This window comes from Magnusiomyces paraingens (assembly GCF_902498895.1).
Source record: "Magnusiomyces paraingens strain CBS 517.90 genome assembly, contig: contig1, whole genome shotgun sequence".
NCBI lineage: Eukaryota > Fungi > Ascomycota > Dipodascomycetes > Dipodascales > Dipodascaceae > Magnusiomyces > Magnusiomyces paraingens.
In genome coordinates this window covers 2,000,062-2,212,095 of record NW_022474067.1, presented here as the reverse complement: position 1 = coordinate 2,212,095, position 212,034 = coordinate 2,000,062, and the positions used below count along the sequence as shown (strand labels likewise).

General features: G+C 35.2%; 53 protein-coding genes across 53 annotated transcripts; 21 read left to right on the top strand and 32 right to left on the bottom strand.

Annotated features, from left to right (window-relative positions):
* Positions 1-5,947: 5,947 nt before the first annotated feature.
* On the bottom strand, positions 5,948-7,216 carry SAPINGB_P000650 (uncharacterized protein; the record flags this gene model as incomplete). The annotated part of the gene is made up of 1 exon (XM_031995373.1): positions 5,948-7,216. The coding sequence occupies one exon, from the start codon at positions 7,214-7,216 to the stop codon at positions 5,948-5,950; it is 1,269 nt and encodes a 422-aa protein (XP_031851264.1).
* A 662-nt stretch (positions 7,217-7,878) lies between these two features.
* SAPINGB_P000649 (uncharacterized protein) lies at positions 7,879-12,312 on the bottom strand (the record flags this gene model as incomplete). Its single annotated transcript, XM_031995372.1, has 1 exon — positions 7,879-12,312. The coding sequence occupies one exon, from the start codon at positions 12,310-12,312 to the stop codon at positions 7,879-7,881; it is 4,434 nt and encodes a 1,477-aa protein (XP_031851263.1).
* Positions 12,313-13,430: 1,118 nt separating this feature from the next.
* SAPINGB_P000648 (uncharacterized protein) lies at positions 13,431-16,649 on the top strand (the record flags this gene model as incomplete). Its single annotated transcript, XM_031995371.1, has 1 exon — positions 13,431-16,649. The coding sequence occupies one exon, from the start codon at positions 13,431-13,433 to the stop codon at positions 16,647-16,649; it is 3,219 nt and encodes a 1,072-aa protein (XP_031851262.1).
* A 406-nt stretch (positions 16,650-17,055) lies between these two features.
* On the top strand, positions 17,056-21,312 carry SAPINGB_P000647 (uncharacterized protein; the record flags this gene model as incomplete). The annotated part of the gene is made up of 1 exon (XM_031995370.1): positions 17,056-21,312. One exon carries the CDS (start codon positions 17,056-17,058, stop codon positions 21,310-21,312), a length of 4,257 nt encoding a protein of 1,418 aa, XP_031851261.1.
* A 563-nt stretch (positions 21,313-21,875) lies between these two features.
* On the bottom strand, positions 21,876-22,559 carry SAPINGB_P000646 (uncharacterized protein; the record flags this gene model as incomplete). The annotated part of the gene is made up of 1 exon (XM_031995369.1): positions 21,876-22,559. One exon carries the CDS (start codon positions 22,557-22,559, stop codon positions 21,876-21,878), a length of 684 nt encoding a protein of 227 aa, XP_031851260.1.
* Positions 22,560-25,152: 2,593 nt separating this feature from the next.
* On the bottom strand, positions 25,153-26,238 carry SAPINGB_P000645 (uncharacterized protein; the record flags this gene model as incomplete). The annotated part of the gene is made up of 1 exon (XM_031995368.1): positions 25,153-26,238. The coding sequence occupies one exon, from the start codon at positions 26,236-26,238 to the stop codon at positions 25,153-25,155; it is 1,086 nt and encodes a 361-aa protein (XP_031851259.1).
* Positions 26,239-26,498: 260 nt separating this feature from the next.
* SAPINGB_P000644 (uncharacterized protein) lies at positions 26,499-28,065 on the top strand (the record flags this gene model as incomplete). Its single annotated transcript, XM_031995367.1, has 2 exons — positions 26,499-26,878; positions 26,946-28,065. The coding sequence occupies 2 exons, from the start codon at positions 26,499-26,501 to the stop codon at positions 28,063-28,065; spliced, it is 1,500 nt and encodes a 499-aa protein (XP_031851258.1).
* Positions 28,066-28,144: 79 nt separating this feature from the next.
* Positions 28,145-29,046, bottom strand: SAPINGB_P000643 (uncharacterized protein; the record flags this gene model as incomplete). Its single annotated transcript, XM_031995366.1, has 2 exons — positions 28,145-28,484; positions 28,577-29,046. 2 exons carry the CDS (start codon positions 29,044-29,046, stop codon positions 28,145-28,147), a joined length of 810 nt encoding a protein of 269 aa, XP_031851257.1.
* Positions 29,047-29,699: 653 nt separating this feature from the next.
* SAPINGB_P000642 (uncharacterized protein) lies at positions 29,700-30,296 on the bottom strand (the record flags this gene model as incomplete). Its single annotated transcript, XM_031995365.1, has 1 exon — positions 29,700-30,296. The coding sequence occupies one exon, from the start codon at positions 30,294-30,296 to the stop codon at positions 29,700-29,702; it is 597 nt and encodes a 198-aa protein (XP_031851256.1).
* A 4,327-nt stretch (positions 30,297-34,623) lies between these two features.
* SAPINGB_P000641 (uncharacterized protein) lies at positions 34,624-35,736 on the bottom strand (the record flags this gene model as incomplete). Its single annotated transcript, XM_031995364.1, has 1 exon — positions 34,624-35,736. The coding sequence occupies one exon, from the start codon at positions 35,734-35,736 to the stop codon at positions 34,624-34,626; it is 1,113 nt and encodes a 370-aa protein (XP_031851255.1).
* Positions 35,737-36,314: 578 nt separating this feature from the next.
* On the bottom strand, positions 36,315-37,100 carry SAPINGB_P000640 (uncharacterized protein; the record flags this gene model as incomplete). The annotated part of the gene is made up of 1 exon (XM_031995363.1): positions 36,315-37,100. One exon carries the CDS (start codon positions 37,098-37,100, stop codon positions 36,315-36,317), a length of 786 nt encoding a protein of 261 aa, XP_031851254.1.
* Positions 37,101-40,037: 2,937 nt separating this feature from the next.
* On the top strand, positions 40,038-40,634 carry SAPINGB_P000639 (uncharacterized protein; the record flags this gene model as incomplete). The annotated part of the gene is made up of 1 exon (XM_031995362.1): positions 40,038-40,634. One exon carries the CDS (start codon positions 40,038-40,040, stop codon positions 40,632-40,634), a length of 597 nt encoding a protein of 198 aa, XP_031851253.1.
* Positions 40,635-43,618: 2,984 nt separating this feature from the next.
* On the bottom strand, positions 43,619-45,412 carry SAPINGB_P000638 (uncharacterized protein; the record flags this gene model as incomplete). The annotated part of the gene is made up of 3 exons (XM_031995361.1): positions 43,619-44,118; positions 44,220-44,415; positions 44,489-45,412. 3 exons carry the CDS (start codon positions 45,410-45,412, stop codon positions 43,619-43,621), a joined length of 1,620 nt encoding a protein of 539 aa, XP_031851252.1.
* Positions 45,413-46,128: 716 nt separating this feature from the next.
* Positions 46,129-49,276, top strand: SAPINGB_P000637 (uncharacterized protein; the record flags this gene model as incomplete). The annotated part of the gene is made up of 3 exons (XM_031995360.1): positions 46,129-46,341; positions 46,461-46,584; positions 46,716-49,276. The coding sequence occupies 3 exons, from the start codon at positions 46,129-46,131 to the stop codon at positions 49,274-49,276; spliced, it is 2,898 nt and encodes a 965-aa protein (XP_031851251.1).
* Positions 49,277-49,602: 326 nt separating this feature from the next.
* On the top strand, positions 49,603-51,711 carry SAPINGB_P000636 (uncharacterized protein; the record flags this gene model as incomplete). The annotated part of the gene is made up of 1 exon (XM_031995359.1): positions 49,603-51,711. One exon carries the CDS (start codon positions 49,603-49,605, stop codon positions 51,709-51,711), a length of 2,109 nt encoding a protein of 702 aa, XP_031851250.1.
* Positions 51,712-52,363: 652 nt separating this feature from the next.
* On the top strand, positions 52,364-54,316 carry SAPINGB_P000635 (uncharacterized protein; the record flags this gene model as incomplete). The annotated part of the gene is made up of 1 exon (XM_031995358.1): positions 52,364-54,316. One exon carries the CDS (start codon positions 52,364-52,366, stop codon positions 54,314-54,316), a length of 1,953 nt encoding a protein of 650 aa, XP_031851249.1.
* A 264-nt stretch (positions 54,317-54,580) lies between these two features.
* On the bottom strand, positions 54,581-55,498 carry SAPINGB_P000634 (uncharacterized protein; the record flags this gene model as incomplete). Its single annotated transcript, XM_031995357.1, has 1 exon — positions 54,581-55,498. One exon carries the CDS (start codon positions 55,496-55,498, stop codon positions 54,581-54,583), a length of 918 nt encoding a protein of 305 aa, XP_031851248.1.
* Positions 55,499-57,109: 1,611 nt separating this feature from the next.
* Positions 57,110-58,027, bottom strand: SAPINGB_P000633 (uncharacterized protein; the record flags this gene model as incomplete). The annotated part of the gene is made up of 1 exon (XM_031995356.1): positions 57,110-58,027. One exon carries the CDS (start codon positions 58,025-58,027, stop codon positions 57,110-57,112), a length of 918 nt encoding a protein of 305 aa, XP_031851247.1.
* A 563-nt stretch (positions 58,028-58,590) lies between these two features.
* On the bottom strand, positions 58,591-62,391 carry SAPINGB_P000632 (uncharacterized protein; the record flags this gene model as incomplete). The annotated part of the gene is made up of 1 exon (XM_031995355.1): positions 58,591-62,391. One exon carries the CDS (start codon positions 62,389-62,391, stop codon positions 58,591-58,593), a length of 3,801 nt encoding a protein of 1,266 aa, XP_031851246.1.
* A 271-nt stretch (positions 62,392-62,662) lies between these two features.
* SAPINGB_P000631 (uncharacterized protein) lies at positions 62,663-63,388 on the bottom strand (the record flags this gene model as incomplete). Its single annotated transcript, XM_031995354.1, has 1 exon — positions 62,663-63,388. One exon carries the CDS (start codon positions 63,386-63,388, stop codon positions 62,663-62,665), a length of 726 nt encoding a protein of 241 aa, XP_031851245.1.
* A 2,801-nt stretch (positions 63,389-66,189) lies between these two features.
* SAPINGB_P000630 (uncharacterized protein) lies at positions 66,190-67,623 on the top strand (the record flags this gene model as incomplete). Its single annotated transcript, XM_031995353.1, has 1 exon — positions 66,190-67,623. The coding sequence occupies one exon, from the start codon at positions 66,190-66,192 to the stop codon at positions 67,621-67,623; it is 1,434 nt and encodes a 477-aa protein (XP_031851244.1).
* Positions 67,624-67,777: 154 nt separating this feature from the next.
* SAPINGB_P000629 (uncharacterized protein) lies at positions 67,778-70,630 on the bottom strand (the record flags this gene model as incomplete). Its single annotated transcript, XM_031995352.1, has 1 exon — positions 67,778-70,630. The coding sequence occupies one exon, from the start codon at positions 70,628-70,630 to the stop codon at positions 67,778-67,780; it is 2,853 nt and encodes a 950-aa protein (XP_031851243.1).
* A 1,474-nt stretch (positions 70,631-72,104) lies between these two features.
* SAPINGB_P000628 (60S ribosomal protein eL37) lies at positions 72,105-72,784 on the top strand (the record flags this gene model as incomplete). Its single annotated transcript, XM_031995351.1, has 2 exons — positions 72,105-72,111; positions 72,549-72,784. The coding sequence occupies 2 exons, from the start codon at positions 72,105-72,107 to the stop codon at positions 72,782-72,784; spliced, it is 243 nt and encodes an 80-aa protein (XP_031851242.1).
* A 426-nt stretch (positions 72,785-73,210) lies between these two features.
* On the top strand, positions 73,211-74,980 carry SAPINGB_P000627 (uncharacterized protein; the record flags this gene model as incomplete). The annotated part of the gene is made up of 3 exons (XM_031995350.1): positions 73,211-74,692; positions 74,758-74,806; positions 74,886-74,980. 3 exons carry the CDS (start codon positions 73,211-73,213, stop codon positions 74,978-74,980), a joined length of 1,626 nt encoding a protein of 541 aa, XP_031851241.1.
* A 185-nt stretch (positions 74,981-75,165) lies between these two features.
* Positions 75,166-76,974, top strand: SAPINGB_P000626 (uncharacterized protein; the record flags this gene model as incomplete). Its single annotated transcript, XM_031995349.1, has 1 exon — positions 75,166-76,974. One exon carries the CDS (start codon positions 75,166-75,168, stop codon positions 76,972-76,974), a length of 1,809 nt encoding a protein of 602 aa, XP_031851240.1.
* A 260-nt stretch (positions 76,975-77,234) lies between these two features.
* SAPINGB_P000625 (uncharacterized protein) lies at positions 77,235-79,294 on the top strand (the record flags this gene model as incomplete). The annotated part of the gene is made up of 4 exons (XM_031995348.1): positions 77,235-77,307; positions 77,374-77,456; positions 77,536-77,636; positions 77,692-79,294. The coding sequence occupies 4 exons, from the start codon at positions 77,235-77,237 to the stop codon at positions 79,292-79,294; spliced, it is 1,860 nt and encodes a 619-aa protein (XP_031851239.1).
* A 187-nt stretch (positions 79,295-79,481) lies between these two features.
* On the bottom strand, positions 79,482-80,432 carry SAPINGB_P000624 (uncharacterized protein; the record flags this gene model as incomplete). The annotated part of the gene is made up of 1 exon (XM_031995347.1): positions 79,482-80,432. One exon carries the CDS (start codon positions 80,430-80,432, stop codon positions 79,482-79,484), a length of 951 nt encoding a protein of 316 aa, XP_031851238.1.
* Positions 80,433-83,072: 2,640 nt separating this feature from the next.
* On the top strand, positions 83,073-85,076 carry SAPINGB_P000623 (uncharacterized protein; the record flags this gene model as incomplete). The annotated part of the gene is made up of 1 exon (XM_031995346.1): positions 83,073-85,076. One exon carries the CDS (start codon positions 83,073-83,075, stop codon positions 85,074-85,076), a length of 2,004 nt encoding a protein of 667 aa, XP_031851237.1.
* Positions 85,077-86,528: 1,452 nt separating this feature from the next.
* Positions 86,529-87,701, bottom strand: SAPINGB_P000622 (uncharacterized protein; the record flags this gene model as incomplete). The annotated part of the gene is made up of 1 exon (XM_031995345.1): positions 86,529-87,701. One exon carries the CDS (start codon positions 87,699-87,701, stop codon positions 86,529-86,531), a length of 1,173 nt encoding a protein of 390 aa, XP_031851236.1.
* A 2,501-nt stretch (positions 87,702-90,202) lies between these two features.
* Positions 90,203-90,808, bottom strand: SAPINGB_P000621 (uncharacterized protein; the record flags this gene model as incomplete). Its single annotated transcript, XM_031995344.1, has 1 exon — positions 90,203-90,808. One exon carries the CDS (start codon positions 90,806-90,808, stop codon positions 90,203-90,205), a length of 606 nt encoding a protein of 201 aa, XP_031851235.1.
* A 1,527-nt stretch (positions 90,809-92,335) lies between these two features.
* SAPINGB_P000620 (uncharacterized protein) lies at positions 92,336-93,141 on the bottom strand (the record flags this gene model as incomplete). Its single annotated transcript, XM_031995343.1, has 2 exons — positions 92,336-92,584; positions 93,052-93,141. The coding sequence occupies 2 exons, from the start codon at positions 93,139-93,141 to the stop codon at positions 92,336-92,338; spliced, it is 339 nt and encodes a 112-aa protein (XP_031851234.1).
* Positions 93,142-94,039: 898 nt separating this feature from the next.
* Positions 94,040-94,546, top strand: SAPINGB_P000619 (uncharacterized protein; the record flags this gene model as incomplete). Its single annotated transcript, XM_031995342.1, has 1 exon — positions 94,040-94,546. The coding sequence occupies one exon, from the start codon at positions 94,040-94,042 to the stop codon at positions 94,544-94,546; it is 507 nt and encodes a 168-aa protein (XP_031851233.1).
* Positions 94,547-94,717: 171 nt separating this feature from the next.
* SAPINGB_P000618 (uncharacterized protein) lies at positions 94,718-97,294 on the top strand (the record flags this gene model as incomplete). Its single annotated transcript, XM_031995341.1, has 2 exons — positions 94,718-96,059; positions 96,114-97,294. The coding sequence occupies 2 exons, from the start codon at positions 94,718-94,720 to the stop codon at positions 97,292-97,294; spliced, it is 2,523 nt and encodes an 840-aa protein (XP_031851232.1).
* Positions 97,295-97,705: 411 nt separating this feature from the next.
* Positions 97,706-99,937, top strand: SAPINGB_P000617 (uncharacterized protein; the record flags this gene model as incomplete). The annotated part of the gene is made up of 1 exon (XM_031995340.1): positions 97,706-99,937. The coding sequence occupies one exon, from the start codon at positions 97,706-97,708 to the stop codon at positions 99,935-99,937; it is 2,232 nt and encodes a 743-aa protein (XP_031851231.1).
* Positions 99,938-102,036: 2,099 nt separating this feature from the next.
* SAPINGB_P000616 (uncharacterized protein) lies at positions 102,037-102,705 on the bottom strand (the record flags this gene model as incomplete). The annotated part of the gene is made up of 1 exon (XM_031995339.1): positions 102,037-102,705. The coding sequence occupies one exon, from the start codon at positions 102,703-102,705 to the stop codon at positions 102,037-102,039; it is 669 nt and encodes a 222-aa protein (XP_031851230.1).
* Positions 102,706-109,092: 6,387 nt separating this feature from the next.
* SAPINGB_P000615 (uncharacterized protein) lies at positions 109,093-110,652 on the bottom strand (the record flags this gene model as incomplete). Its single annotated transcript, XM_031995338.1, has 1 exon — positions 109,093-110,652. One exon carries the CDS (start codon positions 110,650-110,652, stop codon positions 109,093-109,095), a length of 1,560 nt encoding a protein of 519 aa, XP_031851229.1.
* A 2,453-nt stretch (positions 110,653-113,105) lies between these two features.
* On the bottom strand, positions 113,106-115,624 carry SAPINGB_P000614 (uncharacterized protein; the record flags this gene model as incomplete). Its single annotated transcript, XM_031995337.1, has 2 exons — positions 113,106-114,613; positions 115,456-115,624. The coding sequence occupies 2 exons, from the start codon at positions 115,622-115,624 to the stop codon at positions 113,106-113,108; spliced, it is 1,677 nt and encodes a 558-aa protein (XP_031851228.1).
* Positions 115,625-116,434: 810 nt separating this feature from the next.
* Positions 116,435-118,330, top strand: SAPINGB_P000613 (uncharacterized protein; the record flags this gene model as incomplete). Its single annotated transcript, XM_031995336.1, has 1 exon — positions 116,435-118,330. One exon carries the CDS (start codon positions 116,435-116,437, stop codon positions 118,328-118,330), a length of 1,896 nt encoding a protein of 631 aa, XP_031851227.1.
* A 157-nt stretch (positions 118,331-118,487) lies between these two features.
* On the bottom strand, positions 118,488-118,964 carry SAPINGB_P000612 (uncharacterized protein; the record flags this gene model as incomplete). The annotated part of the gene is made up of 1 exon (XM_031995335.1): positions 118,488-118,964. The coding sequence occupies one exon, from the start codon at positions 118,962-118,964 to the stop codon at positions 118,488-118,490; it is 477 nt and encodes a 158-aa protein (XP_031851226.1).
* A 790-nt stretch (positions 118,965-119,754) lies between these two features.
* SAPINGB_P000611 (uncharacterized protein) lies at positions 119,755-121,152 on the bottom strand (the record flags this gene model as incomplete). The annotated part of the gene is made up of 5 exons (XM_031995334.1): positions 119,755-120,107; positions 120,204-120,349; positions 120,406-120,886; positions 120,959-121,039; positions 121,137-121,152. 5 exons carry the CDS (start codon positions 121,150-121,152, stop codon positions 119,755-119,757), a joined length of 1,077 nt encoding a protein of 358 aa, XP_031851225.1.
* A 1,139-nt stretch (positions 121,153-122,291) lies between these two features.
* SAPINGB_P000610 (uncharacterized protein) lies at positions 122,292-123,677 on the bottom strand (the record flags this gene model as incomplete). The annotated part of the gene is made up of 5 exons (XM_031995333.1): positions 122,292-122,644; positions 122,743-122,888; positions 122,971-123,451; positions 123,514-123,594; positions 123,662-123,677. 5 exons carry the CDS (start codon positions 123,675-123,677, stop codon positions 122,292-122,294), a joined length of 1,077 nt encoding a protein of 358 aa, XP_031851224.1.
* A 1,730-nt stretch (positions 123,678-125,407) lies between these two features.
* SAPINGB_P000609 (uncharacterized protein) lies at positions 125,408-125,917 on the top strand (the record flags this gene model as incomplete). The annotated part of the gene is made up of 1 exon (XM_031995332.1): positions 125,408-125,917. One exon carries the CDS (start codon positions 125,408-125,410, stop codon positions 125,915-125,917), a length of 510 nt encoding a protein of 169 aa, XP_031851223.1.
* A 544-nt stretch (positions 125,918-126,461) lies between these two features.
* Positions 126,462-126,953, bottom strand: SAPINGB_P000608 (uncharacterized protein; the record flags this gene model as incomplete). The annotated part of the gene is made up of 1 exon (XM_031995331.1): positions 126,462-126,953. The coding sequence occupies one exon, from the start codon at positions 126,951-126,953 to the stop codon at positions 126,462-126,464; it is 492 nt and encodes a 163-aa protein (XP_031851222.1).
* A 1,158-nt stretch (positions 126,954-128,111) lies between these two features.
* SAPINGB_P000607 (uncharacterized protein) lies at positions 128,112-128,636 on the bottom strand (the record flags this gene model as incomplete). The annotated part of the gene is made up of 1 exon (XM_031995330.1): positions 128,112-128,636. One exon carries the CDS (start codon positions 128,634-128,636, stop codon positions 128,112-128,114), a length of 525 nt encoding a protein of 174 aa, XP_031851221.1.
* Positions 128,637-130,102: 1,466 nt separating this feature from the next.
* Positions 130,103-130,837, bottom strand: SAPINGB_P000606 (uncharacterized protein; the record flags this gene model as incomplete). The annotated part of the gene is made up of 1 exon (XM_031995329.1): positions 130,103-130,837. The coding sequence occupies one exon, from the start codon at positions 130,835-130,837 to the stop codon at positions 130,103-130,105; it is 735 nt and encodes a 244-aa protein (XP_031851220.1).
* A 2,014-nt stretch (positions 130,838-132,851) lies between these two features.
* On the top strand, positions 132,852-133,532 carry SAPINGB_P000605 (uncharacterized protein; the record flags this gene model as incomplete). Its single annotated transcript, XM_031995328.1, has 1 exon — positions 132,852-133,532. The coding sequence occupies one exon, from the start codon at positions 132,852-132,854 to the stop codon at positions 133,530-133,532; it is 681 nt and encodes a 226-aa protein (XP_031851219.1).
* Positions 133,533-133,720: 188 nt separating this feature from the next.
* SAPINGB_P000604 (uncharacterized protein) lies at positions 133,721-134,966 on the bottom strand (the record flags this gene model as incomplete). The annotated part of the gene is made up of 4 exons (XM_031995327.1): positions 133,721-134,051; positions 134,125-134,618; positions 134,668-134,735; positions 134,804-134,966. 4 exons carry the CDS (start codon positions 134,964-134,966, stop codon positions 133,721-133,723), a joined length of 1,056 nt encoding a protein of 351 aa, XP_031851218.1.
* A 2,992-nt stretch (positions 134,967-137,958) lies between these two features.
* On the top strand, positions 137,959-139,011 carry SAPINGB_P000603 (uncharacterized protein; the record flags this gene model as incomplete). The annotated part of the gene is made up of 6 exons (XM_031995326.1): positions 137,959-138,063; positions 138,126-138,138; positions 138,271-138,488; positions 138,561-138,683; positions 138,738-138,886; positions 138,939-139,011. The coding sequence occupies 6 exons, from the start codon at positions 137,959-137,961 to the stop codon at positions 139,009-139,011; spliced, it is 681 nt and encodes a 226-aa protein (XP_031851217.1).
* Positions 139,012-139,103: 92 nt separating this feature from the next.
* On the bottom strand, positions 139,104-141,086 carry SAPINGB_P000602 (uncharacterized protein; the record flags this gene model as incomplete). The annotated part of the gene is made up of 3 exons (XM_031995325.1): positions 139,104-140,346; positions 140,446-140,934; positions 141,046-141,086. The coding sequence occupies 3 exons, from the start codon at positions 141,084-141,086 to the stop codon at positions 139,104-139,106; spliced, it is 1,773 nt and encodes a 590-aa protein (XP_031851216.1).
* A 1,354-nt stretch (positions 141,087-142,440) lies between these two features.
* Positions 142,441-143,334, top strand: SAPINGB_P000601 (uncharacterized protein; the record flags this gene model as incomplete). The annotated part of the gene is made up of 1 exon (XM_031995324.1): positions 142,441-143,334. One exon carries the CDS (start codon positions 142,441-142,443, stop codon positions 143,332-143,334), a length of 894 nt encoding a protein of 297 aa, XP_031851215.1.
* A 180-nt stretch (positions 143,335-143,514) lies between these two features.
* Positions 143,515-144,679, bottom strand: SAPINGB_P000600 (uncharacterized protein; the record flags this gene model as incomplete). The annotated part of the gene is made up of 4 exons (XM_031995323.1): positions 143,515-143,974; positions 144,046-144,354; positions 144,455-144,494; positions 144,571-144,679. 4 exons carry the CDS (start codon positions 144,677-144,679, stop codon positions 143,515-143,517), a joined length of 918 nt encoding a protein of 305 aa, XP_031851214.1.
* Positions 144,680-204,571: 59,892 nt separating this feature from the next.
* On the bottom strand, positions 204,572-206,707 carry SAPINGB_P000599 (uncharacterized protein; the record flags this gene model as incomplete). The annotated part of the gene is made up of 1 exon (XM_031995322.1): positions 204,572-206,707. The coding sequence occupies one exon, from the start codon at positions 206,705-206,707 to the stop codon at positions 204,572-204,574; it is 2,136 nt and encodes a 711-aa protein (XP_031851213.1).
* Positions 206,708-208,986: 2,279 nt separating this feature from the next.
* On the bottom strand, positions 208,987-212,007 carry SAPINGB_P000598 (uncharacterized protein; the record flags this gene model as incomplete). Its single annotated transcript, XM_031995321.1, has 1 exon — positions 208,987-212,007. The coding sequence occupies one exon, from the start codon at positions 212,005-212,007 to the stop codon at positions 208,987-208,989; it is 3,021 nt and encodes a 1,006-aa protein (XP_031851212.1).
* Positions 212,008-212,034: the final 27 nt, after the last annotated feature.

Here is a 212,034-nt window from a genome sequence, read left to right as displayed (position 1 = left end):
CAAAATCCATTCATATTTTATGTTTCATCATTCTCAAATCTTTAAACGTTATAGTCCCTATTTTTTTTTTTTTTTTTTTTTTTTTTGATCCTATGGAAACCTGCTTTCTTTTTATTCCTTACTTAAATGTTCTTAAATCACCCTTTCCATCATCAATCAAACAATTTATTTTACAGTTTGCAAACCATCACCAAGATTAAAAGCTATTAATACAAAATTCATTTGTCTAGAAAATTTGAAAACTTCCCAAAATTTAAAAAACTATTTTATTTGAGGTATCAACAATAAATTTCTTTTTTCACAATGAAATCTTTAATACACATATTTCTCATATCTCTTTCCCTAATTTAACCTAAATCGAACTTTTTAGATTTTAAATAGAATCATTTTTAATTAAAAATATGGATAACATTATTGATTTAATAATTAAACTTATACATTCAAAATCTTTTAGGAAAAATACCTTTGAAAATCTTACCACAATTGCAATATTTTCTCATAAAAAAAGTTGATCTTACTGACCCCCCTTATGTCAATTTTCTCTAACCAAACTCTCAACTACATTTCTTTAGAATTAAAAGATGGTCAATTCAACGCCTACTTAGAATCTTTAATACAAACTTTGGTACAATTAAGCAAGTTTTTTTTTTCACTTTACATATATGTATATATTTGATGCCCAAAACTCATCCCAAGATTATTTCAAAAATATCACTTCTTCACCTCTTTAAATCAAAAATTCCATGACCCTTCATCAGTATCCTTTTCTTTTCAAATTCATTATCATCGATTATTTACCCACAGAAAAAATCTTGCTCTCATCTACTACTGAAAGCTTTTTAAAAAATTCTTATTACCAATTTTTAAACAGTCCACATTTTCTCTGCACTTATTTCAAAAATAATTTAAATCTAACGATATAACTATTTTCCCCTGCCCCATTGGCACTACTTGTATCAAATCGTTCTTATTTTTGATCTTAAAGTAGACTTGGTTTCCTTTTCTGGAATATCTATTCTACTGTGCTGTACTGGTGGTGGTAGTGAAACTTCTTGACTTTTTTACCAAACAAAAAAAAAAAAGATAATGGACGACACCGGAGTTGAACCGGGGACCTTTCGCATGCTAAGCGAACGTGATAGCCAACTACACCAGACGCCCACGTGACTTATAATATTAAAATTATAACTTTAATTTAATGTCTTTATTTTATAATGACTAAGCAAATATAAATTTTAAAACTTGTTTAAGTCAACTTATTTTACCCATTAAACGGAAAAAAAATTACAAAAGTCAAAAATAATGATTTAGAAAATAGTATGTGCAAACTGAATACTAAGCAGCTGAATAAATATTTGTCTGGTTTGGAAGGAGACGATTTTTGGTGTATTTTTTAAGTATAAATTGATCCAAAAGGCATCAATGTCATTATACTACAAATTTGAAAATAAAAACGAGTTTTTGCCACTAATATATAAAAAAAAAAGAATAAATATGAAAAATGGTATTACCTGAAATTAGGTATGGACTTCATATGAAATTTGAGATTGATGATCATGATTTTCAATGGTCTAAATTAGAGACTGAAGAAGTTATAACCAGTATATAAGATGTCTAACATTTAGTAAATATTAGGTAATCTGATTGAAAAATTTTTTGGAAATACCCCAAATTATTACTAAATTTTGAAACTGGTTTTGTTTAAAAAAAAAACAGCCTTTTTGAGATTATGAGATACAAGTTATACCCGTGCTACTATAATTTGTAATCAAGTGTTACTGCTTTTTGTAATTAAATATTACTGCTATTCGTAACTGCTATTTGTAATTAGGTATTACTGCTATTCACAATCAAATATTACTGCTATTCGCAATTATGTAATAGTGCTGTTGGCAATATATATATATATATAAAAGAAAGCTAAGATAAGTAGGAATCTAAGCCATCAAAGTGATTAAGCTCAAGCTCAGGCTCAGGCTCAGTTATTCAAGAATGATGTTAGTATTGGTGTTGACATTTGTTTTTAAAAAATGGTGGCTCGCTACGCTCACATCTAGGCTCTGTTGTTTAATTATGGGTTAGAACGATGATTGCATTTATGAGAGCTAAAAGAGAACTATATGCTTTCCTGTGATAATTTCCATGAATTTTTTGGGGGTTCACCCTAAAAAATGTACAATTTATACAGGTTGAATAAAACTGAAGAAAAAGAGAAAAGACAGGTGAAATTAATAATTGGTAATCTTGTAGAATTTGCCCTAAATAAAAATAACTCCAAAGGTATTTTATACCAACTTTATCGTTATTATTATTACAATACGATAAACTTGAAGAGTAATGTTCAATCAATTAATCATCAATTACGTAAATTATATTTTAATAAAAATTGATTTTTTTTTTAGTCTTTAAAAACATTGCTCTCTTCCCAACACAACTCAAAATCAAGTTCTCAAAAAACATAAAAAAAATCCAAGAATCAAGTATATTTATCAAAAATAAAAAAGGGTAAACGTAGAAGATGCAAAAAATGATTCGACCCAGGATCGAACTGGGGACGTTCTGCGTGTTAAGCAGATGCCATAACCGACTAGACCATCGAACCAATGATTTTGAATTTGTAATGGAGTTATCGTATAAGACAAAAGTCGGATTGTCCAAAGAAAGAACCAAGCTAATAGTTTAATATATAAAGGGGAAAGGGCTGGATGGTGTAAAGGGTAACACGTTCGCTCGATAGCGGAAGATACTGGGTTCGATTCCCAGAATACCCCCTTTTCCTGAGGATGTGTACGGGAGTATACACCTAGACTGAAAACCATAGGCTACCCTGGTTACAGGAATGCCGACTCTTCCGTACAGTCTAAATAGCCTGCAGGTGATTGCGGGCCGTATCTCTGGCGGAAGAGATTAAGAAATACATGGGCGTCCGTGAAGATAAGTGGAAATGGGTTGGGAAGGTTTTGGGACCGACAGACTGGTTCTCCCTGTTCCTCGTAAGCTGGCATCAGGGCCCATCTTCCGGGCTACCGGAGACGCACAGAACAGAAACCACCCGTACTAAAAAGGTACAAATGAAAACCGGCAAGTCACATAGTCAGACAATAAAAAGGATAGCGCAGATGCTGATGTTATATAGTTCTATAACCCTTGAATAAAAACAAACAAACAAACAGTTTAATATATAAATGGTTTAAAAAGTTTGGAATTGAAAAGGATAGTTACAACTGCAAATGTGGAGAGCTGGAAACAGTTCATCACATTTTAGTTGAGTGTCCTTTGCTTGAAGAGGAAAGAAAAGGACTGAAACGGATATCTCCAGAGATGGACATGTCGACTCTCTTAAACAGTTTAACTGGCTTACAAGAGATTGTAAGCTTTATCTCTGCTTGGAGGGATTAAGAAATACAATTACAGCGTTGATGAAGACAAGTGGAGATAGGTTGGGAAGGTTTGGTTATTTTTAACCCCCTGTTCCTCGTAAGCTGGCATCAGGACTTATTTTCGGGCTGTTGGAGATGCAATGTTGAAGCCAAAATTAAAAGTTTATTATGAAAATGAAAAGATATATAGTATGGACAAGAAGGATAGCGCAGATGCTGATGTTATATAATTCTATAACCCTTGAATAAAAACAAACAAACAAACAAACGTTTAATATATAAAAAGCTTTATCTCTGCTTGGAGGGATTAAGAAAAACAATTACAGCATTGATGAAGACAAGTGGAGATCAGTTGGGAAGGTTTGGTTATTGTTAACCCCCTGTTCCTCGTAAGCTGGCATCAGGACTTATTTTCGGGCTGTTGGAGATGCAATGCTGAGGCCAAAATTAAAAGTTTATTATGAAAATGAAAAGATATATAGTATGGACAAGAAGGATAGCGCAGATGCTGATGTTATATAATTCTATAACCTTTGAATAAAAACAAACAAACAAACAGTTTAATATAGAACTTATTGTATTGATGTAAATATCTTTTTCGATACTGATAAAACTATGGAAATATATGACTATATATATTCATTCAATTCTCTTTAATAATTCCTTCTTAATCTCAATCAATGCCTAATTATTCTTAATCATCTCGATCTAAATCGATATATAATTATCGTTCATCATTATAGTAACACGCTACTTTAACCTTTCAATAAAAATTGTGCTTACTCCATCTAAATATAGCTGGTTCAAAAACAAAATGGTCAAACATATTCGTTTTGATCAAGACACTATCGCTTATATTTACCATGATATAATTGTTGCTTGGAACTCTAATCGCTTTGTTCAAACATTTTACCCAAATCTAAAATCAATAGAATTCCCCCCAAATTGGCTCTACTATTTTCATATTTCCCAATCTTCTGAGGACAATTCAGACCCCTTTGAGTTATTTGATAGTGATCATGAGAATCCTCCTAGTGCCTTTGTGTCCGCTATTGATTTTTTCCCTTGGTCAAAAAACCTGTTAACCTATCCATTGCTAATAAAAAAAATGTTTATAAAAATTGAATCCATGAATGCCTTTTTAATTCCTGATCACTTATCTGATTTCAGTAATCTTGAATGCTTAAATATTGGCATTGATTTTTGTGAAAGCTCAGTCTGGTTTGCAGATACATTAATCCATCTGTTAACTTTACCATTCCCATCGTCCATTAAATAACTTACTCTTTAATTAGCTTTTTCAAAAATTTTATTTACTTCTATCAATGATTTTTTTTTGTTAATTCTGATAATTACTTTAAAAAAATTACACTCCCAGATGTTACGACTATTAGCTATAACGATAACGATAACGATAACGATAACGAGTTTGAGATAGAAAAATTTCTAAACCATTTTAACTTACCAAAGTTGACACAGGTCCAAGTAATTATGCCAAAAGAAAAGTTTAAAACATTTTATTCTATGGAAAAAATAACTTGTTTAAAAATTATGGTTTCACAGATTGAAATATTGGTCAAAAAAGAAATTCATTTTAAAAATTTTGAAAACTTGAAGTATCTTATTGTGGAAGAAGAACTTTGGAATTTGGAATTAGAAGAAGATCAAAGTGACGAAAATGAATTTGACAATTCTTTATTTAATCGTTCTTTTTTAATTTTTTTCTATTACCTCTCTAAAGTATGTTTCTTTAGAACTTCATAAAAAAACAATATAACCAATACTCTAAAGATTTTGCAAAATTAATGACCTCCGAGACAATCGAACAATTTCTTTTCATCATACCAACAAAACTTCCTGATACTTTTTTTACTAATGAAAATAATGATAGATTGTTAATAATGGATAGATTGTTAATGAATGATACTGAAAAAGATTCTTCTTTAGAAAATCCTTATATTGACTTTTCCATCCCTTTTCATCGTCTTCCCTTCCCCACCCCATTTTCTAATATTGACTTTTTGCCCACCCAAAGAACTTTACAACAATCAGTTGCTGAAAAAACATTTTTGAATACATACTATGAACTTGTAAATAAGCCACATGTTATTCAAACATATTTTAATCGAGATAAAAATAACAAACATGGAGTTGAGTTTCTTTTCGATTTGGCGAAAAAACGAAACTTTACTGGAAATGCATTGTTTAAAAAGCAATTGTCATTTCCACCATTTACTACGACACTGGAACCTAATTTTAATGGATGGATCTAATCACAGCAACTAGATTATTTGTTAGTTATAAATGATGTTAATATAGACATTTTGCAGTTAAATAAAACACCAAAAAAAACATTATTATTTTTATGCATTTCTGTTTTGAAGTGAAGAAAATACCACTTAAATCATTATAAATTTTTTTTTTTATACTCATTAACTATTTTTTTTTATTTTTTTTATTTTTTTTTTTATTTTAAGTCATTACCTCATTACAATTCTTTAATAATATATTTTTAAGAAAGAAAAAAAAAAAAAAAAAAAAAAAAAAAACTGACTTTTAATATATCATTACCGAAACATTCGTCCATCACCCTCACCACCCTGTCGCCGCCAGTGTGCTTGGGGAACTGCTCCATGCTCTTGTCGGTACAACCTCCATGCTTCACGCAAGTGCCACGCTCGCAGCGGTTGTCTGTCCAGCATCTCAACAGCAGCTTCTTCCTCTTCCTCGGCCTCCCTTGCTGCCTTTTCCTTTGCTGCTTCTGCTGCAGCTATTGCAGCTGGATCGTCATCACTTAAAGTTATAGTCGACGATGTTGTAACAGCTGCAGCTGTTGCAGAATCAGGGGGAAGTACAAAAAGCGGGTCAAGGCCAGCGCCTGTGGGGAGAAACGGGAACGTAGAAGCAGAATCTAACGCAGCAAGAAGCGGGGCCGTAGGAGCAACATTGGTAACATTGACAGCAGTTGTAGTAGTCGTAGAAGATGTGCTTGTGGTTGTAGCAGCGGTGGAAGTGGTACTTGTAAAAGCAAGTAGTGGGTCTGTTAGTGCACCAGGCACTGGGATTGCTGTTGCCAGTCCGGTCGGTAGTTTATCTTTATTTGTCTTAGTATCATCTCCAGTTTTCCCATTTTCTTTATCCAGATCCCTTTGCACTTGTTGATGCATTTCTCTGTATGCTTTTTGGTTCAACTGATGTTGCACATCTTTAGCCATTTCCACCAGCTCACCCACAAAAACTTTAGACAACCCGGACAATGCAACAGCTACAGGTCCTGGAATCGATTGACCAAGAACAGCATTTGCCAACTTTTTGACACTGTTTTTTGACACATTTGCACGGCGAAACGCTTCGTATCGTGACATTTGTGTATCGTCAAAATTACTCATTAGTACCCGCAACCGTTCCTGTGCTTGTCGCTCTTCATCTGTGGGGCCAGTGCTACCACCTCCAGCACCACCAGCCTCTGCTGCTGATGCTCCATAATCGTCATCATCATCGTCATCATCATCTTCTTCTTCTTCTGCATCAGCCTTTTTCGTACTCCCCTTTTTTTTCGTCCCACCTGTTGTGCTTCCGGTTTTCTTGTGACCACTCCCGCCACCGCTTCCTAAAGTACCACCTCCACCAATACCTTTAAGATCCGCATCATCATCGTCAAGATATTCATTTTCATCATCGTCCGAACGTCCCAGATCGTCGAATGCGCCCTCGGCCAGCGAGCCCTTGCGCGAAGACGGTCCTGACCCCGTACTGGTGGTTTGCTTTTTTGAGGGTGGGAACTGGAATCCAGGCGTGATATCACTTTTCCGTTTCTTGGGAATTCCACTAGGCATTTCTTAAGAAAAGATATCTGTCTAGGGTATTATTATATCTGAATATATATCTGAATGTTTGAATTGTAACTTCCAACAACAGACTTTGTTATTGTTTTTTAGGGCTGTATGACCAAATAATGATGATGATAGAGAATCCAAAAATATTGGCATCCTATCAATACTAAAAAAAAAAAATACCGTACTTTTTATCCTTGCGAATATCCTAGAATGGCAGCTATATAAACTCGTCAAATTTTTTTTTCATTTCAAATTTTTTTTTTTCCCTTTTTTTTTTTTTTTTTTTTCTCTTCAACCAACTCTCCCTTCACGGCGGTACTTTGTGGACCACGTAACTGGGCTTGTTATTAATACTTGTCCGGTATAGCTTAAGGCACCAGATCATTTCGGTGATCTCGAGAGAAGAGCAACTTTTTTTTTTAATAATTGAGTTTATGAATTCCAAATAAGCCGGAGCATTTTGTCTGTGAACAGATAGAATCTGCTTGACGTAGAGGATTCAACATTAATTTTCATCAATGTAAAATATTTTCAAAAAAAAAAAAAGATTTTAAAGATCAAAAAAAAAAATATGTATAAATATTAAAAACCGTAAAAGAAACTGTATAATCATTATATGAAGTTGTATTTTTTTTTTAATTTTAATTTTTAATTTTTTTTTTTCACTTGGCTATTGTGCCACCAAGCTCACTTTCAAGTTGCTGTCGTCGCCGCGACATGCACTGCTTGAGAGTCCGCACCATGATTCCTCTCGGTGCCTTTTTCTCTGTGAGAAGCTCAAAATGCGAGTATGCCTGTTCAAGCATAAAATCTGCGCCACCAACAACTTTCCATCCTTTGGCTGCGTGCTCTGGCTGCAATGCCTGTGATACAAACCCAGTCACTGGCCGAGGCATGTAATTGTTTTCAAGGCAAATACCACCAGCCGGGTTACCAAAGTACGAAGGGTGCAGAGTCAAATGTGCATCTGCAGTTAGATGCAACAACAAGGCTGGATACTCATCTTTGAGAGGCCATGGCTCTGTTGTAACATTCTCAAGAATGGTAAACTGAATCTCATTCACGTCTTCTGCCTTGTGTTCAAAGGAAATAGATCCGTAGCGCCCGCGCCGGCCTGGAAGCCCCATGTCCGTGATGATTTCGGACCACAAGTTATGAGCAACTTCACCTTGAGCAGAGAGCATTGTTGCAATGTCGACACGCTTGGGAGGGGGTAGTGGTTGTTGAGGAGCAGGCATCACTTTTGAAGGTGCATTTCTCTCTTCAACCTCTTCCTCCACCTTGACCTTCTTCTTGTCGGAATATTCGTCTTCCTCCTCGTCATTATTTAAAATACTTGCAAGAAGAAGCTGGCGAGGTCGCTTATTGTTGTGGTAAGGCTTTTGGCTCTGCATAGAAGTTGCAAAGTCATACTCGCTTCTTGGGGCAGAAATATCACCCGTCTTTAAAATGTCCTCTGTGCAAAACACTGGCTCATTATCACGATTAAGCCCAACCGCATTTTGGGTAGCATTTTCAAGCTGCGCAAACATGGTTTTGAAATGGGTAATCATAGCTTCTGCATGTTGTCGTGTTCTATTGTAAATGTAAAACTTGCGAGCACCAAGTCGAACCATTGCATAGATGGCAGCGTGCGCAAATCCTCCAGCTCCTAAAATAACAACCTTTGTTTGCGGTGTTACAGCATTACGGGCACGCAAGTGCTTGGAGAGCGAGGCGTGGATGCCGATCCAGTCGACATTTTCACCATGAATGTGCACATTTGCTGCTGCAGTGTTTGGACTAGCTGAAGTTTTAAGTCCTGGAGAAGATGTTGAGACCAACGAGCTGATACGTGAGACGGATGCACGACGCGAAAGTTGTCCCAAGACTGCGCTGCGGTCCTCTTTGCGTACTGATGTAATTGTGTTGACAGATCCAATGAAACGGGCATGAGCCGAGATTGTATCGCAAACTTGGAGTGCAGCGATTTTGAGAGGATGAGAAAGAGATCCTCCACCAAAGGGGTAATCTGGTTCAAATGGAGAATTAGAGCTAATGTCCAACTCTAGAGAGGCAGAGGGGACAGTTTGAGGGGGTCTATCTTCCAAGATTGGAGCCATTTCCTGGACCGTTTTAGTAGTACGTTTGACGTACTTGTGAGGAATATGGACATAGTCGAAAGCTGCTTGGTGAATGACGTGAGACAAGCGTTCATCAACATGACTGCCAAAATGATAGAACTGGAGGCGCGGTTGGAGACCCAGCGAGTAAATGGCCGAGTTGCGGTCCTTGAGTGTGAATAAGTAGGACGCCGGAGTATAAGCAGAGACCGGTGTTTCATTGGGTGCCGGCGCAGCCTGAGCACAAAAGGCCCGCAGCCGGGGGTCCTTGATCCAGTTGCCCCTTGAGTATAGAGAGGTAGGGTGTTTAAGAAAGTATTCATGCTCAATGGGTGTGAAAAGTTTATTGAGGGCGAGAGAAATGCGACCTCTAGGGCCTTTATTGTAGGCTATGATGGGGACATAGGAGGAGGGAGCAATTTCTGGAGAAGATTCTAAAGAAGAAGTTGAAGAAGGTTGTTTTTGATGAGTTTCGTTATTGCCACCACCACTACCACCATCACTTCCACCATCTTGTTCAATTTGAAGGATTGCGCAAAAGAGAGTAAAGTTATCTGTTCTGTTTCGGGCGTAAGAGGTAACTCTGACAATATCACAGCCGGCTTGGGCGGTTTGATCTCGTAAATCACGCAAAACTGAGGCGCTCCAGTGGTCTGGGCTGATTGAATAATTTGTAATTATCCGGGTAAAGTGTTTGCGTTTGACAAGAGTGCGCAGGAGGCTCGGGTCAGCTGCCAGCAGTGCCGGGCACACGACAAGATATTCGACACAAAGACGGAGGCCGAGAAGAAGGAAGTTGAAGTAAGTTGTGATGGGGGCAATATTTGGAGGAGGGACAGTGAATGGAGTACCAGAGGATTGATGGACTGGGGGAGGGTAGTCAAAGTAGGACGAGTCAAAGTCATAAATGATGGGGAGAGTAGTGTGAGTACGGATAAAAGCGATTTGGGAGGCAATATAGAATTCAGGCTCAATTCCAGAGGTTATAGCATATGCAGCAAGGAGGTCAACCCGAAGAATGACGGCATCAATACCTCCAGCGTGTATGTCAAAGTGGATGTTGGAAGTCGTGATATCGCAGAATGGGAGAACCAAAGCATGTGAATAAGGGTTTGTTTTATGTTCAACGCATTTCCAAGGACGTCGTGGGATTTGAGTAGTGGGGGTTGGTTGTTGGGGTATCAAGGTGGGGCTGTGGGGCTGCTGTTGGTGTTGGTGTTGGTGTTGGTGTTGTGGCTGCAGTGGCTGCTGCTTAGCAGGAGTTCCAGTTGTGATTGGGTTAGGTCTGCGATCAAGACGTGAGGAATCACCAAAAATGTATCTCAAAAAATGGGCAAAATTTTTTTCCAAAGATCTCAATCCTAAAGAGATGCGATCTTTTTGAGGAGGAATTTGAGAAATTGAATCCGGGTTAAAATGGAAAGCCGGGTTGGGGAATGGAGGTTGGTCTGGAGGCCATTTACACGAGTCATTTTCGAGAGTGACGCCTACCTCAAAATCAAACGCGGCCGAGTGGTTATCCAGGAAAAGAGTGCCAAGATTGGCGATTTCAAAAGAGGAGTACCTTCGGTATAAAGGCAGACTGGCAAATGTTTCATTAAATAGGGCGGTAATATCCAACTGATGAGGTTGGTTGATAGGAGTGTTGGTGTTTATAGTTGTTGGAGTAGTTGAAGTGGATGTTTTGTTGTTGTTGTTGTTGGCACCATTTAACATCTCGGTGAATGAACCAGTATTTATTCCGACCGGCGCCGAGGATGAGGAGGAGGAAGAGTTGTTGCTGTTACTGTTACTGTGGCTGTTACTATTGTTGTTACTATTGTTGTTACTATTGTTGTTACTATTGTTGTTACTATTGTTGTTACTATTGTTGCTGCTATTAGTGTTGTGGTTGCTGACATTATTATTATTATTATTATTATTTTTATTATTATTGTTACTGTTACGGAGGTATCGGTTAGGAGTTTCGCCGAATGAAGGGTTAGGGTTGGATGCCATTGCCGATGTCTGCATAGGCTGTTGTAGTTGTAGTTGTTGGGGTTGAGACTGCTGATGTAGTGGCTGTTGAAACTGCGGGCTTTGATGAAGATTCTCAACATTAGAGAGATGTTGAATGGATGAATTTAATGAATTTAATGAATTTAAAGAGTTGCCAGAATTTTGAAGATTGGAAATATCACCGTTAGAAGAGGGTGTACAAGAGACTGGAGTAGAAAGACCCTGAGGAGTTCTAATACCGTTGGAACAAGATTCATTAGGAGAAGAAGCAACAACAGGAGCCGTGGTAGACAAATCTCCAGTTTCCACAAAGGACCTGACAACGTGAACTATTGGCAAGTCGTCACGTTTTGCAGCTAGTAACAAACATGTAGGTTCATAGATACAATATGCAGAGCATGAAACCACACAGTTTGTTGGGTACTGGTCCAAAACTGCAGCCAAAACGTCGTGTTCAAGTCGACAAAAAGCCGGAAGTCCATGACGAGCAATGATCTGAGAAGTGGGGAGACCCAACGAAGCTTCGAGGATTGCGGTAGTATCGACAAAGCGTCTTCTCAAGGCAATGGCACCGACCACGGCCAGAGTTGATTTCCCGGTTCCACGAGCACCAATCAGGATGAGAGTAGCTTGTGGAGGATAAGAGGAAGGGTTTGTAGATGGCAAAGGCAGTGATAGTTGATTAGTTGGAGTTTGCTGTTGCGATGATGATGATGATGATGATGATGTTGTTGTTGTTGTTGTTGTTGTTGTTGTTGTTTTTGATGATGGTAGTGGCGGGTCTAGCATATCTGTAAAGTGACTTGTCTTTGTGTTAGTCGAGGAAGCACTAGTGGTAGTTGTTGTTTTAGGTGTTATATTTGTTGTTGATGAAGAAATTTCGAATCCCGAAACACCAATATCTTTTCTTCTATCAATACTAAGTCCAGGGTCCCGATCCGCAATAGTTTTAGGAGGTCTTGCGGATGGTAAATTTTTGAGCGGCGGCAGTGGCATAGCTCTATTTTTATTTTTATTTTTATTTTTATTTTTATTTTTATTTTTAATTCAATTTAATATATATATATATATATATATTTTTTTTTTTTTGGATATAATATATATATATATATATAAAGTATGGAGAGAAAGAAAGAGAAAAAATAAAAATGATTAGATTTTTGTTGAATAGTCTAACTAATATATAAATTAATATATATTAATTAATTATATAATATAATAATAATAATAATAATAAAATATATATATAGTGTGTGTGTGTGAATATTTTATTATTAATTTTATTAATTTTGTATTCAAAAAAAAATTTTTTTTTTTTTTTTTTTTTTTGAAAAAATAAAATAAAATAAAAACCTCGGCAAAAATTTATTTTAAAAAAAAAAAAAAAAATTTCTTAAATTTCTTAAAATTCTTAAAATTCTTAAAATCCTTAAAATTCTTAGGCCACATGACTTTTGCCATATAAAAAAAAAAAAAAAAATTTTTTTTTTCTTTTTTTTTTTTTTTTTTTTTCTTTGTAGAACCGGTAAAATTCAGTGCCATTAGAAAGCCGCCAATCTTTTGTTTCTACCATCGATGGTAAGAAATAAAATATTATCACCACCACCACTATAATTTCAAAATTCAAAATTTAAAAAAAATCCCGTACACACAAAGAAAAGATTTATTTAAAATATTTTAAAAAAAAAAAAAAAATTTTATTTTAAATTATTTTTTTATTTATTTATTTATTTTTTTTTTAATTTTTTAATTTTTTAATTTTTTAATTTTTAAATTTTTAAATTTTTAATTTTTAATTTTTAATTTTTTTAATAATTTTTTTTTTTTTTTTTTTTAAATCCTTCTCTTGAATGTATACCCGAGATAAATATCAAACAGAAAGATCAGATTGAAGTAATACAAAACATTCTGCCCATACTATATAAATTATTATGCAGTACCATCACTACTACTAATCATTATTAAATATATATACACAAATTAAGACTTTTATTAATCCCGATAATCATATTTCTTTTTTTATTTTTTTATTTATTTTTTTATTTATTTATTTATTTATTTCTCTTTCTTTATTAATTTTATATATATATATATATATATAAATATCAGAAATAATGGCCGATCCCATAAGGGACGCGTCTCGACCCTCTTCATCAACAACCTTTAGAGACTCTCACCAACTTCAAAACCCTTCTCCTCTCGCTGCTTCTTCTTCGGCTTCAACATCATCACCTCCAGCTCCTAAACGACGCCGTATTTCCAGAGCTTGTCTCCAATGTCGTACCCGCAAAATTAAGTGTAATGGAAAAGAACCTGCCTGTGCAAACTGTGCGGCCTCAGGTCAAACATGTACTTATACTGAATCCAAACGTCGTGGACTTCCTCCAGGATATGTTATGCAACTAGAAACATATATTCGCGCTTTAGAAATTCTTCTCGGGTCCTCTCTTCAAGAAACTCCAGATGTAGCTCTTGCTCTTTCTTCTCTTGTGAAAAAACTGACAAATGCACGAGTGTCTTCTTCTTCTTCTTCAACATTAAATGAATCTACAGATACCCTTAACGAAGACTCTAGGATTGGTGGTGGTGGAAATACTTTAACCAACATTGGTGACCAAAATGGCGACATTATTAATAATGATGATAAACCATCTTCTTCTTCTTCTTCTTCTTCTTCTTCTTCTTCTTCTTCTTCTTCTTCGAGTTCTTCCGACCTAGATGCTTACAAAAATAAATGGCACCAGTCACAGCTTCATTCAGAAATTAAAGCATTTGCTGCTTCACTTCCAGCTTTCCCAGGAACTTCAAACATTGGGTCTCATTCCTTCCTTGCATCTCCACCTGTAACCACACCTGTAACCACACCTGCTGCTGTTTCTGTTGCTACTGCTGCTATAATAGCAACAACTCTATCAAATTCTTCAACAGCTGCTGCTACAGCCGCAACAACACCAACTTCAGGAACTGTTTCTCCAACTCCAAACCCACAACCCCCACCGCCATTATTATCATCATCATCATCAGATTCTTCTCTTCTAAAACATGTCGTTCTTTCAACTTCTTCTGCTCCATTTCTCTCAGAAGTTTCCATCTACCCTGTTCACGAAAACTCCCCAACCCCTGGCTCAACAGGCTTTCTTGCAGGAACTCTTTTGGCCTTCCCGCGTGCAGTTCAAGCACTTTCCCCACATAGTCCTTTACAACTTATTAATATCTGGATTCGAAATACCCCCTTTGAAATAAAAATGACTGCTGTCAATACTTATATTCGAGCCATTCACTCTTGGTTACCTCTTTGTGACCCACAAACACTTTTTCTATTAACTCGCATCACTTCTTCTCAACAACGACAAAAATCACTAAAAGAAGAACATTTGGCTCAAGCTTCTCCATCAGATTTATTCTTACTTGCCGCTATTTTGGCTTTTCACCAGGGGTCTTCTGCAAATAATAATAATAATGATAATAGCAATAATAGCAATAATAGCAATAATAACAATAATAGCAACAGCAATAATAATAATAATAATAATAATGACAATAATAATAATAATGACAAAATCCCGTCATTCCTTCAAGTCCTCTCAATAATTGCTTCACCTCTGGCCATAGGAGACTCATCTGCTCTCACCCGCGCTGCACAACTCTCTAATATTCACTCACACATTATCTTTACCTTAGGCCTTGTTGCCCGAGGCCTTTTTGATGACGCCTGGGCCATTTGTGGACTCGCTGTGCGTGCCACATATGTCTTGGGATTAAATTCTTACCCTGGATCCTACATTGAAAAACGCACTTGGTATGCCATCTGTATCATTGATACCTTACTGGCAGCTGCTTGTGGCCGCATTCCACATATATCTGACTCTGGGTTTGGAGTCTCCCTACTTATTAAACCCGACGACGATGGGGGCTTCCAAGATACTCAAGCTCCAGACACATCAACTTACAATGCCCTCTTCTCGCTTATTCGCATTCTCAACAATATCCTCTTTCTTAAAAACTCAACAACAAATGGCAAAACCACAGAAACATTTGCCCTCGCTATGATACCCGCATGGATTGAAAGCTATGGCTCACTCCTTACAAAGGACACTACAAGTGACTACCCAAGCCTGCTTTTCCAACTCCGCCTTGTTTTCGTCGTCAACTTTGAGCTTCTAGGTAACGTTCTTCACACTCACACCTACCTCCACTTTGACAGCATCGAAGAATACATCTTGGCTCAAATCACTGCCTTTGATGATGCACACGCCTCTACAGTCCCCTTTTTAGGGTTTTATCTTTTCAAAATCACACAGAGCAGTCTCACAGATATTGAAAATGAGCTCACCAGTATAATGCCTTTGAGTTATGGAGTCTTTGGCCATGACTTATACTATTCCCAGGAGAAAAAATCTCTCCAGCTTTCGAAACGTGTTGCTTTCTTGCATCGCATATTAGAGTTCCAAACAGCAACAGTATTGCTCGATGCACCGCAGCGTGTTGAACCACAACTCCTTAACATGCTCAAAACACGACTGGATGCTATTGATGCTAAAGTCATGGGGCTAACACGAGGAGAGGAACTAAATAGGGCTATAGGCGTTTTGGAGCCTGAAAAGAATATCAATAGAGTGATGTATGGGATGGAGGATTTCCAACAGCAGCAGCAGCAGCAGCAGCAGCAGCAAAAACAATTTCTACAACCTCCTAAACTTGATCCTAAACTGTTAAATGTCTCTATGATGTCTTCACCATCACCATACAATCAATTGGGTGCACAGCAACCGTACCAATTCCCTCTATCCCAATCTGCTCAGCAATCTTTTTTGATGCAACAACCTCAACCTCAACCTCAACTGCAACAACCAAACCCATCTTCTACTTCACAGTTTCTTTATCCTGCTACCACTACCACATCTACCAGTAACCCAAACACCACCACTTCTTCTTCTTCTACCACTACTACTAATACAATCACTGGTGGTAGTGGTCCAGCCCCTACACTTCAAAAGCTCAACACTGTTTACCCAGTAACCAGCACATCCCAGAACCCCATGGTACATGCGTTTGCTGCTACAAGTGCACTACCTCCAGGCCCATATCAACCACCACAGCATCTAACAACAACGACAACATCATCATCAAATGCAGTCGATACGCTACACATGTCTACCACAGCAGTCTCAAAGAGTATGGTTATACCTTCAACAGCCACAGTAATGGGCAACGGGTCCACAGGATTTGCAACTACAGGGATGGTAGTGGAACCTATTTCGATGGCAGGCATGGAAACTGCAATGGATCCTGTGCCAGAGTTTCTACAGAACCTTGGGGTGTTGACAGATTAACTTGATAAATTTTAAAAGACTTGTACCTTTTATTGTTATATAAATTGTCTAAAGAAATTGCTTTTTTTATTTTTTTTATTTTTGAATCTTTAATCAATAAATAAACTTGAGTTTTAATAATTTTTTTTGAAAAAAAAATAAGATAGACGTAGAAACTGAAATCAATTTTTCAATTTTCAAATATAGAAATCTTGGGGGGTTTTTGAAATCTCTAAAATCTGACACAAACACTTACTGAAATTTACCCTACAGTAACCTTTTTCAAATCACTCATATCAGGCCTTTTTTTTTTTTTTTTTTTTTTTTTTTAATTTGATTGCTTTTACCATAATTTAATACCCTCCGTTAGAATCATTCACTAAAAACAAAACAAACAAAAAAAGGACTTGTTTTACTTTGCTTTAAAATGGAAAACAAAGAAACTTCAACGCTTAACGGTTTCCACTATAGCAGTCGGCACAAAGTTTACATCTTCCAGCACTCCAAGGTCATCAATTATCCCTCCACTATATCATATGCAGAGTTTAGGAACTATTCACGATCTCACCAAACGTCGCCTGATATCAAAACTTCTACGGCTTTTGAATCTTCAAAACAAGTGACTGCAGCTCGTTCTCTTATCAAAGACCTCGCAACGCAATACTCTAATATAACTCCTTTCGAACGCGCCCAAATCCTAGTCAACCGAGCATGCGAAATCGTCAGCCATAATTCATCTTTGCTCCACTCCCATACTGTTGCTTCATCTCGTTCTGTACAAAGGTTTTTGGCAAATCAATCTTTTGATGTCGGGTTTTCCATCATCGATGCTGGTGGTGATGGCATTTGGGAAGACATAACTCTGCCAGAGTGGATTCCGGAATCTATCGAACACCAAATTAAACTTCATTCTGGTTTGTATCAAAACTCTAGTGCTGAAAATACAATTCTCAAGGCTTTCCCACTGTCTTCAGTCCGCTGTAAACTAATCGATAACATTCGCGAAAAAAATCAAAAAATTCTCGTCCTCATGAGTTCTATAGGTGTCTCTCAAGCCACCTTGCGTGGACTCCAACGAACAACAAATCACATAAACTCTAATAATACTCTATGGCCCGGGTTTACTAACCTTTTAGTGTGGTTCTACGAACAACTTTGTATTGCACGCGCACTCGAGATTCTTACCGATGAGGTGCTGCGCACCTACCACACTGTGTTTGAGCGCACAGGTTGCACAGCAGATGATATTGCAAACATGTCATTTTGCAAGATGATTGATGTGTTAAGTTGGCGGCTTGGGCTTGATTCCAAAACAGAGCTTAATGCTCACCTACTTCGAAAGTTTGGTTTGACGATTGATACTGCTGATATACTTTCAAAAAAACAATGTCTTTTAAAGAGTGCCCAGACTGTGGGAGATGCGTTTAGTATGTTCAATACATCATTGAGAAATGATATAATTTTGTTGACCGCCTCTTTTCCCTTTTTGTCCGTTCAGCTGCTTCCTACTTACGCTCTGGCATTAGTATACAGACAGCTGTTGTTTGCACTAGAGCCTTATGTTAACAAAACTCCAGGGTACAGGGAACTTTGGTTAAATATAGGATCACTACGAGATTTTGCAAATGCTGAAAAAGAAAATATTAGAAATAATTATTTGTACCGGCTTAATGCGTGGCTGGATGATGTAAAAATTGAAGATAAGAGCGAGCCTTTTAATTATACCGAGCTGGATCTCGGGAGTTTTTTGATACCTCAAGAAGAAGCAGAAGAAAAAAATGAAGAGAAAAAGAAGGAACAGAAGGAACAGAAGGAACAGAAGGAACAGAAGGAACAGAAGGAACAGAAGGAACAGAAGGAACAGAAGGAACATGAAGAAGAAAACAAAAATAATAAAAAGGGCCAGTCAAAAAATGATGCGGATGTTGATGCAGAGGTCGGTGAAAATTTTGATGCAAAGACTGACACCAAGGACCCAGCAAAAGTTAATAAAAAGGCTGATGCCAAGGATGGTGTCGAGGATAGTGCTGAAGACCGGAAAAACGTTACATCAAACGTTGAAGCAAATATTGAAGGAAAGAAGCAATTAAAGGATAAAGCAATTGCTGAAACAAAACCTCAAGCAAGTTATGAAGATAGTAATAAGGGAAAAAAAACTAAAATACCTTTACAAAAAATTGAATCAACATCAGCGGATTCTTCAACTACTGATATTTCCCGCAGCTTGTCTCTAGAGCAAAAGCTACAACAGTTGAATCTTTCCGACACTTTAGGCAGCAGTAGTCACTATGCGAAAAAAGCCTCAGAATCTCAATCCGAGTTTTTGGCTGACGATGAGAATACCACTTCGCAATCTGAAGAAGAAGAAGAAGAAGATAATGAAGACGAAAAAGACGAAGAAGAAAAATCGTCTACTGGAACTGTTTCAAATTCCTCCGTCAAGTTACTTGCTAAAAAACAATTACCAAAGTCTCTTCCAATAGGCCCACGAAATAGACCCTCTGTTCAGCATGAAATTAGTACCCCACTTGCAAAATTTGTTTCAGATGACGAAGAACTTTCCGAAAAATCTGAAATCAACACTCCATCGTCCAACGAAAATTCTGAAACAGCAATTGAAACACCTGAAAGTGTACCAGCGGTTGAAAAATCGAAATCATTTAAAAAATTAAGCATACCAAAGGGTTCATCTAAAGACCTTGTATCTACGTCCTCACAGCCTGAGTTCCGTTGTCATCCCCATTTCCCTACACTTTCCCGCGATTGGTACACTTGGACTCATGAAAACTACATTGAAAGTTTTAAAATTCTTCTTGCACTGACCCCCCACCCTACCCGGTCAAACAAAATTCATTTATTCAAGAACCAGCATGAGTTTTTGATCAAGAACTTGTTGTCAAGTGATCCTGTGATTTCCCGGTTTGCCAATTTCCTAGTTAATGATTTGTTTAGGTTTAGTAATCCGTATTACCATGAGCTCCAGGCAGCACAGTATTATAAAAAATTGCCGCACTATAGGCTCATGCTTAACAGGACATCTTTTAAACCAGTTACCTCGGATCACTCCACTTCAGTCAAATTAAACCGGTTTACGATTATGGATGGTATGGATTGTGCTGATAACGAACAAGAAGATAATAAAAATGAGGATGATGAGGATCAGGAATTTGAGGACAACAAGTTTGACAATAAGGCTGGTGGATCTGAAAAAGTCAATGGTGGACCTCCAATCTCATTAAGTCATTGCGAGATGGAGATTGAGAAGAATCTGGATAGTGGACCTAATTCCAGATCAGTGGCTTATTCAAAGGCAACACCAGACACTAAAGTTACTAGTACTGAAATCACTGAAACTAAACCCACTAGCAAATCTGGCTACCAACTTAAGAAAGCAACAAATCAAGCTACCAAAAGCGTGGGTTTGGAAGTTAATCAAACAAAGATGCGACAAAAGAATCAGGACGACATAGTAGAGGGCAAAAATAAAAGCAAAGGCGTTTCCACCAATTTTGCCAGTAAAACAAAGGGGAATTTTTTCACTGGTTATAACATTCTTCCCCCTTATCCTAAAAAATTGAAAAACTTAGGAAATGATGATGTCAGTGATGATGAAAATAAAGACAATGACGACAACAAGAAAGATAATAATTCTGAACTCTCTGATATTGGTGACATTGATGACCTTCTAAGTCAGTCAGCTAGTTCTGAGATATTTAGACGACCTTTTAAGCGCTCTCGTCTTGAAAAACCTCTAAAGACTTTGCCCTCACGGCCTCAAAGCGAGGCTATGGCCAGTTACCCGATCTACGATCTGCTTGTCAGCGAGGCTGAAAATTCCATTGCCAAGTTCCACGAAATGCTACAAAACCGGCCAGCTAACCGACCTCAAAACCGTATCGTTTTAACTCCCTCGGAAATTCAGCGGTATATAGAGCACGTCAATACGGCTTCAGCTACAGCTTCTACTACGGAACAACTTCTTTTCTATGACTCGATTACAATGCTTCCAATTGAGTCACAGAGCTTGCCGGCTGATATCAAAGACGAGTACATGGATAGTATGTTTGTGAACACACTCAATTCCCTCCACAGTAACAAGGAGTGTAACATTTTGAACCGCTCACTTATGGCTGTAAGTAAAACATGTCCGAGACATATGTGCGGCGACATTACCATGTTTGAGCCCCGATCAATTCGGCAGACCAAGATCATGGCTTTCATTCCAGACAAAGAGGTGTACCTGCCTGTTCATCTTTTGGGCGATGTGTGTATCAACAAAGAGCTAGGCGCTGTACTAAAGAATGTTTTGTATGTGCCTCGAATTCATGGCATGATTATCTCTCAGCCCTCTATTATGTCGTCGGATTTGCCCCAGTTCCGTTCCTACACTCTTACACAAAAAGATTCGAATTTGTCTTTATCTTCTGCTGGTCAGTTCAGTAAGCTCATCGGGTTTCAACCAATGAACAAGCCATCCTCGTCTTTTTCTAATTCTTCCTCTTCAGACATAGTTTGGTTTCAAAACGCAATTGTAAATGGGAAACCTTTTATTATCCCGCAACTAACACTACCATACAATGCTTACGAGAAACAGGAAATGTCATTAAGTAAGGACCAATTTTGCAGTATAGGATCGTATCTCGGATATTTTCAAGGATTTAGACAAGATGGTAAATCGATTTAATGTGGGTAAAATCTAAAATGGTCAGGTATACATTATGTGATTGGCGTTATTATTCTTCCTACAAAGACCTATTCCCCAATTAATTTTCCCAAGTTTCTTTTGAATGTTAAGTTATGGTAAATCACTTATTTAATTAATTTCGTTGTGATAATATACAATAGCAGAAAAATATAGTGTTTTACTACAAGGCTTGAAAGATATATCTTTAAAGATCTTTCCAAAAATAGGAAATGACTAATAAAAAAACTCATAATATTTGAAAAGAAATTCAAAGGGTGAGCATTAACTTCTTTGTCTTTTTCAAAAGTAATCCAGTAAAAAATGTTAAAGGTGATGTTTTAAATTTTTTTTTAAAAAAAAAAAAAGATCTTATTGATGGAAAGAACCTTAATTCACAAAGGTTTGTATTTTTATCGCAATTAAAAAAAAATAACTAAAGGATGTAATCTTTATGTAATCTTTACAAATAAATTTTAGAGTTATCTCTAATTAGACACTGATACAGAAGCAGTAACGAACTGAGCTGTTGCAGGTTGAACAAAAAAAAAAGGTTAATATAGAATTCAAAAGCGATTATCTTTAGCAAATTGTTTCATAAAAGTTGTTGATTTTAAAGTGAGAGCACGACAAAGATCAATAGTAGTTTCAAGATTATCCCTGATGTGAGATTCGTTGGAATGATCACGCATACGAGCTATGTTCCATTCCAGATAGATAGATGGGTGAAGACCCAGAACAAACTCATTGACAGTATTCTCAGGGCTGTTGTCAACAAAATATCTATTATTTGCCTTCAGAACTGAATAACAGGCACGGAAGGTTTTAACATAGGCATTAAATTCCTTAATAGAAACTGACTCCATTGAAGCCTTACGAAGGTGTTGAGAAACCTCATAAAGAAATTCATAAGAATGTTCATGAGACAAAAACTCTTTCTTGAACTGACTCCAGGTTTTGTCAAAATTTTCAGGATTTGAATTCCAAGCTTTAGCGTACCAATAGACTTCACCCTCAAAAAAATAACTGATATTAAGAGGCCAATCGTGAGGATCAACATTGCAAATCTCCATGTAAATTTCAAAATCATTTAAAAATTGGATAGCAAAATAACGTTGGTCAAGACCATCAATAGAGCCTTCAAAACCAGCATAGAAAGAAGACCCTTTAGATTTAAAAGGGACATCATCTGATTCATCAACAAAACTATAGTTTTTTAAAGCCAAAAGAAGATTGCTAGTAGTAGCCATTTTTGATAAAGAAACTGAATAAAGTGAAATTTGAATAAATGAAAGAAAAATTCAACTAAAAATAAAAAGAATATATATCACACCAAATAAATTAAAATAGGATAACTAATAAAATTTCAAATCGCTATTAGTATCAAAATATAAGTGTTGCTGCCAAAATATAACAAGTTTATCGTATGAATAGTAAATGATAAGAGTTGATTGTTCAAGGAAATAATTAAACAAATTAATTAAAGAAACCTTATTTTTATAAGGGCATGTGACTATTATCGTAATTAAGTTTCAATTTCGATAAAATGTGTATCTTTTTTATTTTTTTAAATGAATGATCAACATGCAAACATTTGAATATGAAGTCACACGATTAAGTGATTTATTTAATTAATCACACAACAATTAAAGGATTAAGCGATTACAAGATAAGACATAAAAGGATTTAACAATTAAGTATGAAGTGATTTATGAATGAGTTAATTACGAATGAATTATTAAAGAGAATTGAATGAACATATATAGTTATATATTTCCATAGTTTTATCAGTATCAAAAAAAAATATTTACTTCAATACAATAAGTTTTATGTTAAACTATTAGCTTGGTTCTTTCCTTCTTTAAACAATTAGATTTGGCACGTGATTAATATTACGTAAGTAATTTTCAAATTTGATAAAATGTTTGTTCATTTTACATTTTTAAGGATTAGGGTTCGATGGTCTAGTAGGTTACAAGCGGTTTTGGCGCTCGTCGCTTCGCTCCTCGCGGACCCGCAAAAAGTAGAATTAGAAATTTTAAACGGGTAGCAAGAAAAGTTAGATATTACGTCTAAAATATTAAGTATATAGCACTGTTTATAAAGTAGATTATGAAGTTAAAAGATGTAAAAAACAAAATAGCTTGGTATTTACGATATTTCAAAAGGTAAAATTTCTTTGGATTAGAATATTCATGGTTAAGTTGTCAAAGTTGTCAAAGTTGTCAAAGTTGTCAAAGTTGTCAATATTTTTAATATGATTTAAGGTGATATAAGCGTGGAGTTGAAATATTTTGTATTTTGAAATTTTCATAATATGAAAGACATTTAAAACAATTATTGTTGTAACTACATTTATTATTAAATAAGAATATATATCCTTTTTGATGTTTGTTTTTTACTTTTTAATCTTATTATATTTATCTGACGGTTATTAATATATATATTATTAATATTTTGGTCAAATTCAAATGGTTGAAATTGAATGGTAGAATAATTTATTGATGAATCAAAGAAAAATGAATTGATAAAGTTTTTATCGAAACCCTAACCCTGATGTAAATTTTGCGATTCCTTAATGTTTTCAATCTTGTCAGAAATTAATAAGATGAATAGAATAGTATAGGTTTTTTTATTTTTTTTTTATTTATATTTTTAATTTTGCACAAAATATTTGCATATAATATGGACAGATCTTGGAAATGAATTATGTTGTGCTTTAAAAATTTCAGAGATTTCAGAAATTTCAAAAATTTCAAAAATTGAAAAACATTCAAGATAATTCGTGGTAATTATTTATCACCGAATAAAAAATATATATCTTTTTAAAGGTTTAATTTTCATTTTGAAATAATGTTACAGATACTTGATGATAATTAATGTAGAAATTATTAATAGTTTCATCAGTTTTGACATGGTTTAAATAAAGTAATTCCATAATTTATTGATGAATCAAGAAAAATGAATTGATTGAGTTTTCATCAAAAACTTTAACATTGATACCAATTTTGCAATTCTCTAATGTTTTTAATCAATTTTATCACAATATAATTAAATGGGCAGGTAGGGTAACTCCCTGACTTTTATTTTTTTTTTTATTTTTTTTTTTTTCAATTCTGATTTAATTTTTTATTTTTATTTTCATTTTCAATTCTGATTTAATTTTCCATTTACATTTTCATTTTCATTTAAGATTTTTTGATTTTTTGATTTTTTGATTTTTTAGTAAACATAAAATAAATGGATATATAATTTGTGTTGATATTTTCATTTTTATAAACTGTTTGATTTAATGTATATACATTCCTAATTAGTATATTTGCGGCTTTTATTTGTTTTTGTTTTTGGATTTTTTTTATTTATAAACTGAATACCATTTTATATTTAATTGATAAATTCAAAAACAATGATAATATAGATTTTGATATATGGATATATATATATATTTTCTAAGGGTGTGATAATTTTTGTTTATGGATAATCTAGTTTTGACAAATTGATGATTTCAATGTAAAGAATATAAAAGAATAATTAGAGCATGTGATTTTATATGTGGGGTGACTTTTTTTTTTTTTAAAAAAAAAAAAAATTGTCGAACAGGAAAATATCACCTGGGTGAAGTCGTTTTTTTTTTTCCAAAAAAGTGAGACTTGATGGCCAAGTTTATAGATGGCATCTGCTTAACACGCAGAACGTCCCCAGTTCGATCCTGGGTCGAATCATTTAACTTTTTGATGAAGAAAAAGTTTTTTTTTTTTTTTCTATTGTTCTAGACCTAAAGATACTTCATAGTTTAAATGATTCTATTATTATTTGTATATTTCTATGTTATCTTTAAAAATTTCAATCTCTCCAGTTCACTAAAACTTCATCTGTTCTGAAACGTTGAGTAGTTGTGGATTCTTCCAAAGATGTACGGGCCCCTCTACGGTATGCCAGCAGACCGGCCTGGGCAATCATGAGTCCATTATCGATACAGAAACGCTCATCTGTAGCAAAAACACTTCCTCCACGCTCATTAGCCATAATTCCCATCATTTCTTGCAAACGTTCATTGCATCCTACACCACCTACAATAAGCACCTCTTTACTGCCAACATGAGCCATGGCGCGCTCCGTAACCTCAACCAGCATGGCAAAGAGCGTTTCTTGAAGCGAGAAACAAAGGTCTTCAGGGGTATACTCAGCTGCTTTACCTGTTTTTGCCTTCATGGCTTTGGCCAACTCGTCAATGTTGGCCAAAATCCCTGACATGGACAGATCCATGCCCTTAACAGTGTAGGGTAATGGAATCAAATTCGATCCACGCTTGGCAAGCTGCTCAATGTTGTATCCAGGACTCGGGTCATTTGAAATTCGTAGTGTTCGTGCAAATCGGTCAAGACAGTTGCCAATCGCAATATCAAGTGTCTCGCCAAAAATTCGGTACCGCTGGTGCGAGTATGCAATCACCTGGGTATTACCACCGGAAACATAAAGAACAACTGGGTTGTCTGCATTTGTAATCTCACGACCCATCTCAATATGACCGATGCAGTGGTTAACACCCACAAGTGGAACATCCCACATGACGCTAATTGCTCGTGCCACGAGCGACACGGTGTGTAGTGGTGCGCCCATACCAGGGCCCTTGGTGAAACAGATACAGTCGAGGTCTGCTGAAGAGACTTTTGCCTCATTCATTGCGCGTTTGATTAAACGTGTGATCCAATTCCGGTGGTGTCGAGCGGTATCTCGTGGAAGAAACCCTTCACCGGGCGGTGAAATGTAAGTATCGCGAATGTTGGAGAGCACCGTGCCACGGTTTGTGGGCGAAGGTGCACCGATAGGATGCCGAATGATGCCCACGGCAAGTTTATTTGCAGAGCCTTCAAGACCCAAGGCAACATAGTAGTCCCGTCCGGGATTGATATACTTGTCGAAATCCATGGGAGGTTTAATTTTATTTTATTTTGTTTTTGTTATATAGTCAGAGTTAACAATCTTGATTGATCAGTGATGTCAAGTCCACAGTAGATAAAAGAGAAAAAAAAAATACTTTTGATAAAGTTTTTCAGACCGGGTAACTTCTCCACATGGAAATAAAATAAAAAAAAAGAGTTGGTTTACACACGACACGTTGGCCAAACATTTACACTTGCACAAATATCAAAAGTATAAATATATATATATATTTATCATTGACAACAATGTCATCTCTTGATACTAAACTTACCAGCTTAGCCAACCAGATTGAGGAGCTGGTAGATTTGATAGTCAAATTTAAAAATTCATCTAAGAGCATAGATGGGTCAGCCAAAGAGCTTGTGAGCGCGATCCAGTTTAAATTTCAAACTACAGAAGCCGAGTTTGGATACCTCAAGTATGAGATCGATGATGTGTTACAACAAGAACAAAAACAATATTATCAAAACAAATATGCAGGTTTACAAGAAGAGTTTCGCACTGCTCGGTTTTCTTTTAGAAAGTCACAGATCGAAGGACAAAAATCGACTACTGAAATGCGTCGCGAGCTTCTCGGAAATATAAATGATCAAATCAACCGAAAAAACAAAACCAATTCACAAAAGTAAGTCTTGATTAACAAATTTAAATATGTTTTTTTTTTTTTTTTTTTTTTTTCTAACTTAAATTAGATCACAACTAGTAAGCAAAGCCGAGGATGTCACGGCTGTGATGCGCCAACTACACAAAATGGCCCAGACAGAAGCCATTGTGTCTTCCATAAATTTAGAAGAACTCGAACAATCAACAATTTCGTTACAACAATTGCAAATGCGTTATTCAGGATTCAATCTTCTGCTTACAGGATCTCGACAGTTAATTCGTCATCTTGAGCAGGCAGACAAGTGGGATCGTATTTACATGCTTGCATCGCTTGGATTTCTTTTCCTTGTTCTTGCATGGATTATTTGGCGCCGCATTCTTAAGGCCCCAGTTTATCTTCTTTTTTCCACTGCAAAATTTGTGGTTCGTGTCGGTGGTAAAGCAGGAGGAGCAGTTTCTGGGAAAAAGAATGTTCAAGTGGTGAAGGCAGTAACATCTGTTCAGACTTCTGATTTAATAGCATCTGCAACAGAATCAGTGGTTTCAGTGATTGAATCGGTAATAAGTTTGGCAACTGTATCTGTTAGTTCTGTGGTAGAGCCTGTTATTCCAGCTGTGGAGATTGTGGGCTCTTCAGTTAAATCTGTTATACCACCTGTGGAAACTGTCAGTTCTTTTGTTGAATCAGTTATACCATCGCTGAAGTCAGTGAACTCTTCAACTAAATCAGTTATACCCGCAACAGAATCTTTTAGTTCTTCAACAGAATCTGTTAGTTCTTCAACAGAATCTGTTAGTTCTTCAACAGAATCTGTTAGTTCTTCAACAGAATCTGTTAGTTCTTCAACAGAATCTGTTAGTTCTTCAACAGAATCTGTTAGTTCTTCAACAGAATCTGTTAGTTCTTCAACAGAATCTGTTATACCTGCAACGGAACCTGTCAGTTCTTCAACAGAAACACTTAGTTCTTCAACAGAAACACTTAATTCTTCAACGGAAACACTTGGTTCTTCTTTAGAACCTGTCATACCTGTGGTAGAGGTGCAATCAAGTTCATCAGTTGAATCTCCAAGCATAGCTGTGGAATCTGCAAGCTCTATAGTGGAATCCACCAATTCAGAATCGTCCATTTCTTTGGCAAAAGAACCAACATCTTTGCATCTACAGGAGACTACCACCAAGATAGCATTGCCAAAGGAAGATTTGTAATAATAATAATAAATAATAAAAATAAAATGCATGTTCCCTTTATCAATTTGTCTTTTTTTTTTTTGTCATTATTTACATGTTATTGTTTGTGGTATTGGTTATACATGTATCCCCATTTGATGATAATCCAAAACATATCCCACGGACTAAACTCTGGCCATAACGTCGGTATAAAATCAATCATTGTCCCGCTTTCATGAGCCTGCCACAGCATAAAGTCACTTAGTCGCGCAACACCACTGGTACGCACTAAAATATCAAGTTTAGGTGTTCCTGCCATGTACATATTATCTTCGAGAGTTTCCTCAGAGATATCATTAGGATCGAGCTTACCACGCTCTGCAAGGCTCACGGTCCGTTGAACGGCCATGGCTATATCGTTTCTTGCTGTGTATGGGAAGCAGACATTAAGTACAGCTCTATAAATGGGAGAATGCATGTTAGTATATGTTTACGTGTATTTATGTATGATTTTTTTTTTTGAAACAAGTTAACCATGATGTATACGTACTTTGAATTGTTTTCTGTAATTTTTGTTGTTCGTTCGATAACTTCGAGCACATCTGGTCGTAAAAGTTTTGTATCTCCCAAAATCTTGACACGGATTCCATATTGCTCTGCTAGATCGCCTCGTTCGCAGATTTGTTCGAGACGAGCTTTTGTAAGTTCCATAAGGTTGTTAACTTCGTAAGGTGATCGTTTAAAATTTTCAATGGAAAATGCAAAGATTGTGACACATTCGACTCCTAGGTTATAACATAGTTCTAAGATCTGTGACAAACTTTCGAATCCAGCATTGTGACCTTCTCGTGTTTCTTGGTTGTGTAGTTTTGCGTAACGCCTGTTGCCATCCATCACAAAAGCTATATGCCGTGGCACACGGCCTGCTTTTAGAATATTGGCCATAGCCTCTTTGCCTAGATGTTGTACATATTGTGAACCTGGGAACGAGTATATCCACGAGTCTCGAGAAGATGGCATGATAAATATGGTGATAATTATAAGGATAAGGGATAGGCGAGAGTGAGGGGGGTAACTTAATTAATATACAAGAAAAAAAAGAAAAAGAAGCAAAATGAAGTTTCACTAGGAGTAATTTTTTTTTTCTTTTTCCTTTTCTTTTTCAATGATATTTCCAGTGGGGGTTTTAAGTATATTAAGGATTGGTATTTAGAAGAATGTCCGAAGAATATTAAATGGAAATGGCAAAAAAAAAAAAATTCAATTTCTTTTACTTGACAGTTTTGAAATTTTTTTTTTTTTTTTTTTTTCCAGAACGGAAGAAATGCTAACCTTCAATTATATATATATATGTATATATATATATACACATGGTCACGTGATCCACATGTGATTATGCGTTGGCATTTCTTTACTGTCCAGTCAAGTGGGTCGGTCGGTCCGGGTTCCTTTTGTAAAATCGGGAGGCTTCGGTGCCTTAAAAGAGTGTAGCAATAATAACCAATATATATATATATATATAAATAAATATAAATAAATATAAATAAATATAAATAAATAAAAATAAATAAAAATAAATAAATAAAACAAATATTACACTATTTTCATAAACACCTATTAAACTTTTTTTTTTTTTTTTTTTTTTTTTTCAAAGAAAATGTTCCTACTTATTATTATTTCTTAATCTCGATCTGCCATGCAAATTCCAAATGTGTGACGCCATCGTCATCGACAAACTTGGATGTAACGTCATAGGTTCCTCGTGCCAACATTCCATGAGGAGCCTCTTCCTCGGCAAAGGTCTTTTCATAGTAGGGCTTGTCGACAGTATTGGGAGGATATGACCCGCAGACCTCTTGTGATTTATCGACACGAATGCCTGAGCGCTTAAGCGACTGCAGGTATTTGAGACCTGTAATGATCTCATGTTGCACCCGGAATCTAAGACGGCGTTGGTACCGGGAGCGTTCACGAATGACAATGGGAGATTTGCGAAGGCTTTGAAGAGCGCCAGGGGTTTCTAGATTGATAATAATGGGATCAGCACCTTCCACATCAACGCGCAACTCCAATACCACTACTCGACGTTTGTCATTGGGGTCTCCAATTAATGCACCTGTGCTGAGACCAAGAGATTCCTTCCATTTTTTAAGAGAGTCATCTTCTGCGTCCAGGTTTGCGTATTCGGCAATGGTTTTCTTATCTGTGACTTTGTAGCCAGCGGTATCTTCAGCCACTAGCTCTTGATCAATTTCTGGCTGTTTGGACATGATATATTTTGTGGTAATATTAAGTAAGGGGTGGGAATAATTGAATATAAGTAGTGGTTACTTTTTGAGTTGCTGGCCTGTATTTAGTATATATGTTTTATTAATATTTGTATGTTTTTTTTTTTTCTATAAACTATTGGTGGCGAATTGAATTTGTTAAAAGTATTTTAAAAAAAAAAAAAAAAAAAAAAAAAGAAGAAAGGAAAGAAAGAAAGAAAGAAAGAAAGGGGAAATAAAAAAATAAAAAATAAAAAAAAAAGTTTCTGCTTTACCCTCCCATTCTTTATTTATTTATTTATTTATTTATTTTTTTTTAACTCCACACACTATAATTAGCCTGGTTATTATGGAAAACCAAGGGGTTTTTTTTTTTTTTGCTACACAACTATGTAAACACAGGGGGGAGGAAGTTTAAAGAAGGTGGGTAATCCTTTCAGTGGCAATTTCTAAGAGATCAGCCGCTTTGAAAATTCAATTGAGCCACAATGAATCTTAATTATATATATGAAGATGATGATAATAATAATAATAATAATAATAATAATAAATGAAGAAATAAATATTCACAATCAATTATTAAACAAACAATTTTTTTTTTTTACCTATTTCAAAGATTGATGGCTAAGCCAAAGAATAATATAAAAATAAAAAAAATTTGTTAAAAAATATTAATTTATATGATTCGACCCAGGATCGAACTGGGGACGTTCTGCGTGTTAAGCAGATGCCATAACCGACTAGACCATCGAACCCTAATACTTAAAAAAGTAAAAATATCATACATTTTATATAAATGAAATTTAATTACGTAATAATAATCACGTGTTCTAGTTATTTTTATGAATTTTGTCACTGATCTGGAAAATTGTACTAAACACCAACCTTTATGAATTACTCTTAAAATCATACTAATATTAATATTATTATTGTTATTATTATTATTAGCTATTTATTACCAATCTCTTTATATAATGCTTTGTCTTATTTTAATTTATTGATATATATCTCTTCAGTTTACAAATTAAATTGACAGATATTCATAACTATAAGTTTGGTTTAAAGTCACTGAAAACTAAGAAAGTTTGTTATTTTCTGAAAATTGTAAAGGTTCGTCGGTAGTTTGAAAAATAGATCTAATGAATTGTAAATTATTAAAAAACTTTTAGTATTTAATACAAAAAAAAAAACATTTCTTAAATAAAGGAAGAGTGGTTTTGTTTGAAAAATATATATATCTTAAAGAAGTCATTCTCCATTTTTATTCATTTTATAATTATAATTATAATTTTTTTTTTTTTGTGATTTACTAAAAAAAAAAAAAAAAAACCCTTTTTCAATTCTTAAGGTTATTCTATATTTTTTAGATCTTCTCTAAGACAAATTTGAAAGAAAATAACTTGTAAAAAGAATGATCAATTTAAATAAAAAGCAACTTTTACAAAAAAAAATAGAAATATTAACGACCCCGGTGAGGATTGAACTCACGATCTCACGATTAACAGTCGTGCGCCTTAACCAGCTTGGCCACGGAGTCTGTCACGTGAAAACCTTAAATTTACTGAAGTATATATTATTCATGAACACATTAAATCTTTTATTTCAAGTCAAATTAAATGACTTATATTGAAATTAAACACACTTAATTTAAAGGCTTTTTGAATTCAAATTTTAAAAGGAAATTTTTAAAGCAAAATAAAATAATTTATTTGAGTACACATCTTTAGTATGTCAAAATGTTAGTGTCTTTCGTGCTTGGCTTTACAAAATTACGCTATGATCGTATGTGGAAAACTGGAGCCCAGTTTTTATTTTATATTCTAATATTAGAATGGAATTGTTTTTTTTTTGTTTTTTTGTTTTTTTGTTTCAATAAAAAAAATATCCTTTTATTATTAAATAATGATCTTATTTTCTGGAATAAAAATGCGAAATTTTTTTTTAAAGTGTTAAACGATTTCTTTTTTTTGTCAATGTATTGAAGAATGAAAACAAAAATATCAACAAAGACAAAAAAAAAAAAAAAAGATATAATTATAAGAAACTAAAAAACTAAATGATAGTTTTGGCACACTAGCCTTATAAGTCAATCTTGAGCAATTTCGAAAATAAAAGACTGTAGTCAAACAAAGTTTGTAGAAGAAAAAAAAAACAACTTTGGAAATAATGAAAACTTGTACAAGCAGATGTCTAATTAATACTTTTTGGTCAAATTTGTGATTTAGTGCTTCTTTAATAACAAAAAGAAATAATACTAGAATTTTGAAATTTTACATGACACTGAAAATGAGTAATTAATTATTATTAGCTTTTTTTTTTTTTATCACCATATCAAGTGCAGTAAACTATGCAATTGTTAACATCTTATTTAAAATTTAGAAAAACTTATTAGACTGAGCGAAAAAGTCTACTGTCCTATTCACCAGAGTAGCCCGGGAGTTCAGATAAAGTATAAACAATTTGGTACACTTTTTTTTCTTAAATAAACAGAAATGAAAAAATAAATTCAAAAGTTAGCTATTTTTGTTTTTTTAATTATTTTTCAACTCAATTCAGTGACCAACCTGTTTGTTTGTTTGTTTGTGCAATTTTTATTCACTATGTTGATTGGAAATCTCCTACTTACAGCAAACCAATCTTTGCACTTTCTCTTTCAACAATCAACTCCTTACAATCTGAACTAAATATAAATGAATTTTTCACTAAAATATCCAACACATTGAAATTATATGAATTTTTTTTTTCATTTTTGTTCCGGTGTTGTGAACGTCTTATGGGTGCTTGAATAAGGGGATCCAAAATTTTGTTCGGATTTTGTGTGCTAATTGTACAAACTACTAGCAAGCAGCACATTTGCACACAAAATCCGGACAAAATTTTAAAAAATGGTTCCAATTCCAACAGTATACGCTAGGGCAAGGGTTTTAAAATTTTTTTTTTTCTTCCACCCTTCACACTAGAATTCTTACATTTAAATTTCACTTCAAAAAAAAAAAAATAACCATTTAATCATGACACATCCTTTATTCCCTCAACAAAAATCTTTTAAAATCCTTTGAAGAAATAATTTTTTTGGTGAAAAGTAAAAAAATATCAAATAAAAACAGGGCTCAACCGGGAATTGAACCCGGGACCTCTCGCAAATTGCTTAGTTAACCCTAAGCGAGAATTATACCACTAAACCATCGAGCCAAGTAAATTGTTGGAAAAGTAACGATAAAGAGAATGTATTCATAAATGATCTAAAAATATATAATTTTAAGCATTTTGGGGAAAAAAACAAAATGAATCGCACAAATTCTAATGCTGTATAATTTTATAACCTTTAAATAAAAACATACAATTAACCAAGAAAAAAAACATAACAATTATAGTTTGATATCTACAATTTTAAATTTTTATGATATTTTAAACATTCCATTATTAAATTTGGTAAATTTAAACCAACTGTGTAAACTTCAGGATCTACAGTACTCTTTTTTTTAAAAAAAAGAAAAAACAAGTTCAATTGAATATTAATTTAAGTGAATAAAATATCAAAAACTACTATCTGTTTTTATTCAACGGTTATAGAATTATATAATATCAGCACCTGTTTTATCCTTCTAGATCTTGAATATTACTATATATATATATATATATATATATTTGTTTTCACAATAAGTTTTTAATTTGACTTCAACGTTGCATCTTTGACAGCCCGAAAATAAGTCCTGGGAACCAGATTTGTTGTAACTACAGGCTTATAAGCCAATTGAACTGTCTAAGAAAATCGACATGTCTATCTCAGGAGATATCCCCTTTTCTTTTTTTTTTTTTTTTTTCTTTCTGTAATGGACAATCAATCAAAATATGTTTAACTGTTTTCATCTATCCATATTTGTAGTTGTAACTATTCTTTTTAATTCGAAACTTTTGAAACTATGCACCAAATTTTTCATAGTCTGTGAAAAAGTGAGCACGATTACGCAAGATCCCTTAACCACCCCTTTTCATAATCACTCCTGTGACCATTTTAAAAAAATTGTCAGTAACCACAAATATTTATCACTATTGTAGTACATTTCTTGCCATTCTTCCATTTCTTGTTTTTTTTTTTCAAAATTCCAATTAACTGACTCTGTTGCTGCTTCAGAATAAAAGTTAATGTTCTTGCATCTTTGTTTATTTTTCATTTTTTCTCTAAACTTTTAATTTTGCCTTCAACATTGCATCTCCAACAGCCCGAAAATAAGTCCTGATGCCAGCTTACGAGGAACAGGGGGTTAAAAATAACCAAACCTTCCCAACTTATCTCCACTTGTCTTCATCAACGTTGTAATTGTATTTCTTAATCCCTCCAAGCAGAGATAAAGCTTACAATCTCTTGTAAGCCAGTTAAACTGTTTAAGAGAGTCGACATGTCCATCTCTGGAGATATCTGTTTCAGTCCTTTTCTTTCCTCTTCAAGCAAAGGACACTCAACTAAAATGTGATGAACTGTTTCCAGCTCTCCACATTTGCAGTTGTAACTATCCTTTTCAATTCCAAACTTTTTAAACCATGCGCCAAAGTTGCCATGGCCTGTGCGAAATTGAGTAATATTACTCAAGATCCTTCGACTATCTTTCTTCATGATCACTCCCGTAACCATTTTGGAAAGATTATCAGTACATTTCGACTCCACTGTGATATTATGATACCACAGATCCTTACTGCTGTTCCAATACATTTCTTGCCATTCTTCCATTGCTTGTTTCTTCAAAATTCCAATCGTCTGATTTTGTTGTTGTTTCAGTGTAGGAGGTTCAACTCTCTTGCATTTTCGTTTTTCATCCTTCTTAATCATGTAGTCTCTATCATCTTTCGCCAAAATGTAAAGCGTGGTTAGCTTTGCAATTGGAGATTTCTCAATCAATGTTAACAAATGACCATTAATAGGATTAGTTTTGCTAATATTTAGGTGTAAACGAATAGCTTTTCGTGCCACCATAAATTTTAGCCTAATACTATATGGCATAATACCAGCTTCCTTTTGTAGTACCGCAATAGGAGTTGTGCGATAAGCACCAACAATTCTTCTTAAAGCCATGTTCTGCATCACTTCCAACTTGTGGATTTCTCCTTTCAAGATTTTATGATGCCAAATTTCTAAACCATATTCGACAATTGGTCTCACGCAAGCAATATACAGTGATCTGACTGCAGACCCTCGCATACCTTTTTGCACGCCACCAAGATGCCAAATAGCACCAACAGCTTTTCTTGCTTTATTGATTTTATTCAAAATATGAGATTTAAAATCAAGCAGATTGTTCAAAGTAATTCCAAGCAATTTAACTTCCTTCTGGGGTTCACGAAGTTCTCCATTGGGTAAAGTAAGTTGCACTTTTTCATCTTTAGGTTTCACATTTTTTGTAAAATGAATAAAACCCAATTTATCACCCAAATCAATTTTGGTCATTCTTGATTTAGCCCAATTACAACATTTTTCTAATATGTTGCTTAAGCTTTTGGTATTTTCTTCAATTTTACCTTCAACGGTAATAGTTACATCATCAATAAAGCCAAAAGGAGTTCCATCCCATTATTTAATCGCATATCAAAAAATGCTTGTTTGTTTGTTTGTTTGTTTCAAAAAATGCTTAAAAAAACAATAAGCTGTATATTTTGTCAAATCACTTTATTTAGCCAATAGCATCTCTATATACTAATGATTTAGGCACTATGGCCGAGCGGTTAAGGCGAAAGATTAGAAATCTTTTGGGATTTCCCGCGCAGGTTCGAGTCCTGCTGGTGTCGATATTTTTTAAGTATAATTTTTTATATTTTTTTTAACTATTCAATTAAATATAGTACTTTATAAAGTAAATCTTTTAGTAAAGAATTAATTTTAATTTAGTATCATGGCCATGTTTATTTTCTTTATTTAAGACAATTGTAGTTATATATTCTTTCTTTATATGTAATAGATATGTGATGTTTTCAATAAAAATATGAAAATTTGTTTGTTATTACTGCCAGCGGCCAACATTTTATGATTTAAAGAGAGCCAGTTTTAAGGCTGATAGTTTGTGGCTCATGGCCAGTAGGGCAAGTACTGGCACAGTAAAGGATGTAATTACCATTGCCATCAGGGCAAGAAACAACTGTTTGTCCGTTGGGTACAAGGGTCCCATTTTCAACAGTCCAGTAAGGCGATGTTGAGGAAGATGAAGTTTTTCCACTGACAACTTGGAGTTGACCATTGTTATTAATAACAACATTGCCGAGACCAGTATTAGTGGGTGTGTTGGCATAAAGAGAACCATTGATAAGAGTTCCGGTGAATGGAACTGAAGAACTAGAAGTAGTATTGGGAGACAAATAACCGCTGGGCATAACGTAAATGATAATCTCATTTTTATTGTTGTTAGTGTTGTTGTTCGTATTGTTATTAGTGTTACTACCAGTGTTTGAGTTGTTGTTATTGTTGTTAGTAGCAGAAGATCCAGAGCTACCTGAGCCCCCAGCACCACCTGCACCACCTGCACCTCCAGCACCTCCAGCACCTCCAGAGCCACCAGAGCCACCAGAGCCTCCTGAAGAACTAGAGCCATTAGATGATCCTGAAGATGACCCCTGGTTTTGGTTGTTATAATAACCGCCACCACACTTGAGGCTAAATAAGAAAGCAAGCTTCTTCTTTAAAAGCCAAAGTCCAGGATTGGCCTCGGCTTCAGCTTCTGCAATGGGAGCAGCAAATGCCTCAGGATTGGCTTCAGCAACAGGGGCAGCGACTGCAACAGTAGCAGCAATAAACAAGACATTAACAATTGAAAACTTCATTTTTGAAGAAAAAAAAAGGAATAATAAATTTGATGAAAAAAAAGGTAATAATAATGAGATAATAAGATAGGATTTTCAAGCTGAAAATAGTTGATGATGAAAAAAAAAATTTCAATATTTCTGAAAAAACCGCTGGATTTTATAGAATTTTTTTTTTTGAAATCAAGTTTTTTTACAAGTAAGGATTATAAGAATATAGATTCTAAAAGGTTGAATCAATCTGCTGAAAAAATTCATGCAATGGTCTGAGTTAACCGTCGGAAACAACGAACAGGCGTGGCCGTGATTTCTAAACCTTTGTTCCATAGGGTTCACTTGGCTTAGGCTATGCTAGATGTTTTTGATTTAACATCTTATCGAAAAAAAATTAAATCAGGTTTACCAGAAGAAAACTTCCAGGCTCGTGCCGCAAATGTCGCGGATATTTCAAAACTTTGAAATGGATAGTACGTAGAAAGTCAGGTCCGAAACCCTGTTTTGAATCTTTTTTGTCGATGTTGACATGTTCAACTAAAACAAATAACCTTAATAATCAAACAATAATGCTAGGAAAGAAAAGCTCACTCTGTAAAACTAAAACTAAAACTAAAAATAAACAAAAATAAAATTCAACAGATACCAAAATTAAACCTTATATGCTTCCAGCAAATTAATGCAACGGATTGTTTTCCGCCGAATACAATTGTTTTCATTTTCTTCTTTCAAATACGTTTAGTTTAACACAGATGTTTAAAACATGAAAACAAGTAACTGTCATGAAAATATCCTTGAAAATGGCATTAGCATAAAAAGAAAGAGAAACTAGCCATCTTTGTTTTGAATTGCTTTGTTCGATTTACTTGAAAATTCCATTGATATAGTCATATTTTTAGTATGAATAACCAGATATTTAGAATACACGCTAAACATGATAAACTACAAGAGCTAATGGATACTATAAAAATGTTTATTACAATAAGCCAAGCTCATTAAAGCATTAAATATTTTTTGCGAGGGTTAAAGAAGTAAACGGTTACCTAAATGGTATGTTTTGATTTACTGAATACCAACAACTTCTTAAACATTATTTTTAATAAAAATGAACATATGAATGAAATTTGAATAGATTCAAATGTATTTTTTTCAAATTTAAAAATATGTTATTAATATTGCAACCATAAACAACAGTGATAAGAAAATGTCAGTATTGGAATCTTTAAAGTTATTATTCTATTCTATGCAACAAAATTTACAAAATGGTTAGATACCTTTAGTAAAACAAAAATAACACTTTTCTGGCATCAATTTCTCTATATTTCTTTTAACTAAAGGCTTATGAAGTTTGGATCAAGGCGTGTAGTAATTGCTATAAGGCAGTTATGCCATCATGGTGGCTGCTAATAATAATAAAAAAAAAAGAAGTTGAAGTTAACTATTTGGAATATGGATGCTACATAGTTCATTGAAAAAAAAAATTGTGAATCTTTTTAATCAATTTAAACATATTTCATCACGGAACATTTATTAAGGAGGACGCTAAGTAACATAAACTTTAGCAATTAAAATTATTTAAGCATTAAGTAGATATTTAAATTTTTTTTTACCAGATTTTAAAAAGTTATGAAAGTTTTGTATCTGCTTTAAAAAAATTAATAATAGCCGTAAAAAGATGAGATCTCAATTGAGACAGATCGAGGCTGTTAGGCTGGTAGACTAGTAGACATACTAGCATACATTCTATCTCTTGTGTTTAAGTAATTTCTCTATTTATTTTTTCAAAGTAAAATTTGTTACTCATGTTAACTATAGCATGGTTACCACATCTGTGGATATTCCATTTTAGGATCATTTTACCTAAGCGGTAAGCCTGGATACTGTTCATAACTAGTTATTTAAGGCACACTATTTCAATAAGGGGCATTCCAATCTTAAATTAGTTTTTAAAAATAAAAAAAAAGGAAATATGAAACTGATAGAATAGGTCTGAATAATATGAGATGTGAACATTTACTTAGAAGCTTTAACGTAATTTTTTTTTGATTTATTGCTCCATTCATAATTATAAATTTACAGTAATAGGTGTAACTATTTAAAAGCTTTTTCCATTTGTAAACAAAAAGGAGGCGATAGATCCAATAAATTTTGAAATGGATTTTTAATATTCCATCCAAAAATTATAACAACTGAATCAAAATAAATAATTATATCATGTTAATTGAAAAAAAAAAAAAAGATCTTCAATTAATTGAAATTCAATATTTATTGGTCATTCTTTTAAGGTATTTGTTATTGAATCTATAAACGGTTTGAATCAGTTTTAAGGCAAAAGTATGATTATACTAAATTGAATATATATATATATAATTACATATTCTTCAATTAAGTATATAAACAACTTTCTATTAAAATATCAGTAAACTAAGTTTTTTTTAGTATATAAATAATTAATTAAGATATAGAATTTTTCGTTATTTAAGGTACCACATTTTCACATTAAGTAGTAGTCAGGGGAAATTTATATCCACATTTTTGTTTAAATTTATTATAGTATTAAAATATCTATTTTTCAATTTTGGATTAAGGGTTTTAAGTTAATCAGGTACCAAAAAAAAAAAAAAAAAAAGAAATTTGATTAACGAGATGAGCAGCTTCACTTCCAAGTTGAGGGTTTTCTTCAACACTATAGTTTTCTATGAATTCTTTCATAAATATTTTTTTCTCAGAAATGAGATAAACCTCTATAATATCTTATTATATTAAATTCATACGAATTACAACCAAAATAACTAAAATAATCAAAATATATCTTTTCAAAAAAACAAGTATAAATAGAGATCAAATTCCTTGTGAATTATATTTTTTTTTTCTCTCTTCTCTATCAACACTCTCACATCATTCAATCTACTAGATCCAGATCAAATTTCGTCTTTTTAAATTATAATTTTATCACAATTAAAAATGGTTGCCATCAAGAACATTGCCTTTTTCTCTGCCGTTGCTGCTATTGCTTCAGCTGCTCCTACTGCTGCTGCTTCCAATGAAGTTGCTCGTCGCTCAGAACTTTCTGCCGCTGAGATTCTTGCTCCTTACGCTGAAATTAACAAGCGTTCCAATGTTGATCTTTCTGCTGTTGCTACTCTTTTGGCCAATGTTGGTACATTCCTTCAGGAGACTTTGACCAACGTTCTTTCTGGAAACCTCTCCCTTGAGCCTACTTCTCTTGCTACTTTTTTGGCCCAGGTCAACTCCGTTCTTCTTGAGCTTGAGAACAACCTTAAGAGCACTGATCTTACTTCTGGTGTCGGTTCTCTTGTTCAAAATCTTCTTATTAAGACTGGTCTTCAGACACTTGTTCTGAACCTCTCTGTTATCATTTCCAACCTTGTCTCTAGACTTCTTACCGGAAAGGACATTGATTCATCAGTTAAGGCTCAGTTCACTGCTATTCTTTCTACTATCACTTCTCTTCAGACTACTCTTAAGTCTGATGGTCTTAGCTCTGGTGTTGATGGCCTCCTTAGCAATATCATTGGCGACCTTAACAAGATTCTTTAAAATCATAGCTTTAAATGTTTAAAGTCATAAATACTACAGCATCATTAACTCTTTAATAATATTTTTTTAATTCATTAATAATTAATTTAATCATTCCAAAATAGCCATTTTTTTTATTTTATTAATTTTATACTAAATTAAATTTTTAACCAATAGGGTTATTGCGATTCCTCTAATAATCTAAAATTCCGTATTATAGTTAAATTATTTATATTGTCTAAAATATATTAGTTTTGTACCTAACTTAAAAAGATAGAAAATTGTAGATTTTACCAAATTCCATTAAAAATTTATCTCATACCTAACACCATCACATCTAATAAATGACTGATAAAGATTAAACCGGTTTCATAACTGTTTTTTTCTATCAATCTTAATAAATTCAAATATTTACCAAAAAATTTTTCAAATTTGTTTTTTCAACCATTTTAATTCATGAGTTATGGAACTAAATTACATCAGCATCAACACTTTCTATTTGAATTGCCTAACTTTGGTGACTTTTAACTTATTCAATTTTTTTTAATACGGGTGGTGTCAATCTTTGCATCTTGGATATCCTGGAAGATAGATTTAAACGACATTTTACCGGGGGGAAAAAAAAAGGAAACCCAGTTGGTCGGTCCCAGATCTACCTGAACAATATCCACTTGTCTTTACGGACACACAAATTTTTCCTCCTATAAAGGTAAACACCGTATTCACTTTTTGGGATAATTAAAATAAACTGAAGAATTGGTGTTTCTTCTCATTAGGATAGCCTGAAGGTTTAATTGAGGTATATTCATTCCTACCTTCGCTTCAGGAAAGGAAAACATCTCGAAAAAGCACTCAGTATTATTTACGACTAAACAAATATGCTTCAAAATTTTTGAAAATTATTCCCTATACTTTATAATAGGTTTAATTTCAAATTTACAACGTATTGCAAATGTTTGCAATACTAAAAATGGGCCTCATTGGCAATGGGCTCTAATAATAACGGTTCGATGGTCTAGTTGGTCATGGCATCTGCTTAACACGCAGAACGTCCCCAGTTCGATCCTGGGTCGAATCACTTTTTACATCTTTAATCAATTGTTATGTTTTTTGATTTGCTAAGAACTTTTGATTCTTTTATTATTCAAGTTCCTTAGATCTTAATGTTGAGCTGTGGTGGTCAGGAAAATGTCTAAAAGAAAATTTTGTTTTAAAGTTTGTGATGTTACGTAAGCATGTATTTTTCAAGAGAATAGAAAAAAAAAAAAAAACTTTTAGTGAACAACAAAAAATATGGGTAAGTGAAAAAATAAGCACGAATAATCATGTCAAAGTATTCCAATACATTTATATATTTGATAGATATTAGTTTAAATATGAAATCATAATATACTTTAAAAAAAATTAAAAATAATTATAAAAGAGGGAAATAATTAAGAAAGACATAGGATAAAGTAATATGTGAATTCTCTGATTGTTGAACCAAATAAAAAATACAAGTTTAAGAGAAGTATAAATAACAGAAATTAATAAAAAAAAATACTTTATTAAATAAATTGGTAAATTCTGTAATTAATTCTATATTTATTTTTACAAAGTTTTCTAAATAACTAAAGGTAATAGAAAATGTTGGATTTTATGCAACTCCATCAAAAGTTCATGTTGCTAGGTGTTTTCAACCTAATTTAATTATTTACTTTTACAAATCTATTCAGCAACAAAAAATTTTAACAGAAATTATAATAATTTAACAATATAAAGGCTAAAAAAATTGGGTAAATTTAATTTTACATTATATGGCATTAGTTTAAATACGACCTAGAGATGTTTTTTCTAACAAAAATGGTTCGATGGTCTAGTCGGTTATGGCATCTGCTTAACACGCAGAACGTCCCCAGTTCGATCCTGGGTCGAATCACTTTTTGCATCTTTAATCAATTGTTATTTTTTTTTATTTGGTTGAAAATTTGTAGTTTTGAGATTTTTTCTAATTTTTCTAATTTTTCTAATTTTTGCAAACTTGGTGTTGAGTAATGCTGAGAAAAAAAAAAAAAGTTTAGTGTTTGGCGCTTTGGTGAAAGATTTTGAACTTTAAGTGATTATATAAGCACATCAAATTTTTGAAAAAAAAAAAAAAAAAATGCGATCTGTGATTTTAGTGTATAGCCAAAAAATTAATGAAATGATAAAACGCTCAGATAATTATTCAATTGAATAGAAGAACCAGTTTATTTTTTTAATAAAATCAATTAACAAAGTCAATTATTATTATTAGTATTAATTAATTTGAATTTAGTTAGAAATGTGTAAAGTGATAAAGAAATTTAAATTAAAGATTGATCCAGATTTTCTCAGATTGTTGGTTTAGAACATTCAAAGTTATAAGAAGTTATGATATAGACATCTAAGACTTGTCTAGAAAGAAACACAATAAAAAAATTAAGTAACTTGAAATTGATTATTTATTTTTAAATTCTCTAATTCTGAATAATTTTTTTTTTTTGTTTTTTTTGTTTTTTTTGTTTTTTTTAAACATTTTATCAGTATTATTTAATGATTATGAAAATTCATATTTTACGTAATTTATCAATTTCATTTTTACAAGTCCATTAATTATTGACAATTCATTTATTTATTTATTTTTTTTTTTTAAATAACAACTTTTTATTTAAAATTAAAATGTTTCTTAAAGAATTAACAACACTAATTTTAACTTAACAAAAGAGTCGGGGTTTCTGTTGACCAGGGTAGTGCTGTGCTATTTATGAATAACAAAGAATGGCAAATAAAAGTCACTTGTTTTTTTTTTCTCCCTTCTCTATTTGTATGAGCATTAGAATGAAGAAAATTCAGTCAATCTGTGGGGATCCTATTTCCAATCCACCGAACTTATTATATATATATATATTAATTTGAGCAGTATACAAACATTGTATACTATACAAAAAAAAATTTTTTTTTTCTTAACAAAAATATATAACTACCCGCGAAATCACATTGTTTTTCTATTTTTTTTTGCGCTCCAATAACCGTTGTCTGGCAGCTTCTATTTTTGCTGCTACTGCTGAGGAGCTACTTCCAGATTTATAAATAGCCAAGGCTTGTTCACGTTTTTCATCTGCAGCTTGAGTTGCTTTAATATTTACATCTTCTGCTCGTTTTTCAAGCATTCGTTCAAAATCTCGAGTTTCAGCTGAACGATCATCATTTTCATATGAACTTTTATGCCTTCGGTTTCTGTTACGATTATAGTGATTGTCATTATCTTGGTAATTAAAATTATCATCAGGGCTACTGCGTTTCCGAGTCGTGTTTGATGTGGGTTTTCCAGATGATTTTTTAATCACATTGAGGCCAGCTGCCAACGGCACATCTGTAGACTTATCTTTACAGTCATCTGTTGATTCTTGAAATTCATGTTTTTCAGGTATTAATTCATCATCTCTACTATTAAGATATGTTTTGTACATTGATTTTAATCCAGCGCGTCGATCAATTTTCTTTTCTAAAAAAATAATTGTTAATTAAATAGAAAAAAAAGGTAAATCAAAAAAAAAAAATTTTTTTGAAAAATAAAATTGAAAAATAAAATTAAAATAAACTTACCATTTTTTTCATCTTCTAGTAATTGTTGTGCAATTTCTTCTTGTTGTTTTTTATATGCAGCAGTTACAAAGCTCTCCTTGTCTGCAAATTCTTCAACATTATTTTCTCTTTCGCGTCGCAGCTTAACATCCATTGCACGTTGGCGATCTCGTTCGCGCTGTTTTTTTGATTCTAATAACTTCTCCATATATACTGGCTATGTTTTGTTGTTAAAAAAAAAAAAAAAAAAAAAAAAAGATATTAATAGTTTAAATCAAACAAATGCTTACCTCTTCTGTTTGTATTTTTTCCTTCTTTTTTTCTCTCGCAGCTTGAATTGAATCGTATACTTCGTCGTACGCATAAATTGATGCGTCTTGCTCAGAAGAAAGTTTTTCTACCTGGCTCCGGCTCTGTAAACTATAAGCCATCAGTTGCGCATTCACTGTACCAATTCTGGACTTGAGCTTACCCGATGGAACTTTATTTGTGCTTTCATCACTATTTTTTTTTTTTTCATCCTCATCCTCATCCTCATCACCAAAGACATTGGTTCTGTGTTCTTTCTTTTTTATGCTGTTAAGACTGGCAGGTTTGGGGGGTCTACTTGGAACAAGAATGTTGTGAGGACGTGGTGGTGGTTTAGGCTTGGTTATTGTTTCTGGAAGAGTGATATCTCTACGGCGGCCAACAACAACACCTTCAGTGCTTTGGTTTGCACCATTCATGAATCCATACTGATGTGTATTCCATGCTGGAATATCAACTGGTTTGAAAACACGTGGAGTTGTATTTTTAACTGCGAGCTGAGGTCCAAGTACGGGTATATTAGGATGACGTTTATTTGCACATCTTGAATAAGATCGAATAGTTGTAAAAACTTGGACTGGGTCACGAGCTTCGAAAAGGTCCACTGTTTCAAAGAGTTCATCATCTGGCACACCCAAGTGGGATGCAGCACGCAAAAATGCAGCAATATTTTCCATTTGAACAAAGGGCATTGAGGATGTTTTAAAACGAGGCACTGCACCAGGTTCCACTGTATTGGCTAAGCGACATAGTACAGTCCCATCTTTGAGTGCATTGATGAGAGCTTCTGAAGAAGATGTAGGAACTTTGTCACCTATAATGGCTTCGATCCAGTGTGCAATTTCAGTTGCAGCTGCAGAGTCACTGAATCCACGTTTAGGAGGAGAAGGGATGTCTTCAGACATTGGGTATTTTTTTTAATTATAATATAAATTGTTCTATAATGCTTTTTAGGTATTTTTTTTTTTACTTGTTGGTATTTAGTTGATATATTTTCATTTAAGGCTTGAAAAGTTGATGATGATGATGATGATGATGATGATGATGATGATAATAGTTTTAAAAGGCTGTTTGTTGTTGGGTTTAAAAATAAAAATAAAAATAAAAATAAAATAAAAAAAAAAGGCTGAGCAGCCGGGTAACTTCCAAATCCCTCATTAACTAAGCACTTATTCATCACACACACACTTTCTCTCTCTTAATGCTGGCCACTTTTTTTTTTTTTTTTTTTTTTTCTCCCCTACAATATAACAAAAACAACAAAACCGCTGCTGTAATCGCTGCCTACTTGCCTACCTGCCTGCCTACCTGCCGACGAAACCCGCATTTTTTTATTTTTATTTTTGTTCCCACCAGTCTGTCAACACCACCGCCTGTATTGAGTCTTTCCTCTCTCCCCCCCCCAAAAAAAAAAAAAATCCACTACTACAGACCCAATTCTTTAAAAAAAAAATCAAAAAAATCAAAAAAAAAAAAAAAAATTTCATATATTTATATATATTTATATATATTTATATATTATTTTAAATCATCAGCCTGCGCTTTTGTGAAGCAGTAACTTTTCTCCCTTCTTTTTTTTTTTTTTGCCTTTCTTTATTATCTCCTAATCTTTCGCTTGCCAATGGAGACACCTATCGCGGGCTTTACTGCCGAGCCAGGGTCTTTGCCCGCGAAATTCACTGTCGATGACATGAATTTGACCCCTGAAGAAGTGGCAACATATCCACGCTGGTACACAGATTTACTGCTTCGCAAGCGTACACCAACCATTGGTGCTGCCGATGTTTTGGCCTACATTGCAAACTTTGGTTTGTCGCCAGACGATAAGTCTAAGGTGAGTTTAAGAGTTTGAAATAACTCACACGAGACCAATATATATATATATATATATATATATATTTGGAATCCTTAAAGCTAACTCAAACATTCTTTTTGACATTTTGTTTCTATTAGATCTCTGTAATGTTCCCACCACAGCTTTCAACTATTGACCCGCCAGTCTTTTACGCTTGTCTGAGGCTCGTGTCCCATGCAAAAACTGGAATGTCACCTTCATACGCCCTGATTTTCCAGCCTGGTAAGTTTTTATGTACCCGGTTGTTATTGTTATTGTTATTCTACTAACACTTTTGCTCTCTCTCTCTCTCTCTCTCTTAAAAGCACCTGTCCCAAAACCAAGGTCTATCGTGTCCAAAACTAAAAAACAAGACCCGGCAGATAACCCACCTAACCTGCAACAGCTGAATCAACAGGAACCACTCCAGTCCCAGCCCACTGGCGGAAATCCCTTCCGCAAACCTTCCATCATGCCAGCACCTTCCTCTGCAGAACCCCCAAAGTTTGATATCAACTCATTCACATCTTTTATGCTGACTGGCGAAAGACCCGCTGCTCCAGCATCTCCAACTCAAGTTGCTACTACTACTTCATCCCGTCCCAAAAAGCATGTTACCTTCGATATGGGTCCACCTCAAGTAGCAGAAGCAGCTGCCCGCAGTATGGAAGAGCTAATTCGCCAGGCCCGTAACAACATGCCTCGTCTTGTTCCTAAAAATGCACCACCCCGTCCCTCTCCTCTTTCGGCATCTACCTCTGCAAACTACGACGTGGGCGATCTTTTCAATATTAGGGGGGCTCTCGTGGCCCAAAATACTGGGGGTGCTGATGAAGATGTTGAAATCGACCGCACACATTTCAAAAACATTCAAATCGATACTGTACTTCATAATGGTGTTTCCAACTTACCCTCAGCTCCAGCAGTAAACATGCCCAATTTCCCATTCCCAGGATTTTCCGCCAATGTTGATTCACCTTCTCCATCCCCACCAGTGGGAGATATTCGTAACGGCAGCATTTCTGTCCCTGCACCGCCATTGCCTCCTAAAGTCCGTACACTGAGCACTGGCGGTATTGATATTCATAACATGAACTCATATACCCAACAGCCTCTGATACCTAACAGCACTGGTCCAGCTCCACTTAAACCAACCCATACAGGTTCATCTTTCCACCATACTGGTGTAACTCTTCCCACTCTTCAAAATAACCCTACAGTGTCTCTATCAAATATCCAGTCCAATCACACTGGATCTCTGCCAACTATTCAGCCTAGTCATACCGGTTCAATTACAGGCATACAACCCAATCATACAGGATCTCTTCCTAGTCTTCAACCCACTCATACAGGATCTCTTCCTAGTCTTCAATCCACTCATACAGGATCTCTTCCTAGTCTTCAACCCACTCATACAGGATCTCTTCCTAGTCTTCAACCCACCCATACAGGTAGTGCCAGTCTTGCACCACCTGTAGTCCCACAACCACGTAAAGCTTCTTCGCCTCTATTTGGTTTATCTCCTCAGGCTACAGGCCAGTCTACACTACCTCTTCAGTCCCAGATCACTGGTTCATCATCATTTTCTCAGCCACGTAATGGATCGTTGGCCATTGGACCACTTCAGACTCAGGTTACAGGTGGTGGTAATAATAATAATAATAATAATAATAATAATAATAATAATAATAATAATTTACAGCAGCAGCAACAACAACAACAACAACAACAACAACAATCATCTCATAACCCACTGAATAATAATGTAAATACAAATAATGGTGTTGTGTTTAACCCATTGTATAGCCAGCCTACCTATTCCAATAGTGGTAGTAACCTACATCAGCCACCATTTTCATCTTCAACTGCATCTCCACATACTCACTCAGCAGTTCCTCAAACCTTGGACGATTTCAAGTCAATTTTCCATGGTCCAGGTGCGCCTCCTAAAGCTCCTGCTCCTTCTAATAATAGTTCGACATCTTCCACATCTTCATTTCTGTCAGTCCCTCAACAACACTCTCAAACTGGGTCAACCTCCCCCATCCCCTATCTTATGGCTGGAAATAATGGAAGCAATTCTAGCTTAGAACATACCCAAACACCAGCACCTCCAGCGTCTAGACTTAGATCATTTTCTGGATCAATTGTCTCATCTCCTTTAAATCCCGGTAGCTCTATTAGTTCTTCTCAACCCATGGTGTCAAATGGTCTTTTAATGCCTCCTCCACCTCCTCCAAGAAGACGGCCAGGTCCGTTAGGAAGTACTGTTGAGGTTAATGGAAGCATCAGTGGTAATTTACCATCTCCTAACTCCTCTGTATCCCAGTTTTCTTCTTACGAAACCTCCCAGCAATTCAACCCTCAGTTTTCTCAAGGATCTAACGCAATTCCTCCCCCTTTACCTCCACAGATACCACTTGGAATGTCTCTTCATCCTAGTGCAAGTATGACAAACTTGCAACAGCATTTACAACAGCAACCGCAACAGCAACAGCAATCGCAACAACAATCGCAACAGCAACAGCAACAACAACAGCAGCAGCAGCAGCAGCAATCGCAACAACAGCATAATTATGTATCAGCACTTCCCCCTCATATGCAATCTCAGTTATATAACGATGGTGGGCGCTCTAACTCTGTACCAAATCTTGTATCTGGAATGCAAAACATGAGTATTAGTGCCACCAGTGGTCCAAGCAATATTTTGGGGCCATACGGCATGCCTTCGCAGCCTCCACAGCAGCAGCCCATGGGAAACATGAACCAGATGGGAATTGCTCAACAATATTCGCCTTCCCCGTTAGCAATCAATCAAGGCCCAATTTATGGTGGTGGTGGCGGTGGTGGTGGTAGTCAGTATATGATGAAAAGTAGTAGTGAGGGAGCGCCAAATGGCATGGACATTGCTACCAAGTACTTTCAAGGTAGATAGATAGAACAGCATATCATCAATTCAATGAACCAATTCAAAAAAAAAAAAAAAAAAAAAAAAAAAAAAAAAAAAAGACTTGGAAAGTCTCGTCTTATTTGCTAAAGAAGATGAAGAAATTTTGTACGAGCCGTGTAAATTAATAATTTGTGCGGCTTGTCACATGTCATCTCACCTGATTATGTGAGCGTTTTGTTTACTTTAGAAAAACCTCCCAAATATAAATAAATAAAGAAAAATAAATAATAATAAAAATCTCCACTACTTCTATTTCAACACACAACTACCAAAAAAAAAAATAAATAAATAAATAAAAAAAAATAATAATAATGCAAAGCCTATTGAAGGCATTCATTCCATTTGGCTCCGAAGAAACAACACCTGGAGATTCTGGGTCACTCCTAGGAGCCCATTCTTTTGCTCTTCCATTGTATCGACAAGGAGAAGCAGAAGATGATCTTGAATTACAATCAATTTCTCTACAGTACATGTTTCGACGATGTGCCATTGCGCGTTCAGAAGCCTTTTGTGAAGGCCCTGCAGCCAGAGCCCGTTCGGAATCCCATAAACTAGATGATTCAGAAACCCTCATTGAAGAAGAATTTAACACAGAAACCATTACAGATGCTCCTGAAGAAGAACTTAACGAAGAGACAGATAAAAAATACAATCGTACCGCGTTTGAACGTGCATTGGCCAACGACAAGTTTCGCATTCTTGTTGATTGGCGTAAAAACAAGTTTCGCTCTTTGTGCATTCTTTCTAGTACCCCTTCGTCTTTAGCCAAAAAGCAGCCTGTGACTATGCCTATGACCGTGGCCCCTGAACCCCCTATATCTTCGACAAAAAAAATCCCTGCCGCTATTTTAGCTGCTCGCCGGTTGGCCGCTTCCTCAGGACCAGTCGCATTGGCTTCAGGTGGAGCCATTCTCAAGCAACTTGCACCGGGATATGCGCTCATGGTTTTGAACTCAAATGCATCAGAATTAGTGTATATTAAAACACTCTCGGAATCAGGCATCTATTCAGAACATTATGTGGCCCCAGAAGCTCGCCGTCGAATGGTTAAAGAGGCAATCAATCTGGCCAAGTGCCGCAAATGGGAACGCAACCACCCATCATCATCTGCAAACTCTGGTTCCAAAATACCTAGTATCGGCAACTATTATCAAGCTCAAACACAGGCACAAACTCGCAATTCTTCCCGGATTCCTTCAAAAAATGGAAAGGCTGCTATAGAAGCAATGTCAACCTTGTCATTTGATAAAAATGACCGTGCAGTGGTCATTAATGAATACCTACATAAATTGGCTTACGAGGTCCAAGTCGATAGATTATATCGTGCATTGTATAGTGAGCGTATTAAAAAGCTCGAGGAAAATCTATTTAAAAAGCAACCACAAAGGCAGCCAGAAAAACAGCCAAGTCGTTCTTCAGGGGTTCGCTTGTCAAGTTCTTCTGGAACTCAAATCAGTATCCCGACTTCAGCAAGCTCAACCAGTGCTAGTGTTATTGCATCCTACACCGCTGCTATCGCTTCTGTTGGTTCAAATGATGATCCTTGGTCACGAAGCACTTCTCCTCCACCTAGAGCTGCAACTCCAAAGTTGCCCTTTGTGGTTGCAACTTCTGCTAATGGCGTAGGCGTCAGTGCAACGGTTAAACCAACCGAGGGTAAATACTATTTCAAAAACCCAAAAGAAGTTGATATTCCCTACGACCACCATCGCCATGCTTCAGGAGTTAATCCAGGTCGTGTATCACCTACTCACGTCATTCCTTTGCATCAAACTCCTCACAATGGACCCATATCATTGCCCAAACATGCTCACGGGTCTACCAATAAGCCCCGTGCACCATCTTCATCATCACGTCAAGCAAGCCCGAGTCGTTCCCCATCTCGCTCCGCCTCTCGTTCAGCTTCTCGTACTGCCTCTTATAGTAACAATATTGTTCAATCTGGAGGGTTTCCTGCTGGAGGTCCACCACCACTCCGCAAAAGACCTTCAAACATGTCTCTTAACTCAGGCTCGATTCCAGTACTTGCAGCACCTCGTGTTCCCTCTGTGAGTGGTAGCTCAGCTCCTCGCTCGTTGTCACCAAGCCGTGGTCCTGTTTTATCTTCAGGGGAGCCACTTCGTGGAGGTATTTCTGCGCGCCGTGCAAGTGCCACACATTCTGTTACTGCTGTTAATTCAGGTGCCGAGGTGTTTGTTTTGCCAGGGTCACGTAAAACGGATGAATCAGTAAGTCGTGACACTATTCGTCGCGAAGTTAAGGAACAAGCACGAAGTGCAGTTGAGCAACGTCTTGAGCGTGAACGTGGTGTTATTGATGCTGAACGTAAAGTGGCTCGTTGGGGGACTATCCCTAGTGCTTCTGATCAAGATAGCGCTTTCTCCAGAAATGGATTCATCGGTGAAGATGATGACTTTTGAAAATGAAACTAAAACAAGCCTTTTTTTTTCTACCTTGAGAATAATCCAATAAGAATTGGGAAATAATAGCTTAATTAATATTAATATCAATATTCAATATATAATACTATCTAGTCATCATAAATAAAATTGCATTAAAGCATCTCAATGATAATTGCGCTCGAATGGTAGTTTGTAGAGTGTTTAATTTTTCTAGAAAAAAAAAAAGTAAACTACTTTCCCCACGATATTAGTTTCTTTTTTTTTTTTTAAAAAAAAAAAAAATATGAAGAACAATCTTCTAGTTACTAGAACTCTCGAGTTTATTTTTGTTTAATTAAGATTCATCACGATCAGATTGAGAAATTTCTAAAAATCCTTCATTGTTGAAATGGGGTTATGGGGTTATGGGGTTATGGGATTATGGGATTATGGGGGAATGTTAAATCACGTGAAATATAAATTTCCAGAAACGTCTAGTGGATTCTGTGCGGCTTTCGAAGCATCTCAAGGATGTCTAAACAAACCAACCTTCCAAGTATAAAAAGAAGACAAATATCCCATCATTCAAAGTTTTTTTTTTTTATCTTCATCAAATAAAAACAAAAAAATCTATTCTCACAACAATTTTACAAATATCTATTCTAAATCAAATCATAACTTAGCAACAACAATGAGCAAAGCTATTGGAATTGATCTCGGTACCACATACTCTTGTGTGGCCCATTTTACAAACGACCGTGTCGAAATCATTGCCAACGATCAAGGTAACCGCACAACACCTTCCTTCGTGGCATTTACAGACACTGAGCGCCTGATTGGTGATGCTGCCAAAAACCAGGCTGCTATGAACCCAGAAAATACTGTCTTTGACGCCAAGCGATTAATTGGCCGAAAGTTCAACGATCCTGAGGTTCAAACTGATCTTAAACATTTCCCCTTTAAGGTCATTGACAAGAATGGCAAACCTGCCATTCAAGTCCAGTTCAAAGGTGAAACTAAAGTTTTCCAACCTGAAGAAATCTCCTCCATGGTCCTCACAAAGATGAAGGAAACCGCAGAAAGTTTCTTAGGTAGTAAAGTTTCAGATGCTGTCATTACTGTCCCCGCTTATTTCAACGACTCTCAAAGACAGGCTACTAAGGATGCAGGATTAATTGCTGGTCTCAATGTTCTGCGTATCATCAATGAACCTACAGCTGCTGCCATTGCTTATGGTCTTGACAAGGGAGCAAAGGAAGAGCGCAAGGTTCTAATTTTCGATCTTGGTGGTGGTACTTTTGATGTTTCTCTTCTTACCATTGAAGACGGAATTTTTGAAGTCAATGCTACTGCAGGTGATACCCATCTTGGTGGTGAAGATTTCGATAACAGACTGGTAAACCACTTCATTGAAGAGTTTAAGCGCAAGAACAAAAAGGATCTTTCTTCAAACCAACGTGCTCTTAGACGTTTGAGAACCGCATGTGAACGTGCCAAGCGTACTCTTTCATCTTCTGCACAAACCACAATTGAGATTGATTCTCTTTACGAGGGAATTGACTTCTACACTTCCATCACTCGTGCCAGATTTGAGGAGCTCTGTGGTGATCTTTTCAGATCCACTTTAGAGCCTGTCGAAAAGGTCCTCCGTGATGCTAAGATTGACAAGTCACAAGTTCACGATATCGTCCTTGTTGGTGGTTCCACACGTATCCCCAAGGTCCAGAAACTTGTTTCTGATTTCTTCAATGGCAAGGAGCCTTCCAAGTCTATCAATCCTGACGAGGCCGTTGCCTATGGTGCTGCAGTCCAAGCTGCAATTCTTTCTGGTGACACTTCTTCTTCAAAGACCCAGGACTTGTTGCTGCTTGATGTTGCACCCCTTTCCCTTGGTATTGAGACTGCTGGCGGTGTCATGACCAAACTGATCCCCCGCAACTCTACCATTCCTACCAAGAAGTCTGAAACCTTTTCTACATATGCTGACAATCAGCCTGGTGTTCTTATCCAGGTTTATGAAGGTGAGCGTACCAAGACTAAGGATAATAACCTTCTCGGCAAGTTCGAGCTTTCCGGTATTCCTCCTGCTCCTCGTGGTGTTCCTCAGATTGAAGTGACGTTCGACATTGATGCCAATGGTATCTTGAACGTTTCTGCAGTTGAGAAGGGTACCGGTAAGAGCAGCAAAATTACGATTACCAACGACAAGGGCCGTCTGTCCAAGGAAGACATTGAGCGGATGGTCTCTGAAGCTGAAAAGTACAAGGATGAGGACGAGAAGGAATCAAAGCGCATTGCAGCCAAGAATAGTCTTGAAAGCTATGCTTACTCGCTTAAGAATACAATTTCTGAGGAAAAGTTCAAGGAGAAGGTTTCTGAAAGTGACCGTGAGAAGCTTGAGAAGCAAATTACAGAGACTATTGAGTGGCTTGATAGCAACCAGACTGCTACGACTGAAGAGTTCACAGACAGACAAAAGGAGCTGGAAGGAGTGGCTAATCCTATCATGACTGGCTTCTACCAAGGTGCCGGTGGTGCTCCTGGTGGTGGTATGCCTGGAGGATTCCCTGGCGCAGCCCCTGGCTCAGCTCCTGGCGGTACTTCAGGTGAGGGCAGTGGTCCTACTGTCGAGGAGGTCGACTAAGCATAACAAATTATTAATTAATTATTAATTAAATATATATATTTTAAACATAATATTATTTAGAAAAAAAGTATTACAACAAATCCCCCATCATTAAATAGGCAAATGTCATAAAAGCCGCAGCAATCCTTTATAGGATAAACATATACCTTATATGTTATTAAATATATATATTTTAAACATAATCTTAGAAAAGTTTTGTTTAAACTTATGTAAAATTAAAATTTAACTAAAAATACAACATATTTATTACTATTATCTCATTTAAAAGTGTCTAAGCATTCTTTTACCAATTTCACTTTCCCATCCCACTGCTCGTTCAAATCCATTTGACCCTGTTTGGTAATCGATAAAAGCATTCATAATATTTTCGCGTGATGTTTCAACAAACGGTCCATGCTGTACAATAGGCTGGTCAAGCTTGGCCCCTGCAACAATTGCAAATCGTGCCGGTCCACTGGCACTATCAGGAACTCGAACTTCTACCCCTGTGCCATCATCGTTGAAAAAAACATTAGTGAATTGTTTAAACTGACGGCCATTGACCATCACTTCCCCTTCCAAAATATAAAGAAACGCATTGAACCCAATAGGCAAAGGTTGCTCAACCTTACCACCTGGTTGGACCTTATTATCTAGCAGCCACACAGGCGTGTATGCAAGATCTTTAACGGAATCGATACCGTAAGATTCACCAGAAATGACTTTGATTTCAACTTTGTCGTTTGGTTTGGCAATGGGGATCTCATTGGATCGCAAATCACGGTATCTTGGTTCACAGTTTTTAAGTTCCTTGGGAAGATCTACCCACAATTGAAGTCCTTCAACAGCTTCAATGTTCCCATCTGCATCCTTATCAATGCGGGGCATTTCAGCATGGACAATTCCTCGACCAGCAGTCATGAACTGCAAGTCACCAGGACCCAGGGTACCAGCAGAACCAGTGAAATCTTCATGATCAACATGACCTTTAATCATGTAAGTGATAGTTTCCTGACCACGGTGAGGATGGTCAGGGAACCCAGCTTCAGGAGATACTTTGAAGTGATCAAGCATAAGGAAAGGAGTGAAGTTGCGGACAGCTCCAGTGCCAATTGATCTGCGGACACGAGCGCCAACACCTTCGGACTGCTCAAGAGCAGGAGATGATTTGAAAATTGATCTTGGGGTGAAAGCTGGCATAGATAATATTTTGTTTTTGTTTATGATTGTGATTGTGATTGTGATTGTGATTGTTATGTGTTGATTGAAGAGATTAAAGTAAAAAAGAATTGATTTTGTTTGTTTTATTGGTAAAGAAAAAAAAAGGAAAAATGAAAGTGATAGGAATATTGGGGTCTTTTTATAGTTTTTGGATGCTGTCAAAAGAACCCTCTGGAAGTAAGCGAACCCTCATTATTAAACCTTTACAAATTTAAAGCCTTAGTTGGTGATTTAGCTTGATTTCTAATGGAGTTTATTATGAGGTTGAGATGGATTTGTCAAATATGAAATTGATAAGGCAGTAGTAATGGCACATGATCAAATGGCTACAACTTAATGAGCTTAGTCATATTGGTAATTTGAAGCTAATATGCTCACATGACTAAATCTGTTCTACGTTTTTTTTTTAACTCAAGATAGAAAAATGAATAATAAATTTATAATTTTATTAATATACATATTCTAGATATTATTATCAATCCTTACTTCAATGAAATAAAAATTCTTATTTTTGTTTAAAATAATTATTTTGATTGCAATTAATCTGTTCCAATTTAATTGTCCCAAATTTTTTCAATTGAAATGTGCTGGTTACACATTCTTATTTTTATTATTAAGAAATTAAAAAGCCCTTACCCTTGCGTATTTCTTAAATATTTTAAGGACGTGTTAAATAAGCTATTGAAAATCTGTTAATAAACCCACTGAAATTTTGTTAATAATCCACTGAAAAATAACAAAAATTGAAAATATCTCAAAAGTTTTCAAGATCCCAAAAGGGTAAGGGTTTATTATTACTACCTTAACAAAATGAAATTCTAATTAAGCATTTCACAAACTCTTAATAGCTATTTCTTCTTCATTTTCAACATGTTAATTACCAAAACACAAGTAGTTAATAAGAATTTTCACAGCCCTTAATAAAGGAAAAAATGTCCTGAATGCTTAACTTTTAGTTTTTAATGTATTATTTAGATAATAAACATTTCATAAACAATACTATAATACTTTATTGACAATTAAAAAGACTCCTATATATTAGCATGATGGTGGGTTAAAAATTATTAAAAGGTCTGTAAAAAAGGTAGCTTTGCAAAGCTCACAATCAACTAAAATTTCAATAGAGTAACAATTAAGGATTTTTTTGATATAAACGTTCTACATATTCTCTCTAATAGAATATTTTTATTTTTTTTTTAGACCTTTCTTTAAAAATGGTCAATTCAACTTGAACTTTTTTAAAGGCAAATCAGGACTGTTATGTAAATTGTAACTAATATGGTCCAAAAATAAAAAAGACATTATTATGAGAGCTATTTAGCTGTTTTATAGTTTATCAGTTTAAAATCCCCTTACCAGAAACAAAGACTGGATAAAAAAGGCTGGTTGCATTGTACAAAACGAAAAATTTAAGAAATTTGATCTTTTTCAAAAATCTTTTTTTTTTTTTTTTTGATTATCATAAAAGGATAGATTAGAAGGTACACAATCTATATAATAATTGATCATAACTTGGCAAGAATTTTGTTTAACTCATATAAAAATTAAAATTTAACTAAAAATACAATATAATTATTACTATAATCTCATTTAAAAATTTCTAAGCATTCTTTTACCAATTTCACTTTCCCATCCTACTGCTCGCTCAAATCCATTTGACCCCGTTTGGTAATCGAAAAATGCATGCATAATTTTTTCGCGTGATGTTTCGACAAAGGGACCGTGTTGAACAATTGGTTGGTCCAGCTTTGCGCCTGCAATAATTGCGAATCGAGCCGGACCACTGGCAGTATCAGAAACCCGAACTTCAACTCCGGTTCCGTCATCGTTGAAAAAAACATTAGTAAACTGCTTAAAGCGTTGCCCATTTACCATCACCTCGCCTTCCAAAATGTAAAGAAACGCATTGAACCCAATAGGCAATGGCTGCTCGACTTTCCCTCCAGGATGAACCTTGTTATCTAGAAACCAGACTGGTGTATAGGCCAGGTCTTTGACCGAGTCAACTCCATAAGACTCTCCGGAAATCACCTTAATCTCAACCTTGTCACTTGGCTTGGCAATGGGTATTTCTTTGGCCCGCAAATCACGGTATCGTGGTTCACAATTTTTAAGTTCTTTAGGGAGATCCACCCATAGCTGGAGTCCTTCTACCACTTCAATATTCCCGTCCTCGTCCTTATCTATCCGAGGCATTTCAGCGTGCACAATTCCTCGGCCAGCTGTCATGAACTGCAAGTCACCAGGACCCAGGGTACCTGCAGAACCAGTGAAATCTTCATGGTCAATACGACCTTTGATCATGTAAGTGATAGTTTCCTGACCTCGGTGAGGGTGATCGGGGAACCCAGCTTCAGGAGATACCTTGAAGTGATCTAGCATAAGGAAAGGTGTATAATTGCGGACTGCTGAAGTTCCGATAGATCTTCGAACTCTAGCACCAACACCCTCAGATTGTTCAAGTGCTGGTGATGATCTCAGTATTGATCTTGGAGTAAATGCTGGCATGTTTATTTATTCTTTTGTTTGTAGTTGTTTTGATTTTAATTTTAGGGATTAATTAGTTTAAAAAAAAAATTATTCTAAAAAAAAAAAAGGAGAATTAATGTCCTTTTATAGTTTTTTAGGTACCCCCCTAGAGGAATACTCTGGAAATAGATAAACACAGCATTATTAAACCCTTACAAATGTCAAGCCTACATTGGTGATATCGCGCGTTTATCCAATGGAGGTTTTTTCTAATTTGTTTGTAAGATTGGTAAGGCCGTAGTAATCCAAAATTTTTAGTAACGTCTTAGTAAATTTGATTTTAGTCACGTGGTAGATAATATTACTCATGCATTTTACAAAGCTCGAGGAAAACAATGAAAAATCAAAAAAGAAAAAAAAAAGTGAATTCCTCGAAGAAATTTCATTAAATGATATACGGTTTAAAAGATAAATGCCAATTTGAGTATATATATTTAAACTCAATTAATCATTTTAATCAAGATTACAATTAAACACAATTTATTTAACACCATTAAATTGAAAAAAAAAAACTAAATTACAATAATTCTAAATCTCTATAATTAATAAGCTCTACGCCGGCGATTCTCGCCCGGTTGATTCTTGTGCACCACCGACAAGTCATTTTGGAAAATGCTATACATTTCCTCAGGAGAGAAAAACTCTTCAGGTGCTAAAGTCACTTTAGGTGACTGGCACTCGTACTGCATCAATAATTCATCAATATTGGACTTTGGGTTACTCGGCTTATTTGAATAGTTGCTTTCCATTCGAGCCCGGCTCTCTTGCGCACGTTCACGACGCCACTTGTCCAGCCGCGACCGGCCTTCTGGAGTTTCGGGCGAAGTTAACGAAGCAAGTTCTGGGGGTAGCACAAACAATGGATGCAAATTGGATGTGGTACGCCGTGTATATCGTCGCTTTGGTACATCAGTTAGGATAGCATCTTTTGAAACTGAAGTTGATTCTTCAGCTTTAACAGCTTGACTTTGTTCCTCTTCTGCTGCTGCCTTCTTCCCCTTTCGGCTACTCTTTTTGGTTGTAGAGGCCGCCGCCGTCTTGGACTTGGGCCGTTGCTTCTTGGGCGTCTTGACAGGCTCCGGAGCCGTTGTAAGCATCTCCAATCCGCGCATCAACTCTTCCGTTTCCTTAACATTAGCTCCGCCATTTCCAGATTCCGTAGCAATGTCATCCTCAGAAGAGCCCAAAAACAAGTCCCAATCAGGGTTCTTTTCCTGTGCAAGCTTCTCCACCAACGACAATTCCTTTGGGTTGGCTGCAATCTGGGCAGCAATGTATGGAACCATAGGGCCATGGCCTTCTTCAATCTCCTCAGTGACACTCAGCTCTGGGGTATACTCAATCTTGTCTAAACTGGAACTGTCTGCTGGGTCCACACCATCTTTGGCCAGGCTCGTGCACTTTTTAACCAGCTCATAAATATCCATTGAGTAGCCAGACTCAATAGGATTAGGATGAGAGGGAGTGATGCAATCCAGGTTAACTTCCTTGCGCAAGACGTGATCCACATCAACTGCTGAAAAGAAGGCAACACCATAAGGGAGCTCCTTAATTCCCAGCTGTAGTGAAAACATGGCACGGGTCCACATGTTACTAATTTGAAGAGCAAGTGCTGCACGGTCAACGTCCTCGTCTTTTACCATGTAACGTATTTCATCGTGCACAGTAATAAACAAGCGCGCGTTAATATCGTACTTTTTGGTCAAATGAGCCATGGAAGTGATGAGAAGATGAAGATAATCAACACCAGAAGATTGAATGTTCCAGTTGATGCGGGAAGGTAAAAATGGAGATGCCTTGAGATGCTGACGCTTGAGCGCCTCAGTAATTGCAGCACCAAGAACAGGTGTACGGGGAGCATCTTGGTTGGCCATTTCTTCCAAACGGTTGAAAATTAAACTTTCAGAGCCATTGCGCCAAAACCCACCGGATCCATCAAAGCCTAAAGCCTTAGATTTTGTCTTTGTACCCTTTGTTGCAGCGTACAAACGAATTGCTGTATCTTGGACCTCTTTTTCTGTTAGTGTGGGGTTAAATTGCTTGAGCAGTTGTTGTGCAAAAGCAAGACCGGCACCATAAATTCTGCCATAGTTGAAAACTTTGGCATCGTTACGAGAAATACCCAAAATAGAAGCTGTTTTGGAGTGAAGATCTGTGCCCTCATTTTTGCTTCCCTCCAAAGTCATCCAACCCAAGGCAGTGCCACCGTGCATCTTAAACATAGAATCACCAACAAGACTAGCAATCCATAGTTCCTCAGAGTCAACATCAGCACCAACAAACTTGTATCCAGGTGGGGTGCGTACCATAGCCTTTTGTTCAGACCCGATTCTATTTTTCTTTGCGTTACTAGCCGTGAGCCATGTTTTCTCGACCGCACGTCGCGTGATGGTACCCATGGGGACGAGTGATGGCAAAATCATGCCAAAGTCTTTGCCGTTTTGTGTGGGGATTCCCATGTCAACGTCGTCAGACCAAACAGTCATTTGGCTAAGAACACGTTCACGGTTGGAGGTCCAGTAAGAGCATGCTGCGCTGACCTCGATGGCCTTTGCCGCCAAGTCCAGCTCGGAGGACAAAATGCCTTTGTCAAAGTATTTTCGGTAGGAAGATGCCATAGGTGACACGCAGCGTGCCTTAGGCCCATCCTTGTGTGGGACCTTGAAGTACGTGACATTGGGGTCATCTTTAAGAGACATATTGGTTTCGGTATTCATGTCGGCAAAAGGGTATTTTTTGTCGAGACAACGTTGTTTTTGAGTTATAGGAACACGGAAAACAAAGCCATGGACGTCGGACCAAATAATGGGATAGCCGTCCCAACGTAGACGCAGGAGGATTAAAGCTGTACGAGAGCGTACAGAGATGCTCATTGGCGATCCTATAGAGGGGAACAGATCCTTGTACCACTTGGGGAATCCTGGTAACTTTTGGCGCTTTGCTGGTCGGGGTTCCTCGCCCTTTTTCTTGGGCTTGACCATTTTAATTGGGGTAATAGTCCAGTCAAATTGGGAAAGCCATGGGTCAGCTTGCCATTTTTCAGGGGTATCTTTTAAAGCAACAGCTTCTTCGGCCAGGTTTATGAGACTGGCTAATAGTTCGTCATTGGCAGAATTGTAGCATTCCTCAGTGTCCTTAAGATACTTTTCCCAAGAATCATTAATTGGAAGGAAAAGAGACCCCATATGACGAAGGGCAGCAAAACTGACTGGATGAGGGACAACATCAATGAAACGGGGCAAGAGGACCTTGTATATTTTATAAGTGACTTCCACGTCGCGGGCACAGTAATCAATAAGCATGTTAAGTTCTTCTAAAACCTGCTCGCGTGAGTAGGTTCCGAAATAGTCGCGAGCAGACTTGTCGTGTTGGATGCCGCAGTGGAGATACCCCACATCGGCTAGGCTATTGAGGGTACTGACATTGACCCATGGGTTATCTTCAATCTCTGCCGAAAGTTCGAAAGCAGATTCCTCAGACGTCTCACCACCATCGATTTGGTTTTTGACTTTGCGAACCTTCATCCAACTCATACGTTGACGAGAGCACATTCCGTTAACAGCAATGTGAAGCGACATGGTATCGATAAACATAGAGTTTGTGAGGTTGATGGAGTACTCATCCTTGATACGTTTGCGGTCGTAAGAAACGTTATGGCCAATGATGAGTTTTTCTTCTTTTGAGCCAAGTGGGATAAGTTGGCGCTGGTTTTCCGACTCTCCAAGGAGCCATGGAGACAGCCAGCAATACCATGCAGTGGGAGAAGCCGCGACTGCAATGACAGCAAAGTCATGGATTTTATAGAGAACTTCGACGTCAAACACGAGGGCGTCTGGGTCATCTGGGTAATCTACCGAGACTGGCAAGGCATTCTTGGTGTACTTTGTCCATCCGGATTTTTTAACCCAATCTTGTTGTTTAGGCATGGGAGGGATGTCACCTGCAGCAAATTTTTTAGCCTTTGAAAGGTATGGTTCAGCAGCATTGAGACCAATTTTGTAAAAATGTTCGTCGAGGGTTTTCCCCGAGATGGAAGGGATGTCGATATCAAGGGCGGGGTAGGTGGTAGTTTTTTTGCCATAAAGGCCATTGTTTTTAAGGTGTCGAACAGAAAGACGAGTGATGTAGTCATCATGGTCGACAATAGTTTTAAGTTCAGGCACAGGGCTTCCAAAGATCTTTTTATGGAGTTTAGAGGGGAGGTATTGGATTCCAACGGCATTGATGCGTGGGGGTTCATCCTTTGAAGGGATTTGAGTCAAAGTTGTTGATTGCGGTAGAGTTTTGCAAGTTGAAAATAAGCGTCGACAAAGACGCCATCGCGGGGATACGCTAGAAATCATTATATTTTGGCTACATAAAAAGAGAGAAATAAGAAAAAAAAATATATGGGAAATCAAAGTCTTTATAAAGGAGATCTAAGGATGAAATCCAGGGAGTCTCGAGGTTATGGAAATGAAACGAGAAGTGTCAGTAATGGCGGTTTGTGGTGGCGCCAAAAAAAAAAATAAATAAAAAACAAAAAATAAAAAAAAAAATTAAAAATTTTTTAATGTTAAAAAGTACTTTCGGTCACGTGCAAGTACTTAAGATCTACACAGACGCACATGCGGCTCAGATTGATGGAGAAGAAAACTTGTTGTAAATCTCAATGACGGTTTTGCCCGGCATTTGAAGAGCGAGATCTCCATCACAGCTACGGGCAAAAACATTGTTGCGAATGTAATGGTACATAAAAGTGGTGAGTTTATCAAGTTTTGGCATCAAACAATGATCGACCACAGCCAAGTCTTGAACGTTCCAGTACACATCCGATACGTCTTGGTTTTTAACCTTGCGGACAAAGTCGTAGAGAACAATAGGTTTGCAGTTTTTGCAACGGGGTCTAATTTCTTGAGAGTCATAAGAGAAATGGCAAAAGGGAGGCATACATTTATTTTGGTAAAATGCACGGGACTCGACATTATTAGTTTTGACATGGGCAAGATGGGAAAGAGAGGCAGGGCTATTGTTGATATTCATATTATCAATTGAACGTGGGGTGAAGTTTTTTATATAATCCTCATCCAAGAAAAAGGATTTTGTAAAAAAAACACTTGGAGATTTGAAATCTCCGGTAACCATAGAGGCAATGAGATTTGTGTCAATGAGACTAGTCATTAGGTTTCCTTGATGAATACATTTGGAAAACTCTTCAAAGTTTTCAGGGTGGACTGCAATCATTAAATCGTTAGAAAACAAATGAAAGTACAAAAAAATTGTTCTATCAAATGAGTCTGGGCTGTCGTTGGGTATAGCACTATAAATGAGAGGAGTTTCGCTTGAAAGTAAGTTGATCATTTTGTAGTTATTTAATGATTTACTTTTTTTTTTTTTTTTTTTTTTGAGTGAAAAAAATAAAATAGTAGTTTAATTAAATTGAATTTTATTCTTCTTATATATATATATATATATATATATATATATATATATTTTCCCCAGCTTTCATCTTTAAATTGTTTTTTTTTTACTCTTCAATAAAAGGAGAATGTTAAAAGCGGGGTAGAAGTATATTATTTTAATGCAAAAATGCAGAAATCAATAGTTTTTGCAAATTTTTTAAATTTATGTTAAAAAAATATACAACTAATACTCAATTATTAGGAATTAATGCATAATGCAACTCATTGGCATTTCTTTTGGTGGTCCAAAATGTCATGTCTTTAACAATTTGAAGACTCTCGATAGCTCAGTTGGTAGAGCGCGGGACTGTAATAGCTCATTGTAATCCTGAGGCCGCGTGTTCGACTCACGCTCGGGAGAGTTTCTTTTTTTTTCCTCTTATTTAAGAATAATTTGTTTTTTTTTCTTTAATAATTGTTATCTTTTTTTTTATTTTATTATTTTTTTTTATTAGCTTTTAAAAATTAAATATCAAAAGTATTAAATTTTTTAAAAAAGTATTTTAAAAATAAGTTTGGATTTTTTTTATGAATTTTTGAATAAAGATAATGTTTTTAGGTGTAGAGGCCTCAAATCCAAGAGATTTTTTTAGTAAAATCTTGGTTATATTAAAATTTAAATGTATAACTAAACTATTTTATTAAATAATATATTATTTTCTAGTCAATTAATGTTTATAAAATAGAATTTTTAAAATCACTTGACCAGGGATTACTATTTTTACATTTCAAAGTAGTTAATCTTTATGTATGTACATTTAGATTAACTTTTAACAATCAGCTCTAGTGGCGCAGTGGTTAGCGCTTCGTGCTTATAGCCGTTCACAAGTGAATTTCTATGCAAATGTCACGATCGTGTGAGGAACGCGATGGTCGTGGGTTCGAACCCCTCCTGGAGCATTTTTTTTGGATTATATTTATTTTGTATTATATATTTTTTTTAAGGTAAACAGAGTATCAATTAGAAATAAATTTTATTTGTTTATATATATGTTTTAAATTTTAAATTTTAAATTTAAAAAAAAAAAAAAAAAAAAAAAAAAAAATTTAAGGAAGGATTGAAAAGACTTGATTTGAGTTAATTGGAGTTTTTTTTTTTTTTAATTTTTTTTTTAAAATTTAAAACTTTTTGTTGGATTTATGATTGAGATGATAAATAAAAATAAAATAAAAAAAAATAAAGGGATAGAATAATTATAATAAACAATCTTTGCCTCCCCCCCTTTTATTTTATTTATTTTTTTTTTTTTAACTTTTCATATATATATTTATATATATATAATTTTTTTTTTTTTTTTAAAATTTATCCGGAGGTTGTTGGGATAAAATTCTTCATTGGTGCTTTAAAAAATAAAAAAAAATTAAAAAAAAAAAAAAAAATAATTAAACAAAATATACCAGTTAAATAGCCATCATAAAAATATAAATAAATGAATTAAATTAATTTTTTTTTTTTATTTTGTTTTTTATGATATTTTATTATATTATGATAAGACCAACAACAACTCACATGCCAAAAATATTTATCATCATGAAATAAATAAATAAAAAAAAAAATTAAAAAAAAATTAAAAAAAAACTGATTATGCAACAATAATATTTAGATTAAAAATGACTGGTGGTCTGAATTAAAAAATAAATAAATAAATAAATACTGGAGAAGAGAAAAAAAAAAAATCTATTTATTTAAAATTTTTTTTTTTTTTAGATTTAAAAAAAAAAGTATTCAAAAAATAACGTATTCAAAAAAAAAAAGTATTCAAAAAAAAAAGTATTCAAAAAAAAAAAGTATTCAAATATATATATATATATATATATATTTTTTTATTATTATTTGAAAAAATCCTGCACAGCCGTGTAATCTTCATTTATTTATATTTGACATGTGAAAATTCCAAAAAATTATTTTCTTTTTATTTATTTTTTTTATTTTTTAAAAATTTCTGTTGACCAAAAAAATTTTTTTTTTTTTTTTATATATGAAAAATTTCCCCCCCCCAACAATAGTGTGATTAAGGAAGACCAAACAAAAAAAAATAAATAAATAAAAAAATAAATAAATTCATGTGAAAATTTAATCTTTAAAAAAAAAAAAAAAAAAAAAAAAATAAAAAGTTTTAAATATTTTGTTAATTGGGGGGGTTTTTTTATTTATTTATTTATTTTGATAAAAACTTTTAATATATAGATTGAATTAATAATAATTATAAACTTTTTTTTTACTTTTTAAAAAAAAAAAAAAAAAAAAAAAAAAAACTCAAAAATATTTATTTAAAAATCATTTTATTATTATTATTTTATTATTATTATTTTATTATTATTATTTTATTATTATGGCTGAGTTTTTTTTTTTTTTGGCTCCCCAGAATTTTTATTTTTATTTTTATTTTTTTTTTGGTCTACCACGGGGTGAAGCATAGAATGTAGAGTGGTGATACGTTGATTTGTAATATATTACGTCAATTTTTAACTATTTTGGAATTTTTTTTTTTTTTTTTTTTTTTTTTTTTCACTACCACCGCCATTTTTATTATTTTTATTATTTTTATTTTAAAAAAAAAAAAAAAAAATCTTTTCTTTTCTTTCTTTCTTTTTTTTTTTTTCTTTCTTTCTATATTTTTAATATTTCATTTTTTAATTTCACATATATATATATTAAAATAACTTTTTTTTTTTTTTTTTTTTAATCAATAGGACAACATGTCTGATACCAACAATAACAATAACAACATTCCAAACAGACAAAGTACAACAGCTTCTTCTGCTCAAGCTGCTAATGCTTCTGTCTCAGAAAAGTCCATTCCTCTGGAATCATCATCATCATCATCACCACAGATAAACTTACAATCAAAAGAATCTACAATCGAATTAACAGAATCTAATGAATTAAACCAAAAAAATACCCAAGATGCCCCTGATACCATCACAATCACAGTAGCAGCCGCAGAAAAGGAAAAGAAACGACAAAACTTTGTGGTACGAACTATCTGGACAATTGTCATGATTGCAGGATTCTTCCTTATCTTGGCTGCTGGACATATCTGGATCATTGCCCTCATTGTACTCATCCAAGTCCTTACCTTTAAAGAAGTTATCAACCTGGCAACAGAACCTTCGCGTGAGAAAAAACTCCCCTGGGTCCGCTCTCTAAACTGGTATTTTTTAGCAACTACAATCTACTTTCTTGAAGGTGAATCCGTCATTTACTACTTCAAACACGTTGTTCTCGTAGATGCTTACCTCCTGCCCTTGGCAACTCATCACCGATTCTTTTCATACTGCCTTTACATTATTGGCTTTATCTTCTTTGTCTCTTCCCTCGAAAAAAACCACTACCGATTCCAATTCACCCAGTTTTGCATCACACACATGACCTTGCTTCTCGTTGTCATCCAAGCTCACTTTATTGTTAGAAACATTTTTTCAGGAATCTTTTGGTTCTTTGTTCCTGCCGCTCTTGTCATTACAAACGATATCTTTGCCTATCTCTGCGGAATTACTTTTGGCCACACTCCACTCATTAAAATCTCTCCCAAAAAAACTGTCGAAGGCTTTATCGGAGCATGGATCTGTACAATCTTTATGGGTCTTATCCTCGTCTTCATTCTCGGCCGTTTCAAATACTTTATCTGCCCAATCTCCGACCTAGGAATCAATGCCTTTACTGGAATTGACTGCACACCAAATGCTGTCTTCTTCCCATCTGCCCACCGTATCCCCTCCCTCTTCCAACCTCTCTTTTTCGGTATGGACACTGTTGTCTTCCCCACCATTTACATCCATGTCACTGCCCTCGCTACTTTTGCCTCCCTCATTGCTCCCTTTGGTGGCTTTTTCGCTTCTGGTCTTAAACGTACCTTCAAGGTTAAAGACTTTGGCGATACCATTCCAGGACACGGAGGCATCACCGACCGAATGGACTGTCAGTTCCTTATGGGCTTTTTCTCTTATCTCTACTATGATACCTTTGTGGCCTCTCACAATGTCTCAATCACCTCTCTGCTCCAATCTGCAATTGTCAATCTCTCCCACGACCAGCAAACTCAGCTTGCTCTTGCTTTGGTCCGTTACCTTGTCTCGAAAAATATTCTCGCCGAGTCGGCCATTGCCTCTATTGAGAATTCAGTCATTTAAAAAAAAAAGTGAAAATATGTAGTATATATAATAATAATAATAATAATTTATAATTAATGACAAAAAAAAATATTAATAATAATAAAAACAATATAATAACAATAATAATAATAATAACAACAACAACCAACCAACAAACAAACAAAATACCTCCTCAATTCCGGGGTTTCTTCCAATAATATTGCTTGTGGGTCTTACGGCATGCACGCAACCCAGTAGCTCCACGGCCCCGGAGCTGGTCAACCAACGCCCGCCGATCCGCATCTGTATCCTTTTCCGGCACATAATAGTACTCCTCCTCCAATGGCTTACCTGCCGCATCCTTGCCCTGTCTAGTAATGACTCCGATCCAAGGTGTTGCAGACAACACGGTTTGGACATGTGATACACCAACACGGCCATTACCCAACGATGGAATTGAACGTAGTAATACTGAAACTGGTGACGAGTGTGCTCTTGAAAGTGCCAAATGTGTCGAAACTACCTGCTGAATGTGCTGGAACGAGGGGGCATCAAAAACATTCTCTTCTTCATCTTCATCTTCATCTCTATTCTCATTCTCATTCTCATCTTCCTCCTCAACAGGCTTGTCTGTAAATAAAGACTCATCTTCTATAACATCTCGGGGTGTGTGCTCAGATATAGGCGCTCCACTTTCTAACCGTACAGCAACCATACTCTGGCTCCGAGATAACAGACTATTTCCATGACCTACTAAACCTCGTCGGGACGGCGACCCAAGGGCCACGCGCTGAGATTGTGACCGAGCAAGCCCGCGAACTGCAGGTACAGCCCGAGCTCTTCTTTCTTTCCCTTCTTTTCCTTCTTTCTCTTCTTCTTCTTTTTCTTTTTCTTCTTCTTCTTCTTCTTCTTCTTTTTCCTCCTGTTCCTCCTCCTTCTTCTTCTTCCTCTCAAAATTACTTTCTAAATTTTCTTGCTTCTTCTTCTCTCGCTTGTTACCTCCATTGTCAACCCCCACTGCTACACCTTTGTTCGCAAGGTACGCACCCACAAGCGCGCCGTCAAGCATATCACTCTTGCGCTTACGTGCAGATGATGCCGGCGTGCCGTGCGCAGACTGCGGTATCCCAAGTGTCACGGGTGTTAAGGGCTGTTGCGATGCAGCTGCTGTAAAGACACGGCCTGACATTGATGGTCGATGGGGCAGCGATGCAGCAGCGGACTGCGAGGAAGCAGCGGACTGCAAGGAAGCAGTGGACTGCGTGCGGCTGGTGGCAGGTGCAGATGTTTTGGCCGGCAATGCGGATAAAGAGGAACCCAATGACTGGGTGGTAGGCGTGACAAGAGCAGCAGCAACATTGGTCCGGGTAGGAGTTAAAGTATTGGAGAAAACAGATGACCCGCTATGTAGAGCTGAGAAAAACGCAGAAGAGGGGCGGGGTTTGGTACCCGAAACAGCAGCAGCAGTGGAATTAACGGGTGCCGTGTTTACAGGGGCCAGCAGTGGGGCCGGGACATTAAGTTTGGTGGCCCGCCGTTCTCTGAGAGTTTGTTGTTTGCTCTTTCCTTCTTTTCCTTCTTCTTCTTCCTTTTGTTGCTTCTGTTGCACCGACTGGCCCTTTGCTTTTTGCTCGGCATCATCGTCCACAAGTTCCACAAGAGCGCGTTCGCCGCGAACATCTATGGTAATGCCGGCCACATAATCAACCTCAATCTCGAGACCCTTGGGCACTAGGTAATCTGTGACACCATCCGGGACACGCTCGACACGCTCGACACGCTGGGGCTCCAGTTTAGGCCCGTATGCGTCGTGTCTTGGAGCAACAAACATCATGCGGAATGCCGGCACAACAACGGTACATCCATTCCAGCCCAGACATGTTACTCGGAGACGCGGTGGGTTAATAGATGAGGAGGACAATGACGACGAGGCATTTTTTTTATGAGACGGCTCAACTATGCGCAAACAAACATGGACACGCGAAACTAGCCGATTGGCAGAGGGAAGAGCAACATCACACGACTTGGATGACCGGCCAATAGTCACGGGTCGCCCGGAACGAGGCACACGGGCCACGGTGACGGCTGCAAGAGGCGAGCGGACGGTAAAGGGTTCTGGGGTTGCTAAAGTCGTGATATTACTTGTTTTGCCTTGCACAACTGAGTCCTGGCCTACTGGAATTACAGTGGGGTGGTGGAGGTGAAGAAGGCTAGGACTATTATGGATTTGGGTTGGTTGGTGTATGGAAGGTTTGGCGGCCTTGTCTTCTTCTTGAACGGCTCCAAAGTCCAGTCTGGTAACGCCAGTATCCATGTGTGCACCAAAACTGTCATTGTCTGCTGTTGCTGGAGGGGGGGATGACGCCGCACGAGAGCCAGGAACGGCCATGTACTTTGTATCTGGCAGTCTCGGCACAATATCTTCTTCTTCTTCTTGGTCTTGGTCTTCATCGTCAGATAAAGACGCGTATTGAGGAGAAGATGCCATCATGGGCATTCGATTGGAAGCAGGAGTTGGCGACGAAGGTGGCACACATTTCGCGTCGTCATCTTCATCATCTTCTTCTTCATGAAACGCGCCTGGTTCAGACAATGCACCTGGACCACCTGTAGATGATGATGGTTCTGGAGTGGGATAGTATCCACGTGAGGCAGACAAAGGCCTTACAGATCCAGTCAATGGCAGCTGAAACAAATGTTTTGACTCGTGCAAAGAGCAGTCATTGACAGCAGCGGCAGCGGCAGAGGCAGTAGAACCAACACTGGAGCCATGAGGACCAGCAGCAAATGATTTGGAAGTAATAGCTGTTGGAGTAGTAGGAACAAAAGAGGTGGAATCAGGTGGAGGGAATTTAGGAACAAAGCCTGGGAGAAGTGACGAGTTTACAGAAGAAACGGATTTAGTAGCACGAGACGCGCGAGACGTGAGACCAGCAATGGTAGTGGCGGTGGCGGCAACGCGTTCAGGGCTTTGAATAGGTGAGGCTGGAGTCATGGCGCACGACTTTGAGCGAGGCGCAAAGGCGTACTGGTTAGAAGATTCCATTAGTTGGATTTGAATTTGGAAATTTTGGGATTTTGAATTGATGAGATATTAGAAAAGAGAAAAGGAAAGAAGGAAGGAAAGAAGGAAAGAAAGAAATAAAAAAAAAAAAAAAGGTGAGTGAGGATTATTTATTTATTTATTTATTTATTAATATTTGAAAAAGGAAATAAAACACGTTTATTTACTTTTTTTAAAAAATAAATAAATAAAGAAGAAGAAGGAAAAAAAAAATAAATAAATAAAAAAATTTATATTTTAAGAAAAAAAAAAGAGATTTGAAAAAGTAAATAAATAAATAAATAAAAAAATAAATAAAAAAAGTAAACAAAAACACGAAAGAAACGCGTAAAATGCGAAATGCGTAAACACGAAAACACCGCGGATGGATGGTTAGTTGGTTTCTTAGCCGTGCCATATTTTTATTGAAGACATAATAATAAAAAAAAAAAATACCCCGATTGGCAAACAAGCAAATCAATTGAATAAAGACTTGTTTAAATGATTTTATATATTAAATTATTAATTTCATGTACTTTATACATATATATAATCACTGAAGCTTTTTTGATAAAAGTTTGTGTAGATGTTGATTTGATTTGATTTGATTTGATTTGGAATTACCGGGTCTTATGCTAATTTAGACGACGACGCGGTCATGTAGATCTACGAGTTTCCTTCATAAAAAAAAAAAAAAAAAAAGAAAAAAGAGAATTCTGTTTAATACTAGGCAAATTATATTAATATATTTTCATTTCAACGACTGATAAAATATATTTTCATGACTATTTTCTTTAACATATTTCATTTATTTTCTTTAAAATTTTTTTTTTTTTTTTTGGTAAATAATTTATATATATTTTTTTTAATTTGAATAGCCATCAATTGAAACCTTTAAGTCTTCTTATTGTTTTTGGCTTCATCAAGTATTGTGTTCTAACATTAAACCCTAATTAGGGCTGTGACTGTGAAACTTTAATGTTATGCGTAAATATCAGACTAAAGTAATTTATAACCACTCACCTTTTATGCTCTTATTTTTCTTTACTTTCTCGGTTTGATGCGGCTCCTATTGAATACTCTATGTATATATCCAGGACATAGGGTTATATCTGTTACATAAATATTGAATCTTGTAATAACTGTCATGGCAACTAACGTTACTTCTTCTCAAGGAAATGCCTTGCCTACTGCCCTGCCTACTGTTGAGCAGCTGCTGCCGCCCAGCAGCATTTCCCATAGTAGTGAACAACACACACCCACCAACCCAATTAAGTATTAACCCTAACCCTTTCAAAATATTTTTTTTTTTTTTTTTTTACTCTCCCACACACACACACACATACACACACACGCACACACGCACACCGTCTGGTTCCCTCTCCCTCCCCCCTCCAGGCTTTTTTTTTTCTTACTCTGTCAAGAAAAATTTTTTCCCACTTCTTCGACCACAGAACGATAGAATACAGCCGGCAACATGACTAGTAAGTACTACTGCCATGATGAACAAGCGAACTATACAAGATGAACAGATGAATACAGCTTAATAGAAATAGTCGAAATGAAAATATCCATATATATATATATTAAGAGTACCCAATGTTTGAAAAGAATTAAAGTGTTGTTGTAAAAACAAAGAAGATTGCAATTTTTGATTTGGAAATTTAAATAAAAGATTTGAACTTTATCATTAAATAAATACCTCTTTTCACTCAGAAATGACTTGAACAATTAACATCTTTTCCATTTGACATTATTTTAATAATGACGACAACGACAACGACAACAATGATGACGATTACGATTACGACGAGGACAAAATAGCGAACCACTCTTTTGACATTATTCTGTTATTCTCTCTGTTCACACTTTTGTCGCAAACCTTTTTTAAATAATGAAACTTTGCTAACTCAGTCTTTAGAGGGTACTTCCTCATTCGGTAAGCGTCACAACAAGTCGCACACTCTCTGCCGCAGATGTGGCCGACGATCCTTCCACTGCCAGAAGAAGACTTGCTCTAGCTGCGGTTACCCTTCTGCCAAGATCCGCTCCTTCAACTGGGGCCAGAAGGCTAAGAGAAGACACACCACTGGTACTGGTCGCCAGCAGTACCTCAAGACCGTCACCAGAAAGTTCAAGGACGGTTTCAAGGCCTAAATTGCTGGTCCCGTTGTTTTTTATGTATTATAAAAATTGAATAGTGATGTGCCAATGAAAAGTTCTTAATGAAGAAAAAAAAATTTAAAAAAAAATTTAAAAAAATGCAAATATCTTTTTGATCGGTCTTTACTGTGTTAAAAGTCTTTCGGTCTTGTTTTTAAAGTACCGATCACGTGTCGGATACCTGACCTTTGCGTAATTGTCATGATGGATTGAAAATATTGAAAATAAAAATAATAAATGCTTTCTGTCTTTTGTTTTTTGGTTATTAATTTATTATTATTATTATTATTATTATTATTATTATTATTATTATTATTATTATTATTATTATTATTATTCTTCTTCTTCTTCTTCTTCTTCTTCTTCTTCTTCTCCACTTTTACTCGTAGCCTTTAATATCTTTCTCTACATTTCATAACCATGTCCTGGCAAGATCAAGTCGCTAAGAAACGCTCAGAGGTTCTTGCTAGAATCCCAGTAGAATGGACCGAAATCATTGACTCAGTCGTGGCTACGGCAGACCCCTCTTCCAACGTCCTTGCCCTCATTCTTAACCAACTGCTTACCCCGGAACAACTTGAAATCACCCTCAAGAATGCATCCCAGTTGATCCCAGCCATGCAATCTGGTGAGCTCTCCAGTGAAAAAGTTGTCACTGCTTTTGCTAAAAAAACAGCAGCTGTTGCCAAACTTACCAATGCCGTCTCGGAACCTCTTTACTCAGAAGCAATCAATCGTGCACGAGAATTGGACACACTTCCGAAAGATGAAAAATTAAAACTCCCACTTTTTGGCTTGCCAATAACTGTCAAAGACTCTTTCAATGTTCCTGGAGTCCAATCTACCCTTGGTACTGTCTCACGAATTGCTCTTCCTCCTGCTTCTAAAGCCTCGCCAGCCGTTGCACTTCTCACGGATCGTCTTGGTGCCATCGTCATCGCCAAAACTAACGTCCCACAAGCCATCATCACCCCAGAGTCTCACAACAATGTATTTGGCCGCACACTCAACCCTGCAAACCCCAAAGAATGGGGGTCTGGCGGGTCCTCTGGTGGCGAAGGTGTCCTTGTTTCTCAGCGTGCATCTGCTTTGGGCTTGGGTACCGATCTGGCCGGATCCATCCGTGTTCCTGCTTGGTCAAACGGCGCTTACGGATACAAACCTTCACTCAAAATCGTGCCCTACTTGGGCTTTGAGGATGCAGGCAAACCACCACGTGAACCAGGGCTCACTGCTACTGTGGGACCTCTTGCCCAGTCTGCAGATGACCTAGAGCTTTTCCTCAAGTCTGTTATAGGCGCACGACCATGGGAAGATCCTGAGCTGGAGAACTCTCTTGAACCAATTGAGTGGAAGGAAGACCATCATCTGCCTGAAACTTTTACCGTAGGTATTTTAACAGGATCTCCTGGTGTACCCATCACTAGCCAAGTCCAGGAAACAGTGCGCCTAACTGCTGAAAAACTTGGCGCTGCTGGCCATAAGCTTGTTTGGATTGACGAAGCAGCAGCCCCATCTATTTCTGATCTTACTCAACAAGTCGGAGTTCCACTTATCAGTCTTGACACTGATGGCACTCACCTTGAAGCTATCCGTCGTGGAGGCGAGCCGCTGACCCCGGAAACTGCTCGTGGACACACTGGGCTATTTGAGCCGCACATTGAGAAAAACGAACAAGACGGGTCTGAACAGGTCTTTGTGGCTAAAGTGATTCCATTTACAGTCTCAGATGAAGACCTGGCAAAGTCCAAGACTCTTCAGGGAGAGTTTATAAAAGCCTGGGATGACCTGTTTACAGCCCATAAGCTTGATGCACTCATGTGTCCATTGATTGACGAGTTTGCTCCTGCACATGGCAAGTTTGACTTGACTCCATTTGCCATTAACTGGAACACAGTTGACGTGAGTAAAATGCTTGGAAGCAAAATGATTGATTGATTGATTCTAACTTTTATTTTATTTTTTAGTACCCCGCGATTTCTATTCCTGTGAACCGTCAGTCCCTTGGCTACAATAGTAAGTGCAAAAAGAAAGAAAGAAAGAAAGAAAGAAATGTATAAAACCTTTCCAGCATTAAAAATACTAATTCTTCTAGATCTCGTAAAACCTCAGGCGGTCCAGCTTGTGGCGCAAAACCTTGAGGACCAGCGACTTCTTGCTGTGGCAAAGGCCCTTGAAAAGGTCTTGTGAAAAAAAAAAAAAACTTCAAGTCAGCAGCTGATCAGAAATCTCGAGATTTTTAAATAGCAAATAACAAAAAAAAAAAAAAATTCTTTACCTTAAAAAAAAAAAAAGAAAAGCTCCTCCAATACCATTATTTTCCTCTTTTTTTTTTTTTTTTTTTTCATGTAGCAACCATTTTAAGAATCTCACAAATGCTCTTATGCTATAGACTCATTGCTTCATTTTTACTATCAATCTGTTTCCAACTCCTACCAACTGCTACTGCTGATCTCCCACCTACCGTCTGGATCAATGGGTCTCAGCCGCTCACTGGAACCCTCAGTCCAGATGGTCTTGTCGAGTCTTACCTAGGAATCCCATATGCAGCCCCTCCCCTGGGTCCCTTACGGTTCAGCAGACCTATCCCCTTCACCGGGTCCTATGCAAACTTCTCTGCCACTGAGTTCGGGCCCAGCTGTCCCGCTGCGCTTTCCGGCGGTACCCTAGCTGCGTTCGATGACATTGCTGGCATCGGCAAGTACCTCCCCCCACACATGCGTGATGCTCTCCATGATGCCCGAGCACAAATGACCCCAATGGATGAAAACTGTCTCTCTCTCAATGTCTTTTGTCCAGCAGCTAAAAACCCATCTCCTTTGAAACCCCTTCTCCCTGTCATGGTTTGGATCCATGGCGGCGCGTTCCAGTTTGGCGGATCCTCAATGTACCCTGGAGACCCGTTTGTGCGTGATGGAATTGCCCTCAATCTCCCTGTCATTATAGTCACTTTCAATTACCGATTAGGTGCGCTGGGATTTCTCGGCGGTTCTGCAGTCCTCAAAGACCAGCAATCGGCAAATGCAGGACTTCATGACCAAAGATTGGCTTTGGAGTGGGTATCGAAGCACATAGAAGCTTTTGGCGGCGATCCTTCCCGCATTGTGATTTTCGGTGAAAGCGCCGGCGCACAAAGTGTCTACATGCATACCGTCTCACACCATATCCAGGAACAAAAACCTTTGTTTTCTGCTGCCATAATGCAAAGTGGTAGTATCATTCCCACAGGGTACGTTGACGATAAAGGCCCTGAGCAGCTGTTTTGGAGACTGGCTGAAAACACAGGATGTGACGTAACTGATGGCTTTGCAGCCCTTGAATGTCTTCGCTATAATGCTACTCTCGACGCCATTATAGATTTCCAGCGCAATTTGGTCCGCAACGAGCAGTCTGGAATCATCACTGCGTATCTGGGCTGGAGCCCGCGTAGTGACCGCGATCAAAGCGGTCTCCTGCCTGCGCCTGTTCATGAGCTTTCCATGACCCCACGTGCCATTCCACAAATCACAGGTAATCAACAAGACGAAGGTACACTATTTGCGTTAGTTCTTAATGCAACAACAGGCAAAGAAACAGAAGAACTGTTTCAGTCTATGTTTGGACGCGCATCAACACAGCAGATCCACCAGGCGTTAACTCTATACCCTGATAACCCATTTTCTGGAGCACCATTCGATACAGGTCTGCGCAATGCTGTAACTCCACAGTACAAGCGTTTGGCTGCGGTTCTCACAGATATCATTTTCCAAGCAGGCCGGCGACTGGCTCTGGCACGTGTTCCTGTGGCTGCAGTGCCTACATATGTATACCAGTCTACAGCTCTGCACAATATAATTCCTGTTCTCGGGACGTTTCACGCTAATGATTTGATTTGGCAATGGCGCGAGGACGAGGATCCCAGTCTGCGATGGCCCGGGAGACCTGGTCAAGGGATATTGAAGGTGCCATCTAAAGCGGCAGTGGCTGCTGCGACTCAAGCAAAAGTCTACCGACGCTACTTTATAGCATTTGCAACACACCATGACCCCAACATCGGGAGCGGGCTGCCGATGTGGCCGCGATTCTCGGATCTTGGTCGTGACATGCTAGGGGTTGGTCCGTCTATGGTGTATGTGGACCGCGACACGTTTAGGACGGAGCAGATTGGGTTTTTTGCACAAAATTACGCGGGGTTTATGATGTAATGATTAGTCAGGAGTTTTGTAATAAATTATTTTCCACGTCTCCACAGCCAAAAGTTCCTTTTTTTTTTTTTTTTTTTTTTGGCACCACCACCACTACAATTTATATTTAAACAACAAAACTTTCTTCCAACACTGCTGCTATTTGAAAATAAAATAAAAAGAAACATCAAACTTGAGCAGTGTTGAATACATTAAAACGACTACATTCTATAAAGTCCAGTCTTTTTTTTCTCATTTCTTAATACATATAAATACACATCATGGCATCTCAGTCGAACCAGGCCGGTGCTCAGATCCCGCCCCAACCTCAACCGGCCGACTACTCGCTGCCAGGTAAGTCGTGGAATGGGTTACTGGGGGATCATAAAGTTAACCACTAACGTGGGTTCTTCTTCATAGGTGTCATGCGCTACTTGCAAAACGAATGGCAGCGTAATGAGCGCGATCGAATCCATTGGGATTTAGAGCGCGCAGAAATGAAGGTAAGTCTTTTTTTATTTTTTTATTTATTTTCTTGGGAGAGGGTAAGAAAAAAAAGGAAATGTTTAACATTAGTTTAAGACTAGAATAGCAAAACTTGAAGGCGAGAAACGTGGACTTCAACTTTTGGTTGAAAGTCATGCCAAAAAGATTGCCATTTTAGAATCCAGCATTCGCAACAGGTGAGTTTGAAATAAGTTTTTCTTCTTCTTCTTTTCATATATTAATGAAATACAGATCAAAAGAACAACCGGAAGTGTACGATCCATATACAGAATCGAAGGCTTTGCTCGATAAAGAACTTTCCATGATTCAAAGTGCAGAAGTCGACCTTACTCCTATAATTGAATCCCGCCAGTATCTCGACAAGTGTATTCAAGAAATTGAGTATCTGCTGCAGTCCTCGAACATTAACTCCACATCTGAAGGTCTAAACAATGATCAGCCCATTGATGGCAACAATAACAACTCAAATACCAACAGTAACAACATCAACAACATCAACAACATCAACAACATCAACAACATTAATAATAATAACAACAACAACAACAACAACTCAAACATATCTTCTTCAAATAATCAGTTCCCCACAGAAAGCCAGCCTTTACAGGATTCCCATACTGAAAATACCAATGGGTCCAGCAAACCCAAGTCCAAATCTAAAGCTCTTGGTCCATGGAAACCTTCTAAAAAGCTGACAGGCCACCTGGATCTGGTGCGTGCTGTTGTTTTCTGCAGCGCTGACAAACTTGTGACAGGATCGGACGACGGCACAATCCGCTTGTGGAACATTGGCGACAAGTCCAACACAATAACAACAGCAATTCAAACGCACCGTGGCCATGAGGGCAACGTGACATGTCTTGCGTACGACTCAATCACTAATACACTTTACTCGGGCGGTGAGGACCAAAAGATTCGACTGTGGCGAAACTCCCAGGTCACGGAGATTGCGTCGGTGGCAGGCCACCAGGACACGATCTGGGCTCTGGCTCTTGATGAAGGTTCGCGGCGGCTTGCCAGCGTGTCCAAGACTGGTAGCGCGTGCATTTGGGACATTTCTTCGGATATCGGTGCATCACCCCTGTCTGTTATCCGCTACAGTTCTTCTTCGGAGGATGATTCTCGTGAAGATGCAGATGACAGTAATAGTTCTGGTAATGATGACAAGAGTTTTGCATTCCCCACTGCGTTGTGCGTGGCTTTTGCCAATGCAGGTGCCCATATTCTTGTTGGCTATGACAATTCAAAGATGATTATGTACAATGTCAGCACAGGCAAAAAGGTTCGTACATTTGTTCCTGGCGGTGACAGCAAGGCTCGCAAGCGTGCACGCAAGCGAGCATCTGGAGGATCACAACGAGGCGAAGAAGACAAGGTTGATGACTTGGATGAGGGCGATGATAAGAGTCCTGGAATTGAGCATGGCGGGGTTTACGGAATTGCACTCAGCGACGTGACAGGGCAGGCAGTGGCTGTTTACTGGGACGGTACGGCGCGCACGTTCAGCCTTGCGTCGGGCGAGGAGCTGGGCACGTGGATGGTGCACGCGGGTAACGGGTGCAGTGTAGCTATGTCGCCTTCTGGCCGCGAGCTGCTAACGGGTGGATCCGAGGGCACACTTAAGTTCTGGACGCTTGGAGGTACAAGTACACGGGCTGAATGGACGTTAACCCAACAGATTGAGCGGGCACATGATGACAAGGCACGCGAGGGGGTTTTACAAGTAACTTGGTATGCAGGCAAGGAAGGTTCCGAGTTTGCTGATCGGTTATGTGCAAGTGCTGGAGGTGATGCACTTGTCAAGATTTATCAACGAGACTATTTTACATTATAGTTTTTTTTAAAAAAAAACAAAACAAAGATCAGATTTGAGAGAAAGATATATATATTTTAGCAAAAAAAAAAAAAAATAAAAAAAAAACTGCATTGAATAAAAAAATTTTTTTTTTCTTTCTTTTTTCCTTTTTTTCTTTTTTACAAAAAATAAGATTTTAATTGGTTTTAAACAATTGATAATGGTTTTAAACCTTTTGTCTGCGGATAATAGCCTGGTAACCCGTCTTGATGGAGGAAACAGAGCGGCGAGATCCGCACGAGTTACAGTCGAGAAAGAACAGTCTGTTTTCCTTTTTAAGGACGGTGTTGATGGACTTGCAAGTTTTGCAAGTGACATACTCGACAATGTACTTGCGCAAGACGGTTTCAATTTGTTTTTGTTGGTAACGGCCCTTAATGACCAAACGGTTTGAACCGTCGACGGAACCGGTAGTACCCAACTCTGCGTACAAGAAGGAGGTGACATGATCGGTGGGTCTGTGTAGGCGGTCGGAGATTTCCTTAATGTTGACAAACAAAGTCTTTTTACCATCACGCTTGACCTCTGGAGGAGGAATCTTGTACTTCTGGTCTGGACGTTCAGAGGCCAGTTCAGGGTTATTGTCTGCGAGAATCTTAAAGAAACGGGTCAAAAGCTCTGGGTAAGTAAAGTCCCGCTCACCACGCTCATTGACGGCTGGTGTAGCTTCCTTGACAGCATTGCTGCTGCTGCTACTGCTACTACTCTTTTTTTCCTTTTTAGTTTCGGAAACACCGGCCTTTTCCAGCAGAGCATCAAAGTCAGCGGCGGCAGCAGCCTTGCTTTTCTTCTTCTTCTTTTTAGCGTCAAAGAGGGGGGCATCTTCGCCACCGGCAGTAGCGCCGTCGGCTGCAGAATCAGGCCGCGATTCAGTAGTAGTTGATTCTTCATCAGCGGCAGAAGCAGAAGCAGAAGCAGAAGATTTACTTTTAGTTTTCTTCTTTTTCGTGGCAAGACTAGCCATCAGGTCGGTAATTTCATCGGCACCATTTGCATCAGTTGAAGCCTGTGCTGATGCTGATTCGGGTTGTTCGGCTTCGATAGTCTTAGACTTAGACTTGGAGGACTTTTTCTTCTTTTTGATGGAAGGATCAAAAACTAGTTCTTCTTCGGTCATTGTTGCGTTAATGATGGGGATCAAGATGGGTATACCTGTTAGGATAGAAGAGAGGGAGGGGGGGGGGTAAAGGGGAAAAAAAAAGAGAGAGAGAGAGAGAAAAAATTAAGAAGAAAAGTTTCAGAATTGGTGGATGGCACACTTGAAATGGGCAATTATGATAACTTTTTTTTTTTAATTAATTAATTAATTAATTATTATTATTTATTTATTAATTTTTTTTTTTAATTATTATATTTATGAGTAATAATTGCTTTTGTTAGTATATAAAAAAAAAAAAATTTTAATGATTTTAATGGTGGTAGTGAAAAATAAATAAATAAATAAATAAATAAATAAAAAATATTTGTAATTAAAAAAAATATCTTTGTAACAAAGAAATTGGTCACGTGGATAAATTTGAGAAGAGGCAAAGTGGTATGCAATTATTTTGAATTTTGTTTTTTTTGAATATTTTGAATATTTTGAATATCAACAATATCAACAATATCAATATTATTAATATCAATAATAGTAATAATAATAATAATAATAAGAGAAATATTATAATAAAAAAAATAATTAATTGCTTAGTATACAATTTATTTAAAATATATATATATATAAAAATTACTATAAAATAAGATAATTAGTCAAGTAATTAAAATCATTTATCATTAATGATTCATTTTTTTTTTAACATTTAATACAAATTTAATCATAGATTATTGATAAAATTCAAAAAAATAAATAAATAAATAAAAAAATAATTTTTATATCTGAATGAATTCTTTATTAAGTCCATAAAAAAAAGATGCAAATATTTATCTTTGTTTAGAAACAAAATTATAGCTATAATCAATAAAAAGTTATATATATAAAGAGTTTTATTCATTTATATGTCACTAACAACTAATGTTTATTTTTGTACACTGAAATTAACCTGTGCTTTAAACTCTTAAAAACTTTAAAAGAAAGTTTTTTTTTTTCATTTCCAATTTAAAAGAATTATAATAATAATTTAATAAAAATAATTGTATGATTTTTTATCTACTCAAATGTTAAAATTGATTAAACTCTTAAACCCTCAACCCCTTTTTGGATATTTTACAATATTTACTTTAGTTTATATAAATTAAATTAAAAATTACATTTCTACAACAAGTCAGTTCCTTGTGGCCCAATGGCAAGGCGTTCGCCTACGATCATTAATGGTTACATAGCGAAAGATTCCAGGTTCGACCCCTGGCAGGGAAGACGCTAAACTTTTTATATTTTTTTAAACTTTTTTTGTTATTGTATTTGAATTAAAATGTTTTTATTTATTTATTTATTTATTTTAATAACAATAATAATAAAATTTAAATCAATTGATTTTTTTTTTATCAATTGTTAATTTCTAAGATAACTTATTGTTTTTTTTTTTTTTTTTTTTTGCTGTGGATGGATAAGAAAGAAATTTTTGAAAAAAAAAAATTCCTCGAAAAATGTTGGAAAAAGATTTTGAGTTATTTTTTTATTTTATTTTAAAATAAATGATAAATAAAATAAAAAAAATACATTTTAATTTTAATTATAATTATAAATTTTTTAAAATATAAAAACTCAAGAAATTCCTTTATTTTTATTTTCAATTTATTTTTATTTATTTTTATTTATTTTTATTTATTTTTATTTATTTTTATTTATTTTTATTTATTTTTATTTATTTTTATTTATTTTTATTTATTTTTATTTATTTTTATTTATTTTTATTTATTTTTATTTATTTTTATTTATTTTTATTTATTTTTATTTATTTTTATTTATTTTTATTTATTTTTTTATTTTTTTTTATTTATTTTTATTTATTTTTATTTATTTTTATTTATTTTTATTTATTTTTATTTATTTTTATTTATTTTTATTTAAATTTTACTTTCTATCATCAAAAAAAAAAAAAAAAAATGTCAACCAAAATACTTTCTTTCTTTTATTATTTAAATCTTTTAAAATATTTTCCCATTACTTGAATGAACCTTTTAAAATCACACTTTTATATATATATATATTTAATTTTTTTTTAATAAAAATCTGCTGACTTTTAAAAACAAAAAAAAAAAAAAATTCAATTATAATTCTTTCATATTTTCTTCTTCTTCTTATATATTATTATTCTTCATATTCTTCATATTTTTCATATTCTTCATATTCTTATTTTTATTCTTCATCTTCTAATGCGGCTTTCTGATCTCCAGAGCCTATGAAAGCAAAAGGCTTCTGCACGTTGCAAATTTGCCTACTTACTTGACTTTCTAAATCTCATATTTGCCATTAATATTAAAATATTAAAATCTCATTCTTCGTCAGCCCCACTGCGTTCTAAACTATACCAAACTAAGTTATTTTCATATATATAAACAACAACTATATATGTACAAATTCCGTCATTAACACTCAAGAAAGGTCTTTTTTTATATATATTTTTATTATTTTATTTTTATTTTTGGTCTCTGGTATCCCCTTCTTCTTCTTCTTCTACTTTTTCTTTCTTCCCAGTTTTTACTTCCTTCTTGGTATTTCTCAAAAAAAAAAAAAAAAAATCTTTTCTTCCTTCTCTCTCCCCCCTCCCCGCAAAAACCCACCTCTCTCTCTCTCTCTCTCTCTCTCTCTCTCTCTCTCATGGCCCGCAGATTCTCAATCTTCGTAACAAAACTTCAAACAAAATCCCGCTCAAGCCAACAAAGTATAGCATCCGAGGCTCGCCTCGATACTCTCTCACGTGAAGCCCACGAGGGAATCGCACAATTCTTATCCTCGCGCGATTGCTTTGCCGTCTCTTGTACATCAGCAACCCTACGCTACTTCTACGGACCACTAACTTACCGCGCATGTATAGTAGTCCTCCCAGATAAATTGTGGGCACTCAAACAGTACCTAGATGACTTTTGCGAGCCCCGTGCTGTCGGTCACGGATACATGGCTTTGGTACCGCTAAATGTCCTACGAAAACCAGCCCGATATAGTTGGTTCCATAGCACAGCAGTATCAGAAATATACTTTTGGTTTGAAAGGGAATGGAGTATGCGCTCAATGAAGTTTGTCTACTCAGAACTAGTCGAATCCTTTTTCCCAGAAAGCACCTTCTACCCACTCCTTAAAAAAATCTCCTTCTCAGGCGGTATCTCGTCATTACCAAAGATTTTCCACTCAAAGTTTTATCTCTCATTAAAATGCATGTGCCATAAAAACGTCCTCGAAGCACTGTTTCGCATCCACGAACCTAGAGACCTTCTCTTTTATGGACATCATATCAAACACATTGACATCCGAAGTGACCAGGACTTTTCTTATCTTGCAGAACAAGCAATAGCCCCACTTCCATACCTCGAGTCGTTAAAAGTTAGTAAATATGACTGCGTAGCATCATTGCTTGTCTTACTGAGCTTTGCAAGTAAATCCCATCGGCTGAAAAAAGTCGAATTAAGTATACGCAACGAAAATGACGAATGGTTGCTAATATTTACCACGGGGCTCAACCAATTACCCCCAGATATTAAATACTGTTGCATCACTCTAACAAGCAGCATTGGCACCTTGCCAACACCATTCAACCCATCTTTGATCATCCCACAAGTCACAGCACTGGTGCTGCCTGATTCCCAGGGGGTCTTCACCACTGGGCTAAGTTTCCCTAGATTATCATTTCTTTCCACAGAAGTTGGATTTACAGAGCAACCTTTAGGATTTACATCAATTGCAGGATCGCTGGCGGTCCTGCGGTTGCCCAAAATTGAATACAGCACTGCAAGCTACCAATTGCTTCAGTTGCTGCCCAAACTGCGGCTACGTGTCTTTGAAATTGAAGAGTACAATAAAAGTATCCTAATGGTCAATGAAAAGGCCCAAGAAATGTTTTCAAAAGTAGTCTCAAGACACGCATCATCATCTCGACCATACTCCCCTCAAGGCCTTGCCGATCTCTGCGATATCTTTAAGCCACGAGCAAACCTCGAATGGGTGCAACAAGCTTTTGGTATCACCAGTGAATACTTTGTGACCCGCTTCACAGACCCCCTTAAACTGTATGCGGAGCTACTCGAGGCTACAGGTGGTGGCACCCTCAATTGCAAGGAACATATGGAGCCGCTTTACAACTTTGTTTTTTCATCGTGTTTTTTCGAAGCCCTGTTCCAAGTACTCCCAAATGTCCACACCTTACAATACTTTAGCTTTACTTTCCCAAACACTTACTTTTACGCAAGTCTATCACTGTACAAATACCTGGTCAATCCGCCTCATGCTGTGAGGCAAGTACTATTGTATTTCCAGGACATTAATGCCCAGGTTCATGGGACAGAGTCAATATCAGCACGCAACGCGCGAGCCTTTAAAGACCGTGAGGGTGTGTATTCGTCTCCATTTTTCGGTGTGCTTCCCAACAATGAAAATGTAGGCAAAAATGGTGCGCGCAACTACTGGTGTTACCAAAAACGAGGTGTCCCACGGGATATTGGAGACAAGGAATCTCTCGACTTGCAGTATAAGTGGAGTCACACGTTTTTGTATGACTATGTGCGTGCGCGAGACCAGCCAGTTCCTGGGGCTGTTGACTTGAATGCAATTGTGTTGGGGAACAGAGACAAAAGGGGTTGGACGGATGGGTCTTTTGATGGATGGATTTGAGAGAGAAGAAGAGAGAATATATAAAAAAAAAAATTAAAGAAAGAAGGATGGAAGAGGCTGGGTGAGTTTGTAACGACTGAAAAAAAAAAATAATAATAATGATAGTATATGCAAATAGATGTTATAGTAACAAAAAGATGTAAGTTTAATGATTCGACCCAGGATCGAACTGGGGACGTTCTGCGTGTTAAGCAGATGCCATAACCGACTAGACCATCGAACCCTAACCCTGAGAAATGTAAATGTCTATAGATATTTAATGAAACTTTATTAATAATAGAAATTACATCATACTCACGTGCTTTTTGGTTATTTTTAGGTTGAAAAAAAAAAATTTTGTTATAATAATAAACACATTGAACTGACAAGAGTTCCTTTAAAATAAAAAAAAACTTTATTAAATCAATCAATCAATCGGGTACTTTGTATTTAACTTAGCAATAGCTAATTGATTTGAAATTGTTGACTAATTTGCTTGTGAATTTTGACTTTTTTTTTTTTTTCTTTTAAAAGCAATTGAGGGAGGATCTGTATTTTTAATACTAAAACATGTCAAGAAAATGTCTTAGAGTATACTCGATACGTATCTTAAGTTCTCAAACTATATATATATATATATAAGTCTTTATAATCAACTTAAAGAATACGATTTTTGAGCTTACAGAAGTCAAATTGTTTCCTTTTTCTTTAAGATTGTTGTAAATGAAAACAAAGAGAATTTTTTTTTTAAAAAAAAAAAAACGGTTAATTCTAATATTTATCCAGTTTTTTCTTCTTCTTCTTGTTCTTCTTCTTTTTTTATATTTTTTATTTTTTTTTTCCCCCATTCTTTCTTTGTTTATATTCATTTTGTATCTTCATGCCCATTATTTTTTTTTCTTTTTTTCTTTTTTCGTTGTTTATAAAAAAAAAAAAAAAAAAAACCCCCTCCGTTTTCGGGCTATATATATACTTACTTCATTGATTTTTTGTTCAATACTAAAAAAAACACCAAAATAATAAAATACATTAAAACTCATTTTCAATTTTTATTTTTATTTTTATTTTTTTATTCTATCATAATTTTTTTTTAACAAAAAAAAAAAAAAAATTTCCCCATTTAAAGACCTGCTTTGTTTTTTTTTTTCCTTTACTATTAATAGCAAAATTTAAACTTATCTTGATTGCTTTTAAAAACCTTTTGTTTCGTCTTTTCTCTCTCTCTCTCTCGTTTTTTTAAAGTTGCGCTAGACAAATTCCGTCTCCAATGTTTTTTTTCTCATCAATCGCCTTTTTTTTTTCTCTTTTCAAAGTATATCTGGAAAAGGATCATCCAATATGCCTTGTAATTTATGCTTTTTTATCCCTTGTTTATTTTTTTTTATGAAAAAAAAATTCATGGTATCAAGTCTCAGATATAAATAAGTCAACCTGTTTCTTTTTTTTTTTTTTCTTCTTTTCTCCCTCCTCCATTTAAGAAATCTTGGGCAATGTCTGTTCTTGAGCCCGGTAATACTGTTTAAAACATGAGTATCCGTCCCATGAAAAGTTGTGATCTGGATTACACGTACAATGACCCTTTTTGCGCATACTCAATGACGAGGGACAACTCGTATATGGCCCATGACGGTAGCCAATATCTTCAAAATGATGAATCTCTGACTTGTCCAAAAACAGCGAAGCAGCAATAGAATGTACAGGTGCATCACCCCAACGCTCGTAGAAAAACCCGCCGGCCTTGTCCAAGTATGTAAAATATTTCGTGTAGGCTTCTCCACGCCAGAAATCCATGTCTGCAATCTCAAAGTTGGACCAAAAGTGGCACAAGTTATAAGACTCGCCCTTGTCTTCAGAAATGAAATTAAGAAGATTGTTTTTGGCCACGTACTCGGAGTGTGTTTCCAAAAACTTCTTGGTGGTATCCCATAGGGTCCGAATGGTTTCGACAAACTCGTAGAGAGAAATTGTAAACCCATACTTGATATTCTTGTCTTCCATAAACTTGAAAATGTCATAATCAATGTCGCAAAAGTACTTGACATCAGGTTCGACACGCCAGTAGTAGCGGTACTTATTCATGGCTGGGTGGCGCCAGAAAAATCCTGATTCGAAGCGGCACATGTGACGGTAAGATTCTGATTCTGCATAAATGATTCCCTTTTCTTGCATTTCCTTTCTTCCAGCTGCCGCCTTTTCCTGGTCAATCCAGTCCGGGTACCCCCAGAATTCCTTTGGAATTGTGTGGAATGATACTGAGCCGGAAACAACGTCTCCAATAACTTCCTTAAACTTAGCATCAAACTCTTCATCATTGAAAAAGATCCAATCATAATGGAATTTGCGATTGAAACGGTCTTCAACAGATTGAATCGAGTCAAGTAAAGCATAGAGGTCGCTATTACGTGCAAGAGTGACAAACGTGGCATTTGCACGTTCGTATGGTTTGCCAATGGGCGATGTCATGTCAGTATATTGGTTTGTGGCAGGGGAACCGGAGTCACCCTTTATTCGTTGTCGAAAGTATTTGAAGCTGTCTGATTCACTAAGAATTGCAAGTGAATGACCGTAAGAGAACTCATAGATGATGAAAATGACTACTAGAAGTAGGATGGCCATTCGGCCTGATCTAATGATTCCTCTGCTCATTGTTTGGAGAGGATTATTTTAAAATAAAAAAAAAAATAGAATAGAATAGAAAATAGTGGCTTATGACATGAAAAAAAAAATAATAATAAAAAGTAAAAGAAGGAATAAAAAAAAAAAAAGGGGGGGGGGATTGAGAAAGTTGAGAATTTAAATACTTTTAAAGAAAAAAAAAATAACAATTTTGTGTGTTCCATACGTAATCAGCACAACTACATATCAATCGAGCTCTTTTATGCGACTGATTTTTGTAAGAATTAAGATTTATTTATTTACTAGTGGCTGAGTGTACTAAAAAAAAAACAAATATATATATTTTTTATAGGAAGGATTGGTTTTTTTTTTTTTTTTAAAAAACCCTGCTAACAAACGAAGAATTTTGAAAGAAAGAATGAAAAAAAAAAAGAAAAAAATGGGTTTATATTTACAATAAAAAGATCAAAATGAAAGGTACGGTGGGTTGTTGTTGTTGAAAAAAAAAAAAAAATGGGTAAGAAAATTCAAAAAAAAAAAAAAAAAAAATTGAAATTCAAAGGGTTTTCAAAATCCATTTCAGTTACGATTTTAAATGAACAACTGTTCTTTTAAAGTAAAAAAAAATTTTTTTTTAACGAAATACGAAAGGGACCGTAAAGTTTTAAGGGTTGTTTATATTTATTATAATTATATATATATATATTTGTATTTATATATATTGCAGGTATTTTTTTATTTGTTTCCAATAGGTGACTTTGAGCCCTTTTATTTTTTTTTTTTATCAAAGAAGGAAAACTTTGAAAGATTTGTTTTGTTAAAAAAACTTCATAGAAAACCTTTTATTTTTTACTTCCCCCCTACAACTTCTGATGGTGGCTTTGCCATTGATTTTTTTTTTTTTTTTTAAGTTAAGATACTTGACGTTAACTTTTTTTTTTTTTTTTTCTGGAACAAGGAGATGAAATGGTTTCTCCTTTAATATCAAAAGAATTAAAAAAAAAAAAAAGTATACGTCGTCGACTTTGCTTTTAATCAATCAGAGTATTTGTAGATATAAATTTACGTTCCATATCTTTCTTTTTTTTATTTTTTTTATTTTTTTATTTTTTTATTTTTTTATTTTTTTATTTTTTTATTTTTTTTTTTATTTTTTTTATTTTTTATTTCATTTCATTTCATTTTTTTTATTTTCTTTGGCTTTCATATTCGATCGATCATCAATAAGTGGGCCCTCCTTTTTTTTTTTTTTTTTTTTTTTTTTTTTTTTAGTAACATTAAATGTTCACAGATATTTTGTAGATAAAATCAATTGACAAAAATAGAAATAAAAAAGAAAAGAAACTGGAATAAATGGGAAAATATATCATTGTTTAAAAAAATTAATAAGGCACAAGGTCATATACCTCCATGTGAATTATTTTTTTTTTTCAGATAGTATAATAATAAGGGTAGACGTATATATTAATACTATCCCAAACTATCAATTGGTAAAGTCAATTGTATAAATATTAATGGAAAGTAAATGAAAAAAAATCACATTTCAGCTATTTTCCTTCATCTTCTTTTAAAAATTATAAAGTTTTGATTTTATAAAATTCAATGATTGAAAGAAAATAAATAAATAATGACAAAAAAAAGCATTTGTTTGTTTGTTTGTTTTTATTCAAGGGTTATAGAACTATATAACATCAGCATCTGCGCTATCCTTTTTATTGTCTGACTATGTGACTTGCCGGTTTTCATTTGTACCTTTTTAGTACGGGTGGTTTCTGTTCTGTGCGTCTCCGGTAGCCCGGAAGATGGGCCCTGATGCCAGCTTACGAGGAACAGGGAGAACCAGTCTGTCGGTCCCAAAACCTTCCCAACCCATTTCCACTTATCTTCACAGACGCCCATGTATTTCTTAATCTCTTCCGTCAGAGATACGGCCCGCAATCACCTGCAGGCTATTTAGACTGTACAGAAGAGTCGGCATTCCTGTAACCAGGGTAGCCTATGGTTTTCAGTCTAGGTGTATACTCCCGTACACATCCTCAGGAAAAGGGGGTATTCTGGGAACCGAACCCAGTATCTTCCGCTTTCAAGCGAACGTGTTATCCTTTACACCATCCAGCCCTTTCCCTGCCAAAAAAAAAAAAAAAAACCAATTGTTTGTTTGTTTGTTTTTATTCAAGGGTTATAGAATTATATAACATCAGCATCTGCGCTATCCTTCTTGTCCATACTATATATTTTTTCATTTTAATAATAAACTTTTAATTTTGGCTTCAACATTGCATCTCCAACAGCCCGAAAATAAGTCCTGATGCCAGCTTACGAGGAACAGGGGGTTAAAATAACCAAACCTTCCCAACCTATCTCCACTTGTCTTCATCAACGCTGTAATTGTATTTCTTAATCCCTCCAAGCAGAGATAAAGCTTACAATCTCTTGTAAGCCAGTTAAACTGTTTAAGAGAGTCGACATGTCCATCTCTGGAGATATCCGTTTCAGTCCTTTTCTTTCCTCTTCAAGCAAAGGACACTCAACTAAAATGTGATGAACTGTTTCCAGCTCTCCACATTTGCAGTTGTAACTATCCTTTTCAATTCAAACTTTTTAAACCATGCGCCAAAGTTTCCATGGCCTGTGCGAAATTGAGTAATATTACTCAAGATCCTTCGACTATCTTTCTTCATGATCACTCCCGTAACCATTTTGGAAAGATTATCAGTACATTTCGACTCCACTGTGATATTATGATACCACAGATCCTTACTGCTGTTCCAATACATTTCTTGCCATTCTTCCATTGCTTGTTTCTTCAAAATTCCAATCGTCTGATTTTGTTGTTGTTTCAGTGTAAGAGGTTCAACCCTCTTGCATTTTCGTTTTTCATCCTTTTTAATCATATAGTCTCTATCATCTTTCGCCAACATGTAAAGCGTGGTTAGCTTTGCAATTGGAGATTTCTCAATCAATGTTAACAAATGACCATTAATAGGATTAGTTTTGCTAATATTTAGGTGTAAACGAATAGCTTTTCGTGCCACCATAAATTTTAGCCTAATACTATATGGCATTATACCAGCTTCCTTTTGTAATACCGCAATAGGAGTTGTGCGATAAGCACCAACAATTCTTCTTAAAGCCATGTTCTGCATTACTTCCAACTTGAAAAAAAAACCAACATTTTTATGAATTTAATCAACTTACTTAGAGTAAGTTTATATATTTAAAACAATATTTTAAAGTACCGGAGCACTAGTAGTTTAGGGGTAAAATTTGACGTTCCCATTGTCAAGTCCCCGGTTCGAGTCCGGGCTAGCGCATATTTTTTTGCTATTTTAACTGTCAATTGAGTGTTATTTTTTTGTTTGTAAACATTGAATTGTTTTGTTTTGTGTGTTGAGTGTCAAAAAAAAAAAAAAAATTAATAATATAAAACTAAAGTCATATCCCATGTTTTTATTTTTTTTTTTTGTTTGTTTTCTAGAACTTAGTGTGAACTTACGTGAGAAAGCAAGTTCACACTCACTAATAATTTATTAATAATTTATTAAATATATTTATAGATTAAAAGAAGCATCAGCAATTCTGAACATTTTGAAAAATTTTTGATTTTGGAAAGAAAAAAAAAAAGGGGAAAAAAATTACGGTAGAGAGCTTTTAAAGAAAATTAATTATTATTTTCTTCCCCACAAAATTAATTTTTTTTTTAAAAAAAATTTCAATAAATAAAACTAACTAACCAACCTTATAATTAAAAATTTACAAAATAACTTTTAACCGTTTGTTTGTTTGTTTTTATTCAAGGGTTTAACTTTTAACCTTAAAAAAAAAAAATTTACCAAAATAAAACAGTAACAATAAATTGAGAATTTCTTCTCGGAAGAAACTAAAAACAGGCTCCAGTGGCGCAGAGGTTAGCGCTTCGTGCTTATAGCCGTTCAAATGTGAATTTCTATGCAAATGTCACGATCGTGTGAGGAACGCGATGGTCGTGGGTTCGAACCCCTCCTGGAGCATTATTTTTTATTTTTTTGGTTGCGTTTTTTTTTTTAATTTTGAAAAAATAAAAAAATTTAATAATGGGGTGGCCGTGTTATATACGAAAATCCTAGTAATTGTAAAGGGGAAATAATTGCTCAATTTATCTGTATTTTTTTTTTTTTCAAATTTTCCAGCTCTCTTTGAAAAAAAAAAAGAAAATTTAATATAGTTTGTTAAAAAAAAAATTATGGCTTCATTTTTTTACATCTGATAAATAATATTATCTATTCACATTCACATATTGTCAAATCAAATCAAATCATTGCAGTCGTTTATTAAAAATATATTTAAATTAAAAATGAAAAAAAAAAAAAAGATGCTTCTTGTATAAAAAAAAAATTTGAAAAATATAAAAAAAGGGGAATGTGAGCCTGTAGCATCTGAGTATTTCGTCATAGTTTTTTCTTCCTTCTTCATCATCATTCTTTTTTTTTTTTTAAAAAAAAAAAACCTAATGATTTTTAATCATTCTCTCTTTTTAATTGAATTCTTATCGTCATACTTCAAAATCATTATTTGTTGATTTAATTCTTTCCTTCCTCCCTTCCTTTCTTTCTTTCTTTCTTTCTTCGTTCATTCTTCGTTCATTCTTCGTTCATTCTTCTTTTTGTTAATTGTTTCTTTTTCTTTTAAGAAAAGTGCACAGCAATGGGAACAACAATAACCACAATCAAAATAATGACACCTGCAATCAAACACATTCTCATCTTCATATCCTTCCACCACATTTGCTTGCGCACACGATTGGCTCCTCGTCGAAAGTCTTGAGCTGCCACCGCCAGGTTATCTGTCTTGTCTTGCAGTGCGTCCAGCTGGCCACCTCTATCAGCCATATGGTTGATGTTTGCGCGCATCACATCGACTGTTTGGTTGATTTCCTAAAGAGTATGTTAGAGATGATAAAAAAAAACAAAAGAAAAGAAAAAAAAAATAGGTCGCGTTATCTCGTGTTATTAATCTTTTTGATAAATATCATAATGGTCATGATCAGTTATTTATGTAGTATATATTAAAAAAAGGGGTCCATTTGATAAAAAAAAATAAAATAAAGTTGGTAGTAGATATCACTTGGTATATTCGTAATAAGGACAATTTTTTTTTTCATGGTGAAGATTATGATATTGAACAATAATACCAATAATTTTTTTTTTATAAATATCAAAAGTCGTAAAGCAAATATATTGATAGTTGTTGTTATTGTTGGTGGTGTTGTTGTTGTTGTTGTCGTTGCGTGTATTTATTAAACTGAGACGTGTGACCTGATGATATATATATTTATCAGAGATAACGAGAGAAATATTTTGTTTCATTTGATTAAAGACCGAAAAAAAAAAAATAGACATACATTTTGGATATCCTGAGTCTTGTTATTGCCTGTTGGCTGTTGTGCCTGTGGCTGAGGAATATAAGGGTCGTAAGGAACACTGGAAGCCATTTTTATGATTTTTGTAAAGAGAGATGTATATAAATATATGTGATGGTAGTGGTGGTGGTGGTGGTGATGGTGATGGTGATGGTAAGAAGGCAAAAAAGAAAAAAAAAAAAAAAGGGCTGTGTGTTTTGTTTGTTTGTTTGTTTGTTTGTTTGTTTGAGTGGAGGTGGCCAAAACTAAAAAAAAAAAAAAAATTATTTTGGTGGTGGTAGTGGCACTGATAATATTTTGTTTGTTGTGTGTGATTAATTAATTAATTAACTTTTAGTTAAATTTAATTTATTTATTTATTTAACACTCACAAAAAAAAAAAAAAAAAAAAAAAAAGAACCACGTCATGATTACCCACCACCACACAAATTCCAAGCTTTGCCTGACTGACTTTATGCTGCCTGTCTTTTAAGATAAATTGTATATTTAACTGTTAGCGTCACACATAAGCAGCAGCCTTGGCACAAAACTTTTCTTGGCCTTGCCACACACACACACACACACACATAAAAACCCCTCTGATTATTAAGTTTTTTTTACACACATTATTAAATTAAATTAAAAATAATAATTAAAATAAACAAAGCCAGGCTACTGATCAAGTCCCGACTCGCATTAAATCAAACACCGGGTTATTTTTTAATTAATCGGGTCTTCATTCGGATCCATTCACGTGACTACATACAAAGTGACATGAACCATTATTAGTGCTTTGATTTCTAAGCGTCATTTCACTTTTTATCTTTTTTTTTTTTTTTTTTTTTTTTTAAAAAAAACAGAAAACTTCCTTCTTTTGTTTCCTTCTCAACACCTTAAAAAATTTGAAAATCTAAAAAAATCCAATCATCACCAAAAATATATAAATATTCTCTATATAAATAATACAAAACTTACACAACCACCACCACAAATGAACTTTCTTAAACAATCATCAACCCAAATCTCTCGCCTGACTCGTTCTTCTCCAACAAGACTCTCCTATTACTCAATCAACCCAATCTTCTCTAGAATGTCATCCTCTTCTTCAGCTTCTTCTACCGCTACTTCTACAACAACTTCAGAATCTTCAGCACCACTAACAACACCTATTGGCGACACCGATGGAGGCCCCATCACAACTACAATTATCCAGCGTGTTCAAGAAAATTTCGCTCCCTCTTACTTTGCCATCTACAATGATTCTCGCTTCCATGCACACCATGCAGCCAGACGTAACTCGGAAAACAAAGTCGAGTCCCATTTCCGCCTTGAAATCGTTTCAAACGCTTTCAAGGGCAAACCTCAACCAGCCCGCCACAGACAAGTTTATAACCTTTTTAAAGAGGAAATGGCCATGCCTAACGGTGTTCATTCAATGTCTTTAAAAACAAAAACAGAGGATGAGTGGGCCAAACTTCAACAAAATGAGAAAAACTAATGGCTTTAATAATATTGTCAAAAATCTCATCATGTTAAAAATCTCATCTTGTCAAACCTCTAATCTTTTGTAAATACCCCCTATTGTTTTCTTTTTAATAAATCTTTACATATATAAACCATGTCATTTCCCCATTTCTTTCTTCTTCCTCTTCTTCTTTATCATCCATTAATGTTTTTCTCTCCAGAAATCCTTACTAATAGGTCAAGCGGCCTGTCAACCATTTGGCTAATGGCTACCCTTGGGAATAAACCCTCGGCCGCCTCTGCCAAACTTTCCCGCAAAGATATCCTGGCCACAGAAATCTCTGGTGTTTGTAGAATAATCATCAACCCAGATGGGCCTCTCGCTCTACGGCTCTCATCAAACCTACTCTACGGAGTATCGCTTGTCTACCAACAGCAAATCTCTTACCTTCTAACAGACGTCTCACAAATGCGCTCCAAAATCACAATGGAAAACATTTTCAACCTCATCACACTCGACCCCAAAATGGCAAAAGCTAAAAAATCATCTCTTGTCTTGAGAAATGACCTCAACACTTTTAACATTGACCACGTCCTACTCCCCATGGACCCGTTCCCAGCATTTCTTGCTCCACATGGTGAAGAAGATGATAATGATATTACACTCCATTCCATCAACCGTTTACCTAATGTGTTGGGACAAGATATGGATGAAGACCCTGATCTCCGGGCCGTCCATACTAACCTCCTCCTAAATGAAGAAGATGAAGCACTTGCTATTGATCTGGGGTTTGAATTTGGAGAAGACGGTGAGCTTCAATTTTACGATAATAACACAGGTAGACCAAGTTCATTCAACTCATCCCAAAGTACTTTAAACGGGAATGAAACCCGTCGACTGCTGGATGCAATCAATGATCAAGACGAAATTGTTGATGGAGCTGAATTTATGGCTCAAGCTCGCGTTAATCGACCTTCAGATCTTTACAATCAAGAAGAAGAGCAAGATTATCGAAATGATGACTATGATGGCTGTGGTGGAGGTGGTGGAGAAGATCCTAATCCTCCTGCAAACTTAGAAGATGAAGAACAAATTGATTACAACAACCTCCCCGATCTTAACGACATGTTCCCGCCGCTCCAACAGGTCCCCAACCCCACCACACGAAACCCCGAGGGAGAAGAAGAATCCACGGCTTTTACCGAAACACAAAATGCACGTCTCGATGAACACATTGAGTCCATCATAAATGCCCATAACAATTCTTCTTCACTCTCTGAGAGAGCAGCTGCAGTGGCAGCAGCAACAACAACACAACCTCCGGCTCCTGCTAGAACTGGTCCAGTTCTTAGAAAATGCCCTTATGATGAGGAAATTGGGCTTTCTTCAGATATTTTAAGGGAATTCCGAGAAAATTATGTCACAAATATGACTGCTCTCAACTCAGCCAAACGCCGAAGACTCGAAACAAAGCAGAATCGACTAATCACCGTACAATCTGTGCTGCAAAAATCCATGGGGTTACATCCTTTTGGAAGATTTCTTGGTAAGTTTTTCTTTTTTTTTTTTTCTTATCAAAACTTCCCGACTAATAAAATAGCCACTTTTCCCTTGGAAAATGTATCATTGTCTCCACCATTGGAAACAGGCCGTTCTGCTGTTGCTGGGCCTCTAGTCCCAGCTTCCCGCCAACCCAGCCTTGACATTGAAATTGGGCGTGGTCCTGACTCCACTCCACGCAACTTTAGTCTTGGTCTTTCCCCCCAGCCTATTCGAATCGGTAGTGATTCTTCCAGTAACCCTCATCACCACCATCACCACAGATCACTCAGTAATGGGCCCTTTGATATTCCCTCGCCCATTATACCTCGACAAACTTCTCAGCGACCTGGAATCAATGTTAACAACCTGGATGACATTGAAGAAGATGAAGCTGATGGTTCAGAGATTATGCGAATGGCATATCAACGGCTCAAAGATCAAAGAGAAGGCCGGGCTCCACAATTACCGACACCGCACCTTGATCAAAACGAAAATCGAGATGCATATCTTAACTGGGATTACGAGGACCAGCAGCAGCCTTATAATGATAATTACGACGCTCATGATAACTCAGTTATTCATCATAACGTTGGTCGTAACAATAATCTTGACTTTGATCTTGAACTTGATCTAAATGGTGACTTGGGTCTGGATGTAGTCCTTGACAACTTTTACGAGTCAAGCAGTGGTGAAGACAACTCATCAGTTGATGGTGAGAGAGAAGGCGGTCATAATACAATTCAGTTTGGTGGTGACCGCCAAGGTATTTTTGGTGCGCCAATAAAGAAAAACCGGTACAACAATGAGCGTCATTTTTTTAACTACACACGACGCATGGCATCCAAAATTACCAATCACCAACCATTGTCGTCGTCATCATCAAAATTCCGTCAAAGACTGCGGGTCGGATCACACTCACAGTCGCCGTCACCTAGTGTATTGGAAACTAGTGACAGTAGTGGTGAAAGTCTTGAAGAGGGAGGCAGTAGAAACTTGGCAGTGTTGAATAGAAATCACATTGTGGGCAGTAAAGACCCTGTACCGTTTGATGTGCTTTTCCCTGTGGGCACCACGTCGCGGCGCGAGGCTGCGGGGGCTTTCATGATGGTGCTCAAGCTCGTGACCAACGGCCGGATGCGCGTGCGGCAACAGCAAGGTGGCAGCACAAATATAGGTCGTGGAGGTGATGGAAGAGGTTCATTTGAAACCTCTCGTTCAGGCATCTGGCTTTTTATATGAGATTTATTGAGATCCTTCTAGATATCCCAGTACTTTGGGGGTGAAAAGATCTTCAGAGGTATATTTACTCTTAATAATTCTCTTTGTTCTAGCTTATAATAATAAAAATCTCAACACCTCTTTTTTTTTTTTTTTTTCTCACGTGGAGCTCAAAACCATCGCCGGCCGGCAATTGCGCGCACATGCTATCGGCGGCTGGTGACCGGTTGGGTGGTTGTGTGCAAAACAGACTGGCACTGAAAAGTCTAAAAAAAAAGTGCCTCGCGCCATCTTCTGACTACCTGCCCGCCCTTTTTTTTTTTTTTTTAATTTTTTTTTATAATAAAAAAAGTTTCTTAAATCTATAATGTTGATTCTTTCCTTCTAAATATCATCCCCTCATTTACTCTCAGTTGCTGCTTTCAAACAACCATGCTCAACATCTCCTTCTTCGAACTGCTACCAACTGAAATCCACGAACAACTAGCAAACTACCTCTCCTGCCACGACCGCCAGGCCCTCAGCCAATGTAGCACCGTCCTCCAGGTCCAATACCGCCGACTCGCATGGCGGTTCTGTGAAGTTGTTCTCGAATCTAATCTCCGGGCCACCTCCTACATTGCCTTTACCAGACAACCTTCTCCTCGCGAAAACAAGCGCGTGCTCATTCCAGCAGCGCTACTGTGGGCTCCAGAACGGTACTCGTGGTTCCCTAGCAATAGTGTTCATGACGTCCGGTTCTGGTTCCAAAGCGAATTGGACCCAGACGGAACCGAATATGTTTACGAAAAATTGCTCGAACAAGACGTTTTCAGAATCCATAGAAAATACCCCATAGTGTTTTGGTGGCTGGCTAAAGTCTCCTTCTCCGCAAGTATATCGCCAGTCCAGGGATTCCTGGACTCACCATTCTACTGTGACCTCGAGCGACGGCTCACTCAGCAAACCGATTTACACCCGTTCGAACTCGATATTATGTTTAAAATCTCAAAACTCGTCACACCATTTACCTTCATTCACCGCATAAAGTACTCCCATTCCATCACCAAGTTGGAGTTTGATCGCAACATGAACATCGATGAGCCCATTGCTGTTGAGTTCCCCAATCTCGAAGTGGCCAAAATATCCCATTTCATCGATTCCCGCAACTTCAAAGATATCATGCAGAAAATCTCCCACTCTAAAAAGCTTCGCGACCTGAGAATCCACATGAGCTGGGATATTCTAAGCCACTGGAAAGATGCAATCAACGATGGACTTCTTCAAATTGTTCCAGATATCGAAACTTGTGTCCTTAAAATTTCGGAAACCTCGCTTCCAAGTGATTACGACTCAGAACTCAAATCCTTCCTTGTCCCACAAGTCACCTCCTTTGTCACAAGCACACACGACCTGCTTTCAGGTCACTGCATCTTCCCGCGAGCTACAAGTATGACAATTGAACTCCACAGTAATCTATCTGCATTTAGATTCACCCCCCTGTCCACCTCCTTACAATCATTAAACGTCCATATTTGCGAATTCACCCTCTCTCTCGCATACTTCATCAAAGCTATTCCACAACTCCAGTCTTTGAAACAACTCAAGGTCAACCAACAAGAAACTCGCATCTTCATGTACAACTACGACATTCAAAATTACTGCACCCGTGTTGTCCAAAAGTTCCACGCCAAAACCTTTGTCTGCGAGCTTGAACTCGTCGACCTCCAACGCAAACTCAACCTTGAGAGTTTCAATTGGAAAATCCGCCAAGTCCTTGGCGTCGATTTCGACATTCTTAGCTCTAAAATCCTTGATCCCGTCGCAAGCTTCATCCATTGTACCGAGGTTTCAAATAGCCTGCAAACTGAAATCTTTGAAACATTCCGATACGAATGCGGCGTCGCAATTCAAATGATGTTTTACGACGCTCTTTTCTCCGTGCTCCCGGATCTCCGCGCATTGGAGTACTTTAAATTAGAACGCTCCGAGGTCTGCTTCTACTCATCTCTGGCTCTCACAAATTTCCTTCTTCATCATCGTCCGCCACAACTTAAACAAGCCCTTCTCCATTTCGTTGATACAGACCCCACTTTCTGCGACAAGGATGGGGTTCTCAGATCTATTTATGACGAGTCGTTGCCAATAATAGATGACGGTGTATTTTCAGTTTGTCCGTTTTTCGGAATCCTCCCCAATAATACAAACTATGTCCGTGCAGGCACCCCACCTGGCCCGTTTGTTGGCAGCAGTAACAGCAACGGCTCTGTTAGTAGCACCAGCAGGAATGGTAGCACCAGCAGCTCATCCGCTCGCAGTTCTTCGAGCACTAAACGGACTTCAGATGTTTCAACAACTACGCGAATCTCTAGTGCCTCAACAACCACAGCATTGACGGCCTCCATTACTAATGAATCGCCCGGTAAGCCTTCGCACTCACCCAATCACCCACCAACACCGCCGGCGCCTGGTGCAAGCAACCGATCCGGATGGCGGTATCACTTACAGGGTGCTGCAACGCCGGCAACGGTGGATGAGCGGTATCGCGGAAGCTGCAAAAAGTCGCACGTGTTTTTGTACGACTTTTGTTATGCCAAAGACCAGCCGCTGACTGATGAGGACATGCAGAGCATAGTCAGAAACGAAGGCTCATGGGTCACGGGCCAATTTGGTGGGTGGATATAGAAAAAGGTTAGCTTATTTTGTATTTTATTTATTTATTGGTATTAATATTAGAGAAAGGATGTTTGGTGAGGTTGCACATTAAAAGATTGGAGAATTGTAAATGATAAATGACAAAATGAGGGCCCGGTTGATGGGGGTTATTACCGGATTTTTTTTCTTTGATAAAAGTATACATATATAAAATAGCTCTCATAAAAAATATTTTATTCTACACTTGATCTCGATTTACAGAATATGTAGTTTGGTTTTGTAAAAAAACAAATAACGACTTATTTATGTATAAATGCTTTGTGAAGTGAAGACTTTTTTTTTTATAAAGTGATTTCTTTTGTTTTTTTTTAATTGTTCAATACGAATTAGAAAAAAATAAAAAAATATAAATAAAGTCAAAAAAAAAAAAAAAAACTCGAAGGAGGTTTAGTAGCTGTTGAACAATAAAATTAATTTTCGATAGACCAAAAAAATGATATTCAGAGGACATTTTAATCATGAATTTTTTTTTTCTGGAAAACCTGGTTTCTCTTTTTTTTTTTTTTTTTTTTTTTTTTTAATAGGAACCCGGAAAAAAATCAATGGTTTGTTTTACCCAGAAGCCCATACAAAAATCTCCAAGATTACGTTAATCAGCGGAACTTGGGAAACTTCACCGGAAATTTTTTTTTATTTACCTCATCTCTTTCTTACATACACAAAAAGCCGTTAAAAAAACGGAAAAATTAGAGGTTTTTATTCTTTTGTATTATCTGAATAAGCCTCTCTTTTCTTTATCTTATTTCAATTGTTTAGTATTTACACATTCAGTCCTTGGTTATTTTTTTTTTTTTGAACCCAAATCGCTCAAAACTTTTTTTAAAAAAGATAATATTAACTTTTTTTTAAAACAATAAATTAGAATAAAGCCTCATTTTTTGAGATAGCCGTTTTTTTAATTATCAATTTTTATTAAGATATTTTTAAAAGTAGCTTAAATTATGGAGATTTTTTAATTCAAAGCTTAACATTGGTGATTTTTTCTCACTGGTGTATCTTTTTTTTTTATTGCGGGTAGATTTAATATTTGCCTTTCAGATATCCTGGAAGATGGGTTTAAATTGCAGCTTACGAGAAAAATAGAAAAAAAAGAAAACCAGTTTGTCTGTCTCAAACCTAACAACTTGTCTTTACGGACATATATATATTTTTTCCAATTAAAATAAACACTGTAATCACTCTGCGGGTTAATTAATATAAACTGAAGAGTCGTTATTTCTTCTCAACAGGATAGCTTGAAGGTTTAATTGAGGTATATACCTTCGTACCTTCGCTTCAGGAAAGGAAAACATCTCAGAAAAGCACTCAGTATTAATTAAAACTAAACAAATATACTTTAGCCTTTTGGAAATTATTTCCTATACTTTATAATAGATTCATGTTTGTTTGTTTGTTTTTATTCAAGGGTTATAGAATTATATAACATCAGCATCTGCGCTATCCTTCTTGTCCATACTATATATTTTTTCATTCTGATAATAAACTTTTAATTTTGGCTTCAACATTGCATCTCCAACAGCCCGAAAATAAGTCCTGATGCCAGCTTACGAGGAACAGGGGGTTAAAAATAACCAAACCTTCCCAACCTATCTCCACTTGTCTTCATCAACGCTGTAATTGTATTTCTTAATCCCTCCAAGCAGAGATAAAGCTTACAATCTCTTGTAAGCCAGTTAAACTGTTTAAGAGAGTCGACATGTCCATCTCTGGAGATATCCGTTTCAGTCCTTTTCTTTCCTCTTCAAGCAAAGGACACTCAACTAAAATGTGATGAACTGTTTCCAGCTCTCCACATTTGCAGTTGTAACTATCCTTTTCAATTCCAAACTTTTTAAACCATGCGCCAAAGTTGCCATGGCCTGTGCGAAACTGAGTAATATTACTCAAGATCCTTCGACTATCTTTCTTCATGATCACTCCCGTAACCATTTTGGAAAGATTATCAGTACATTTCGACTCCACTGTGATATTATGATACCACAGATCCTTACTGCTGTTCCAATACATTTCCTGCCATTCTTCCATTGCTTGTTTCTTCAAAATTCCAATCGTCTGATTCTGTTGTTGTTTCAGTGTAAGAGGTTCAACCCTCTTGCATTTTCGTTTTCATCCTTTTTAATCATGTAGTCTCTATCATCTTTCGCCAATATGTAAAGCGTGGTTAGCTTTGCAATTGGAGATTTCTCAATCAATGTTAACAAATGACCATTAATAGGATTAGTTTTGCTAATATTTAGGTGTAAACGAATAGCTTTTCGTGCCACCATAAATTTTAGCCTAATACTATATGGCATTATACCAGCTTCCTTTTGTAATACCGCAATAGGAGTTGTGCGATAAGCACCAACAATTCTTCTTAAAGCCATGTTCTGCATTACTTCCAACTTGTGGATTTCTCCTTTCAAGATTTTATGATGCCAAATTTCTAAGCCATATTCAACAATTGGTCTCACGCAAGCAATATACAGTGATCTGACTGCAGACCCTCGCATACCTTTTTGCACGCCTCCAAGATGCCAAATAGCGCCAACAGCTTTTCTTGCTTTATTGATTTTATTCAAAATATGAGATTTAAAATCAAGCAGATTGTTCAAAGTAATTCCAAGCAATTTAACTTCCTTCTGGGGTTCACGAAGTTCTCCATTAGGTAAAGTAAGTTGCACTTTTTCATCTTTAGGTTTCACATTTTTTGTAAAATGAATAAAACCCAATTTATCACCCAAATCAATTTTGGTCATTCTTGATTTAGCCCAATTACAACATTTTTCTAATATGTTGCTTAAGCTTTTGGTATTTTCTTCAATTTTACCTTCATTGGTAATAGTCACATCATTTATAATAGATTCAATTTCAAATTTACAATGTATTGCAAATATTTGCAATACTACAAATGGGCCTCATTGCCTATGGGCTCTAACAATAACGGTTCGATGGTCTAGTTGGTCATGGCATCTGCTTAACACGCAGAACGTCCCCAGTTCGATCCTGGGTCGAATCACTTTTTACATCTTTAATCAATTGTTATGTTTTTTGATTTGCTAAGAACTTTTGATTCTTTTATTATTCAAGTTCCTTAGATCTTAATGTTGAGCTGTGGTGGTCAGGAAAATGTCTAAAAGAAAATTTTGTTTTAAAGTTTGTGATGTTACGTAAGCATGTATTTTTCAAGAGAATAGAAAAAAAAAAAAAAAAAAAAAAAAAAAAAAAAAAAAAAAAAAAAAAAAAAAAAACTTTTAGTGAACAACAAAAAATATGGGTAAGTAAAAAAATAAGCACGAATAATCATGTCAAAGTATTCCAATACATTTATATATTTGATAGATATTAGTTTAAATATGAAATCATAATATATTTTAAAAAAAAAATTAAAAATAATTATAAAAGAGGGAAATAATTAAGAAAGACATAGGATAAAGTAATATGTGAATTCTCTGATTGTTGAACCAAATAAAAAATACAAGTTTAAGAGAAGTATAAATAACAGAAATTAATAAAAAAAATACTTTATTAAATAAATTGGTAAATTCTGTAATTAATTCTATATTTATTTTTACAAAGTTTTCTAAATAACTAAAGGTAATAGAAAATGTTGGATTTTATGCAACTCCATCAAAAGTTCATGTTGCTAGGTGTTTTCAACCTAATTTAATTATTTACTTTTACAAATCTATTCAGCAACCAAAAATTTTAACAGAAATTATAATAATTTAACAATATAAAGGCTAAAAAATTGTTTGTTTGTTTTTATTCAAGGAAAAGGCTAAAAAAATTGGGTAAATGTAATTTTACATTATATGGCATTATCTTAAATACGACCTAGAGATGTTATTTCTAACAAAAATGGTTCGATGGTCTAGTCGGTTATGGCATCTGCTTAACACGCAGAACGTCCCCAGTTCGATCCTGGGTCGAATCACTTTTTACATCTTTAATCAATTGTTATTCTTTTTTATTTGGTTGAAAATTTGTAGTTTTGAGATTTTTTCTAATTTTTCTAATTTTTCTAATTTTTGCAAACTTGGTGTTGAGTAATGCTGAGAAAAAAAAAAAGTTTAGTGTTTGGCGCTTTGGTGAAAGATTTTGAACTTTAAGTGATTATATAAGCACATCAAATTTTTGAAAAAAAAAATTGCGATCAGTGATTTTAGTGTATAGCCAAAAAATTAATGAAATGATAAAACACTCAGATAATTATTCAATTGAATAGAAGAACCAGTTTATTTTTTTAATAAAATCAATTAACAATGTCAATTATTATTATTAGTATTAATTAATTTGAATTTAGTTAGAAATGTGTAAAGTGATAAAGAAATTTAAATTAAAGATTGATCCAGATTTTCTCAGATTGTTGGTTTAGAACATTCAAAGTTATAAGAAGATATAATATAGACATCTATGACTTGTCTAGAAAGAAACACAATAAAAAAATTAAGTAACTTCAAAATTTATTATTTATTTTTAAATTCTCTAATTCTGAATATTTTTTGTTTTTTGTTTTTTGTTTTTAAACATTTTAGCAGTGTTATTTAATGATTATGAAAATACATATTTTAAGTAATTTATCAATTTCATTTCTACAGGTCCATTAATTATTGACAATTTTTTTAATTTCATATAAAAATTTTAATATTTCTTAAACCAACAAATTCAAAAAGTGGTTTCAAGTAAACCTAATGATAGGCCAGGGTAGCGCTGGTTTTTCTGTGGAAGGGGGTACTCCAGTAAACTCTGCAGAAAATGGGGACATCTTGGAAACAATATCTGTATTTTTTGCCGTAGAACAAAATTCTTTTCAATTGCATAAACCGGGTTATTCCATTGAACTGGAATTTATGAAAAACTAGTTCACTTATTCACAATTGGATTTTCAAACATTTTTTTTGTCATCAATAAAGCGGATTCAGCTTAGTTGGAAGAGCTTCAAACTGAAGTTAAATCAATTTCTCAAAGCTAAAATACATTAATCACAACAGTTCGGGACACCAATAAACAGAATCGCTAAAAGTTATACCTTGACAGTTAATGGTTCAACAATACACTGGTCGGTCACAAACATGAATACCAAAAAGAAATGATTCGACCCAGGATCGAACTGGGGACGTTCTGCGTGTTAAGCAGATGCCATAACCGACTAGACCATCGAACCCTAATCCTTAAAAAAGTAAACAGGAAATGTAATATATCACACCCAAAACACAATTACGTAATAATAATCACGTGCTATTATCTTTTTAAGAAATTTGACACTAGTCTGGAAAATTGTAGTAACCACCAAACTTCATGAATTACTCTTAAAATCATATTAATATTAACATTGGCTATTTATGACAGATATCTTTTTAATATTTTTATTTGTTTTAATCTATTGATATGTCTCATCAGTCTACAGGTTAAATTGACGAACATTCATAACTATACAGGTTTGGTCTAAATTCATTGAGATACATGAAAGCTTGCTGTTTTCTGAAAATTTGAAAGGTTCGTTGACCGTTTAAGAAACACATACAATGAATTCTAAAATCTTAGAATACTTTTAGTATTTAAATCCAAAAAGTATTTCTTAAAAGATGAAAGTGTCATTTTATTCAATAATATGCATCTAAAAAGTCATTTTCCATTTTTATTTATTTTATAATTATAACTTTTTTTTTTTGTGATTTACTAATAAAGGATCATTTTTTTATCTCCATTCTCTACAATTTACTTTAATTTTTCACACATTAAAAATTGATATAAAAACTCCATAATACTTCTAAGACCATAAATTCAAGAGAATCAAAGGTTATTTAGTAACTCTTTCCTTTTATTGTTTCTTCTTGATTATAACATCCTTCTTTTTAGATATTTTCTAAGACGAAATGGAAAAAAGAATAATTTTTATAAAGGATGATTAATTTAAAAATTTTTTTTCTAAAAAAGAATTGAAGTTTTACATTTATAAGAGAATTCAATTATTAAACTATCGTTGACTTTTGAAAAAAAAAAAAAAAAAAAAAAGGAAATGTCTACTGTAAAAAATGAATCTGCAAAAAATATTAGCGACCCCGGTGAGGATTGAACTCACGATCTCACGATTAACAGTCGTGCGCCTTAACCAGCTTGGCCACGGAGTCCGATCACGTGAAAACTTTATTTATACTGTCCACCATAAAACACTTTAACAGTATTAAGATATTCAACAGTAATATAGAACATAATGAAACATTCCAAAATGGTCACGGGAGTGATCATGAAGAAAGATAGTCAAAGGATCTTGAGTAATATTACTCAGTTTCGCACAGGCCATGGCGACTTTGGCGCATGGTTTAAAAAGTTTGGAATTGAAAAGGATAGTTACAACTGCAAATGTGGAGAGCTGGAAACAGTTCATCACATTTTAGTTGAGTGTCCTTTGCTTGAAGAGGAAAGAAAAGGACTGAAACGGATATCTCCAGAGATGGACATGTCGACTCTCTTAAACAGTTTAACTGGCTTACAAGAGATTGTAAGCTTTATCTCTGCTTGGAGGGATTAAGAAATACAATTACAGCGTTGATGAAGACAAGTGGAGATAGGTTGGGAAGGTTTGGTTATTTTTAACCCCCTGTTCCTCGTAAGCTGGCATCAGGACTTATTTTCGGGCTGTTGGAGATGCAATGTTGAAGCCAAAATTAAAAGTTTATTATCAAAATGAAAAGATATATAGTATGGACAAGAAGGATAGCGTAGATGCTGATGTCATATAATTCTATGACCCTTGAATAAAAACAAACAAACAAACAAGAACATAATGAAACAGACACAAAGAAATTATAAAAACAAAACAAAACGAACATAATGTATTAATGCAATTTTAAAGCCAGAATTAAAAGTTTGTTATAAAAATGAAAAGATATATAGTCTGGACTAGAAGGATAGTGGAGATGCTGATGTTATATAATTCTGTAACTCTTGAATAAAAACAAACAAACGAACATAATGTATTATTGACTCAATCTAACAACTTTTATAGAAACAAATCTTTTATTTAAAAAACACAAATATTAATTGTTGATTTACCATAATAACAATCACAAGGATGATGGACTTTATATTATACTAAGAAATATGAATGAAGTAAAATGGATTATTGAAAGTAGTGGAAAATGAAAAAAAAATATATATATATATATTTTCTATTTTTTTAAACCAGTAATGGCATCTGATTTATACTTGAAATGTCTTTAGCTAAATCATTTACTAATTTAAGTTTTCAAATAAATAACTACTCTTTTTTTTGTTAAATTCATTGGATTCTTTGATTTTTGGTGTTTTTTGAGAAATTGATTTTAAGTTGTGTTGGGGTGAGAGTAATGTTTAAAAAATTTAATATTATGAAATTACATAATCCATGAGCACTTGATTAGACATCATTTTTCAAAATATCGTATCGTAACAATATGATAAGACTGGTGTAAAGATGTTAATATTGGGGTAGATGATTGCATTTTCAAGCTTTGAGGTCACTTGTATTCATTAATTTTTATTTTAAATTTGTACTATCAATTTTAAATAGCTCCAGGATTCATTTTAATTTGAGTTGTTGTCAGTTTTTTTAAGTCAGATTACTGAATATTTTCAAAACGTTAGACACCTTATACTGGTTACTACCGGCACATTTCAACGAAAAAAAAAAAAATAATAAAAATTTGGTATTTAAACTTTTGGAGTAATTGAAGATAATTGTCTTCAACAAACTTGATTGTTTTCTATTGTGGTAAATACAAAAATTATCAAAACTTCCAGATGGAGTGTTAATTTGTTTTATTTTATCATCTCAACAATCAAAATTTTAAAAGTTTTCAAAAACATTGGGATGGCTTCTAATATTTAGTGAAGGTGCTTTACAAGAAAAATATGAAACTGTATATATATACAATATATTGTAATGTATACAAATTATCCATTAGGTAAAAACACGTCTGAAATAATATATTTCATAAACTTAATTTAAATATAAAAAAATTAATATGTTTTTAATAAAATTAGTTATTGTTTGTTTGTTTGTTTTTATTCAAGGGTTATAGAACTATATAACATCAGCATCTGCGCTATCCTTTTATTGTCTGACTATGTGACTTGCCGGTTTTCATTTGTACCTTTTTAGTACTGGTGGTTTCTGTTCTGTGCGTCTCCGGTAGCCCGGAAGATGGGCCCTGATGCCAGCTTACGAGGAACAGGGAGAACCAGTCTGTCGGTCCCAAAACCTTCCCAACCCATTTCCACTTATCTTCACGGACGCCCATGTATTTCTTAATCTCTTCCGTCAGAGATACGGCCCGCAATCACCTGCAGGCTATTTAGACTGTACGGAAGAGTCGGCATTCCTGTAACCAGGGTAGCCTATGGTTTTCAGTCTAGGTGTATACTCCCGTACACATCCTCAGGAAAAGGGGGTATTCTGGGAATCGAACCCAGTATCTTCCGCTTTCGAGCGAACGTGTTACCCTTTACACCATCCAGCCCTTTCCCCTAAATTAGTTATTGTTTGTTTGTTTGTTTTTATTCAAGGGTTATAGAATTATATAACATCAGCATCTGCGCTATCCTTCTTGTCCATACTATATATCTTTTCATTTTAATAATAAACTTTTAATTTTGGCTTCAACATTGCATCTCCAACAGCCCGAAAATAAGTCCTGATGCCAGCTTACGAGGAACAGGGGGTTAAAAATAACCAAACCTTCCCAACCTATCTCCACTTGTCTTCATCAACGCTGTAATTGTATTTCTTAATCCCTCCAAGCAGAGATAAAGCTTACAATAAATTAGTTATTTTTTTTTTAATTTACAACAATTTATTAAAAATTAACCTTATAATGCCAAAGTAACTTCTATATACAACAATTATTGAATTGGTCTCTTGGCCCAGTTGGTTAAGGCATCGTGCTAATAAACAAGCAACTTCCTTGTGAAACGCGAGGATCGGCGGTTCGATCCCGCCAGAGACCATTATTTTTGTAATAATTTTCATCAATAAAACAAATTATTTTTTTTATAAAATATATCCATAAGTATTTGATTTAGGAATAAAAGTCATTAAATCATAAAGTAAATCATTAATTCGTAATTTTTTTTTAATTTAGTTTTGTTCCAGATTTTTTTTTCTAAGCAGTAGGTTCGTTTGTTACAATCGGTGATGGTGCTGAGGTTTCTTGATGGCTTGTAACTTCCTTTTCCTCTGACTCACTCAAAAAATTGTTTGCATGAACGGGAGGCTGCCACTTGTGGGACTGCCATGCTGGAACATTTGATTCCCACATTAAGTTAATTTCTTCGAGTGTCTTGCCCTTTGTTTCTGGGAACATTAAAAAGACGTGGATCGACATGCAGATACACATTACACCAAAAATAATGTATGTTTTCCAAGTGATGTTCTTAAAAGCTGAAGGAACAAACATGGCAAGTGCAAAATTAAAAATCCAGTTTGCAGAAGCACAGACACCATTTCCAAGAGCGCGTTGAGACGTAGGAAAAATTTCCGAGACATAGATCCAAATTCCTGGACCCCAGGTAGGCGCAAAGGTAGCGACAAAGAGATACGAACACGCAATGATACCTTTTGAGGCAGAGCCATCGTTGACGACAAGTCGAATCAAGTCATTACCATCATAATTATTAATAGGCGTGCCGTATACTGACATTAACCCTGCAACGGCAAACAACCAGCCCATCATTAGAATACTTCCAGCAATGAGCAAAGGTCGGCGGCCCCAGGTGTCAATGAACAAAAGAGCGGGCACTGTCATAACCACGTTGATAATATATTGAATCGAAGATGAGACAAGATTAGCATTTCCGCTGTAGCCGGCCATCTCAAACAAAATAACAATATAATACATCATGACGTTGATACCTGTCATTTGTTGCCAAACTTGTGCAGAAATGCCCACCATGGTGCGGTTCAAGTTTCCTTTGCGAAACAAATCAAAAACAGTTAAATGGCTGTACTGGCGTTGAATTTCAATTTCTTCGCGGATATCTTCAATTTCAGTTTGAACTACTGGACTCTGGTCATTTCCCTTTGCTTGAACATGTGCGATAATATCGATTGCCTCTTCCCATCTATCCTTTGATGCAAGCCAACGGGGTGATTCGGGCAAAACATACGTTCCAAGAAGAAGTATAAACCCAGGGACCATTTGAATACCCCACGCAGTTCTAAATGAAGCAGGACCTTTGATGAACGAGCAACCATAGCCAATGTAGAACATAATCATAATACCCCATGTGACAGACCATTGGAAGCATCCCACTAGTCTTCCACGAATGTTTTTAGGAGAAAGTTCAGCAACATAAACAGGAATCTGGGAAGAGGCAAACCCAATACCAACCCCGGCAATAGTACGTCCAGCAATTAGCTGGCCTTTGTTTTGAGACGAACACTGAATTGCGGCGCCGATCATCCATATACAAGAAGACATTCGGATCACCAGCCGGCGACCCAGACGGTCTGAGACAGGACCAACAAATAAGGAACCGAGGAAAGAGCCTCCGGCCATTGAGGCTGTGATACCACCTTGAGTCACACTGTTGGGATACCCAAAGTAACGTCGGTACTCTTCCTGGCCAACAAAAGCAGAGACAGAGGAAATATCAAAACCAAATAGCATACCACCTACCGTGGCAATGAGAGCCATTAGGTAAGGGTTGTAGACCTTAAACATTTTTCAAGATAGAATTTGTTACAAAAGATGAAAAAAAAAATAAGATGGGCAGTTTGAACAAAAGGATTTTATAATAATAAAAAAAAAAAGAAAAAAAACCCATTAGAAAAACTTGGTGAAATTCTTGGAGTTTTTATATTCATTTGAAAATATGAATCAATCATGTGGACCTGTATAACTGTGAAATTGAACAATGATGAGGGGGTTCGAAGTAAAAAAAAAAACAGAAAAAGAAAGAGAGAGGGGTTGAATATGAAGCTGTTTTTATTAGTAAAATTATCTTGAGATAAAACTTAATTACCCACACCAGCCCTTGTTTTCGCTCGTTCTGCCTTAGAAAATAATGCAAAGTTGGACAGGCCGGGTGTACTGCAAATTTTGTCTCTAAAAAAATCTATTTTTTTTTTGAAGCGAACCTTGATTGCTCTAAAGTCTATTTGTTTTGAAGGAACATTATTATTAGTTTCAATGAATATCTTCCCCCCTATTTTTAAGCTATGCACATCATTAATGCTTTGTTGAAATAATAAATTCGGTAGTATATAGCATAAATTAAGTGATAAACTTTTGTTGGATTTATAAATTATACCAGTGTTGCAAAAAATAGAACATGAATTGTTAGGAAAAAAAAAAACCCTGAAGAACAGAAAATAATAGTGGGGAGAACCTGACTAAACGGACAGGAAAATAATGAAGTGAATTTCAGATTTTAAGTAAAATATGAGGGGGATCAATGAAAGAAAGATGAATCAATATACTTTCTAACTGAAACATCTATATATTTTAACATTTGTATGTATTTATTTTGTGGGGATGTTAATTAGATATAAGTAATAATAATGTCAAAGAACAGTGGATTTGTAAAAAAAAATGCCAACATAAAAAAGGAATGGAATTACTGATAAAAAAGTTGTAAAGTTCATGATTTGAAATTTAAGGGTCTTTCGCTAAATAAGGCTTTTAAAAAAGAACTCATGATTGACTTGAGATTAATAAATAGGAAAGTGATCCGCAAGGGGATTTGGTTGAATTTTTTTTTTATTTGCGAAAAATATAAATCCATAATTATGTATTTTTTTTTTTTTTTTTTGCATAGAAGCATTGTTTGATGTTATCCCCCAAGCGTAACCAACATTATTTTCTTCTAGAAAAACAACCGTTATTTTTTAAATATTAAGATTGTTTATCACAATTTGGGCTAGTTTCAATATGCAAACGGAGGGGTTTTATTTCATAAAGTATGATTATACTTAAAATGTTCTCTTTAAGAATTCAAATGATCAAAAAAAACACGCTCAACTCTAATATGCATTTTTTTTTAACGAGATTCTTTATTCTTTAATTTATTCTCACTTGTTTTAAAAATAATTACTTTTAAAAATACCATCATCCATGTGGTCAAAAGAACGGTTTTATGCACTTTTGAAGTTTTTAAATTAATGCTTTCATGACCTTTTTTAAAAAGAAAAAGGAATGACAGGCATATTTTTGACAGCAAAATCATTATTTCAAACTCCCCCCCCCAAAAAAAAAAAAAAAAAAAAAAAAAAAAAATTGAACTTAAAAATATGAAAAGAATAAGTTAGAGAATTTACTTGGTTAATAGTTAATAGTATGTCGGTTTTAGATGTTCTGAATTTTAAGAAAACTTTCGGTAAAATAAAAAAAAAAAGAAACTTTTTGTATGAGAGAAGATAATTGTCAATATCTCCACTAAATCCATTCATTCATTCAAAAAAAAAAAAAAAAAAAACTAAAGTCCAATTATTTTGATTACATTTACATGTTAAAGTTTTTCAATGTTAAGCCAATATTTTTAAATATAGGATAAAAAATTTCAAAGAAAAAAAAAAGAGTGTTTTGGTCTTTTAGTAGGTGAAAAAAATCGAGTATTGTTGAAAAATAATTACAAAGACAATTTCACTTAATCTAACTAGTTGAAAAAAAAAGTTGGTTTAAACATTCGGGGGTTTATTTTTGAAAAAAAAAAAGATAAAATGATAAAAAAAAATGAAAAGTTATAAAACAGAAAAAGATACAAGTTTACCAATATTAGTATACTTGCACTGTTATAATTCTATTTTTTTTTTTTTTACTAAAAGCCCCACTTTTTATTTGGTTCCAACAGTAAAAAAGCTTATCGATGATTCACTCACCCAGCTACTTAAAAAAATATCAACGGTTGCAGTCTGATTCATTTATAAGCCATTGAAAAAAAAAAAAAAAGCAATGAGGGGTTAACTGGTGCCGTTCATTTCTAAGAGTCGGTGATCGTCGGCATCCCCTCATTTTTTTTTTTTTTTTTTTTTTGGCCTTCCTCGATTGATCAAAGTTTTTTGGAATATAAAAAAAAAATTAAAAGACGAGATACAATAAACATTAAGCTATATAAAAAAACACTTTTCTAACAAAAAAACACGTAGAACAATCAATCTAAATAATCTAAAAAGTAACTAGTCGATTTTGCTTTCCTTGTTATTGACAAAGAACATGGACTTCCATTTGTTAGACTCGTCAAAATCGAAAAAGTTGTCAAAGTATCTAATTGTAGGATTGTTGTTGACAGGTACGGTGCTTTGAGTGGCACCATACTTATCTGTAGAGTCATCATCTTCATTATCAAGCAATTCAGTGGTAGCTGTAGTTTTGGGGAAAGGCTTGTCCAAAGCTGTGAAGGGAATGCCCTTAACACGAGAACGAATGTAAAGGAAACTCAAGCGAAGAACAAGCATGATTGCACCAAAAATGAGGCCACCTCCAGGAGCAACAGCAAAAGCACCGAAAGCACTCCAGTCATCAACGTAAAGACCATTCTGAAGAATAATGAGTTTGGCACCTTCCAAGGCAGAGTTATAGTAGATAGTACCAAAGATGAAGACTGAAAGGATACCACCAAGACCCGAAACAATAATTTCCCAACCAGAAATGAAGTACATTTTGCTCCAAAGTCCAAGCAACAAGGAAGGCACCACGGCAGCAGAAATCAAATCACTAATGAGGAAAATGGTCAAAATATTAGGAGCTCTTGTTGCAACCACAATGGAGGGAATCATGACAAGAACAACAAGGAAACGGACCCAGATAAGTTTGAGTCTGTTGCGGAAAACATCGTTTGAAATTGTTGAAACCATAGAAGATTCGAGAGAATCAAAAGTAGCGGTTGAAAGCATAACAATGAAAACAAGCACAAAGCCAACAACCCAAGCAGGAAGTTCGAGAAGAATGTAAAAGAAGGAGTAAGAGGCATCACTCTTATCAGGCAACAAAAGACCGGACCAGGAAGCAAGAAGACCAGTGACACCAGTTACAACCAAAAAGACCAGAATGATAAAAGTAGCAATAGAAGTACCAATCAACAAGTCTTTATCGGAGCGAGAAGCAAAGGTTCTAAGCCAAAATCCAGATAAGAAACAATCGTTAGTAGCAATAGCAATAGGGAAGATATAAATAAGCTGCCAACCGAGCTTAGAGGCGCCCAAAAGACCACTAGGCTTGATCACAGAGGTATCAATATGAACTTGGGTACCCATAGCGATACTGCAAATAATGAGTAGCAACAGTACCATGCCACCTTGGATATTGTCAGTGATGAAGGAAGTGTGGAAACCACCCCAACTGGTATAAATGGTAGTGATGATGGCTTCGACAATCATGACTGCAAGTGAGTTCATAGTAGTTAAGGATTCGATACAATATTGAATGGAAGTAAGCTCGGAGACAATGTAAAGGAAAATTGTAGCGATGGTGAAAAAGGAAAGGTAAAGGCCAGTGATAGGGCCATAACGTTCACGGGCCCATTCAGTTAAAACGAAACCGTGGGGGGTGGCACGACGAATTTTGGGACCGAGGAAAGCAAACATAAGGATGGGTAGGGCAGACGAAAGACCGTATACAAGTAAACCCTGGACACCAGCGATAGCAGCGATTTCAGGATAAGTGAATAAAATACCACAACCCATAGCTAGAAAAGAAAGAAAGAAAGAGAGAGGACAAGGCCGAAGCCGTTTTCCTTTAGTGTTAGGCAGATGAACGAGACCATAAACGGGCCATGTCCAGAGTTTTGTTATTGAAACAAAGTCAAAGGTAAGCAGAAAGATAAAAAGATATCAATTAAATACAAGGCATAAGTTAATTAAAATCAAATTAACAAAGCAATGTAAAAAAAAAAATAACAATATTACCCACAAGAATTGAAAAGCAATTACATGCAGGTAAAAAAAGAAAGAAAGAAAGAAAGAAAAAAGTCAAGCTTATAAACCTATGTGACCAACGATTCAAATAACAAAACCCTGAGAGACAACATGATAATGGAAAATCATATCATACATAGCCCGAGGGTAGTCAGATGAAGTTTAAGGAAGTGTCTTTTGGTACTGTTCTCACGCAAGTATTATCTTGATCGAGTGTAAACGGTATAATCTCAGCCACCCCACAAGTCATTATTATTTAAGGATATCCATCACAATGGAAACCTACAATAAAGGCGATGGGGAGCACCCGCTGTACCAAGTTACTATAGAACTACTTTCTTAAACCAGAGACGGCTGAACGACTCAAGAAAAAAAAAAAAAAAAGAAGGGAAATCCTTCTTTGGCGAATGTATGTGAAAAACAAAAAAAGAACAAGACGAAATTGCTGAGGTACAGAAAATATATATAAACAGACTAAACCATGACCAATAAACATCGAGTGTCGAGAAATGTTGCTAAGATTGAGAGACCAAAAGGTGTACTTCCATAACCAAAATATGTCCTACCACAAAAGAAAAAGAAAAAGAATAAAAACTGATTCAAATTTACATACCAGAAGCTACAAAGTTTAATGCTAATGGAAGAGCTTTTTGAGTTCCATTTCCAGACAAGAAGCCTGTTTTTTTGGTGAAATAATAGGATACTGCCAAACCCATGGCAAGCATTGCACCGTAAGTGAGATAAACAATGGCGTTGGCCGCCTGAAATGAAGGCATGCCCATATTGAAAGATATTAAAGGATGAAAAGAAGTTAATAATTAGATAGAAGATAAAGCAATGAAAAAAAAAAAAAAAAAAAGGGATTTTAATATATATAGAAAGAAAAAGAAAGAAGAAAAAAAAATTAAGAAAAAGAAGAAGAAAAAAATTTGCAGCTGCTGCCTTTTAACAAAAAAAAAAAAAAAAATTAAAATAGAATTGGGAATAGACAAAATAGGGACTGCTGCAGCGGGTTTTGGTGTGTTAAAAAAATAAAAAAAATAAAAAAAAAGAAAAGTTTAGTGGTGGTGAAATAGAAAAATGCAAAATTTCTTTCATATTAAAATGGTGGGTGGTTCGGAGGCCATACGAAGCAACTCCATTAGGGGGGAAATTATTATAATTAAATTAATTAAATTAATTAAATTAATTAAATATTTAAAATAAAATAAACTTGTGATGGTTCACAAACCAGTAAATATTAAATATAAATACGTCACTCTTTCACGTGACTTAAATAGCCGATGATTTGTTCTTTTTGGATTTTAGGAATTTCACAATTACATACACACACACAAAAAAAAAATACCCTTTAGAAACAACCTGCCAGGTAAAGTAAAAAAAAAAAAAAAATTAACCATAAAAAACCTGTTAATTTCACAGCCAAAGGGAATTGCAGGGTTTTTATTTTTTTTTATTTTATTTTTTTTATTTTATTTTTCAATATATAAACTATATCCATTTTTATAAGATTCTCTCTATTTGATATATTTCTTGGTTGAAAAATATTAATCTCTTTTAAGGTCAATTATATCTGCATTAATATCATAATTATGACCTTTCCTACGCCAGGGCGCAAATCGCTAGACGGCGACAACAGCTTTTGGCCTTCAAAAAGCAAAGAACTTCCCCTGTATAAAGATAAACCATATAGTGCCGAGTATTCAAGCTCTCCTAAAGTTGTTCGCAGACGCAAACTAATTGCATTGATCATTGCATTTTTTTGCTTCTTTTATTACGTCTTCCTTTTTGGCAGAGCACAAAACCCCAACAATACTCGTGGCTCTAAAAAGGATGAAGATAATGGATTCTTCTCCTCTTTCTTTTCAGTCAAACCTTCTATTTCTTGGGAAAAACGCCGTGATGAAGTCCGTGATGCATTCAAAATCTCATGGGCAGGATACGAGAAATACGCATGGGGGAAAGACATTTACAAGCCTGTATCGCGTACTGGTATGAATATGGGACCTAAACCTCTTGGATGGATCATTGTTGATTCCCTAGACACTCTCAAAATTATGGGCCTCGATGATGAGCTTGAACGTGCTCGCAGTTGGGTCAAAAATGAACTGAATTATGACATGGATTATAACGTCAATACTTTTGAAACTACAATCCGTATGCTTGGTGGTCTCCTCTCCGCACACTACCTTACTGAAGATGACATCTATCTCGACAAGGCCACCGATCTGGCCAACCGCCTTATGGGTGCCTTTGATTCTCCTACAGGTATTCCTTATGCATCTGTTAACCTTCACTCACATGCTGGCATCAAATCACACACCGACATGGGCGCCAGCTCTACCGCTGAAGTTGCAACTCTCCAGCTTGAATTCAAATATCTTTCCAAACTTACCGGTGAAACTTTGTATTGGGAAAAAGTTGAAAATATTATGGCTGTTCTCGATAAAAACAAACCCAAGGGTGGGTTAGTCCCCATTTATGTGAACCCTGATACAGGCAAATACCAGGGACAACTCATTCGCTTAGGTTCCCGTGGCGATTCTTACTACGAATACCTTATTAAGCAATACCTACAAACAGATTCCAAAGAACAGATTTACAAGGAAATGTATGACGAGGCTGTTGAAGGTATCAAGAAATACATGGTTGCTCAATCTGTTCCAAATAAACTTACCTATATCGGTGAACTACCAGATGGCATTGGGGGGAACCTTTCTCCCAAGATGGATCACCTGGTTTGCTTTGTTGGTGGTATGCTTGGTATTGGTGCAACTGGTGGTCACAATATTGATACTGCTCGAAGAATGAAGTGGACCACCAATCAAGAAAATGATTTCCGCTTGGCCATGGAATTGACCCGTACTTGTTACGAGCTTTATAACAAGTCTCCTACTGGTCTTGCTCCTGAAATTGTTTATTTTAATGATGCTGCCGATAGTACAAAAGACTTTACTGTCAAGCGTCTTGATGGTCACAACCTGCAGCGCCCTGAAACTGTTGAGTCGCTGTTTATTCTTTGGAGATTAACTAAAAACCCTATTTACCGCCAGTGGGGGTGGGAAATTTTTGAGTCATTTAAGGAATTTGCTCTTATTCCAAACTCAGATGCCGGTTTTACATCACTCAATCATGTCAACAAAGAGTCTCCCACTTTCCGTGACAATATGGAGTCTTTCTGGCTCTCTGAAACTCTTAAATATCTTTATTTATTATTTGATGATGAACATGAGGAAGATTTAGCTTTGGATAAAATTGTTTTCAACACTGAAGCCCATCCATTCCCCATTTTCTCTATGGGTTCCATTTTCCAGACTGGCTGGACTCGTGATGGTACTATCAGTGAACCTGACATTAAGCCGGAAGGTGAGAAAGTTGAAACCAAGGTTATTCTTGAAAAGATTGTTAAAAAGGTATCAGATAGCCCTAAAAGTGTTGTTATCAGTAGTGCTGTCCCCAAACCGGCAGCTCCCACATCCTCCAAGTAAAGAAAGGGGGGAGGAAAAAATAAAATATATATAACGGATATAGGTTTAAAAGTATTATTATTATTAAATAAAAAAAATAAATGTTTTTATATAATGTTACAAAAGAAAGAGAAGAGACCAGCTCATCTCTAGAGTCAAAAAAATAAAAAAAAGTTGTTTACCAAGCTGGCTCACCAGGGAAAGGCTTCCACCAAATCCAGCGAGGGTTGGCTTCTGCTTCAGGCATAGCATCACGTTTTTTCCAAGCAGGCTCACCAGGGAAAGGTTTCCACCAGATCCAACGAGGAGCACGCTTTTCAATCCCAGTAGAGTCTGCGGAAGCAGTAGCAGTAGCCTCAGATTCAGCATCGGTATCTTCTGTGGAAATGGAGGAAGCATCCACAAGATACACAAAGTAGTGAGTTCCATTGGAGATTCCAATAGGGTAGAGATCTGAGGAAATGGAGATGATCTTGGTAACATCAACATCAGGAAGAGAGTTAGGAAGAGGACCATCAGTGGGGACAGTTGAAGAAGAAGTAGCTTCAGCAATGTCAGAAGCAGAAGAAGCAGAAGCAGAATACTCTGAAGGAGTAGGGGCTGCGGAAACAGCCATAGCAGCAGCAAGAGGAACAATGACAGTGGAAAATTTCATTTTTTTTTTTTTTTGTTTTACTTGATTAGTAGAAAAAGAGTGTAATGATCTGGAAGAGTTGGGTTACAAACGAGTGAATGATTATTACTTGATGAAGATAATAAGAAAAGAAAAAGAAGAAGAAGAGTGAAAAAATTTGAGGATTTCTTTTGATTTATATATATATATTTTTTTTTTTTTGGATTTAAAAATGATAACAGAATGGTTTCATGAAACACTTGATTGATAATTCTAAAATGAATGGGAGGGGGAAATAATAATAATAATAATAATAATTTTTTATTTCTACTTTTAGAATTGTGAAAAAAATTGATGACTTGGGGACCCTGACTTTAATATTTTAAATATTTTAAAATATATTAAATATTATTTTTTTATTTTTTATTTTTTTGTATATTAATTGCCTTTAGTACTGATCAGCCATAAATTATAAAACAGAGACAAAGCCATGATGGATACTTCATTTCATCCCTTTTTTTTTTAGAAAAAAAGGTAAAGTATTCTAAACATATCAATATTTATTTATTTTTGAAACAGTAAATCTAATTTATTTATTTATTATAATATTATAATATTATATAATTGTATATATAATTGTATATATAAATATATATATATATATATATATATATCTATCGACAAGAGTTGTGGCAGGATGGGCTTTGTTTAAGTCCTAAAAGGGTAATTTCCAAACTTACATTCTGTCAACATTAAAATTAAAAATAACTAATATAATTGATATAATTGATTATTATAAAACTTTTTATTTTATTTTAATTTTTTATTTTGGTTACTTCGCTAAAGAAAATTCAATAAGCTTCTTGTACCCGTCCACACTATCATAGAGCTCCTTGATGGGTACATACTCGTGATCCGAATGGGCCACGTGAATAGACCCAGAACCATACAAGAATCGCGTAAAATTGCCCTCTAGATACGGTACATCAGTGGCATAAGCCAACACAATACTCTCAAACCCAGGCACATCATACTCCAGTAGTTGCTCAGGAACAGAGTGTAACTCTTCAATCTCTAGGTTCTCATACTCAGCAGCAATTGACTTCACAATGTCAATGATCTTATTGGTATCCTTAGATGCACGAATCATAATGAAAGCTTCAGCCCTTTCAGGAATGACATTGCCTTTGAAAAAGAAGAAGAAGAAGAAAAAAGAAAGAAAAAAAATTAATATTGTTAGTCACACAATTTTGACACACTTTCAAGTAAACAAAAACTTACCAGCAACACCGCCCTTGATAATACCAACGTTAACAGTGGATTCTCCTAAAAGATCTGACTTGGGTAAGCTACTATGACGAAGCTTGTACAATGCATCAACCAGAGTATCAGTAGCATTAACGCCTAGTTCTGGATATCCCGAGTGTCTAAAGTAGAAGTTAGCACGGAAATCACAAACCTCCAATCTTCCATTTTAACTCACGCAGCTTTCCCACGGGCAACATAATTAAACATTACAATTCCCTTATGTCCAACACCTAATTTCATTTCTGTAGGCTCACCGAAAATCACAGTTTCCCATGAGTTGATGCCTAGATGCTTATTGGCAAACTGCATGCCTGGTCCTCCAATTTCTTCCTCGACAACAAATAGTAAACCTACATCAGAAGATTTTAAGTTTTTCTCCGTCAAAAGCTCTTCTAAAGCAATAATCATTGCAGCAACACAATTCTTATCGTCAACAGTTCCACGTCCATAAATCCGATCATCTACTACACTGTATCCAAAGTATGGAGGGACCGTGTCAATGTGGGATGTCAGCAGTACACGCGTGTTGCGTTCCTCCCCCTTGTATGCATACAGATTGGCCCGTTCGCGACCTGACTTTTCCGGGACTGGTTGCCATTCGACTGTGTACCCGAGGTTCTCTAGGTATGTTTTAAGATAAGACCCCACGCTTTTTTCTATGTACAGTAAATTTCATCTGTTAGATTCATACTTCATTTACAAAATAAATCAGTTGGATTATCACGTACCATCACCTGAGATGGATTCGATTTCAACAAGCTCTTTATGGAGACGGTAAAGCTCTTTGCGTGGACCGTTAAAATATGAGTCTAAAAAGAGACCGTGTCAGTTTAAGCTTTTACTTGGGTATACTAGCGAGAAAAATAAAAAAGTCCTCCCTCCCTTCAAAAAAAAAAAACTTCGTACCAGCGTCAAAGCTCATGATAATGATATTCTAAAAGATATGGGATTGTTTAAGAAAAAAACTTTTCGAAATAAGGTGTTTATTGTAGTGTTGGTCAGATATATTACAAGGACAAGAAGAGGCGGCTAATGGTGGTGGTGGTTATAAAAGAAGATTTGGAGGGTCTTTGAGCTTAGCGGGTGGACGACGTGGGGAAGGGATAGTGCCAATGCCAAACTACCGCTTCGGGGATTGCGCGGCGTATAGAATAAAGTTGCTTTTTATTTATTTATTTATTTTTTTTTTTGCGGGGTTACATGAAAAAAAGCCGCCATTATCAGACAAAAATATAAAAAAAATCTACAAAAAATAAAAAAAAAATATTTAGATGGTCCTTTTTATTTATTTATTTATTTATTTATTTTTTTTCAGAAACAAGAGTTAGTATCATTTTGAAAAGTTCAATAGGTTTTGAATAAAAATCATTAAAAGTCTATGGAAACTTTTTTTTTTTCTTTCAAATTGATGAACATTGAAAAAAATATAAGAAAAAAAATTAATTTTTATGGTAAATAAAGATTCTGTAAGCTTGAGCCTTTGAAAAAAGTGAAAAAGTGACTTAGTCACAACTTTTCAAATTGTGAAAATCTTCAAGTAAAACTCTACATATCAAAACAATTCAGTTCTAATAAAACCTTCAAACAAACTAATTTTTATATTGATAACTTTATGGCTTCAAAAATAGTTTTTTTTTTTTTTTTTTTTTTTTTTTTTTGAAATTATTCATCTATTTTAACCGATCAAATTAATTGCAAACTCAATTGAGGACTTGACCATTTTTAGTTTTTTATGTCATTAATTGCCCAGTGAAACAATTTACAAAAAAAAGACTATTTTTTTATTTCAATAAATATATAAAATAATCAAAATTAAAACAGATTTTTTTTTTCTTCTATTATAATAATTTTATTATAATAATTATTATTTATTTTTGGCAAATTTCAAAAAAACATGTTTTGTTACAAATAAAAGTACTCAATTCTTTAGTACCCCAAGATTAAGTCTAGTTCATATCCAAAAAAGGCAACTTCTAATGACTTTAAGTCTCTTTGTTTAAACAACGTTAAAATCTTGTTTTTTTTTTTTTTTTGATAATAATTTGCTAAAATCTCGATTTACTAATGATTCTCCAAAGAAAATTGAACCAACTTCTTATACCCATCCACACTATCATAAAGCTCTTTAATTGGAACATACTCATGATCAGAGTGTGCCACATGAATGCTTCCAGAACCATACAAAAACCGCTTAAAATTGCCATCAAGATTTGCAACATCAGTTACAAATGAAAGTGCTATTCCATCAAACCCTGGAACTTTGAAATCTAAAGACTGTTCAGGAACTGAATACACATTGGCAACCTCCAAATCAAACTCTGCAGCAATGGAGTTCACTATTTCCAAAATCTTTTCAATATTTTTAGCTACCCGAATAATGATAGTGGCTTTAGCATATTCAGGAATTACATTTCCTATTTTTATTTGAAAAAAAAAAAAAAAAAAAAAAAAAAATTGTCAAATTAAATTAATGCACAATTGTTTCAAGTTTCAATTGAATAACTTAACTTACCTGCAACTCCTCCATTAATAATCCCAACGTTAATTGTTGATTCCCCTAAAAGATCAGATCTAGGAAGTGGTGAATGTGTAAGCTTGTACAGAGCATCAATTAGCTTGCTAGTAGCGTTGATTCCTAGCTCTGGATATCCCGAATGCCTAAAACAAAAAAAAAAAAAAAAAAAAAAAAAAATAGAAAGAAAGTTAGCCTAGAATAAACCCATTCATTGCTCTTACTTACGCGGCTTTCCCATGTGCAACATAATCAAACATAACAACACCTTTATGTCCAATACCCAGCTTCATTTCAGTCGGTTCACCAAAAATAACGCTTTTCCAGGACTTGATATCCAAGTTTTTATTTGCAAATTGCATTCCTGGACCTCCTACTTCTTCTTCCACTACAAAGAGCAAACCCACATCCTCAGGGGTTACCCTTTTTTCAGCAAAAAGTTCTTCTAGTGCAACTATCATGGCAGCAACACAGTTTTTATCATCAACTGAACCTCGTCCATAAATCCGGTCACCCTCTACACGATATCCAAAGTACGGTGGCACTGTGTCAATATGAGAAGTCAGTAGCACCTGTGTATTGCGTTCGGTCCCCTTATATGCATATACATTAGCCCGCTCTCTATTGGTCTTTCCAGGAACTGGCTGCCATTCCACTGTATACCCGAGACCTTCCAAGTATGTTTTTAAATAGATTCCCACACTATTTTCTATTAACACGGAAGAAAGTTAAAAGTTTGTGTCATAAAAAGAAAAGAAATCAGATACGTACCATCGCCCGAGATGGACTCGATTTCGATAAGTTCTTTGTGAAGTCTGTATAGCTCCTTTCTTTGGCCGTTAAAGTATACGTCTAAATATATGTCAACAAATTTTTGTAAAAAAAAAAAATTTTTTTTTGTTTAAAAGGATCTACATACCAGCGTCAAAACTCATATTGCAATGCTTAGTTAGTAAAGATGTGTTTAGTTGGTTATTAGTGGTGAAATATTTCAACTATGTGTAGGTGGTAAAAAAAACTTCTTTGAAGGGAGACAAAAGGATCACAGCGAGTATAAATAAGTTTACAAATTTTGTTTGGGAAAATGAGATTCCCGTACTTTATCCGTTTGTTATCTGTCAACTTTACTTTCAAATAGGCACCTCGAAAGTTTGATTTGACTATCATAGCCTTTGGTAAACATTTTAATTAATTTGAAATCTAATCTTGTAAGATATCCTTATGTTTTATTACACTCATTGAAATTCTTCTATATTTTATATATAAACATTCTATTTGAGTTGGTTCCTTTTTCGATAGGTAGGACGACCCGAGTTCTTCGGTGATACACAGGATATGGCAGAGATCTATTCTTATCTTATCATTTTGACAGAAAAGGATTACGATGAACATCGAGCTTTAACTAAATATCTAACTTCATTTATAATACCAAATATCAAAAGATCTTGAAGCCTTACATGAATCGATTATTCCACCAGCAAACGAGTCTTTTTTTTTCCCCTATGACGGAGAACTTTATATTAGAAAAAAAAAAAAAAAAACAAAAAACAAAAAACAAAAAACAAAATTCTAAGTGAATAAATGGTAGGAAATTTCACGTGATATGATGTAACGAGAAAAGATAAAATGAAGAGAACGTGTCAATGAAAAAAAATCTATACAAAAGAGAAATTTATACAAAATTGGATTTCGGGGGGGAGGGCATTTGAAACTTTTATTGGAAAGAATGATATTTGAAAAAAAAAAAAAAAAAAAAAAAAAATATATTTTGAAATTTTAGTACAATCTAAATTATCAACCAATATAAATACCCTGGCCAACAATGTTCCAAATACCTCTTGCCTAACACTAGGTGCTGTATAACTATGATGTGTGTTTATTGGTTAAAATACATGGGTTGAAAAAAAAAGAAAAGAAAAAAAAAATATTTTTTTTTATGAATTGAACTAGACAATTAGTGTTTTTTCCAATGTTGGCCCAAAAAGGAAATTTAACAAAACTTTGAATAATTGATTGCTCTTAATTTTTTTTTTTTTTTTTGAAAAAAAATAAAAAAAAATAAATTAAAATAAAATAAGACCATGGTCAAGTTGACCAGGATAAAATTCTCAATTTATTTCAAAATTTCATCATTGCTTTATTTATCGTTACTATAGAAAAAAATTTTTTTGCAATAATAGCTATATATAGTATATAGTAAAAGTATCATAAATCCTCAATAGATTTTGAAAATATAATACCATTCAATATTTCAAGTAGTCTCCTTTATTAAAAATTAAACCATTTCAATACCAAGCAATATTTCAAGAATAAAAAATAATCATATCCCCTGAAAAAAAAAAAAAAACTTTTCTGATGGTACTTATGCCCTAAATTGTTGAAAAAAAAGAAAAGAGGTCAATTAATATTGTAACTTAAAAAAAAACACAAAAGTATCCCAGTCGCCAACGTTTGATCAATTGAAAAAGAACTATTCTTGATTTACCCTTATAATAGATTTCTTAAATATTTCAACAATTATAATTCAAATTTTGTTTTTTTTTATAAAAGATTAAAAAAATCCTTCATTTCAACTCTTTTTTTTTTTTTTTCATCACTCAAAGTTTTTCATAAAAAATTGAAATATATCCTCATCTTTCTCTCTCATTCTCTTTATTTTAAAATAATGAAATTCTCTGCTCTCATCCTCCCTGCTGCTCTTGCTACTGTTGCTCTTGCTCAAGAGTCTGCTACTGGCCCCTTACCTACTGAGCTTCCTGGTGCAAGTGTTGTTGACATCATTGAACTCGGCGCTGACGAGTATCCCATTGGAATTTCCAATGGTACTGACTACTATATTTACGTGGTCAACACTACTTCTTTGGCTGCCGAAAGTCTTGTATCTTCTGGTGAATCTATTGAGAAGCGCAGCCCTCGTTGGATCTGGTGGAAACCCTTCCCTGGTGAACCTGCTTGGAAGAAACGCTCAGCTCTTCCCAATGCTGAAGCTCTTGCTGAAGCTGAGGCCGAGGCTGAGGCCAATCCTCGTTGGATCTGGTGGAAGCCTTTTCCTGGTGAGCCTGCTTGGAAGAAGCGTGATGCAAATCCTGAAGCTGAAGCTGAAGCTGAAGCTGAAGCTGAAGCCAATCCTCGCTGGATTTGGTGGAAGCCTTTTCCCGGTGAGCCTGCTTGGTAAATCTATGCGTTTTTTTTTTTATTTTAATTTTTTTTATTTTTATTTTTTCACATGAGCTGGTCTCAATTTCATAAAAAAAAAATAGTTTACTTTATAATAAAAACTAAATTTCATTTATGATTAGATTGCATCTTTCCCCAAATAGGTTCAATACTTTGTAGTCTAATTTATTTAGTTGTTTCACTATTACTTGCACATGTTTAAAAGATTTAAGGTTGTTTTTCATTTCATTGTTAAAATATTTTAGTTTTATTATAACGGGTTTTCAACTATTGTTTTGCGGAATGCAGAATATTTGTTAATTTTTTATAAATTATGTGTTAACTTTAATAAATTTGATGAATACACAATAAAAAAAAAAGGTTTCAAGGTTAAGTTTAAAAAAATAATAATATTATTATATAATATATTATTATTGTTATTGTTATTGTTATTGATCAATTAGGAGTACATGTCTTCTATATAATAAGCAACTAAAAAAGAAAGAAAAAAAAATGAAATTTAAGGCCAGCTCAAATGTTCTTTTTCTCTAATATAAAAGTAATTACCAAGCAGGCTCACCAGGGAAAGGCTTCCACCAAATCCAGCGAGGATTGGCTTCAGCTTCAGGATTTGCATCACGCTTCTTCCAAGCAGGCTCACCAGGAAAAGGCTTCCACCAGATCCAACGAGGATTGGCCTCAGCCTCGGCCTCAGCTTCAGCAAGAGCTTCAGCATTGGGAAGAGCTGAGCGTTTCTTCCAAGCAGGTTCACCAGGGAAGGGTTTCCACCAAATCCAACGAGGAGAGCGCTTGGTCAAACTCTCAGTTGAAGAGTCAGTATCATTGGAATCAAGGGCCAAAGAAGTAGTGTTAACCACGTAGATGAAGTAGTTGGTACCGTTAGAAACACCAATTGGATACTCCTCAGAAGTCAATTCAATGATGTCAATGACATTGGCACCAGGAAGTTCAGTAGGAAGAGGACCAGTGGCAGACTCTTGAGCCAGGGCAACAGTAGCAAGAGCAGCAGGGAAAAGGAAAGTAGAAAGTTTCATTATTACTGGAATGGATAAGTTTAGGGTTTAATAAAGAAGTGAAAAGATTTGATTGATTTGATTTTTAATGAAGAAAGAAAGAAAAGAAAAGAATTTTTTTTTTTTTTGAAAAGAAACTATAAGGATATTTTCTTTATTTTATATTTGATTTTTTACAACCTAAAGTGTTTGAAAAAAAAAAAAAAAAAAAAGTTCATTTTGATTTATATGAAAGTACATTTGTTTTAAAACAGATTATTTGATAAACAAGTATCGGTAATAAAAATTGCACTTTTATTTTTTTTAAAAATAAAAAAAAAAAAGGCTGGAGAGTCCCTTTTGTTTTAAATTCAGCTCAAAACATTTTTAATTTTAATTTTTCAATTAATTTTTTTTTTTTTTTTTTTATTTTTTTTGGTAATAAAAAAAATAAAAGTAATAATATATGTGAGCCACGAGTCATTGCTTAATTTTTTTTTAATTATTTATACTTTAAAAGGTGTAGAATATATTTTATAAACAATTATTATTAGCTCAAGTGTTGGTGGAATTTATTTTGGAGGGGGGAGGTTTCAACCACTGCAATAATTGACTTTTTGTGTTAGCTAAACCAAGAAACGTGCGCATTTGTAAATTTCCTTTTTGGGACTTCATTGGAACCACCCTCACCACTCTAAATATTTCTTAGAAAATCTTGTTTAAAAAAATAAAATACTATAATAAAAAAAATAAAAAAATATCCTTGAAATCCTCATAAAAATTTTAAAACATTAGGCTGGTATACAAGTTATTGAATAGATTTATTTTTTTATTTTTTTTTATTTTTTTATTTTTTTATTTTTTTATTTTCCAATGCAAGCTTTGAGTTTATTTCTCATTCCAAAGATAAATTTGCTTTGCTCTCCATTAGAATTTTTTTTTTTTTTTTACCAATTAATTCTAGCAAAAGTTGTTTCAAAAATCAATAAATTCAATGTGTAAATTGAATAATTTTTATTTTTTATTTTTTTTCTAAATGATCTGATATTTTTTTTTTTTTTTTTTTTTTTTTTATCTTAATTTATTTGTTTTTAACTAAAATTACATATAGAAAGGTTTATTATATTATTGTTGTACAAGTCTTACAAAAAAATAAAAAATTAATAAAAGTCACCAAAAGCTCAAGTCCAGCTTAAACTTTTACCAGATTGCAGCACCTGGAAAGGGTCTCCACCATAACCAAGGTTTAAGCTCAATTTTCTCTTCTTCAGAAACCTTTCGTTTCCATTTAGATAAGATGGTTCTCACAAAAGATTGATGAGAACTATTGACAGTAGGTTCATCTCTTTTATTTTTCCAAGCTGGAGCCCCCTCCTTTACTTTGAAAAAACGAGTATCATTAACTTGAGTCCAGATAGAAATCCCAGAATCTATTCCAGAATTAGTGGTGTCTTGGCTGAAATTAGAAGTATCAATCAAGTAGATATAATAGTGTGTACCATTAGAAATTCCAAGAGGATAGTGATTACACGTGATGGGGAGAACTTCTGTTAAATTAATACCAGTAAGATATTTGGTATAAGGAAATTCACTTGGAAGATTTAACACAGGGGTTGGAGAAATTGTATTTGCAGTTGAAGAAGGGAAGAAAACTGTGCTTATAGTAGGGGCTGAACAAACAGCCATTTTAACAGAAAGTGCAAATAAAGAATCAGAAAACTTCATTTTTTTTTTTGGTTGATTTAGAATTGAATTAGAAGATGAGATGTTGGTTTTTTTTTTTTATTTTATTTTTTTATTCAAAGAAAATTACAAGAATTTATACTCTATAACAATTTGATTTCTGAATCTTGAATTGATTCAGAAATCATTATTTGAATGAAATTAATCTACAGTTGAAATTCAAATTGTTTGATGTATAAGCATTTGACCATTGAACATGAGATTTTTTTTTTTATCTCTTTCAAAAAGTGTAAAGAAAGAAAAGCATTTCAAGATGAATAACCTGAAAGAAGTCACAAGTTTATTTTTTTTAAAAAGACTGTAGAATGCTTTTTACACTTAAATTTTTTTATACTCAATCTAAGTTACTCATAATTTTAAAAAAAAAAAGTTTTACAAATGTTTTATTGCAAGTATTGTTTAAAAAAAAAATAAATAACAACTGGTTTTTAAGAAGCCTGTTTGAATTGTCTCTATTTCCACTTTTTGTAAACATCCATATTGGGAAAGTGCTTTTTGGTATTTTCCAAACTGTGATTATATTTTATTTTATTTTATTTTATATATTTTATTAATTTATTAATTAACCACGTTTATTTTTATGTTTTAGATTATTTTTTAAAAAAAAAAAAAAAAAAAAAACTAAACAACTTAACAGAACTCAAATGAACCCATTTATTTGCTTCTTCATCTGCTCGTTTTGATTTCTGACCAGCCATCTTTCTCATTGATATAATTATCAGTCACGTGCATTTGGAAAAAAAAATTTTTTTTAAATCTGTATGCTCAAAAAAAAAAAAAAAAAATTGCGAGTTTTTGTAATTTTAAATCTTAAAATTAATACATTTTTGAATCGCAAAATGTTTTCATTTCTTGAAGAGTGCTCTGAACCCATTGAAATAGAAACTCAAGATTTTACAGATTGCTCTCGTATTGACCTACTGCAACTATATGATGAAAACGAGTCTCAATTTATGCTTGCCTTATATACCATAAAGCTCTATTCAGAGGATAAAGCATTACCTACATCGTTCTATAATTCTCTGCTACACATCATCAGGTACAAAATCTTGGATTCGTCAAGCTATCTTACAGTAGAACTATACCATCATACCCTAAAGGATATTTACCGACGTGATTTGGAAAAACTATCTGATTGGATTGAAGACAATGTTATTAATGAGAATGTTAATAAGAGTGTTAAATCCGAAATTGAAGTAATGTTTAGTCTTCTTACTGATAGAATTGGATTGGTTAGAGCGTCATTAAAAAATAAAATATTACCACCGCCATTTAATAAAGAAAAATATAAGATAGAAGATTAAATTTAATTAGTAAGCTATTAATTATTTTGAAAAAAAAAAATTATATTATTGGCTATTTTAATCTTCAAGACCAGCTCGAAGACATTGATTAAAGTGTTTTTTTTTTTTTTTGAAATATTTTGGACCATGTGACTCAAATCAAATTTACCAAGCGGGCTCACCGGGGAAAGGCTTCCACCAGATCCAACGGGGGGCAGCCTCAGCTTCAGGCATAGCATCACGCTTTTTCCAAGCAGGCTCACCAGGGAAAGGTTTCCACCAGATCCATCTAGGAGCAGCTTCAGCTTCAGGATTAGCAAGAGCATCACGCTTTTTCCAAGCAGGCTCACCGGGGAAAGGTTTCCACCAGATCCAGCGAGGGGCAGCCTCAGCTTCAGCTTCTGCTTCAGGCATAGCATCACGTTTTTTCCAAGCAGGCTCACCAGGGAAAGGCTTCCACCAGATCCAGCGGGGAGAGGCTTCAGCTTCAGGAAGTGCATCACGCTTTTTCCAAGCAGGCTCACCAGGGAAGGGTTTCCACCAGATCCAACGAGGAGCACGCTTTTCAATCTCAGTAGAGTCTGCGGAAGCAGTAGCAGTAGCCTCAGATTCAGCATCGGTATCTTCTGTGGAAATGGAGGAAGCATCCACAAGATACACAAAGTAGTGAGTTCCATTGGAGATTCCAATAGGGTAGAGATCTGAGGAAATGGAGATGATCTTGGTAACATCAACATCAGGAAGAGAGTTAGGAAGAGGGCCATCAGTGGGGACAGTTGAAGAAGAAGTGGCTTCAGCAATGTCAGAAGAGGAAGCAGAAGCAGAGTACTCTGAAGGAGTAGGAGCTGCGGAAACAGCCATAGCAGCAGCAAGAGGAACAATGACAGTTGAAAATTTCATTTTTTATTTTTTTTTTTGTGATGAAAGTATTAATTAATCAAATATTAAAGATAGGAAGAGTGAAGTAATAATGATTGTTGATAATGAAAAGAAGAGAGAAGAAAAAAAAAAAAAAAAAAAAAAAAGAAGACAATAATGTTGAAATTGGTCTTTATTTATATTTTTTTTTTCAATTGTCCATAAGAATACTGGAGAAAAAAAAAAGATCTAATATTAGTAGCTAATAAAAGAAGTTATTTGATACCATATTTTGTTTTAAGCCATATTTTTTTTTAAAAATATTTTTACATGTTTTCAATCATTCTATGATGTGCTATTAGATCTTTTTTTTTTTAAAAAAAATAAACTTGAAAAGTTTTTGATATAGCGTTTTCCAGGATATGTTTCATGAAATTTTAGATATTTAATGAGGAAAAAATACTTGAAAAGGGAAGAATTTATTTTTTTATTTTTTTTTTATTTTTTTTCTGCAGCTTCCAGAATTGAGAGGCTAAAGCAAATTGTGTTTAAAAAAAAAAAGAAAGGCAGAACCGAGATTGAAAAAAAAAAGAACTCCCCGTATTGTGAATAATAAATTTTTTTTTTTCTACTTTAGAGATTAGATGAGGTAAAAAAAAAATTGATAAGCATGAAACTTGATATTGTCATTGATTAATTAATTAATTTTTTTTTATTTTATTTTATTTTTTTTCTAAATTAATCCCTGGACTACTTTTTTTTTTTTTTTTTTTTTTTTTTTCTTTATTATATTTTGTGGAGAGAGAGACCCAAATAAAAAAAAATAAAAAAAAAATGGCAACAAATGCAAGTTATTTTCTTTTAATTGCGTGCTAAGAGAGACTTGAACAGTTTTGAAATGTAATATAGCTTGAAACCAATTTGCTACGAGATGTGTCTGGTAAAATTCAGCCTTTTATTTTTCAACTATCAAGTTTTTTTTTTTTAGTTTATAAAAAGTACTTATATAATATATATATTGTTTTAAACTTATTCTTAAGAATAAGAATAAGTATTTTTTTTCATTTATTTAAAGCTTTTTTTTTTTTTGGTAAATTTTCATTTTTTGGATTTAAAATGAATTAACCTTATCATTTTAAGCTTCAATACAAGAGAATATTATGACAAGTCTAAAATGCCGGAAAAAAAAATGGCAAATCTACCATCATATTTAAAAGTTCAATTAAATAAAAAAAAAAGAGCAAAAAAAGAGCAAAAAAAATTAATTGAATACAACCTTTTAAAAGTCTGTAAACTTCCTAAAAAAAAAAAGTCATAACTCTTTCATTTTTCTTTTTCATGTAAGCAATTTTAAAGTCCAAAATTAATTTTTATTGATAAGTTTTTTAACAATAAACTTCGTTTATTGCCATTTATTGCGTCGTTTTTGGAGGGGAGTGATGCTTTTTTTCTTTTTTTTTTTTTTTTTTTTTAGGTCTTGGTAAAATGGCAATGGAAGTGTCCAATGATGTCCCAAAAAGGAAATTTTGAAGATCTGCACTATAGTGAATTGCGTACAACATTATTATGCCTAGCCACTTACACACAAACCAAAAAAAAAAAAAAACTACTACAACCTTCAATTCAAAAGAAAAAAAAATATATCTCGGATTTTTTTTTTATTTCAAATATACCCTTGATCATGCATCTGCTAAAATGGTTTGAAACATTATGGCAAGGGCTCTTTTTTTTTTTTTTTTTTTTGAAGATATAAAGAAAAAAGCCTTCAAAATTGCAGTGCATTTCAATCAACAAGAAAACTTTGAAGAATATTTCACAATTAATAATGATATTGGCGTTTTTTTTTTTTTTTATCTTGAGAATTATATAAATTTAGTTTTTTTTTTATTATTTTAATTCAATTTTAAAAAAATATATAAGGTCACTGAATTTCCATCAATTCAACTTTTTATTTTCTTCTTCTTTTCTCATCATCAATAATAATAATAAACACTTTCTTTCATTTTCTAAATATAATCATTTAAAGACATTCTTAGCTTAAAAAAAAAAAATAACAATGAAACTTTCCAATTTCATATTCCCTGCTGTTCTTGCTACTGTGGCTCTTGCTCAAGAGTCTGCTACTGGTCCTCTTCCCACTGAACTTCCCGGTGCAAAGGTTGTTGACATCATTGAGCTTGGTGCCGATGAATATCCCATTGGAATCTCCAATGGTACTAACTACTTCATTTATGTAGTTAACACTACCTCTCTGGCTACTGATGGTGATTCCGATTCTTCTACTGAATCCCTTGAGAAGCGTGCCCCCCGTTGGATCTGGTGGAAGCCTTTCCCTGGTGAGCCTGCTTGGAAAAAACGTGACGCTCTTCCTGAAGCTGCTGCTGAAGCTGCTGCTGAAGCTGCTGCTGAAGCTGAGGCTGCCCCCCGCTGGATCTGGTGGAAACCTTTCCCCGGTGAGCCTGCTTGGAAAAAACGTGATGCTATGCCTGAAGCTGAAGCCGAAGCTGAAGCTGAAGCTGCCCCCCGTTGGATCTGGTGGAAACCTTTCCCCGGTGAGCCTGCTTGGAAAAAGCGTGATGCTCTTGCTAATCCTGAAGCTGAAGCTGCTCCTAGATGGATCTGGTGGAAACCTTTCCCTGGTGAGCCTGCTTGGAAGAAGCGTGATGCTATGCCTGAAGCTGAGGCTGCCCCCCGTTGGATCTGGTGGAAGCCTTTCCCCGGTGAGCCCGCTTGGTAAATGCTTGGTTGAATAAAGAAAAAACTAAAAAAAAAAAACTAAAAATTTTACTACTTTAAGCTGGTTCTTAAAGTACCATTGAACTATATAATACGTATAAATAAATCTATTGTTAATAATAATTTTAATAATTTTAACTCTAAATGATGCAGATATTAAATCATCTTTTATCACTAAAAATATAAATTTCACAATTTCTCTTTTGATTCATTTTTGGGAAGAAGACCTGGAAGCATTTTATCTGCCTCATCCACAAGCCCTAAAACACCATCCTGCATAAATGAACATACAAGTTCGTCATTTTCGTCATAAATATGTCCCTGGTATAAACCTCGTCCATCACTAGAAGCGCTTGAATACGTCTCCATGGTCATCCAATCTATATCTACACGAGTATCCATTTTGTGCATCACAAACGCATGATCAATCGAGGCAACTTGTTTTAAAAAGTATTCGCGATCATGTAAATTGGCAATAGTGAAAAGTGAGTTTCGGTCGGAAACATACAAAAGTGCAGCCCTATAACCAGTTAGTTTAACGCTAAAAAAAAAAAAAAAAAGAAATCCACCTGCATAAAAAATTCTAAACTCACACGTGAAGGTTAATATCGTCGTTTAGTTTGTCGTGAGACTTGAAAAAATGAATTTGTGTCCGATCAGATATATTTTCAATGCCCTTGTTAAATTCCGTAGTATCCATTTTGCGTACTTCTAGAGGATGAACTTCAGTGCCTGCTGGTTGTTCTCCTCGCTGTTTTGCCATTTCAATCCACATTGGAATATCTACATCTGGTGCCAATTCAAGCTCTGGAATACGATGCCGGTTTGCAGACACGCGAAAATGTGAAGCCAGTTCGCGTTGATGAAGAAGTGGGGCCGAGGACTTGTCGCGCGTTTTGAAAGATGCAATGGCTACAAACACAAGATCTTTGCGTTTAAAAGGTGGTTGTGACAAAACTTTGGAATCCCTGGGCTGATAAACGTGAATTTCACGTGTCATGTATGTTTTGCCATTGCGAACCACATTGACCTTATAGTAAAATGGAATGTCCGGATTTCCTGGCATCAGAAAGTACGAATGAAAGTTCTATACTAAAGAATTAATATTGTGAACAAGGGAAAGTCTGATGACTTACATGGCAAATGTATCCAGGTGGTACTGTTCTTGAAGCAGCATAAGCACTTTGGGCCATAACATGGCCACCTGAAAAAAAAAAAAAAAAAAAAAAAAGTCAGTTAAAGAAATTTCAAAAGAAAACCAGTCCGACTTACCAAAAACTCCTCGAGAGATGATGGGTTTATATGCTGCAACTAGAGATCGAAAATAATATTCTTCCTCATCGCTGTTTTTTTCGACTGGTCCGTCAATGGGTGCCAGGGACATTAACTGAGCAAATGTCTTCTTTTCAAGACGTTCGACGTTATGGAAAGACATTGAATGAAAAGGTTATAGAAAAATTAAAATGAAAATGAAGATGAAGATGAAGTTGAAAAATGGTAGATGTTTAAGATGTGGGGTGAAAAAAAAAAAAAGAAAAAAAAAGATAAGCATAAAAAGTACTTGGAGGGTATTTATATTTGCAAAGTGTGGGGGAGAAAATGAGGGACAACTTCGGCCTTAAAAACAATTGTAGCCGAGGTACTACTTTTAAAAAAACAATTTGACAAATACAGTTATTCCGATATTAAAATTAATGTAGAACATGGAAAACAAAATTTAAACAATAAGCCTTGTATTAAAATATATCTATATAAATATTACAAAGTCACTTGTCAGACTGCCATGTGTGCCCACCCAATACAACCCCTCCGAAGAGATTCATGTAAAGGGTCGAGATCATCGCCACCACATCCTCTTTAAATCACTCAAAAAAGAGCTCTTCAAAGTAAACAGATGGGCTTGTAAAAAAAAACAAAAAGCGTCAAGGTCGTGGCACAAGTCCAAACCGATCCAAAACAAATATTTGCATAATCCTCACTCTAGGGTACACAGGTATCTTCCTCATCAACCAAGTTGGATAAAGTGGCTCATTATCTGAGCGTAATGAGGACGTGACCTATAGAAATGATCCTATAGAGTACGTCGACATGAAGAAAAAAAGAAGAAAAAAGTCCAAAAGGGTGTGGGAATGTCCTACTATTTATACTTTTTCTTTTCCCCCTAGCCAGACCTAATTTAAAAAAAAATTCACGTGTTTGAAATTTTTTCAAAAGTAGGGTAACACTTTACAGCCCTAATATAGCCTTGCTTGTAAACTCAACTTTGTCTATCTCCTACCACTTTTCAAAGCCATAATTAAAAAAATTTATCCTTGAGATTAGGGCTAATGGCCGGGTAGTTACATCAGAATATTAATATTAAAAAAATATCATACGACCGCTGCACTGGAGTCCGAAGTTTGAAAATGCTTTTCAATAGCTGCTTCTCATTCCGCTGGAGCTTCTTTGTCCGAAGGAGTTGCAGTTAAAGTTGCAGCCGTGGATTCATAATATCCAGCACTTCTGACGTTGAAGTAAGGCCAGAAAACAATGACGTGAGATCGAGCAAAGACCTTCTTTTGAAATCTAGTCTAGCAATACCTTTTTTCTTAAAATTAATTTTACTCGAGACATGCATAAAATATACTCCAGTGACGATAAAAAAAACAGGAGTCAATGATACCATGAAAAATGGCTTTCCAGTCTGGTTGCAAAGACATTGTTCTCTTGTAAAATGTCCCAGACCAAAGGATATAACATCATTACAAGAGAACCGCACTGTTCTAATACGAGACTTTTTTTTTACATTGTGAAGAAGTCATTTTTGTCTACTGTTTAGCCGAATGCTAGCAACAATTGATTGGTCAAAAGCAATGAGCCACAGATTCTAAAGGCAAGATATCACCACTTTTTTAGTAGAGATAATCAAAGAGCCAATAAACTGCGAAAAGACAGTCATTTCCTGGAACTCTACAACTAAGAAAAGTTAAAGATGAGGTAAACCCAACGTAAGCTGCAAGAAAGCAAAGAAATATTGTGTACGAAATAAAGTAGTCAACCAAAGTGAATAGAAAATTTGCTGGATATTAGGATCCATAATTTGCGAGGAAGTTTTAACATCCAATCTAAGCCTGAACGTCAGTCTAATCTAAGGTTTAATCGAGCGTAAAGTACAATAATAGTAAAAACTAGAAAGGTGGAGGTTGATAAACTAGTGGAAGAGCCGTTTGTCACGGCCTTTGAGAAATGAAAGAAAAAAAAAAAAAAAAAAAAAAAAAAAGTTGCAACTGTGGTTAAGTCAAACACCGAAAATACGGGTCCAATACCAGTTAGAGCTGTGGCTTGTAATAGAGAAGTCTAGATCATGAAGATGATTCACTCGTACCTCTTGATTTCCGTTTCTATTTGAAAGACTGACGTAGTTATTGTTGAAGAAGAGAGGTTTTTTTGGGGAATGGTCAAAAATGAGAGTTAAACGATCCATCTTCACTTTTTTGTATTTTACTCGTTAGAAAACAAATCTTTTTCTTTTTATGCCATTTATTAACACCAGCATCTATACAAGTTCGAATCAATATTAGAATGGTCTTAAAAAAGGATTTTTTTTAACTACCTATCTTTGTTAAATATTGATTTCTCAAATAGCATTCACAAATATTCACATTCTGGTTATGTCTATTGAATAAAGACAACGAACGCTCTCTAATTACTTTGAAAAATCTAAACCATCTTTCACCCTTTTTCTAGTTTTTGAACAAAAACAAGAATGTCGATTTTTTTGTTTTTTTTTTAAATGTTTTTTTTAATGTTTTTTAATAAAAAAAAATTATTTCATCATGTAAAGGAGAACGTATTTAATTTAAATCCGCAGTTATACAGATTTTTCTTTTTAATTTTTTTTCAATACAATTTATTGAATCAATTTTTGGGTATAAGTTTTGAAGAAGCCAAAAGTTAAATATAATAAACTAATGGAAGAGTTAAAAAAAAAAAAAACGATATGTCAATTGAGAAGAAAATGATTTTTCAATATCAGTAACAAAGCGAGTCATTGATGATGATTGTTTATTCAATTGAGTTTTTTTTTTTTTTTGTTCAGATCAAAACAAATTTACTCTAGACTCAAGATTAACATTTACATGAAATATTTTATAAAATTAAATTAAAAATAAATACAATTGTCAAAATCTCCGTTTTGTATTCACGGATCATAAACAGACAAAATTGACCAAATTTAATTTGAAGTCCATTAACCGTTATTTGTGTACGGCGGTTAATCAATCCCTTTATCATACAACCCTAACCACATTCTGAGTTTTTTTTTTTTTTTTTTTTTTTCTTAGTCCAAAATCAATCACGCCAACCGTAAGCATTTGGGGACCCTTCATTCATGCACTAATTAGCTTGAACTTAATCAAACTTAACTTGTAAAAGTAAATAATCAAAGAATGGCACTTTCTACACGACGACTTGTTTTGGCCCCTAAGGCTGTTGCAGAAACCCCTATAGTGGGAATTATATTTGATATGGACGGCACTCTGTGCAAGCCCCAGGTATGATTAAATTTTAAGCGCCTATATTTCCTTATTATCAAACTAACTATTTTGTTATAAAGACTTGGATGTTTCGTAAGTTGTCCAAGTAAAAAATAAAAATAAAATAAGGAAAAATAAGTCACTTTTTTTTTATTTTTTATTTTTTATTTTTTTTCAATTTTTTCTTCGGTTCTTTCTCTAATACTCGTTTAAAAAATAAAATAGAGCGGATGCGCGACGCCCTAGGAATCGACAAATCACTGGATATTCTCGACTATGTTCATGGACTTCCTGAAGACGAACAAGCCTCAGCACATCTCAAACTACAAGCAGTTGAGCGAGAAGCTATGGTAGATATGGAAGCTACACCTGGCGTTCAGCGATTGTTGGATTGGGTCGACTCCCAGGGAATTCCAAAAGCTATCTTGACGCGCAATTTTCCAGTGAGTCAAACTATGGGAAAAAAAAAAAAAAGGCTACTCAAATCATTTACTAACAAAAAGGAAACAATTTAGATTCCTGTGCAACATTTACTTGACAAGGTCTTGGTTGGGCATGCATTTGAACCTGTCATCACACGTGACTTCAGACCCCCCAAACCTAGTCCTGCTGGTATTTTGGCTATTGCTAAAACTTGGGTGAGTACTTTCTAAACATTGCAATTATGGTTTTAAAACTAATAAAGAAACAAGAATGTTGACCCTCATAAACTTGTCATGGTTGGCGACTCGATTGACGATATGATGGCTGGTCACCGGGCCGGATCCGGGACCATCTTACTAAGAACGCCTGTCAACGAACATGTGAGCGGCGAACCCGAGACTGATGTTACTGTAGAAAAGTGAGTAAACATGAATCCAAGCAAGCTGATTACGGAAAACTAACAAATTTAGCATTGACGATATTATTGAAATATTGGAAAAGGGATTCACAACCAAAGAAAAACCATCAGAGCCAGTTTTGTAAACAAAAAGTAGATTTTTATTGTTTTTTTTTTTTTTTTAAAAAAAATATACACGATGTCATTTTCTATATAGACATATGTTTCTCCAATTTTTTTACCGAATAACGTAATCACCTGTTAGTGTAATATAACGTACACCTTTAAAAGGCTTAGTTGCGCTATCGCCAGAACCTCTTGAGTTTGTAATCTTAAGGCTCTGCACCTTGGTGCCACTTGGAACCTGGCCAATAGCTTTGTAAGAAAGTGTGACATGCGTTGGGTATATGGGTTTATTAGACAGTAGCTTGGGTGTTGGAACTGGCTTTTGGAAGACTTTATGGGCCGATGACGGAGGAGGTGATACTGAATCATCTGAATCCTTAGTTTTCTTCTTAGACTTTTTCTTCTTCTTCTTCTTTTCATCAGTAGAAGCAATCGATTCATTATCTTCAGTATTTTGAAGATCAAATAGCGAAGTTGCTGACTTGTGGGCCCGCGGTTTAGAAGAGACAACCACAACCTCTTGGTCTTTATTGTCATCTTTTGTTTCATCCTCTGAATCTGCTTCTGCTTCAATTTTCACTAGAGTTCCACGAAGAGTGGCATTCCAGCCAAGTGGCGTTTTAGCTCCAAATTGCCATTCAGCTGCAGAAGCACCAGGAACTGCATTGAGGTCACCTGTAGAAACACGAAGGGGTTTAAGAACACGAATAAGATCTGAGTCGTAGGCTATGGACAAGCTAAGGTTCTCAATGTATTTTGTGTCGCGTGACATGAGAGTCCACACACGAACCTCGAACTCATCACGTTTGGGACCAAGTCCTGTGCGTAGATCAGCCTGAACAAGGCCTAAAGACACATGATCAAGGGTATAGGATGCAAGAAGAAATTTCCCGTCAGGCGGGATAAAAGAAAAGGTTGCGTGTTTGCCTGCCGAGGAATTCGAGATAGCTGAAGGTCCTCCGGGGCCATTTGACGAAGGACTGGTGGCCGAGTCGGGTGCATAGTTTTCAAACTTCTCGTAGCGGACGCAAGGGTGAAATGCTGGATAAAGAAGTTTGTGGGATCCAGTATTGAGAGAGAGTGAGACCTCGGGGACACCTGAAAGGTGGGATGAAATGAAAACATTACCATCGACACGGGAGATGAGGGGCCGAGAGGTAGTAGGACCTGAAGGGACTGCAGAGCTATATGCAGAAGAGGCAGCAGTCGAAAAAGATGCAGTGGCCTTACGAGTAGGAGGAATGACAGAAGTAATTGTTTCGATAATGTCAACAAAAAGTTCGTTATTTGCATGCCGGACGTTTGCACGACGCCAAGGAATGTCGCTTGGATTTGTAATTGTGTGAGATGGCATACTGAAAAAAAAAAAAAAAAAAAAAAAAAAAAAAAGTTAGAAAGGTTAGAAAAGTTTAAATTGAAAAAAAAAAAAAAAAATCAAATAAAATTTCACTTACTTGCCAGTGGCAGTAGAAATAAGTTTGGAAATAGCACCGGAAGGTTGGACAAGATCATGAATAGCATCTGGTTCTGTAGTAACAGGAAGGCCACCGTCAATCATTTCGGCAAGTACCATTGCAATGATATCAAAGTTGGACTCAATTTTTGTTGGGAGGAGTGGCGCAGATAAATAGCTCTCAAAAGTTTCAATGAGTCGTGCAATGAATTCATAAGGTAAAAATGCAGGAGTTGTCGAGGAGCAAGGCAAAAGAAATATAATGTTGCCATATTTTTGATGAAAAAGAAGAAGAGAAGAAGAAACTTCAATTATGGGTGGACGGAGCTGCCGCTGATATTCATGGAGAAGCTGAGCACTTGTTGTATCTGAGCGAATGGAATCAGTTGAGGCGGAAAGAATGAGGCCATTTTCAGGTGAGATGATGTATGGTATGAGGGTTTCAATGGGAGGAGGCGAGGGACAGGTTGGGTAGTCCAATACGACCTTTCTTTTTTAAACAAGTTAGAAAGAAAGAAAGAAAGAATAAAAGGAAGTAAAAATAAAAAATAAAATAAAGTAAAATTTTAAAATGATCAAGGTAATCAAATACAAAGCATACCCATTAAGATCTATTATGTAAATGGCTTCAATGGCCGCCATGATTGGTTTGGGCTTAAAAAAAAAAAAAAAAAAAAACTTGCTAAGGTGCAATGGGCAATTGTTTAGATAAAGTTAATGGTGACGGCGATACCTGGTCAAAATAAATGGAGGTGGGATTTTGGTTATGCTTGCTAGTGCTGTGTATAAACATAATCACCATGGGGTTTTAAGAGCAAGTATTTTTTTTTAAAGTAGGGTAACTTGAAATTTTATTTGCAACAATTACGTTTAAAATTTTTAAAAAAATATATTTAACAACTGAAATTTTTTAAAACAATAAGCCTTTTATTAAAAGATATCTATAAAAATATTACAAAGTCACTTGTCAGACTGCCATGTGTGCCCACCCAATACAACCCCTCCGAAGAGATTCATGTAAAGGGTCGAGATCATCGCCACCACATCCTCTTTAAATCACTCAAAAAAGAGCTCTTCAAAGTAAACAGATGGGCTTGTAAAAAAAAACAAAAAGCGTCAAGGTCGTGGCACAAGTCCAAACCGATCCAAAACAAATATTTGCATAATCCTCACTCTAGGGTACACAGGTATCTTCCTCATCAACCAAGTTGGATAAAGTGGCTCATTATCTGAGCGTAATGAGGACGTGACCTATAGAAATGATCCTATAGAGTACGTCGACATGAAGAAAAAAAGAAGAAAAAAGTCCAAAAGGAAGTGGGAATGACCTGCTATTTATACCTCAGCCAAATCCCATTTAGTTACCCGGCTTGCTTAGGGTTGTATACGACTTAAACGAGAAACGTGGTAAGTATTATGTAATTTTTTTTTTGTTACAATTTAAAAATTAAGTTTTTTTTTTTTTTTTTTTTTTTTGCGAGAATACGACAGAATACGAAAACAAAAAAAAATAAAGAAGCCGCACTTATGTAATTAAATAAATTAATTATATTATTAAATAAAAATAAATTAATTATATTTTTATTATTAAATAAAAATAAAAATAAAAATAAATTAACTTCAACCTCCTCTTCTCTCATAGCCGTGCTCCATCCCTTGCTTAATCAGCACGATACGACTGGTCGCCTCTTGAACGACAAAAAAAAAAAAAACAAAAATAATAAAAATAAACAAAAAATAAAATGGAGCCACGCCATCCATACAATTAAAGAAAACAAAAAAAAGTCACGAGTTTTTTTTTTTATTTTTGTTTTTTCTTGGGCTGATCTTTTTTTTTTTTTTTTTCTTTTGACAATCTCGGAACCTTCAGGATAAATATATATATATATATATAAAAGGACTTCCAGATCCTCCATCTCACTTCCCTTCTTTATACATTATTATCATATATATATATATATATATATACCAACTACCACTATCGTTTATCATTACTATGAATTCCACTTTTGTTTCGCAGGCAGCTGCAAACCCCGTTATTGGATACCTTGATTCGGTAGGCACCGCGTCTGTGCTCTACCTTGAAAGTCTCTGGGCTCGTTACTATGCTTGGGTTGGTAGTGACTTTTTGGCTACAGGTCTCCTCTTTCTTGTCATCCATGAAGTCGTCTATTTTGGCCGCTCTCTTCCATGGTACATTCTTGATCGCACTAAGATTCTCAAAAACTACAAGATCCAAGACAAGGAAATCCCAGACTCGGAACAGCTTCAATGTCTCAAGGATGTACTTATTTCTCACTTTGTCATTGAGGCAATCCCTATCTTTGGCTTCCAACCTATCTGCAACATTGTCGGCATTGACTATTCAGCAAATTTCCCAGCCCTCAAATATTTTCTGATCCAAATCACTGCATTTTTCTTTATGGAGGACACCTGGCATTACTGGTTCCACCGCTTGCTCCACTACGGACCTTTTTACAAGCACATCCATAAGCAGCACCACAAGTATGCCGCACCATTTGGTCTTACTGCAGAGTACGCCCACCCTATTGAAGTTGCTGTCACTGGTCTTGGTACTGTCGGTTCACCCCTTCTTTGGTCATATTTCTTTGGCCACGTTCATCTAGTCACTGTCATTACTTGGGTTGTTCTCCGTCTCTTCCAGGCCATTGATGCCCACTCAGGCTACGAGTTCCCCTGGTCTCTCCACCACTTCTTCCCTATTTGGGCCGGTGCTGACCATCACGATGATCACCACAAATTCTTTGTTGGTAACTACTCGTCTTCGTTTAGACATTGGGATTATGTGCTTGGTACTGAAACACCGTCTACTGCCCGCAAACATACCTTCTTGAAAAATACATCTGTTCTTGACAAGAAGAAGAAATAATAGTTAATGGAAGAGGGGAAATAAATCAAAATAAAAAGCTGGTCTTTATAATAAACTATAATGTCTTATGACTTTAATAATAATCTTATAATTAATCGTATAATAATCTTAGAAACATATTCCATAGTTAATTGTTCTATTTTTTTTTTTCCTTTTTTTTTTCTTTTTTTACTTTATATTTTATTTTTCAGACTCGGGCTCTGGCTCTGGCTCTGGTTCAGGCTCAGGCTCAGGTTCAGGCTCTTGCTCAGGCTCTTGCTCTTGCTCTTGCTCTTGCTCTGGCTTGGGCTTGGGCTTGGGCTTGTCTTGAGCTTCCCCATCATCTTCTAAATCCTCCTCTTCTTCCTCTTCAACATCTCCCTCATCATCTTCAGACTCCGCTTCTAAATCCACCTCGAGATCTTCATTAGTTTCTTCCTTGGAATCATCTCCCTCAGCTGTAGGTCCTCCCTCTTCTTTCTCCGTAGACTCATTCTTTTCGTTATCGCCATCTACTAACGCCTCAGCATCACCTTCGGCTTCATTCTCAAAATCTTCATCATATTCTTCGTCTTCTGCTGCATATAAGTCTTCGTCATCATCTGCCAAATCAGCGTCTGGTTGTTCTGGTGGGAATTCTTCCCCTTGTGCATCACTGTCCCTATAAAAAAAAAAATATTTGGTCAACATGAAATTCTAATTTTTGTCTCATCATTTTAAAATTTAACTTACCAGACAATGTTAAACCTCGTAACTCGGGGTTTTTCCGCAAGCACATTTCGTATTATATGGTCCACTTGAACTTTATTTGGAGGGTTTTGGCGTAACTCCTCGGTGTCGTACTCATTATTGACGTAATACCCAACTCTCACAAACTCTCTGTCCGCGTATGAGCATGAAAGTAAAATCACAGTCACACTTACAAGTTCCGATGCCGGAATCAGATCTGGAGATGGAGGATCGGCTTCAAATACAAACTTATTTACGCCAACAGGCACAGGACCTACCAGCAGCGAGTCGAGCTCTTGATCATGCTCAAATCTTTCAAAATATCTATGGTTAGTCAATGGAGATAAAATTAAATAACATCAAAAAAAAAATTTAAAAAAATATAGCGAAAAGGCGTACTTAGAATACTCACGAGGTAGATGATCCAACATATGTCAATTTCCATTCCAGGTCTTGTTGTTGTTTTCAGTTAGCATAAACCCTTAAAAGGGATAAGTGAAGCATAAGAAAGAGAGGAATAAAACATACCATCCTTAAGAGGCTCCAAGCACTCAAAAGTAATTTCAAACTTGTAAGGGTCAGTAAATGGTGCCGGATTGTTTAAAATGCTGACGTTCAGCAAAGATACAATTGACATTTTTGAATTATCAAAGCGATGGCTGTTGTTTATAAGAAAAAAAAAAAAAAAAGTAGTGTTGAACAACACAAAAAGGTTTGTTTGTGTTAATTTTTTTTTTTTGTTTTGTATTAAGTGGTGGTGGCGCGAGAATCACGAAAAGAACGCGTCAAAGATAAACCAAACAATATTTTAAAAAAAACGCGCGTCAAACAAAGTGACCTCAGGCATTTCGTCGGGCATTTACCAGAGATATTTCATAAAAGAATGGATTTCTGCAAAATATGATAATCATCTAGGTTTAAAACTAATTGAAAACAAAAAACAAAAAAAAAAATGCTGATGAAAAAAACATTGGTTATTTGAAATATAACAGAAATTGACTTTTGACTATTTATCATGTCAAAACAATATAGGAAATACCAAATTGACAAATCATATTTATGACATGAAAAATAATGATAAAGCTGATGAAATGTAGAAGGCAATATAAATCGATAATAATCTGAATATCATAATAAATTAAAGACTGAAATTTTTCTCAAAATAATTTACGGAAATAAACTTCAATAAAGTCAAAATGTTTTTCTAATAAAAATTAAAAATTAAAAAAGTTTAGAAACAAGCATTAATTAATAATATAATGAAAAAGAGATTTAAACTCTTATAAAGTAAAATATTGCAATGGTAGGAAGATAACGATATAAAGTGCTCCTGAATGCTGATTTTAAGAGTTCCTAGAAAAAAAAAATAAAGAAAGGTAGTGCTAATGGAAGAATTTACATATAGATGCAATAAATATTGTGCATAATAATAACAATGTTACTTCTGTAATTTTTTTCTATTCTTTTGCAATATTTTGATATATCTAATAAAAAGAATTATCACATGATATTAAATTCACGTGATATATCTAATGTTAATGTTAATGGTGATATTTACATTTGAGGGTAAGAGTACCTTCGAGCATCAAAATTGAAAACAAAAGATATATTCTTCAATAAGCATAAATAGTATTTACGGTTACAAAAATAGAAATTAAATTAAATTAAAAAATAAAAACGTATAAAAGTTTGTTTGAATAATACATTTTTTTTATTTCATCAATTCCATTATTTATTTCAAGAACATATATGATAAGCCAATAAAGTAAAAATTATGCTATACTTATACTTAATAAAGTTGACATCGGATTTACAAAAGTAGGAGAGCAATGGAGTAGCTTTAAAAGAGTATAACTAATGAAAAACGTTTTAAAAAAAAAATAGGAAAAAAAAATTTAAAGTAAATAATTCAAAAAATTAAAAATTGGTTTTAACTATTTACGGAGATATGGGAAAATTTATTTAATAAAAAGGGATTTGATTAAAAACAATGATAGAAATGGAATTTTTGGTTTTTTGGTATATGGGTTAGTTCATTAGATAGCCCAGGTCACAAGGAGTCGATTGGACTATTTAAAAAATTTGTAACATGAGGTTTCGTAAAGTTACATAAAGGTGAATATTTTGGTAACAAGTCTTCTGATCAAGAAGACACAGGTCATAACAACACATCAAATATAGTAAATAAAAATATTAAATCTCCAAATCTTTTTCAATTATATAATAAATCATAAGAAATGTTTATTAAATATTATATTTTTTAGCTACAGGATTTATTAAAAGGTTGGTAAAATAATTAGCCATAAATAGATTATATCAAAACTTCATAAAATTATGATTAAACTAGCATCGGTACAAAATAGAAATACAAAGGGATAGTAAAATAATACATTACAAGTATAACTAAAATCTTTTTAAAAAAATAACAAATTATATAGTTATATATGTGCTTAGTTGGTGGATTTGGATCAAAATATAGTTGAGGCTTGCAAACCAGATATTTTCGTGCTAGGTTGTACCAAAAAAGTGAAGATGATTTTAATCAAATAGTTACGTTGCTGAATATAACATTAACAATAACACAAAAAAGCCGTACAATTTTTTAAAGCATCTTCGACAAAACAAGTGAATAAATGTATCCAACTAGTACCATTAATTTAGATGAGTAAGCTAAAAATTAAAAATGATATATCATATATTGAAAAAGAAATAGGTAGACAACAAATACACAACTATTAAACATCTTGCATAAAAAAGATAATATACAAAAGGAATATTAGTAAGTAACATGTTCCAGTATGAGAATAATTAAAATTAAAATACATCTGGTTAAAGTTGCTTGACAGAAAAATAAAGATAAAGAGAGAAAACAATAATATATGTAAATAATAATGAATAAGCCTATAAAAACTTCTCAGGGTACGATTACGAGTTTGGTAATTTCAAAAAATAAATTAAAAAATTTCAGAACTAAAAAAATATATCTACAAAAAAAAAGTTAATCTAATAACATGGAAAATTTAACGAGATTATTGTACTATTTATTCTTCAAAAATTTCGGAAATTTAACAGGATAGGAAAAGTTGTTGGGAGTAACTACGAAATTATTACACCTCGAAAAATATCAAAAGTTTGTAACAAAATATTAATAAAAATAATAACCATAAACCAATGTAACAAATAATGGTTACAAAGAATACAGAAAAAAGGAGACCACTAATTAAACAAACAAAGTGAGTTCATTGGAAGAAGGTCCGAATGTAACAAAAATAAATGAAAAAAAGGAGCAAAGAAAATTTAATAATAAAATAACAAGAAAAACGAAAAAAAAGAAAAATTAAATAATCATAGTAGGTTATAAGTCAAAGAAGGAAAGATAATTTATTGAAAAGAGCAGGTTGTTAGGTAGCGAATGGAGTATTCAAAGGAGGATTTTAGTTGTTATTTTTGGAGATTGAATTGGTTTATTTATGTTGGTGATAGTGAGGAGAAAAAGGTTGAAGTGGTGTATATAAAAGGTGTAACTGCAACAAAGCAGCCTTACCCCGCACGTGATATAAGGATATGGCTGACCAGAAAAATTACGGGACGCAATTTTCAAGCGGGTCTTTCTCGATGAATATAAGGCCAAAAATATAAATAAAGGATATGAAGGTGATGTAGAAGACGAGATCTTTAATATGAAAGTAAAATAACGGAGTCAAACCACGGAAAAAAATTGAGTTATAATGTTAAAAAGAAAAAAACACATAAAAATACAAAAGTGAATATATTTCAAGAATGGAGATTGATGGGGAGGATTTCAATAGTAAGTATGGGTTGCTCGGATTGTGAAGAATAGAATGAAATGCCTCAGAAGGCATTTGGGACAAAAATCCGTCAAAATAAAAACGCTCAAAAAACGCCCTTAAATGAAGTGCTACGGGGATGAAAATAACATTTTGTGAGTGGATGAACATGGGCCACCTGTTGAGCTATTCAAAAGGCAAAAAGGGCTGTTTAAAGAAAGTAGCCAGGGAGTGAACGGAGAGCTTTGAGAGTAATCTTAAAGTATTTGCTGTGACGAGATGAGCGTGATGAGCTATGTCCCAAGCCCGTAGGATGTTTGTAGGGCCCAAAATCAAAATTTATTTAAATTCGGGCATTAATCGACATTTTTTAAAGAAATTGAGCATTACATTCTATTTTTCAGAGTTGAGAGTTACGATTAGAATGTTTTCCACGTCAAAAAAATGTTAGCTAAGCCGAGAAAAAAATACCAACTCGGTCTCCAGCAACTTTCTGGAGACATGGGTAGGCTCAAAAATAGAATTTAATTTTCTGATTCCAAATAAGTGTTCAAATATGTATGATGCCTCCCAAGTTTTGGAGTTATAAGACGAAAAAGGTTGTGGGAAAAAGACCCCTTTTGAAAATCAAAATTTTAGGGCATTAGCATCAATATATTTAAACAATATGCATATAAAAATGTAGTAAATCATTAGAGGTATCTATTTAAGCATAAAGCATCAATGTAATTCAATTTTAAAGTGGGTATTTTCCCGGTTTAAAAAAGGATATTTTTCATTTGTTTTCGGGTATTTTCAACAACATCATAATTATCCATACTTAAAGATGACAATATCAAAAGAAAGCCCTGGTTCTGAGGATTAAAATAAGCATATGAATAATAGAATGTCAAATTTATTGGGGGAGTTGTAGTGTGATTAAAAGTGGGTATAAAACCAAAAATGCTATAATACCCCCCCCTTGCGCAATTTTTTAAAAAAATGGTGATCCAAAAAGACATTTTAGCATACCTATTTGAAGGTTCTGGTCATTGGAAGCATGCTGGTATAATCAAAACCTTATTTCGATGTCATTAAGGCCCTTTTATCGGAGGTTAAAACCGGGTACCGCCGGTACCAAAGGTGACGCCCCCAAAAGTTGTCGTAGAGCGTGAATGAGCATCAGAATGAATGCACATAGCTTCCAGCATCACGAAAATAGTAAATAAAGCCCAAACAGATTCATATTGAAAGAACTATAGCCAAATTTCAGTGATTTTTGGCCGTTTTGACACCATTTACAATGGTCCCCCCTTGCGTAATTTTCGGCAAAAATACAATGCAATTATAATGGCTTAAAACTGACATATATGAATCTCCTGAACAGTGGGAACATTTTGGAGTGATCAAAACCGGGCTCCGACGTTGTTTAAGTGGAATTTTCAAGGGGTAAAAAAATTGAACTCTTACTGTGCACAAGCCGAACATGAAAAAAAGTCATTGTAGCGCATTTATGAGTCACGGAATCGATTCTGCTAGTCTCCAGCATCATTTTAAAGGCAAAAGTAGTAAAAAAATGGAGATAAATTGGGGAGTTGTGGTTGTTTTAAATTTTGACATTGTTAAAAACACCCCTCTCTTGGGCACTTTTTTAGAAAAAATGGTAACGTAAAAACACACCGAAACAAATATATTTGAATCTACTGGTCTGTAGTAACACTTTGGTATGCTCAAAACCTTGGTCCGATGTCATTTAGATCCGTTTGTTGAATGATAAAAATTTTGTCGGTTCAAGGTTGTATGCGGGGCCATAAAAACGAGGAGATATTTTTAAAAGTCATTGTGAAAGAAAAACTGAACAAAGTTAATGAAAGAGGTAAGCGAAAGCATGGTAAATGCACAAACGGATCCTGTATTGGGTGAATTGTAGCGGTAGTAGGTTTGGTGGCGTTGCTGATACGTAGCAGTTATATAGAAACAAGCTTAAAAAAAAAAAAAAAAAAAAGGCGCCAGCAACAAGAAAAAAAGCGTATCTAAAAAGGCCAAAAGATAGGAAATTGTTCAAAAGCATACTGGAATGCTTTAAACAAAACGGATGGACATGCTTAGAGCAGCTAGCAATGATTATGCGTATATTTTAATATGCGTCGGATGTCCAATCGTGTATTTATAAGAGAGGAGAAAGGGCAAAAGGTCAAAGTCAAAGAAGGAAAGATAATTTATTGAAAAGAGCAGGTTGTTAGGTAGCGAATGGAGTATTCAAAGGAGGATTTTAGTTGTTATTTTTGGAGATTGAATTGGTTTATTTATGTTGGTGATAGTGAGGAGAAAAAGGTTGAAGTGGTGTATATAAAAGGTGTAACTGCAACAAAGCAGCCTTACCCCGCACGTGATATAAGGATATGGCTGACCAGAAAAATTACGGGACGCAATTTTCAAGCGGGTCTTTCTCGATGAATATAAGGCCAAAAATATAAATAAAGGATATGAAGGTGATGTAGAAGACGAGATCTTTAATATGAAAGTAAAATAACGGAGTCAAACCACGGAAAAAATTGAGTTATAATGTTAAAAAGAAAAAAACACATAAAAATACAAAAGTGAATATATTTCAAGAATGGAGATTGATGGGGAGGATTTCAATAGTAAGTATGGGTTGCTCGGATTGTGAAGAATAGAATGAAATGCCTCAGAAGGCATTTGGGACAAAAATCCCGTCAAAATAAAAACGCTCAAAAAACGCCCTTAAATGAAGTGCTACGGGGATGAAAATAACATTTTTGTGAGTGGATGAACATGGGCCACCTGTTGAGCTATTCAAAAAGGCAAAAAGAGGCTGTTTAAAGAAAGTAGCCAGGGAGTGAACGGAGAGCTTTGAGAGTAATCTTAAAGTATTTGCTGTGACGAGATGAGCGTGATGAGCTATGTCCCAAGCCCGTAGGATGTTTGTAGGGCCCAAAATCAAAATTTATTTAAATTCGGGCATTAATCGACATTTTTTAAAGAAATTGAGCATTACATTCTATTTTTTTTCAGAGTTGAGAGTTACGATTAGAATGTTTTCCACGTCAAAAAAATGTTAGCTAAGCCGAGAAAAAATACCAACTCGGTCTCCAGCAACTTTCTGGAGACATGGGTAGGCTCAAAAATAGAATTTAATTTTCTGATTCCAAATAAGTGTTCAAATATGTATGATGCCTCCCAAGTTTTGGAGTTATAAGACGAAAAAGGTTGTGGGAAAAAAGACCCCTTTGAAAATCAAAATTTTAGGGCATTAGCATCAATATATTTAAACAATATGCATATAAAAATGTAGTAAATCATTAGAGGTATCTATTTAAGCATAAAGCATCAATGTAATTCAATTTTAAAGTGGGTATTTTCCCGGTTTAAAAAAAGGATATTTTTCATTTGTTTTCGGTATTTTCAACAACATCATAATTATCCATACTTAAAGATGACAATATCAAAAGAAAGCCCTGGTTCTGAGGATTAAAATAAGCATATGAATAATAGAATGTCAAATTTATTGGGGAGTTGTAGTGTGATTAAAAGTGGGTATAAAACCAAAAATGCTATAATACCCCCTTGCGCAATTTTTTAAAAAATGGTGATCCAAAAAGACATTTTAGCATACCTATTTGAAGGTTCTGGTCATTGGAAGCATGCTGGTATAATCAAAACCTTATTTCGATGTCATTAAGGCCCTTTTATCGGAGGTTAAAAACCGGGTACCGCCGGTACCAAAGGTGACGCCCCAAAAGTTGTCGTAGAGCGTGAATGAGCATCAGAATGAATGCACATAGCTTCCAGCATCACGAAAATAGTAAATAAAGCCCAAACAGATTCATATTGAAAGAACTATAGCCAAATTTCAGTGATTTTTGGCCGTTTTGACACCATTTACAATGGTCCCCCCTTGCGTAATTTTCGGCAAAAATACAATGCAATTATAATGGCTTAAAACTGACATATATGAATCTCCTGAACAGTGGGAACATTTTGGAGTGATCAAAACCGGGCTCCGACGTTGTTTAAGTGGAATTTTCAAGGGGTAAAAAAATTGAACTCTTACTGTGCACAAGCCGAACATGAAAAAAGTCATTGTAGCGCATTTATGAGTCACGGAATCGATTCTGCTAGTCTCCAGCATCATTTTAAAGGCAAAAAGTAGTAAAATGGAGATAAATTGGGGGAGTTGTGGTTGTTTTTAAATTTTGACATTGTTAAAAACACCCCTCTCTTGGGCACTTTTTTAGAAAAAAATGGTAACGTAAAAACACACCGAAACAAATATATTTGAATCTACTGGTCTGTAGTAACACTTTGGTATGCTCAAAACCTTGGTCCGATGTCATTTAGATCCGTTTGTTGAATGATAAAAATTTTGTCGGTTCAAGGTTGTATGCGGGGCCATAAAAACGAGGAGATATTTTTAAAAGTCATTGTGAAAGAAAAAAACTGAACAAAGTTAATGAAAGAGGTAAGCGAAAGCATGGTAAATGCACAAACGGATCCTGTATTGGGTGAATTGTAGCGGTAGTAGGTTTGGTGGCGTTGCTGATACGTAGCAGTTATATAGAAACAAGCTTAAAAAAAAAAAAAAAAAAAAAAGGCGCCAGCAACAAGAAAAAAGCGTATCTAAAAAGGCCAAAAGATAGGAAATTGTTCAAAAGCATACTGGAATGCTTTAAACAAAACGGATGGACATGCTTAGAGCAGCTAGCAATGATTATGCGTATATTTTAATATGCGTCGGATGTCCAATCGTGTATTTATAAGAGAGGAGAAAGGGCAAAAAGGTCAAAGTCAAAGAAGGAAAGATAATTTATTGAAAAGAGCAGGTTGTTAGGTAGCGAATGGAGTATTCAAAGGAGGATTTTAGTTGTTATTTTTGGAGATTGAATTGGTTTATTTATGTTGGTGATAGTGAGGAGAAAAAGGTTGAAGTGGTGTATATAAAAGGTGTAACTGCAACAAAGCAGCCTTACCCCGCACGTGATATAAGGATATGGCTGACCAGAAAAATTACGGGACGCAATTTTCAAGCGGGTCTTTCTCGATGAATATAAGGCCAAAAATATAAATAAAGGATATGAAGGTGATGTAGAAGACGAGATCTTTAATATGAAAGTAAAATAACGGAGTCAAACCACGGAAAAAAATTGAGTTATAATGTTAAAAAGAAAAAAACACATAAAAATACAAAAGTGAATATATTTCAAGAATGGAGATTGATGGGGAGGATTTCAATAGTAAGTATGGGTTGCTCGGATTGTGAAGAATAGAATGAAATGCCTCAGAAGGCATTTGGGACAAAAAATCCCGTCAAAATAAAAACGCTCAAAAACGCCCTTAAATGAAGTGCTACGGGGATGAAAATAACATTTTTGTGAGTGGATGAACATGGGCCACCTGTTGAGCTATTCAAAAGGCAAAAAGAGGCTGTTTAAAGAAAGTAGCCAGGGAGGAACGGAGAGCTTTGAGAGTAATCTTAAAGTATTTGCTGTGACGAGATGAGCGTGATGAGCTATGTCCCAAGCCCGTAGGATGTTTGTAGGGCCCAAAATCAAAATTTATTTAAATTCGGGCATTAATCGACATTTTTAAAGAAATTGAGCATTACATTCTATTTTTCAGAGTTGAGAGTTACGATTAGAATGTTTTCCACGTCAAAAAATGTTAGCTAAGCCGAGAAAAAATACCAACTCGGTCTCCAGCAACTTTCTGGAGACATGGGTAGGCTCAAAAATAGAATTTAATTTTCTGATTCCAAATAAGTGTTCAAATATGTATGATGCCTCCCAAGTTTTGGAGTTATAAGACGAAAAAGGTTGTGGGAAAAAGACCCCTTTTGAAAATCAAAATTTTAGGGCATTAGCATCAATATATTTAAACAATATGCATATAAAAATGTAGTAAATCATTAGAGGTATCTATTTAAGCATAAAGCATCAATGTAATTCAATTTTAAAGTGGGTATTTTCCCGGTTTAAAAAAGGATATTTTTCATTTGTTTTCGGGTATTTTCAACAACATCATAATTATCCATACTTAAAGATGACAATATCAAAAGAAAGCCCTGGTTCTGAGGATTAAAATAAGCATATGAATAATAGAATGTCAAATTTATTGGGGGAGTTGTAGTGTGATTAAAAGTGGGTATAAAACCAAAAAATGCTATAATACCCCCCCCTTGCGCAATTTTTTTAAAAAAATGGTGATCCAAAAAGACATTTTAGCATACCTATTTGAAGGTTCTGGTCATTGGAAGCATGCTGGTATAATCAAAACCTTATTTCGATGTCATTAAGGCCCTTTTATCGGAGGTTAAAAACCGGGTACCGCCGGTACCAAAGGTGACGCCCCAAAAGTTGTCGTAGAGCGTGAATGAGCATCAGAATGAATGCACATAGCTTCCAGCATCACGAAAATAGTAAATAAAGCCCAAACAGATTCATATTGAAAGAACTATAGCCAAATTTCAGTGATTTTTGGCCGTTTTGACACCATTTACAATGGTCCCCCCTTGCGTAATTTTCGGCAAAAATACAATGCAATTATAATGGCTTAAAACTGACATATATGAATCTCCTGAACAGTGGGAACATTTTGGAGTGATCAAAACCGGGCTCCGACGTTGTTTAAGTGGAATTTTCAAGGGGTAAAAAATTGAACTCTTACTGTGCACAAGCCGAACATGAAAAAAGTCATTGTAGCGCATTTATGAGTCACGGAATCGATTCTGCTAGTCTCCAGCATCATTTTAAAGGCAAAAAGTAGTAAAATGGAGATAAATTGGGGAGTTGTGGTTGTTTTAAATTTTGACATTGTTAAAAACACCCCTCTCTTGGGCACTTTTAGAAAAAAATGGTAACGTAAAAACACACCGAAACAAATATATTTGAATCTACTGGTCTGTAGTAACACTTTGGTATGCTCAAAACCTTGGTCCGATGTCATTTAGATCCGTTTGTTGAATGATAAAAATTTTGTCGGTTCAAGGTTGTATGCGGGGCCATAAAAACGAGGAGATATTTTTTAAAGTCATTGTGAAAGAAAAACTGAACAAAGTTAATGAAAGAGGTAAGCGAAAGCATGGTAAATGCACAAACGGATCCTGTATTGGGTGAATTGTAGCGGTAGTAGGTTTGGTGGCGTTGCTGATACGTAGCAGTTATATAGAAACAAGCTTAAAAAAAAAAAAAAAAAAAAGGCGCCAGCAACAAGAAAAAAAGCGTATCTAAAAAGGCCAAAGATAGGAAATTGTTCAAAAGCATACTGGAATGCTTTAAACAAAACGGATGGACATGCTTAGAGCAGCTAGCAATGATTATGCGTATATTTTAATATGCGTCGGATGTCCAATCGTGTATTTATAAGAGAGGAGAAAGGGCAAAAGGTCAAAGTCAAAGAAGGAAAGATAATTTATTGAAAAGAGCAGGTTGTTAGGTAGCGAATGGAGTATTCAAAGGAGGATTTTAGTTGTTATTTTTGGAGATTGAATTGGTTTATTTATGTTGGTGATAGTGAGGAGAAAAAGGTTGAAGTGGTGTATATAAAAGGTGTAACTGCAACAAAGCAGCCTTACCCCGCACGTGATATAAGGATATGGCTGACCAGAAAAATTACGGGACGCAATTTTCAAGCGGGTCTTTCGATGAATATAAGGCCAAAAATATAAATAAAGGATATGAAGGTGATGTAGAAGACGAGATCTTTAATATGAAAGTAAAATAACGGAGTCAAACCACGGAAAAAAATTGAGTTATAATGTTAAAAAGAAAAAAAAACACATAAAAATACAAAAGTGAATATATTTCAAGAATGGAGATTGATGGGGAGGATTTCAATAGTAAGTATGGGTTGCTCGGATTGTGAAGAATAGAATGAAATGCCTCAGAAGGCATTTGGGACAAAAATCCCGTCAAAATAAAAACGCTCAAAAACGCCCTTAAATGAAGTGCTACGGGGATGAAAATAACATTTTGTGAGTGGATGAACATGGGCCACCTGTTGAGCTATTCAAAAGGCAAAAAGAGGCTGTTTAAAGAAAGTAGCCAGGGAGTGAACGGAGAGCTTTGAGAGTAATCTTAAAGTATTTGCTGTGACGAGATGAGCGTGATGAGCTATGTCCCAAGCCCGTAGGATGTTTGTAGGGCCCAAAATCAAAATTTATTTAAATTCGGGCATTAATCGACATTTTTAAAAGAAATTGAGCATTACATTCTATTTTTCAGAGTTGAGAGTTACGATTAGAATGTTTTCCACGTCAAAAAATGTTAGCTAAGCCGAGAAAAAATACCAACTCGGTCTCCAGCAACTTTCTGGAGACATGGGTAGGCTCAAAAAATAGAATTTAATTTTCTGATTCCAAATAAGTGTTCAAATATGTATGATGCCTCCCAAGTTTTGGAGTTATAAGACGAAAAAGGTTGTGGGAAAAAGACCCCTTTTGAAAATCAAAATTTTAGGGCATTAGCATCAATATATTTAAACAATATGCATATAAAAATGTAGTAAATCATTAGAGGTATCTATTTAAGCATAAAGCATCAATGTAATTCAATTTTAAAGTGGGTATTTTCCCGGTTTAAAAAAGGATATTTTTCATTTGTTTTCGGTATTTTCAACAACATCATAATTATCCATACTTAAAGATGACAATATCAAAAGAAAGCCCTGGTTCTGAGGATTAAAATAAGCATATGAATAATAGAATGTCAAATTTATTGGGGGAGTTGTAGTGTGATTAAAAGTGGGTATAAAACCAAAAATGCTATAATACCCCCTTGCGCAATTTTTTAAAAAAATGGTGATCCAAAAGACATTTTAGCATACCTATTTGAAGGTTCTGGTCATTGGAAGCATGCTGGTATAATCAAAACCTTATTTCGATGTCATTAAGGCCCTTTTATCGGAGGTTAAAACCGGGTACCGCCGGTACCAAAGGTGACGCCCCAAAAGTTGTCGTAGAGCGTGAATGAGCATCAGAATGAATGCACATAGCTTCCAGCATCACGAAAATAGTAAATAAAGCCCAAACAGATTCATATTGAAAGAACTATAGCCAAATTTCAGTGATTTTTGGCCGTTTTGACACCATTTACAATGGTCCCCCCTTGCGTAATTTTCGGCAAAAATACAATGCAATTATAATGGCTTAAAACTGACATATATGAATCTCCTGAACAGTGGGAACATTTTGGAGTGATCAAAACCGGGCTCCGACGTTGTTTAAGTGGAATTTTCAAGGGGTAAAAAAATTGAACTCTTACTGTGCACAAGCCGAACATGAAAAAAGTCATTGTAGCGCATTTATGAGTCACGGAATCGATTCTGCTAGTCTCCAGCATCATTTTAAAGGCAAAAAGTAGTAAAATGGAGATAAATTGGGGGAGTTGTGGTTGTTTTTAAATTTTGACATTGTTAAAAACACCCCTCTCTTGGGCACTTTTTTAGAAAAAAATGGTAACGTAAAAACACACCGAAACAAATATATTTGAATCTACTGGTCTGTAGTAACACTTTGGTATGCTCAAAACCTTGGTCCGATGTCATTTAGATCCGTTTGTTGAATGATAAAAATTTTGTCGGTTCAAGGTTGTATGCGGGGCCATAAAAACGAGGAGATATTTTTAAAAGTCATTGTGAAAGAAAAACTGAACAAAGTTAATGAAAGAGGTAAGCGAAAGCATGGTAAATGCACAAACGGATCCTGTATTGGGTGAATTGTAGCGGTAGTAGGTTTGGTGGCGTTGCTGATACGTAGCAGTTATATAGAAACAAGCTTAAAAAAAAAAAAAAAAAAAAGCCAGCAACAAGAAAAAAAAGCGTATCTAAAAAGGCCAAAAGATAGGAAATTGTTCAAAAGCATACTGGAATGCTTTAAACAAAACGGATGGACATGCTTAGAGCAGCTAGCAATGATTATGCGTATATTTTAATATGCGTCGGATGTCCAATCGTGTATTTATAAGAGAGGAGAAAGGGCAAAAAGGTCAAAGTCAAAGAAGGAAAGATAATTTATTGAAAAGAGCAGGTTGTTAGGTAGCGAATGGAGTATTCAAAGGAGGATTTTAGTTGTTATTTTTGGAGATTGAATTGGTTTATTTATGTTGGTGATAGTGAGGAGAAAAAGGTTGAAGTGGTGTATATAAAAGGTGTAACTGCAACAAAGCAGCCTTACCCCGCACGTGATATAAGGATATGGCTGACCAGAAAAATTACGGGACGCAATTTTCAAGCGGGTCTTTCTCGATGAATATAAGGCCAAAAATATAAATAAAGGATATGAAGGTGATGTAGAAGACGAGATCTTTAATATGAAAGTAAAATAACGGAGTCAAACCACGGAAAAAAATTGAGTTATAATGTTAAAAAGAAAAAAACACATAAAAATACAAAAGTGAATATATTTCAAGAATGGAGATTGATGGGGAGGATTTCAATAGTAAGTATGGGTTGCTCGGATTGTGAAGAATAGAATGAAATGCCTCAGAAGGCATTTGGGACAAAAATCCCGTCAAAATAAAAACGCTCAAAAAACGCCCTTAAATGAAGTGCTACGGGGATGAAAATAACATTTTTGTGAGTGGATGAACATGGGCCACCTGTTGAGCTATTCAAAAAGGCAAAAAGAGGCTGTTTAAAGAAAGTAGCCAGGGAGTGAACGGAGAGCTTTGAGAGTAATCTTAAAGTATTTGCTGTGACGAGATGAGCGTGATGAGCTATGTCCCAAGCCCGTAGGATGTTTGTAGGGCCCAAAATCAAAATTTATTTAAATTCGGGCATTAATCGACATTTTTTAAAGAAATTGAGCATTACATTCTATTTTTCAGAGTTGAGAGTTACGATTAGAATGTTTTCCACGTCAAAAAAATGTTAGCTAAGCCGAGAAAAAAATACCAACTCGGTCTCCAGCAACTTTCTGGAGACATGGGTAGGCTCAAAAAATAGAATTTAATTTTCTGATTCCAAATAAGTGTTCAAATATGTATGATGCCTCCCAAGTTTTGGAGTTATAAGACGAAAAAGGTTGTGGGAAAAAGACCCCTTTTGAAAATCAAAATTTTAGGGCATTAGCATCAATATATTTAAACAATATGCATATAAAAATGTAGTAAATCATTAGAGGTATCTATTTAAGCATAAAGCATCAATGTAATTCAATTTTAAAGTGGGTATTTTCCCGGTTTAAAAAAGGATATTTTTCATTTGTTTTCGGGTATTTTCAACAACATCATAATTATCCATACTTAAAGATGACAATATCAAAAGAAAGCCCTGGTTCTGAGGATTAAAATAAGCATATGAATAATAGAATGTCAAATTTATTGGGGGAGTTGTAGTGTGATTAAAAGTGGGTATAAAACCAAAAAATGCTATAATACCCCCCTTGCGCAATTTTTTTTAAAAATGGTGATCCAAAAAGACATTTTAGCATACCTATTTGAAGGTTCTGGTCATTGGAAGCATGCTGGTATAATCAAAACCTTATTTCGATGTCATTAAGGCCCTTTTATCGGAGGTTAAAAAACCGGGTACCGCCGGTACCAAAGGTGACGCCCCCAAAAGTTGTCGTAGAGCGTGAATGAGCATCAGAATGAATGCACATAGCTTCCAGCATCACGAAAATAGTAAATAAAGCCCAAACAGATTCATATTGAAAGAACTATAGCCAAATTTCAGTGATTTTTGGCCGTTTTGACACCATTTACAATGGTCCCCCCTTGCGTAATTTTCGGCAAAAATACAATGCAATTATAATGGCTTAAAACTGACATATATGAATCTCCTGAACAGTGGGAACATTTTGGAGTGATCAAAACCGGGCTCCGACGTTGTTTAAGTGGAATTTTCAAGGGGTAAAAAAAATTGAACTCTTACTGTGCACAAGCCGAACATGAAAAAAGTCATTGTAGCGCATTTATGAGTCACGGAATCGATTCTGCTAGTCTCCAGCATCATTTTAAAGGCAAAAAGTAGTAAAATGGAGATAAATTGGGGGAGTTGTGGTTGTTTTTAAATTTTGACATTGTTAAAAACACCCCTCTCTTGGGCACTTTTTTAGAAAAAAATGGTAACGTAAAAACACACCGAAACAAATATATTTGAATCTACTGGTCTGTAGTAACACTTTGGTATGCTCAAAACCTTGGTCCGATGTCATTTAGATCCGTTTGTTGAATGATAAAAATTTTGTCGGTTCAAGGTTGTATGCGGGGCCATAAAAACGAGGAGATATTTTTAAAAGTCATTGTGAAAGAAAAACTGAACAAAGTTAATGAAAGAGGTAAGCGAAAGCATGGTAAATGCACAAACGGATCCTGTATTGGGTGAATTGTAGCGGTAGTAGGTTTGGTGGCGTTGCTGATACGTAGCAGTTATATAGAAACAAGCTTAAAAAAAAAAAAAAAAAAGGCGCCAGCAACAAGAAAAAAGCGTATCTAAAAAAGGCCAAAAGATAGGAAATTGTTCAAAAGCATACTGGAATGCTTTAAACAAAACGGATGGACATGCTTAGAGCAGCTAGCAATGATTATGCGTATATTTTAATATGCGTCGGATGTCCAATCGTGTATTTATAAGAGAGGAGAAAGGGCAAAAAAGGTCAAAGTCAAAGAAGGAAAGATAATTTATTGAAAAGAGCAGGTTGTTAGGTAGCGAATGGAGTATTCAAAGGAGGATTTTAGTTGTTATTTTTGGAGATTGAATTGGTTTATTTATGTTGGTGATAGTGAGGAGAAAAAGGTTGAAGTGGTGTATATAAAAGGTGTAACTGCAACAAAGCAGCCTTACCCCGCACGTGATATAAGGATATGGCTGACCAGAAAAATTACGGGACGCAATTTTCAAGCGGGTCTTTCTCGATGAATATAAGGCCAAAAATATAAATAAAGGATATGAAGGTGATGTAGAAGACGAGATCTTTAATATGAAAGTAAAATAACGGAGTCAAACCACGGAAAAAATTGAGTTATAATGTTAAAAAGAAAAAACACATAAAAATACAAAAGTGAATATATTTCAAGAATGGAGATTGATGGGGAGGATTTCAATAGTAAGTATGGGTTGCTCGGATTGTGAAGAATAGAATGAAATGCCTCAGAAGGCATTTGGGACAAAAAATCCCGTCAAAATAAAAACGCTCAAAAAAACGCCCTTAAATGAAGTGCTACGGGGATGAAAATAACATTTTTGTGAGTGGATGAACATGGGCCACCTGTTGAGCTATTCAAAAAGGCAAAAAGAGGCTGTTTAAAGAAAGTAGCCAGGGAGTGAACGGAGAGCTTTGAGAGTAATCTTAAAGTATTTGCTGTGACGAGATGAGCGTGATGAGCTATGTCCCAAGCCCGTAGGATGTTTGTAGGGCCCAAAATCAAAATTTATTTAAATTCGGGCATTAATCGACATTTTTTAAAGAAATTGAGCATTACATTCTATTTTTCAGAGTTGAGAGTTACGATTAGAATGTTTTCCACGTCAAAAAAATGTTAGCTAAGCCGAGAAAAAAATACCAACTCGGTCTCCAGCAACTTTCTGGAGACATGGGTAGGCTCAAAAAATAGAATTTAATTTTCTGATTCCAAATAAGTGTTCAAATATGTATGATGCCTCCCAAGTTTTGGAGTTATAAGACGAAAAAGGTTGTGGGAAAAAGACCCCTTTTGAAAATCAAAATTTTAGGGCATTAGCATCAATATATTTAAACAATATGCATATAAAAATGTAGTAAATCATTAGAGGTATCTATTTAAGCATAAAGCATCAATGTAATTCAATTTTAAAGTGGGTATTTTCCCGGTTTAAAAAAAGGATATTTTTCATTTGTTTTCGGGTATTTTCAACAACATCATAATTATCCATACTTAAAGATGACAATATCAAAAGAAAGCCCTGGTTCTGAGGATTAAAATAAGCATATGAATAATAGAATGTCAAATTTATTGGGGGAGTTGTAGTGTGATTAAAAGTGGGTATAAAACCAAAAAATGCTATAATACCCCCCCCTTGCGCAATTTTTTTAAAAAAATGGTGATCCAAAAAGACATTTTAGCATACCTATTTGAAGGTTCTGGTCATTGGAAGCATGCTGGTATAATCAAAACCTTATTTCGATGTCATTAAGGCCCTTTTATCGGAGGTTAAAAACCGGGTACCGCCGGTACCAAAGGTGACGCCCCCAAAAGTTGTCGTAGAGCGTGAATGAGCATCAGAATGAATGCACATAGCTTCCAGCATCACGAAAATAGTAAATAAAGCCCAAACAGATTCATATTGAAAGAACTATAGCCAAATTTCAGTGATTTTTGGCCGTTTTGACACCATTTACAATGGTCCCCCCCTTGCGTAATTTTCGGCAAAAATACAATGCAATTATAATGGCTTAAAACTGACATATATGAATCTCCTGAACAGTGGGAACATTTTGGAGTGATCAAAACCGGGCTCCGACGTTGTTTAAGTGGAATTTTCAAGGGGTAAAAAAATTGAACTCTTACTGTGCACAAGCCGAACATGAAAAAAGTCATTGTAGCGCATTTATGAGTCACGGAATCGATTCTGCTAGTCTCCAGCATCATTTTAAAGGCAAAAAGTAGTAAAATGGAGATAAATTGGGGGAGTTGTGGTTGTTTTTAAATTTTGACATTGTTAAAAACACCCCTCTCTTGGGCACTTTTTTAGAAAAAAATGGTAACGTAAAAACACACCGAAACAAATATATTTGAATCTACTGGTCTGTAGTAACACTTTGGTATGCTCAAAACCTTGGTCCGATGTCATTTAGATCCGTTTGTTGAATGATAAAAATTTTGTCGGTTCAAGGTTGTATGCGGGGCCATAAAAACGAGGAGATATTTTTAAAAGTCATTGTGAAAGAAAAACTGAACAAAGTTAATGAAAGAGGTAAGCGAAAGCATGGTAAATGCACAAACGGATCCTGTATTGGGTGAATTGTAGCGGTAGTAGGTTTGGTGGCGTTGCTGATACGTAGCAGTTATATAGAAACAAGCTTAAAAAAAAAAAAAAAAAAGGCGCCAGCAACAAGAAAAAAGCGTATCTAAAAAAAGGCCAAAAGATAGGAAATTGTTCAAAAGCATACTGGAATGCTTTAAACAAAACGGATGGACATGCTTAGAGCAGCTAGCAATGATTATGCGTATATTTTAATATGCGTCGGATGTCCAATCGTGTATTTATAAGAGAGGAGGAAAAGGGCAAAAGGTCAAAGTCAAAGAAGGAAAGATAATTTATTGAAAAGAGCAGGTTGTTAGGTAGCGAATGGAGTATTCAAAGGAGGATTTTAGTTGTTATTTTTGGAGATTGAATTGGTTTATTTATGTTGGTGATAGTGAGGAGAAAAAGGTTGAAGTGGTGTATATAAAGGTGTAACTGCAACAAAGCAGCCTTACCCCGCACGTGATATAAGGATATGGCTGACCAGAAAAATTACGGGACGCAATTTTCAAGCGGGTCTTTCTCGATGAATATAAGGCCAAAAATATAAATAAAGGATATGAAGGTGATGTAGAAGACGAGATCTTTAATATGAAAGTAAAATAACGGAGTCAAACCACGGAAAAAATTGAGTTATAATGTTAAAAAGAAAAAAACACATAAAAATACAAAAGTGAATATATTTCAAGAATGGAGATTGATGGGGAGGATTTCAATAGTAAGTATGGGTTGCTCGGATTGTGAAGAATAGAATGAAATGCCTCAGAAGGCATTTGGGACAAAAATCCCGTCAAAATAAAAACGCTCAAAAAAACGCCCTTAAATGAAGTGCTACGGGGATGAAAATAACATTTTGTGAGTGGATGAACATGGGCCACCTGTTGAGCTATTCAAAAGGCAAAAAGAGGCTGTTTAAAGAAAGTAGCCAGGGAGTGAACGGAGAGCTTTGAGAGTAATCTTAAAGTATTTGCTGTGACGAGATGAGCGTGATGAGCTATGTCCCAAGCCCGTAGGATGTTTGTAGGGCCCAAAATCAAAATTTATTTAAATTCGGGCATTAATCGACATTTTTTAAAGAAATTGAGCATTACATTCTATTTTTCAGAGTTGAGAGTTACGATTAGAATGTTTTTCACGTCAAAAAAATGTTAGCTAAGCCGAGAAAAAATACCAACTCGGTCTCCAGCAACTTTCTGGAGACATGGGTAGGCTCAAAAATAGAATTTAATTTTCTGATTCCAAATAAGTGTTCAAATATGTATGATGCCTCCCAAGTTTTGGAGTTATAAGACGAAAAGGTTGTGGGAAAAAGACCCCTTTGAAAATCAAAATTTTAGGGCATTAGCATCAATATATTTAAACAATATGCATATAAAAATGTAGTAAATCATTAGAGGTATCTATTTAAGCATAAAGCATCAATGTAATTCAATTTTAAAGTGGGTATTTTCCCGGTTTAAAAAAAGGATATTTTTCATTTGTTTTCGGGTATTTTCAACAACATCATAATTATCCATACTTAAAGATGACAATATCAAAAGAAAGCCCTGGTTCTGAGGATTAAAATAAGCATATGAATAATAGAATGTCAAATTTATTGGGGGAGTTGTAGTGTGATTAAAAGTGGGTATAAAACCAAAAAATGCTATAATACCCCCCCCTTGCGCAATTTTTTTAAAAAAATGGTGATCCAAAAAGACATTTTAGCATACCTATTTGAAGGTTCTGGTCATTGGAAGCATGCTGGTATAATCAAAACCTTATTTCGATGTCATTAAGGCCCTTTTATCGGAGGTTAAAAACCGGGTACCGCCGGTACCAAAGGTGACGCCCCCAAAAGTTGTCGTAGAGCGTGAATGAGCATCAGAATGAATGCACATAGCTTCCAGCATCACGAAAATAGTAAATAAAGCCCAAACAGATTCATATTGAAAGAACTATAGCCAAATTTCAGTGATTTTTGGCCGTTTTGACACCATTTACAATGGTCCCCCCTTGCGTAATTTTCGGCAAAAATACAATGCAATTATAATGGCTTAAAACTGACATATATGAATCTCCTGAACAGTGGGAACATTTTGGAGTGATCAAAACCGGGCTCCGACGTTGTTTAAGTGGAATTTTCAAGGGGTAAAAAAAATTGAACTCTTACTGTGCACAAGCCGAACATGAAAAAAAAGTCATTGTAGCGCATTTATGAGTCACGGAATCGATTCTGCTAGTCTCCAGCATCATTTTAAAGGCAAAAAAGTAGTAAAATGGAGATAAATTGGGGAGTTGTGGTTGTTTTAAATTTTGACATTGTTAAAAACACCCCTCTCTTGGGCACTTTTTAGAAAAAATGGTAACGTAAAAACACACCGAAACAAATATATTTGAATCTACTGGTCTGTAGTAACACTTTGGTATGCTCAAAACCTTGGTCCGATGTCATTTAGATCCGTTTGTTGAATGATAAAAATTTTGTCGGTTCAAGGTTGTATGCGGGGCCATAAAAACGAGGAGATATTTTTAAAAGTCATTGTGAAAGAAAAACTGAACAAAGTTAATGAAAGAGGTAAGCGAAAGCATGGTAAATGCACAAACGGATCCTGTATTGGGTGAATTGTAGCGGTAGTAGGTTTGGTGGCGTTGCTGATACGTAGCAGTTATATAGAAACAAGCTTAAAAAAAAAAAAAAAAAAAGGCGCCAGCAACAAGAAAAAAAGCGTATCTAAAAAGGCCAAAAGATAGGAAATTGTTCAAAAGCATACTGGAATGCTTTAAAACAAAACGGATGGACATGCTTAGAGCAGCTAGCAATGATTATGCGTATATTTTAATATGCGTCGGATGTCCAATCGTGTATTTATAAGAGAGGAGAAAGGGCAAAAGGTCAAAGTCAAAGAAGGAAAGATAATTTATTGAAAAGAGCAGGTTGTTAGGTAGCGAATGGAGTATTCAAAGGAGGATTTTAGTTGTTATTTTTGGAGATTGAATTGGTTTATTTATGTTGGTGATAGTGAGGAGAAAAAGGTTGAAGTGGTGTATATAAAAGGTGTAACTGCAACAAAGCAGCCTTACCCCGCACGTGATATAAGGATATGGCTGACCAGAAAAATTACGGGACGCAATTTTCAAGCGGGTCTTTCTCGATGAATATAAGGCCAAAAATATAAATAAAGGATATGAAGGTGATGTAGAAGACGAGATCTTTAATATGAAAGTAAAATAACGGAGTCAAACCACGGAAAAAAATTGAGTTATAATGTTAAAAAGAAAAAAAACACATAAAAATACAAAAGTGAATATATTTCAAGAATGGAGATTGATGGGGAGGATTTCAATAGTAAGTATGGGTTGCTCGGATTGTGAAGAATAGAATGAAATGCCTCAGAAGGCATTTGGGACAAAAATCCCGTCAAAATAAAAACGCTCAAAAACGCCCTTAAATGAAGTGCTACGGGGATGAAAATAACATTTTTGTGAGTGGATGAACATGGGCCACCTGTTGAGCTATTCAAAAAGGCAAAAAGAGGCTGTTTAAAGAAAGTAGCCAGGGAGTGAACGGAGAGCTTTGAGAGTAATCTTAAAGTATTTGCTGTGACGAGATGAGCGTGATGAGCTATGTCCCAAGCCCGTAGGATGTTTGTAGGGCCCAAAATCAAAATTTATTTAAATTCGGGCATTAATCGACATTTTTAAAGAAATTGAGCATTACATTCTATTTTTCAGAGTTGAGAGTTACGATTAGAATGTTTTCCACGTCAAAAAATGTTAGCTAAGCCGAGAAAAAATACCAACTCGGTCTCCAGCAACTTTCTGGAGACATGGGTAGGCTCAAAAATAGAATTTAATTTTCTGATTCCAAATAAGTGTTCAAATATGTATGATGCCTCCCAAGTTTTGGAGTTATAAGACGAAAAAGGTTGTGGGAAAAAAGACCCCTTTGAAAATCAAAATTTTAGGGCATTAGCATCAATATATTTAAACAATATGCATATAAAAATGTAGTAAATCATTAGAGGTATCTATTTAAGCATAAAGCATCAATGTAATTCAATTTTAAAGTGGGTATTTTCCCGGTTTAAAAAAAGGATATTTTTCATTTGTTTTCGGGTATTTTCAACAACATCATAATTATCCATACTTAAAGATGACAATATCAAAAGAAAGCCCTGGTTCTGAGGATTAAAATAAGCATATGAATAATAGAATGTCAAATTTATTGGGGAGTTGTAGTGTGATTAAAAGTGGGTATAAAACCAAAAATGCTATAATACCCCCTTGCGCAATTTTTTTAAAAATGGTGATCCAAAAAGACATTTTAGCATACCTATTTGAAGGTTCTGGTCATTGGAAGCATGCTGGTATAATCAAAACCTTATTTCGATGTCATTAAGGCCCTTTTATCGGAGGTTAAAAACCGGGTACCGCCGGTACCAAAGGTGACGCCCCCAAAGTTGTCGTAGAGCGTGAATGAGCATCAGAATGAATGCACATAGCTTCCAGCATCACGAAAATAGTAAATAAAGCCCAAACAGATTCATATTGAAAGAACTATAGCCAAATTTCAGTGATTTTTGGCCGTTTTGACACCATTTACAATGGTCCCCCCTTGCGTAATTTTCGGCAAAAATACAATGCAATTATAATGGCTTAAAACTGACATATATGAATCTCCTGAACAGTGGGAACATTTTGGAGTGATCAAAACCGGGCTCCGACGTTGTTTAAGTGGAATTTTCAAGGGGTAAAAAATTGAACTCTTACTGTGCACAAGCCGAACATGAAAAAGTCATTGTAGCGCATTTATGAGTCACGGAATCGATTCTGCTAGTCTCCAGCATCATTTTAAAGGCAAAAAGTAGTAAAATGGAGATAAATTGGGGAGTTGTGGTTGTTTTAAATTTTGACATTGTTAAAAACACCCCTCTTTGGGCACTTTTTAGAAAAAATGGTAACGTAAAACACACCGAAACAAATATATTTGAATCTACTGGTCTGTAGTAACACTTTGGTATGCTCAAAACCTTGGTCCGATGTCATTTAGATCCGTTTGTTGAATGATAAAAATTTTGTCGGTTCAAGGTTGTATGCGGGGCCATAAAAACGAGGAGATATTTTTAAAAGTCATTGTGAAAGAAAAACTGAACAAAGTTAATGAAAGAGGTAAGCGAAAGCATGGTAAATGCACAAACGGATCCTGTATTGGGTGAATTGTAGCGGTAGTAGGTTTGGTGGCGTTGCTGATACGTAGCAGTTATATAGAAACAAGCTTAAAAAAAAAAAGGCGCCAGCAACAAGAAAAAAGCGTATCTAAAAAAGGCCAAAAGATAGGAAATTGTTCAAAAGCATACTGGAATGCTTTAAACAAAACGGATGGACATGCTTAGAGCAGCTAGCAATGATTATGCGTATATTTTAATATGCGTCGGATGTCCAATCGTGTATTTATAAGAGAGGAGAAAGGGCAAAAAGGTCAAAGTCAAAGAAGGAAAGATAATTTATTGAAAAGAGCAGGTTGTTAGGTAGCGAATGGAGTATTCAAAGGAGGATTTTAGTTGTTATTTTTGGAGATTGAATTGGTTTATTTATGTTGGTGATAGTGAGGAGAAAAAGGTTGAAGTGGTGTATATAAAAGGTGTAACTGCAACAAAGCAGCCTTACCCCGCACGTGATATAAGGATATGGCTGACCAGAAAAATTACGGGACGCAATTTTCAAGCGGGTCTTTCTCGATGAATATAAGGCCAAAAATATAAATAAAGGATATGAAGGTGATGTAGAAGACGAGATCTTTAATATGAAAGTAAAATAACGGAGTCAAACCACGGAAAAAAATTGAGTTATAATGTTAAAAAGAAAAAAACACATAAAAATACAAAAGTGAATATATTTCAAGAATGGAGATTGATGGGGAGGATTTCAATAGTAAGTATGGGTTGCTCGGATTGTGAAGAATAGAATGAAATGCCTCAGAAGGCATTTGGGACAAAAATCCCGTCAAAATAAAAACGCTCAAAAAACGCCCTTAAATGAAGTGCTACGGGGATGAAAATAACATTTTTGTGAGTGGATGAACATGGGCCACCTGTTGAGCTATTCAAAAAGGCAAAAAGAGGCTGTTTAAAGAAAGTAGCCAGGGAGTGAACGGAGAGCTTTGAGAGTAATCTTAAAGTATTTGCTGTGACGAGATGAGCGTGATGAGCTATGTCCCAAGCCCGTAGGATGTTTGTAGGGCCCAAAATCAAAATTTATTTAAATTCGGGCATTAATCGACATTTTTTAAAGAAATTGAGCATTACATTCTATTTTTCAGAGTTGAGAGTTACGATTAGAATGTTTTCCACGTCAAAAAAATGTTAGCTAAGCCGAGAAAAAAATACCAACTCGGTCTCCAGCAACTTTCTGGAGACATGGGTAGGCTCAAAAAATAGAATTTAATTTTCTGATTCCAAATAAGTGTTCAAATATGTATGATGCCTCCCAAGTTTTGGAGTTATAAGACGAAAAAGGTTGTGGGAAAAAAAGACCCCTTTGAAAATCAAAATTTTAGGGCATTAGCATCAATATATTTAAACAATATGCATATAAAAATGTAGTAAATCATTAGAGGTATCTATTTAAGCATAAAGCATCAATGTAATTCAATTTTAAAGTGGGTATTTTCCCGGTTTAAAAAAAGGATATTTTTCATTTGTTTTCGGGTATTTTCAACAACATCATAATTATCCATACTTAAAGATGACAATATCAAAAGAAAGCCCTGGTTCTGAGGATTAAAATAAGCATATGAATAATAGAATGTCAAATTTATTGGGGGAGTTGTAGTGTGATTAAAAGTGGGTATAAAACCAAAAAATGCTATAATACCCCCCCCTTGCGCAATTTTTTTAAAAAAATGGTGATCCAAAAAGACATTTTAGCATACCTATTTGAAGGTTCTGGTCATTGGAAGCATGCTGGTATAATCAAAACCTTATTTCGATGTCATTAAGGCCCTTTTATCGGAGGTTAAAAACCGGGTACCGCCGGTACCAAAGGTGACGCCCCCAAAGTTGTCGTAGAGCGTGAATGAGCATCAGAATGAATGCACATAGCTTCCAGCATCACGAAAATAGTAAATAAAGCCCAAACAGATTCATATTGAAAGAACTATAGCCAAATTTCAGTGATTTTTGGCCGTTTTGACACCATTTACAATGGTCCCCTTGCGTAATTTTCGGCAAAAATACAATGCAATTATAATGGCTTAAAACTGACATATATGAATCTCCTGAACAGTGGGAACATTTTGGAGTGATCAAAACCGGGCTCCGACGTTGTTTAAGTGGAATTTTCAAGGGGTAAAAAATTGAACTCTTACTGTGCACAAGCCGAACATGAAAAAAAGTCATTGTAGCGCATTTATGAGTCACGGAATCGATTCTGCTAGTCTCCAGCATCATTTTAAAGGCAAAAGTAGTAAAATGGAGATAAATTGGGGGAGTTGTGGTTGTTTTAAAATTTTGACATTGTTAAAAACACCCCTCTCTTGGGCACTTTTTTAGAAAAAAAATGGTAACGTAAAAACACACCGAAACAAATATATTTGAATCTACTGGTCTGTAGTAACACTTTGGTATGCTCAAAACCTTGGTCCGATGTCATTTAGATCCGTTTGTTGAATGATAAAAATTTTGTCGGTTCAAGGTTGTATGCAGGGCCATAAAACGAGGAGATATTTTTAAAAGTCATTGTGAAAGAAAAACTGAACAAAGTTAATGAAAGAGGTAAGCGAAAGCATGGTAAATGCACAAACGGATCCTGTATTGGGTGAATTGTAGCGGTAGTAGGTTTGGTGGCGTTGCTGATACGTAGCAGTTATATAGAAACAAGCTTAAAAAAAAAAAAAAAAAAAGGCGCCAGCAACAAGAAAAAGCGTATCTAAAAAGGCCAAAAGATAGGAAATTGTTCAAAAGCATACTGGAATGCTTTAAACAAAACGGATGGACATGCTTAGAGCAGCTAGCAATGATTATGCGTATATTTTAATATGCGTCGGATGTCCAATCGTGTATTTATAAGAGAGGAGAAAGGGCAAAAGGTCAAAGTCAAAGAAGGAAAGATAATTTATTGAAAAGAGCAGGTTGTTAGGTAGCGAATGGAGTATTCAAAGGAGGATTTTAGTTGTTATTTTTGAGATTGAATTGGTTTATTTATGTTGGTGATAGTGAGGAGAAAAAAGGTTGAAGTGGTGTATATAAAAGGTGTAACTGCAACAAAGCAGCCTTACCCCGCACGTGATATAAGGATATGGCTGACCAGAAAAATTACGGGACGCAATTTTCAAGCGGGTCTTTCTCGATGAATATAAGGCCAAAAATATAAATAAAGGATATGAAGGTGATGTAGAAGACGAGATCTTTAATATGAAAGTAAAATAACGGAGTCAAACCACGGAAAAAAAATTGAGTTATAATGTTAAAAAGAAAAAAACACATAAAAATACAAAAGTGAATATATTTCAAGAATGGAGATTGATGGGGAGGATTTCAATAGTAAGTATGGGTTGCTCGGATTGTGAAGAATAGAATGAAATGCCTCAGAAGGCATTTGGGACAAAAATCCCGTCAAAATAAAAACGCTCAAAAACGCCCTTAAATGAAGTGCTACGGGGATGAAAATAACATTTTTGTGAGTGGATGAACATGGGCCACCTGTTGAGCTATTCAAAAGGCAAAAAGAGGCTGTTTAAAGAAAGTAGCCAGGGAGTGAACGGAGAGCTTTGAGAGTAATCTTAAAGTATTTGCTGTGACGAGATGAGCGTGATGAGCTATGTCCCAAGCCCGTAGGATGTTTGTAGGGCCCAAAATCAAAATTTATTTAAATTCGGGCATTAATCGACATTTTTTAAAGAAATTGAGCATTACATTCTATTTTTCAGAGTTGAGAGTTACGATTAGAATGTTTTCCACGTCAAAAAATGTTAGCTAAGCCGAGAAAAAATACCAACTCGGTCTCCAGCAACTTTCTGGAGACATGGGTAGGCTCAAAAATAGAATTTAATTTTCTGATTCCAAATAAGTGTTCAAATATGTATGATGCCTCCCAAGTTTTGGAGTTATAAGACGAAAAAGGTTGTGGGAAAAAAGACCCCTTTTGAAAATCAAAATTTTAGGGCATTAGCATCAATATATTTAAACAATATGCATATAAAAATGTAGTAAATCATTAGAGGTATCTATTTAAGCATAAAGCATCAATGTAATTCAATTTTAAAGTGGGTATTTTCCCGGTTTAAAAAAGGATATTTTCATTTGTTTTCGGGTATTTTCAACAACATCATAATTATCCATACTTAAAGATGACAATATCAAAAAGAAAGCCCTGGTTCTGAGGATTAAAATAAGCATATGAATAATAGAATGTCAAATTTATTGGGGGAGTTGTAGTGTGATTAAAAGTGGGTATAAAACCAAAAAATGCTATAATACCCCCCCCTTGCGCAATTTTTTTAAAAAAATGGTGATCCAAAAAGACATTTTAGCATACCTATTTGAAGGTTCTGGTCATTGGAAGCATGCTGGTATAATCAAAACCTTATTTCGATGTCATTAAGGCCCTTTTATCGGAGGTTAAAACCGGGTACCGCCGGTACCAAAGGTGACGCCCCAAAAGTTGTCGTAGAGCGTGAATGAGCATCAGAATGAATGCACATAGCTTCCAGCATCACGAAAATAGTAAATAAAGCCCAAACAGATTCATATTGAAAGAACTATAGCCAAATTTCAGTGATTTTTGGCCGTTTTGACACCATTTACAATGGTCCCCCCTTGCGTAATTTTCGGCAAAATACAATGCAATTATAATGGCTTAAAACTGACATATATGAATCTCCTGAACAGTGGGAACATTTTGGAGTGATCAAAACCGGGCTCCGACGTTGTTTAAGTGGAATTTTCAAGGGGGTAAAAAATTGAACTCTTACTGTGCACAAGCCGAACATGAAAAAAGTCATTGTAGCGCATTTATGAGTCACGGAATCGATTCTGCTAGTCTCCAGCATCATTTTAAAGGCAAAAAGTAGTAAAATGGAGATAAATTGGGGGAGTTGTGGTTGTTTTTAAATTTTGACATTGTTAAAAACACCCCTCTCTTGGGCACTTTTAGAAAAAATGGTAACGTAAAAAAAACACCGAAACAAATATATTTGAATCTACTGGTCTGTAGTAACACTTTGGTATGCTCAAAACCTTGGTCCGATGTCATTTAGATCCGTTTGTTGAATGATAAAAATTTTGTCGGTTCAAGGTTGTATGCGGGGCCATAAAACGAGGAGATATTTTTTAAAGTCATTGTGAAAGAAAAACTGAACAAAGTTAATGAAAGAGGTAAGCGAAAGCATGGTAAATGCACAAACGGATCCTGTATTGGGTGAATTGTAGCGGTAGTAGGTTTGGTGGCGTTGCTGATACGTAGCAGTTATATAGAAACAAGCTTAAAAAAAAAAAAAAAAGCGCCAGCAACAAGAAAAAGCGTATCTAAAAAGGCCAAAAGATAGGAAATTGTTCAAAAGCATACTGGAATGCTTTAAACAAAACGGATGGACATGCTTAGAGCAGCTAGCAATGATTATGCGTATATTTTAATATGCGTCGGATGTCCAATCGTGTATTTATAAGAGAGGAGAAAGGGCAAAAGGTCAAAGTCAAAGAAGGAAAGATAATTTATTGAAAAGAGCAGGTTGTTAGGTAGCGAATGGAGTATTCAAAGGAGGATTTTAGTTGTTATTTTTGGAGATTGAATTGGTTTATTTATGTTGGTGATAGTGAGGAGAAAAAGGTTGAAGTGGTGTATATAAAAGGTGTAACTGCAACAAAGCAGCCTTACCCCGCACGTGATATAAGGATATGGCTGACCAGAAAAATTACGGGACGCAATTTTCAAGCGGGTCTTTCTCGATGAATATAAGGCCAAAAATATAAATAAAGGATATGAAGGTGATGTAGAAGACGAGATCTTTAATATGAAAGTAAAATAACGGAGTCAAACCACGGAAAAAAATTGAGTTATAATGTTAAAAAGAAAAAAACATAAAAATACAAAAGTGAATATATTTCAAGAATGGAGATTGATGGGGAGGATTTCAATAGTAAGTATGGGTTGCTCGGATTGTGAAGAATAGAATGAAATGCCTCAGAAGGCATTTGGGACAAAAAATCCGTCAAAATAAAAACGCTCAAAAACGCCCTTAAATGAAGTGCTACGGGGATGAAAATAACATTTTTGTGAGTGGATGAACATGGGCCACCTGTTGAGCTATTTCAAAAGGCAAAAAGAGGCTGTTTAAAGAAAGTAGCCAGGGAGTGAACGGAGAGCTTTGAGAGTAATCTTAAAGTATTTGCTGTGACGAGATGAGCGTGATGAGCTATGTCCCAAGCCCGTAGGATGTTTGTAGGGCCCAAAATCAAAATTTATTTAAATTCGGGCATTAATCGACATTTTTAAAGAAATTGAGCATTACATTCTATTTTTCAGAGTTGAGAGTTACGATTAGAATGTTTTCCACGTCAAAAAATGTTAGCTAAGCCGAGAAAAAATACCAACTCGGTCTCCAGCAACTTTCTGGAGACATGGGTAGGCTCAAAAATAGAATTTAATTTTCTGATTCCAAATAAGTGTTCAAATATGTATGATGCCTCCCAAGTTTTGGAGTTATAAGACGAAAAAGGTTGTGGGAAAAAACCCCCTTTGAAAATCAAAATTTTAGGGCATTAGCATCAATATATTTAAACAATATGCATATAAAAATGTAGTAAATCATTAGAGGTATCTATTTAAGCATAAAGCATCAATGTAATTCAATTTTAAAGTGGGTATTTTCCCGGTTTAAAAAAGGATATTTTCATTTGTTTTCGGGTATTTTCAACAACATCATAATTATCCATACTTAAAGATGACAATATCAAAAGAAAGCCCTGGTTCTGAGGATTAAAATAAGCATATGAATAATAGAATGTCAAATTTATTGGGGAGTTGTAGTGTGATTAAAAGTGGGTATAAAACCAAAAATGCTATAATACCCCCTTGCGCAATTTTTTAAAAAAATGGTGATCCAAAAGACATTTTAGCATACCTATTTGAAGGTTCTGGTCATTGGAAGCATGCTGGTATAATCAAAACCTTATTTCGATGTCATTAAGGCCCTTTTATCGGAGGTTAAAAACCGGGTACCGCCGGTACCAAAGGTGACGCCCCAAAAGTTGTCGTAGAGCGTGAATGAGCATCAGAATGAATGCACATAGCTTCCAGCATCACGAAAATAGTAAATAAAGCCCAAACAGATTCATATTGAAAGAACTATAGCCAAATTTCAGTGATTTTTGGCCGTTTTGACACCATTTACAATGGTCCCCCTTGCGTAATTTTCGGCAAAAATACAATGCAATTATAATGGCTTAAAACTGACATATATGAATCTCCTGAACAGTGGGAACATTTTGGAGTGATCAAAACCGGGCTCCGACGTTGTTTAAGTGGAATTTTCAAGGGGTAAAAAATTGAACTCTTACTGTGCACAAGCCGAACATGAAAAAAAGTCATTGTAGCGCATTTATGAGTCACGGAATCGATTCTGCTAGTCTCCAGCATCATTTTAAAGGCAAAAAGTAGTAAAATGGAGATAAATTGGGGAGTTGTGGTTGTTTTAAATTTTGACATTGTTAAAAACACCCCTCTCTTGGGCACTTTTTAGAAAAAAATGGTAACGTAAAACACACCGAAACAAATATATTTGAATCTACTGGTCTGTAGTAACACTTTGGTATGCTCAAAACCTTGGTCCGATGTCATTTAGATCCGTTTGTTGAATGATAAAAATTTTGTCGGTTCAAGGTTGTATGCAGGGCCATAAAAACGAGGAGATATTTTTAAAAGTCATTGTGAAAGAAAAACTGAACAAAGTTAATGAAAGAGGTAAGCGAAAGCATGGTAAATGCACAAACGGATCCTGTATTGGGTGAATTGTAGCGGTAGTAGGTTTGGTGGCGTTGCTGATACGTAGCAGTTATATAGAAACAAGCTTAAAAAAAAAAAAAAAAGGCGCCAGCAACAAGAAAAAAGCGTATCTAAAAAGGCCAAAAGATAGGAAATTGTTCAAAAGCATACTGGAATGCTTTAAACAAAACGGATGGACATGCTTAGAGCAGCTAGCAATGATTATGCGTATATTTTAATATGCGTCGGATGTCCAATCGTGTATTTATAAGAGAGGAGAAAGGGCAAAAGGTCAAAGTCAAAGAAGGAAAGATAATTTATTGAAAAGAGCAGGTTGTTAGGTAGCGAATGGAGTATTCAAAGGAGGATTTTAGTTGTTATTTTTGGAGATTGAATTGGTTTATTTATGTTGGTGATAGTGAGGAGAAAAAGGTTGAAGTGGTGTATATAAAAGGTGTAACTGCAACAAAGCAGCCTTACCCCGCACGTGATATAAGGATATGGCTGACCAGAAAAATTACGGGACGCAATTTTCAAGCGGGTCTTTCTCGATGAATATAAGGCCAAAAATATAAATAAAGGATATGAAGGTGATGTAGAAGACGAGATCTTTAATATGAAAGTAAAATAACGGAGTCAAACCACGGAAAAAAAATTGAGTTATAATGTTAAAAAGAAAAAAACACATAAAAATACAAAAGTGAATATATTTCAAGAATGGAGATTGATGGGGAGGATTTCAATAGTAAGTATGGGTTGCTCGGATTGTGAAGAATAGAATGAAATGCCTCAGAAGGCATTTGGGACAAAAATCCCGTCAAAATAAAAACGCTCAAAAACGCCCTTAAATGAAGTGCTACGGGGATGAAAATAACATTTTGTGAGTGGATGAACATGGGCCACCTGTTGAGCTATTCAAAAGGCAAAAAGAGGCTGTTTAAAGAAAGTAGCCAGGGGTGAACGGAGAGCTTTGAGAGTAATCTTAAAGTATTTGCTGTGACGAGATGAGCGTGATGAGCTATGTCCCAAGCCCGTAGGATGTTTGTAGGGCCCAAAATCAAAATTTATTTAAATTCGGGCATTAATCGACATTTTTAAAGAAATTGAGCATTACATTCTATTTTTCAGAGTTGAGAGTTACGATTAGAATGTTTTCCACGTCAAAAAATGTTAGCTAAGCCGAGAAAAAATACCAACTCGGTCTCCAGCAACTTTCTGGAGACATGGGTAGGCTCAAAAATAGAATTTAATTTTCTGATTCCAAATAAGTGTTCAAATATGTATGATGCCTCCCAAGTTTTGGAGTTATAAGACGAAAAAGGTTGTGGGAAAAAGACCCCTTTTGAAAATCAAAATTTTAGGGCATTAGCATCAATATATTTAAACAATATGCATATAAAAATGTAGTAAATCATTAGAGGTATCTATTTAAGCATAAAGCATCAATGTAATTCAATTTTAAAGTGGGTATTTTCCCGGTTTAAAAAAAGGATATTTTTCATTTGTTTTCGGGTATTTTCAACAACATCATAATTATCCATACTTAAAGATGACAATATCAAAAGAAAGCCCTGGTTCTGAGGATTAAAATAAGCATATGAATAATAGAATGTCAAATTTATTGGGGAGTTGTAGTGTGATTAAAAGTGGGTATAAAACCAAAAATGCTATAATACCCCCTTGCGCAATTTTTTTAAAAAAATGGTGATCCAAAAAGACATTTTAGCATACCTATTTGAAGGTTCTGGTCATTGGAAGCATGCTGGTATAATCAAAACCTTATTTCGATGTCATTAAGGCCCTTTTATCGGAGGTTAAAACCGGGTACCGCCGGTACCAAAGGTGACGCCCCAAAAGTTGTCGTAGAGCGTGAATGAGCATCAGAATGAATGCACATAGCTTCCAGCATCACGAAAATAGTAAATAAAGCCCAAACAGATTCATATTGAAAGAACTATAGCCAAATTTCAGTGATTTTTGGCCGTTTTGACACCATTTACAATGGTCCCCTTGCGTAATTTTCGGCAAAATACAATGCAATTATAATGGCTTAAAACTGACATATATGAATCTCCTGAACAGTGGGAACATTTTGGAGTGATCAAAACCGGGCTCCGACGTTGTTTAAGTGGAATTTTCAAGGGGTAAAAAAAATTGAACTCTTACTGTGCACAAGCCGAACATGAAAAAAGTCATTGTAGCGCATTTATGAGTCACGGAATCGATTCTGCTAGTCTCCAGCATCATTTTAAAGGCAAAAAGTAGTAAAATGGAGATAAATTGGGGGAGTTGTGGTTGTTTTTAAATTTTGACATTGTTAAAAACACCCCTCTCTTGGGCACTTTTTTAGAAAAAAATGGTAACGTAAAAACACACCGAAACAAATATATTTGAATCTACTGGTCTGTAGTAACACTTTGGTATGCTCAAAACCTTGGTCCGATGTCATTTAGATCCGTTTGTTGAATGATAAAAATTTTGTCGGTTCAAGGTTGTATGCAGGGCCATAAAACGAGGAGATATTTTTAAAAGTCATTGTGAAAGAAAAACTGAACAAAGTTAATGAAAGAGGTAAGCGAAAGCATGGTAAATGCACAAACGGATCCTGTATTGGGTGAATTGTAGCGGTAGTAGGTTTGGTGGCGTTGCTGATACGTAGCAGTTATATAGAAACAAGCTTAAAAAAAAAAAAAAAAAGGCGCCAGCAACAAGAAAAAAGCGTATCTAAAAAAGGCCAAAAGATAGGAAATTGTTCAAAAGCATACTGGAATGCTTTAAACAAAACGGATGGACATGCTTAGAGCAGCTAGCAATGATTATGCGTATATTTTAATATGCGTCGGATGTCCAATCGTGTATTTATAAGAGAGGAGAAAGGGCAAAAAGGTCAAAGTCAAAGAAGGAAAGATAATTTATTGAAAAGAGCAGGTTGTTAGGTAGCGAATGGAGTATTCAAAGGAGGATTTTAGTTGTTATTTTTGGAGATTGAATTGGTTTATTTATGTTGGTGATAGTGAGGAGAAAAAGGTTGAAGTGGTGTATATAAAAGGTGTAACTGCAACAAAGCAGCCTTACCCCGCACGTGATATAAGGATATGGCTGACCAGAAAAATTACGGGACGCAATTTTCAAGCGGGTCTTTCTCGATGAATATAAGGCCAAAAATATAAATAAAGGATATGAAGGTGATGTAGAAGACGAGATCTTTAATATGAAAGTAAAATAACGGAGTCAAACCACGGAAAAAATTGAGTTATAATGTTAAAAAGAAAAAAACACATAAAAATACAAAAGTGAATATATTTCAAGAATGGAGATTGATGGGGAGGATTTCAATAGTAAGTATGGGTTGCTCGGATTGTGAAGAATAGAATGAAATGCCTCAGAAGGCATTTGGGACAAAAATCCCGTCAAAATAAAAACGCTCAAAAAACGCCCTTAAATGAAGTGCTACGGGGATGAAAATAACATTTTTGTGAGTGGATGAACATGGGCCACCTGTTGAGCTATTCAAAAGGCAAAAAGAGGCTGTTTAAAGAAAGTAGCCAGGGAGTGAACGGAGAGCTTTGAGAGTAATCTTAAAGTATTTGCTGTGACGAGATGAGCGTGATGAGCTATGTCCCAAGCCCGTAGGATGTTTGTAGGGCCCAAAATCAAAATTTATTTAAATTCGGGCATTAATCGACATTTTTTAAAGAAATTGAGCATTACATTCTATTTTTCAGAGTTGAGAGTTACGATTAGAATGTTTTCCACGTCAAAAAAATGTTAGCTAAGCCGAGAAAAAAATACCAACTCGGTCTCCAGCAACTTTCTGGAGACATGGGTAGGCTCAAAAAATAGAATTTAATTTTCTGATTCCAAATAAGTGTTCAAATATGTATGATGCCTCCCAAGTTTTGGAGTTATAAGACGAAAAAGGTTGTGGGAAAAAGACCCCTTTTGAAAATCAAAATTTTAGGGCATTAGCATCAATATATTTAAACAATATGCATATAAAAATGTAGTAAATCATTAGAGGTATCTATTTAAGCATAAAGCATCAATGTAATTCAATTTTAAAGTGGGTATTTTCCCGGTTTAAAAAAGGATATTTTCATTTGTTTTCGGGTATTTTCAACAACATCATAATTATCCATACTTAAAGATGACAATATCAAAAGAAAGCCCTGGTTCTGAGGATTAAAATAAGCATATGAATAATAGAATGTCAAATTTATTGGGGGAGTTGTAGTGTGATTAAAAGTGGGTATAAAACCAAAAAATGCTATAATACCCCCCCCTTGCGCAATTTTTTTAAAAAAATGGTGATCCAAAAAGACATTTTAGCATACCTATTTGAAGGTTCTGGTCATTGGAAGCATGCTGGTATAATCAAAACCTTATTTCGATGTCATTAAGGCCCTTTTATCGGAGGTTAAAAACCGGGTACCGCCAGTACCAAAGGTGACGCCCCAAAAGTTGTCGTAGAGCGTGAATGAGCATCAGAATGAATGCACATAGCTTCCAGCATCACGAAAATAGTAAATAAAGCCCAAACAGATTCATATTGAAAGAACTATAGCCAAATTTCAGTGATTTTTGGCCGTTTTGACACCATTTACAATGGTCCCCCCTTGCGTAATTTTCGGCAAAAATACAATGCAATTATAATGGCTTAAAACTGACATATATGAATCTCCTGAACAGTGGGAACATTTTGGAGTGATCAAAACCGGGCTCCGACGTTGTTTAAGTGGAATTTTCAAGGGGTAAAAAAAATTGAACTCTTACTGTGCACAAGCCGAACATGAAAAAAGTCATTGTAGCGCATTTATGAGTCACGGAATCGATTCTGCTAGTCTCCAGCATCATTTTAAAGGCAAAAAGTAGTAAAATGGAGATAAATTGGGGGAGTTGTGGTTGTTTTTAAATTTTGACATTGTTAAAAACACCCCTCTCTTGGGCACTTTTTTAGAAAAAAATGGTAACGTAAAAACACACCGAAACAAATATATTTGAATCTACTGGTCTGTAGTAACACTTTGGTATGCTCAAAACCTTGGTCCGATGTCATTTAGATCCGTTTGTTGAATGATAAAAATTTTGTCGGTTCAAGGTTGTATGCAGGGCCATAAAACGAGGAGATATTTTTAAAAGTCATTGTGAAAGAAAAACTGAACAAAGTTAATGAAAGAGGTAAGCGAAAGCATGGTAAATGCACAAACGGATCCTGTATTGGGTGAATTGTAGCGGTAGTAGGTTTGGTGGCGTTGCTGATACGTAGCAGTTATATAGAAACAAGCTTAAAAAAAAAAAAAAAAAAGGCGCCAGCAACAAGAAAAAAGCGTATCTAAAAAAGGCCAAAAGATAGGAAATTGTTCAAAAGCATACTGGAATGCTTTAAACAAAACGGATGGACATGCTTAGAGCAGCTAGCAATGATTATGCGTATATTTTAATATGCGTCGGATGTCCAATCGTGTATTTATAAGAGAGGAGAAAGGGCAAAAGGTCAAAGTCAAAGAAGGAAAGATAATTTATTGAAAAGAGCAGGTTGTTAGGTAGCGAATGGAGTATTCAAAGGAGGATTTTAGTTGTTATTTTTGGAGATTGAATTGGTTTATTTATGTTGGTGATAGTGAGGAGAAAAAAGGTTGAAGTGGTGTATATAAAAGGTGTAACTGCAACAAAGCAGCCTTACCCCGCACGTGATATAAGGATATGGCTGACCAGAAAAATTACGGGACGCAATTTTCAAGCGGGTCTTTCTCGATGAATATAAGGCCAAAAATATAAATAAAGGATATGAAGGTGATGTAGAAGACGAGATCTTTAATATGAAAGTAAAATAACGGAGTCAAACCACGGAAAAAATTGAGTTATAATGTTAAAAAAAAAAAAACACATAAAAATACAAAAGTGAATATATTTCAAGAATGGAGATTGATGGGGAGGATTTCAATAGTAAGTATGGGTTGCTCGGATTGTGAAGAATAGAATGAAATGCCTCAGAAGGCATTTGGGACAAAAAAAATCCCGTCAAAATAAAAACGCTCAAAAAACGCCCTTAAATGAAGTGCTACGGGGATGAAAATAACATTTTGTGAGTGGATGAACATGGGCCACCTGTTGAGCTATTCAAAAGGCAAAAAGAGGCTGTTTAAAGAAAGTAGCCAGGGAGTGAACGGAGAGCTTTGAGAGTAATCTTAAAGTATTTGCTGTGACGAGATGAGCGTGATGAGCTATGTCCCAAGCCCGTAGGATGTTTGTAGGGCCCAAAATCAAAATTTATTTAAATTCGGGCATTAATCGACATTTTTAAAAGAAATTGAGCATTACATTCTATTTTTTCAGAGTTGAGAGTTACGATTAGAATGTTTTCCACGTCAAAAAATGTTAGCTAAGCCGAGAAAAAATACCAACTCGGTCTCCAGCAACTTTCTGGAGACATGGGTAGGCTCAAAAAATAGAATTTAATTTTCTGATTCCAAATAAGTGTTCAAATATGTATGATGCCTCCCAAGTTTTGGGGTTATAAGACGAAAAGGTTGTGGGAAAAAAGACCCCTTTTGAAAATCAAAATTTTAGGGCATTAGCATCAATATATTTAAACAATATGCATATAAAAATGTAGTAAATCATTAGAGGTATCTATTTAAGCATAAAGCATCAATGTAATTCAATTTTAAAGTGGGTATTTTCCCGGTTTAAAAAGGATATTTTTCATTTGTTTTCGGGTATTTTCAACAACATCATAATTATCCATACTTAAAGATGACAATATCAAAAGAAAGCCCTGGTTCTGAGGATTAAAATAAGCATATGAATAATAGAATGTCAAATTTATTGGGGGAGTTGTAGTGTGATTAAAAGTGGGTATAAAACCAAAAAATGCTATAATACCCCCCCCTTGCGCAATTTTTTTAAAAAAATGGTGATCCAAAAAGACATTTTAGCATACCTATTTGAAGGTTCTGGTCATTGGAAGCATGCTGGTATAATCAAAACCTTATTTCGATGTCATTAAGGCCCTTTTATCGGAGGTTAAAAACCGGGTACCGCCGGTACCAAAGGTGACGCCCCAAAGTTGTCGTAGAGCGTGAATGAGCATCAGAATGAATGCACATAGCTTCCAGCATCACGAAAATAGTAAATAAAAGCCCAAACAGATTCATATTGAAAGAACTATAGCCAAATTTCAGTGATTTTTGGCCGTTTTGACACCATTTACAATGGTCCCCCTTGCGTAATTTTCGGCAAAAATACAATGCAATTATAATGGCTTAAAACTGACATATATGAATCTCCTGAACAGTGGGAACATTTTGGAGTGATCAAAACCGGGCTCCGACGTTGTTTAAGTGGAATTTTCAAGGGGTAAAAAAAAATTGAACTCTTACTGTGCACAAACCGAACATGAAAAAAAGTCATTGTAGCGCATTTATGAGTCACGGAATCGATTCTGCTAGTCTCCAGCATCATTTTAAAGGCAAAAAGTAGTAAAATGGAGATAAATTGGGGGAGTTGTGGTTGTTTTTAAATTTTGACATTGTTAAAAACACCCCTCTCTTGGGCACTTTTTAGAAAAAATGGTAACGTAAAAACACACCGAAACAAATATATTTGAATCTACTGGTCTGTAGTAACACTTTGGTATGCTCAAAACCTTGGTCCGATGTCATTTAGATCCGTTTGTTGAATGATAAAAATTTTGTCGGTTCAAGGTTGTATGCGGGGCCATAAAAACGAGGAGATATTTTTAAAAGTCATTGTGAAAGAAAAACTGAACAAAGTTAATGAAAGAGGTAAGCGAAAGCATGGTAAATGCACAAACGGATCCTGTATTGGGTGAATTGTAGCGGTAGTAGGTTTGGTGGCGTTGCTGATACGTAGCAGTTATATAGAAACAAGCTTAAAAAAAAAAAAAAAAAAGCGCCAGCAACAAGAAAAAAAGCGTATCTAAAAAGGCCAAAAGATAGGAAATTGTTCAAAAGCATACTGGAATGCTTTAAACAAAACGGATGGACATGCTTAGAGCAGCTAGCAATGATTATGCGTATATTTTAATATGCGTCGGATGTCCAATCGTGTATTTATAAGAGAGGAGAAAGGGCAAAAAGGTCAAAGTCAAAGAAGGAAAGATAATTTATTGAAAAAGAGCAGGTTGTTAGGTAGCGAATGGAGTATTCAAAGGAGGATTTTAGTTGTTATTTTTGGAGATTGAATTGGTTTATTTATGTTGGTGATAGTGAGGAGAAAAAGGTTGAAGTGGTGTATATAAAAGGTGTAACTGCAACAAAGCAGCCTTACCCCCGCACGTGATATAAGGATATGGCTGACCAGAAAAATTACGGGACGCAATTTTCAAGCGGGTCTTTCTCGATGAATATAAGGCCAAAAATATAAATAAAGGATATGAAGGTGATGTAGAAGACGAGATCTTTAATATGAAAGTAAAATAACGGAGTCAAACCACGGAAAAAATTGAGTTATAATGTTAAAAGAAAAAAAAAACACATAAAAATACAAAAGTGAATATATTTCAAGAATGGAGATTGATGGGGAGGATTTCAATAGTAAGTATGGGTTGCTCAGATTGTGAAGAATAGAATGAAATGCCTCAGAAGGCATTTGGGACAAAAATCCCGTCAAAATAAAAACGCTCAAAAAACGCCCTTAAATGAAGTGCTACGGGGATGAAAATAACATTTTTGTGAGTGGATGAACATGGGCCACCTGTTGAGCTATTCAAAAGGCAAAAAGAGGCTGTTTAAAGAAAGTAGCCAGGGAGTGAACGGAGAGCTTTGAGAGTAATCTTAAAGTATTTGCTGTGACGAGATGAGCGTGATGAGCTATGTCCCAAGCCCGTAGGATGTTTGTAGGGCCCAAAATCAAAATTTATTTAAATTCGGGCATTAATCGACATTTTTAAAGAAATTGAGCATTACATTCTATTTTTCAGAGTTGAGAGTTACGATTAGAATGTTTTCCACGTCAAAAAATGTTAGCTAAGCCGAGAAAAAATACCAACTCGGTCTCCAGCAACTTTCTGGAGACATGGGTAGGCTCAAAAATAGAATTTAATTTTCTGATTCCAAATAAGTGTTCAAATATGTATGATGCCTCCCAAGTTTTGGAGTTATAAGACGAAAAAGGTTGTGGGAAAAAGACCCCTTTTGAAAATCAAAATTTTAGGGCATTAGCATCAATATATTTAAACAATATGCATATAAAAATGTAGTAAATCATTAGAGGTATCTATTTAAGCATAAAGCATCAATGTAATTCAATTTTAAAATTGGGTATTTTCCCGGTTTAAAAAAGGATATTTTCATTTGTTTTCGGGTATTTTCAACAACATCATAATTATCCATACTTAAAGATGACAATATCAAAAGAAAGCCCTGGTTCTGAGGATTAAAATAAGCATATGAATAATAGAATGTCAAATTTATTGGGGAGTTGTAGTGTGATTAAAAGTGGGTATAAAACCAAAAATGCTATAATACCCCCTTGCGCAATTTTTTTAAAAAATGGTGATCCAAAAGACATTTTAGCATACCTATTTGAAGGTTCTGGTCATTGGAAGCATGCTGGTATAATCAAAACCTTATTTCGATGTCATTAAGGCCCTTTTATCGGAGGTTAAAAACCGGGTACCGCCGGTACCAAAGGTGACGCCCCAAAAGTTGTCGTAGAGCGTGAATGAGCATCAGAATGAATGCACATAGCTTCCAGCATCACGAAAATAGTAAATAAAGCCCAAACAGATTCATATTGAAAGAACTATAGCCAAATTTCAGTGATTTTTGGCCGTTTTGACACCATTTACAATGGTCCCCCTTGCGTAATTTTCGGCAAAAATACAATGCAATTATAATGGCTTAAAACTGACATATATGAATCTCCTGAACAGTGGGAACATTTTGGAGTGATCAAAACCGGGCTCCGACGTTGTTTAAGTGGAATTTTCAAGGGGTAAAAAATTGAACTCTTACTGTGCACAAGCCGAACATGAAAAAAGTCATTGTAGCGCATTTATGAGTCACGGAATCGATTCTGCTAGTCTCCAGCATCATTTTAAAGGCAAAAAGTAGTAAATGGAGATAAATTGGGGAGTTGTGGTTGTTTTTAAATTTTGACATTGTTAAAAACACCCCTCTCTTTGGGCACTTTTTTAGAAAAAAATGGTAACGTAAAACACACCGAAACAAATATATTTGAATCTACTGGTCTGTAGTAACACTTTGGTATGCTCAAAACCTTGGTCCGATGTCATTTAGATCCGTTTGTTGAATGATAAAAATTTTGTCGGTTCAAGGTTGTATGCGAAGGCCATAAAAACGAGGAGATATTTTTAAAAGTCATTGTGAAAGAAAAACTGAACAAAGTTAATGAAAGAGGTAAGCGAAAGCATGGTAAATGCACAAACGGATCCTGTATTGGGTGAATTGTAGCGGTAGTAGGTTTGGTGGCGTTGCTGATACGTAGCAGTTATATAGAAACAAGCTTAAAAAAAAAAAAAAAAAGGCGCCAGCAACAAGAAAAAAAAGCGTATCTAAAAAGGCCAAAAGATAGGAAATTGTTCAAAAGCATACTGGAATGCTTTAAACAAAACGGATGGACATGCTTAGAGCAGCTAGCAATGATTATGCGTATATTTTAATATGCGTCGGATGTCCAATCGTGTATTTATAAGAGAGGAGAAAGGGCAAAAAGGTCAAAGTCAAAGAAGGAAAGATAATTTATTGAAAAAAGAGCAGGTTGTTAGGTAGCGAATGGAGTATTCAAAGGAGGATTTTAGTTGTTATTTTTGGAGATTGAATTGGTTTATTTATGTTGGTGATAGTGAGGAGAAAAAAGGTTGAAGTGGTGTATATAAAAGGTGTAACTGCAACAAAGCAGCCTTACCCCGCACGTGATATAAGGATATGGCTGACCAGAAAAATTACGGGACGCAATTTTCAAGCGGGTCTTTCTCGATGAATATAAGGCCAAAAATATAAATAAAGGATATGAAGGTGATGTAGAAGACGAGATCTTTAATATGAAAGTAAAATAACGGAGTCAAACCACGGAAAAAATTGAGTTATAATGTTAAAAAGAAAAAAACACATAAAAATACAAAAGTGAATATATTTCAAGAATGGAGATTGATGGGGAGGATTTCAATAGTAAGTATGGGTTGCTCGGATTGTGAAGAATAGAATGAAATGCCTCAGAAGGCATTTGGGACAAAAATCCCGTCAAAATAAAAACGCTCAAAAAACGCCCTTAAATGAAGTGCTACGGGGATGAAAATAACATTTTGTGAGTGGATGAACATGGGCCACCTGTTGAGCTATTCAAAAGGCAAAAAAGAGGCTGTTTAAAGAAAGTAGCCAGGGAGTGAACGGAGAGCTTTGAGAGTAATCTTAAAGTATTTGCTGTGACGAGATGAGCGTGATGAGCTATGTCCCAAGCCCGTAGGATGTTTGTAGGGCCCAAAATCAAAATTTATTTAAATTCGGGCATTAATCGACATTTTTAAAGAAATTGAGCATTACATTCTATTTTTTCAGAGTTGAGAGTTACGATTAGAATGTTTTCCACGTCAAAAAAATGTTAGCTAAGCCGAGAAAAAAATACCAACTCGGTCTCCAGCAACTTTCTGGAGACATGGGTAGGCTCAAAAAATAGAATTTAATTTTCTGATTCCAAATAAGTGTTCAAATATGTATGATGCCTCCCAAGTTTTGGAGTTATAAGACGAAAAGGTTGTGGGAAAAAGACCCTTTGAAAATCAAAATTTTAGGGCATTAGCATCAATATATTTAAACAATATGCATATAAAAATGTAGTAAATCATTAGAGGTATCTATTTAAGCATAAAGCATCAATGTAATTCAATTTTAAAGTGGGTATTTTCCCGGTTTAAAAAAAGGGATATTTTTCATTTGTTTTCGGGTATTTTCAACAACATCATAATTATCCATACTTAAAGATGACAATATCAAAAGAAAGCCCTGGTTCTGAGGATTAAAATAAGCATATGAATAATAGAATGTCAAATTTATTGGGGGAGTTGTAGTGTGATTAAAAGTGGGTATAAAACCAAAAATGCTATAATACCCCCTTGCGCAATTTTTTAAAAAATGGTGATCCAAAAAGACATTTTAGCATACCTATTTGAAGGTTCTGGTCATTGGAAGCATGCTGGTATAATCAAAACCTTATTTCGATGTCATTAAGGCCCTTTTATCGGAGGTTAAAAACCGGGTACCGCCGGTACCAAAGGTGACGCCCCCAAAAGTTGTCGTAGAGCGTGAATGAGCATCAGAATGAATGCACATAGCTTCCAGCATCACGAAAATAGTAAATAAAGCCCAAACAGATTCATATTGAAAGAACTATAGCCAAATTTCAGTGATTTTTGGCCGTTTTGACACCATTTACAATGGTCCCCCCTTGCGTAATTTTCGGCAAAAATACAATGCAATTATAATGGCTTAAAACTGACATATATGAATCTCCTGAACAGTGGGAACATTTTGGAGTGATCAAAACCGGGCTCCGACGTTGTTTAAGTGGAATTTTCAAGGGGTAAAAAAAATTGAACTCTTACTGTGCACAAGCCGAACATGAAAAAAGTCATTGTAGCGCATTTATGAGTCACGGAATCGATTCTGCTAGTCTCCAGCATCATTTTAAAGGCAAAAAGTAGTAAAATGGAGATAAATTGGGGAGTTGTGGTTGTTTTAAATTTTGACATTGTTAAAAACACCCCTCTCTTGGGCACTTTTTAGAAAAAAATGGTAACGTAAAACACACCGAAACAAATATATTTGAATCTACTGGTCTGTAGTAACACTTTGGTATGCTCAAAACCTTGGTCCGATGTCATTTAGATCCGTTTGTTGAATGATAAAAATTTTGTCGGTTCAAGGTTGTATGCGGGGCCATAAAAACGAGGAGATATTTTTAAAAGTCATTGTGAAAGAAAAACTGAACAAAGTTAATGAAAGAGGTAAGCGAAAGCATGGTAAATGCACAAACGGATCCTGTATTGGGTGAATTGTAGCGGTAGTAGGTTTGGTGGCGTTGCTGATACGTAGCAGTTATATAGAAACAAGCTTAAAAAAAAAAAAAAAAAGCGCCAGCAACAAGAAAAAAGCGTATCTAAAAAGGCCAAAAGATAGGAAATTGTTCAAAAGCATACTGGAATGCTTTAAACAAAACGGATGGACATGCTTAGAGCAGCTAGCAATGATTATGCGTATATTTTAATATGCGTCGGATGTCCAATCGTGTATTTATAAGAGAGGAGAAAGGGCAAAAAGGTCAAAGTCAAAGAAGGAAAGATAATTTATTGAAAAGAGCAGGTTGTTAGGTAGCGAATGGAGTATTCAAAGGAGGATTTTAGTTGTTATTTTTGGAGATTGAATTGGTTTATTTATGTTGGTGATAGTGAGGAGAAAAAGGTTGAAGTGGTGTATATAAAAGGTGTAACTGCAACAAAGCAGCCTTACCCCGCACGTGATATAAGGATATGGCTGACCAGAAAAATTACGGGACGCAATTTTCAAGCGGGTCTTTCTCGATGAATATAAGGCCAAAAATATAAATAAAGGATATGAAGGTGATGTAGAAGACGAGATCTTTAATATGAAAGTAAAATAACGGAGTCAAACCACGGAAAAAATTGAGTTATAATGTTAAAAAGAAAAAAACACATAAAAATACAAAAGTGAATATATTTCAAGAATGGAGATTGATGGGGAGGATTTCAATAGTAAGTATGGGTTGCTCGGATTGTGAAGAATAGAATGAAATGCCTCAGAAGGCATTTGGGACAAAAAATCCCGTCAAAATAAAAACGCTCAAAAACGCCCTTAAATGAAGTGCTACGGGGATGAAAATAACATTTTTGTGAGTGGATGAACATGGGCCACCTGTTGAGCTATTCAAAAGGCAAAAAGAGGCTGTTTAAAGAAAGTAGCCAGGGAGTGAACGGAGAGCTTTGAGAGTAATCTTAAAGTATTTGCTGTGACGAGATGAGCGTGATGAGCTATGTCCCAAGCCCGTAGGATGTTTGTAGGGCCCAAAATCAAAATTTATTTAAATTCGGGCATTAATCGACATTTTTAAAGAAATTGAGCATTACATTCTATTTTTCAGAGTTGAGAGTTACGATTAGAATGTTTTCCACGTCAAAAAATGTTAGCTAAGCCGAGAAAAAAAATACCAACTCGGTCTCCAGCAACTTTCTGGAGACATGGGTAGGCTCAAAAAATAGAATTTAATTTTCTGATTCCAAATAAGTGTTCAAATATGTATGATGCCTCCCAAGTTTTGGGTTATAAGACGAAAAAGGTTGTGGGAAAAAGACCCTTTGAAAATCAAAATTTTAGGGCATTAGCATCAATATATTTAAACAATATGCATATAAAAATGTAGTAAATCATTAGAGGTATCTATTTAAGCATAAAGCATCAATGTAATTCAATTTTAAAATTGGTATTTTCCCGGTTTAAAAAAAGGATATTTTTCATTTGTTTTCGGGTATTTTCAACAACATCATAATTATCCATACTTAAAGATGACAATATCAAAAGAAAGCCCTGGTTCTGAGGATTAAAATAAGCATATGAATAATAGAATGTCAAATTTATTGCGGGAGTTGTAGTGTGATTAAAAGTGGGTATAAAACCAAAAATGCTATAATACCCCCTTGCGCAATTTTTTAAAAAAAATGGTGATCCAAAAGACATTTTAGCATACCTATTTGAAGGTTCTGGTCATTGGAAGCATGCTGGTATAATCAAAACCTTATTTCGATGTCATTAAGGCCCTTTTATCGGAGGTTAAAACCGGGTACCGCCGGTACCAAAGGTGACGCCCCAAAAGTTGTCGTAGAGCGTGAATGAGCATCAGAATGAATGCACATAGCTTCCAGCATCACGAAAATAGTAAATAAAGCCCAAACAGATTCATATTGAAAGAACTATAGCCAAATTTCAGTGATTTTTGGCCGTTTTGACACCATTTACAATGGTCCCCCCTTGCGTAATTTTCGGCAAAAATACAATGCAATTATAATGGCTTAAAACTGACATATATGAATCTCCTGAACAGTGGGAACATTTTGGAGTGATCAAAACCGGGCTCCGACGTTGTTTAAGTGGAATTTTCAAGGGGTAAAAAATTGAACTCTTACTGTGCACAAGCCGAACATGAAAAAAGTCATTGTAGCGCATTTATGAGTCACGGAATCGATTCTGCTAGTCTCCAGCATCATTTTAAAGGCAAAAAGTAGTAAAATGGAGATAAATTGGGGGAGTTGTGGTTGTTTTTAAATTTTGACATTGTTAAAAAACACCCCCTCTTGGGCACTTTTTAGAAAAAATGGTAACGTAAAAACACACCGAAACAAATATATTTGAATCTACTGGTCTGTAGTAACACTTTGGTATGCTCAAAACCTTGGTCCGATGTCATTTAGATCCGTTTGTTGAATGATAAAAATTTTGTCGGTTCAAGGTTGTATGCGGGGCCATAAAAACGAGGAGATATTTTTAAAAGTCATTGTGAAAGAAAAACTGAACAAAGTTAATGAAAGAGGTAAGCGAAAGCATGGTAAATGCACAAACGGATCCTGTATTGGGTGAATTGTAGCGGTAGTAGGTTTGGTGGCGTTGCTGATACGTAGCAGTTATATAGAAACAAGCTTAAAAAAAAAAAAAAAAGGCGCCAGCAACAAGAAAAAAAGCGTATCTAAAAAGGCCAAAAGATAGGAAATTGTTCAAAAGCATACTGGAATGCTTTAAAACAAAACGGATGGACATGCTTAGAGCAGCTAGCAATGATTATGCGTATATTTTAATATGCGTCGGATGTCCAATCGTGTATTTATAAGAGAGGAGAAAGGGCAAAAGGTCAAAGTCAAAGAAGGAAAGATAATTTATTGAAAAGAGCAGGTTGTTAGGTAGCGAATGGAGTATTCAAAGGAGGATTTTAGTTGTTATTTTTGGAGATTGAATTGGTTTATTTATGTTGGTGATAGTGAGGAGAAAAAGGTTGAAGTGGTGTATATAAAAGGTGTAACTGCAACAAAGCAGCCTTACCCCGCACGTGATATAAGGATATGGCTGACCAGAAAAATTACGGGACGCAATTTTCAAGCGGGTCTTTCTCGATGAATATAAGGCCAAAATATAAATAAAGGATATGAAGGTGATGTAGAAGACGAGATCTTTAATATGAAAGTAAAATAACGGAGTCAAACCACGGAAAAAAATTGAGTTATAATGTTAAAAAAAAAAAAACACATAAAAATACAAAAGTGAATATATTTCAAGAATGGAGATTGATGGGGAGGATTTCAATAGTAAGTATGGGTTGCTCAGATTGTGAAGAATAGAATGAAATGCCTCAGAAGGCATTTGGGACAAAAAATCCCGTCAAAATAAAAACGCTCAAAAACGCCCTTAAATGAAGTGCTACGGGGATGAAAATAACATTTTGTGAGTGGATGAACATGGGCCACCTGTTGAGCTATTCAAAAGGCAAAAAGAGGCTGTTTAAAAGAAAGTAGCCAGGGAGTGAACGGAGAGCTTTGAGAGTAATCTTAAAGTATTTGCTGTGACGAGATGAGCGTGATGAGCTATGTCCCAAGCCCGTAGGATGTTTGTAGGGCCCAAAATCAAAATTTATTTAAATTCGGGCATTAATCGACATTTTTAAAGAAATTGAGCATTACATTCTATTTTTCAGAGTTGAGAGTTACGATTAGAATGTTTTCCACGTCAAAAAATGTTAGCTAAGCCGAGAAAAAATACCAACTCGGTCTCCAGCAACTTTCTGGAGACATGGGTAGGCTCAAAAAATAGAATTTAATTTTCTGATTCCAAATAAGTGTTCAAATATGTATGATGCCTCCCAAGTTTTGGAGTTATAAGACGAAAAAAGGTTGTGGGAAAAAAGACCCCTTTGAAAATCAAAATTTTAGGGCATTAGCATCAATATATTTAAACAATATGCATATAAAAATGTAGTAAATCATTAGAGGTATCTATTTAAGCATAAAGCATCAATGTAATTCAATTTTAAAGTGGGTATTTTCCCGGTTTAAAAAAGGATATTTTTCATTTGTTTTCGGGTATTTTCAACAACATCATAATTATCCATACTTAAAGATGACAATATCAAAAGAAAGCCCTGGTTCTGAGGATTAAAATAAGCATATGAATAATAGAATGTCAAATTTATTGGGGGAGTTGTAGTGTGATTAAAAGTGGGTATAAAACCAAAAAATGCTATAATACCCCCCCCTTGCGCAATTTTTTTAAAAAAATGGTGATCCAAAAAGACATTTTAGCATACCTATTTGAAGGTTCTGGTCATTGGAAGCATGCTGGTATAATCAAAACCTTATTTCGATGTCATTAAGGCCCTTTTATCGGAGGTTAAAACCGGGTACCGCCGGTACCAAAGGTGACGCCCCAAAAGTTGTCGTAGAGCGTGAATGAGCATCAGAATGAATGCACATAGCTTCCAGCATCACGAAAATAGTAAATAAAGCCCAAACAGATTCATATTGAAAGAACTATAGCCAAATTTCAGTGATTTTTGGCCGTTTTGACACCATTTACAATGGTCCCCCCTTGCGTAATTTTCGGCAAAATACAATGCAATTATAATGGCTTAAAACTGACATATATGAATCTCCTGAACAGTGGGAACATTTTGGAGTGATCAAAACCGGGCTCCGACGTTGTTTAAGTGGAATTTTCAAGGGGTAAAAAATTGAACTCTTACTGTGCACAAGCCGAACATGAAAAAAGTCATTGTAGCGCATTTATGAGTCACGGAATCGATTCTGCTAGTCTCCAGCATCATTTTAAAGGCAAAAGTAGTAAAATGGAGATAAATTGGGGAGTTGTGGTTGTTTTAAATTTTGACATTGTTAAAAACACCCCTCTCTTGGGCACTTTTTAGAAAAAAATGGTAACGTAAAAACACACCGAAACAAATATATTTGAATCTACTGGTCTGTAGTAACACTTTGGTATGCTCAAAACCTTGGTCCGATGTCATTTAGATCCGTTTGTTGAATGATAAAAATTTTGTCGGTTCAAGGTTGTATGCGGGGCCATAAAACGAGGAGATATTTTAAAAGTCATTGTGAAAGAAAAACTGAACAAAGTTAATGAAAGAGGTAAGCGAAAGCATGGTAAATGCACAAACGGATCCTGTATTGGGTGAATTGTAGCGGTAGTAGGTTTGGTGGCGTTGCTGATACGTAGCAGTTATATAGAAACAAGCTTAAAAAAAAAAAAAAAAAAAGCGCCAGCAACAAGAAAAAAGCGTATCTAAAAAGGCCAAAGATAGGAAATTGTTCAAAAGCATACTGGAATGCTTTAAACAAAACGGATGGACATGCTTAGAGCAGCTAGCAATGATTATGCGTATATTTTAATATGCGTCGGATGTCCAATCGTGTATTTATAAGAGAGGAGAAAGGGCAAAAGGTCAAAGTCAAAGAAGGAAAGATAATTTATTGAAAAGAGCAGGTTGTTAGGTAGCGAATGGAGTATTCAAAGGAGGATTTTAGTTGTTATTTTGGAGATTGAATTGGTTTATTTATGTTGGTGATAGTGAGGAGAAAAAGGTTGAAGTGGTGTATATAAAGGTGTAACTGCAACAAAGCAGCCTTACCCCGCACGTGATATAAGGATATGGCTGACCAGAAAAATTACGGGACGCAATTTTCAAGCGGGTCTTTCTCGATGAATATAAGGCCAAAAATATAAATAAAGGATATGAAGGTGATGTAGAAGACGAGATCTTTAATATGAAAGTAAAATAACGGAGTCAAACCACGGAAAAAATTGAGTTATAATGTTAAAAAGAAAAAAAACACATAAAAATACAAAAGTGAATATATTTCAAGAATGGAGATTGATGGGGAGGATTTCAATAGTAAGTATGGGTTGCTCGGATTGTGAAGAATAGAATGAAATGCCTCAGAAGGCATTTGGGACAAAAATCCCGTCAAAATAAAAACGCTCAAAAACGCCCTTAAATGAAGTGCTACGGGGATGAAAATAACATTTTGTGAGTGGATGAACATGGGCCACCTGTTGAGCTATTCAAAAAGGCAAAAAGAGGCTGTTTAAAGAAAGTAGCCAGGGAGGAACGGAGAGCTTTGAGAGTAATCTTAAAGTATTTGCTGTGACGAGATGAGCGTGATGAGCTATGTCCCAAGCCCGTAGGATGTTTGTAGGGCCCAAAATCAAAATTTATTTAAATTCGGGCATTAATCGACATTTTTAAAGAAATTGAGCATTACATTCTATTTTTCAGAGTTGAGAGTTACGATTAGAATGTTTTCCACGTCAAAAAAAATGTTAGCTAAGCCGAGAAAAAAAATACCAACTCGGTCTCCAGCAACTTTCTGGAGACATGGGTAGGCTCAAAAATAGAATTTAATTTTCTGATTCCAAATAAGTGTTCAAATATGTATGATGCCTCCCAAGTTTTGGAGTTATAAGACGAAAAAGGTTGTGGGAAAAAGACCCCTTTTGAAAATCAAAATTTTAGGGCATTAGCATCAATATATTTAAACAATATGCATATAAAAATGTAGTAAATCATTAGAGGTATCTATTTAAGCATAAAGCATCAATGTAATTCAATTTTAAAGTGGGTATTTTCCCGGTTTAAAAAAGGATATTTTTCATTTGTTTTCGGGTATTTTCAACAACATCATAATTATCCATACTTAAAGATGACAATATCAAAAGAAAGCCCTGGTTCTGAGGATTAAAATAAGCATATGAATAATAGAATGTCAAATTTATTGGGGGAGTTGTAGTGTGATTAAAAGTGGGTATAAAACCAAAAAATGCTATAATACCCCCCCCTTGCGCAATTTTTTTAAAAAAATGGTGATCCAAAAAGACATTTTAGCATACCTATTTGAAGGTTCTGGTCATTGGAAGCATGCTGGTATAATCAAAACCTTATTTCGATGTCATTAAGGCCCTTTTATCGGAGGTTAAAAACCGGGTACCGCCGGTACCAAAGGTGACGCCCCCAAAAGTTGTCGTAGAGCGTGAATGAGCATCAGAATGAATGCACATAGCTTCCAGCATCACGAAAATAGTAAATAAAGCCCAAACAGATTCATATTGAAAGAACTATAGCCAAATTTCAGTGATTTTTGGCCGTTTTGACACCATTTACAATGGTCCCCTTGCGTAATTTTCGGCAAAAATACAATGCAATTATAATGGCTTAAAACTGACATATATGAATCTCCTGAACAGTGGGAACATTTTGGAGTGATCAAAACCGGGCTCCGACGTTGTTTAAGTGGAATTTTCAAGGGGTAAAAAAAATTGAACTCTTACTGTGCACAAGCCGAACATGAAAAAAGTCATTGTAGCGCATTTATGAGTCACGGAATCGATTCTGCTAGTCTCCAGCATCATTTTAAAGGCAAAAAGTAGTAAAATGGAGATAAATTGGGGGAGTTGTGGTTGTTTTTAAATTTTGACATTGTTAAAAACACCCCTCTCTTGGGCACTTTTTTAGAAAAAAATGGTAACGTAAAAACACACCGAAACAAATATATTTGAATCTACTGGTCTGTAGTAACACTTTGGTATGCTCAAAACCTTGGTCCGATGTCATTTAGATCCGTTTGTTGAATGATAAAAATTTTGTCGGTTCAAGGTTGTATGCGGGGCCATAAAAACGAGGAGATATTTTTAAAAGTCATTGTGAAAGAAAAACTGAACAAAGTTAATGAAAGAGGTAAGCGAAAGCATGGTAAATGCACAAACGGATCCTGTATTGGGTGAATTGTAGCGGTAGTAGGTTTGGTGGCGTTGCTGATACGTAGCAGTTATATAGAAACAAGCTTAAAAAAAAAAAAAAAGGCGCCAGCAACAAGAAAAAAGCGTATCTAAAAAGGCCAAAAGATAGGAAATTGTTCAAAAGCATACTGGAATGCTTTAAACAAAACGGATGGACATGCTTAGAGCAGCTAGCAATGATTATGCGTATATTTTAATATGCGTCGGATGTCCAATCGTGTATTTATAAGAGAGGAAAAGGGCAAAAAGGTCAAAGTCAAAGAAGGAAAGATAATTTATTGAAAAGAGCAGGTTGTTAGGTAGCGAATGGAGTATTCAAAGGAGGATTTTAGTTGTTATTTTTGGAGATTGAATTGGTTTATTTATGTTGGTGATAGTGAGGAGAAAAAAAGGTTGAAGTGGTGTATATAAAAGGTGTAACTGCAACAAAGCAGCCTTACCCCGCACGTGATATAAGGATATGGCTGACCAGAAAAATTACGGGACGCAATTTTCAAGCGGGTCTTTCTCGATGAATATAAGGCCAAAAATATAAATAAAGGATATGAAGGTGATGTAGAAGACGAGATCTTTAATATGAAAGTAAAATAACGGAGTCAAACCACGGAAAAAAATTGAGTTATAATGTTAAAAAGAAAAAAACACATAAAAATACAAAAGTGAATATATTTCAAGAATGGAGATTGATGGGGAGGATTTCAATAGTAAGTATGGGTTGCTCGGATTGTGAAGAATAGAATGAAATGCCTCAGAAGGCATTTGGGACAAAAATCCCGTCAAAATAAAAACGCTCAAAAACGCCCTTAAATGAAGTGCTACGGGGATGAAAATAACATTTTGTGAGTGGATGAACATGGGCCACCTGTTGAGCTATTCAAAAGGCAAAAAGAGGCTGTTTAAAGAAAGTAGCCAGGGAGGAACGGAGAGCTTTGAGAGTAATCTTAAAGTATTTGCTGTGACGAGATGAGCGTGATGAGCTATGTCCCAAGCCCGTAGGATGTTTGTAGGGCCCAAAATCAAAATTTATTTAAATTCGGGCATTAATCGACATTTTTTAAAGAAATTGAGCATTACATTCTATTTTTCAGAGTTGAGAGTTACGATTAGAATGTTTTCCACGTCAAAAAATGTTAGCTAAGCCGAGAAAAAAATACCAACTCGGTCTCCAGCAACTTTCTGGAGACATGGGTAGGCTCAAAAATAGAATTTAATTTTCTGATTCCAAATAAGTGTTCAAATATGTATGATGCCTCCCAAGTTTTGGAGTTATAAGACGAAAAAGGTTGTGGGAAAAAAGACCCTTTGAAAATCAAAATTTTAGGGCATTAGCATCAATATATTTAAACAATATGCATATAAAAATGTAGTAAATCATTAGAGGTATCTATTTAAGCATAAAGCATCAATGTAATTCAATTTTAAAGTGGGTATTTTCCCGGTTTAAAAAAGGATATTTTCATTTGTTTTCGGGTATTTTCAACAACATCATAATTATCCATACTTAAAGATGACAATATCAAAAGAAAGCCCTGGTTCTGAGGATTAAAATAAGCATATGAATAATAGAATGTCAAATTTATTGGGGAGTTGTAGTGTGATTAAAAGTGGGTATAAAACCAAAAATGCTATAATACCCCCCCCTTGCGCAATTTTTTTAAAAAAAAATGGTGATCCAAAAGACATTTTAGCATACCTATTTGAAGGTTCTGGTCATTGGAAGCATGCTGGTATAATCAAAACCTTATTTCGATGTCATTAAGGCCCTTTTATCGGAGGTTAAAACCGGGTACCGCCGGTACCAAAGGTGACGCCCCAAAAGTTGTCGTAGAGCGTGAATGAGCATCAGAATGAATGCACATAGCTTCCAGCATCACGAAAATAGTAAATAAAGCCCAAACAGATTCATATTGAAAGAACTATAGCCAAATTTCAGTGATTTTTGGCCGTTTTGACACCATTTACAATGGTCCCCCCTTGCGTAATTTTCGGCAAAAATACAATGCAATTATAATGGCTTAAAACTGACATATATGAATCTCCTGAACAGTGGGAACATTTTGGAGTGATCAAAACCGGGCTCCGACGTTGTTTAAGTGGAATTTTCAAGGGGTAAAAAATTGAACTCTTACTGTGCACAAGCCGAACATGAAAAAAGTCATTGTAGCGCATTTATGAGTCACGGAATCGATTCTGCTAGTCTCCAGCATCATTTTAAAGGCAAAAAGTAGTAAAATGGAGATAAATTGGGGGAGTTGTGGTTGTTTTTAAATTTTGACATTGTTAAAAACACCCCTCTCTTGGGCACTTTTTTAGAAAAAAAATGGTAACGTAAAACACACCCGAAACAAATATATTTGAATCTACTGGTCTGTAGTAACACTTTGGTATGCTCAAAACCTTGGTCCGATGTCATTTAGATCCGTTTGTTGAATGATAAAAATTTTGTCGGTTCAAGGTTGTATGCGGGGCCATAAAAACGAGGAGATATTTTTAAAAGTCATTGTGAAAGAAAAACTGAACAAAGTTAATGAAAGAGGTAAGCGAAAGCATGGTAAATGCACAAACGGATCCTGTATTGGGTGAATTGTAGCGGTAGTAGGTTTGGTGGCGTTGCTGATACGTAGCAGTTATATAGAAACAAGCTTAAAAAAAAAAAAAAAAAAGGCGCCAGCAACAAGAAAAAAGCGTATCTAAAAAAGGCCAAAAGATAGGAAATTGTTCAAAAGCATACTGGAATGCTTTAAACAAAACGGATGGACATGCTTAGAGCAGCTAGCAATGATTATGCGTATATTTTAATATGCGTCGGATGTCCAATCGTGTATTTATAAGAGAGGAGAAAGGGCAAAAAGGTCAAAGTCAAAGAAGGAAAGATAATTTATTGAAAAGAGCAGGTTGTTAGGTAGCGAATGGAGTATTCAAAGGAGGATTTTAGTTGTTATTTTTGGAGATTGAATTGGTTTATTTATGTTGGTGATAGTGAGGAGAAAAAGGTTGAAGTGGTGTATATAAAAGGTGTAACTGCAACAAAGCAGCCTTACCCCGCACGTGATATAAGGATATGGCTGACCAGAAAAATTACGGGACGCAATTTTCAAGCGGGTCTTTCTCGATGAATATAAGGCCAAAAATATAAATAAAGGATATGAAGGTGATGTAGAAGACGAGATCTTTAATATGAAAGTAAAATAACGGAGTCAAACCACGGAAAAAAATTGAGTTATAATGTTAAAAAGAAAAAAACATAAAAAAATACAAAAGTGAATATATTTCAAGAATGGAGATTGATGGGGAGGATTTCAATAGTAAGTATGGGTTGCTCGGATTGTGAAGAATAGAATGAAATGCCTCTCAGAAGGCATTTGGGACAAAAATCCCGTCAAAATAAAAACGCTCAAAAACGCCCTTAAATGAAGTGCTACGGGGATGAAAATAACATTTTGTGAGTGGATGAACATGGGCCACCTGTTGAGCTATTCAAAAGGCAAAAAGAGGCTGTTTAAAGAAAGTAGCCAGGGAGTGAACGGAGAGCTTTGAGAGTAATCTTAAAGTATTTGCTGTGACGAGATGAGCGTGATGAGCTATGTCCCAAGCCCGTAGGATGTTTGTAGGGCCCAAAATCAAAATTTATTTAAATTCGGGCATTAATCGACATTTTTTAAAGAAATTGAGCATTACATTCTATTTTTCAGAGTTGAGAGTTACGATTAGAATGTTTTCCACGTCAAAAAAATGTTAGCTAAGCCGAGAAAAAAATACCAACTCGGTCTCCAGCAACTTTCTGGAGACATGGGTAGGCTCAAAAAATAGAATTTAATTTTCTGATTCCAAATAAGTGTTCAAATATGTATGATGCCTCCCAAGTTTTGGAGTTATAAGACGAAAAGGTTGTGGGAAAAAGACCCCTTTTGAAAATCAAAATTTTAGGGCATTAGCATCAATATATTTAAACAATATGCATATAAAAATGTAGTAAATCATTAGAGGTATCTATTTAAGCATAAAGCATCAATGTAATTCAATTTTAAAGTGGGTATTTTCCCGGTTTAAAAAAGGATATTTTTCATTTGTTTTCGGGTATTTTCAACAACATCATAATTATCCATACTTAAAGATGACAATATCAAAAGAAAGCCCTGGTTCTGAGGATTAAAATAAGCATATGAATAATAGAATGTCAAATTTATTGGGGGAGTTGTAGTGTGATTAAAAGTGGGTATAAAACCAAAAAATGCTATAATACCCCCTTGCGCAATTTTTTAAAAAAATGGTGATCCAAAAGACATTTTAGCATACCTATTTGAAGGTTCTGGTCATTGGAAGCATGCTGGTATAATCAAAACCTTATTTCGATGTCATTAAGGCCCTTTTATCGGAGGTTAAAAACCGGGTACCGCCGGTACCAAAGGTGACGCCCCCAAAAGTTGTCGTAGAGCGTGAATGAGCATCAGAATGAATGCACATAGCTTCCAGCATCACGAAAATAGTAAATAAAGCCCAAACAGATTCATATTGAAAGAACTATAGCCAAATTTCAGTGATTTTTGGCCGTTTTGACACCATTTACAATGGTCCCCCTTGCGTAATTTTCGGCAAAATACAATGCAATTATAATGGCTTAAAACTGACATATATGAATCTCCTGAACAGTGGGAACATTTTGGAGTGATCAAAACCGGGCTCCGACGTTGTTTAAGTGGAATTTTCAAGGGGTAAAAAATTGAACTCTTACTGTGCACAAGCCGAACATGAAAAAAAGTCATTGTAGCGCATTTATGAGTCACGGAATCGATTCTGCTAGTCTCCAGCATCATTTTAAAGGCAAAAAGTAGTAAAATGGAGATAAATTGGGGGAGTTGTGGTTGTTTTTAAATTTTGACATTGTTAAAAACACCCCTCTCTTGGGCACTTTTTAGAAAAAAAATGGTAACGTAAAAACACACCGAAACAAATATATTTGAATCTACTGGTCTGTAGTAACACTTTGGTATGCTCAAAACCTTGGTCCGATGTCATTTAGATCCGTTTGTTGAATGATAAAAATTTTGTCGGTTCAAGGTTGTATGCGGGGCCATAAAAACGAGGAGATATTTTTAAAAGTCATTGTGAAAGAAAAACTGAACAAAGTTAATGAAAGAGGTAAGCGAAAGCATGGTAAATGCACAAACGGATCCTGTATTGGGTGAATTGTAGCGGTAGTAGGTTTGGTGGCGTTGCTGATACGTAGCAGTTATATAGAAACAAGCTTAAAAAAAAAAAAAAAAAAAAAGGCGCCAGCAACAAGAAAAAGCGTATCTAAAAAGGCCAAAAGATAGGAAATTGTTCAAAAGCATACTGGAATGCTTTAAACAAAACGGATGGACATGCTTAGAGCAGCTAGCAATGATTATGCGTATATTTTAATATGCGTCGGATGTCCAATCGTGTATTTATAAGAGAGGAGAAAGGGCAAAAGGTCAAAGTCAAAGAAGGAAAGATAATTTATTGAAAAGAGCAGGTTGTTAGGTAGCGAATGGAGTATTCAAAGGAGGATTTTAGTTGTTATTTTGGAGATTGAATTGGTTTATTTATGTTGGTGATAGTGAGGAGAAAAAAGGTTGAAGTGGTGTATATAAAAGGTGTAACTGCAACAAAGCAGCCTTACCCCGCACGTGATATAAGGATATGGCTGACCAGAAAAATTACGGGACGCAATTTTCAAGCGGGTCTTTCTCGATGAATATAAGGCCAAAAATATAAATAAAGGATATGAAGGTGATGTAGAAGACGAGATCTTTAATATGAAAGTAAAATAACGGAGTCAAACCACGGAAAAAATTGAGTTATAATGTTAAAAAAAAAAACACATAAAAATACAAAAGTGAATATATTTCAAGAATGGAGATTGATGGGGAGGATTTCAATAGTAAGTATGGGTTGCTCGGATTGTGAAGAATAGAATGAAATGCCTCAGAAGGCATTTGGGACAAAAAATCCCGTCAAAATAAAAAAAACGCTCAAAAACGCCCTTAAATGAAGTGCTACGGGGATGAAAATAACATTTTGTGAGTGGATGAACATGGGCCACCTGTTGAGCTATTCAAAAGGCAAAAAAGAGGCTGTTTAAAGAAAGTAGCCAGGGAGTGAACGGAGAGCTTTGAGAGTAATCTTAAAGTATTTGCTGTGACGAGATGAGCGTGATGAGCTATGTCCCAAGCCCGTAGGATGTTTGTAGGGCCCAAAATCAAAATTTATTTAAATTCGGGCATTAATCGACATTTTTTAAAGAAATTGAGCATTACATTCTATTTTTCAGAGTTGAGAGTTACGATTAGAATGTTTTCCACGTCAAAAAATGTTAGCTAAGCCGAGAAAAAAAAATACCAACTCGGTCTCCAGCAACTTTCTGGAGACATGGGTAGGCTCAAAAATAGAATTTAATTTTCTGATTCCAAATAAGTGTTCAAATATGTATGATGCCTCCCAAGTTTTGGAGTTATAAGACGAAAAAGGTTGTGGGAAAAAGACCCCTTTTGAAAATCAAAATTTTAGGGCATTAGCATCAATATATTTAAACAATATGCATATAAAAATGTAGTAAATCATTAGAGGTATCTATTTAAGCATAAAGCATCAATGTAATTCAATTTTAAAGTGGGTATTTTCCCGGTTTAAAAAAAGGATATTTTTCATTTGTTTTCGGGTATTTTCAACAACATCATAATTATCCATACTTAAAGATGACAATATCAAAAGAAAGCCCTGGTTCTGAGGATTAAAATAAGCATATGAATAATAGAATGTCAAATTTATTGCGGGAGTTGTAGTGTGATTAAAAGTGGGTATAAAACCAAAAAATGCTATAATACCCCCCCCTTGCGCAATTTTTTTAAAAAAATGGTGATCCAAAAAGACATTTTAGCATACCTATTTGAAGGTTCTGGTCATTGGAAGCATGCTGGTATAATCAAAACCTTATTTCGATGTCATTAAGGCCCTTTTATCGGAGGTTAAAACCGGGTACCGCCGGTACCAAAGGTGACGCCCCCAAAAGTTGTCGTAGAGCGTGAATGAGCATCAGAATGAATGCACATAGCTTCCAGCATCACGAAAATAGTAAATAAAGCCCAAACAGATTCATATTGAAAGAACTATAGCCAAATTTCAGTGATTTTTGGCCGTTTTGACACCATTTACAATGGTCCCCCCTTGCGTAATTTTCGGCAAAAATACAATGCAATTATAATGGCTTAAAACTGACATATATGAATCTCCTGAACAGTGGGAACATTTTGGAGTGATCAAAACCGGGCTCCGACGTTGTTTAAGTGGAATTTTCAAGGGGTAAAAAAAATTGAACTCTTACTGTGCACAAGCCGAACATGAAAAAAGTCATTGTAGCGCATTTATGAGTCACGGAATCGATTCTGCTAGTCTCCAGCATCATTTTAAAGGCAAAAAGTAGTAAAATGGAGATAAATTGGGGGAGTTGTGGTTGTTTTTAAATTTTGACATTGTTAAAAACACCCCTCTCTTGGGCACTTTTTTAGAAAAAAATGGTAGCGTAAAAACACACCGAAACAAATATATTTGAATCTACTAGTCTGTAGTAACACTTTGGTATGCTCAAAACCTTGGTCCGATGTCATTTAGATCCGTTTGTTGATGATAAAAATTTTGTCGGTTCAAGGTTGTATGCGGGGCCATAAAAACGAAGAGATATTTTTAAAAGTCATTATAAAAAAAAGAGAAAAAACAAATCCAGCAGGGGGGAAACTTTAAATTGATCAAATAGATTTCGAGACAGGGTAACTCCACTAATTGTGTGGGCAGAATAGCAATGGCATCTTTACCCCACAAACCCTTTCCTAAAGATACTTGGAATTTTATTTTTTTAATCACATATGATATATACTTAATGATTTCAATTATAAATCTTAAATGAACTCCTAAAATTGTATTAGTTTTGTATTAATCTTTATTTATTTTTTTTTTTAAATTCATTTATATATATATTATTTAAATCCCTAAACCCTGTTCTACAAGTGTCAATGCGGTACCTTTAAGGTCGACCTTACGGATCTTGCCGCTTGCTGTTTTAGGGAAATCTGGCACGTAGAAGATATACTTGGGGACCATATAATGACCCAATTTTTCCTTGACAAATTCTCTAAGCTCATCAGGTTTAGGTGCAGATGATTCCTTTGGCCCACCGGCATGGTATTCCTCGTGTAAAACTACAAATGCGGCCACGGCCTCACCGTACTTTTCATCGGGGACACCAACAACAGAGGCTTGAGATACAGAAGGGTGGGCGAAAAGAACATTTTCAATTTCCAAAGGATGCAAGTTTTCACCGCCACGAATAATTAAATCCTTGATACGGCCAGTAACCTTCAAGTACCCAAACTCGTCCATTTGGCCCTCATCACCTGTACGCATCCATAGTTTATTAGTGATGGGGTCACGTACCATTGCCTCACGGGTTTGTTCTGGGGCATGATGGTAGCCCTGTTGTAAAAGATACCCAGCAATGACAATTTCACCCTTTTCTCCAATGGGTAATGGAGTCAAATCGACAGTTCCGTCAGAACCCATTTGTGCCGAAATAATACGAGCTTCCGTATGGGGCATTATGGAACCCACCGACTCACAGCGGCGTTCCAAGGTATCAAAGGGAGTTGTCATAAAGGAAACTGGGGATGTTTCAGTCATACCGTAGCAAATAGTAAGCTGAGATAAGTTGAGGGTGTCAATGACACGTCGCATGAGTTCGATAGGGACTGAGGATCCGGCGCAAATACCCTTTGCAAGGAGTTCGTGGCCTCCCTTTTGGAGTTCATCATGAAGCTCCATTTCAGCGGCAAACATAGTGGGGACACCTTGGAGTCCCGTGCATTGTTCCTGGCGCACGGCGTGCATGGTGCGGCGGGCATCAAAGGCTTCAGCGGCATAGACGATTGCAGCGCCTTGGGAAAAGGCCGCCATATTAGTTAAGATTAAGCCAAAGCAGTGGAACATTGGGACTGGGGCACACAAAAAGTCTTGGCCAGAAGGGTGTTTAGCATTAGTTGCACTTAGGTTTAAGCGTTGACCAATGAGTCTACCATTGTTGACAAGGTTGCGATGGGTTAAACAAGAGATTTTGGGCATAGCAGTTGTTCCTGAAGTGAATTGCATATTATTTGTTTCAGAGGCATATTGGGCATCGATAGAAGGGTCAAGGATATGTTTAATTTCTGGAGCTTCATGGGGGGAAGTAGGTTCATTCCATTCGAGGAAATCTTTAAAGGCTAGGATTTTATTACCATCAGGTTGAGCAGGTTCGTTAACACCTTTTGGTTTTTCAACCACGGATTCCAAGAGAACCACACGTTCTACTGTTGGAAGGATAGTTCCATCAGTTGCAGCACGGATAAGTCCAGTGACATCTTTTGCAGTTTTGCGAACACCTCGAGACAAATGGGATTGGATAAAGAGAGCTTTTGAACCTGAAGAGTTAAGTGCAGCATGGAACTGAGTATCTGTAAAAGCTGGGTTTAAAGGGACAAGGACCGCACCTATTTTAGCTAGGGCCATTTGCATTGCTGGATATTCCCAAAGGTTACCAGCGCAGACGGCAACTCTGTCACCTCTTTTAATGTTAAGTTTACGGGCAATGTTAATACCTAAGATTGATGAGACATTATGAAGGTCAGCATATGAGAGTCGTTTATTTTGGTGGACTGAGACAATGGCAGTACGAGGACCATGTTCTACAGCCAATTCATGAAGAAATCTTCCAGTAGTATTTTCGTAAAGTGGGGTTGAGAGGTCACCAATGACATGGGAGAGTTTAAGGGAACCTTTAGAGGAATCATTAACAACTTGTTGGCGTAGTGCAAGGTCTTCTGGAGATGGAGAATTTAAGTACCGGGATGTGTGTAAGGGTTGAGATTGAGATTGAGATTGAGATTGAGATTGTGATTGTGATTGTGATGATGATGATGATAATGATGATAATGGTGTTAGAGATGGTGGTATTGTTTGTTGTTGTTGAGAGTTTGAAGAGGTTGATTGTTGGAGAGAGCTTGACCAGCGGAGCGAGACGGACCAGCGTACCGAGTACCGGGTAGATTTTGTGAGTAGAGAAGATGCAGAACGTGTTGCCAGCATTTTTATTTTTATTTTTTTTTTTTTTATTTTTTTTGAAATGTGGGGAAGTAGATGATAGAATGTATGTTTGTTTAAATGAATATATAAAGTGAATATATATATAAAGTGAATATATATAAAGTGAATATATATAAAGTGAATATATATAAAGTGAATATATATAAAGTGAATATATATAAAATGAATATAAAAATAAAATATAAAAAATTAAAAGCGAATTCTATTTCTTTTATACTTTTTTTTTTTTTTTATTTCATGATATCGTTTACTGTCAACTTTTTTTTATTTGCGGGGGTTTAGAAAAATAATAATAATAATAATAATAATAATAATAATAATAATAATAATAATAATAATAAATATTGATTAAATAGTTTATTTTATTTCATTTTTATTTCATTTTTATTTCATTTTTATACTATCTTTCTCAATAAATGAAAAAAAAATATTGATTTTGATTTTGATTTTGATTTTAATCTTCAACTTCAACTTCAACTTCAACTTCATTTTTCAATTATCAATTATCAATTTTCAATTATCAATTATCAACTTTTAAATATAAAAAATCCCTATTCCCGAAATCATCAATCAATCAATCAATCAATGAATTATCTTTTTTTTTTTTTTTTTAAACTTCAATTATATTAAATAAAAAAAAAATCTCCTCATATAAATAAATATCGGCACTCATCCGGGATTTTTTTTTTTTTTTTTTTTTTTTTTTTCTTTCTTTCTTTCTTTCTTTCTTTTTTTTTTTTCCCCACAATTCATCATTATCAATTATCAATCTTTTAAAAAATAAATAAATAAAAATAAAAATAAAAAATAAAAAATAAAAAGATCTCCAGAAAACCGCCGGTCACAAAAAACCCGTTAAAAATTGAGCGGGGGTATATATAAGAAAAATAGTAATAGTAATAGTAATAGTAGTGATAATTTATCACTATCGGAACCTCCCATCAACACCGTCAATAAATATATATAAAAAAAAAAATAAAAACTTTTTAACGGAGCTTCTACGGATGATGATGATGACTTTCTCCATTCCTTACAATTTTATTATTTTTTTTATTTTTTCCCTCCCCCCACATACCCGTTTTTTTTTTTTTTTTTTTTTTTTTTCATTATAATCTCCACTCCGGTACTCGGTACTCGGTGCTTACTATTTATTTAATATTTAATATTTAATATTTAATATTTAATTTTTAATTTTTTTTTTATTATTCCACTTCTTCCCGGGTCTTTTACATTTTTCTATTCTCTTTACCAATTATCAACAACCAAAAACAATCACCACTTTCTTTTTCAAGACCCGCCAAACTTCCACCCCCACTTTTTTTTTTTTTTTTATTTATTCTTTCTTTTCAATTTATAATATATATATAATAATTTAATAATTTAATAATTTAATAATTTAATAAAAATAAAAAAAATCTCTTGTTTTTATATTTCATCACTACAATCATCATCTTCACCATCATCATCATCATCATTGTTTTTTTTTTGTTATTTTACCCCTCTCGGTCTCTTGTTTTTAATCCTCCTTCACTCAAAAAAAAAAAAAAAAAAAAAAATCTATCTCTGGAACTACTTCATCAATATATATATTTTATATATATATATATATATATATATAAAATTTTTTTTTTTTTTTTTTTTTAGTTCTCCTCAATCTTTCTTAATAATCGTTTCGGACTCTTGTCGGTGCCATCCCCCCCCTTTGTCCGGTCTTCGGTTCTTTCACTTTTTTTTTATATATATTTAAATATTATATTATTATATTATAATTATAAGAATAATTAATATATTTAAATTTCTTAATGTGGGGGAGGAGGAAAAAAAAAACCCTCCAACCCCGCCTCCTTCTACTTCTTCTCTTCTAATAACTTGTAATTATCAAATATATATATATAAATCAATACCGGTCCATGCACACATATTTTAAGTTTTCATTTAGTCCTGCCTAAATTTATTTTTTATAAAGAAATGACCCGATGACCCGATGACCCGTGTCCCGACCATCTTTTTTTTATTTATTTGTTCATCACAAACCCTTCTCTCCTCCATTATAATATTACCAAGTTGCGCTATAAAAAAAAAAAAAATAAATACACATACCTCAAAAAAAAAAAAAAAAAAAAAAAAAAAAAAAAAAACACCTCATTTATTCAAAATAATAAATAAATAAATAAAAATAATAATAATAACAAGTTATAAACAATGTCAAATTTAGACATCTTCATCTTCATCTTCATCATCTTAATCATATCCATCATCCTTTAATCCTGTCGTAATCCCATCAAAGATACAGGCCGTGCAAGTTCCGGCACTCCTGCAGAAGACCCTGCTCCTGATCCTACTCCTGATCCTGATCCTGATCCTGATTCTGCTGCTGCTCCATTTCCATTTCCATTTCCATTTCCATTTCCATTTCCATTTCCATTTCCATTTCCATTACTCGTAGATGTTGCCAATGTCCCTGATCCATATTGTGTTGTTGACGACGACGACGACGATGACGATGACGATGACGATGACGATCCATACCCTCCATACTGTGCTGAAGAATTAGAATTAGAATTAGAATTGGAATTAGAATTGGAATTGGAAGAAGAAGAAGTAGGAGAAGAAGAAGTAGATGTTAATGTTGATGAAGAAGTTTGTTTATTCTGCTGACCATTACCAATACTGGAACTTGCTCCATTTGCACTCGACTGTGAAGTAGTAGACGCGGATGCAGGTGCAGAAATAGATGCAGATGCACCTGAAGATGTAGGTGCAGAGGCAGAGGCAGAGGCAGAAGCAGAAGCAGAAGAAGGAGAAGGTGAAGTAGAAGACGAAGAAGTAGCTCCAGGGTAACCCAAATGTATTTGGCTATATGGCACAAGTCCATTGGACTGTTGTTGATGCTGATGTTGATGTTGTTGATGTTGTTGTTGCTGTTGGTGTTGTTGGTGTTGTTGGTGTTGTTGGTGTTGTTGGTGTTGTTGGTGTTGTTGGTGTTGTTGGTGTTGTTGGTGTTGTTGGTGAGAATATCCTTGGTGGTAGGCAGCAGCAGCAGCAGCGGCGGCGGCGGCGGCAGCAGCGGCGGCTGCTTGGGCCGATTGTTGTGCCGCCAGGTGGGAGCCATGGTAACCTCCATAAGTTCCAGGAACCGACATTGGATGACCCAAAGGAGGATAATGTGAGAGTTGATGGTGGTGATGTAACAGATGGGACGGCTGATGCTGCTGATGCTGCTGATGCTGCTGATGCTGCTGGTGTTGCTGATGCTGATTAAGTTGCTGATGTTGATGATGTTGATGTTGATGCTGCTGCTGCTGCTGCTGCTGCTGAGAATATGCCGAAGTTTGGCCACCAGCAAGGGCATTTACAGCCGAATCATTGGCACCTCCCATATTACCATTACTAGCAGCTGCAACCACCACATTAACTGCCGAGTTTGGAGATGGGCCATTAGCAGAAGATCCACTAACTTCTTTGATCCACTTGATAACAGCACAATCTCCAGATTCAATATGTCTTGAAATCCATTCATCACTAGAGTTGAAAAACATACCACAGGCTTTACATTTACCAGAAGTGCCATTGCGTTGTTTCTTTTTTGTACCAGCCGGGTACTCGAAATGCATAGCCTTTAAATGGTTCTTATAAGTATCACAACGAGAAAACCCTCCATTTTGATGGCACGGCGGGTCCATTGCTCCCAAGTCTGCAGATGCCATAGGTCCGCCCATATAGAGGGGGCAACGGAAGGGAGCATCTCCGCGGTGGGACTTTTGGTGGCGGTAGAGATCGTTTGGGCGTGCAAAGCCGCGCTTACACACGTCGCACGTGTGAGGACGCGAGTACTCAGCCATGTGGATTGAACGGTGGGTGGCTAGGTTAGAAAACCAACCCAGACATTCCGAACACTGCCGTTTTTTGCGTGCAGCTGGGTTTGAGTTTGATAGAGGAGGTGGAGGACCCAAGGGGTGTGGAGGAGGTTGAGGATGGCGAAGATGGTGAGCAGCAATGGCTTGAGGACTTGGGAATTCAAGTCTTTTGCGGTAATCTGTAGAGGTGACTTTTGAAGAAGAAGGATCAACAATCACAGGAGGGGTTAGGGATCCTGTTGAAGAAGTTGAAGAACCAACATCTGAGATCATTAATGGAGGTCCTTGTAAAGATGATGATGGAGGTGGAAGTAGACGAGAGTCTTGTTGCTGTTGTTGTTGGTCAAGATAAGATGTAGAAGAAGAGGAGGAGGAAGAAGAAGAAGAAGAAGATCTTGGAACGTTTGTAAGAGAGGAAACTGGAGGAAGAGAATTTGAATCTTGTAGAACAGCAGCAGCAGCAGCGGCAGCAGCGGCGGCCGCGGCCGCGGCAGCAGCAGAAGAAGCTGGAGAAGTGATTGAAGCGATACTCATTTTAAGGTCTGGAGATTTTTGACGCAAAGCATCTAAAGGTTGTGAAGAAGAAGAAGAAGAGGAAGAGGAAGTAGTTCTTTCTGGAGTTGAATAGATTGCTGAATCTGCAGGTAAAGCAGCCAATGTTGGATGGATTGAAGAATTTTGATAATTATTCTGTGAGTGAGAAGAAGAGATGAGGATATTTTGATGGTTTTTATTGTCTTCATCATCATCACCAGTATTATCATTATTATTATTAATAATAGTATTATTATTAATAATAGTATTATTATTATTTTCTTCTTCTTCTTCTTCTTCTTCTTCTTCATTGTTAATATTGTTAATATTGTTATTATTAATAATATCATGATCATCATCTTCCTTTTTAAATTTCTTTGGAGTTTCAGAGGCAGCTTCATCTGCAGAAGCTCTTTTTTTAGAGCAATCTGAAAGAAGGTCTAAATTATTTTGCTGGGGTTGTTTAGGTGAGTGTGGAGAAGAAGGAGAAGGATTTGTAGAATTTGAAGGAATTCCTGGAGAACCTGATAGTCTATTTGAAGAGGAGGTTGAAGTTGATGAATTAGTAGTGGTTGTAGTAGTAGTAGTAGTAGTAGTAGTAGAAGGTACTGTTACATTTTGTATAGTTGAAGAAGAAGAAGAAGAAGAAGAGATATTTGGTACTGGTGAAACTGATCCATTTTGATGAAGTTTTTGCTGTTGTTTATGTTCTTCTTTAATAGAGATATTATTTGTAGAAGAAGATGAATTTGATGAATTTGATGAATTTGATGAATTTGATGAATTTGATGAATTTGATGAAGTTGAAGTAGTAGATTTTGTATTTCTGTCTGTCATAGTAGTAGCAGCTAAGGATAGAGCATCCAAAGCGCTAAAAGGTTTTGTAAACATTTTATTTTTTTTTTATAAATTTTAATT